The 288,358-nt window shown below is 37.3% G+C and overlaps 2 protein-coding genes, 1 long non-coding RNA gene, 1 other non-coding gene and 1 pseudogene across 11 annotated transcripts; 2 read left to right on the top strand and 3 right to left on the bottom strand.

The window, feature by feature from the left end:
* Positions 1-7,694: 7,694 nt before the first annotated feature.
* LOC121486423 lies at positions 7,695-8,189 on the top strand (annotated as a pseudogene).
* A 415-nt stretch (positions 8,190-8,604) lies between these two features.
* LOC121487897 lies at positions 8,605-23,820 on the bottom strand. The gene is made up of 4 exons (XR_005986929.1): positions 23,643-23,820; positions 22,924-22,979; positions 20,958-20,998; positions 8,605-8,741 (listed from the first exon to the last, which is right to left on the bottom strand). It is a non-coding gene; the product is annotated as an uncharacterized LOC121487897 (long non-coding RNA).
* Positions 23,821-29,359: 5,539 nt separating this feature from the next.
* LOC121488482 lies at positions 29,360-29,466 on the top strand. The gene has a single exon (XR_005987107.1). It is a non-coding gene; the product is annotated as a U6 spliceosomal RNA (small nuclear RNA).
* A 23,165-nt stretch (positions 29,467-52,631) lies between these two features.
* On the bottom strand, positions 52,632-63,847 carry GFI1 (growth factor independent 1 transcriptional repressor). 3 transcript variants are annotated; one of them, XM_041747219.1, is made up of 7 exons: positions 63,661-63,847; positions 61,215-61,403; positions 60,730-60,912; positions 58,473-58,960; positions 58,231-58,368; positions 56,841-57,006; positions 52,632-54,015 (listed from the first exon to the last, which is right to left on the bottom strand). In XM_041747219.1, exons 2-7 carry the CDS (start codon positions 61,327-61,329, stop codon positions 53,837-53,839), a joined length of 1,269 nt encoding a protein of 422 aa, XP_041603153.1. In that variant the 5' UTR covers positions 61,330-61,403; positions 63,661-63,847; the 3' UTR covers positions 52,632-53,836. The 3 variants fall into 3 exon arrangements, with proteins under 3 accessions (XP_041603153.1, XP_041603151.1, XP_041603152.1); XM_041747217.1 differs by lacking the exon at positions 63,661-63,847 and adding an exon at positions 61,555-61,611; XM_041747218.1 differs by lacking the exons at positions 58,231-58,368; positions 63,661-63,847 and having other exon boundaries at positions 61,215-61,664.
* A 22,565-nt stretch (positions 63,848-86,412) lies between these two features.
* EVI5 (ecotropic viral integration site 5) lies at positions 86,413-281,508 on the bottom strand. 6 transcript variants are annotated; one of them, XM_041747686.1, is made up of 21 exons: positions 281,264-281,508; positions 235,658-235,887; positions 219,181-219,370; positions 218,311-218,535; positions 217,473-217,547; positions 211,526-211,651; positions 209,402-209,545; positions 208,204-208,293; positions 207,998-208,095; positions 199,635-199,695; positions 190,576-190,629; positions 188,712-188,744; positions 188,008-188,154; positions 167,450-167,584; positions 165,002-165,142; positions 163,755-163,913; positions 154,474-154,620; positions 146,145-146,240; positions 116,913-117,008; positions 98,233-98,242; positions 90,449-90,636 (listed from the first exon to the last, which is right to left on the bottom strand). In XM_041747686.1, exons 2-21 carry the CDS (start codon positions 235,804-235,806, stop codon positions 90,587-90,589), a joined length of 2,226 nt encoding a protein of 741 aa, XP_041603620.1. In that variant the 5' UTR covers positions 235,807-235,887; positions 281,264-281,508; the 3' UTR covers positions 90,449-90,586. The 6 variants fall into 6 exon arrangements, with proteins under 6 accessions (XP_041603617.1, XP_041603618.1, XP_041603619.1 ...); XM_041747683.1 differs by lacking the exon at positions 98,233-98,242 and having other exon boundaries at positions 86,413-90,636; positions 281,264-281,507; XM_041747687.1 differs by lacking the exon at positions 98,233-98,242 and having other exon boundaries at positions 90,449-90,631; positions 281,264-281,507.
* Positions 281,509-288,358: the final 6,850 nt, after the last annotated feature.

Here is a 288,358-nt window from a genome sequence, read left to right as displayed (position 1 = left end):
TATGCTAAATCAACATTCTTATAGATTACTTTGTCCTAGCTCATATAGATTCATGCTGTGTTCATACTGTAACTATATTCAATATTTACATTTATAGAATTCTGTATTATGGTATTGATAATATTATCTTCATCATTAATGACACCCTTCAATTACTTTTGACTCATAAGATTTAATTTTTTTTTCATTTATTTATGATAGTCACAGAGAGAGAGAGAGAGAGAGAGGCAGAGACACAGGCAGAGGGAGAAGCAGGCTCCATGCACCGGGAGCCCGATGTGGGACTCGATCCCGGGTCTCCAGGATCGCGCCCTGGGCCAAAGGCAGGTGCCAAACCGCTGCACCACCCAGGGATCCCCCGACTCATAAGATTTAATACAAAAGTAACAAAATGCAAAATTTTACAACTAAGAATTTTAACACTATCATGATGTGAAACACAGTATACAAAATGATCTGTAATTGATCACTGAAATTACCTATGATGAACTGACCAACACAGTCCTTGCAGTAAATATCCTAAAATAATTATTAAGAATTATTAAGAATTATTAAATTTCTATAGAAAGTCTTAATTAATCTTACATGTAAAATTAGCAAAATGTATGTAAACAAAATTGTTTCATTTTTTTCCCTCTAAAATCATCAAACCACTTGCAAACTCCCTGATAAACCACCAGACTTTCATAGACCAACTCTGTGAAATCCTGTTTCAAGGATATACATTTGTATTTCTAATCAGTGGTAATAATTACTGATTTTCAATGATTCATACGTAGAAATCATTTAATACTCATCTAATAAATTATTAAGCAATGTTTTTTTGGTTTCATATATGTTAAGCACTATTCTATACTCCAAGGATATAGCAATGAAACAGATATTGTTTCTATTCTGGAGGTACTTCCTATCTAGTAGAAAGAAGAAAACAGTACAAAGAAAGCATGTAATAAGTTCAGAAAATTTTAATGATATAAAGGAAATGGTATAATGAGATAAAGTGTGACTTAAAGAATTACTTCAGATGGTGCGTTTAAGAAAGATCTCACTGAAGTTATTGTTGAACAGAATGCTGAGTGGTGAGAAGGAGGCAGGCACTGAGGAGCAGAGACCATTCTAGGCAGAAGGCCCAGCAATTGCAAAGGCCTTGAGGCAGTGGTAATGTCTTGGCCTTTTTGGGCAAGAGAAAAGGCTGAGGTGCCTGAAGCAGAATGAACAAGAGGAATATGGGATAAGAAGAGGCTTGGAAGGCACCCACGTACCAGAGTAGCAGAGCCTTGTGAGCTGTTGTGATGAATTTGGGAAACTACTGGAAGACCATAAACAGGGGAGTGACTGGAGCTAATTTACCTTTATAAAAGATCACTAAATGTTCCATGGAGTACAAAGGAACTGGAGAGACGCAGAGTGAGAGCAAGGAGACCAGTTACAAGGGTATTTAATAATCTAAGCAAGAGGTGACCAAGATGGAAACAGTACAGATGCAGAGAAATAGGTGGTTTTGGGAAACATTTTTCATATAGAACAATAAGACTAGTCAATGCATTGAATGAATTAATGCATGAAATAATTAATGAATAGTCACTAAAATGGGGAGATCTGAGAGAAAGGTAAGCATGTGCTACAGAAGTTAAGGAAAGCTTTCTGGAGGAGGCAAAATGAGAACTGGGCTTAAGAGATGAGTTACCTATGGCTAAGAAGTACAACAGTTGGGATCCAACTGCAAACAAAATCAGTGAGATGGGAATGAACCTCAGTGTGTCTGGAGACTCACAAAGAACTGCCTACTAGCTGGATGTTGAGGAACGAGCGGATAGTAGAGTGGGATGGAAAGGAGCTGCATCATGGAATATCTGGAAAGACCAAAAGGGTGAACTCTTTGTCTCTACCTATTCAATCCCCAGAACAGCTGTAGCTTGGGCTTCCTACCACAGAGACTGGCAATGAGCCCAAGCCTGAGGCTGAGGTACCCATCTTACTGCCTTCTAGGAGAGGCCTCACATGCTCACTGATCTGCCCAACATCAAGGTGACCTGTGAGGCAGTGAGCTGGGAGCTGGAACAAGTCCCTGCTACATTTACCATCCCTGGAAGATATGGGAACACCTAACACACTCTATAAATGCTTCAGATAACAAGTAAACTATCCCATAAACTCTGAACTGGAGGCATCAGTCTATCTCTGACAAAAGTGGTGAGTTTTTCTCAGCGCTAGATGGGAAGGACCCCCAGGACTGCCTTGGAAACTACCCAGAGCTCTGCCTCCCCTTTCTCTCTGACTGCCTAGCCTTTGCTGTCCCCACCAAGGAAAGAGTGTGCCTCACAAGTCCATAATAAGATACCTGTTACACTTGGAGAGGAGGCCTGGATTTTAAAATGCCAGACTAAAAGACTCATTGGGGCAGTCAAGCTTTTAGATTCATAGATGCTGCTCCTTCTGTGACTATACCAGATACTTCCTTGCCATGTGTGGTTCCAGTTCAAATATGAGCTCTACAGAGGCAAGGATGCTGCCTGTGTCACACATGCTTTGCCTCAGAAGCTGACAGAGTGTTTATTTTTTTTAAAGATTTTATTTATTTATTTATTCATGAGAAATACAGAGAGAGAGAGAGAGGCAGAGACACAGGCAGAAGGAGAAGCAGGCTCCATGCAGGAAGCCCAATGTAGGACTCAATCCCAGGACTCCGGGATCGTGCCCTGAGCCAAAGGTAGACACTCAACTGCTGAGCCACTCAGGTGTCCCTGACAAAGTGTTTAGAACACATTTTCTTAAAAAGAAAAAAAAAGAATAAATGATTGGCTATGATATGGATGTAAGGGATGGGACACAAAAACTACTCAATGCCTAAACAGCTGCCCTAGAAGTCTACCCACTTCCTCAATAGAAACAACAGCTCCCTCTTACTTGGTGATATATAATGTATGACAAAAGGGCTAGGCACATTTCCCACATTATCTCATTTAATGTTCACAACATCCTCTCTTTAAGCTGTGTATTCCTACCCACATTTTACTGATTAGGGAACTGAAAGGTAGGCAAGTTAAGGTCACAGCCTAGTAAGAGACAAAGCCAAGTCTCTCACCTGCCTACAGCTAGTAGAGGTCATCTCCTAACTACAAAATGAGGCTCTTTCCACTAGTCCTAAAGCAATTCTATGAGTGAAAGCACTGGAGTCTCCCACCTGCCACCCTGGAGGGCAGTTCAGCAGCCCTTTAGCTCACCCTCACTTCAGCAGGAAGCCGTTTATCAGATTAACAACCCACCTGGTGCCACAGCAGAGAGGAGTGCTCTGAGGAGAAAGAACTACACTTGGTTGGGCTCTCTGTGGGGGCCAAGGACCCAGGGATATCTTGGGCCTTAGAGCAGGGAAGCCACTGTGTGTTTTTTCCCTTCCAAGGAAGAAACTAGAATGTTTTCTTTGACCTCACTGTCAGTATGAAGTAATGGGAAGAACACAGGATTTGGAGCTAGATAGATATGGGTTTGAGTCCTGATAAACTTTATGATCTTGGACAAGCCACTCAGACTCTCCATGTCTGTTTTCAGCTGAAGAATGGCTTAATGCCAATTCACCTGTGGAACTGTCTTGGGCATTAAATGAGATGGTATATTTAAGGAGCCCACACCACAGCTGGCACCCAACAGCACTCTCAAGCAAGAGCACTCCTTTCTTCTTTCAACTGGATAGGGCAACCATTATTGGGCCCACTTGTCAGATAAGCAAACTGAGGTGCCAAGAGATTGAGCCTACAGCTAATAAAGTACAGCCAGGATCAGTGTCCTCACACGCCCCTGTGTTTCAAGACCATTACTCTCCTCTAGTCTAACTTTTTTGGGGCTCATGTTATCTAACTATATCAGCTTCCCTGCATTTGTCTCCCACCCTCCATAAAATGAGGAGGCTCTTTCCACTACTTTTTTTCCCCTCTTTCTTTCTGGCTTCTCAAAAGCAAAACCAGGTCATTCTCCCCCAAATTGGTTATTTTGTCTTGAATATGTAACTATCTGGGCCCTCCTCCTCTTCTCTTCCTTCCCTTCTCTAAAATTATTAATCTTACCAGTCTCTTTAACACACAAATCAGACTGATCATCATAAAGTAATACAGAGAGTCACAAGCAGAACAAGAGGTAAATATAATTTCATCCACAAGCAAGACAAGCCCTCTCTGTTGGTGCAAAATCATGACTCATTCGAAATCTTTTATGATGGCCAGATGCTGAGCACATCTAAATTGCTCCAAATTGCTTCTACAGTGTATGTTAGTGGTGGGGAGGGGAACAACCAACAGCTATCTATTTATTTATATATTTATACATTTACCAGGAAATGTGTTTATATTGTTTTCCAATCAGGATTTACCACAAGCCAGGAGTTCCACACCTAAAGAACAGGCTAAACCCAGCCCACTGTCAACAAAGTCCATCACAAACATAAAAGATTTTAAATCAAAATAGATATTAGAAGAACATGATTTCTCAGGATTGTTGGGCAGCCAGAGCTATCTCTAGCAGCTGTCTGAGTGAATGATGGTTGTTTCTGGGCTCAAACTTTATTCTGTAAGCCTAGAAGCTAGGCAAGGGAGGCTTCCAAGAAAGGAAACGATCTCTTTTTGGCCTGTAACTCCACATTTAGGTTGGAAATTCCTGGTGTGGCCTCTGACCACCCACAGCCCAACCCCCACAGCCAGCAGCCTTGTACCAATCCACCACGTCATGCTGGAGTCACAACTTGTATCTTCCCTAAGACAACCTGACCCCAGAGATCTGTGTGGACTCACCATACCTAGATGTTACATCTTGTAGACTTAAGTCACTGTTCAAAATGTAAAACTTCAGGCAGCCCAGGTGGCTCAGTGGTTTAGCGCTGCCTTCAGCCCAGGGTGTGATCCTGGAGACCTGGGATCGAGTCTCATGTCTGGCTCCCTACATGGAGCCTGTTTCTCCCTCTGCCTGTGCCTCTGTCTCTCTCATGAATACATAAATAAAATCTTTTTTAAAATTATTGGCTTATTCATTATGTAGTGATACTTTTTCTTTTCTTTTCTTTTCTTTTTTTAGAGAGGAAGGAAGAGAGAGTGTGTGAGCAGGGGCAGTGAGCAGAGGAAAAAGGAAAGAGAGAGTCTTAAGCAGGTTCCACACCCAGCACAGAGTTCAACACAAGACTCAATCTCACAACCCTGAGATCATGACCTGAACCAAAAACAAGAGTAGGATGCTTAACTGACAGAGCCACCCAGTTGCCCCACAAATAAGGCATTTTCTGACATAGCCTCCCAGCCATCTAGCCTTTCTAAGATCACTAATCCCTTGATCCCTCCTCTTTCTACCAGTCCATGTCCCCCAGACAGCCATCTTTTCTTTCCAACCAAACTTAAACTGTTCTCTTAACCACACCCTCCATGCCTATTCTTCTGCTGTCCCCCAATCCTCTGCACCATGCTCCATTCAATTTCTGCTTTCTGCAGTAGCAGCTGAGAGCTACAAATGAAAGTACATGCCCCCACGTCCCCACAAATATACCTGCATCAGAGACTGCTGGTTGCCAATCCCAATATCCCAATCCCAATACGTCTGTTATCACCATTTTAGAATCCTGATTTGGAATAAAAATCCTTATAATCTTTAGAATTTTGATCTTGAGGGATGCCTGGGTGGCTCAGCAGTTGAGCTCAGGACGTGATCCCGGGGTCTGGGATCAAGTCCCACATTGGGCTCCTTGGGGAGAGCCTGCTTCTCCCTCTGCCTGTCTCTGCCTGTCTCTGTGTGTCTCTCATGAAAAAATAAATAAAATCTTTAAAAAAATTTTTTTGATCTTGAATAAAAATATTTCCCAGCATCCCTTGGAGCTAGACACGACAGTATAATTCAGTTCTGGTTAACAAGGTGAGTAGAATTACTGTGTGGCCGCATTTGGGAAACTTCCTATGATGTATCTATGATGAGCCCTTTGTCTTTTCCTCCCTTGCTCCATCCTCCTACTGGAACTTGGATGTGATGCCTGGAGTTCATCTTAGACCATAATAATGAGAGCTACAACTAAAGGATAGCAGAATATAGCTAGTAGTCTGGGACTATGAATTGCCTACAAAAGATTTCTTTCTTTATGTAAGAGAGAAATAAACATTATTCCATGTACTCCATTATTTTTTGTTTCTGTTACTCACAGTTGCTCATAGTGGAACAGACTCCTACTGACACAATGCCCTGAACACACAATCAATTCTTCTTGTGCTTGATCTTACTTTTTTTTTTTTTAAGATTTTATTTAGTCATGAAAGACATACACAGAGGCAGACACACAGGCAGAGGAGAACCAGGCTCCCTGAGGGGAACCTGATGTGGGACTTGATCCCAGGACTCCAGGATCACACCCTGAGCCAAAGGCAGATGCTCAACTGCTGAGCCACTCAGGCGCCCCCTTACTTTCCTAATACCCTCAGGCTCCAGGCCAACCCACTCCTGTCCCCACAGACCCCAACACATTCAATTCCCACCCATTAACCAATCTCACCGTGTGACCTTACATTCTTTGGTAAGGTGGCTGACTAAAAGATAAATATCTAAAAAAAATTCTGGGTGATCCCTGGGTGGCTCCGAGGTTTAGCGCCTGCCTTCGGCCTGGGGCATGGTCCTGGAGTCCCCAGATCAAGTCCCACATCAGGCTCCAAAACATGGAGCCTGCTTCTCCCTCTGCCTGTGTCTCTGCCTCTCTTTCTCTCTGCCTTTCATGAATAAATAAATCTTAAAAAAAAAATTAATTTAAAAAATTCTAACTTTATTCTACTGACAAGCATTAGCAAAGGAAATGAGTAAAGTATTATATTTAAGCATCCAAAATCATAACACATTTAGAGATCTATTTAGTAAGAAAGACACAGGGGCATCTGGTTGACTCAGGTCATGATCGCAGGGTCCTGGGATGAAGCCCCCACATCAGGCTTCCCACGGGGAGTCTGCTTCTCCCTCTGCCTATGTCTCTGCCTCTCTGTGTGTCTCTCATAAATAATTAAAATCTTAAAAAAAAAAAAAAAGAAAGAGGCTTAAATGAAATAAATGTACTGGAATATACAAGATCTTGAGAGTGGAAAGTTATGCTATGTTCTTGGGGGAAAAGACCTACTAATTTAAAAAGTAAGCCTCCTCAAATTAGTATGCACATTGAATTAGTTCCAGTTAGAATCCAAGCAATATTTTTAATGAAATTTCATAAAATTATCTTCAAATTCATATGAAAAATAAATGGCTGAAAATAGCAAAGAAAATCACAGAACAGAGTCTTGCCTTAACATATAAGGTCAAACAGAAATGGAAAATTGGTAAAACAAAATAGAAAATCCATATTTATGGATTTTTATGACCAACAGCCATATTTATGAAAAGTTAACACATGCTATATGTGGAAGTTTAATTTGGTGGGAAGAAAATGGACTATTTAATAAATGATGTTGGTACAACTGCTTATCCAGATGGGAAAAAATAAAGTGGACTCTAATCTTATATATTACACACACACAAAAATCCAAACAGATAAAAATATGAGAGCAAAACAGTGAAAAAAAATATTGCAAGAAAACTTTAGAGACCATTCTATAAACTGATGATAGGGGAGAACTTCCTAACAAAGACTGGAAAGTGGAGGTTCTAAACAAGATGAAAGACTCTCACACCAGCATCTCATTCTGCATTTTACCATGCCTTTCACCAGAGACCCTTTCCAGGGCCCTACATTGGATAATGATTCCTACTTGGGGAAAACTCTGGGCTTCCAAGAAACTACCATATAAGAACCCAACTCACTTTTCTCAGCAAAAGGAACCCTGGAGTCAGTTCAGCTCAAATCAACTCCATGAGGTGATTTATTTTTTTGATCCTGAGATACCAAAGGATGACCTGGGTTTCTGCTTAGCAGCCTTGAACAACCACCACACAGGGACATTCAAGAACAAAGTGAGATACTGTTACACCAGTAGACTATCCAGAATGCCCATGGAATCATCAAGACCCAATTCTCTAAAGTATTTTTACCCTTTCCTCTGCTATCTTCCATCAATTCCTGAGCTAACATCAGACACTGGATGAACTCTAAGAAAAAGTCTATCCACAGCATCCAGGGATCCATCGTGCCCCCTCACACCACAGCCACCAATGGAGGCTATTCCTGAAAGAATGATGATGGCTTCTTCTAACTAGTGTTGACAGACCCCTGGACTAATCACTCATAATGGAACATCCTGCCGCCCACCTCAATTAAATAGATCTGTGCCAGATTAAAAAAAAAAAAAGATGAAAGATATAAACCTTACAACTATCTTGGGATTACTGGGTAGCTCAGTGGTTGAGCATCTGCCTTTGGCATGATCCTGGAGTCCTGGGATCGTGTCCCACATCGAGCTTCCTGCATGGAGCCTGCTTCTCCTTCTGCTTATGTCTCTGCCTCTCTCTCTCTGTGTCTCTCATGAATAAATAAATAAAATCTTAAAAAAAAAAAAAAAAACCTTTACAACTTTCCTACCACAAAGGCCCCAGAGAGAATATATGGGAAAATATTTACAATACAAATTTTAAAAGTTAATTTTTATTAAAAAGTAGGTAAACATGATCCAAAGAGTATATTAAAATGACCCTAAAGATCATGTGTGTATGTGTATGTGTGTGTGTGTCTGTGTGTGTATGCAAAGATTTTCTTGGAGCTCCAAAAGGTCCTCCATGAATAGCCTCCCTCTTTCTTGTCCAAGACCCTGAAAAAAATTGAAAGAGTAAAGAGTAAATATGGAAGCCAAAATATTCTATTTTTAATGACTGAGGCTAAGTTCCCCAGCCTGTATTCTCACCAGACTCACCCCTTTAAGCCTCTCCTCCATTATTTTTTTAATAATAAATTTATTTTTTATTGGTGTTCAATTTGCCAACATACAGAATAACACCCAGTGCTCATCCCGTCAAGTGCCCCCCTCAGTGCCCGTCACCCACTCACCCCCACCGCCCGCCCTCCTCCCCTTCCACCACCGCTAGTTCGTTTCCCAGAGTTAGGAGTCTTTATGTTCTGTCTCCCTTTCTGATATTTCCTACCCATTTCTTCTCCCTTCCCTTCTATTCCCTTTCACTATTATTTATATTGACCATATAATGTTTGTCCTTCTCCGATTGACTTATTTCACTCAGCATAATACCCTCCAGTTCCATCCACGTTGAAGCAAATGGTGGGTATTTGTCATTTCTAATGGTTGAGGAATATTCCATTGTATACATAAACCACATCTTCTTTATCCATTCATCTTTCGATTGACACCAAGACTCCTTCCACAGTTTGGCTATTGTGGACACTGCTGCTTTATACATCGGGGTGTAGGTGTCCCGGCGTTTCATTGCATCTGTATCTTTGGGGTAAATCCCCAACAGTGCAATTACTGGGTCATAGGGCAGGTCTATTTTTAACTCTTTGAGGAACCTCCACACAGTTTTCCAGAGTGGCTGCACCATTTCACATTCCCACCAACAGCATAAGAGAGTTCCCTTTTCTCCGCATCCTCTCCAACACTTGTGGTTTCCTGCCTTGTTAATTTTTCCCATTCTCACTGGTGTGAGGTGGTATCTCATTGTGGTTTTGATTTGTATTTCCCTGATGGCAAGTGATGCAGAGCATTTTCTCATGTGCGTGTTGGCCATGTCTATGTCTTCCTCTGTGAGATTTCTGTTCATGTCTTTTGCCCATTTCATGATTGGATTGTTTGTTTCTTTGCTGTTGAGTTTAATAAGTTCTTTATAGATCTTGGAAACTAGCCCTTTATCTGATACGTCATTTGCAAATATCTTCTCCCATTCCGTAGGTTGTCTTTTAGTTTTGTTGACTGTATCCTTTGCTGTGCAAAAGTTTCTTATCTTGATGAAGTCCCAATAGTTCATTTTTGCTTTTGTTTCTTTTGCCTTCGTGCATGTATCTTGCAAGAAGTTACTGTGGCTGAGTTCAAAAAGGGTGTTGCCTGTGTTCTCCTCTAGGATTTTGATGGATCTTGTCTCACATTTAGATCTTTCATCCGCCTCTCCTCTATTAAATTCTAGGTTGCTCACACCCATATCTACATCCTTCTTCATTCCATCTCTAGAAAAGAAGGTGGCTTTTCTGGTAACTCCTGAGGCCTCTAGCTTCTCCTTGGTTCACTGTTTCTGAGTATACTCCCATACCTGAACTGATCATAGTTAATAAGTAGAATGGGAAATGATGACTGACTTAAACAATCAGACCTTTGCCTGGAGCTAGAGAGAAGGGTGTCCATCATACTAACCGGGAGGCTAACTATGGGGGAAGAATGAATTTCCCAAATGGGGAGTCTAAGAACTTCCTGCAAGAGGGAAAATGGAAGTGCAGAAGCCATTTGCAAAACCAGCAAATGCTCCCTACCCAGCCTTGGAGAGTCAGACAACAGGCAAGCTGATACCTAAAGAACAAAAAGGAATTAGCAGGGCATAGGAGAGGTGGAAGGCATTCCAGGCAGAGCAAATAGCATGTATAAAGCTCTGAGGATAACAGACACAGGACACAGGTAGAAACTGCTAGTATTTCAGTGTGCCTAAAGCAGAGACTTGCATCCTCACCCTCAAAGACCAAATAATACCTATGTAGTATCAGTAAACATTTATGGACTGAAGGACCAGCATCCCCTGTTAATCAGCCTCATCCCTGGATAAGCTTCTTACTTTAACAGTCCCTTAGCCTACCACTCCTGTTCTGCAGTGCCCTCCCCAATCTCAAGGAACCCACAACTACCAAAAAGCACCCAAAGCTTAGACATAAAGGGCTGGGTCCCAGGCTTCTGGGCCTCCAGAGATGTCTCTGCCCCACTACCAGATCCCAAAATGACACAGCAACTAGAGCTGACAGAGGGCTGGAGAGAAGCTAGGAAACTAAAGGGAGTCACAGCTACCTGAGGGAAATTTGGAGAAAGCTGGCTGAGTGAGACTTCCCAAAGCCTTTGCTAGCCTTCTCCAGAAGCCTGGGAGACTAACTCCCTCCAGCATAAACCCTGGAGCCTTAACACCTCTTTCAAGGCAATTAGAGGTGAAAAGACCCACAGTGTCTGAAGATCTAAATGTTGGGTTTCTCACTCACCATCTCCCTAGAGGTTGAAGGCCTATAGGTTCCCTGTTAGAAGCTCCCAGATACAAACCTTTCCAAACTACCCACGAAGGTTCTAGGGAAATGGCCAGTGTTAACCATACCATACCCACCTGATCACCAATGTGCAGAGTGTGTAAGAGCTTGGGCTCTGAACTCACACAGAACTAGGTTTGAACCTTGGCTCTGCTACTCACTGTGTGACCTTGGGCAAGGTACTTTACTCCTGATCCTCAATTTTCTTATTTGTAAAATGGGGATGGTAGTGTTGAGAAGATTAGATATAATAACATATATTAGATGTTAAATGTGAATATTCTTCATAAGTATTAGTTCCTTTCCTTCCCTTGATGCCACCAGGCTTCTTTCCCCTATCTTGGATCCTTTCTCTTGTTCTTCAGACCCTATCTTGTCTCCTATTCTTGTTGCAAACAGACTGCCAGGAAGCTTCATAGTCCTGTCTGCTTGGAATAACTGCTTCTCAACTCAAGGAGACTCATGCAGTAATAACAGTTACAATCACTTAGTTATGTGAATTGAACACTGCCTGGTTTTATGGCAAGTTTGGGGGAATATCAAGGAGAATAAGACACAGACTGTTCCTCAAGGATCTCTACTCCAGTGGGAGAAAACAGCACAGAAGACCTTATAATAATATGGCACAATAACTTAGATGTAAAAGGGAACATGCCCACTGAGTTTGGGGGCATCAGAAGGAGATGACAGATGAGGTAAGTTTTTTAAATTATCTTTTTTATTGGAGTTCAATTTGCCAACATATAGCATATTACCCAGTGCTCATCCCGGCAAGTGCCCCCCTCAGGGCCCGTCCCCCATCACCCCAACCCCCTTCCCACCTCTCTTTCCACTACCCCTTGTTCATTTCCCAGAGTTAGGAATCTCTCACGTTCTGTCACCCAGATGAGGTAAGTCTTAAAGGATAAGTCGGTGTCAGGTGGAGGAAGGAAGATGAGGAAAAAGCAGAGGTGAAAGCATGAGCAAATTAAGGAAAGGACCTCGACCCTGGAATGTGCAAAGAAATGGGCAGTTCTGGGCTTGTGGAAAATAAAGTGGCACATAGCCTTTAGGAGATGCCCAATTATGTTTGGATAAGGATTGAAAAGAGTCTGATGGGAAATATACCAAATTGTTTTACCTACCTTGAAGCTGGAAATATGGTAGATGGGACTCTTTCAGGTTTTTTTTTTTTCTTTCAGGTTTTTATATCTCACTACATCATTTCAAACTGTGACAAGTGTGTGTCAATTTTATAATTTAAAAGTATATTTTTGAACATGTAAAAACAGTTCATTTTGGCTACAATGCATAGAACAACTTCGAGTGGGGCAAATTGGAAGCAGAAAGACCAGTTATAAGGCTACTGCAGGTGATGAAGTTCTAAACCAGAGAAGTGACCATGGGGATGGGGAGAAGTAGTCAAGGGTGTCAAGACTGTAGAATTGTGTAAGTGGTGGTACCTTTACTGAGACAGAGGCCATGAAGGAAAACAGATAGTGAGAGATCAAGGAATTGAGGACTCAAAAGTGACCCTGACATGCCCATCAAGATCTCTAGGTTGGGGATCCCTGGGTGGCGCAGGGGTTTGGCGCCTGCCTTTGGCCCAGGGCGCGATCCTGGAGACCCGGGATCAAATCCCACGTCGGGCTCCCAGTGCATGGAGCCTGCTTCTCCCTCTGCCTGTGTCTCTGCCTCTCTCTCTCTGACTATCATGAATAAAAAATTAAAAAAAAAAAAAAGATCTCTAGGTTTCCTGGGAAGTGTCACTCTGAATGACCCTAGGTGGGAGAGATAGGCAATGGAGCCTCCATCCTGCTCATGGCTGTATCTGAGCCAAGATTTACCCTTTGCTTTCTAGTTTCAGCGGTGCAGGACCCAAATCTTGTCACTATTCTCTCAGCCTGGTGGGGTACATGTTGAATTCTAAGAAGTCTCCTCAAATGGAAAGGGTTATTATACACCACCAGTATAAGCAAACACCTGGGCATCCTGGGAAAGGATGCATCCTGGTGCAGCCCTAACTCTCTCTCTGACCCTGAGCAACCCACACTTCCTCAGTGGGCCTCAGTTTTCCCATCAGTAACTTAGAGGGCCAGAGGGAATAATTTTTAACGTTCCATTCCAACTCTCACATTCCATGAGCCAATAAATTACATGAAGAGATAGATCCCTATCTAGCTTTTTCTGAGCGGGGAACATTTAAAAATCTGGTTTTCTGATGTAAAAAGCTTGCTCAAAGATCACAGGCTCTGTGTTAATTAGCCATGGGTAAAAAAAACTTAAGGCATGCCTGCATAACTCCCTCATTCTGCATCCAGGTACAGGACCTACAGATAATTAGATTTCAAACACAATGAAGAAAGGATATCACACTGAATAGATGTGTGACTTCAGAGAAAGCTCTATTCTTTTTTTTTTTTTTTTTAAAGATTTTATTTATTTATTCGTGAGAGACACAGAGAGAGAAGCAGAGACACAGGTAGAGGGAGAAGGAGCCCGATGTGAGATTCAACCCTGGGATCACACCCTGAGCCGAAGGCAGAAGCTCAACCACTGAGTCACCCAGGCATCCCAAGAGAAAGCTCTATTCTTAAGCCCTTCTTTGGTGCCACGGTACAAGACCAGCTTCAAATCGTCATTATGAGCTGGGTGACCTCGGGCAAGTTACCTAACTTTTCTGTATATTGGTTTTCTCTGACATTAAATAGGGATAATAATAGTACCTACTTCATAAAATTGATATGATTAAATGAGTTTTTATATATGAAGTACATAGAACAGCACCTGGCACATAAGAATCGTAACACACAGGGCACCTGGGTGCTCAGTCGGTTAGGTGTCTGCTCATGTCATGATCCCCAGGTCCTGGGATTGAGCCCATCTGGCTCCCTGTTCAATAGGAAGTCTACTTCTCTCTCCCTCTGCCACTCGCCCTGCTTGTGCACTGGCTCTCTTGCTCTCTCCCTCTCAAATGATTAAAAAAAAAAAAAAAAGAAATATAACACACATGAGTATTAAATAAAATAATACTAATACATACATATACACATATGCTGATTCACTCTTTGTCTCTGTCCTTCAGAATAGCAGCTTCATCTTCCGCATACAGCCCTCAGACATTTCTGGGCACCTCTTCACACTAGCAAAATGGATAAAGAATTCTACCTAAAGTCTTTACACTGTATTATGTAAAGGAAGAGAAACACGTCTCCTCTAGGAGCTGTCAGAGACTAGAAAGTTTTTCTTTAAAAAAAAAAAAAAAAAAGATTTCTTCTCCTTTGCTGTAATTGGGTAATGTGGCCAGTAAAGACCTACCCCTGCAGGTGGGATTAGGTCAGTCCCACCCAAACCCATGGCTCAAGAGGAAGGCAGTGGACAGATCCCCAAAGGAAGATCAGATTTGATTTGACAAAGGGATGAAGATATTCACTGTAAGTTTCTACTAGATGACAAGTACCAGGCTACACTCTGGGAATATAATCCTCAAAGTCACAAATCCTGTGCTCCAGGAGTTTACAGCCTAGAAAAAGGCCATTATAACACAGCACAAAAAGAGAAGCCCCAACTTGATAGCACAGAGGAGGGTCACTTTACTTGGCCAGGCCAGAGGGCAAAAAGGCATAAGACAGTGAGTGGGAATGGAGGTTGTTATGGAGATTCCCAAAAGACATGAATCTTGAAAGAGAAGTAAAGCTTTATCAGGTGAAGAAAGGGAGAAGGAATTTCCCAGCACCAAGCACCAAATGATCAAAGGCAAAAAAATGCAAGTAGTTTAGAATGACTAACGTGTAAAGTACATGTAGGGATGGGGAGAGGAGGAAGCAGTCAGGGAAGAGTGGGGAGATGTGAGATGGAAAGGCCAGGAGACCCCAACTCAGGTCAGATTTGTCTGAGATCTACATATCATTAGCATGAACTCAATAGTTGAAAACCTGAAGTAAGTTGAGAATAAGGAAAAGATCACACAGAACAAAAAGAAACAGGAGAGAGCCTGAAAATGTGTTACCAAAGAGGTAGAAGTCTTTAATAGGAAAATACAGAATGCCAGTTGTTGCAGAGATTAGGCAGGATAGGGTCTGAGAAGACAGTGATTAGTAACTGATGTTGACCTTGACCTCTGACAGAGCAGCTTCAACAATGGTGGACAAGCCAGGATTGCTTAGAAATCAGTAACCAGGAGATAAAAGTTGAAGTGATGACAGTTGCCTATTCTATCAAAGTGTTTATATTTTACAATAAAATATGTATCCAAAAACTTAAAATATACATCCAGGAACTTCCCTGCAGAAATTTGTACTAAAGAAATAATTAGGACTATGTGCAAAGATTTACAAAGGTTATATTGTTATGTTAATTATAGCAAAAACTGGAAATAATCTTTTTTTTTTTTTTCTTTTTTTAAATTTATTTATGATAGTCACAGAGAGAGAGAGAGAGGCAGAGACACAGGTGGAGGGAGAAGCAGGCTCCATGCACCGGGAGCCTGATGTGGGATTCGATCCCGGGTCTCCAGGATCGCGCCCTGAGCCAAAGGCAGGCGCCAAACCGCTGCGCCACCCAGGGATCCCTGGAAATAATCTTATGATTATGATTTAAAATAACTAAATGACAGTGCACCCATACAATGGATGTATTTATTTAAAGATGTATTTATTTTATTTTAGAGAGAAAGAGCAGGGAGTAGGGGCAGAGGGAAGGGAATCTTCAGCAGACTCTGCTCTAAGCGCAGAGCCCCACACGGGGCTCAATCTCACAACCCTGGGATCACGACCTGAGCCAAACCAAGAGTCTGACCCAGGTACTCCCATACAATGGAAATTTTAATGCAATGATTCAAAATCATGCTGGAGAAAAATACTGACACGGGAAAAGTGTCAAGTTACAGAAGAGAACATCCAGAATGCCCTTTAAATCTAAGTTAATCTCAAAGTCTTAAAATAGATTGGAAGGATATAATACAAAATGTTAACATTCGTGGTTACCTCTAGAAGCAGGATTACGGGGGTCTTGCCTAAAGTGTAATACAGTGTAAAGACCTAAAGTCTTTACACTGTATTATGTAAAGGAAGAGAAACACGTCTCTTCTAGGAGCTGTCAGAGACTAGAAAGTCTGAAACATGTTTGATTATTTGTATTTCCCAATTTTCTACTACTATATTACTTTTGGAATTTAAAAAAAAATTAGAGCTTGCCAGTAATGAAAAAAGAACACAATCAACTTCAAGACAAATATGGTTGAAGAAGACATGAGTTTGTTTATGTGTGAAGGGAAAAGAGGAGCAAAGATTGAAGTTAGGAGAGGGAATTGAAAGAGCCAGGCTCTCAGAGATAAAGGGGATCCTGGGGATGAGGTGAAGATGGCAGAGGACTGAAAAGCAGTGGGAAGGAGACCTGATCACGGATGCATGATCACCTGCCATTCAGCATGTGGAGAACAGGGAGATTAAAGGGATGGAGGAGAGTGGAAAAGGTTTACAACAGCTGCTGTGGGGAATTAGGAAGTCAATTAACAATAAGTGAAGGGATTTTAGAGAGGCTCCAAGGGACGGCCCAGCTGCCTCTGAGGAGCAGGACTTGATCCCACTGCCAGTTAATATATTAGCCGCAACCAAAAAAAAAAAAAAATGTGCAACCTGGATCCAAATAACCATTGTCCAAATAATATCCAGAACCTGTGACTCAGAATAACTGCAACACTAAAGACTTTATTAATGTATTAACTAATTTAAGCTCTGCTTTTCTAGTTTGGTCTCAGGCAATCGTACATCTTCACTGTAATCATTATTTTAAAAGATAAAAGAGGTGAGAACAGGTAGTAAAATGAAAAAGGATTTAGGGAAATGACTTTATCAGCCAAAATGATGAGTGTTAAAATGTCACTAATATATTGGAGCATAATACATAGCCAGCTGTTGCCAGGTTCTTGCTTCTTCATTCCCTAGATGAGTGTCTACGGAAGTCTTCCTAGCGTCTGATCATAAACAGTCTCTTTGCTTCAGCCTTGCAGGTAGGTAATTATAAAGTATTCCTGTCTCATAAATAAATGGTATCAGACTTTCCTATCTGATCAGTATAATCATTATAAATTACCTTAAAGTGGAAGTATCAGGAAATTCAAGATTGTTAGAACAAAGCAAAATCGTTTGTGCTTACTGAAATCACTTCCTGGACTGAGGGAAAGCAGCTACCATCTGTTAAGAATCTTCTTTGACAGGCCCTTTATTTTCACTATTCTCATTTAATCCTCCTGATAATTCTGCACGGTAGATATAATTTTCTTCATTTTACAAACAACAGAAGCAGCTCAGAGATGATAAAACAGTGAAAATGATAGCACTAACCTCCTAAGGGTAATTTGAGTATTAAATGAGATAATACATGTGAAGCATTCAAGAAAGAGCAGCACAGGGTACTCTCCTCATAAACATTAACGACAATAATGTCTATTGGCCATAATAATATTCCAGGATTTATGCTATTGTTTGGTAAAATAAGGTGGTCTTATCCACTATTTCCATTTCACAACAAATTAAACAGGTTTAGCCAAGGTTCCAGCAAGCTCTCTATAGTCAATATTTCAACTATCACTTTCACCAGGCTCTGCTGTCTACCATGCATCTGCACTAGATTCAAGTTCTTATATCTTTCCTATGTTCCCAGTCAAATAACTTTACATTCCCTTGAACACAAACCAGCAAGGGTGACGAAAACCCAGAGAAGCAGCCTAGGTTCCAACAGGAATAAGCATGGAATCTAAAAAGCACTAAAGCATAAAAACATAGACTTGTTGAAAGTCTCTTCAACAAATGGTGCTGGGAAAACTGGCTATCCACATGCAAAAGATTGAAATTGGACTTTTACCTTACACCATATACAAAAATTAACTCAAAATGGATCAAAGACCTAAATGTGAAACTTAAAACTATAAAATTCTTAGAAGAAAGTATAGGGAAAGTATTCATGACATTGGATTTGGCAATGAGTTCTTGGATATGACACCAAAAGCACAAACAACAAAAGAAAAAATAAACCAGACTTTTTCAAAATTAAAACCTTTTGCGCATTAAAGGACACTACCAATAGAAAGGCACATTGCTCTACAAAATGGAAGAAAATATCTGCAAATCAAATATATGATAAGGGATTGATACTGAGAACATATAAAACCTCTTACAACTCAACAACAAAAAAACCCAGTTGAAAAGCCAGCAAAGGATTTGATTAGCTTTTTCTCCAAAGAACACAAACAATAGCCAATAGGCTCCTGATAAGGTGCTCAATGTCACTAATCACTGGGGAAATGCAAATCAAAACCACAATGACATACCACTTCACACCCATTAGAATAAAGATTATATTTTTTAAATAATAAATAACAAGTGCTGGCAAAGATGCAGAGAAATTGGAACTTTTGTGCACTCCTAATAGGAATTTAAAATGGTGTTGCTGCTGTGGAAAACAGTACAGTAGGACTCAAGTAATTAAGCACAGAATTAGCATATGAACCAGCAATGCCACTTCTGGACATATATCCAAAAGAATTGAAATCAGGAACAGATATTTATACACCAGTATTCATAACAGCATTATTCACAATAACCAAAAGGTAGAAATTACCCAAATGTCCATCAATGAATAAATAAAATGTGGTACGAACCTACAATGGACTATTATTCTGCCCTAAAACAATGAAATTCCTATACATGCTACAACATGGCTGAACCTTAAAAATACAATACTAAGTAAAATAAGCCAAAAACAAAAGGATTAATATTGTATGATTCCACTTACATGAGGTAATAACTAGAGTAGTGAAATCCAGAGATAGCAAGTAGAATAGTGGTTACCAGGAGCTGGGGGAGAGAATATTGGGGGAATTATTGTTGACTGAACTTGAATTTGGTTTGGGATGAAAAACTTCTGGAGATGGATTAGTCATGATAAGTGCACAATAATGTGAATGTACTTAATGCCACTGAATTGTGTATCTTAAAAATGTTTAAAATAACATTTTATATTACATAAGTTTTACCACAATCTACTAAAAAAGTATTGCACATAGGAAAAAGATGGGAGGGGCATGTGGGTGGCTCAGTAAGTTAAGTATCTGCCTTCAGCTGAGGCCATGGTCCCAAAGTCCTGGGATGGACCCCCGCTTTCGGCTACCTGCTCAGTGGGGAGTCTGCTTGTCCCTCTCTCTCCCTGTACGCCTCCCCCTGCTTGTGCTCTCCCCCTCTCTCTCAAATAAATAAATTTTTTAAAATCTTAAAAACAAAAACATGGGAAAGAAATAAATTTAAATGTTCACGGTGGTTATCTTTAGGGTATAAAATTACAGGTTCTGTTTCCTTCTTTACACTTATTATTTTCCATATTTTCTTCAATAACCTTTTGAAATGAGAAAAAAGTATTTTTTTAAAGATTTTATTTATGAGAGACACACACACAGAGAGAGAGAGAGAGAGAGAAGCGCAGAGACACAGGCAGAGGGAGAAGCAGGCTCCATGCAGGGAGCCCAACATGGGACTTGATCCCGAGACTCCAGGATCAGGCCCTGGGCTGAAGGCGGCGCTAAACCACTGAGCCACCCGGGCTGCCCAGAAAAAAGTATTTCTTTAAATTGATGTACTGCCACTGGGATAATTTTTTAAATTATAACAATTTTTTCAGAGCAAATAATGGAGTTTATCTTAATACTACACAGAAAGGTATTCTATCAACCTAACAAGGAGGTAAACTGAGGCAAGGTCAAATTATCAGAAATTTGAGTTTATTTGGGCATAGCAGAGGAACTTCAATTTGAAAAACATGCAGTAAACAAGCTATAGGTGAGTCATTTGAGGGTTTGAGGCAGGCTGTATTTATGAATAAGGACTGCAAAGAGGGAGAAGGCCAATCCGGGAGATTCTTGGTGGATGTTCACTGGTCAGGAGATAAGTCTCAATCGTCTGTAAATCAGGCATTTACAAATAATCAGTCTCTCCATTAAATTCCATTCTTCTGAGGGAGCATGCATGAGCATCCATTTCATATCCTCCAGTTCAAGTTTAGATTGAAATCTTCTCAAAACTTCATTAATTTATTATTTTTTTGGCCATTTCCTTATTGATGCATATCTAAATTGCCTACAATTTTTTTTTTCAATTACAAAAATGAAATAAAATCCCTTGAATATTTATCCTGGTACATTCCTGTAACTATTTCTGAAGGAAAAAATGCCTAAAAGTGAAATTGCTGGATCGTGTCATGTACTTTTAATTTATGCTACTTAATCATACTTTCTAATTCATGTGGGCCAAACTAAATCTTTCCCAGAACAAGGTATAAACACACAGGATGGGTATTTTACTTTCAATAGATACAAAACTGAAAGAAGGAACTTTGTGTCTTTTCAGGAAGCCCACAAAACTAGAAATGAGTGGGTCAGGAATGTTCGGTGGAGGCAGGACAGACTGAGAGATTTTACCTTATGTTCTTCACTCACCTTTTTACCTCATTTAGACAATAGAAAATCATTTCGGATAACTGTCTATGGCTTGTGCCAACAAAAAGAAGGGAAGACATTCCCATAGAAGGGGTTGCCCAGCAACAGAACTAGGATCTCCTGACATAGCTTCCCACACTGGAACTGTTCAAGCTCAGGTGGAATGGTCCACAAGAGAAGCCACACAGTGTGCTAGTTACAAAAGCACAGTCCCTGGAGTCAGGATGCCTGGATTTGAATGCTGGTTCTGATTCTTAGCAGGAAGATCTTGGGCGAGTTAATTAGCCTTCTGTGCCTCAATTTCTTCATTAGTAAAATAGGAATAATAACAGTACTTACCTTACAGATCGTTATGCATCACTCTCCGTGTTTAAAAATATCTTTCAAAAGAAACACAGAGGAAGTTAGCTTTCTAAGATTATATACCTTGTAGCAGTTAAAAAAAAAAATTCCCCACAGAAGTTAAATCCAAAAATGATGCTGGGAGAGGGAAGAAGACCTAAGGATAAGACAGTGATCAAGAATTTTGGCTTTCAATCTCCAGCACTAGGAGCACCATCGTAAGAAGGAGACTAATAAAACATAGGAATCAAAGAGAATATTATGAGAGAATTCAAAGTACTTTTAGGAGAGTCTCTGGAGGGAAGTAGAAAGGCATGCATCATATCCCACCAAGGTGAAGTGAAAAGAAAACCGGATGGCAATCAGGTACTGGGGTTTTAGTCCTAAATCTGAGACTGCCACCTTGGCCAACTGACTTCATCTGTTTGAGCCTCATTTTCCTTAAAACAAAATCATCTCTGCACTTTCCTCTCATCAGCTCTCAAGATCTGTGATTCTAGCAATCAGTACTCAAGTTGAAGAGATTTGATGGTCAAAGCCCTCACACTGAGACAAATGAGTCTGTAGAATGCAAAACCCCCCCATCAAGAATGCAAATCAAGAGAACCCTAGAGAGCTGGGATGTAGAATTGGGTGCATATTGAGGACCCTCTTCTGTAGGGAACAATTTGGCTTAGTTGCCTTTTTCAAAGTCATAAAACCACAGACTGCCAGGCCTGGAAAGTACCCAGTCTCACCCTCTCATTCTACAGTTAAGAGCCTCAGAAAAGCTAAGTTACCTGGCCAAGGTCACCCAGCAAGATATAACAGACTAAACATCAACCCTCTTGATAAATCAGTTTTTCCCACTATATCTGCTGTCTGGAAATATGGGAGCTCAGGGCCTAGGACACAGCAAGTGATCACTTACATTTGGTTTTTACTTGAACGCATCCTGGACATAAGCGTGGCTGAGGGCTAGGGTAAGCAAAGGAGACACCAGTGCCAGGCGCAAAATTAAAGAAGAGGGATCAAAAAAGCTCAGTATTCAAAACAGTATTTTTTTTTCAAGATTGTATTTATTTATTCATGAGAGATACTGAGGCAGAGACACAGGCAGAGGGAGAAGCAGGCTCCCCACCAGGAGCCCCACACAGGACTTGATCCCAGGACCCCAGGATCATGCCCCAAGCCAAAGGCTGACATTTAACCACTGAGCCACCCAGGCATCCTTCAAAACAGTATTTTAATGCACTATTTAAAAATTTAAAAAATATACAAAATATAAAAACTTTAAAGACAGGGCAGCCCGGGTGGCTCAGCGGTTTAGTGCTGCCTTCAACCCAGAGCCTGATCCTGGAGACCCAGGATCAAGTCCCACATCAGGCTCCCTGCATGAAGCCTGCTTCTCCCTCTGCCTGTGTCTCCGCCCCCCTCTCTCTCTCTGTCTCTCATGAATAAATAAAATCTTAAAAAAAAAAACCAAAAAACTTTAAAGACAGAATCTGAACTTGCAATGGTACAGCCTTAACTTCTCCATCTTGTTCTAATCCTGGACCCATTTCCAATAATTTCTTTTTATAAAAAAAAGGTTGACAAGCCACAAGTTTGAAGATTTGATTGTTCAAAATATTGCATTAAAACATTATTTATCTTGATTTCTGAACTTTTTGATGTCCCCTTAAATTTTGTGCCCAAGACAAATGCCTCACTTTTTTCACCCTAGTCTTGCCTGACAAGGAATGTCAGGTGCATGCCCTGAGGGCATGCTGTAGCTAAAATTCAAGGTTTCCTAACCTTGGGTCCCTGGCTCCTCCATGGCACTCTGCAGATAGGTTCTGGAGATTCGTGAATCTCCTCAGATTATAGGCAAAATACTGTGTTCACAAATCTTTTCCTGGGAAAACAGCTTTTAATTTTTAGTCTCCAAACGACTCTTAAAAGGTTAAGAACCCTGCCACAGAACGGAGCAAAACCACCTCACCTGCCATTTTCCTGTCTTCATCCCTCTTTATTATTCTTCCTGCATAAAATGTGCATCTATAAGAAAAAATTAATATATTCATTCTCACAGGGGTGCAAAGGACATGATAAGACACAAAGCCCTGGGCACTCTTGTAGCTCAAAAACCTTGAGCCTGGCAGCCCAGGGTGGCTCAGCGGTTTAGGGTGTGATCCTGGAGACCAGGGATCAAGTCCCATATCAGGCTCCCTGCATCGAGCCTGTCTCGCCCTCTGCCTGTGTCTCTGCTGCTCTCTCTCTCTCTCTCTCTCTCTCTCTCTCTTTCTCTCGGTGAGTGTCTCTCATGAATAAATAAAATCTTAAAAAAACAAAACCCAAAACAAAAAACCTTGGGCCAACGTTGTCTCTTGGGGCACGTGGGTGGCTCAGCCGGTGGAGGGTCTGCCTTCCATTCAGGTCATGATCTTGGGTCCTGGGACTCAGCCAGGAGCCAGGCCCTCCCCATGGGGGCTACTTGCACAACCGAGGTCCGCTTCTCCCTCTCCCTGTGTGACCCCCCACCCCCATGAGCTCATGTGTGTGCTCTCTCTCTCTCTCTCTCTCTCAAATAAATAAAGTCTCTTAAAGTCTCGCAATTTAAGTAATAGGTACCGGCTTCAGGGGGACATCTCCCACTCCCCACCCCCACCCCCCCAAATCACGTTTCGGAGACCTCCTTAACCCTCCCCCGGTGTTTCTCACCCACAATAAGCACCCTTTCGACGAGTCCGAGTCCGTCGTGAAGAGTAAGGAAAGACAGCACTTACTAAAAATGCAAGGATCTCTGCAAAGGCAGCAGCTCACAAACCCCACAACCCGCCTCTACCAGGCTTCGCCCGGACGACGACCGCCTGCACAGGCCTCAGAGACGCGCGGACGCCAAGCCGAGCGCGCAAGACCGGAAGCGCGGGGGCGGGCCCCGCGCAGGGGCTCACGGGTAGGGCGGCAGGCAGTGGTCGGAGGCGGGTCCGTGGCTCCGCGGCCCACGCTACCTCGGTTCCTGCAATCAAAGTGGCAAATATTTACCTTGGAATCTGACTGACTGAAAATATTTGGTTGGAGCCAGATGCGTCGCGTGTCTGTCCCTGAAATATTAGCTAAAGGAGTGATTTAGGAAAATAAAATGGTGGGTGGGGTGCCTGCCTGCCTGCGCTGTTTACTTTGCACCGCTCCCGCGCAGCGTGTGGAGCCTGTAACAATCCCCGCAGGGAACCGGAACAGCTGGGAAGCAGGCCAGCCTGCGGGAGAGAGAAAGGGTCTGTTTTGCTTTGGGCGGATAGTTTTACATAAATCAGAGATGTGGAAATAGACGCTTTTTCTTAAAGGCTCTTGGTTATGTTCTCCAGTTTACCCAGAAGCAAACTGCGAAGTTTGGCTACGTCTTTAGTTCTAGAGCGCATCTAAAACAAGGGCACTAGGCCCTCGGGAGCCGACAATTCCTTAGAGAATTGCTGTTGCTTTCTTTTCTTTTCTTTCTTTTTTTTTTTTTTTTTTTTAGATTTTATTTATTAAAGGGGGGGGGGGAGAGGCTGCGGAGAGGCAGAGACACAGGCAGAGGGAGACGTGGGACTCGATCCTGGGTCGCCAGGGCCACGTCCCAGGCTGAAGGCGGCGCTAAACCGCGGAGCCACCCGGGCTGCCCTGCTGCTTGCTGAGCAGCTCGTCTGTCCTCAGGTGTGGGCCAGACAAGTCCTATAGCTTGAGGTTGAGCAAGATGCTTACGATGCCCCCGGCCCCGAGACCACTATTATTGGCCCGCTGTCTAGCAGTTCTCGCAATAGAGCAACCTCAAGATGAGTTATTAGCCAACTCTATTTTCCAGAAGAGAATCAGCTTCAGAAACGGTGAATGACTTACCCAGGGATTCCTGAGTGAAAGAGCTGGGATTGGAACCCAGACAGTGTGACACTCCGCTCTTTGCCTCCCCCTGAGAGTGCCAGTGATGGTGAGGGGGCATCGCTGGTCTGTAATTCTCCCGACGAGAGGGATGAGATTCACACTGCTGATTAGGGAGGTTCTCTGTGTCTGTGTCCAAGGGTGACCTCTTAGGTTGATCCCCTTTGCTATTTTACGAGGTACTGGGATATGCTGCTTCCCAGCAAAGTAGAACTAAAAATAAATGTAACGAAAATAAGCTTCTAGTAAAAAAAACTTTAGTGCGGCCCGGGTGGCTCAGCGGTTTGGCGCCTGCCGAGGCGTGATCTTGGAGGCCCGGGGTCGAGTCCCGCGTCGGTCTCCCTGCGTGGAGCCTGCTTCTCCCTCTGCCTGTGTGTGTGTGTCTCTCTCTCTCTCTCTCATTAATGAATAAATAAAATATTTTTAAAAAATTAAAAAGGAGTCAATATTTTATCTCTTTTTCAGATGTAAAGAGAATACAAAGTATATGAAGATGTGGACTCAAGTGATTGACTCTGTCATCCAAAGGCAGAAACAAAGAATCCAAGGAGGCAAATTGAGCACTTCATACCCGTTACAGACTGTGCCCACTTGCCCCAAACTTCCTTAACCTAGTTGTAAACTAGAAGATGTCTAATAACTTGAGGTTTTAAAAGAGGTTACATTAATCAAAAAGTTACTTTGAGAACAACTGCTTGTTTTTAATTGAACTAATCATGTTGTTCTAGATCTGATTCTGTGTGTTAACAGAAGCCATTTCTCAAAATATAATTTCCAGCTTCCCAGTCACTTAGCCTAGGATCCTTCAAAATATCTTAGTCCTTGCCTCACCTTTGCTAGTCACATTCTCCTTAATACTTTCAGTAGCTCCCCTCTGCATTGAGATGACCACCTACTTCTAGGCATTTTCTGATCTGTCCCAGTGTAACTGGAAGCTCAATTGTGGGAGCCAAGAGAGCTTGAGATGTAACTCTATCCCCACTACTGAATAACTGAAGAGATTTCCCTTTTCTGTAGGCCTTAGTACCTTCATCTGTAAAATGAGTGTGTTGGGATAAATGATTCACTGGTCCTTACGATGGAACATTCTTTGCATCTGCCCCTTAAGCCTTCTTTCCTTAGTCTTCCTTTCATGTACCATGTGCTTCAGCCGCACTGTACCCAGGACCTAGCACATGCCCTGCATAGTCCTATCTCTACCTTTCTGCCTTTATCTGGAATGTCCCTCCTTCTCCAGATAACCAAATCCTTTGCTTAAAGGCTCAAATATAATGCCAACTTCTTCACGAAGCTTCCTTGATTTCCTTGTTGGGAAATCACTTATTAAGCCCAAGAATTACCTAACCTGGTGTCTTGACCCTCCTTTTGAGCACAGAACCATATATGGATTATTTATATATCTTTAGGGCCAGGTTATTTTTGTATCCTCCCCAATGCCAGGCAAAAAGAAGGCATTTAATTAAAGAACTGCAGGGCAACCCAGGTGGCTCAGCAGTTTGGCGCTGTCTTCAGCCCAGGGCGAGAACCTGGAGACCCAGGATCGACATCGGGCTCCCTGCATGGACCCTGCTTCTCCCTCTGCCTGTGTCTCTGCCCCCCCCCCCCCGCTCTCTATCTCTCTGTCTCTCATTAATGAATAAATAAATAAAATCTAAAAAAAAAAATAAATGTGAGCTATTGTTTTTAATACCAATGATGATAATTATAAATGTTCATTGAATGAATGGAATAAATGAAATAAACTGCAAACCAAAAAATCCTATGAAAAGATGTCACGTTTTGTGAGGCTGGGTCTCAAGACATAAAGTAAAAGGACATACACTCCTTAGTAACATCCAGGAAACTGAGGCAATATTTGGGGTCAACTTTTCTAGTTGCATGCAAATAGACATGTTTAAAATGTAAAGAGCCACGGGAACCTTAAAGTTTTGAACAAGTAGTCAATATCAGATTTTAATCTCAGCTCTTTGAAATCCTCAGTTCTGTTGCAATAAATATCCTCACACATAAATAAATTAATTTATTTTTTATTTTTTTAAAGACTTCACTTATCTATTCGTGAGAGACACACAAAGAGAAGCAGAGATACAGGCAGAGGGAGAAGCAGGGAGCCGGATGTGGGACTTGATCCCCGACTCCAGGAACATGCCCTGAGCCGAAGGCAGAAGGCAACCGCTGAGCCATCCAGGCGTCCTACACTGAGTACTTTAAAAAACATTTAAGGGATGCCTGGGTAGCTCAGCGGTTGAGTATCTGCCTTCCGCTCAGGGCGTGATCCTACGGTCCAGGATGGAGCCCCCCATCGGCCCCCCTGCAAGGAGCCTGCTTCTCCCCTTGCCTATGTCTCTACCTCTCTCTCTCATAAATAAATAAATAAATAAATAAATAAATAAATAAATAAATAAATCTTTTTAAGGAAATTTAAACTCTAAAATAGAAAAAATAACATGACCTCTTTGCTAATTTAACCAAAAATAATATATAAATAAATTTCAAACTTGGTGGTCAAGTATTATAGTGAGCTACCTTAAGTATTTTAATATGTAAATACCTACAGGTATATGTCCTATTAAGAACAGAGCCATTAGAGGGGATCCCTGGGTGGCGCAGCGGTTTGGCGCCTGCCTTTGGCCCAGGGCGCGATCCTGGAGCCCCGGGATCGAATCCCACGTCAGGCTCCCGGTGCATGGAGCCTGCTTCTCCCTCCGCCTGTGTCTCTGCCTCTCTCTCTCTCTGACTATCATAAATAAATTAAAAAAAAAAAAAAAAAAGAACAGAGCCATTAGAAATGAATGAAAGCAATAAGCTGCTGTTGCATGTTGTGGAAGAAAATCTACAGCTAGGGCAGCCCAGGTGGCTCAGCGGTTTAGCGCCGCCTTCAGCCCAGGGCGTGATCCTGGAAACCCAGGATCGAGTCTCACGTCAGTCTCCCTGAATGGAGCCTGCTTCTGTCTCTGCCCCTCTCTCTCTCATTCTCTGTCTCTCATGAATAAATAAATAAAATCTTGAAAGAAAAAAAAAGAAAATCTACAGCTAGGCAAAAAAAAATGTCTCTGGAGGAAAAAGCAATTGACCATTAATGCAACTCAGTACCAAAAACCTCACCTTGGCTAATGAGAGCGTACAACATCAAGACCAGGGGGCCAGGGAATAGAGAAATGTTTCTCCCCAGACTCCATCCACTTCACCCCATCCCCAAATAATCATTGTTAACATTATGGCGCGTGTTCCTCCATTTTTTCCCTGCATATGGTAACATTATCGTTACTATTGATTTTCCTAGAATAGGATCATAGTTTATATGCCACCCGGGGATTTGCTTTGCAACAAGTCAGATTCCTAGCATTATGATATATGAATGTGCCTGTGACTTTGCTGATGGGTTTTTCCACAGTCTTAAACCACGCTCTGGTGAACATCCTTATACACATATCCTTTTGCTGTGACACTACTTTCTGACAGGGCATCTTTAAGAGCTTTGGAGGAGGAACTTTAGTTCAGTAGTTTTTTATTGAACATAAAACAGTCAATCAGCAGGGCAATTTCAAGGTAGATTAGATAAAACCATATTTGGGAACACAAGGACTCACACCACACCCAAATGCAAAAGGACTTCCCAGGAGGCTCTCTGCCCTCCTTCAGCAGCTCTCATGCCTACCAGGCTTGTCTTTGGAAGCTGAGCCAGTTATCTTGCATACCTGAGTTCCCTCTGCAGCAAGTAGGGCTGGAGGCCATTGTATCAGAATGCGTGTAAAATGCATAAAGTGTAGGCACTCGCATCTATGAATTAGAATGATGACAGGGAAATTTAAGAAGTTTAATATTCAAGACTTTCAGCTAAAAGGGGTGCATTTGAAAAGTCTTTGTGTAACTGGGGGAAAGAAGAGTGGGTTTGTTTGACAACTACATACTATCTAGCAGCCCAGCTCCAGTGCATTGGTGCAGAGCTGTGAGCCTGCCAACTCTTCTGAGAGCCTCTGGAATTCCTTCCACCCTGGCCGGGAAGGGTATCTTTAATAGGTCTCCTTTGAGTGGAGGCTTTGCTTTGACTCTGCTCAGTGGCCTCCAAGTTGGTCAGGCTCTAGTATGAGCAAGAAGAGCCACTGCTTCCTATCTAATGGGGACTGAACTTATTGTGAGTACTTGTGGCAAGATGGCCACTCACCCAAATAAACCATTTCTGAACCTGTTTGTGTTTTGGGCTGAGTCAGGAGATTTCCTCTTTCTTTTGGTTAAAGAGGATTTAAAAGTATAGAACCATCCAATATGAACATCTCCTCCAATCCTCTCCAACTCCCTCATTCTACAGGTGAGGAAACTAAGGCCAGAATGTCAAGTGACTGGCTTAAGGCTATACACCTTGTGGGTAACAGAATTTTTAACTCTTCCAGGTTACTGCTAGTCTTTTAATTAGCATTATCAACTTGTTAATATCAAGGAACTACCAGTATTAGTAGAACTTGCATGTTAGAGTCCTTGTCTTGAATGCTACAGAGAGATTTATCAGGACAGAAATAACAGTTGTGCTCACTTTGGCAGCACATATACTAAAATTGAAACGATACAGAGAAGATTAGCATATCCCCTATGCAAAAATAACACACAAAATAGAAATAACAGTTATACTACTAATAAATTACTATATTATATAATAAATATAAAATGATAATATGCCAAATGCTATTCTAAATCTTCTGGATGCTATTACTCTTACTTTTTTTTGGTATTTCTTGCTTTGCCTTCTCTTGAATTGATTTTTTTTTCTTTTTCTAATTCCATTTCTCTTTAATTGATCGGAAAGTATGTGTGCTTGTGTTTATTATTTCAGAAATTAAACTAGTTTAGCATGCTGATTTAACAAAAAGTCTGAAGCTCATATCTTACCTTACTCCTAAATAATCAAGGATCTTGGATGATTTTGATTCTAGTCTAAGCCCAGTATTTTAATTATATTTTCCCTTCAAAAATTAAGAGCATTTTGTTACATTATGTTGTTCCATAGTCAGTGTTTGCTGAGATATGCTCTCATATTTACCAAAATGGTTTTGTCCAATGTTTTTTTACATCTAAAGCTTTCCATTTTTCATTCTGCTAAAGTATATCCTTTATGATTTCATATAGTGATTCTCTTTGGGTGATGCATGCTCTTAAGTTATCAAAGGGGAGGAGTTGTTTTTACTAGTTGTCTCTGTTTTGTTTGCCTGGAAACAATATTCTTTGTTTCAGAAAAAAAAGATTCTACAATCTTTTTTTTTCTGAAATGTAGCTTCATTGAATGTGGAATTCTAAGTTGATGGCTATTTTCTCTCAACACATTGAAGAAATTCTTACATTGTATTCTCTTCCTTAGTTGCTCTTATAAAATGTACTGTCAGTCTAATTGCCCTTTTTTTCTTTTCTTTTTTTTCTTTATTTTTTTTTCTAATTGCCCTTTTTTATAGATGGTTTTCTTTTCTCTTTGGCTGCTTTAAGATCTCTGTTTTTCTCTCTCTGTTTCTGTCTTTCTGTACAGCTTTTCTCCAGTTCTTCTTGCCACTACCCTTTATCAAGCAACCACTGGTTCACTTTCTATCAATATAGATTAATTTGAATTTTACACATATGAAATAATATAGTTTGGCTCCTTTTTAGGGGGTCTGATTTCCTTCACTCAACAAAATTATTATGAAGTTCATCCATGAACATTATTAGATCTATATATAGTTCATTTATTTTTACTGCTGAGTAGTACTCCATTGTATGGATTTACCACAGTTTGCTTATCATGTCACTTGTCATTAGACATTTCCAGTCTTAGCTATTGCAAAGGAAGTTGCCACAAACATTCATGTACATCTTGTTATGAACATGAGCTTTCATTTTTCTCACGTAAGTATTTAGGAATGAATACCAGGATTATATGGTAGGTCTATGTTTGAATTTTTAGACACTGCCAAAGAGTTTTCCAAAGTAGTTGCACTATTTTACATTCCCATCAGCAGTGAATGAGAGTTCCAATTGTCTACACCCTTGCCTTCATATGATATTATGAGATTTTTACTTGTAGCCATTCTATTACATAGTTGTAGTTGTATCACACTGTGGTTTTAATTAGCATTTCTCTAGTGCTTAATGATGCTGAACATCTTTTCCTGTGCTTATTTGCTATCTATACATCTTCTTTAGTAAAATGTCTGTTTGGATGTTTTACCTATTTTTAAATTGGGTTGTCTCCTTATTATTGAATTATAATAATTCTCTACATATTCTAGATAAGAATTTTGTCAGATACATTTTTTGCAAATATATTTTTCCCAGTCTGTAGTTTGTCTTTTCATTTTTTAAATTGTGTTCTTTGAAGAGCCAAAGCTTTTAATTTTGATAGAATTGAATTTATTGATGTTTTCTATTATAGTCTTGATTTTTGTCATATTTTTAAAATCTTTGACAAAGCCAAGATAAATAAGATTGTCTGGTATATTTTTATGTAGGAATTTTATAGTTTTAATTCTATGTTTTAGTCAATGATAAATTATTTTTTAATTATTTTTTTTAATATGGTAGGATGCAAGCCAAAGTTGATATTTTTTCATATGGCTACTCAATTTTTCTAACACTATTTGTTGAAAAGATTGTTCTCCTCCATTCCTTCCCATTGAATTACATCGGTAGCTTTGTTGAAAATCAATTAAATTTATATGCCTGGGTCTCTTTCCTGACTCTATTATGCTATGTTCATTTGTTTGTCTAACTTTATGCCAATACCATGCTGTACTAATTGCTGTAGTTTTTAAATAAGTTTTGCCATCCAGTGGTGTAAGTACTACAAGTTTATTTTTGTTTTCTGTTTTTTTTTTTTTGTCTTATTTTCAAAGTTGTTTAGTTATTTTAGATCCTTTTCATTTTTATATAAATTTCAGAATCCATTGGTCAATTTATCCAAAAACATAGTCTATTGGGATTTTGATTGGGATTGTATTAAACCTATAAGTCAATTTGGGGAGGATTGGCATTTTAATAATCTCTAGTCTTCTCCATGAACATGATATATTTATCTCTCCATCTTTTTAGGTCTTCTTTAATTTCTTTCATCAATGTTTTACAGTCATCGTTATATAGTTACTGTTCACCTTTTATCAAATGGATTCCTTTTTTTTTTTTAATTATTTATTTTTGATAGTCATACAGAGAGAGAGAGAGAGGCAGAGACACAGGCAGAGGGAGAAGCAGGCTCCATGCACCGGGAGCCCGACGTGGGATTCAATCCCAGGTCTCCAGGATCGCGCCCTGGGCCAAAGGCAGGCGCCAAACCGCTGCACCACCCAGGGATCCCTCAAATGGATTCCTATTTCATATTTTTATTCTGTTGTAAATGGTATTGTTTTTGTAGTTTTAATTTCTAATTCTTCACTGCTTACTTAGTTGATCCTTAACACAGGTTTGAAATGTATGTCCACTTATAAATGAATGTTTTACATGTATGTAACTGTATTTTCTCTCCCTTATGATTTTCTTGATAACATTTTCCTCTGTCTAACTTACTTTATTGTAAGAATCCAGTACATAATATATATAACATACAAAATATGTGTTTATCAACTGTTTACACTATTGGTAATGCTACGGGTTAACAATAGGCTATTAGTAGTTAAGTTTTGGGGGAGTCAAAAGTTATACGCAAATTTTTTACTGTGTGAGGGGTTGATACCCCTAACCCCTGTGTTGTTCAAGAGTCAACTGTATATAGAAATAAAACTGATTTTTGCACTATGATCATGAACCCTGAAAATGTGCTCAACTCACATATTAGTTCTAGTAAGTTCTTTTTGTATAGTCCATTGGATTACCCACAAAGATAATCATGATGTCAGTAAATATAGTTTTTTCTTCCTTCTTAATCCATTTACCTTTAATTTATTTTTCTTGACTTATGCACTGGCTAGAAACTCCAATACAGTGTTGAAGAGAAGTGCTGAACCCAAACATGGTTGCTTGTTCCTACTCTCAAGGGAAAGAATTCAGTTTTTCACCACTAAGCTTGGTATTAGCTATAAATTTTTTTTTACAGATGTCCTTTATTAGGCTGAGGAAATTCTCTTTTTTTTTTTTTTTTTAAGATTTTATGTATTTATTCATGACAGAGAGAGAGAGAGAGAGAGAGAGAGGCAGAGGGAGAAGCAGGCTCCGTGCAGGGAGCCCGACGTGGGACTCTATCCCAGGTCTTCAGGATCACGACCCGGGCTGAAGGCGGCCCTAAACCGCTGGGCCACCAGGGCTGCCCAGGAAATTCTCTTCTATTACTAGTTTGCTTAAAGTTTTTATCAGGAATAGATGTTGAATTTGGTCAAATGCTTTTTCTGTACCTATTGAAATGAGCATATGGTTTTTCTATTTTTTAGCAGGGCAATATGATGAATTATATTAGTTAACCTCAATAATAATCTTTTTTCAAGATATATTTATGTATTTTAGAGAGAGAGAGAGAGAGTGCACACATGTAGGGGGAGGAGCAGAGAGAGAAGAAAATCTTAAGCAGATCCGGTGCTGAACATAGAGCTGGGTGCAAGGCTTGATCTTATGACCCTGAGATCTGACCTGAGGTAAAGCCAAGACAGATGCTTAACCAACTGCACTACCCAGGTGCCCCTATATTAGTTAACTTTAAAATGTTAAACCAAGTTTGTATTTTTGGACTAAAACTCTCCTGTTATATTATCCTTTAAAAATATTTTATTTATTTATTTGAGAAAGAGAGAGAGAGCTTGAGTGGGGAGAGGGCAGAGGGAGAGAATCAAGCAGACTTCTAGCTAACCATGGAGCCCAAGGTGGGGCTGGTCTCACAATGCTGAGATCACGACCTGAACTGAAATCAAGAGTCAGAGCTTAAGTGACTGAGCCACCTATGCGCCCCTATTATCCTTTTTATGTATTGTTGGATTTGATTGACTAAAACTTATGAATTTTTACATCTATGTTCATGAGGAATATTGGTCAGTAGTTTTCTTATAATGTCTTTCTTTGATTTGGGTATCAGGATAATGCAGGCTTCATAGAGTGTTAAGAGTATTCTCTCCTCTTCACTTGTCTGGAAGAATTTTTATAAAGTTTGTATTATTTCTTCCCTAAATTTTTGATAGAATTTACCAGTGATGCCAGTCACAAGTAGTATTTTCTTTTAGAAAGAAATTTCTTAAGAAATTTAAGAAAGAACTTTCTTAAGTAGCTATAGAGCTAATTCATCTATCTCTTGAGTGAGCTTTAGCAGTTTGTATCTTTCAAGGAATTTGTCCCCTGCTAAGTTGTTGGATTTAGTGGCACAAATTATTCATAATTTCTTGTTATCCTTTTAATATTTGTAGAATCTGTACTGATACCACCTCTCATTCTTGATGTGGTCACTTTTGTCTTCTTTTCATCCCTGATTAGTGGGGCTAGAAGTTTATTTTTCCTGTTTTCCATTTCACTGGTTTCTCTTATCTTTTTTATGGTCTTTATTCTGCTTACTTCAGGTAAAGTTTGTACCTTTTCTAGTTTCTTAAGATAGAAGCTGAAGTTATTGATGTAAAATTTTTCTTCTTTTCTAATTAGGTATTCAGTGCTATAAATTTCCTTCTAAGCTCTGCTTTGCTGAATCCCACATATTTTGATATATTGTATTTTCATTATCAGTTAAAAATACTTTTTAACTCTCCTTTTAATTTCTCTGACTTGTGTGATACTTAGAAGTGAATTAGTTTCTAAGTACTTGGATATTTCAAGATATCTTTCTGTTACTGATTTCTTAAAAAAATTTTTTTTTTATTTATGATAGTCACAGAGAGAGAGAGAGAGGCAGAGACACAGGCGGAGGGAGAAGCAGGCTCCATGCACCGGGAGCCCGATGTGGGATTCGATCCCGGGTCTCCAGGATCGCGCCCTGGGCCAAAGGCAGGCGCCAAACCGCTGCGCCACCCAGGGATCCCCTGTTACTGATTTCTAACTGAATTCCACTCTGATCAGAAATAAACTTTATATTATTTGAATCACTATAAATATATTGGTGCTTGTATGTCTCAGAATATGGTCTACTTTGACAAATTTTTTTACTTTAAAAAGAATGCATATTCTGTGTGTACTTCAAAAGCATATGTATTCTGCTGTTGTTGGATGGAATGTTCTATATATATCAATTGGATCAAGGTTTTTGTTAGTGTTGCTTATGTTTATTCTACCAATTATTGAGAGAGTAATGTTGAAATCACTGCCTATAATTGTGGATTTATCTATTTTTTCCTTGCAGTTTTGTCAGTTTTGCTTCATGTATATTGAAGTTCTATTTTTAGCTGCATAATATTTTTGATTGTGACATTTTCTTGAGAAACTGTCTCCTTTATCTCTATGAAATATCTCTTTATCTCTCATATTTTTGCTCTGAAATCTGTTTGGCATTAAAATAGGCATTCCAGCTTTCTTTTACTTAGTGTTATCATGGCATATCTCCTTCCATTCTTTTACTTTTAACCTATTTGGTTCTATATATATATAAAATAGATTTTTAAAAATTCAGCATATAATTAGAATTTGCATTTTCTATATACTCTGGTCATCTCTGACTTTTTTATTTACTTATTTGAGAGAGAGAGAGAGAGAGAGAGAAACCACAAGCAGGCAGAGGGGCAGAGGGAAAGAGAGAGGCATAAGCAGACTCCCCACTGAGCATGGGGCCCAAGGCAGGGCTCAATCCCAGGACCCTGAGATAATGACCTGAGCTGATCAGACACTTAAGTAACTGAGCCACCAGGCACCCAGATAATCTCTGATTCCTAATTGGGATCTTTGATTTTGGGGGTTTTTTTTGTTGTTGTTTTCTTTTTTTAGAAAGAGAGCACAAATAGGGGTTGGGAGGAGGGACGGGGGAGAGGGAGAGAGAGAATCTTAAGCATGCTCCACACCCAGCTAGGAGCCTGACAAAGGGCTCATCTCACAACCCTGAGATCATGACCTGAGCCAAAATCAAGAGTCAGATGCTCAACCAACTGAGCCACCTAGGCTTCCCCTAATTGGGATCTTTGGAAATGTGCTGCCCAATACAGTAGCCACCTGCTACATATGCCTATTTAAATTAACTAAAATTAATTATATAAAAATCAGTTCCAAAAAAATTAATTAAATAAATAAATAAATAAAAATCAGTTCCTCAGGCACACTGGCCAAATTTCAATAGCCACACGTGACTAGTAATTACTGTATTGGACAACACTGGTTTAAATCATTCTTGACCTTTACATATAAAAGAATTATTGATGTGGTTAGGTTTGATTCTAACATCTTGCTATTTGTTTTCAATTTATCCTATCTGTTCTTTGTTCTATTTCTGGAAATTCTATTTGCTTTAAAATCTGCTTGGTCCTTTTTTTTTTTCTTAAGATTTTATTTATTTATTCATGAGACACACAGAGAGAGGCAGAACAGAAGCAGGCTCCATGCAGGGAGCCCAATGTGGGACTCGATCCCAGGACCGTAGGATTATGCCCTGGGCCAAAGGCAGATGCTCAACTGCCAAGCCACCCAGGCATCCCTGCTTGGTCCTTCTTTATTGTCATTATTCTCTGCTCATAATTTCAAATATTCATTCAATTTCTTTAAATATATTAAGCATAGATATTTCATATTTTTGTCAATTCCAACATCTAAAATTTTTGTGGGTCCCTATTTGCTGAAATTTGTTTCTGATAGTTCTCATTCATGGTGTCTTATATCCATTATATATTTTGTGATTTTTTTTTTTTAAAGCTGTCCCCTTTCATTGGAACCAATCAATTCTTTTGAGATCTGAATTAAATTATTTTGAGGTAGGAATTCTTTTGAGATCTGAACTAAAGTTAAATGCCTCTCGAGAAATTTGCATTTGTTTCTATCAGTTTCCTGAGGTGCTACCAATGTGGGACTATAGTTAGATTAAAATTTCAACATAAATTCCCCATTTAAATTAAAGTGAATCCTGATAGAAAACACATGTGAGGACCTACTTGGTTTATGAATTCTCAAAGGGGAATTTTGTTCCTTCCACCAGCACCAAGGTGAGGATAGGCATTTCTTCATTATCTCCTGTGCAGTGTGATTTCTTAGTTAACCTTGCACTGAAGGTGTGATAAGGTGGCTTTCCTATCAGATTCTCTGCTTGCTCAGCCTACTTGTAACTCTTGGATCCATACTCTGACTCATACAGGAGGAAAGACTCTCTAGAGTTTGAAAAGAGCCTTAGGGTGACAGCTGGCTTGGCATTTGTTTCCTGACCTGATTTCATACTTTCATTACTGGTTTTGAAATCAAGAAATTATTTATTTTGAATGTACTTACGATTATTTTTGAATATTTTATTCAGAATTTTAGTTGCTTCAAACTGGAGGGATATTTAATCCACAATACTACTACCACAAGAAATGGAAATTTCCCACTCTATTATTTTTCAAATTGGGTGCTAGGTGATGAATTTCAGAGCTATTGGTTAACAATAATAGCATATAACTATTATAGAGGCCTGCTCTGGGTCAGGCATTTTGCAGATATAATCTCTGATCTTCACAATAATCCTACAAATGGATATTATTCTTTCCACTTAACAGATAAAGCAACGAGGATTAAATTACTCAAAGTCACACAACTAGTTAGCAAAGGAATTCTAACTCCTCTCTTTGCAGTCAAACCTGATCTCCTTTCCATGCTGCAGTCATTTTTCTTTTTTTTTTTTCTTTTAAAGATTTTACTTATTTATTCATGAGAGACACATAGAGAGGCAGAGACATAGGCAGAGGGAAAAGCAGGCTCCATGCAGGGAACCCGATGTGGGACTCAATCCTGGGTCTCTGGGATCACTCCCTGAATAAAGGCAGATGCTCAACCACTGAGCCACCCAGGTGTCCCCTCTTTTTATTCTTAATATTGAAAATACACTGTGGCTTTTATATTTAACTGCAGGTAGTGAAAGCAAGTTGAGCAGAGCAGAGATTTTAAAGGATAAGATTTTCCCAGTATGTAGGCTTCTATCGTTTCACCCCATATCCCTGAAACACTTCATCAGATTTAAAATGCTCTACAGGGGCAGCCCCGGTGGCTCAGCAGTTTAGCGCTGCCTTCAGTCCAGGGCGTGATCCTGGAGACTCAGGATGGAGTCCCACATTGGGCTCCCTGTGTGGAGCCTGCTTCTCCCTCTGCCTGAGTCTCTGTGTCTCTCATAAGTAAATAAAGTCTTTTAAAAAAATGCTCTACAGCAAGATGCCAGCAGAAACTCACTTTATGACATTAGAAGCCAGACCACTCAGATCTCCATATTCAATACCCTTCTATTTCCAAAGCTCCAGGTGATCTTTATTTGTGTGAGACACAAAACCAATTCTTTCCTCTGAATTTTGTGTTAGACTCTGATATACCTAATAGGACTTTCTCATAACTGCAGCCTATAGATGTCATTTTTCTTCATTTTGGGGGTTGGTGGCTTTTGTCCTTAGCAGCTGTGGCCTTCAACTTTATCTGGGTTTGCAATCAGGAAGCTGTGATACTTCCTGAGACTGTTCAGGGTACAATTTACACAATACAAATTGAGTTCACTTTCTTCACTTTGGAGTTGCTCTGGGGTCCTGAAAGGGTTGACTGTACTTTGTCCAGTTTTCTACAGGTTGCATCCAGCAGTTGGTGAGAACCAACCTCTGTGGTTTACAACTACTTTTATTTCCTGAGCAACATACATAGAGAATTTGGAAAGAAGGCAATGATTAGGATTGGAGTCAAGAAAACCGTTAAGAAGGAGGAAGTTTATCAACTCAGTGGGAGTAAATCTCCAAACCACCTTCAGAATGCTAACACGCACACACTGCTTCTCATTGCCATGACCAATCAGCAGGTTGTTGAAGAAAACCAACCCAATACCAGAGGCAGGCAGAAGTTAGAGAAGAATCATCATTTTTAAATATTCAGATTCCTTGGCCAAAGAGAGTTGTCATGGCATTGAATCATATACAAGCTTTTTCATTTGTGAAATGCTCCCAAAGCTGTGACTGTCATTCTGTATTTAAAAATTGTTTCCCTACTAGCTATGCTTTGAAACTCAGTAGTGAATCAACCTATTTTTATGTTTATTGATATATTTATACCACTTTTAAATGCTGTTAAAATTTTTTATTAATTATTCCAATGACTAAAAAGAAGGGATAATTATGTAACATGATAGAAATACTAATTATCACTACAACGGCAATCATATTACAATATATAAATGGATCAAATTAACATATTGTGCACCTTGAATTTATACAGTGTTGTATGTCAAATATGTTTAAACATCTTTGTAAGCTGATTACTGAGTTTGTGTGCCAGGAGTCTTGTTTCTGGGCTTTCCTCCTTAAGGTCCTATCTTAGTTCATTTTGGTGAGAAGACTGGGTGGGGTAGGAGAGGGGCAAAGATACAAGTCAGAGTCTGTGTGAATAGATTTGGTAAAGAGAAATGGGTGAGCACAGGTATGGCCTGAGGTTTGGGATCATGTCTAAATTAGAGGTGTTGAGCTTTGCTGGTCTCCACAAACAAGGATGGTCCAGAACTAAATGTCTACCACTCACTACCTGACCACCAGAAAATAGCATGGTGTTTTTGACAGCTACAGTGTCTGTCCTCTGAAATCCAAAATGTGCCTCACTGGGCCCCACAGAGTCCCTATAAAGTGAATGAGTAGTATTGGTATTACCATTTCTACAAGAGAAAGGGGTGAGGGCAGTTATCTAGGCAGAACACTGCTGACTCTCATTAGGCTGAACTGTCTCCTCACCCATCACATCCGCAGAAGACTAGGCTTCAAATCTTGACTCCAAAACTTAAAACCCGTGTGACCCACGGCAGCTACCTTTCTGAGTTTTAGTTTTCTCATCTATAATACAGACATAATGAAAACTACCTAATAGGAATTTTGTATTGGGAAAATACTGGCAAAAAACTTGACACATTATCAGCTCTAAAGAAATGTATCTCTTCCCTTCCCCCACCGTTCACAGAGCCTAAGTCGTCATTGCATGTTTTCTATACTTGGAATGAAACAAAAGCATCTGAGTATCCCTGAGGCTGGCATATATGCATTCAAACCACACTCTATTGAAGACATACTAAACAAGGTATTTAAGAAAGTGACCACATGGGGGAATAAAAGAGACATTTATAATGGCAACCAAAACAGAAAAAACCCACAAGGACACAATGAAAACTGAAACCACAATAATCTCTAAATAGAGAAGTAATAATTGTAGCCTATATTTAAGTGTACGGGAAGCAAGGGTTTGGGGAAGGGGGGTGCCTGCCATGGAGATAATACATATTTTTTCAAAGTCTGTGGGGAGAACTAGAGCTGATTTTTTTTGTCACAAAATGTTTCAGCTCTTTCTGGTCTTACCCCAAAAGCATACAAATGAAAGAAGAAATAAAGCATGATGCTGAAAGGAATGTGCTAGGGTAGGGACTATACAGGTAGAGTCAATGGTATTGATAAAATTCTAGTATTTTGTGTTTTTTTTTTAATTCTAGTTTTTAAGCTTGGGCTGGGATCATGGTTGCTCAATTTTATTATTATACTCACAACTTACAATTTCATTACATATATTCTTTCTGTAACAAATGTTACACAATAAAAAATTTTAAAGTGAATTGGAAATTGCTCAGTGAGTTCCACAGGAATAAAAAAGAGAATAATCAACATCTGCAAGGAGATTCTATCTGCAATCAAAATGATATGTGTAGTCCCACTTCCCAAATGCTGCCAGAGACATATTTGCTTTTCTGATTTTAGAATCATTAAGTTAGTGAACAAAGAGAGTATGTATAGCTTTACCTCTGGACATCAGTAAAGCTTTACCTCTGGATCAGGTGTCTCATTCAATTGTACTTATTCAGGTACACAGAGAAGTCTGGTCTCCATCAGATGGATGGAAATAACTCGGGTGATGGCATCAAAGGGCACCAGGCAGTGTAATAGTCTCAGGCTTGGGGAAGATATCTGTAAATTGCAGCCCTCAGCAATGAGTGGCTAATTTCTTAAATATCTTTGCGAATTGTTTGAAAGAATAATTATACTTCTGTTAGTTGAATGTTTGTGATTTAGTAAGTAAGATAATCAGGATTTCCAGAGTAAGAATTTGTCATGATCTAATTTATAAATAAAATGAATCAATCACATGAGCTGGCTGCAGAGAAGGGTACAAATCATCTGAGATCAGCCTTGAGAGCCAGATTGTCTGGTTGTGTCTCTCTAAACGGCCTTGATCAATATAATACCTCATAGGAATATTGTCAGGATTTTTAAAAAATATTTTGTTCATTTATTTGAAAGAGCACAAGCAGAGGGGAGGTGTAGAGGGAGAAGCAGACTCACCACTGCACAGGGAGCTTGATGTGGGATTCAATCCTAGGACCAACTGACATTTAACCAACTGAGTCACCCAGGTGCCTTATTGTTAGGATTAAATGAGAAAACGTATGCAGAGAATTTAGTGCAGTTCTTAGCAGAGAGTAGTTCTTTTTTTTTTTCTAGAGAGAGACTGAGCGTGTGCGCATGTGTGTGTGTGTGTGTGTGTATGGGGGGAGGGAAGAGGGAAGGGCAGAGAGAGAGAGAGAATCTTAGGCAGGCTCCACGCCCAGTATGGGGCTCAATCTCATGACCCTGAGATCATGACCTGAGATGAAACCAAGAGTCGGTTGCTTAAGTGACTGAGTCACCCAGCTGCACCTGAGATTGATTTTTAATAAGTGGCAGTTACTAATGTTAGAACATAAAATAATGATAAAAATATTAATGATAGTAAGGCTCTTCTCTGTACTAGGCTCTTGACATATAGATGATATTTTTTTTCTTTTTGCTATAGATTTACCTTATAAATGTGTTTAATTTGTAAGGTGGGTGGGTGGTGAGTAAAGGAAACCAGATTTTTCAAAGAGATAATAATCACAGTGAAACTGAAAGCATAAGCTAAGGAGAAATCAATCACACCTTTTTCTCAGGGACAAAAAGATCTTTTGGATACCTACATTGAATTTGATACACAAATTAGGAGTAAAGGTAATTCCTTTACTCCATGGGACTAAAACAAAACAAAACAAAAACAAAAACAAAAAACCACACTACACTCTCTACTTAAAAAAAGGCTGCTCATACTCTGAAATTGGCCAGCATCTCATGTAGGTACAGTTTGGCACATACTCTACTATGATAATGTGGAGAAAGTGCAGCTCAACTGAATGCTGACAGCAGATGCTCTGTGGCCTGGAGAAATGGTACTTGTGCTCTCAATGTTAACCTTTTAGGGCCCCTACACTTAGGTTAAACTACTCTATTATTTTGCCTCTTGCTCATTATTCTGAAGTTCTTAGTGTTGATGATAGACTCAGGTAAGATTAAAATGTTACTCAGGTAAATATATGAATGTATTATTAACATACTTCCCCCAAGAAATTCTATTGTCCTGAACTTAGACTAAAACTTCACCAATTTTTAAGTAATATTTATTCATTCAAAAAAACATTTACTATATGCTAGGCATTTTTATAGGTCCTGAGGTTGGAGCAGTAAATAAAGCAGACATGATCTCTGGCTTCATAGAGTGTAAAATCCAATGCGGAGTCAGGTAATAAACCAGAAAACAAATTGCAAGTCATCAGAAAATGCAGTAAAGAAGAAAACTTGTGAACATGATTACTCTGACATAGCTCAGCCTTTTGTGAAACCTCTGGGGCTGGGTATATATAGTTTGGGCCCCTCTGGTACTCTAGAATTTTAGGGAAGAAGCGCAAGTGGTCATCACTTTTTGCAGCATGAGAATTGGAAGAAGAGGAGATGAGGGGGAAGTTTCCTGGCCACATTAATATTTGCACACACACCTGGTAAAATGTGGCTGGCACCTCGACCTAAGATAAGGCTACACCCTGGGAGAGGTGGTCAACTTGATCTTTGGGAATTTCAGGAAGTGAATAAACTCCTTGGTGAATAAAATCCTTGGGGGTATCACTGTTCTTCCTTCTTGGACTGTCAGAGATCCTTTCCAAGCTGGGTGTTTTCAGGGTCCAGCCAGGGCTTTAACAGGATTACAGAACATAGATGGTCAGAGCTGGAAAGTCCCTTAGAAAGCTCTTTGTCCATCTTCCTCGGTTTACAAAGAAGGAAACAGGCTCAGAGAGGGGATAAGCCTAAGTTTAAAAGCTAGTTAGGGCTGTGGCACAGAATGGCTAGATGCTCACCAGCCCCATTTTCTCTTCCTTGGCACAAAGGAAGATTACATTTTCCAGCCTCCTTTGTAATTAGATTGGGATCATGTGTTGGCATTCTGGCCAACGGAACACAAACAAAAGTGACCTATCCCATTGTCCAGTCTGTCTTTATAAAGTCCCCATATGATCTTCTAAACATTCTCTAGCTTCATCAGCCAGCTAAATGCAGATAATCCAACAGAGGACCCCAAGAAATCCTTAGAAGAGGGCAGCAGCATTAGACAACCACAGATAGAAGTGGAGATCTCTCAATCACCTGTGAAGGCAGCAATCTGAACACACTCAAACAAATAAACTTTATTGTGTAAGCCTTTGAATTTTGGGGGGTAGTGGTAGCAACTAGTGCTCTTTACTCTGACACATACATACACTGGCAGTTTAGAGGTTGTCATGGTTAATTTCATGTGTCAACTTAACTCGGCCACATGATGCCCAGACATTTGGTCAGACAGTATTGTGGATTGCCTGTGAGTTTTCTAGATGAGATTAACATTTGAATCAACAGACTGAGTGAAGCAGATTTTCATTCTTAATGTATATAGGTTTCACTCAATCACCTGAAGACCAAACCAACTGAATAGAACTAAAAGACTCAAAGGGAACTTTGCCTGCCTGCCTGGTGAGCTAGGACATCGGTCTTCTGCCTTTGCACTAGAATATATACCATCACCTCTCCTCATTCTCAGGTCTTTGGAATCAGACTGGAGCTACAAGGGCTCTCCTTCCTGGGTCTCTACTTGCTGACTGCCAATCTTAGGATTATTCAGCCTCTGTATTCCCATGAGATGATTTCTCATAATAAATAAATCTCATAATCTGTCTCTCAAAGAGAGAGAGAAAGAGAAATAGAGATGTATCTTATTAGTTCTATTTCTCTGGAGAACTATGATTTATTCAGAGTCTGTACATCAGACCTCTTGACTCCTGATTCAATGCTGTTTTCACAACACCATATTGTTTCTCCAAGCTAATAGAAGATTTCCTAGGAAACTTCATATCCACTTCCCATACCTGGAACCTCCTCATCTTGGACCAAGAGTGACCAATGAAAAATAAATCTCCCTGTGGATGCTAGGGAATCCTTAGTGAAATACAAAGTATAAGTTCATGGGTCCACTGGGATCAGCTACATCTCTGGCATGAATGTTTGGACTGTGGTGTGTCTTCCAATCTACTGTCCACTATTTCAGGTAACTGATAAGAGCATATGTGCCTTGAAGTCTATCAGCTACTCTATTTTTTTTTTTTTTGAGAGAGAGAGAGAAAGAGAGGGAGAGACCAGGGATGAGGGGCAGAGAGAGAGAGAGAAGGAGAGAGAGAATCTTAAGCAGACTCCATGCCCAGGACAGAGCCCAATGTGGGTTTGATCTCATGAGTCTGAGCTCATGACTTGAGCTGAAATCAAGAGTCCAACGCTTAAACAACTGAGCCACCCAGGTGCCCCAAGAGAACTCTGTCTTGATCAATCTTCTACGAATCAATAATGACCCGAGGCTTGAGTTGGGAATCAAGTAAAAATTCAGTAAAGTTTAGTGTTATATGACTTTGTTATAATCTGATTTTCTTTATGTAATAACCCATATATGGTTCATAGAATCACAGTCCATTAACACAAGCTTTTAAGCATCTATTGACTAGAATTGCTTATTCCTGTCCTCTCTGAATCACAGATGAAGAAACAGATTACCAAATGGAATAGCTAGTCACAGGATTTCCATCCTTGGTCAGTTGGCAACATGGAATAATCTGGCTCTCTTTTCCATAGCTTCCCAATGTTAACACTCCAAGGAGTGAAAGGACTTAGCTGGACACTCCTGAAATATGCCTCTCTAGTTGTCAGTTTAGATAAACCCTTAGAGAAAAAGGAAGGTCTTAAAACTAGAGAAGCTTTGGATTGGAAAAGTCTTAGAATTCACTTGATTCTATCTTTATTTTTATATTTTTATATGTTCTTTTATATAGTACCTAAACCCATGATACAACCAATGACCGTGCAAAGATAAATTAGAAAGAAGGTATGCAAAAATATGATAGTGTCATGGGATTCCCTCAGCTGAGTTAAGAACTTGTTGCTCTTGCTTATTGGAGTCCCATGAACAATTTTAGTACGAGGAAAGAGGAAGTCGAGTTTGTGTGAAATCTCTGGGAATGTATGTCCAAGAGGTGAAATACGGACAAGTCTATCAAGAGATAATGAAAGATTCATTTCTGACTTCCAAAAAAATCAAAGGAGATAACTAGTCAACCTTCCTTACCCTAAAAAAATTAAGGAATTGTAATTGCAGCAAAACCTTACAGAGGCATGTCATTCGGTTCTATTTCTCAGAAAGTGCAACCTAGAAAATTGTCTAATTCATGTTAAAAGACAGAATTTAAACTACGCTTCCTATTTTACCAAAAATTTAAAAAAATTCTCAATGAAGTTCATAAAACGAACATCAAGAAGCAAATCTAACTTCCTGCTTTTGCTTCTCTTCCACAGTTACAACAAATTCAGGCTTAAATAACTTTGAAAATTAGGATTTTTTCCTTGAATGTCAGAAAATGAACAGGCAGAGTAAAGCTGTATCTTGTTCTTTTGGACAAAATAATTGAGTACTTTTCTCCTCCAAATGTGTGTGTGACCAAAAGGGGACACACACACACACACACACACACAAGTGCACATACAAGTACGCACACACAAAATCAAACAGTATCAGAAACCAAAGGTTGTTTTTTTTTAAGATTTTATTTATTTATTTGAAAGAAAGAGAGCACAACGCAAGCAGGGGGGAGGGGGAGGGGCACAGAGAGAGGTAGAAGTAGGCTCCCTGCTGAGTAGGGAGCCCGGATGTGGGACTCAATCCCAGGACTCCAGGATCATGACCTGAACCAAAGGCAGATGCTTAACCGGCTGAGCCACCCAAGCACCCTCAGAAACCAAAGATTTGATTGGAAATTATATTTTACTCATGTCTGAAAGACTTTTAAAACGTAAGCAATATTTAGTTGATGTTTTTTACAAAGATACACACCTAAAGCATAAGGACAAAAAAGCTTCAAAATAAAAGGACAAGAAAAATACTATGTAAAAAAACAACCAAAAGAAAGTTGACATAATTATATTATCATTGGTAATTAGGAAACATGCGTTCCTTTCAAGTACAGGCTATCTAGAAATATTGACCATGGATGAGGCTACAAAGTAAATCTCAACAAATATTAGAGAATTAATATCATGCAGGTCATGTTCTCTGATCAAATGTAATTAAATTGTAATTCACTGGTAAAAAAAATACTGGAAGAAATGATTAGAATTTGTAAATGCACTTTTAAGTACTCCCTCTGTCAAGTAAGAAATCTTATTAGATAAAATGTAAAAATAAATGACGGGAAAATGTGCTGTAAAAATCAATAAAATAGAGACATTTGACAAAATTGGGAAGAAAAAGATAATGGCACAAATAAACAATATTACAATGAAGTACTGAACATAATTTTAGATACAGAGAGATTTTTCTGAAATCAGAGAATACTATGATTTTTATACTATTTCATACTGTTTTCATAGATTTTTAAATATAATAGCAATTAATTTGAACACTTAAAAGAAACAGAACATTTCCTGAGATATGTAATCTATTATAGCTGGTTTAAGAAGAAAGCAAAAATCTAAATAGACATGTTTAAAGTCTAAAATATACACTCCCCTTTCTCTTTAAACACACACACACACACACACACACACACACACACACACAGGCCCAGATGAGCTTTGTCAAACATTCAAGGAACATATAATCTCAATCTTTCACAAATTGTTCCAGAAAACAGAAAAAGAGGAAATGCTGTCCTACTCATTTTGAAATGAGTTAAACCTTGATATCAAAACCACATATGGGTAATATAAGAAAGAAAGATTAAAAGCCAATTTCAGGGCAGCCCAGGTGGCTCAGGGGTTTAGCACTGCCTTCAGCCCAGGGCATGATCCTGGAGACCCAGGATCGAGTCCCACGTTGGGCTCCCTGCGTGGAGCCTGCTTTGCTTTCTGCCTCTCTCTCTCTCTCTCTCTCTCTCTGTCTCTCGTGAATAAATAAATAAAATCTTTATTAAATAAATAAAAAGAAACCAATTTCACCAATAAGCATAAATGTAAAAATCTTAAAGTTCAGCAAACCAAATCAGTAATGTAGGTTTTCAAAATAACCAAGTTGAGAGTTTTTTCCCCCAGTAATACAAGCATAATTTAACATTAGAAAGTCTATAAATGTCATTCGCTGTATTGACAAAGAATAAAAGCCATCAGATTTAGAAATTAAATAACACACTTTTCTCAACAGATGCCCAAATATTATACAATAAAGTTAAATACCCAGGCACACAAACATAAATTCTTACTAAACAGAAATAGAAATTTTTAACTTGATTTTTAAAAAGTTGTGTACCAAAACCTACCCAAAATATCACACTAAGTTATAAAAAATTAAAAGCATATTCCTGGAAGTTAGGAACAAGACAAGGATGCCTCTTATTCTGCCTTTGTTCAATATAGCCTTGTCTAGTGCAATGAGTCAAGAAGAGTATGTTAAAAAGGCCAAAGCTACAATCATTTGCATATGTTATGACTATCTTACATAGAAAATCTGAAATAATCTACAACAAACTAAAAAGAAGGTTCAGAAAAGTTACAGGATACATGATCAATATACAAAAAAATTAGAATTTTGTTCCCATATACCAGCAGCAGATTGTTAGAAAATGTAGTTTTTAAAAAGAACTACGAGAGCAGTGAACAAATAAAAAAGAAAATTATGCCAAAAATTATTAAATGTTATTAAAAGACATAAAAGAAGACCTAAATAAATGAGCAATATAGCTTATTTATGGATAGGAAGAATTAATATCAAAACAATTTCCATTTCCCCCCATTAAATAATAAATGTAGTACAAATAAAAAATCCAACAGTTTTTCACAAGCAAAAGCCAAGATATTCCTGAAAAGAACAAAACAGTTCAGGGAGAAGCCTTCCTTACTAGCTCCTAAGAGTTTGTCACAGGTTTAAGACACTGGGTAGAAAAAAGGATGCAATTGCTTTGGCATACAGATGGACAATGGCCAATGAAACAGATAAGGAAGTCCAGAGGTAGAACCATACAGAAATAGAAACTTGACATATGATAGAAATGATTTACAATTAGAGGGAAAAGGATGTAGTCTGCAATAAATAATGTTGGAGTAATTGGTTACCTATGTGGGAAACATTTTTTTAATTAGGTTCTATTTCATATCATACACATATAAGTAGATTAAACAGCTAATCCAGGCATCTGGGTGGCTCAGTTGGTTGAGCTTTCAACCCTTGTTTTTGACTCAGGTCATGGTCTCGGTTGTAGGATTGAGCCCTGCGTTTTGATACCTGCTTGCAAATCTCTTCCTCTGCCTCCTCTTCTCACCCCCCTTCATGCAAGTGCAAGCATACTTTCTCTCAAATAAATAAATAAATAAATAAATAAATAAATAAAATCTTTAAAAAAATAAGAAGCTAATGTTGTAAGCAAACATTTTAATATTTTTAGAAGAAAATAGAGGGAATGAGCTTATGACTACCTATCAGGGAAGAGAGTTTCTTAATTAGTATATAAAAAGCATAAACCATAACCTGAAGACTGATATATTTGACTACATTGACACAAAAAACAAACAAATCCTCCCTCCAACCAAAACAAAAAGGCAAGCTACAGACTGGGAGCTGTGGGCAATGCATTTAACTAACGGAACAGTGAGTACTTAGAATATATTTTAAAATATTAATTGATATAGGAGTGCCTGGGTGGCTCAGTTGGTTAAGCGTCTGACTTCGGCTCAGGTCATGATCCCAGAGTCCTGTGATGAAGACCCACGATGGGCTCCCTGCTCAGTGGGGAATCTGCTTCTCCCTCCTTCTGTCTCTGCTCTCTCCCGTTCTTATGGTCTCTCTCTCTCTCTTGAATAAATAAATATTTTGTAAAATATGAATTGATGTAAAGCAAACAATCTAACTGAAAATGGACAAAGTACATGAACTGGCATCTCACAGGAAAGGAAACTTATGAAAGAATACTCAACCTCATTAGGAATCAGGAAATGCAAATTACAAGCACATTTCACATCCATCTGATTGGCATTTTTGAAGTCTGACAATACTAAATGTTGGTAAGGTGCAGAGAAATAGGGATTTTCCTATACTGTTGGTAAGAATAAATTGGCACAACCACTTTGGAAAGCAATTTTGTAATATCCGTCATTTCCACTCCCAGAAATATATCCTAAAAAATCTTGCTCACAGGAGATCCATGTGAAAGACTGCTTGCTTCAGAATTGTCTGTAATAGGGAAAATTGGAAATAACCGAAGTCTCCCAACAGAATACAAAAATAATCACCAAGTATCCATATAACAGAATTCTTTATGCAGTGGCTAAAGAAATGAACAAAACTGCACATACTAAATGGACAAATCTCAAAAACAAAGTGTTGAGTGAAATTAAAAAAAGGTTAGGTGGTGGAAGGATATATACACTACGACACCATTTATGCTGAATAGTATATACAGTATATGGTGTGATACGTGTAAGTAAAAGTATAAAAATAGTCAAAACAACAATATATACTAATTTTGGTACAGAGGATGCCTCTGAGGACAGAAGAAAGGAAAAGAGCTTGGGAGGAACATATTCCACAAGATATTCAACTATGTCTATAATATTTTTAAAATAAAACTTGAAGTAAATACAGAATTATGTTTATAATATTATTTGTAATTTCTTATATGTTTGAAATGTTTTATTTAAGAAGTGAATGCCTCTAAAGTAAAACCAGGAAATATAATATCTTAATGACTGACAAAATCCTAATAAATACTAAAATTTCAATAAAATTTAACCATAAAGTCATCAAAATTCTCATTGTAAAATATAAATGTTTCAGTTTCAAGTATGTGTCCATATTAAAAGTAAATATGAGCTATCTAGACATAAATTGTAAATTACCCTGATAATAGGGCTTAAAAATATAGACTATAAATATACACACATGTGGGTAAAGATTGGCAAGCAGCACTAAAAATAAAATAACCTTTGAAGGTAGAAAGGTTTGGGTGAAATTTCTTTAATTTTTTTATTTTTAAAATCTGGCTTAATAATAGAAATGTTTCCAAAATAAATATATGAAGTACTTTCTGCAAAGTTTCTGCTGTAGAAATAATATAGCAGCAGAGATTTAAACAAATAGTTCTCTATTAATGCACAGCACAAAGTAGTCAAGTCCTTTCAGGCCTTCCTCTAAATTCTTTTCTTTCTGCTAAATGATCAGGTTAAACAAACAGGCACACAGCAAAATGATGTGGGTCAAATCACTATCGCCACCCAAATTTCAAGGGCAATAGCAGTCAAGAATTCACCTGGGAGTGATACTTTGCTATGCCTTTAATTAAGGCGGGGCTTTAAAACTCAATTGTTCCATTCCTGTCTCAAATCAATCAGATGAAATTCACCTTTTACGTGGCCTGAATCCTGATAGCTCGGCACACTTGATAGGTAATTTAATCATCTCTGGTGTAGATGAACGCAAACTCAAATTAGCTAGTGAAAGAGTTGGTCTTCGCTGAGATAGCTGTGCTTTTCCACTTTTATGCAAGAGCTGAGCTTCACCAACTGGCTAGCTGGAGGTGTTATTAAAAATTTAGTGAAAGAAACAAAGGTGTGCTCTGGTGTCTCTTGTTACCCTTTCTACTGTTACTCAGGCAGACAAAAGGCATAGAGCCTGCCTCATGAATAATGTGACATGGAATATTCACGATCTATTTTTAATGGAGTCAAGTAATAACATTAAGAGAGATATTTGCAATCTTCAAATTTCACACAGTAACAGGCGCAGTAATTTGTTTTGATTCTGAACTGAGGATATCCAGATGTATTTTTTTCCCTATGAAATCATACTGTTAACATCAAAATTACAACTTCTCATTTATAGCACAAACGAGAATTATGAAAATGGCCCAAAAAGTTCTAAATGTCATAACAGAAGGATAGGACAGATAACTAGATTTCAATCAGTCTACTTACCTCTTCGATGCAACTTCTTTACTTTTCAAACCAGGTTGGAAATAATCAACCAGTGTGCACAGTGAATTCTGTGGGAAGGATGTTTTGTGCTCTTTATTTATTGGGAACCTTGTTTCCCAGGACACTAAGAAGAGGTTCCTGGATGCTGTAACTGTTCACTCATCAGTTCTGGAAAATTATCTTAAACTGTATTATAAACAAATTTAAATTTTGAATGACAGTAAACTGACATGGAAAGACATGGTGTTGAAAACCAGGTGAGCACAGCCAAGGACTGAGATTTGGAGACACTGGAGAAAAATAGCATCAAAGCCCCCTCACCTACAAACTCAGGAGAGTCCTGTGTGTTCAGTTGGTTTCCTGAAGTCTTACACAATTTCTCTTTTCATTGTGCTCCAGAAAGCAGAAAGTCAGGATGAAGCAGGACTTTATTTTCTTTGCTTATTTACCTATTATCTCAGCAAATACCTATTGATCTCCTATTGTGTGCCACGCACTGTTCTGGGAGCTGAAGATTCAGCAGTGACCAAATAAAGGACAGGATACTGTGCTCACTGCTGTATCCCCACCACCTAGAACAGTGCCAGGCACATACTAGTTACTCAATCAGTATGTGTGAAGTTGATTTGAATTGAAATGTACAATCCACTGGTGGTCACCAGGGGCCACACTACCTCAGCTGGGAGATGCTAGAATGAGCACACAGGTAGTCAGGATCTAGGCCAGGACCTTATTCCGGTTTCATTCTTGTAAAGGACTGATTCATGCAAGAAACTCCCACAAGTGGGATAGAGCTAGAAATATTATTACCCAAATTCCAATTTTACTGCCCCTAATGCATCTTTAGATTTAGACTTGCCTTAGGTGAGGCACCTAACCAGTATCACATACTTTCTCTCCCTTCCAGTCTCCACAGAATCAAATAGTCAGGGTTTGATTGGGATGACAGAACCATATCCACATTTCATGGTCAAGGAAACTGGAATCAGGAAGGCCAAAGAAGTTGCCTAAGTCATACAACATATTGGTGATAGAGCTGTGACTAACACTCAATTTCCAGACCTAAGGCCTGTGATTTCTTTATTCATCTGAAATCTTCTAACCTATTAAAAAACAATAACAACAACAACAACAACAAACCAACCAACCAATCAACCAACAAAAACATCCTTGAAGTCCTCAGAAGTACCTATGTACATGTGGGACCACTAGGGACTCTATAAGGTAGGAGCTTAGTTTGGTATACCTAGTTTTTCTGTTAAGAAAGAAGGATCTTTGAAGTGTAAAAGGAAAAAGCAAATGAAAATCAGAGCAATTGGATTTTTACTTTCTTCTGAATATTGGCTTGACTGCTTAACTTTTAATATCCCACTGTAGTTTCTTTCAATGCCAACTCCCACTACACACTAAAACAAAGATCTTTCCCAAATTCCTTGCCTAAATGAGAAGCAATAGGTAAGAGTCTTAATACTTTATTAATTTAAAACATCATTCTAATAAATATGTATTAACAAACATAATGCACTCCAGATGTTCTAAAAACATTTACAAACCTCATCAAAGTAAAAATACCACTTTTTTTCTTTATAGTACACATGGAGGGTCACTCCACATGCCTGCTAGCTTAGACATCTTAAAAATATCAGCTTAACAATAAAAAACTGAATATACACACAAATCTTGGAAGTACCTGTTCAGCTATTTTTTTAATGTTTGATAAAAATCCAAACGTGTCAGAAAAGAAGGGTCAAGATTTTGTTTTGTCTTCTCTGAATTCCTTAGGAGGGGAAAAAAAAGATCTAGCTACTTGGAGGTGCAACTGTTAGCTTCTGAGGGGCAGGGGCATGGGCCATAACTTGAATCTCTGGCTCCTCAATACCTAGCATAGGCCTGAGACCTGGTGGTCAATACACATTTGCTGAGTGAATGGATGGCATCTTGTCCAGAGGTGTTGCTCTGTGCTTCCACCTCCTCTGGTGAAGTCTTCACAAGCTTCACTGCAGGGAGGATTCTCCTCTCGCTACCAGGTCCACTTTTCTTTTGCTCCTTCTTGGAGCAGTCTGGACAGTGTATTTTGTAATTTCAAGAGTATGAAACTCCATCCCCAAATCAGTTTCTGAACCAGTCTTCAAGGGGGAGAACTGATTCCTCCAAGATTTATAGGCAGCACCCAATAGAAAGAGGTTAACAGACTCCCCGGAAAGAAAAAAAAAAAAGTAACACTCATTTATCATTCTAGATAAAAACATTAGCCTGTGTCCACCTTATAAATGGTGATTCCTCCTTGTCCACACAAGTATCTGGAGTAAGTCAAGAGGAGGTAAAAAACCTGAAGGACTTTTCTGTCTGTGGAGCAGGGCTGGGAATGGGAAGAGCTGCAGGGCTCAAGATTTTATCTGATCCCCTCTTGACTTTGAGTCTTCCGGTGGCAGGGAGCCTATTCGGGATGTCCAAAGCCATGAGTCCTTTGGTTCCCACTCTGGGCTGAACTTTGCATAGGTAATTTATCCCTTCTTGGAGTTCCAGGAAGTAAGGTGAAGGAGCTCATCCTGCTGGGATCTTTGGACTGGAATGGAGGGCCTGAGAAGTCAGACGTGGATGGTGGCAAGTGGGGAGGCTGCCCTCTGTAGTGTTGTGTAACTGCCGCTCCAGCCAGGGCCCTCATTTGAGCCCATGCTGTGTCTCCCGGTGCCGCCTAAGGTCCACCTTCCTCTGGAAGCCCTTCCCACAGAGGTCACAGCCAAAGGGTTTGAAGCCTGTATGTTTGCGGCTGTGGGTGATGAGGTTGGAGCTCTGGCTGAATGCCTTCCCACACACCTGGCATTTGTGGGGCTTCTCACCTGCAAGGATGGAGGAGGGGGAGGGAAGTATGAGTCTATGACAAAGCTAGAGGCAACTCACTGTGACCCACATGCTCCTGGCAGCAGCTGGCTGCACCAGAGTCTAAGGCGTTCAAGCAACTTGGAGGGTGACGTGTTGCAACGCAAGTCCTGGGAAGTCATGGGTGCACCAGGTGAAAGGGAGACTTTCTGAGTGGGGGTTCCCAGCAAAAGGCCTCAAACCGTTTCCTGCTAAACGGAAACAGAGCAAAGGCCACGTGCCCAGACTCACAGCTGAATCCACCCTGGCAAGACAGCCCTGGCTTTAGAAGCAGAGAGCTCCCACAGCAGATGTTCAATGTGGGGGTGGGGGCCTGTCCTTCAAACCATGTGACTCTGCTCTAATTCAGAGGAAGTTTTCAAATCTGAGTTTCCAAGTGGGTGTTGGTTTGTATGGACCAGTGAATCTGTTTTCTTTCTTGCTCTTGAAGGACAATAGAATGTATCTGAAGCATAGACACATCTCAAAGTCTTATTTTTAAAAATCCACATTTGGGTCACAAAGTATTCCTTAAATAACGATCCTTTTCTGTCTTGATTTTACTTTCTTTTTATAAAGATTCTTTATATCCTAGCAAGTCTTCACCATAGATTAATAAATAACAAACAGAAAAGGTTTGGTGGTACCTGGGTGGCTTAGTTGGTTGAGCTTCAAACTCTTGGTTTCGGCTCGGGTCACGATCTCAGGGTTGTGAGATCGAGCACCCTGTTGCGCTCTGCTTGAGATTCTTTCCCTCTTCCTCCGCCCCTCCCCCTCTGCCCCTCCTGCGCTCTCTCACGTGCTTGCTCTCTCTCTCAAATAAGTAAATAAATAAATAAACATCTCACAAACAAAAGAAAAAGGTTCTGTCTTTTCCCCCAATTCAGGTGATGTTTAACATTTGGATAAATAGCATGAATTTCCAAATAGCCTTAGCATGGCATTATTGTCAGGGATTGGTCTTGGAAAACTGCACAAAATAGATGAGGTTGGTTTTTGAGGAAACTTCTTCTCTCTTGTTCATTCCTTTCTGTCTTCATGCTTCAGATTTCTTTGATAAAGAACCACCCAACAAAACTTAGCTATTCCCTTAGGGTCAAACAAATTTGAGAAACAAATTCTAACTATGATGTGAATGTGTGATAAAGACTCAATGTTTCATTCAGTCAAGGTCCTAGTTGCATTTTGGCAGGAAAACCTTTACTCAAAAGGAGTAGGTTACCCAGAAATTTCAGTTAAGGGGTCATGATTAAAGTAAGATATTTTTCTGGGTTTTCTGATGGGGCATCGACACTGTCCCAACATATTTATAAACTCAAAGGTAGGTGTTTGGAACACTAAAATCCGTTTTAAATCAGTGTTCATATTCTGGAATGAGAGAATTCTGAGTCTCTTGTACATGTCTTATTTACTATTAAAGAGACTGCTCCTGACATTAAAACTGCCACCTATATACAATCAAAATGTTAGAGAAAGAGTCCAGAATTGGAATCCAGAGCATTCTATGGCCCCAACATGCACTCTTAGTCTGATCTTTGGTAAATCACCCTGAGTTTCATCAGGCTAAGGGCTACATTATGGGGTGGCAGTAAGGATCAAAAGAAAGGATGGGGCACCTGGCTGGCTCAGTCAGTGAAGTGTCTGACTCAGGTCATGATCTCAAGATCCTGGGATCGAGCCTCATGTCCAGCTCACCAGGGAGTCTGCTTGTCCCTCTCTCTCTCTGCTCCCCTCCCCCCCCACACACTCATGCCCTCTTTGTCTCTCTCTCAAATAACTAAAATCTTAAAAAAAAGCGGGGGGAGGGAGGATAATTTTTTTAAGAAGGGATAGATTTGAAAGCAGTTTATAAATTATAAGGTATTATCACAGGTAAAGAATTACCATTATTATGGTATGAACTTGCTGATATTTTGAAAAGGGCAGTAAGTGAATAGAAGCTTTCTACATCTACCAACCCTCATGACTCTGAAAATAGAATACAGTAAATGGTGGTCAAGCTAATATACAGTTGAGGTCAGGAAGATCTGAATTTAAGTCCTGGCCCTGCCGCTTGCTATCAGAGCCTTGGACAGGTTACCCAACCCTTCTGTGCCTCACTTTCCTCATCTCTAGATGGGAATAAGGAATAGTCTCTACCTCCCAGAGTTCTTGTGAGCATAAAATGAGATAATGCATTTAAAAAGTGCTTAGCAGACACAAAAAGTCTCCAGCAGCCCTGGAGAAAGTCCTCTATCTCTGGAGCTTCGTATTTCACCCAGATCATGCAGCAGTTGGAACAGCAGCTAAACTATAAGAAAATAGTCTTTGCAAGGATAGTGTACCTGAGGTTGACCAGCTGAGTAGTTCTGCAAATGCAGCCCTACCCCAAAGCCCTTCTGAGGAGAACCTTGTATGTAAACAAATCTAAGAGAATCTGCCTCCTAATTTTTTCTTTTTTAAAAGATGTATTTATTTATTTATTCATGAGAGATATATATAGAAAGAAAGGCAGAGACATAGGGAGAGGGAGAAGCAGGCTCCATGCAGGGAGCCCCATGTGGGACTTGATCCTGGGACTTCAGGATCATGCCCTGAGCCAAAGCCAAACACTCAACCGTTAAGCCACCCAGGCTTCCCATGCCTCCTTATTTTCTTGAACACATTGCAGTGATTAACTCCATCTAGAAGGCCTCATCTACCACTCATCCTGTAGTCAGGATATCACAGCAAAGGTGAATTATATTGGCCTCAGAGGGAAGAATCATGCTCCTCCACGCCAGCCTTCACCAGGAGTTTCCCTACAAGCCAAAAGCCTTCAGCTTACCAGTGTGGATGAAGGTGTGTTTCTTCATGTCTGACTTCTGGTGGAACCTCTTGCCACAGTACTGACAAGGGTAGGGCCGGGTGTCTGAGTGGATGAGCAAGTGTGTGGACAGCGTAGATGACCTCTTGAAGCTTTTGCCACAGATCTTACAGTCAAAGCTTCGTTCCTGTAGACAGAAAGACGTGGCATTCCTATTGTAGTCACCCTAGGCTGCCATCCTCTTCACCACTAACCCGACCATAAAACCCCCAAAGCCAGGGCTCCCCCTTCCTTCAGGCTCTCCCCTTTGCCTTAGTCTGTTCCATCATCCTCTCTCCCCAGATTTATGTCCAACCTCCACCCTCCCCACCTCTTCCTCATAACAGTTTTTCTGCCCAAACAGTTCGCCCACAACCCTCCACACCCCATGGCAAAAAAGTATCCCCACCCTGCTTTTTTGACACCCATTTACAAACACTTCTCCACCCTCCTCAACAGGAGGCTTAGACCTCAGTCACTTGATGCCACTGCCCCTTCCAGCCAGTGTTGAGAGAGATGCAAGAATTGTAAGAATTGTACTCTTTTTTAGTAAATAAGTCTCTGAGTAAGCATTCACTTGTCATAGTTGTGTACTTAATTGCTTACCAACCCCTCTGTCATTCCGTTAAACTGAAAAAATCTGTGGGGGTAGAGTAGCCTGGGCGGCTCAGGGGTTGAGCATCCTTTGGCTTAGGGTGTAAGCCTGGGGTCCCAGGATCAAGTCCCACACGGGGCTCTGTGCGTGGAGCCGGCTTCTCCCTCTGCCTGTGTCTCTGCCTCTCTCTGTGTGTCTCTCATGAATAAATAAAATCTTAAAAAAATTCTGTGGGGGCATCCGGCCAGGGACCTAGTGTGTTGTTACAGGATTCTGAGCAGCCTAGCACGGGGAAGTTGCACCACAGATATGAATAAAGGAATGAATGAAAGAACAGGACAATTATGCTCTCCCATGCTCTAAATGAGGTGACATCCCTTCTTTTCAGTTGGGAGGGGTCAATACAAATGAAGTGACAGCCATTTGGTGAAAAGCGAGGCCAAAAAAACCCCAGAGCTAATACATCTGATAGATCAGCAGCAAGAGTGCACAAACCCTCCTCAAACCCAAAGCAGTGATCTGGATCATCCTCTGGAGAGGCTCACAACGAGTGACGGGGAGCTCTAGGGCTGCCTGGATGCCCCAGCCGGCCACCTTTCCCTACACACCTACATGTGGGCAAAGAAAGGGACGTGCTGGGGGAGCCTGGGGGCAGTCCGGGGAAGTCCAAGGGAAGAGCTGCCAGGCGGAGAGTGGCGGGTGCCGCACTGACAGTCGGACCTTCCCCGAACTCGGGAACCTCACAGGGCCGTGCGCGGCCATGCGCCCCGCGCTTACCTGCGAGTGCACGGCTTTATGCTGCTCCAGGCTCACCGCGTGCCCGAAAGTCTTGCCGCACATCTCGCACGCAAAGGGTCTCGTGCCGCTGTGGGACCTGCGCACGTGCACCTCGAGCCCGTGCGGCGTGGAGAACACCTGCGGCGGGTGGGGCCGGGGAGAAGGCCGCTGAGAGGGGCCCGGGGGCGCGAGCCGGGGGCGCGGGCGCGGGGCCGACAGAGCCGGGCGCGCGGGAGCCTCACCTTGCTGCACTTGATGCACTTGTAGGAGCCGCCGCCCAGCAGCAGGCGGGTGCACAGCAGCTCCGACTCCACCTTGACGCCTGCGCCCTTGTCCGCGTGCAGCCCGTGGCCGCGCTCCGAGTACAGCCCTCCCGCCGCCGCCGTGGGCCGCTCGTACAGCCCTGCCGCCGCGGGCCCGAAGTCGCCGTAGAGCCCCAGGCCCGAGCCGCCGGCAGCGCCACCTCCTGCGCTTCCTCCCCCGGGCGCCCCGGCCCCCGCGCCGCCCGCAGCCCGCTCGGGGCCGTAGAGCGCCGCGGGGTGGCCTGGCTCCGGGGCGCGCTCGCAGAAGAGGCCCAGGCCGGCGCCGCGATCCAGGGCCGCGCACGGCCGGTAGCTGTGCACCAAGTGCCGAAGGTCAGAACCCGCCAGGCCTCTCCAAGAGTACGGCTTGAAGGGCAGGGGGAAGGGCTGAGCTTCGTCCAGCGACGGGCACACCGACTTCTCCGAGGCTGTGGAGGCACAGGGGGGCGTCCAGTTAGGCTGGGCCGCCCGGCGGCGTCTGCAGGTTGCCCAGCCCCGGTGCGGGGAGCCGCGCGCCGGGAGCCGCGACGCCCCCGGGATGAGACGCGGCCCCGGTCTCTGGGGCCTCGAGGATCGCTGGAGGCGGCAGGGCAGCAAACGGATAATTAAAATGACATCGGCCGAGGAGATGGGTAAATTTGGTGCCAGGGCAGCGGAAACGTTAGGACGGCATTTTCTGGCGGGACCGGAGCACCTCGCGATCCCACAGAGAAAAGCGCGCCAAGCTGTCTGTGCTGGAGAAATGTTGAGCTGAGCTAGGCCGGGCGAGGCGGCCCCGTTAGGGCCTGGACAGCGCTCCTGCTCCGAGGTCCCAGGGCCAAGCGCTCCCGGCCCCTAGAGGTTCCCACTCCGTCCCTTTTCTTTCCGGGATCGGTAAGGAGCGAGGGAGAGGACCAATAAAATGCAGCCTGGCCTACCGAAGACATCTGTTGTTGCGGTTTTTTTTTTTTTTAAACAAACAAAAAAAAAAAAAACGGGAAGGTGTTAACATTCCTAACGATTATTAAATACCCAAAGGGGCAGCAGAAAGGAGGGTTTGGAGCTTGAACTGCCCGCCAAATACTACCACCATTCTCATTCCTGTCCTAGCTTGATGGGGAAAAAAAAACAAATTCAAATTTCTCAGAGAATAATTTACAAATAAGGTTTTAGCTGCCACCTGCCAGGGACATAGCTTTCCCATATTTGTGGCCTTGTGCGCCCCTGCCCAACGGGAATTTTGCTAAAACCAAATGCCCAAGGTATCCTTTCTCTATTTGCATACAGATTTATGAATCTGTTCCCACTGCACACTCCAGACTAGCCGTTTCTTGCGCCCCAAGATTCTGACAGAGAAATTCCCGGAGCACTCAGTCTTGCAGGACGTGTCCTGCACAGCCAAGAAAAATTCTCTGGTCTCAAGCTCCCAGACACACTCGCTGGAGTTAGGGCTTTAGCCAGGTCAACGAATTGAGAGTGGGGTGGGGTTCAGGCTATCTTTTAAAACTCGTAAATGCAATCTGGAAATAACAGGCTGTGGGAGGAATCGGGCTGGTTTGCGTTCTTCCCCTGGCCAGGACCCAAGACATGCCCCCACTCAACGTTTGTGCAAACCTCAATTACTGTCTGGAAATTAAGCCAACGGACGGGGCCCCAGGGCTAGGCCAACCTGGAAGAACGAAAACTGAAACAGGCCCCGGATCCGAGCCTGCGAAGACTCAGAGGAGGGCAGAGATTTTCGTCGGACCCGTCCCTCTGGCTTGGCGCCCAGCTCTGCCAGGCCCAATAACTGAGGGAGCCAGGGGGAGTTTTAGACTGCCCAGGTCTCCGTTTTTTTGAGACTTGGAGGTCTGGGTTTGGGGATCCCAGCTCTTTCTAAACAGTCAACTGATCAGAAAACGAAAAGTCGAGATTGCTGTTCAGACGACTCATATATTTTCTCTCACCCACTATCTACACCAAACGAATATTAGGAATGAACAACCCGAGTCCCGCTGCCTGGGATCCAAGCAGCAGACATCCCAACGGGCTGAAGCAGTCCCAGAGAAGCCAGGTCCCCCCCTCCCCCCACGGGCCCCTTACCCCTTGAACAAGCGCTAGCCTTTCGGAAAGACTCTCGGCCATCCATTTAGCAGTTCTGCACCCAAAGCCAAGTCAGTGTATTCCTCACCATGGGGTCCCTGCCGCCCCGGCCTCACAGCTCCCAACGGGCTCCTACCTGGAGACACAGAGGGCGACGGGGGCCTCCAGAAGTCCTCAAACTCTGAGCTCCGGTCGCAGACGCTGCCCTCACAGCTGCCCGGGGATGCGGAGGATCTGTCAGGGGCCTCGGTCAGCTGGGACTCCGGGGACAGACGACCCCGGGGCTCCGTCTGCGCCCCGCCTGCACTCGAGGTGCCGTCTGCGGAGAGGAGGCAGGATCGGAGCTCAGGCTGGGCCTGAGTGGACCCGCTGGTTCTGAAGCGGCGCCCTCCAGGCCGTGGCACCCAGGCATCCTCCTCTCTACCCAGACCTGGCCGGGAACCCTTCCCGGTCCGAGGGCGGGAGCAAAGAGGCTGTGGCACCCAGGCGACAGCCCCGGAAGGGACCCAGACGGTAGGAAACAGAAACGAGCAAAAGGGGCGTCAGGGTCTCCCTGCAGGGCTCCTGGGGGAGGGTGGTGTGGCGGGGCTCGCAATCTACATCCCTGGGCGCACCCCGTACCTGCTCCGCCCGGTGCCCCCACATTCTCCAGGCGGAGGGAATAGTCGGGTCCCGGGGAGCGCGGCTGGTGGTAACTGTGAGCCTTCTTACTCTTGACAAGGAACGAACGCGGCATGGTGGTCGGGCGCGCTCTCCGCTCCGCTCCCACTGTCACCCCGAGGGCGTGCTCAGCCCCAGCCAGGCGGGGACCTGCGAGAGGAGAAGAACCGGGCGCAAACGCGGGTCAGCACGCTCCAGGGCCCGGCACTGGGCAGCCGGGTGGAGAGAGCGAGAGCGCCGGCCGGGAGGAGGGAGGAAGGCCCGCGGGAGGAGGAGCTTGGCCCGGCCGCGCCGCGCTCACCAGGTGGCACTCGGACAGGTGGCGCGAGCCCGCCGCCGCCACAGCTGAGCGGTACAACCCGTCCCGGGCCCCGGCTCGAGCCTCTTCCTCCTGCCCTGCCCACACCCCTTGGCCCCTCCCCTTCCCTAAAAGGGAAAACTCGCTCTGGCGACCAAGCTCTCCGGAGAGCCGATGTCCCCCAACTGGTCAGTTGCCCCAAGTCGAGCACCCACTGCCTGCCTGGCCTGTTACCGGGCTGGGGCGGAGCGCAGGGACGCGTCCATCCGTTGGGGCCGCGGGATGGGTTGGCGGCGGGGCACCTGGAAGGGGCTGGAAGCCAAGCCCTGCAGGAGCCCGCGGGGGGCGGGAGGGGCGCACGGGGCCGGCTGAGGAGCGGGGTCGGGAGGCCGCGCCAGGGGGATGAGGGCGGCGGGGGCCGGAGAAAGAGGGCGGGAGAGAAGAGGAAGAGGAAGGTGGCGGGAGGGCGCGTGACAGGGCCCCGACCCCGGCCCCCGAGGGAGCTCGCGCGCCGGTGGTCTCCCTCGCGCCGCTCGCCAGGGAGAAGGTTGGTCTGGAGACGCGAGGGCGGCGGCAGCAGCAGGCGAAGTGCGGGCAGCACGCCCAGACTGTGGACATCTAACCTCAGAAACCAAGCCCTGGGAGAGAGCCCTTTTCGTTCTGCTCACCGAAAACCTTGTCTAGGGGAAGTGGGGCGATTCGCGCGCGCCGGCTGGAGTCCGCGAGGAACCGCGGCTTAGCGGCCGCGGAGAGCCGGGGCGGCCCGCGGGGGCCGGGGCGCAGGGGGGGGGGCGCGGCGCCGCTCTCCTGAACCCCCAATCAGTTCACCTAATCCCGGGGTCGAAACCTGAGCCCGGCGGCGAGGCGGGGCAGCGCCTCCAGCTCCGCGCGGGGCTGCTCGGGGGCGGGCCCGGACCCGGACCGCGGCTAGGTCTGGGGCAAACGAATTCGCCGTCCTCTAGCTGGCGGCCGGGTTCACGCGGGGGCCGCAGGCACAGCGGCTCTCTCCGCGGTCTGGCCTCGTTCAGAAACGAGGGTGCTAGGGGACCCGGGGCCGGGACGAGGCCCCCGGTCCTGGGCCGTCGCGAGGCTTAGGCCGGCGGCGGAGGAGTGCGCGGCTCCCGGGCAGGACGGAGGACACTGGCCCAGGCTGCCGGATGCGCTCCGAGCCCAGAACGAGCCATCGGGGTCTCGTTTGCCCTGGAGGGCTTTGCACGTCCCACTGCGGCCCCCTCCCTGGGGTGGCGCGGGCACAGGCTGGAGAGCAAGGGCGGCTGGGGACCTGAAGCAGAATCCCAGAGAGCTTTCCGGAGTCCTAGGAGCCAGGAGGCCCCTGGGAGCGGCGAGGCCACCTGCCGCCGTCGGAGTCCGCCCCTCGGGTGGGAGGCTTGGAGGCGCTCGGGCTGCCCCGGGGCGCAGCTTGGCCAGCACACCTTTCCCTGGGCCTCTCTGCCTGAGCCGCCACTTCGGCCGTATAATTAGACACAACAGACGCACAAACGAATTCCTTAGACAGCTATGAAACCCAGAGGGAAAGGGAAACGGGGTGCACCGGCCTCGAGGGCCCGGCCGAGGCCTGGGTCTGCGTCGGCGCGCGGGGGGGCGGAGGGGCCCGGGGGAGCCGAGCGCGCGGGAGCCGGCGGGCCGCGAGGGGCCCTCTCGGCTCAGGCCGGCGGCCGGTCCAGGGCGAGGGCAGCGGGCGCAGGGCGGGCGCAGGGCGGGCGCAGGGCGGGCGGGCCCAGCGCCGGGCGCGTGGGAAGGAGACCTCGCGCAGCAGCTGGCAGCGGGAGGGCGGGGCGGCCCCTGAGCGCACGCGGGCCGGGGCCTCTCTCCGCGGCCGGCGGGAGGCGGGAGCCGAGGCGCCCGGGGGCAGCCCGCTGAGCCCAGCTGCCCCCGCCTCCCCACCAGATGTTTCCTTCCCGGATGAATCCTGCTCCCCTGCGCCACAATCCCCTGCGGATGGGTCCTGGGGCTCCCTCGCAGTGGCCAGCAGCGGGTGCGGGGTCCCCGGCAGCGCCCTCTGGTCGCCCCCGCAGTGGCGGCGCCCGGTTGGTCCCCGCGGCCGCCCCCGCCAGGGGGGCAGGCGCAGAGCAGGCGGCGCGGACCTACCTGCGGGGTCAGGGCGCGGGCACTGCGCTCCGAGAGTTTTCAAACTGAGCTGCTTTCGGGAGAGGCTGCGCTTGTCTCTCTCTCTCTCTCTCTCTTTTTTTAATCTCCTTCCGAGCTCAGCCCCCAAAACCACAAGCTTCACTTCCTGAGCGTTGGGGAGTAGCTCTCCTAGCCCTCTCAGACCTGCCCCCAGCCCCCAGTCGGGCGCGCTCCCCTTGCGCAACCCCCCCGGCCTGCCCGCCGCCCTCCCGGGACGTCCTCCGCGGGCTTGCTCCGTGGGGCTGCGGGGCTTGGAGAGCCCCGGAGGGCCCGACACCAGACACTAGAAGTGACTCGAAAGAAAACGAACCCTTCTTGGCTCTGGGAGACTTCGGCAGCGGGAAGTCACGGATTCAGGACACAGATTGACTGGAGCGCCGGGGAGCCGGAGCGCCAGCTCGCAGGAGGCCTCCCTCCCCGCCCCTCGGGCTCGGGACACCCTCCCGGCACCCTCCCGGCACCCTCCCGGCACCCTCCCGGCACCCCCGGGCCCCGCCGCCTGCCGGGCTCTGCCGCCCCCGGGTCGCGGCCGTGAATCACCGCCGGCCTGGAGCCCGGCGAGCGGCCGCGGCGGCCGCGGAGCGAAACCTGCCCCGCGGCCCCGAAATAGCTTGTTGTGGAAACACTTCGGGATAAATACGCCCAACGAGGCTGAAAATACCTTGACACCCAATCCGAGAGGTTTGCTCATTTCCCTTCGGATTTAGGTAATGGTTAAATTTGGAAGAGGTGGGCGAGCGCCGAGCCCCCGGCGGAGAGGGCGCTGGCGGCGCGTCCCGCGGGCGCCGGGCTAGGCTGGCGCCCCCCGCCCCGCCCCCGCCCCCGCCCCCGCCCCCCGCTCCGCCGGGTCCCCGCCGGGTCCCCGCCGCCCGCCGCTAATTTCCGGGGGTCCGAGCTGCGACCTTGAAGGCTGCGCGGGAGGGGGAGCGCGGGGCGGGGGCGGCGGCGGCGGCGGCTCGGCTGACCCCACCCTGCGCGGCCAGCCCGGGAGAGCCGGGCACCGCGGGCACCTCGGGCACCGGGTCCTGACTCGAGCAGTCACACAGCGGCCGCAAAAGCACCTCCCCGATGGCTACTGAAGAGTAGATCTTCGCTGGGATGGTGTGTTCCTTGAGGGGAGGCGCGCATCTTCACTATTATGTCCCTGGTAGGCTCTTACGAAACGTGTGGACTGAGTCCATGAATGAATGCAGTTAATTAATTCTATTAAGAGAACTGGGGAAAAAAAAAAAAAAAGAACTGGGGGGGAAAATGTAAACCTCATCCATAAATAAATGCAGCAACCTCCAACGCTGAGTGTCTGCCAGGATCCATAGAGTGTGGCCTGTTGTGTCTGCGTAAACCTAAACCCTTTCCTGACGGGGGTGGGGGTGGGGGTGGGGGGTTGAGGGGGTGGACATCGCTGTTTTTAGGTTACTTTCCTAAGTGAATGGAGTTAGATTTTGATCACTACTTCGTGCGCAGTAAGTCTCCAGCGTCAGATACCGGGAAAAGGGAGTGTTGCTCCTCAGTTCTTGCAAAATAAAGTGCCATATTTTAGGTTAAAACAAAGTTGTCATGGAAAAACAGGGTCCTTGTAGCCGTTTCTCTAGAGAGAAATGTTTTTTTGAAATGATTTTTAATTTGCCTTGTAAGCCCGAAGATTTGCAGAAAAATATTTGGTTACCATGGCAGTAGTTCAGGCATGCTTTAATAGATCAGATATTTTATATAGCAATGGTCCTACACCTACTGTGTGCCAAGTGCTGGGCTAGACGCACATCTTAGTGGTCTGCTTAGCTATTCTTCTTTCACTACTGTCCATTTGTTCAGCACCCCAGAGGTAAACAATCTTTTTTTTTAAAGATTTTATTTATTTATTCATGGGGGGGGGGGCGGAGAGAGGCAGAGACACAGGCAGAGGGAGAAGCCGGCTCCATGCAGGGAGCCAGATACAGGACTCGATCCCCCGACTCCAGGATCACACCCTGAGCAGATGCTCAACCGCTCAACCACTGAGCCACCCAGGCGTCCCGAGGTAAATAATCTTAACCAGCATTACAAATATTGAATAAACTGAAGGGAAATCAAAGCACGTTACATATAAACTTTTAATTCTTATACGCTCTGTTCTGGCCTAAAGTATAAAAAATCTCAAAACAGTCCAAAACAAATCTTTCCCTTAGTTCTCCTATCTTATGCAACAGTAGAAAAAGACAAAATGTTAAAAGAAAATTATAAATGGAACAAAAGAAAATTTATTATCAACCAAGTTCTAGAGAAATGGTTGAACCATTTCCTTTGCACAAGAGCAAGTTCAAAGTAAAAATTTCTTGAAAAGGCACTGTGACTAGTAGTTTAGTTGAGTGTTGATGTTTGAAGTCTCAGAAAACATGAGGGAGGCTATGCAGGGGACTATACAAGTATTACTTTAGAATAAATCCCTTTCATTCAGATTAAATCTAGTCATCTTTCTTAGTTTGCCATGCACATCCTCTGAATTTGCAAAATAAAACTGAGAACTGGGACAGGGACATTCAGAGAAAAGCAGGAGGGAATGAGATGGCATAGAATTTCTCTTTATAATCTTAAAAGTTTTTAACCATATGGATGTATTACCGACTCAAATAAATACATATAAAATATTTGACTAGAGATATTAGGTCATTTCCCAGCTGTCTAATGCTGACTCCCACACTTGGGGGGAACAGAGGAGAAAAGTAAGAAGAGGGCACCGAGAGAGGTTAAGAAACTTGCCAAGGAGCAGCTAATCGCCAGCACTGGAAATGATGAACTTAACTTATAATGAACTTAATTTCCTGCTACTTCAAACTACCTCTCATTTACCACTAAACGGAAAATGAAGAGAATAAGACACCCCTGCCCCCAAAGTGCACATTTTTACAAGCTAGAAGGAATCCTCCCCCAATGTGCCCCTTTGGAACTGAAATAGATTCTAATGGTAAGCGGAATTAGGCTTGGAGCATAATTTTTTTACATACTGGTTTTCAAAAACAGGATGTAAAATTTGCTATTTTTTGTCAGTAATTTACTAATTATTATTAAATAATAATCGTGTACCTGTAGATGCCAAATAACAAATGATGCTCTTTATTATCACAAACATTTCCAAGCCCTGGCCAGTGGCCCATTTATTTCAAGTAGATCAGAATTCCTCTACAATAAAAGATTTGAGACTTTCGAAAAAAGAACATTGTAACAGGCTAATCCCAGGTTCTTGTTTATATTTTCACAAAGCTTTACAGCTACCAAATCTGTTCTATTTGGGGTAGGCATAAGAAGAGGGGGGATCTTGAAACCACAGAAACGGGCAATGCCCCCATTTCCAGCATACCTTTCTCATTTGATGAGAATGGTATGATGCCTCATTTGATGCTCATAGCAGTGCAACCAGGAGGGAAAAGAGTCCAGGCTTTTTGCAGACAGTCATTTGTAGAAATGAGTTTCTCTTCTGTCACTTACTAGCCCTGTGATAGGGCTCAACCCTCTCAGCCTGTTTCTCACCTGTGAAGTCAAAATAACTACTTACCTTGTAAGACCATGGAACAACTTTTTGATTTCCGCCCTTCACAGGTTCCTCTGGACACCAAGAATGGACAAATCTCTCAGGGAGGCTGTCCTAGACATAACCTTCTTGTTCCAAGTCCTGCTTCAATTTACTCAACTTTGCATAAGTTAACTTCATTATAGTAATGTGTAGGGACTTGTATTTTTTTTAAATTAAAGATTGGAGAAAAATGAATCAAGGAACAATTTTTTTTTCATTTCTGGATTTCTATTGATTTATTTAGGGGAAGTTAAGTGAGTAACTGTGTCAAGACTTAGTTTGCCCATCTTTAAAACAGGAGATGCCTTCCATGTGTCAGAGACCATGAGCTATTGGCTGAGAATAGCTATGGAAGACATGCTGAAAGTAAAATCAGTGTTTAATAAACACAGCAAAAAAATAATCACAGGATGGGACTGAACATGAAGCTCCTTCATAAGCCAGACAAGAGATTTTGTGTATGAGAATGTAGTGGTTTGTTTTTTTAAAATAATTTTTCATGAGGTGCCTGGATGGCTCAGTTGGTTTAGCATCTGCTTTCCGCTTTGGTTGTGATGCTGGGGTCCTGGGATTAAGCCCTGCTCTTGGAGAGCCTGTTTCTCCCTTTCCTCCCCGCTCACGCTCTTTCTCGCTATTCTCTCTGTCTCTCAAATAGGTGAATAGAATCTTTAAAAAAAAAATTAAAAACTTTTTTCACTATAAATCACTATATATTTAATTTGATAAAGAAAAAACAAAAGGGGGATCCCTGGGTGGCTCAGCAGTTTAGCACCGCCTTCAGCCCAAGGTGTGATCCTGGAGATCTGGGATCGAGTCCCACATCGGGCTCCCTGCATGGAGCCTGCTTCTCCCTCTGCCTGTGTCTGTGCCTCTCTCTCTCTCTCTCTCTCTCTCCGTGTGTGTCTCTCATGAATAAATAAAATCTTTTTTAAAAAATCCACATAATTATAACCATATCATAGCCACAAAAGTGTATCTTTTTTTAGTGAATGTTATAATCATACTTCTTTGTACTCTCTTTATTTTTCATATTTTCTTTGATAGTAAAAATAAACTCATTTAAGTAAAAATCATAACAGTCATTTTCCTTGCTTTAATATTATCTTTTGTCATTCTCAATTGCTAAAGTAGGGGTCTATCATCTAGTTTACTGTAATTCATGCAATCACTCCCATCTTGGGATTTAGCTTGTTTTCAGTTTTTACTATTTTAAATAATGCAATGGAAAGTTTTCCAGATATAGCTTTGCCCACATTTTAAATTGTTTCTTTAGGATGTATTTTTAGAGATGGAATTTCTGGATTTAACAATGAATATTTTTAAGGCCCTTGATACATAGCAGAAAATTTGTTTTGGATAACATGTTTATGTAATGCATAAGCCAAAGAATTCATATCAATTAACAAACAGTTAACGGGTTATAAAAATCAACTATGGAAGAGTCAGACTTTGGTTAAAGACTAGACATAGAACAGGTCTTTATTTTGTAAACAAGAAGCATTTGTTAGACAGTGGTTACACCCTGTCGTATTGCCATGGTTTTTTCCTCTTGGTATTATTAAAAAACTATTTAATTTTTGTCTCTGGATTAGCTATTTTGGTGAGTGTAGTCAGAAACACAAGTTTTATGTATTTTCTAAATGGTATGAGTTCAAAGAAAATAAATGCAGAGTGATAATTATGTGATACCTTATTGCAAATGTTAGATATTATAATTGTCTCCCTTCTACTCTTGCGGGTGGCAGGTTATCAAAATAAAACACAAATGACACTATAAGTCAGAATAAGATAGATGGTATCATCATTTATGGAAAGTGGGTAATGCTTTTTTACCAACATACGCAAAAATTGGGAAATGGGGTAAAGGAGAAATTAGGAGATAAACAACTGAATACAAGACTTATGCTATGAGTAAGACCCAATCTCATATTATTATTTGGAACCTTTTCTAATATAAAGAAAACACTGTTTTCTTTTAATAAACATTTTGTGATTGATATATTTAAATGTTGTCACATTATAAAAATACTCCATTACTATGAAAAATTTAAATTAAACTTTTACATTAAGGATTTCAAACAGCTGAAGACATAGAGGCTCTCAGACATAGAGGTGTTCAGAGTTCAAATAAGAACATTGTTAACCTCACCGCATATATATTTTTACATTGTTCCTAAGAACAGATTGACTGAATAAAGTGTCATCTTATGTGTGGGCTGTATGAGATGACTCTTCATAGAAACATACTCGGCGTGAACTTTTATGGAAAAAAAACAAAGGAGTAGATTTTACTTGGTGAATGGAAAATATAATGAGAGAGAAAGGTAGAATTATTTTTCTTTTGAGTTTTTCATCATTTCCTCCAGGATGTTTGGTTATCATTTTACCCTACCCCAGATGAAACACTTCACTTTAAAACAGTAAAGCCTCTATATTGTAACTTTGAAAAATCATTCACAAAACACAGCTCCCCTGGGGGAATGTTTGACCCCATACCTAAAGGTAAGGTAGGAGCTGGGGATCCTGGAAACCTTAGGCCAGCTGTGAGGCTCACATGAATACCCCAGGCTCAAGTTGAGAGGCAAATCCCTGGGCAGATGGCATGAACCCATAGTAGGCAGGTGCAGCCCACTGGGTACTCACAGCTTTGCTGTGCTGGCCTCATGGAGGAGAAGCGAAGGCTGAGAATTCTCTGAGGCAGACGTTAGAGTCACTTGTTTCCTGCATAAGGACACCAGTGTTTAAGAAGCCCAGGTTCTGATAACTATCAGCTTTTTGAAACCCAACCAAATCTGTTGATTCCAAATCTTGTCTCTTTCTACCAAACCACGTTGAATCAGTAGATTGAGTAAAGAAGATTGCCCTCACCATTGGCTGGCTCATCTGATCTCCTGAGGGAAGAGAACAGAAAGGTGGAAGGGAAGGGTGACTCCTCTCTCTCTCTCTATCTTTCTTATCTTGAGTTGGGACGTTCATCTTCTCTTGCCCTCCTGGTTCTGGGCCTCTGGGGTCCAGGTACACCAGTAGTCCTCCAGTCCTCACGTGTAACTGGAGTTACACCATCAGCTACCCTGATTTTCAGGCATTTGGACAGAGAATAAATTATACCATTAGTCCCTTGGTTCTATAGATTGCAGATGGTGGCACTTCTTGGCCTCCATTACAGTGTGAGCCAATTCCTGTAAGAAAATTCTTCTTGGGGATCCCTGGGTGGCGCAGCGGTTTGGCGCCTGCCTTTGGCCCAGGGCGCGATCCTGGAGATCCGGGATCGAATCCCACGTCAGGCTCCCGGTGCATGGAGCCTGCTTCTCCCTCTGCCTGTGTCTCTGCCTCTCTCTCTCACTGTGTTCCTATCATAAATAAAAAAAATAAATAAATAAAGCTCTGGGCTGGTCAGTAGGTAACCCTTTAAAAAAAAAAAAAAAAAAAAGAAAATTCTTCTTATATACTGATATACCCCATTTTTTCAAGTTTGCTTTATGCCACTTGCTTTTACAAAAGACCTAGTTAGTACCTGTTTTGCTAACAGAAGGGAATCTTTTTTTAAAATTTTTTTTATTTTAAAGATTTTATTTATTTATGCATGAGAGACACACACACAGAGAGAGGCAGAGACACAGGCAGAGGGAGAAGCAGGCTCCATGCAGGGAGCCCAACGTGGGACTTGATCCCTGGTCTCCAGGACCAGGCCCCGGACCAAAGGCGGCGCTAAACCGCTGAGCCACCAGGGCTGCCCCAGAATGGAATCTGAAGAGGATCTCAACTTGGGTGTATGTCTATGTAAAAATTAACCAAGCCAGAATCTTAAGATTTATGCCCTTTTACAGTAAAAGTTTATTAAGTACTTTTAATCTTTATCTACAGTAAATATTACATACAGTAGACGTTTATTAAAAAGAATAAAGCACTGAAGACTTTATTTCTAGAGCTGTTTAAGAGGATATGAAAAAAAGGCAAAAAAATGAAAATAGTATTCAGCATATGTTTTGCATCAAGCACTTACAGAGGGAGCACGTACTCTGAGCAGTGAGAGTGATCCCACTAAGTTCCTTCCTCAGAAACTACACTCGGCATCTCAGCATCAAGTTTTCATAGTTTTGTTTGTTTTTCTTTTTAAGATTTATTTATTTATTTTAGAGAGAGCGGGCATGAGTGGGAGGGGCAGAGCAAGAGGGAGAGAGAATCTTAAGCAGACTCCACCTCTTAGCCCAGAGACCAAGCTGGGGCTCCATCTGATGACCCTGAGATCAAAACCTGAGCCAAAACCTAGAGTCGGAAGCTTAACCGACTAAACCACCCAGGTGCCCCAAGTTGCCATAGCTTTGAACTGTGTCTGTGAGCATCTGTGGTTTATCTGGACTTATTTTGTTTATCAATTAGCAAAATGTGTCCTAAGGTGTTAGAAAAGCCTAAGAGGGGTTATTTTTGAGTCTGGGAACACTCAAAAAATTTTCCATATAAATGAAGAATAACTCCTTTTTCCTTTACACCAGTTCAGCTTACAAAAGGTTTCATATGAATGCTCTACCTTAGGAGAGTGGGGAAAACCTGTAAGTCTATATATATATATATTCTATTGATCCTGCTTCTCTGAAGAACCCTGACTAATATAACCGGTTGACACCTGGCAGTTTGTGCTACAAATCTGAGACTCAAGTGATATGAAGCAGGGGTTAGGACTTGGGAGCATCAAAATATTCTACTAGTTGTAGAAGAATGTGATCTATTTTATGCACAAAGACATGTTTGCTTCTGCTTTGGGAAGCATTTTGCAGTTTAGATTGTAGAAAGGAATTGATTTTGGCATATACCATGCTACTTTTCATACCAAAACTTAATGTTTTTGCTAGGATTCTTTGAAGAAGGAGCCAGAGAGAGGAGGTGGAAATTTTTCTTTCTTTTTTTTTTTTTATTTTTTTTTATTTTTAAAATTTTTTTTGAAATCTTTCTTTTTTCTTTCTTTCTTTCTTTCTTTCTTTCTTTCTTTCTTTCTTTCTTTTTCTTTCTTTCTTTCTTTCTTTCTTCTTTCTTTTCTTCTTTCTTCTTTTCTCCTTTCTTTCCTTCTTCCTTTCTTTCATTGCCAAGTTGAGGTTAAGTAATACTATTAACTATTTTTTGTGCCAAGATCAGATATGTTTTCCTCTGGGGTCCTAAAAATGATTATTGTGACAGAAATAAATAATGTTTTCAGATATCCTTAAAGTAGGTGCAACAAGGGATGCCTGGGTGGCTCAGCAGTTGAGTGGTTGCTTTTGATGCAGGGTGCAGGGCGTGATCCTGGGGTCTGGGATTGAGTCCCGCATCAGGCTCCCTGCATGGAGCCTGCTTCTCCCTCTGCCTGTGTTTCTGTCTCTCTTTCTCTCTGTCTCTCATGAATAAATAAATAAAATCTTTTAAAAAAATAGATGCGACAAAAGTTGCTGTGTCTCATAATACTTAATATACATTGTTGACATCATACAAAAGTACATTTTGGTAAAAATTATACTTTGGGAAACTATGGCACTGTCTAGCAAGGTACCAGCTGTCTATTGATCTGGTTTAATCCATGGATAAGTTTTAGCCTAGACCGTCTGAAAAAAATGCATAGGTTGATGTATACTTGAAATAATCCTCCCTGAAAATTGCTTCTCCCTATTGAGTTTTTAATAAATATTCAATGACAAAATGAGATTATACTCCCATCTAAATCCTGGAATGTAGCTGTCTGAGTTGTCAAAATTCGGACACATATACCTTAATAAACAATTCATAGTAGAGTGTGCCCTATTATGAAAGCTGAGGTACTAAGGACAGCTGGCTGTTTAAAAGGCTTTTCTCACCTGCAAGGGAAAACCAAGGCAGGTGTAAGGTTTTTCAAGGAAATTGTTTTGAGTCTGCATAGCACAAAATTGAGACCCTAAAACATTACTTCCATAGAACATGGACAAAATAATATTCTTCCAATTTTATATTTTTATATAGACAAGTTTAAATGATAGTATAATGAACATCCAAATAATTTCAGCTACACTCAGCATCAATATAACCTTAATATAAAAACATCTTTTAAAAATATTAACACTGAGATGCCTGGGTGGCTCAGCGGTTGAGCATCTGCCTTTGGCTCAGGGCTTGACCCCGGGGTCCTGGGATCGAGTCTCGCATGGGGCTCCCTGCATGAGAGACACAGAGAAAGGGGCAGAGACACAGGCAGAGGAAGATGCGGGCTCTATGTTGTCTGGTCCTTATGTGCACAATGTTAGCCTGATGAACCCAGGCTTGATATTTGTCAACCGAGCTAATAACTAATTTGTTTTGGTTCTTGACTATGAGACTGTACCTGTTCTCTCACCATATTATCTCACTGAATACAACAACCCTTAAGGTAGGCACAATTATCATTATTATTCCTATTTTATGGGTAAGGAAATTTTGCCCAAAGTCACAGTTATTTATTTATTTTTTAATTCATGAGAGACAGAAAGAGAGAGAGACAGAGACATAGGCAGAGGGAGAAGCAGGCTTCCTGAGGGGAGCCTGATGCAGGACTCCTAGGACCCTGGGATCACAACCTGAGCTGAAGGCAGACGCTTCAACCACTGAGCCACCCAGGTGCCCCCACATGATTATTTAATGGCTTTCAAACTTAAGTGATTTTGACATTAAAGCCTAGACATTTTTTTTTTTAAGATTTATTTATTCATGAGAGACACAGAGAGAGAGAGAGAGAGAGAGAGAGAGAGAGAGAAACAGGCAGAGATACAGGGCAGAGACTCAGGCAGAGGGGGAAGCAGGCTCCGTGCAGGGAGCCCAATGTGGGACTGGATCCTGGGTCTCCAGGATCACACCCTGGGCTGAAGGCAGTGCTAAACCGCTGAGCCACCCGGGCTGCCCAAAGCCCAGACTTTTAACTCTGGTTATGCTGTCCCCTATAGTAAGCAAACATTAAATTGTCTTTTATTCAGGCTGGCTTTATAAAAGATGAGATAAATGATGCTATTCTGCTGGGTATGATCATGCCTGTAGAGGCAACAAGTCAGCAATACCACTTGTTTATGAGGATCAGAGCTTATAATTCACAGCAATTCTTAAACAGCTCTAGAAATTGTGTTGGGTGCTTTATTCTCTTTTATAAACTTTTATTTTTTATTTTAAATAAAATATTTTATTTATTTATTCATGAGAGACACAGAAAGAGGCAGAGACACAGACAGAAGGATAAGCAGGCTCCATGCAGGGAGCCCGATGTGGGACTGGATCCCAGGACTTCAGGATCACGCCCTGAGCCGAAGGCAGATGCTCAACCACTGAGCCACCCAGGCGTCCCTATAAACCTTTATTGATGTATAATTTACATACAGTAAATGTGCATAAATCTTGAGTATAGCTTGGTTAATTTTTACATAGTAATACATCCAAGTCAAAGTCTAGATGATTTCCAGCACATCAGGTGTTTTATTGAATTCATATTTTTAAAAAAGATTTATTTATTTATTTGAGAGAGAAGGATAGTGTGAGCAGGAGGAGAGACAGAGTGGAGAGAATCCCCAGCAGACTCTTCACTGAGCTTATATCCCAATGTAGGGATCCAGCCTAGGCCTCTGAGATTATGACCTGAGCTGCAATAGTCAGTTGCTTAACTGAGTGAGCCACCCAGGCACTACTGAATTCATATCTTTTAATCAATTGCTTCTAGTGGAAGACCATTACTGAGTTCCAGTTAGAAACTGGCTTGTGAGCTACAAAAATCCAGGCCATTGACCATGGTTTATAGAGTTAGGTACAATGAGTTACCTCCCATGAGCCAACTCACATCTAGGATATGACTCCATCATTTTGCCTCAGAGACTGTGTTTACATTGCCAAATCTAATGGCAATTTAAATGAAATATAATGGCCTACATAATCATAGAAAAGGAGGTTTCATTGTTTTTGTATCATTTTGGTTTTTGTGGGAAATAACAAATATATACAGAGAGAGTAGTAAAATGTCCCCTGTGTACTCACCATGCAGCTTCAACAGTAAATCTATGGCCATACTTGTCTTATTTATCTCCCCATCCACTGCTTCCCTTCTTCCCCTGACTATTCTGAAGTAAATCCCAAATGTCATACCATTTCTTCTGTAAATATTTCAAGATGCCTCTATAAAGAATAAGGACATTTCTTAGAAATAGCTTTTGAGGCAAGGAAAAATTACAGTAGATATCTTTACTTTTATAACGTTAGGTGGTTATTCTATTTTTGTTTTTTTTTTTTTATCACTAAGCCTACTAAAATTTTCTTGTCTATCTTCTAGTCCTTGACAAATCACATCTAGGAAGGTGGTAACTTCATTTTTGGTGAAAACCAATTGTACGTTTTCTACATCCAAAGCAGTTTATTTAAATTCAGCTCATAATAATCAATGGAACAGAATAAAGAGCCCAGAAATAAACCCACAATTATATGGTCAGTTAATCTTCAACAAAGGAAGCAAGAATATGTAATGGTAAAAGGACAGTTTCTTCAACAAATGGTGCTGGAAAAACTGGACAGTTACATGCAAAAGAATGAAACTGGACCACTTTCTTATACTATACACTAAAATAAACTCAAAATTTAAGGACCTAAATGTGAGGCTTGAAACCATACAAATCCTAAAAGTAAGACCATAGGCAGTAATTTCTCTGATATTGGCCATAGCTGCATTTTTCTAGATGTATCTCCTGAGGCAAGAGAAACAAAAACAAAAATTAACTATTGGGGCTACATTGAGATAAAAACAAAACAAAACACTTCTGCACAACACAGTAAACAATCACTAAAAGACAACCTACTGAATAGGAAAATATATTTGCAAAGGACGTCTCTGATAAAGGGTTAGTCTTCAAAATATATAAAGAATTTACACAACTCAATACCACCAAAAACAGATAATCCAAAAAATGGACAGAAAACATAAACAGACATTGCTCCAAAGAAGACATCCAGATGGCCAACAGACACATGCAAAGATGTTCAACAGCACTCATCATCAGTGACGCACAAATCAAAACCACAATGAGAACCACCTCATATCTGTCAAAATGGCTAAAATAGGGGATCCCTGGGTGGCGCAGCGGTTTGGCGCCTGCCTTTGGCCCAGGGCGCAATCCTGGAGACCCGGGATCGGATCCCACGTCAGGCTCCCAGTGCATGGAGCCTGCTTCTCCCTCTGCCTGTGTCTCTGCCCCTCTCTCTCTCTGACTATCATAAATAAATAAAAATTTTAAAAAATGGCTAAAATAAAAAACACAAGAAACAAGAGTTGGCGAGGATGTGGAGAAAAAGAAACCTTGTGCACTCTTAGTGGGAATGCAAACTAGTGCAGCCTCTGTGGAAAACAGTATGTAGTTTCCTCAAAAAATTAAAATTAGAACTACCGTATGATCTAGTAATTTCACTACTGGGTATTTACCCAAAGAATATAAAACCACTAACTGGAAAAGATATATGCACTGCTATGTTTATTGCAGCATTATTTACAATAGCCAGATTATGTGAGCAGCCCATGTCCATCGATAGATGAATGGATAAGAATGTGGTATACATATATACAATGAAATATTTACTCAGCCATAAAAAAGAATGGAATTGGGGCACTTGGGTGGCTCAGTTGGTTAAATGTCTGACTCTGGTTCAGGTCATGATCCGGGTCCTGGGATTGAGTCCTCAGTTGGGCTCCCTGCTCAGTCGGGAGCCTGCTTCTCCTTCTACTCCTCCCCCTCTGCTTGTGATGCCTCTCTCTCTCTCTCGTGCTTATGCTCTCTCTCTCAAATAAATAAAATCCTTAAAAAATTAAATCTTACTATTTGCAACAACATGGATGAGTATAATGCTATGTGAAATAAGTCAGAAAAAGACAAATACCATATGATCTCACTGATACGTAGAATTTAAGAAATAAATAAAGGAAAAAAGAGACAAAAGAAAAAAGACTTTTTTTTTCAAAGTAGGCTCCATGCTCAACATGGGGCTTGAACTCACAACCCTGAGATCAAGAGTCACATGCTCTACATACTGAGCCAGCCAGGTGCCCCACAAAAAGCAAGCTCTTAACTTCAGAGAACAAATTGATGGTTATCAGAGGGGAGGTAGGTGGCGTGATGGGTGGAACAGATGAAAGAGATTAAGAGTATACTTATGGTAATGAGCACTGAGTAATCTGTAGAAGTGTTGAATCACTATATTGTACATCTGAAACTAATTTAACATTGTATGTTCACTATACTAGAACTAAAATTTAAAAATAAACAATAAAATTCAGCTAATGGTAAGTCACCAGGTGCTTGAAAGCTCTTGGTCACCTTACTTTTTTCAGTGCCTTTCACCTTAATCTAATGCCTTAGTATCACAGCTCTAGGACAAGAATGCTTTTAAATAAGCCAGAGGAAAGATAACTATGTGTAATCCAGAGCATTTGTTCTAAGGATGGTTAGAAGCATAATAGTGTTAATATATGTTATAACTATAGTCTATGAAGCTATTGCTCAGATTAGAGAGGAAAATTTCGGCAAAATATATTCAATCCCTACAAGTTTCCATTTATTTATTTTTTTTTAAACATGTTTTTTTTTTTTAATTGTTTAATTTTTATTTATTTATGATAGTCTCAGAGAGAGAGACAGAGACAGAGACACAGGCAGAGGGAGAAGCAGGCTCCATGCACCGGGAGCCCGATGTGGGATTCGATCCCGGGTCTCCAGGATCACGCCCTGGGCCAAAGGCAGGCGCCAAACCACTGCGCCACCCAGGGATCCCCAAGTTTCCATTTATAACGAATATATCTTCAGTTTTAAATTAGCTTATCTGTTTCCAAAAGTATGTTCTATAAGGAAAGTAAATATGCTTTTATATTGATAATGGAAACGTTAATTCGTGAAGGGTAACTGACATAATGTACACAAAAAAGTTTTTTTTTAAAGACTTTATTTATTTATTCATGAGAGACAGAGAGAGAGAGAGAGAGAGAGAGAGAGAGAGAGGCAGAGACACAGGCAGAGGGAGAAGCAGGCTCCATGCAGGGAGCCCGACGTGGGACTCCATCCCAGGACACCAGGATCATGTCCTGGACTGAAGGCGGCGCTAAACCGCTGCCCCACAAAAAAGTATTTAAAATATCTAGGAATTAAGTTTTTAATAACATAAGGAAATAAAGATGTGCATTATAACTTATTTTAAGAAGTTTCATGGCAATAATAGGGAACACATATGCAACAATAGAGCATTGGTTAAATAAATTTAAGTTTGTTTATATGATGTACCGCCATTGAAATATGTAAAAAAAAAAAAAAAAAAAGAAAGTTAAGTTAAAAAATCAATGTGAGGGATCCGTGAGTGGCTCAGCAGTTCAGCGCCTGCCTTTGGCCCAGGGTGTGATCCTGGAGTCCCGGGATCGAGTCCCATGTCCGGCTCCCTGCATGGAGCCTGCTTCTCTCTCTGACTGTGTCTCTGCCTCTCTCTCTCTCTCTCTCTCTCTCTCTCTCTCCCTCTCTCCCTCTCTCCCCCTCTCTCTCTCTACCATGAATAAAAAAATAAAATCTTAAAAAAAAAAGAAATCAATGTGATAATATTCCCAATTTTGGAAAATGACTAATTCAATAAGGAAAACAAGAGAGAAAAAGACAGAAAAATCACAGAGGATCAATCCAGGAGCTCCAACATCTCACTAATAGAATGAGAAAGGAAATTATCACAGAAATAAACACAGTGTTTCCAAATCTGAAGGACATAAGTCTCTCTATGGAAAGGATCCAGTAAGAGCCCAACGCAATGAATGAAAAAAGCCCCCATACCCAGAGACAGCATTGTGAAAGAATCCAAAGATACTGGGGGGACATGGGGCAGTCTCTGCCATACTGCCTAAACTGTCAATCACATAGAATAAAAACATTTTCAAGCTGGCAACATCACAACATTTAACTCCAGATAGCTTCCTTGGGCAGCAACTGAAGGATGTAGTATAATTTATCTACAGTTAGGGATTGATGACAAAGATGAGAACAATTCTATCACTCCTTTTTTATTTATTTTATTTTATTTATTTTATTTTCCATTCCATCACTTCTTAGCTATATAACCTTGGGCAAGTGACTTGGGCTCTTTGTGCATTAATTTCCTCATCTGCAAAATGAATTACACTATTGTGAGAATTAAGTGACTTAACATATAAAAAGTACTTAGCTAAAAAAAAAAAGTACTTAGCTAAATGCAATGTGGCATCCTGAATTAGATTCTGGAATAGAAAAAAAAAGAACATTTGTAGAAAAACTGGCAGGATCTAAAAGCCTATACTTTATTTTATTTTTTTAAGATTTTATTTAGCTTTTTTTAAAATAGAGATTTTATTTATTTATTCATGAGAGACACAGAGAAAGAGGGGCAGAGACATAGGCAGAGAGAGAAGCAGGCTCCATGCAGGGAGCCTGATGTGGGGCTCCATCCCAAGTCTCCAGGATCATGCCCTGGGCCAAAGGCAGGTGATCAACCGCTGAGCCACCCAGGGATCCCTAAGAGCCTATAGTTTAATTAGAACTATCATACCATTCAAAAATAAAATAAAATAAAATAAAGAACTATCATGCCATTAATAATTTCTTATTTTGACAGATATATAATATTTACCTTAGGCATTAGGTGAAGCTGGATAAAGGCTATAGGGGAACTCTGTACTATCTTTGCAGCTTTTGCAAATCTGAAATTATTCCAATATAAAGGTTTATATAAAGAAACTACTTCATCCCTACCTTACACCATATACAAAATGGATCATCAAACTAAATCTAAGGGCTAACCTCTCAAACTCCTAGAAGAAAATAGAGGGACCTCAAATTAGGCAACTGTTTCTTAGATATGACATCCAAAGTACAAGCAACCAAAGGAAAGATAGATAAAATGGATTTCATCAGTATTAAACACTTTTGTGCTTCAAAGGATACCATTTGGAATGTAAAAAGACAGCTTATAGTATATGGAGACAATATTTGCAAATCAAACATGATAAGGGACCTCTAGGCAGAATAAAGAATCTTACAACTCAATAACAACAACAAAAAAACCCCCAATCCAATTAAAAAATGCATAAAAGCTTTAAAAAGACATTTCCAAGAAAGATATACAAAGGGTCTTTAAACACATGAAAAGACAATATCATAAGTCATCAGGGAAATGCAAATCAAAACCACAAAGAGCTACCACTTCATACCTACTAGGATGCTTATAATAAAAAGAATAGACAATTATAAGTGTTGATAAAGGTATAGAGAAATTGGAATCCTCATACATTGTTGGTGGAATTGTAAAAATACTGCAGACACTTGAAACAATTTGGTAGTTCCTCAAAATGTTACCAAAAAACAGAGTTCCCATATGACCCAGAAATTCCACTTTAAAGTATGTACCCAAGAGAATTGAAAATATCTATGTCCAACAGAGATGTATACACAAATGTGCATAGCAGCATCATTCACAATAGGAAAGAATTAGTAACGACCCAAATGTGTATCAATGATGAATGGATAAACAAAATGTGGGGTACCCATACACAGGAATATGATGGGGGGTGGGGAATGAGATACTGATATATGCTACAACATGAATGAGTCCTAAAAACATTATGCTAAGTGAATTCCACACAAAAGGTCATCTATTATATCCTTCCATTTATGTAAAATATCTCAAATAGACAAATCTATAGAAACAAAGTAGACTAGTAATTGCCTAGTAGTAGTAGAGACTAGGGGAAGGAGAGAATAAAGAGTGATCACTGATGAGTATTCTCATTTCTTTTTTGGAGTAATGAAAATATTCCAAAATTGATGTGAATATCCTGAAACCAGTGGGAGCCATTGTCTTTAGTGATGCTGATTGAGTAATTCTGCAAGTACTAAAAATTATGTAATTGTATACTTTCAAGGGCCAAATTATTTGGTGTATGATTTATACTAAAGTTGTTTTTTTAAGAAATGTATTTAGCATAGTTAACAAAGTAGGTACCATGTTTCCAAATATTCATCACTTCTGTCTGGGGGTGTGTGAATCATGGGACTTATGTTAGCCAGTGAAATATAGCTGGAAGTGATGTATATCACTTCCTGGCAAAAGTGTTGGGGGCTAGCATGTCATCACCATATGGCTTTCCCTCTGCCATAACAATCAGCAATATTCAAAGTAGAAGTGGCTTTCCCAGCCTTGGCCCTAGGGTGAAAACAATGGAGAGCAGAGCAGTGGGCAACTTTTGATGGACATGTAGCATGAGTGAGAAAAGATGCTGTAAGCCACTGAAATTTTAGGATACGCGAACAAAAAGAACCACAAGAACAAGTGGTATTATTACCACCGCTGGCAGAAATAGGAAATAGGAAAACTGTCAGGCCAACACGTCAAACAACACATTTATGTGGAAATACCATGTAGACAGTGGTAAAACAGAACTGAAGTACAATGAGAAGTCAAGGCAGGAGGAGGTACATTCAAATCAAAACTATTTTCTGAGAGGCCCGTATTGACCAGTTCTGGGGATCCAGAGATGCAATACACAATCTCTTTTAGCTAACATTGATTGAGCACTCAGTCACTCACTATGTGCCTAGCCGTTTTGGGTTTGGCACACGTGTGGTCTCCAGTCTCACCAAAGAGCAGTTTGGTGATGAACAAGAAGCTTCTCCAATTTTGACCCACAAATAGACAATTCTATTTTAGAGAAATTAGTGAAGCAAATGAAAGGCTGTGGGATACATTTAAAATAGCTACAGATTGTTAAGGGCCATGAGCCAGAGCAAACAGCACACCTTCCCACACGCCCCACTTGGCCTGTGATTACTCAAATCCCAGCATTGGCCAGGGCTGCTGCCCGTCGGGAACATCCCTGCAAAGAGCACCACTGGAAGGTAGTTTGCCAGGAAAGGGAAGAGCTAGACTGTACCTGGGCATGACATTTTCCCTTATATTTATAAATTTGTGCTTAACATCACGACTCCCCACTGTTTGATTTTCCATCTCCTCCGCTGGCCGTTTGCTTGTGTAGCACCGGCAGGAGCTCGGCCAGGCTGAGGAAGGGCTGGGAGAGGGATGTGGCTCAGGGGCTGCTTCAGGCTGAGCAGCCCAAGAGGGACCAGGAGCTCATCTGGTAGTAAGGAGGCTGCAGGGATGAACATTTATTCATGCACCAAAGGTTTTAAACAACTTGTAAATGGAGTATGGTTGGTCCAATCCTGAGCTCTGGTGAAGGGCACAGGGGGCAGAAGCTGGATCTCGAGACGTAAAAACATAAGTGACAATGTGGGACAGTGGGGAATAGATGCCATCTCTTTTACTCATAGGAAGTGTCGGCCTGGTGGAGGTTAGGCCCCCCACAATTGTGTCTTGAAGGGAGATGTACAGCAAACAGCAAGGCACCTAGTCCTGGGGTGGGAGGGACAGAGGGGACACCAGAGACTGGAAAAGCCTCTGCCTGAAAAGGAAGAAGAGCCCTTGGCCAGGTGGGAGACATCGGGTTCGAGGCCCGGTGACTTCACTGGTTGCCCTGCTCCCGTCTGCTGTGGAGGGCTGTGTGCTGCGGCTGCCTGTCCCACCCCCTGAGGCTGAGCCAGGGAACAGTTGGGGGCTCCCAGGTGCATCTCAACTGCCACAGCATCTTTCAGCCTTGGAGTCTCTCATGTGTACAGTATGCATTTCCTTTAAAAAAAAAAATCAGAGAAAAAGCATCTTTAAAGCCAACTAGTTTTTTTCCACCTCACTCTGATCAGAGAAGATCCCTCGCAGTTCTGAAAAAGTGGCCAGGCTGGGTGACAAGGAGGTGGGGATCTTACATGGACACAGCAGCAGCTACCTTGTGAGAATCGATTCAGGAGGATTTAGAATGGTTCTCTGGGCCTGAAATCCCACATTGTGACTGGTTGAAGAGGCTTCATTTCTAGACAGGCAGGAAGGATGTGGCCATGCACTCAAATCAGGAGATATTAGCACCTCTGTATGAGCAGGCCATTAGACTAGGAGATAGTGGGGCACACCAGGCAGTTGTGACAGGGATCAATGGCCCTGCCAAAGTGCAAGATGGGGTTTCTGAATGGGCAGGGAGTTGGGGAAGGAATCAAAGAGACCATTCCTCTATTCTGGACATAACCTTTGAGTTCCCATGACATTGTGTCAGTACAATTGCATCTCATTCCACGTGTGAGGACAGGAGTTGGTCTGGTTCCCCTGTGGCCTCCTCACTGGTGCCTGCTGGATGTCTTGTGCCAAAGCAATCTTCAGTATGTAGAGATCCTGGGAGCTAGGTTGGCTGTATTGGGATTCTGGGTTTTCCACTGACATATTTCCAAAGATGTTTATCCCTATTTATTTATTTATTTATTTATTTATTTATTTATTTATTCATTCATTCATTCATTCTTTCATTCATGAGAGACACAGAGAGAGAGAGACGCAGAGACATAGGCAGAGGGAGAAGCAGGCTCCACGCAGGGAGCCCGACGTGGGACTCGATCCCGAGACCCCAGGATCATGCCCTGGGCTGAAGGCGGCACTAAACCGCTGAGCCACCCGGGCTGCCCTATCCCATTTTAATAGTAAACAAACTGAAGTATCATGATTTATTCAACCATTCATTCAACAAATATTTATTGTGAGCTAAAGCAGTATTTTGAGTAACCGGGGATAGAGATAAACATCATAAAGCTTTCGGTCTAGAGTGGGTAGATGAAAACAAATGAAGGCATAAAATGTGTAGAATGTGAGACAGTCGTCAATGCTATGGAGAAAAATAAGCCTGGAAAGAGACTTAAAAAGGAATGGTCACAAAAGGCCTCCTCTGTGGGTGACACCTGAGCAGAAACCAGGAGGAGGGGGGTAGCTAGCCTTGTGGGAATGTGGCCAAACCCATTCCAGGAAGGGCAAGGGTCTGGATGGGAGTGTGGTGTTCAAGGAGCAAGAAGGAGGCCATAGAATTCTGTGATCTGTCCCGGTTTTGTCAACACAATGCTTGAGTTCGGTCTAGTGTTAGAAATCTACATCTAAAAAATTCTTTTTAATGGGTACTGTAAATCTTATAACTACTCAGATTTTAGTTTTTTTCTCCTATAATTTTTATTTGAACATATTTAATTATAAGCTGACTTTAAGTTAACATTTTTTTTACCATTTTAACAGCTTTAAGTGTACAATTCAGCAGCATTAAATACATTTGATGCTGTGCAACCATCACTAACCATTTTCAGAACTTTTTCATCATCCCAAACATAAGCTCTGTATCCATTAAATAACTCCCCTCCCCCCCACACCTCTATTCCTTTTTAACAGCTACTCTATTTGTCTCTTTTGAATTTGCTATTCTAGTTACTTCACATCAGTGGAGCCATATTATGTGTAGAGCTTATTTTATTTAGCATGTTTTCAAGGTTTATTCACATTGTAGTATGTATTAGAATTTCATTCTTTTTTTTGGTTGAGTAATAGTCTCTTTTATGTATGCCTCATTTTATTTTCTCATCCTTTAATAATGGGCATGTTGTTTCTATCTTTTGGCTATTATGGATAATACTTTTATGAACACTGGTGTACAATTATCTGTTTGAACCTCTTTTGAGTACATATCTAGAAGTGGAAGTGCTGGATCATATGGTAATTCTATGTTTAACTTTGAGGAACTGCCAAAATTTTTCACAATGGCTGCACCATTTTACATTCCCAACAATGCAGAGGTCCAATTTTTCCATATCCCTGCCAATACCTTTTTTTTTCTTTTAAAAAAGATTTTATTTATTTATTTATTCATGAGAGACACACACACAGAGAGGCAGAGACATACGCAGAGAGAGAGAAGCAGGCTCCATGCAGGGAGCCCAACGCGGGACCGGATCCTGGGACTCCAGAATCAAGCCCTGGGCTGAAGGCAGGCACTACACTGCTGAGCCACCCAGGGATCCCCATCAATACGTTTTCTTTTTTTAAAAAGATTTTATTTATTCACGAGAACACAGAGAGAGAGAGGCAGAGACACAGGCAGAGGGAGAAGCAGGCTCCACGCAGGGAGCCCGACTTGGGACTAGATCCCAGGACTCCAGGATCACGCCCTGGGCTGAAGGCAGCGCTAAACCGCTGAGCCACCTGGGCTGCCCAATGTTTTTTTTTTTTTTAATTGCCAATCTAGTAAGTGTGAATTGGCACCTCACTGTGGTTCAGGTTTTACTTTTCTTACTACTAAAGAGTCAAATTTGCAAACTTTCTTCAATAAGTATATATGTTTTTAGTTTTGGTCCTAGTGGCTTATAGTTTTTTGACCCACTTCTAAATTATACTACAGATTCTCAACCAGGGGTGATTTCCATTCCCAATTCTCCTGACTGGGGACACTGGCAACAAGTGGAGGTCTTTTGGGTTGTAACAACTGAAGGACGGCTGGTACTGGCATCTACTGGGTAGAAGCCATGGATGTTGCTGCATATCCCTACCATGTACACGACAGCCTCCTGCCACAATTTGGCCTCAAACGTCAGTAATGCCAAGGTGCACAGACCCTGTATTACAACTATCTTGTCATATTTCGTGTACCTTTATAAATAAGTGTCTGAAATCCTTCAGGAACAAAGCAGAATATATAGTGAACTGCTTCTGAAATAAACGATGTTAACATTGTGAAAAAGATGCAGAAAGCCTAACTTTTCACAGTATATTCAAGTTATATATTTGAATATACTTATTGACTTAGTTGCTAATCAATTCAATCGCCTAAAATACAATGTGAGATGAAAATATTGCTATTAATATTTTCAAAGAGTTAGCATGTTGCTGATTATATCTTGCCTTTCATTAAATTGAAAAATGTCATGTACCCGGCTCTCTGTTTGGGACTAATTATACATGGGTGGACCACGTGGATATGGTCCTTGTACTCATGGAGCATAAACCTCACTAATGAATATGTGATGTTAGGCCAAGCATAATTTTTTAAAAAATATTTTATCTATTTTTTCATGAGAGAAACAGAGAGAGGCAGAGACACAGGAAGAGGGAGGAGAAGCAGGCTCCATGCAGGAAGCCTACTGTGGGACTCGATCCCAGGACTCAGGGATCATGCCCTGGGCAGAAGGCAGATGCTTAACTGCTGAGCCACCCAGGTGTCCTGCCTCTCCCCTTTTAAGTTGAATAGTTTAAGGAAACAGAAATTCTTATAAAATGAAAAACTTTAATAATTGTTTAAAGTAAAGGCACAAGTAAACATTTCAGGTTATCATACAATGTTACAATAAGAAACTCCAACAGTAAAATGAAAAACATTATAATTTTGCATCTCTATAGTATATCTAATGTATTATTCTATCATCTTTTCTTTGGAGTGAAAGGAAAGGATAGGTCGATCAATGGATGGGATGTAAAAAGTTGGATTATAAAGAGCATCCACTCTACTTTTAACCAGGAACTTTAATTCCAGGACAATTAATTAAATTAAAATTCATTAGTTTTAAAAACTGTTTTGTTAATGATAGAGCAGCAATAACTTTCAGGCTAAAGCACACTGTTTTAATAAAGTAAATCACTGATTTAATAAAATGTACCTTACACATGGTACTACACAATGATTAAGTTGGCTGTGAAAGGGCTTTACTGAAACACAATTCATATACTTATTTTACTTTAAATCTGAAAATGATAGTGTGTTATGTAAAAGGTAAAGCAGAAGATGGAACCAATTCATTTCTTATGATGTTAGAAATAAAATACTTAAAAAGGTCTAGACCTTGTTTTCAAAGGCACTATCTGGAAAGTAACAAGCTGTATCATGCTCAGAGCTAAGAGAAAGTTTTTTTTTTCTTCCAAACTAGTGTGCCAGGTGAGACTTGATGTCCCAATAGTCATTGAACATTGAATACTTAATATCTATCAATAGAAAGGGTAAAAATTGTGTAATGTTAGATCTTTGACCGCTTTTTACAGGAAGAAAATATTTACCACTGATTTTTAAAAGGCTGCTGAAATAATTTGCTTGATCTAAAAGTTCTGTTTCATCACCCTATGCAATTTCCATTTCATTCAGATCCTACTTTTAGTGTTTCAACCTAGATGGCAACAACACCAGGAAGGTAACTACCCTGAGAGAGTACTTTGTGTGCTATTTATTTTATTCACTTTTCCTCCCTGAATATTCTTCAGCTCTAAGTGTTTAACTGAGTAACATTTAAATGACACAGAGTACCAGGGATTAAATAAAATCTATCAAGAGAACATTTTCTGATACCTCAAAAGTCTTAATATCAAATCAGGGCATAGTATCCTGTTGCATCCTAAAAACCAGGAAGATTCTAAACGCTTCTAAGGAGTATTTGAATCAAAGCTCTTAAATGAGACGATTGTTGTTTCTAGATTTTCATTGTCCAAATTACAAGATCAATGGATTTACTTACTACGATCCTTGTTAACACCTAATTCCTAACTGGAAAACAGTACGTAGGAAATTCTCTAAGAATATCTTTCAAATTTAGAATTCAAACATGATTCTAGAAAGATGTTATTTTAAAGTCAAATTATAACACTGGCTCATTGAAGCATACACTAAAGGTCAATATGCCTGCTTGCAAGAACAGTGCTGGGATTCTGGAATTATTCCCTTTCTCCATTTCCAAAGGTACAGATGTCCTTCCAAATTTGTCTTTGGCATCAAAGACTTCATGATATAAAACAGCTGGAACATTTTCCATTTTGAATAGTTATGAGTTTAAGATCCACTAGGAAATTTTAGGCTTCCAAACCATTAGTTCTACAGCAGAAACAGGTAGTTTGAGCTTCTACTGAGATGTAAACCTACATTTTGGACTGTTTGTACCCTACAGTACCTGTTATAACTACTCAACTTTGCCATGGTAGCAGAGAAGCAGCCACAGATAAGATGTAAATGGACAAGCATGGGTAAGCTCCAATAAAATTTTATCAATACTGAATTTCGTATGATTTTCATGGGACATAAAATATTGTTCTTTTGATTTTTTTCTCCCAAGTATTTAAAAATTAAAAAGCTCTAAGCTTGTGAGTCATGTAAAAACAGGAAGCTGGTTGGAATAGCCTCATGTCCTGTATTTGCTGACCCTTGGTCTAGATCATTTAGATTTCTTATTGTGGGGGTCAAAGCAATCATGTGGCCATGACTCACCTCATTTTACCTGGGCATCAACAGCCCCTAGGCTGACAGTAATGAACTCCAAAAGAGAATCCCAATAGCACCAGTCAGGCAATTCTAGTAGATGATTCTAGTAGAGCTCTGCGGAGTTTATGAGTGTTGATAATCTATACATCTAGATCTATATATATTCAGGAAACCAATGAAATCACATTAATTGCCAGAAAAGCAGAGAATTGAGAAATTCATTAGCTGAACCTTTTCAGCTTGGTGTCAGAGAGATCTTGATGAAAATTTTGGCTCTGCTACTTACTAACTTGTAACCACAGGTAAATTACTTAACCACTAGAATTTAACCTGGTGATATGGACACAACAGGCATTATTTTCAATCTTGTTTCCCAAGCAAATAGCTACAAAGTGCTTGCTGGAAAAGCCTAATCCATAAATATACCATAAAGCTTAACTCCTGGCTTTAGACACAAAAATGATTCTTTCTCTTCTACTCCATCCTGTCATACAATTTTTTTTTTTCTGCATGCAACATACTGTGCAAAGTTGTATCTCCATATATACTGAATTCTACTTTCCTCTTATCCTTGAAGGCTATTTTTTTTTCATAGGCTGCTGATGAAAATGGAAGTGGAAAGCATCCAGTCAACATATTCTTGTTATCTTTAAGTAATCTAAGTGTAATTTGGTGTTTCCACCAATTTACCATTGACAGTCACTCAAATTTCCATGAAAAAAAGTCTAGATAAAAAGGAAGAATTGGTAGGAAAAAATTCTTATGGCTTTACCTATGGATTAGTAACTAGAGAATCTGAAGATAATGTTCATAGATTATTTGCAGATATAATTTTTGTGTATCTTGGACCTCCGTCCATTGTTTAAATTATATTAAGTAGATATTAGCACTAAGTAATATGTGCTATAACCTCTTTAATCATGAAAAATTTATTAGTTATATACACATGAAGTAAAATATGTCACCAATAGTGTTTCTGAACAAGCATTAGTTCACTTATGAATCTGCTAGTGTTGAATGCTAAGCAAAATACTAAAGCTATTAAAATATTAGTGTTTGGTTTTATTTTCAATTTTCTTTTAACCTATTATTTACAGAAGTCCTGTTGGAATGCTGAAGGCAGTCATTTTGCAACATGTACATTCTTCATATAAAATGATGTTCAATGTGGGTGATGCAGACTTATAAATATGTACAAAAACCCAATTTATTTTTAGTTAACCTACTATTCTGACCAGTAGGCAACACATGGAAGCATATGTACATAAAAATTAGAAATTAAAACAAAACTTAAAACCCTCAAGACAAATGACCATTAATTTGTGTTTGCAAAATTATATGGAAAAAAGAAAAGGCTTTGTGTTTGGGAGCTTTCAGTGGCTCATTACCAAAGCAGTAATTTTAACTGAAAACAACAAAACAACAAACAAACAAAAAAACCAACCCAAAAAACTCCCCCAACACAAAAACACAAGATTAGTTCAATGTTTATATCGGTCAAATGTTTGTAGACAGCTGCCCTGAAAACAAATTGATAAACATAAATATGTAATTTGTTGAATGACCATGAAATATTGCACTAGAGCAGTTTTATCTGAAGAAAATTCAATTTTCCATAGTTCTGAACTTCAAAATATTTCTCACATATAGATAAATTGCATTTTCTAAACAAGAAACATTAATATTCAGTAATACTGTTAGAACCTTATTTTTCCCATTAACCATATTCCAGTCTACTTTATGGCAATGGTAAGTCAGTGGTGAAGATTTGGCAAAGATAAAAAGGCAGATAAGACTGTAAAATATATATATATGTATATATATATATATATATATAGGTATATAAGTATGTACATATGAAACAGATATGTTCCCCAAACCCTTAATCATATGATAACTGATCCCTTAAAAAACCCCACAGTCTAGGTCACAGTGATGGTCAGACAGTGGTTGAGTACGATTCTCTTCTTGGGGGCTGCTCCTTTCGAGTCACTTGGTTGCTGTCTCTGGTCTCCAACACACTGTCTTCTGTTTCGCTTTCAATACCATCTGCCACAGCGGGGTCCAAAGACATTGGGCCAGATTTTCTGTGCAAAGGAAAACCAATGCCACCTTCCCGTAAGGAATTATCCATAAAATCTTCATCAGAGGAATGGAATGATTCATCATCTCCTATTAAATGGTTGACAATGTGGATTCCATCAAAAGAAGGCTGGCCTGAGAAGACCCTCTGGCCTTTTAGGCACCTGAGCTGTCAAAACAAAATCCAAGTTAATATACTCAACTGGGGGAAACACACACTAAGAAAGCAAATGTTTCATGTTTAAGAAGGAAGATACATTTTTTTCCATTTGTAGATAAAATAGTAACTACTAATTTTTGTGTGTCTCCTATGTGTTATGTAATGGGCACGCAACTTGTTATTTTAATTGAATTATCACGACAGTCCTATGTGGTAGATTCTATCATTCTCATTTTAGAGATTAGGAGACAGAAACTGAGATAGAGTAACTTGCTGAGGACACATATCTAATAGCATAATTTAGATTCAAACAGAACCTTCATTATATTATCGATAATATAATGAACTCCATGTACCCATCACCTAATTTCAATAACAAAACAACATTCTTGTTACATTTGTACCTCTCCTGTCCCTGGATTACTCTGAGGTAAATCCCAGACGTTCTATCAGTTTCCTTGTAAATATTTCAACATGCATCTCTAAAAGATGAGGATTTTAAGACCATACTCTGATCACTCACACTGTCTTAAGAGCACATCTCCCTAAGTCTGTGAATGATGAAAATCATTTACAAAAGACGAAAATTTGCTGTGAGTCCCCGTTCTATTATAATATCCCAAAGACCACCAAACCACTCAAGGCAGGGATCCATCTTGCAACCAATGAGATTTCTCTCTGCATGGGAAGAGTGTCAGTAGCATATAATTTTTTTTAAAGATTTATTTATTTATTTATGATAGACGGGGAGGGGGGTGGGGGGGTGGGCAGAGACACAGGAAGAGGGAGAAGCAGGCTCCATGCCGGGAGCCCGAAGTGGGACTCGATCCCGGGACTCCAGCGCTCTGGGCGAAAGGCAGGTGCCAAAACGCTGAGCCACCCAGGGATCCCCTGTAGCATATAATCTTATCTTCTTTCCCCTACTCCTCCCCAGGGAGAAGGAGCAACTTCTCTCATGAGGGAATAGGGGAGAGGAATGGCATACACTGCTCAGCTATTTTTCTTCTCTTTCCACCTTTCAGAACCAGGTCTGGCTATCCCAGGAGTTTCACATGGCCAGAAGTTCATGTTGACACCATATGTTACCTGTTACGGGTGGGCAAGCCTGACTAATTCTAGAGATCAGCAATGAAAAATCCATTGTTGTCACAAATCCAAACCACATTCTCCAAAACCAGCTTCTTCAGGAATAAAGGTGATTTCTTTCTATCATCTCCCACTTTTTTGCCTAAGTTATCTTAAATTCCCAAACCTACTGGCATGCATACTATGACTTCTACTAGCATATAATTGAGACATCACCCCCATCATCAAGAGCTTAGGTTTTAAATATGAAATTTAATTTGATATTGTCACTTGTTCAATTTCCCCCACACACCATGAATTTTCTCTTAAAATAGAGAAGAGCTAAAAACAAAACAACCCAAACAGTAATAGAAAAAAACTAATTACCAAAATCTACCTTGACTTGCAAGAATTTAGCTGAAACAGATCCCATGCCTCCTACCCTTATTGCTGTTAACCTTCAACTTCGTTTCTCAGGGGCAAATTCCTGGTCACTCATTATCTCTCAAATCTTAAGATAAAGCCTGTGTGAAATATTCAGGAACTATTACGTATACTTTCAAAACTAACGGTTCTGAAAGAAAAGACATTACTGCCTTGCTATCCACCTGCCAGCTTTCCTGACAGACTTCCAGGAAGAAGTGAAGAAACATCAACTCTTCCTGGCTGATGTGCGAACAACGGGAAACAAGAAGGACGCTGAGACTCAGTGCAGCCATGTCGGCCTCAGGCAAACCTTCAACCTTAAAGAAATTCTTATGCCCTGGGTCAAAAGAACAAAATTACAGTGAGGTACAATGTAATTTAAGAAACACCATCTCCCTTGGCAGAGAAGAAAGGACTTAAACTTGTAGTTGAATTTTTACCAAAAGGGCACAGAGCACCAAAAAACCTCCGCAGAGCTGTGATACCCACTGCATTACTACAACTGCCACGTTCTGATGCAACATCCTATCACCACATTGCAACACACAATTTATAGCTCCAAGTGTTAAATTAAGTCAGTTAATCTCTTTCTTTCTTTTCTTCCCAGATCCTTTTGAAGAAATAATATGGAACACATGTTTTCCTTTTCCCTGGCTGTTACCAAAGGAGAATGGCAGGGAAACCACAACTTCCCAATTGTTTGGAAAGCTGCAGCTCTAACAAATTTTATTGCAATTAAAAATCTGCAGCCTCCTATCAGATGTAATAATGACCTCAAATATTATATAAACTCACTTTAGGTTGAGGGGTCATTTCCTCACTGTCAAAGGGGATGCAACTAAAGCTTTTTTGAGAACTGCTAATAAAGAATAGCATTAGCATAAAGGAGCTCTGGAGAGAAGGACAAATTGAAGATAAAGGACTATGTGGTAAAACTGAAGCTATCCCTTAGTTAGCTCTTAGACCCAGGAGTGTGCTCATTGGTTCTGAGAGGAAGGCCTGTACAGGCCCTGAAAGGGGACATACGGGCAAGGAATTTCAGGGTACTGAGAACCCATATTGTGGTCTAGAAGGGGCTGAACTTCAGGTGAGGATATCCTGGGGGACTCCTCATTCTGTGAAGAGAGGTTTGGCTAGAGGAAGACCACAGCTGGGCCTTCTAAAGTACAAAGCTTTGGGTGACTGGATCTAAGAGCTGTACTGCTAATTCTATTACTAGACTTTTAGGAGCTAATTATATTTAAACAACAAAATCCAGACAATTTTCTCAACCCTATACCCCTCAACAAAAACTTCCACAGATATTATTGTTATTCTTGGTAGCACACTTAGATTAGTATAGCTCAAAATATGGTCCACTGCTCATCTCCATCAGGATAACCAAGGATGATTATTAAAAATGCAGAATCCATTCTCAGATCTAAGGAATCAAAATCTGGAGAGCGAAACTTTTAAAAATTTGTTTATTATTTTTTTAAAGATTTTATTTGTGTATTTGCAGGAGACACAGACAGAGAGAGAGAGGCAGAGACATGGGCAGAGGGAGAAGCAGGCTCCCCACAAGGAGCCCCATTGGAGACTCGATCTCGTACCACGGGATCTTGCCCTGAGCGAAGGCAGATACTCAACCACTGAGTCACCCAGGAGTCCCAATTTATTATTTTTTTAGATAATCTCTACACTTGCTGTGGGGCTCAAACTCACAACTCTTAGATCAAGAGTTGTAGGCTCCATTAACTGAGCCAGCCAGGTGCCCTGGGAGTGAAACATTTTTTTTTTACAAGCATCTCAGGAAATCTTGATATCTCAGTTTGAGAATCACTGTGGTAGATTGTTCAAACCAAATGAGGCTGAGTCAGAAAGCAGTTGATTTACCTGAAATGGAAGTCTTATTCACAATTTAAATGCTTCTGAACAATGAACAACTGCCTGTGTGTATCTGACATACAGAAATGGATACAACCAAGTAGTACAACCAAGCTGTTCTGAGAAAAATCCACTACCTGATGGTTGAAACAAGGACCAGTCTGTTTAAATGCCTTTTCTTGAAACTTTCTCTTGGTATAGGGTAGGATCTAGGAATGTGTATGTTCAAAAGACCAGGGTAATTTTGATGCACATCCCAGAGTAAGGGCAACTACTTTAGGCAATGTTTTGTTTGGTTTGCTTTGTTTGGTATCTCCTTTGAATCAATTCCTGTCAGGATCAGGAATTTGACAAAAGCTACTGACTGTCTTTCTTGAAAAGTACATATATATATATACTTTAATATACCTTTCTGCAGCCCCTTGTCTTTTAAATTTTTGGTTAAAGAGCATTTTTATAAAACAACAACAAAACAGCAAAACTTTGTGAAATGCCAGTAACACACTCATATCATAAAAAAGATTTAAAAAGTATTATTTTTCTAGGTGAAACCAGACATAGGCTTTAAAGTCACTGAATGTGAATGAATACAAGTACTTTTGAGACTCATCAAGGAAACAGAGGAACCAGGACTCTCTGGAATTTTAGGCAGAGGGAATCTATTCTGGTGAATCTTGGGATTTTCCCAAAGGGTCTCGGCTAGATCACAGTCAACAGAACCCTATCCAAGCATTCAGAATTTTCTCCCAGCTTTTTAAAGTTCTCTAAACCTAAAGTTTGAGCAGGGAGTCAATTATTTTTTACAAAACCACCTAAGAGACGCTAGGGGGAAAAAGGCAACTAGGAGGAAACAGACTATTGGTGAAAAAGAAAACTCTTTAAAAATCATTTATTTCCTCTGAAGAAACTGCATCTGTGTTTAAAAAAAAAAAAAAATCCAGGCTACTCTAAAAAAGAGGTTTCAGACATAAATTTCTCTAACCTGACAGACATGAGCTTTGAGATTGAAAAAGCTTATCAAGTATCCATCACAATGGATAAAAGTAGACTTACACAATGGTACCTCAATGAAATTTCAGGATACTGGGAACAAGAAAAGATAAAGCATCTAGCCAAAAAACAAAAAGATGTTTTATATAAAAGATTAAGAATCACAAAGAGAGGGGATCCCTGGGTGGCTCAGTGGTTTGGCGCCTGCCTTTGGCCCAGGGCGTGATCCTGGAGTCCCAGGATCGAGTCCCGCATCGGGCTCCCTGCATGGAGCCTGCTTCTCCCTCCTCCTGTGTCTCTGCCTCTCTCTCTCTCTCATAAATAAATAAATAAATATTAAAAAAAAAGAATCACAAAGATATTAGACTTCTCAACTGTAAAGAGAGTATAGCAAGGCCTTCAAAATTCTGAGAAAAAATTTCCAACATATATGTAAAATATTCTAATTATCTTAAAAAATGTTTTAAATACAGGGAATAATTTAGTGGGTTCCTGTGTTGTCATCACCTAGCTATTTGGAAGCAAATGAAAAAGGATTTTTATTTTCATGTTTTTTTCTCCTGATCAGTATGATCACATTTATCTTCAATAGCTTTTATTCTGCCACCAGGAGTATTTGAGCATGCCTATTATATCTGGCCCTGGCCAGCATGACCGTTACATATTTTTCTCTATTATAATTCCCACTATTATGGTCACTTTGTTTCTTTGATTACTGCTGGGATGATTGAGAAATGCCTTCTAGTTCTGTAACATTTAAAAATACTTACTTTAGGTATTAAGCAGATTTGCCATTTTTCAAACATAAGCTAAAAGAGCCACAAACTACCAGAGATGATCTCAGGGACTATTCAAATCAGTAGGTCATTCTGGAGTCCTTACTTTTGGGAGAATGTCGGTGATGTTAATAGCACCCTCTGACTTCCTAATTCTCTAGAACAATAATTAATAGTGTTATGTATAAAACCTGAAATTCTTACTTTAAAATATGTAGATTCTTGGGCCCCTTCTCTCAGACACCTGGATTCAGCAAGTGGGACTCAGGAATCTGTATTTTAAACAAGTACTCCAGGTAATTCTGAACAGGATGATCTATAGATCACATTCTGAGAGACGCTGGTCTAAATGGATCATATTTAGGGATTTACTATATTATGATTTTTATAAGATTATTTATTTATTTATGATAGACACAGAGAGAGAGAGAGAGAGACAGAGAGAGAGGCAGAGACACAGGCAGAAGGAGAAGCAGGCTCCATGCCGGGAGCCCGACGTGGCACTTGATCCCGGGACTCCAGGATCGCGCCCTGGCCAAAGGCAAGCACCAAACCGCTGAGCCACCCAGGGATCCCCTATTAGGATTATGTTAAGAAAATTTGGTAAGGATAAATAAATTTGAACTTAAGATGTTCTTTTTTTTTTTTTTAAGATTTTGTTTATTTATTCACGAGACACACACAAACACACACACACACACACACAGAGAGAGAGAGAGGCAGAGACACAGGCAGAGGGAGAAGCAGGCTCCATTCAGGAAGCCTGACGTTGGACTCGATCTCGAGTCTCCAGGATCAGGCTGAAGGCAGTGCTAAACTGCTGAGCCAACTGGGCTGTCCCTAAGATGTTCTTTTTTTTTTTTTTTTTTTAATTTTTACTTATTTATGATAGTCACAGAGATAGAGGCAGAGACATAGGCAGAGGGAGAAGCAGGCTGCATGCACCGGGAGCCCGATGTGGGATTCAATACCGGGTCTCCAGGATCGCGCCCTGGGCCAAAGGCAGGCGCCAAACCGCTGCGCCACCCAGGGATCCCTAAGATGTTCTTTTTAATTTATCACTGCCATCATAACATTGGCCACTGTCATATTTTAAAAATACAATGGCCTGATGTACACAACCAACTGGGGGGGGGGGAGCAAATAAAAATGCAAAGAGCTATGAAGCTAATAAATATTTTAATATATGATACCTTCACCATCTAGTTTCAAATCTAGTTCCCATGGGATTCATTACTGAGGAACATCATCCAGTTTTAGACATCTCAACATCTCAGTTTATATCCAAGTGAGTGAACACGTGTTCAGAGTCAGAGCCTTCTTTTCTCCTCCTATCAAATGTCTGTCAGCTTTCAAGTTCAAAGTTTATTCTAGGAATCAGCTTCATTCATATCCAGGTGACAGATTATGCCTTTTAAAGCATAACATGTCTAACGTTAGGAGTATAGTTCTAGCTTTACAGCTCTTGATTGAAAAACTATTTCTTTTCTTTTTTTTTTTTTAAGACTTATTTATTTTATGGAGGGGAAGGGCAGAGGGAGAGAGAAACTCAGACTCTGCACTGAACCCAATGTGGGGTCAATCTCAAAACCCTGAGATTAGGACCCAACCAGAACCAAGAGCCAGTTCTTTAGCCAACTGCACCACCCAGGTGCCGATAAGTAGCCTGATACTAAAAAGCATATTCTATATGGTTCCATTGCAATAGTTAAAAAAAAAAAAAGTTCAAAAACAAGCAAAAAAAAAAAAAAAAGAGAAAAAGAAAAATTTGAAGTTTAGTGACAGAAACACAAAGTTCATTAGATTTATTCTCCCTGCATTTGTAAATGTTTGAAAATTTCCATAATAAAAAACATGCACATTAAAAAATAAGGTTATCAATGAAACCTCTCAAAAATGCTTCCAAATTCATTTGTATCTGATCATTTTGATAAGCAGTTACACTCACAAAAGTCTCAATGAATCCAATACAAAACAAAACAGAAAAAACTGCTTCCTTTACATTTAAAAGTATTTTTTTGTTTTCTGGTATTATTTTGGTATTAGTTTAAAATATTAGCACTTTAATCATTTTAAAACATATTTAATACATTAACAGGCATAAATATTTTCATAAACTTTAATACTCTATTGATTGACACATATTTGAATATATTATTTACAGATAAGGTTTTTTCCAAGTTATAATGAATATTTAAAATCAGCACTGGATGGTTGCTGTACATATATTCTAGCTCCTCTGTTAGCCTCTGATGATGGAAACTGTTTCTAAATCATTTTTGTATCCTAGAAACTCAGCATTCTGACTTGACAAGAGTGGACACATAAGAAATATTGATGAACTACATTGAAAAGATAACAAGATTCTTGAGAAAACCCCCAGGTACTAATTATTCATCCTATCTTTTTTGAATGAGAATATTAAGAAGAAGACAAAGGGGAGTGCTAATATACAAGACCCCAATAATGTACTGTTTCTTACCTGATATGGACTGCTTCATCATGTTATGCATAAAGAGAGTAAAAAAATAAAAACATGTAGAATTTGTTTAAATAATACTTCAGATATTCTGACATATTCATTACAACTTTAAAGGCTAACAAAATCTTAACCTCTCACTAGCTTCAAAGAGATTGGATTTTAAGATTTCCCTGCATGCATTCAACAATACAACCCAAAGAGAGTATTTAGTAAGTAGAAAAAGAAAGTGTTAAGATATTATACCATCTTCTAAAAAATATAGCACAAGAGGCAGTATAGCTAATAAGAAAACAGGAAACTGTCATGTTCATAGTCTGATGAACGTAGGTTTTGACAGGAAACAGCAGAGTTTCTAACTGCATGATAGTAAAAATTCAAACACTTAAAAATGAATATTAAAAACTATTATATTTATTTCACATAAAGATTATCAGTAAAAATTGAAAGCAGGGACACAAACCAGCAGGAATGAATATTCTGAAGGCCCAAAGGACTCACAATCATTAAAGATACACAAGTATTTAAAAAATTTCTTATTAGTCTACTTCATTAACTAAATCTCTACATGTTAAGATAGAAGTTTCTTTTGTAAAACAGAGAAATGTCATAGCTTTAGATACTTGTAGGCTTTAAATATAACTTCCTAATAAATAATAGAGAAATCTGTGCTGAGAAATTTGATCATCTGGGCTATGCCCAGGTGAATAGAGTACACATGTTCTCTCTGTGTTTGCTCTCTTTCAGTAATTACAGAACATTGGTAACTTGAAAAGTTTTGAGCTGATTTTTAGAGTTGATTTTAAAGAGACACAACAGGTTATCCTTCCTCAATTTTAATGTGTAGGGGTAATAGAATTAATAATAAACCCTTATATTTATATGAGGTTTTACAGTTAAAAGTGCTCCCATGCATATTATTTCAAGTTAAAAAAAATTTCCCCTGTGTGTGACTGGAGGCTGAATTGTACAGAAAGCTACCACTTTCTGAGATTCAAAAGAATTAAGAAGGGCTGCACTGAATATTCTGAAAGACAATCAGTCCACAACAAAGTGGAAAAAAGTCATCCACACACCAAAAAAACCCCTAACCAAATGAACTTTGATCACTACTAGACAGGGTTTAAACCATTTAAGTGAGTCATGTGATAACCAAGTGAACTGCAAAACAGATGCAGTAAGTTTCCAAGACTGAGTCATATCAGATTATAAAAGCTCCTATTTGTACATTTGGGTTTATATAATCAATCTTTGTAAAACACCGAACTATCACTGTTAAAGCTAAATGTAACATTTCTGTATGTAGAAGTTCTAAAATTTTAAATAACTATACGTTATACTTTATATGAGAAGATGGACATAAAGTTCAACAATCACAAAGATTTGAATTTCTAAGTTCTAGAGGCTTTGTTCTTTTCCTTCAAAGAGTAATTAGTAATTTTGTTGAAATCCTTAATACTTTTAATAGTTTTTCTCAGTTTTCAAAATGTAAAAGGGAAATGGTGTGCTAAATTAATTCTCAATTATCAGCTTCTTCCAAAAATGAATTGTACGCATGACAAAGATTAAAACTAGCCATAAGCACACAAACCAAAAGATTTCCAGTGAATCAGAACAGGAAACCAATAAAAGCAATCAATTGGAGGTCATGACTTCTTGATCAGTGTATTACATAGACAAGAGTAAAAATTCAGACCTACAGTCCTTAAAAGTAGATTAACTTGAAAAATGCAAGAATTTTTTTGAAACAATACAAAACAATGTTGAAAATGGTTTTGGCTTTAAGCTAAGTAATCATTTTTAAAAACAAGATAAAACACTTAAAATTTAAAAAGCATACAGATTCTGTGTTAAATGTATAAAATGCAATAGTTAAAAGCCCATGCTTTTAGAAGCAAAGAAAAAATATGTATACACGACAATAAGTGAAAAAGGTGGAAAGGAAAGAAAGTCTGGCACTGAAGAAATTTGTTACTAGAGAAGGAGAGAGAGAGAAGAACGAAGTCATTTACAAAGAACTTAGTCTTTCTCTAGTGTATGCTTAGATTTACCCAGTATACTACGGCAAACAAAATGAAACTGCATTGTACTCTTCCTGGCAGCTGACACATCTTGATAAAATTGAAACCATTAACATTATTTAGAAGGTACTCTAATGTCAATGGTGATGAGGTTAGGAATATATGAGCTTCTATGTAAATTTATGACCAATTACAGGAAATAAATCACTTCACACTTGTTTCACTCTGAACTTTTAAAGCTACATCAAAGTACATTTCATTTGATTTAACCTTTAGCTGAAGTACTGAAAAAATTCAAATGTTTAGCAAAACATCCTCATCGAAACGAAGTACTTCTTTTCTATCTAGATTGAACAATCTCTAAAGCTAAATCATAGGTCTTATCAGTCTAATTACTTACCCCCAAAAAAATTTTTTTAAAGATTTTATTTATTTATTCATGAGAGAGAGAGAGAGAGCCAGAGACACAGGCAGAGGGAGAAGCAGGCTCCATGCAGGGAGTCCGATGTGGAACTCAATCCCAGGACTCCAGGATCATGCCCTGGGCCAAAGGCAGGTGTTAAACCGCTGAGCCACCCAGGGATCCCCATACTTACCCAAAATTTAAATCATTTATCTGATAAAGGGCTTATATCTAAAATACATAAAGAACTCTTACAACTCAATTATAAAAAGACAACCCAATTATGAAATGGGCAAAGGATCTGACTAAATAGTTCTCTAAAGAAGATATAATAAGCCTATCACAAGATGCCCAATATCATCAGCCACCAGGAAAACACAAATCAAAACCAAAATGAGATGACATTCATAGTTACTAGGATGACTATAACAAAAAAGAGAGATAATATCAAGTACTGGCAAGCATGTGGAGAAATTGGAACCCTCATACACAGCTGGTGGAAATGTGAAATGGTACAGCTGCTTTGGGAAACAACTGCAGTTCTTCAAATGGTTAAACATTGAGTGACAACATGACCCAGCAATTCCACTAGTAAGTAATATTCAACACAAATGAAAACACATGGTCACAATGAAATATGTACACTCACATCAGCATTATTTATAACAACCAAAAGGTGAAAACAACCCAAATGTTCATCAATCAATAAATGGATAAATAGGATGTGGTATATACCCTTTTGATGGAATATTATCAGGCAATAAAAAGGAATGAAGTACTGATACATGCTACAACATGAATGAACCTTGAAAACACTACGCTAATGAAAACCCAAAGATGACCACACATTGTATAATCCCATTTACATGAACCAGAATAGGGAAATCTACAAAGGCAAAAAGAAGAGTAGTAGTTCCTAGAGCTGGGGGAAGGGAGCTTGGGGGAAATGAGGAATGACTGCTGATGGAAACAGTATTAATTTTTGGAGTGATAAAAACATTCTAAAATTGTGGTAATACTACACAACTCTATGAAGATACTAAAAATGACTAAAATGTACACTTAAAATGGGTGAACTGTACTATGTGAATTATACCTCAAATAAACCTGTTTTAAATATATATGTATGTATTAAAATATATATTAAAAAATCAGATCACCATATTGTGTGTGTGTTTCCTTTTTTTAAAATTTTATTTTATTTATTTATTCATGAGAGACACAGATAGAGAGACAGGCAGAGACACAGACAGAGGAGAAGCAGGCTCCATGCAAGGAGCCTGATGTGGGACTCGATCCCAGGTCTCCAGGTCTCCAGAATCAGGCCCGGGTCAAAGGCAGGTGCCAAACCACTGAGCCACCCGGGGGATCCCCTGTGTGTATGTTTCCAATGGAGATACTGCCACACTGAAAATGAGTAATTTTCTCTTTAGGAAATATAGAAAATTTAATTGATTAAAAAATTCATCAACAGTTTTAGTCTTCAACGTCCAATTTTTTCCTCAACAGAAAGAAGTGCTGGCTATTTTCTACAGCTTTATCTTAATAGGTACAAAATATGTGCAGTAAAAAGTTTAATACTTTAGACAGAAGTATTAAGTAAAAGGAGATGAATGCATTTGTAGCTTTTGCTTTTTTCCAGAAACTAAAATTAACTCCTGATGGAAAAATTATTTTAAAAACACATAATATACACATATAGCTACAGACCTACAGTATTTTGTCACTGGACACAAAATGAATTTTCACACAGAAAAGGTTAGTAGCCCTCTCTTCCTCATTCTGAGGTGCTCATAAGCTGCTAAGTTAAGATTGGGCACTTGCAAACCACATGACCTCATGAATGCTATCTTATCATATCACAGGTTCCTCAGACTGACCACAACAACTTAAATCAGACAGGCAGCAAAATAGTGCTAAGTCTTTGACACATATTATTGGTATGACATTTTTAGCTGTCCAGTTCGTGGGGGAGTGAAAATCTGATTATCTCAAGTCCAACTGCATCTGTGAGATAGGGTCCATGGAAAGCACATGATTTACTGCACTAAAGACTTCCAACCACATTTAAATTTTTAGTTTTTCTAAATCTGAGGGAGCTAGCTCATCTTTTATCAATTCTCCTTTAGTTGACATTTAGTAAGTTTGCAGAACACCACATTTACAAATGTGCCTAGTTTGAAAAACTGTCAATACTATGTTACTGTTTCTTTTGAAAAACAGCATTTTAAAACTGAAATACTTGATGCAAAAGAAAATAAGGTTTTAAAAAAGACTGGTTATATTTCAAAATCTTGGCATAGCTAAAGAAACTAGACTTTTAGATTTAAGAATATCCAGCAATAAAAAACAAGTGTGAAGTATTGGGTAGCTTGGATAATAGGAAGAGAACATCGAAATTAAACTGAAAAGATTCAAACTGGCTCTCAAATGCACTGTGTGGACCAAGGGCTTAAAGAGAATATAATTCAAAACATAATCAAGGAAGAACATTCTAATTTATGAATTTCCCTCTTGTCTGATTAAGAAAGCTTTACTCTCAGCCCTCATATCAATCTCTCTAAATTCTATTTTCAGGACCACACACTAAAAACAAACTGATCGGGCTAAGTCTCCAGTTTCAGAAATGCTCCTCTCTACTTATTTCCCTGCTACTTTTTTTTTTTTAATTTTTTTAATTTTTATTTATTTATGATAGTCACAGAGAGATAGAGAAAGAGGCAGAGACACAGGCAGAGGGAGAAGCAGGCTCCATGCACCGGGAGCCCGACGTGGGATTCGATCCTGGGTCTCCAGGATCGCGCCCTGGGCCAAAGGCAGGCGCCAAACCGCTGCGCCACCCAGGGATCCCCCCTGCTACTTTTTTTTAAAATAAAGATTTTATTTATTCATGAAAGACAGACAGAGAGAGAGAGAGGCAGAGACACAGGCAGAGGGAGAAGCAGGTTCCATTCAGGGAGCCTGATATGGGACTTGATCCCGGAACTCCAGGATTATGCCCTGGGCTGAAGGCAGACGCTCAACTGCTGAGCCACCCAGGTGTCCCTCCTTGCTACTTTTATAGCTGTTCCTTCTGTCTCCTTTCTGAGCTCTTTATTTGCCTCCAAACCTTTGCATATGATGGCCTCTCTGCCTAAATACTCTTCTACTCTCTTTTTCTTGGCTATTTTCTCCTCCTCCTCCAACACAGTGTAGGTAGCCCCACACCCAGAGATTTTTGGATACATTTCTAGGCCATGTTGCCACATGGTTCTAGCACAGCATTGCCCATACATACTGTTCTCCCTACCAGTCCGAATTCCTTCACAATTCGGACAATGACTTTTATATACCAAGCACAGGACTGGGATGGAAAGCACTTTAGCTAATTTAGCATGACTGCTTTAGGATGCAGTAAATGAAGCAAGGCCTGAGGCATGCTTTAAATATATATGTATGTATTAAAATATATATTAAAAAATCAGATCACCATATTGTGTTTCCTTTTTTATTTTATTTATTTATTCATGAGAGACACAGATAGAGAGACTGAATACTCACTGACCGACTGAATTTATGAAGTAAATTGGCATCCTAAGGTTACACAGTTAACCAGTGGTAGAACTACGCCTACAATCCAGGTCTCCTGACTCTATGTCCACTGTTCCACAAATGATACTTTTCTCAACCACGTGTAGTAAATTCTTTTTGGAGAACAAAGACACAAAATTCAGCAACAAAACTAAACTTAATCAATTTAAAAACAAAAAATCCAGAACTGTCATTAAGAACTTGATAAATTGCACATGTACCTATAAATTTTCTCCTCTTCTCGCTTTTATGGATGTGTTTAGAAATATCGGTATGATAATGAAAGGTGAAAGTAAGAGTCAGATGAAGAGTAGGGATAATTAGTTTTGTTTTTTTAAAGTAGTCTCCCTGCCCGGTGTGGAGCCCAACAAAGGGCCTGAACTCACGAGCCGGAAATCAAGACCTAAGCTCAGATCAAGAGTCAGATGCTTAAAAGAAAAAAAAAAAGAAGAGTCAGATGCTTAACTGACAGAGCTAACCCAGAAGCCTCAGGATAATTAGCTTTTGAATAAATGAAAATTTTTATTTTTTTTCTATTTTTTTGGAGTTTGATTTGCCAACATACAGTATAACTAAAGGAAAAATTTTAAAAATGAATCTCAAGTCTTGAAACCTGAGTATATGAGTAAGTTCACTAGACTTTAAAACTGTAGCTCATTTGGTTACCCAAATCAGGCTGAATGAAATCGTTAAGCATGAGGTGCCTGGGTAGATCAGTGGTTAAGCATCTGCTTTTGGCTCTGGTTGTCATCCTGGGGTACTGAGATCGAGTCCCGCACTGGGCTCCCTGCAGGGAGCCTGCTTCTCCCTCTTCCTCTGTCTCTGCCTCTCTCTGTCTCTCTCATGAATAAATAAATCTTAAAAAAAAAATCTTCAAAGATATCCTATTAGTTTCACTTAAATGTTAACAATACATCTAATACTGTAATCACGTTAAAATCTTTATACATTAGTGAAATAGTTTAAAAGAAATTATATGGTTTATTTGTGTGTGGTGTAAGTCAACTGTTAACCATGTAATTCATTGCAGAGGAGAGAGAAAATCTTAAGTAGGATCCACACCCAATGTGGAGCCCAATGGGGCTAGATCTCATGACCCGAGCTGAAATCAAGAGCTGGAGGCTTAACTGATTGAGCCACCCAGGTGCCCTTGAAATAGTTTGGATTTATATCTTATTTTTCCCATGTCTAAGATTTAAGAATATGCTATTAGATGATGTTTTCATGGGAATGCTCCTATCCTTACTGAATGAAATCTATTTAAGAACACATATTTTCGGGGATCCCTGGGGGGCTCAGCAGTTTAGCGCCTGCCTTTGGCCCAGGGGGACCTGGATCAAGTCCCACATCGGGCTCCCTGCATGGAGCCTGCTTCTCCCTCTGCCTGTGTCTCTGCCTTTCTCTCTCTCTCTCTCTCTGTGTCTCTCATGAATAAATAAAATCTTAAAAAAAAAAAAAGAACACACATTTTCATTAGCAAATTTAAACATCTTTTTTTTTTAACCTATAGTAGGAATAGAATACATAGAGGCATATAATTGGGTTGAACACTGCCCCCTTTTATGAATATAGCATAAAACTGGAAAGTGGTTAAAAGTCTTGAATAAAAAGTCAGATTTCCTGTGTGGGATTATTATAGTTTTCCTCTGTGTTATATATTCTTTTTGGAGACAAAGAATGAATGGGAAGATATATAGCCTTGGAGATTTAAAAAAATTAATCTAGAAACAATTGTTGGAAGTTTGGTCACAAGTTAAATAACAAACTCTTGCAACAGAATGTATTGAAGAGCTGTGCTAATTTATGTCCTTGAGTAAGCTTGTATTTCTTAAATAATAGGTATATATGAAATTGGGTTAGCTATTTTTATCTAGTTCTATGTTTCTGGGAACGTCAAATTTGGCTAGAAAATCCAAGTTGCCTCTGTTTTTCAGAAAAATCATCTAACATATAAAAGTTAAGATTTTAGTAGCATCTACTGGAAACTGAAACAAAATCTGAAGGGTCAAGTCATACCAATTCCCCAGTTTCAGATGGAAGAGAAATCCAGAATCTGATACTGGAAGAATAAAGAATACTAGGTGATAGTAGAGTTCTATTAACTAGACATTAGGTTTCCATCTGAGAGAAGTAATTTATTTTAATTTAATTAAACACTTATGGGACTCCTTCTACATCTAACTAACATGTGACAATTACATGGGTCGGCAGGATTGTGGTAGGGCAGTGGGATGTAGTAGACCAGAAGTCAGAATGCCTGGGCAGTAGTTCCGTCTTTGCCACCAACTAGCTGTGTAACTTTGGGTAAGTCCCTTAACTCTTATGCCCTCAGCTTCCTCATTTATCAAGTGAAAAACTAGATAAACTTTGGGAACATGTCGGCTTAAAAAAAATATGAATCTGAAATCTCAGCTTTAAGTCTTCTACATAGTGATATTACTGCAGGCATAAAATACTGTACACTATTCAGTATTTTTTTTATCTTATGACTTCAAATAAGATAAACCAATTATCCAAGATTAAAAGTAAGATATAAGAGGAATACGAATAATAACACTAAAGGTCATTAAGAATGAATTTTTATTCTATAAATGGAGGTTGTAAGATTTAAAAACAGTGCTAAATGTTTAATTCAAAGAGCCTTAAAGCAATTTTCATAGAAGTACAAATATAATCTTTCATTATCTATATGAGACTTTTTGGCAGCAGAGAAAATTTTCCTGTAGTGAGACTTGTGTGAACTTCTGCATGATACTTTACACTGCTTTAACTAGAGAAAAAGCAAATTTAAAGGAATTTGTTCTTTTATTAAGAAGTTGCAACACTGGGAAACTGGGTACTTTTTATTGTAACAACAGGCACGAATACTTATAACTCCTTGTATTGAAATAAAAAAAAAAAAATAATTCTAGGGCAGCCTGGCTCAGCAGTTTAGTGCTGCCTTTGGCCCAGGGTGTGATCCTGGAGATCCAGGATCGAGTCCCACTTTGGGCTCCCTGCATCGAGCCTGCTTCTCCCTCTGCCTGTGTCTTTGCCTCTCTCTCTCTCTCTCTGTGTCTCTCATGAATAAACAAATAAAATCTTAAAAGTAATAATAATAATTCTAAAGTTAAGATTCAATTATCAGCAGACACCAATACAAAAGAAAACACTACTTTTGTTTTTTATTTCTGCCTCCACTCACTAATACCCTATTATGAATGCAGTTTGTAAAAGTGTCGATTCTATTTTAGGTTATCTTCTGTAAACTAGGTAATATAATACTTGGGGTTTTACAAGATTTTCAAGGAAATAAAGACTAGTACAGACAATCAATATAGAATAAGCATACAGTTAAAAAACCAAAAAATATTATTTATTGTTTGAAATAAAGAGAAAAGAATAGCTGCCAATAACTAGAGCCAAATCACTAAGCTCTTTTCTACTTTTAATATTCTAGTTTTGATGCCTAGATGAAGATCAATGTCAAATGAGTCTTTAAGCTTCTTTTAAAAAATTCAAGTTCGGACAGTCCCGGTGGCTTAGCAGTTTAGTGCCGCCTTCGGCCCAGGGCGTGATCCTGGGGACCCAGGATCAAGTCCCACATCAGGCTCCTGGGACGAAGCCCGCTTCTCCCTCTGCCTGTGTCTCTGCCCCCCCACCCCATGTCTCTAATACATAAAAAAAATCTTAAAAAAAAAATTCAAGTTCAACTGATTTTATTAACTATGTTTAAACTGGAGAATACAGAGCAAAGAAAAGATTCACAGTTTTATAAAGGGCAGTCTGTCATTTGATTCCGAAAGTTCCTCATTTCAAAAATTCTAGTTTAATAACAAATGAGTATACATATTAAACATATTAATAATGGTTAGGATATTCAAAATGACTTTTTGGTAGATATTTAACTAAATCTATAGCTCAAGCATACATAAACAGTTATCAGAATTTTAAAAAGAATACTCATGTATAAACATTTTCTAAGTCAAACTTCAAAATGGGTTTTTTTAGATTTTGTTTTATTTACTCAAAATTTTAATTTTGTACTTGGCTTGTAGAAATAACAGAAGATTCTTATAACACAGGATAACTTAAAAAACTGTCTCCTCAAGAGAGAAGACAGGATGACAGAAGACCCTTGGGTACTGGGAACCAGCACAAAGGCTCTCCTTAAAATGAAAGTTGGCTTTACCTACCTGGGTTGTATATTATTTATAGCATCCTATAATAGTGTTTTATATTGTTTTGGGTTTTGGCCAGCTTTGTCCTGAAATAGCTGACATTTCTGTTAGTTTTTCAGGAAGGGGGTCTCAGTGCTTGTTCAATGAAAGACAATTCCTCCTGTCAAGTTCTTTTATAAATTATCTATCATTCTCTGATAAATGGTAAAAAAAAAAAAAAAAAAAAGTGCTGAAGATAACTTTCTTAATACATTCTTCCTTGAAGAAGACCAGGGAGGTTTAGAATCAAATTAAAATAACTATGTTGAAATGCTCCCTTCTTGATAGTCTCCTTTCTGGGGCTCCTTATCCAGAGCTGCCAGTTTCCCTCCACGAGTAGTTTTGATCTCCTTTATCTCTTGATCTTATAGGTCGAGAGTGCCATACACTTGCTCCTAGAACCTCATCCCTTTATCTATGAATAACATTTATATGCCAATAACTACTATACCTATTTTTAGCCCCAACATCTTTTTTAGAACCTCATACACCTTATATTTTCATTTTAATGTTTAATAGGAATCTCAATCTTAATATAAACAAAACAGAGCTCTTGATATTCTACTCCTTCCCAACCTCAGTAAATGGCACCAACCAATCACTCCGATGTCAAGCCAAAAATCTCTGGAGTCACTATTTTATCTTATGTCCCTCATATAATCCATCAGCAAGTTCTCAATCTCTAAAACGTATCTTTAATATATTCGTGTGGCCAACATTTTCACTTTTCTCATCCTTCTAAGTCACCTTTGCTCTTACCTAGACTATTTTAATAGCCTTCATTTCCCCATTTCTATTCTTGCTCTCCTACAATCAATTCACCATATAGTCAAAAATTCTAGTTTAATAACAAATGAGTATACATATTAAACATATTAATAATGGTTAGGATATTCAAAATGACTTTTTGGTAGATATTTAACTAAATCTATAGCTCAAGCATACATAAACAGTTATCAGAATTTTAAAAAGAATACTCATGTATAAACATTTTCTAAGTCAAACTTCAAAATGGGTTTTTTTAGATTTTGTTTTATTTACTCAAAATTTTAATTTTGTACTTGGCTTGTAGAAATAACAGAAGATTCTTATAACACAGGATAACTTAAAAAACTGTCTCCTCAAGAGAGAAGACAGGATGACAGAAGACCCTTGGGTACTGGGAACCAGCACAAAGGCTCTCCTTAAAATGAAAGTTGGCTTTACCTACCTGGGTTGTATATTATTTATAGCATCCTATAATAGTGTTTTATATTGTTTTGGGTTTTGGCCAGCTTTGTCCTGAAATAGCTGACATTTCTGTTAGTTTTTCAGGAAGGGGGTCTCAGTGCTTGTTCAATGAAAGACAATTCCTCCTGTCAAGTTCTTTTATAAATTATCTATCATTCTCTGATAAATGGTAAAAAAAAAAAAAAAAAAAAGTGCTGAAGATAACTTTCTTAATACATTCTTCCTTGAAGAAGACCAGGGAGGTTTAGAATCAAATTAAAATAACTATGTTGAAATGCTCCCTTCTTGATAGTCTCCTTTCTGGGGCTCCTTATCCAGAGCTGCCAGTTTCCCTCCACGAGTAGTTTTGATCTCCTTTATCTCTTGATCTTATAGGTCGAGAGTGCCATACACTTGCTCCTAGAACCTCATCCCTTTATCTATGAATAACATTTATATGCCAATAACTACTATACCTATTTTTAGCCCCAACATCTTTTTTAGAACCTCATACACCTTATATTTTCATTTTAATGTTTAATAGGAATCTCAATCTTAATATAAACAAAACAGAGCTCTTGATATTCTACTCCTTCCCAACCTCAGTAAATGGCACCAACCAATCACTCCGATGTCAAGCCAAAAATCTCTGGAGTCACTATTTTATCTTATGTCCCTCATATAATCCATCAGCAAGTTCTCAATCTCTAAAACGTATCTTTAATATATTCGTGTGGCCAACATTTTCACTTTTCTCATCCTTCTAAGTCACCTTTGCTCTTACCTAGACTATTTTAATAGCCTTCATTTCCCCATTTCTATTCTTGCTCTCCTACAATCAATTCACCATATAGAAGGTAGGGCAAATCAGATCACATCACTCTTTGCTTAAAACCATCCAAAGGCTTTCCAATGAACCAAGAATAAAACACAATCTATTTATTCTGGCTTATAAAGTACTATATAGGATTTGACCTCATCTATCTCTTTAACCTTATCTCACATTATTTTTTCCCCACCCTTCTCTATACTCTAGTCACATTAGTATGATTTCTCACAAAGTCCATTATGTTTTCTCCTAACTTCTTTGTGCTAGTTGTTTCTTCTGCCTGGAATGTTCGTTCTTTTCTTTTCTTTCTTTCTTTCTTTCTTTCTTTCTTTCTTTCTTTCTTTCTTCCTTCCTTCCTTCCTTCCTTCCTTCCTTCCTTCCTTCCTTCCTTTCTTTCTCTCTCTCTCTCTCTCTCTCTCTCTCTCTCTCTCTCTTTAAGATTTTATTTATTAATTCATGAGAGAGACACACACAGAAAGAGAGGGATGGGCAGAGACATAGGCAGAGAGAGAAGCAAGCTCCATGCAGGGAGTCTGATGTGGGACTCATCCTGGACCTCCGTATCACAGCCTGAGCCAAAGGCATATGGCTCAACCACTGAGCCACCCAGGCATCCCTGGAATGTTCTTTCCACTGATTTTTGCACATTAGGAAGCTTCTTCGCATTCCTATTAAAGCTTTTATGTTACCTTGTCAGCAAAGCTTTTTGAAATCATTTATTCATTAAATTTTTTTTCATGGAATATCTACTACATGGCAACATTGTTCTAGGTGCCAGGGGAAAAAAGTTACTCAAGTACACATTAAAACCATAATGAGAAACCTCTTCAAAGCCAGAGAATGATAGAAATTAGATAAAGACAATCAATTCTACATGTTGATGAGGATGTAGAACAATAAGAACTGTCTTCATGACTCATGGAGTGTAAAACGGCATAACCATTTGCAGTAGTGTTCTTAACAGACCAAACTCGAAATAATTCAAATGTTCACCAACAAAAAGATAAATAAATTGTAGTATACTTATACAAAGGAAAATTACACAGTGATGAGAATGAATAATCTGCAGCTACATTTTAAAATAACATAGTTAAATTTCACAATTTTAAGCAAAAGAAGACACAAAAGAATATATATTATAAGCAGCCATTTATATAAAATTCAAAAACTTAAGCTATCGTATTAACATTGAGATAATGGTTATCTTTGAAGAAGAGGGTGTGAATAGTGGTTTCAAGAGTGTATGAATGGGACTTTGAGTTTATTTCTTGGACATGGGTGGTAGTTACATGGGTGTGATCACTTTGTGATAATTTATTGAGCTGTAAACCTATCACCTGGGCACTTTCCTCCATGTTATAATTCTATCAAAAATCTTTCAAGGCTTTAAACTGTTCAATTTTTATGATTGTGAACCATTTTATTATAGAATGTTAAGGGTAATAGCTGGTCTATAATAGTTGGTCATACTAGAAGGTTTTGTTCATGAATAAGCAATGAAGAAACTGCTGTTTGGATTTACCATCAGGAACAGTTGCAGCTCTCTTAACCAACTGGTCTGTTTTCATTACACATTCACTCTGAAATGTTAAAAGTGACCAGGTTTCCCCTTTTTTTGTGTTGATTGCTGGAAACCCTAGAGCCAAGTTTGAGGCCCACTTTTAAGAAATATCTAGATACTCCTGTGGTATGCATTTTTGTAAGGGTCTTATTCATGGCTCCATATTATATTCCTACAGTTTTCTTTCCTTTTGTCTCACAAAAATAGAGTTTGCTATTCTGCATCTTTTACAAACTTGCTTCATTATGTCTAGAACAAGGCAAGGTATGTATTAATGAACAAAAATGCTCTAGAGGTTTTTTCTCTTTCTTTTTAAAAATATATAGTTTGTTTTGGTTTAACTTCATTTTAAATTTAATGCATTACAGTCAACTGAAAATCCTACTTGATTTAAGTTTCTGCTACTTACTGATTATATGACTGAAGACGTGTTATTTAGCCTCTCTGGGGCTATACAATAATTTTCACAGGATAATTGTGAAAATTAAAATAATCACCCAAAATACCTACACCCAGTGTAACAACTACCACTAGAAAAAAGCTTAATGAAAAAAGGGAAAACTTGCTCCATATTGAAAACTTACTAAACAAATATAACTAGAATTACTTTTGTGAGATTTTAAGGACATAAAGCATATTAGAACTATTATGACATTATAAAAATTCAGCAAAGCTGTTTAATAAAAAATATTTAATTTTTAGCATAAATAAACTATCTTTGGACTGGAATAAATAAACGTATTCCTGCAACATCCACCAGAACATATCACCATCAAGAGCAAGTGAAAACATAATCTACATCCAAAAAACGTTTTCAAATCAGCTATGTAGTATGCATTTTCCTATAAAATAATACTGTAAATAGCAGCAAGGCTTCAAAGGACCCAGAAAAGACTAGTCAGCTGGTAATTTGGCTAAACCACAGGATTATACCTACATAAGTCCTGAGTGTATTTCTTTTGGCTTCTAAGTGGGAGTAACTTTCTACCTTCTTCTAGCTCCATTTCCTGGCATTTAGAAAATATTCTTTGTCTTCAGTGGTCAGTAGCTGTAAGTAGACAGACCTACGTTGCAAAAGTACATGGCTTATTCATTCCTAGAACTTACAATTTTGTTTTTTGTACTGACTTATATGCTTGTGATGCCCAATCTTCGTGACAATTTTTTTCTCAATTTTCAAAGCCCAACCCAAGTGCTGTTACCATTTTATTCCATATGTTTCAAAAAATGCTATAATATATGGCGTTAAGTACATGAATGGGCTTGGAGTCATATAACCTGAATTACCTCTATCACTAACTAGCATATGACCATGGGGAGTTATTTAGTACCCCAGAACCTCAGTTTTATTAAATGTAAAACATGAATAATAACGATGCTACCTACTTCATAGGAATGTCATGAAGATTAAAAGAAACAATGTAAGTATAACATTTAGGACAGTGTCTGGCACAGAGCAACTATTAAATGAATGCTAACTACTATAATGCTATATTTTTCATTATATATTACAATCTATTTGTATACCTATCTCTGTTGTTAGGCTGTGAACCCGTTGAGGGATATGAGTTATATTTCAATCTTTAACTTCAGTTCTAAACTAAAGTGCCTAGTAGGGGCTGTCATGATAGATGGACAGGAGTTGTAAGAGGTGGGGAAGATGGAATAAGAAAAGTACTTGAACTAGGATGCATGTTCTTTTTTTTTGTATGCCATGAGGATAGGATGTAAAGATAGGGGAGGATTTAACCTAGGTTCTTGTCAGATCTGGGGCAGCAAGGGTTTCCACAGTGGCTTCTATGAGGGTCCTGGCAGGGTTTAAGAGGCTCCAAATTAAAATATTTTTATGTGAAGTAGGTAAGATTGAGAGCATAATTAGTTAGGTGATGATGATAGGAACTGCTGGAGTTGGGAGTCAGAGAAGGCACTCCGAGGGATCACAGTAAACTGCAGGAAGTGAAGATAAATCTCCATATGCAATGCTAACAGGGAGAGAGAGACTCCTGTGGCTAGGTCAACTGCAGAATTCACTCACTGAATGTATACAAAGTAATGTTTCTGGGAGGAACAACACAGTTAAAATACTGTCATTAGTTTCCACTCTAGATTTTTAAATATTGATGACATGTTTTCTAATATCATGTCTGTAACAGCACAGAAAAAAATAAACCAAACTTGATTCAATCCTGGTTCAACCATTTACTACTTGTATAACCCCAGTAAGTTACTTAATTATTGTGAGTCTTTTTATTCAACTGAGAATACTGCCATCATGTGGGATTATTATGAGGGTTAGTAACAACAAATATAAAGTGTCTGATACAATACTTGACCAATAGAGGGGTACTCAATAAACAGTAACTACTACTGTTATTTTATAGATCTGCAAAGTTTCTCTGAACATTTCCTTCAACATTTTGAGAAGTATAAAAATCAGCTAACAAAGTAACTGTTAACAGTCACATGTTCAAATATAACATGAATATTTTAAAGTTAATTTTTATGTTGAAAGGTAAAGATTCCGGCAGTCTGGGTGGCTCAGCGGTTTAGCGCCGCCTTCAGCCCACGGTGTGATCCTGGAGACCCAGGATCGAGTTCTGTGTCAGGCTCCCTACATGGAGCCTGCTTCTCCCTCTGCCTGTGTCTCTGCCTCTCTCTGTGTCTCATGAATAAATAAATAAAATCTTAAAAAAAAAAAAAAAAAAAGGTAAAGATTCTGGCAAATTATAGCACACAAGGCAAAAGTTAAGTTGTAGAGATCAGACTGACTTCGGTTATGGTTTTCCCCCCATTGTGAAGTGCTGTAGCACAAGAATGAAAATCACTAGAACAAAAAAGTGATACCTTTTTAACCCTCTTAAGAAACTGGCCCAGCCAAAGGAAATGTGTATAGTAGGTGTACTTATAACCTATTACATTGGTTTGAAATTTCACTTGTTTTCATTTATCCTTTCTTTAGTTGGAAAATTTTGAAACAGGTGAATGTATTAAAATCTGTTCAGAAAACAATGAAAAGGAACCTCTAACTGAAGACCGATAATGGTTTCATCTTATTTAGCAAATTTAATCTCTCCTGGCTTTGAAGATTCACCATAAGCTGGTTCTATGCAATCTACCCTTATTTACCACAACTTAATTTCATTAATTCTTAATCGAGTCTAATCTAATCGAGTCTAATCGAGTCTAAATCCTACACCCATGCTGGCTCACTCTCACCTCTGCACTCTTGTGTGGTCCCCAGCTGCACTGTACTCACCCTCTATAGGTTTTCTTACCGGGGCCTGCTTATGCCCAGGACCTGTGCACTTTGAATAGCACAATTAGCATCTCATCACAAACTGTTCTAGTTTTTAATTTACACAATCCAGCTCTTTAACAGTAGAAAATTCTACTCTATTAATTAATTTCCTTTCCATGTATGTTCAAAACAAAAGACTACCTTGCAGGCCATACATTAAAAAAATGACATTGAAGTGAGACCTCTCATGAACCATCTTCTGCCAGTCCTGAAGAGGAGATTATAATTTTTTTTAGTGAAGTTACATGATAGGCAAAGTTAGTATTTGTTGGCTGATTTTTAGACAAATCTTGGAAATAAAGTCAATCCTGTCAATTTTCTTAATTCAGCATCGTTAAAGCTTTCTAATCACTCTAAATCAAAATTATAAAAAATTCTAAAGGGAGAGACTGCTTTAGTCAAAATTTCCTTTGAGAAAAGCTTTTGAACACAAAGAATAATTCCTAGGGTTCTCAAAACAAGAAAAATTTCTACATCTTATTTGAAACTTGTTCTTTCACACATGGCTATTAGATCAGAATAGATTATAAAAACTGCACACAAATAAGTAAAAATTAAATATAATCCTGAATTCCTTAAATGTTATTATTGGTTGAAAATCACAGGAATGACTCCCAAAATTTAGGACAAGTTAAATTAAACCACATTTAAGATTTATCATTTTTGTTACTGTTTTGTTTCTTCATTCAGAATTTACTTAGATTGACTACCTCCAGGAGTTATTACCCAAAACACTCAGACTTTAACTGAAGGGTGTAATATCAGGAAAGAGTAATGTCCAAACTTTTCCTTTGAGGTTTCAATTAATTTAGTGGTCAAAATGAGTTTCTTTCTCAACAAATGAAGTTATGTTACCTGCTCAAATCTTATCATTGTGAATAAACCTTATTGTACAAATAATTTAAGATAAGAAATATGCTTTTGTATTCATGTTTAGATAAGTACTTACCATTAAAAAATAATAAGGGATGAGGAAATTGACCTAGAGCCCCATTAACAAAAAGTATCTAATCAAAACACATGAATTTAAATTACTTAGGAGAGTACTTAATAATACTATTTGAAAATTTCATGAGTCAAATCTCATAGATTCAAGGTAGTGCCAGTTTAAAAAGTACTTAGATACTAAGAAATCTGTTAACTGATATTAGGCAAGTATCCTTTTTTGCAATCTCAGTAATACCACCATGAAGGGAATAAGAAGACAAGAGTAAAAAGACTTCCCTCTATCCACAACGGTAAATAACACAAATCTAGGTATAAAGAAAGGTATAAAGAAAACTTTAACAAAAGTAACTTATGACACCTAGACAAACTATCAAAGGTTTACAGATCACAATTTAAAAAAATTGCCATGCCAATATTAATCATTTTAGATCATGATAAAAAGGCTTAAGGAAAATTATTCTCAATATTGTAAAAGAATAATTCTTATTAAAAAGACAATTTTCTAAAATATTATTATTTAATCATAATCAAGGATTCACAGAAAATATTTATCATGAAAGAGTCAGCCACAGCCAGTAATACAGTGTTGTTACAATACAGAGGAAGGAAGAAAGAAATATGTGAAGATCAAAATTTATCACTTACCTCATGATTCAGCTCTGCTATCTGATCTTTCAGTTCCCTAATATACTGGTTAGAATCAGACTTGTTAAGCTGTCCTTGAAGCTTTCCTTCTTCTTTCTGTTTTGTGACAATAGAACAAACCAAAAACAAGAGACAGCGTTCACAACATGTACTCAAATATTTGAAGATATAGGACAGCATAAAGGCATATCCTTTACCTGCTAAATTCTGAACTAATCTGGAAGGTATTCTCAAACTATGTCTGGAAGGTAATTTATAGTAAACTATACTGAATGTTTCTAAATAATGCTTAGTGGAAGTTGTTTACAACAAATACAACTTGTAAAATGTACCTTTTGAGAGACTCTTAGAAATCAACAATTGAATGGGTCTACCAGTGAAAAAATTACCCTAGAATTTCAAAGGCATTCTCCTAGTTACATTGGGCACAAATGATTTTCTATCTCTACTATAAGAGATTCAACTCTTAGTTGATAAGGTAGTGGGCCTCCCACAGCTACCCTGGGAATTAGCTTTTGTTTGGCGAACAGAGGAAAGAAAAAAAGAAAAGGTTCTGCAACCATTCTTAAAAGGAAAAGGATAGCTCTGAATCTCTTCTGTTTAATTAATTTAGGAAAGTATGCTGGGAGTCCTAGATATAGCTGATAAAAAGGTACTCCAATAATAACAAATAGATATAGAACCATACTGTGACCATTTTCCAGGGATACAGATCGGGGAGGAGAGAAGCTGCCTTTCTTTATCATCGGAAAACAAATGTGACTTTCAAGATATAGAGCTTATGAGAGGATGAAACTGAATTGTTTATGACATCTCTTGATTATTTTAAGTTGATGCTTAAAATGTGAAGAAGCTGTGATCCAGAAACATCTACTGAAATTACTAACTCCTGATAGCAGAAAAGTACTGGTTTACTTTTAATAGTCACAACCACTCAATTTCCTTCCAATGGAGACAACCACCATTGACATTTTTTTAGTGTAATCTTTTCATGATATTTTGTACATACGTAATCAAACACAATTATATACACACACATATTTTTACCTATACTACAGACACTCTAAACACTGTTCTACACTTGCTATTATTCTTAAAAATCCAACTTGCCCCAGGTCAGGCTCCCTGCTCAGCAGGGAGTCTGTCTCCTATTCTCTCTGCCCCTCCTACTCCACACAGGGTCTCTTGATTAAAAAAAAAATCTAAAAAACCCCAAACAAACCAACCTGAAGATCATTTAATATCACTACATACATATAGGTAAAAAAGAGCTACATTTTGATTGAAAGAGTTTTTAAGTCTCTGTAAAAGTTATCTTAGTGCTATCTGAATATAAGTTTTTTAAAAGTAAATTTTAAAATGTACTGTAGGTCCATAAAATTACCTCGAAAGTAAAGGTTGTACTGCAGAGCACTTTCCAATGTGGAGATCTCTATTGCAATCTTTCCATTCACAGTAAGAAGGGACCCTAGACATCACCTGGTTTGGTCCTCTGACTGTAGCTAAGTACATGCTCTACTTTCCTTCTTACATACCTTCTTCTAATATCCTTGGTAGAAAGAAGAACTAACTAGAATTGCTCCAGTAACAGAATGGGTGACTCCCCTATAAAATCAGGGTACCATTCCAAAAGAATTGCTCTTCTTCATTAACTGCCCTTCTTACCTTGATTGCATTCTTGTGTACCCTTAGTCTACCCTTTAAATCCTATCCAATTATACTTACAGGCCAACTCCTTTTTTTTCTCCTTCTGTTTTTGGCAATCTGCCTTAAAAATCTTTCACTAGAATATGGCCTGTTGAAGCAGTTTAGCTAATATTTGTATAGATATAAAGGAAAAACTATAGTTTCTATAGGCTTTAAGAGTCTCATGCTCTACCAAATGAGCTAGCCGGTGCTTCTACAGGCTTTAAAACTTTTCTTATATATTTGAACACATGAAAATCACATATTATCATCTAAGCAAAGAACTGTCTAATTTAGGGGTACCTGGCTGGCTCAGTCACTGGAGCATGTGGCTCTTGATCTTGGGGTTATGAGTTTGAGCCACATGCTGGGTGTGGATATTTCTTTTTTTTTTTTTTTTTTTTGGGTGTGGATATTTCTTAAAAATAAAATCTTATTTACAAAAAGGAACTAATTTAACAATTATATTCCAAATGCACTAGGCTTCTTAAACATATTAAACAGACACCTTATGATTTTTAGCCATAAGCCTATATTTAAGAAAAAAAATATTTTTTGAAAATTTAGAAACATTGGTTTAAGCCAAAGCAATCCTGATAAAGAAGAACATCTTTAAAAAAAAAAAATTTATTTATTTATTTATTTATGATAGAGAGAGAGAGAGAGAGAGAGAGAGAGGCAGATACACAGGCAGAGGGAGAAGCAGGCTCCATGCAGGGAGCCCGATGTGGGACTCGATCCCGGGTCTCCAGGATCACACCCCGGGCTAAAGGCAGGGGCCAAACCGCTGAGCCACCCAGGGACCCCAAGAACAAACATCTTATAATACCAGATTTCAAAATATACTACAAAGCTGCAGTAATCAAAACAGTATGGTACTGGCAAAAAATATATATAGACACATAGATCAATGGAGCCCCAGAAATAAACCCATGATTATATAGTCAATCGATGACAAAGGAAGCAAGTATATATATAATGAGGAAAAGACAGTCTCTTCAATAAATGGTGCTGGGAAAACTATATAGGTACAAAAAAAAAAAAAAAAGAAACTGAACCATTTTTCTTACACCATACACACACACACACACAAAACCTCAAAATGAATTAAAGACCTACATGGGACACATGAAACCATAAAAATCCTACAAGAGAGTGCAGACAGTAATTTCTCTGACATTGGCTATAGCAACATTTTTTTCCTACATGTTTCCTAAGACAAGGGAAACAAAAGCAAAAATAAACTACTGGACTACACCAAAATAGAAAGCTTTCTGCACAGCAAAGGAAATCATCAAGAAAAAGGCAATAAAACAAAAAGGCAATCTACTGAATGGGAGAAGATATATGCAAATGATACATCCAATAAGGAGTTCCTATCCCCAAACCCAAACAATCCAATTTAAAATGGGGAAAGGAGGGCACCCCCCATGACCCAGCGGTTTAGCGGAAAATGTAAATCAAAACCACATGAGTTATCACCTCACACCTGTCACAACAAATGGCTAGAATTAAAAAGAGAAGAAATAGGGCCGAGCAGTTTGGCGCGGCCTTCAACCCAGGATCGAGTTCCACGTCAGGCTCCCTACATGGAGCCTGCTTCTCCCTCTGCCTGTGTCTCTGCCTCTCTCTCTCTCTCTCGCTGTGTCTGTCATGAATAAATAAATAAAATTAAAAAAAATAAAAGATGTGAGAGCCCAAAATAAACACTTATATTTTTTTTTTTTAAAAGAAGAAGAAATAACAAGTGCTGACAAGATGTGGAGTATAAGGAATCCTCATGACCTACTGACAGAAATGTAAATTGATGCAACCACTCTGGAAAACAGTATGGAAGTTCCTCAAAAAATAAAAAATAGAATAACTGGATCATAGAATATGATCCAATGTTTCCACTATTGGGTATTAACCCAGAGAAAACAAAAACACAAATTTAAAAAGATATATGCACCCTTATGTTTATTGCAGCATTATCTGCAATAGCCAGTAAGGAAGCAACCTAAGTATCCATCAATAGACAAATACATAAGGAATTTGTGGTATGCATATTCAACAGAATATTGCATATCCATAAAAAGGATAAGACCATGCCATTTGAAACAATGTGGATGGACCTAGAGGGTATAATGTTAAGTGAAATAAGTCAGATTGAGAAAGACAACTACCATATGATTTCACTTATAAGTGGAATCTTAAAAGAAAAAAATTAATAAACACATAAAAAGCAGAATCAGACCTATAAATAGAACAAAGTAATGGTTGCTAGAGGGTAAGGGGATGTGGGTTTGGGCAAAATGAGTGAAGGGGAGTGTGAGATACAGGCTTCCAGTTATGGGAATAAAGGCACAGCATAAGGAATACAGTTGATGAAACTATAATAGCAACGTAATGGGACAGATGGTAGCTATATTGGTGGTGAACATAATGTATAAACTTGTCAAATCACTAAACTGTACACCTGAGACTAATATAACATTGTATGTCAATTATACTCAATTAAAAAAACCAAAACCAAAACAGCAGAGATACGACTCAGAGCCCCAATCAAATCATATATGAAGCTGTGTTTTTCTTTTATTCATATGTTCCACAATTTCCCTTGGTTCTAGACTTATTCCATCTCAGTTCTGTATATCCTCAAAGTAGGAGAAGATTATGTCAAGTAGAAGGGAAAAGTAGTGAGTGAATCAAGAGGGGAGAAAAGGAAGAATGTGGAAAAAAGAAAAAAATATATGGAGAAAGAATATTCACTGAAAATTAAATTAATTTTATAGAATGTATTTTCCAAATTCTATATATGGCATGAGAAATGGCAACTTCCAAAGGGGACTAATTTGATAAGAATCACTCCTTTGGTTATTATGCTGTCCTCTTTGATGGCTTTTAATTTTAGCCTAATTTTAGCATTGTGCCATATTAACTGTCTTGAAATAGTTGATCAAATGGAAAGTATAATTGCCTACTAGGAAGAAATCCTCATGGAAGAGATGGAAAGGCTAGATATCTGTGGTTTGGGATTAGATTTAGAAAAGTTTTCTTTAAATCTGGTCTCCAGTGAAAGCAAAGGTCTTGACAATTTTGAATATCCCAAAGTAAGAGTATCATGCAGGACAAAATAAAATTCTCAGGATGAATAAAATGACAATGTCCAAAGTAAGTACTAATGTTGTAAGAGAGAAGTTCAAGAATGCAAAATACTTTAGGTCTGAAAAGCTGTCAAATGACCAATAATCATAATTAATACCAATTCTTTCCTATAGGGAAACCTGCATGAAAGAAAAGTCTGGCATGTAAGATTAAATTTGGGATGCCTGGGTGGCTCAGTGGTTGAGCAGCTGCCGTTGGCTCAGGGTGTGATCCTAGAGTCCTGGGATCTAGTCTCAGGATGGAGTCCCACATCGGGCTTCCTGCATGGAGCCTGCTTCTCCCTCTGCCTCTGTCTCTGCCTCTCTCTCTCACATTCTGTGTGTCTCTCATGAATAAATAAAATCTTAAAAAAAAAAAAAAGAATGATTGAATTTGTTTTACAGAAAGTGACTGACTCCAAAGATATGTTTCTCCCAAAGGTAGGTCTTAGTAAGGTTCAGCCAAAAATTTTGCACCTTGATTTCTTTAGAGGAAAGGCAGTATTTAATAAAAAGCAGGGCAACTGGACATGCACATTCATAACAGAAGGAAACCATCCCAAATGTTGGGAAATATCAGGAAGGGAGACAGAACATAAAGACTCCTAACTCGGGGAAACGAACTAGGGGTGGTGGAAGGGGAGGAGGGCGGGTGTTGGAGGGGAATGGATGACGGGCACTGAGGTGGACACTTGACGGGATGAGCACTGGGTGTTTTTCTGTATGTTGGTAAATTGAACACCAATAAAAGTTAACTAAAAAAAAATAAAAATAAAAAAATAAAAAATAAAAAGCAGGGCAATTAAGAAATTTTACAATAAAGAAATTGAATGTTTTTTACTTAAGAAAAAAAAAAAAAGACTCCTGAATGATATTTGTGAAAAGTCAAAGAAGCCCTCTTATGGACTTTATGACTAAAAAAATCAAGTGTTCCTTGAATTTCAATTCAATGTAGAAAAAAGGCAGAATTTCAAAGAGAAAAATTTTATATATTTGATTAAATATAATTGTATATAATTGTTCTTTTAGATTTAAACATAACTATTTAAGCTTAATATTAGGTTTCTCTGGAAAGCTTTTAACATACATTCAAAAGTTTAGCAAAAAAATCTGATGCCGGGCAGCCCAGGTGGCTCAGTGGTTTAGTGCCGCCTTCGGCCCAGGGCGTGATCCTGGAGGCCTGGGATTTAGTCCCATGTCGGGCTCCCTGCATGGAGCCTGCTTCTCCCTCTGCCTGTGTCTCTGATGAACAAATAAATAAAATCTTAAAAAAAAAAAAAATCTGATACCCATCAAACCATTATTTCTGTAGGTACACACAAATACACACACACCCAAATAATAACTTGTAAGGCACACTGACTAAACTGAGGGCAAAGGAAGGGTAATTAAGCAGCTCTACACTCTAGCACTGACCCCATCCCTGCAGTTACCACATTTTAATAGCAAGCATGCCAGTATGAGAAGCACACTGGTTGAAAAGCTCTGCATAAGGTTCTGATTTAACAGTCTGCTGCAAGGGAATATGGCTGGTACTTCAAGAAGTGGAGTAAAGTGAGAGATGTCCTACATGCTAATTAATAAATTTAAAAATATAAGTAACATTTTCTCTAAAAGTCTGATTTTTATGCTCTGCAAATGGGCTCTCATTTAAATATGTTAATCGAAGCTCTTTAGGGTCTTCCTTAAAGGTAACTAAATACACATTTGCAATGCCAAAAAAAAAAAAAATCCAGTTAACTATTATAAAAAGTGGGTAACAATTTAATTTCACCTCTGAGTTTATTCAATTATCTAACGTTTAAGGGTTTTTTGCAAAAATTTTTAGTTTTCTATTTTCAATCATGTCCACATGGTTCTTTTCTGATAAGCAGGTGGGAAAATGTCAGCTATACTAATAAATTTACCACTAACCTGGATTTTCTTGACATTTTCTTTTGGCTCAGCTGATAGTAACAACAGATTGCCAGTTAAGTGGTTTCCTAAGCAAAACTAATTAGGCAAGTAACACACTTAAAGTAAGAGCTCCAATACATCAACAAGTTTGGTAATTCTATAATTTCACTGAACTGACCTTAAGTATATTAGCTTTGTCATGCAATAAAAGAGACTTTAGATTAAGAGAACATAAAGTGATATTTATAAAAGGCTTCAATTCACTTTCACTCTTGGATCTTTCAATAATTATTTTAGCAATTATCATCATGATGTCCATAATAATCTAATTCATATTAAAGCCTTAAGCTATAGTTCCATGTAGAAGTTTCTTAGTCAAAAGTTCATTAAAAATCTAAAGATAGGCATGTTTAAATGATTAGGGAGAGAGTATAACAACTTTAACTTACTCTGAAATGCATAAAAAAAATAAAAGATAGCTTGAATGGTGGATAGGTAAGTATCTAATAAAGCAACAGATAAAACAAATATATAAAAATATTAATTCCATATGGAGGTGGTGAATATTCCCTGTCCAACTCTTTCAACTTTTGTATGTTTGAAAATCTTCATAATAAAATACTGGAAGAAATCATCAATACAAAAAGAATACATGCCTCCCATCCCTCTAGAAAACAAGCACTTAGGCCATACTGTAGTTCATTTCCATATGTGGGAGGTATTTATCTCCCAAAGGTTATTTACTGGTTCTTCATTTATAATCTACCTGTTGCTCTAAAATTAGAACTTTCTCCATATTTTACTAGAAACTTAAGAAACTGAAAATATTAAATCATAAATTAGTACTTCATTAAAACAATGTAATTTTAGAGACCAAGCTGAGTTACAGTTTATCTCTATAGTATTTTAGAGTAGATTTTACAGTTGTTATATCAGGATCTATTTTCTCTCCTTCATTATGTAGTGGTCATAGGATAGGAATTATCCCCATCCTTAACCTCATAGGTAGGCCCTGATTGGTAGGGTTTAAACCAAACAGGATAGTCACATCTGTTTGTACTGTGTGTCTGGTTCAGGTCTTACTCAAATAGTGACTCTCAAAACTTTTACTGGAAATTATGGGTTATAGCTTCTTATTCTGGATATTATGATAAGTACGTATAAGGCTTATTTGTTAGCCATTTTAACACAATGAGAAAAGCCTTCTAAGGATAAAAAATGACAAGCAGAAGGGGGCTTGGCTAGCTCAGTCCAATAAGTGACTGACTCTTGATTCTGACTCAGGTCATGATCTTGGGGTCCTGAGACTGAGCCCTGCATCCAGCTCTGTGCTCAGCAGGGCATCTGGTTGAGGATTCTCTCTCCCTTCTCTGCCCCTCCTCCCACTCACACAATCTCTCCTAAAATGAATTAAAAAAAAAAAAAAGATAAGCAGAGCAAAGCCTTTAGAATCACGTCTAATGAAACATGTTGGAACCCAAATCAAACTTTTCCTGAAATATATCCTATTTCTGGACTTTTCAAATACATAAGCCAATAAATCTCCTTCATTATTTAAGCCATAAATACATCCAGAATAGAGTCTCCTATTATCTGCAATAAAAACATCCTAAGAGATATATTTTTTAAAGATTTTATTTATTCATGAGAAACACACAGAGAGAGGCAGAAACACAGGTAGGGGGAGAAGCAGGCTCCATGCAGGGAACCTGACATGGGACTCGATGCCGGGTCTCCAGATTCACACCCTGGGCTGAAGGCAGCGCTAAACCGCTGAGCCACCCGGGCTGCCCTAAGATAGTTTTTAAAATGTGACTAACTAAATGAATACAAATAAAATTTATAACATAAACAACAAGGTATACAAATATACTACAAACAACATAACCTAGGAAATGCTTAAAACAGTGATTCCCAAAGATGATAATGGTTAGGCGTTTTGTAAACACACAGATTAAGAGAATCTATTTCTGACCTAATGAATTCTAAACATCTGTGAATGGGGTTTGAAATTCTGTACACTTTGATAGTTATATAAGTGGTAGTTCTGATATAGCTATTGTGTAGATCTATACTTCAAACACACTGGCTGGGCAGCCCTGGTGGCTCAGTGGTTTGGCGCCGCCTTCAGCCCAGGGTATGATCCTGGAGACCCAGGATTGAGTCCCACATTGGGCTCCCTGCATGGAGCCTGCTTCTCCCTCTGCCTGTGTCCCTGTGTCTCTGTCTCTCTCTCTCATGAATAAATAAGTAAAATCTTAAAAAAAAAAAAAAAGATTATTAAAAAAGAAAAGAAAGAAACACACTGGCTTGTACCATCTTTGAAAATTTTGAATACAAATTCAAAATTTTATTTATATGCCAGTTTTGAAACATTTTCACCTTTTAAGATTCTCAAATATTTTACAAGTGTATGCTTATTATAGAATTTACTTACTCTACCTTTGTATATAAAAAAGAGGTAACTTGACTGGATGAGCACTGGGTGTTATTCTGTATGTTGGCAAATTGAACACCAATAAAAAATAAATTTATTATTTAAAAAAATTTTTAAAAAAGCACACAAAACAATCCCCCCATATAAATAGATAAATACATAAATACATAAATAAATACATAAATAAAAAGAGGTAAATATTTCTTTTAACTACCAGCACAAAGTTTGGTAAATGACCAAGACTAATAAACTTATTTACAAATAATCTCTACATTCCAAGAGTGAATGTATTTTAAAACAAAGGAAAACTGGTAAGGTTTCTTAAATTAATTTCTTTTAATTCTGCTATCAGTTTCACTTCATATTATTTCTATATTAGTTTCAGCTGGTCAGTTCCCTGTCTATAGAGGTTGGTTCAATTTTGAACTCAAATCCCTTTCTTGGTTAACTTAGCTCTCAAAGAGAAAATATTATTATTTTAAAGTTTAGTAATGTATGATGAGGAACTAAATAATGTTTAAGATCAGAAAAACAAACAAACAAAACAAAAAGATCAGAAAAACAGGGATCCCTGGGTGGCTCAACAGTTTGGCGCCTGCTTTTGGCCCAGGGTGCGGTCCTGGAGTTTCCGGGATCGAGTCCCATGTTGGGCTCCCTGCATGGAGCCTGCTTCTCCCTCTGCCTGTGTCTCTGCCTCTCTCTTTCTCTCTCTGTCTCTCATGAATAAATATTTTTTTAAAAAGATCAGAAAAACAACCCACATATATGTACACTATGACTGAACACTAAAATACTTGTTCATAAGAATGAAGGAAAACCAAAGATCTGAGGACTAGCAGAATAATTCTTTAAAAGCTTAAAAGTATTGGGGCACCTGGGTGGCTCAGTGGTTGAGCATCTGCCTTTGGCTCAGGTCGTGATCCTGGGGTCCCAGTGATGGAGTCCCATATTGGACTCCCTGTGGGGAGCCTGTTTTTCCCTCTGCCTATCTCTGTGTGTCTCTTGTGAATAAATAAAATCAAGAAAAAAAACTTAAAAATATCAATATCTGTGAGGGGATATGCCAATAAATAAGGGATCCAATCAGTTAAACTTTTTATCAGGTAACAGGTTGATACAGTCGAAAACTATGTTAATATAACCATAAATGTGTGTAAAGGAGCATTTTCCTAAGAGCATTGATTCTGGTGTTTCACTACTTGGACTGTTTTAATGACTTTAGGTATATACATTCATCTGTTTTATCCCTACAACCACTGGGAGCTGCAATCCAGGAAAAGATGAGGTAGAGATGGAATGTGCCCAAGATGTGTCACATATTCATTACGATTGATTGGAAAATCAGTAAATGCAATAGTCTACAGGAAAAAAATGATTATGTATTTGTGCAATGTGTATACAGTTACAGTAGAAAGTGGACTTTTTAAAAAAAGATTTTTATTTATTCATGAGAGACAGAGAGAGAGAAAGGCTGAGACAGAGGCAGAGGCAGAGGGAGAAGCAGGCTCCCCATAGGGAGCCCTATGTGGGGCTGGATCCCCAGACTCGGGATCACGCCCTAAGTCAAAGGAAGACGCTTAACTGCTGTGCCACCCAGGTGTCCCAGAAACTGTACATCCTAATCAGAGATTTCGTCACCTACATCTACTGTATTCCAACATGCTCTTTAAAAAGTTGAACAATTAAAACATGCTAGGGCACTGAGCTAGAAATGTGAAACGTTTTCTCTATAGATCTAATAAGCAGTATATTTTTTGTGTGTTACACTGTAGCAAAACTGAGGTGAATACAATGTTAACTTGCTTTGATTAAGTGTTTGGAAGAAAAAATGGGGTTTTAATAATATTAAAAAATATTGTGGAGGTGAGAGAAGAGGAGGCAGGGTCTCAGGTTTGTATAAACTCACAAAGCCTCAATTTTTAAGCGAAATTGTAATAGGCATGTCTAAGAGTCCATTCGTGCTTGTTTCTTTATCTATGTTTTTAATGCTGGTTATAACTTACCCTATCTTGCCACAGGAAGGACACTTCCTTAGAGACAGGAAGATAGCAGATTTTAAAAGCTGTGTTTCAAGCCATAGGCTTTTTAATACTCTGTGCAACCAGATAGTTTGCTTAGAAGTTTTTGGGTTTTCTTAGAGAATTTAACCAGTTAATACCCAGTTAATGTACTAGATGCATAGATGAGGTAGTAGAAAACAACACGTAAAAGCACCTAGTCTATTATTTATATCCTGTGAATTTTTCTTTTAGCTGTTCAGTTTTCAAAATTTTCTAAACTACAAGAGGAGCTGAAATAGTACAATACCCATATACTCTTTAGCTATATTTACCAATTACTATTTTGCCACATTGGCTTTCATTCTTTCTTTCTAAATGTAGAGATATCTTCTGAACCATTTGAATATAAATTGGAGATACGACATCTCACTACTATATATTTTAGCATGCATTTTCTAAGAATAAGGAACTGTCCCACATAACTAAATGCCATTATCACAGTTAAAGTAACAGTTTAATTCCACAGTATCACTGAATATGTAGCTCCTATTCAAATTCCCTTAAAAGGGCCCCAAATGGATTATTACTGTCCAGAATTAAACCAAGGTTTATGGTTAAATTTGGTTATTATATCTCTTTACCCTCTTTAAATCTATAATAGTTCCTCTGCTTTGTCATGACTTTGTCAATATTTTAAGAGTCCAAGTCTAGAGACTATATTATGCAAGCTGAAAGTTTCCCATTCCAACAAAACTCCAAGTATAGTACTGTTTTTAATCCTTTTTTCAACCAAATAGGCAGCAGGATAAAACTAATATAGTGTATATTTAATTGTTGGTTAAGGGAGGAAGCATAGAAGACAGGAGCACAAAAACTTAAATATGTGAAGCCAAAGACTAAGAAAATATATAGAAACAGCATAAGAAGACAGCATTTTATATATTATAGTGGTAAATATTTACTTATTTATATATATTTGATAAAAATGAGAAACATAATAAATATCGGTTATTTATTTATTTATTTATTTATTTCCTTAAGAGACTAACCTACATGTTTAACTCTTCAATCCCTTAGGAGATCCAAAGAACTCTCTCCATATGTCACATCACTTTAAACCCACACAAAAGCCTTTAGCCTTTCTGTCTCTGCAAAATTATTCTGTCATCAGTAGATGACTTTAAATTCTGGGAAAAGCACAGGGCTAGTCACAAAGAAATCACTAAAGAAGAAAGGATTTGTCATAAAAGGAAAGCATCAAACAGCCACTTATTAAGCTTCACTTTATTCAGTGTAACAGTGCTCACAGCTGGAAAACTCTGTAGCTGAAAAAAATGTGATTTATCTTCTGGATGGCTGGAACTGTCATACTTTAATATCCTCATATTCCATTCACAAAGGTTTATCACTCAGTGAAAGATTCATCTCTGCTTTTGTTTCTTGGCTTTGTATTTTGTTTTTGCTTTTAATACTACAAAGTTAAACACCAAATAGGTGCTCTTGTGAAGTATAAAGCAGCTTTTGTCTTGCTCTTTCACCTATGAGGAAAGGATATATGATATCTTGTTTACTAATGATAAACACTGTCATGCTAGGCTGAGTGAAGACCTGACAAGTCCTTTGGGAGTGCTGTCTTGGGATACTGAGACTTTTGAAGAATTAGTTTCCAAAAGCCTTTCCAAAACTAAGCAAGCATCACTTCATCTTGTCATTCTACTACTCAGCACTGTTATTTCTTGAGATCCTCTTCTGTCAGCTTGAAGACTATTATACTCTAGACCTATTATTTTAGACTACACTCATATTACCACGTTTTTCTCTTAGCAGGATTTTTCCAGACTGATAAATTAATAAGCCACCCTCTCTTTTGGCATGGCCCCCATACCTGTGCATATCTTCATAGGTGGCTTGACCTAAGCATGGCCTAGATCCAACAGCACTAGAGGACTAAAGAGACTCGGTGGCTAACTGATTTACCAAGGATCACATGGCTAGTTAGGAAAAAGCCAGGGGCAGAAATCAGGTTTCACTCCTTCCATGTTTGTGAGATAAACCACAGCAGGATATGTGTTAGAATTGTTTCTAAAAATGGTATCGATAATTTTCTGTTTGATTCATTTATCTTTTCCTGGACATCCCATAAAGAGTGATAGTAAGCCAAAGCTGGGGAGTACAATCCTTAGCTGTCAAAGTCTGTCATATGTCTTCCTTAGCATCACATTATCAGACAGCTTCCTATATATTCATTGATAAAACATGCTCTTCTCTCATTTTCTCCCCAAATTTTTATTTAAATTTCAGTTAATTAACATATAGTGCAATATTGGCTTCAGGAGTAGAATTTAGTGCTTTATCACTTACATATAATAACCTGTGCTCATCATAACAAGTGCTCTCCCTAATACCCAACACTCATTTAGCCCATCCCCCATCCACCTCCTTCCATCAACCCTGTTTGTTCTCTATCATTAAGAGTCTCGGGGTTTGCTTCCCCCTTTTTTCCTTCTCATATGTTCATTTATTTTCTCAAATTATACAGTTGAGTGAAATCATATGGTATTATATCTTTTTCTGACTTATTTCACTTAGCATAATACACTTTAGCTTCATTCATGTTGTTGCAAATGGCAAGATTTCATTATTCTTGATGGCTGAGTAATATTTCCTTGTATTCAGAATAATTATTAATAGATACAAATTTAGTGCCGCTATAAAGCTGGTGTTTCTGGTGATGTTCTCTGTTCCTTTCTAGTCTTTATTGCTTTTGGTCTCCCTCACCCTCCTCAAAAGTCCTTTTTAATATTTCTTGCAGGGCTAGTTTAGTGGTCATGAACTCCTTTAGTTTTTGTCGGGGAAACTCTCTTTCTCTGAATGACAGTCTTGTTGGATAAAGTATTCTTGGCTGCATATTTCTTTTCTCATTTGTTTGAAGGATACATAAAGAACCGATTTTGCCAACAAGAAGTATTATCAACTTATTAGATTATTAAGGTATTGGAATTTGATAGGGACCCAGCCATTTTTATCAAGTAGAGGAGAAGGCCAGTATGAAAAACCAAATTAGAATTACTTATCAATTCAGTAATTCCTTCTCATATGAAGTCAAGGGAGAACAAGGTATAAAATTAAAGATAGCCTACATAAAGATATTACCAATAATATTTTATACATTTGAGATTAATAACTCATACTATAAATTGTTCCCTCTCAACAATTTCAACGAGATGGTTTGGCTTGGCTGTGAATAATACAGTTATTGAGCCATTTTTTTCTCCCTGCATATGTTCCTCCATCAAACATTCATCACCTTTAGCTTATGATTTGGAGTTCATGTGTTATATAGAGGAATTTAAAGGCCTGAGGGAAAAAAATAGTAGAAAAAAACAATTTTATGATCAATGTTACCATCCTGGAAAATGTACAGCCAGGTTTTTTAAAAAAGAGAAATAATTGTTTCTGTAAAATTATACACAGTTATCTTAAATAATTCAAAGGAAAAAATATGAAGATGAAATTGACAGAAACACATTTATGTGGGGCTTGAATCTACAGCCCCAAGAACAAGAGTTGCACACTCTTCTGACTGAGCCAGCCAGGTGTCCCTGCTTCTGAAATTCTACAAGAGAGAAATCATATGGTATTTATACCCAATAGAATATTAGTCATAAAAAACAATGATATCTTGCCGTTTACAATGACACAATGGATCTAAAGAATGTAATGCTAAGTGAAATAAGTCAGTCAGGCAAAGACAAGTACCACAATTTTACTCACATGTGGAATTCTTCATATTTTTGAATATATCTTCTTTCCATTTGTTGTGGGACACCAGTTATCCTTAGTGTTAGATAATCTACCTTTCACCATACTTGCTAATACTTGTTTTACATTCTTAATCTCTGCATTCACTATGATTACCTTAAGCTTTTCTTCTATGCCAATATTCTACTTTTCAGCATTGCTTATGGAATAGACTATTCTTTTGTTGTTTCTGCAACGATGTATTTATTGGGTTTTGTTTCCTTAGCAGTACAATCTCACTTCTTATCTCAGTTTTATTTTTTTTAAACATTTTATTTATTATTCCTGAGAGACACACAGAGAGAGGTAGAGACACAGGCACAGAGAGAAGCAGGCTCCCTGCAGGGAGCCCGATGTGGGGTTCGATCCCAGGACTCTAGGATCATGGCCTGGGCCAAAGGCAGGCACTCAACTGCTGAGCCACCGAGGTGTTCCCCTTATCTCAGTTTTAAAAAGTCATTTCATATTTTGATTTATGTTATTGAATTCGGTTTTCTTTTTAAAGATTTTATTTATTTATTTATTCACAAGAGACACACAGAGAGAGGCAGAGACATAGGCAGAGGGAGGAGAAGCAGGCTCCATGCAGAGGCCGATGTGGGACTTGATCCTGGGACTCCAGGATCATGCCCTGAGCTGAAGGCAGATGCTTAACTGCTGAGCCACCCAGGTATCCCTATATTCATGTTTATTTTATAGTGGGAAGCAACTGTAATTCCTCTCTTATCCTTGAATTACCTTTCTTCTTCGTTGGGATCCTTTTGAATGGTATTTGTTTCTCTTTCTCCACTATAACAATATAAACCAAGCTGTCATGTCATTTCTTTGCATCATGGCTAGGTGACTGTCCAGATATTCCTAATGCTTTAAGAATACGTGTTACTTATTAACTCTTTCACCATATATAAAATCTATTTTCTTTGCTCTCCAAGCTCAAGTTTGACTTTTCTATAGCCTGAGGGGATAGCATAGGGAAGGAAAGAACCTGGCTAAACAAGGGCTCTGCTTATTCTTCTGAGATTTTGCTAAATATCTGTATTCCCTAACTGGAGGGATATAAGTCAAAACCTGGGTTTAGGGTTCAAATAGTTCTCCAAGGGATGCCTGGGTGGCTCAGCAATTGAGCATCTGCTTTTGGCTCAGAGTATGACCCCAGAGTCCTGGGATCGAGTCTCACATCGGGCTCCCTACATGGAACCTGCTTCTCCCTCTACTTGTGTCTCTGCCTCTCTCTCCCTCTGTGTTTCTCATGAATAAATAAATATTTAAAAAAACAAAACAAAAAACCCAAGTAGTTTTCCAAATTCAGTGTGTTGTCCCTAAGATCTTCACTTCAGTTAAAATTCATATGTTTACTTTTTACTCTTTGACTGGGTTGTCCCTTCTAGAAATTTTTGTAATTCCTCAGTCAGAAAATTATATATTCATTTTCTTTCTCTCCACATTTGGCATATGAATGAATGCTCTGGGGACTTGCTGACTTACCTATATAGCTCAGTGAGTAGAATAGGAGAGGGAGACAGTTGAGGTTAGAAGCCAAGCCCTGGTAGACCTCTTTGCTCTAGACTAGTCTATTTCTTTCTTAGCTGTCATGTTTAAAGTTTATTATACTATCCTATGCTCCTTTCCCTCTCAGGCTGCTTTTAGTAGAAAAGTATTTGCCTTAAAAAAAACAAAAACAAAAACAAAACAAAATGAAAAAAACAACAACCCTATTATTTACTGTTTTGTTAGATAACATGGCTGGATAGGAAAATATAGGATCAATTTCAATCTATTTCTGAGGCACCATTTTAAGTAAACAAATCTTTACATATACAGTCCTTAGAACATGCTACTACCTCTTATGGCATAGAATATCAAACTCCTTTAAACATGGCTGTTTTCTACCCCTTAAAATTCATCCTGCAATTATTTTTGAGTACCTGTTATATGCTGGCCATATGTTTATCTTATTCAAACAAGGTTCTAATATATTATATGTTGGAATAAATTAATTCTTAAGGTGAAGATAATTAAAGACTCTGATAGTAGTCATAAATAACATAAAAAATGATGATGAAATAGAGAGTAACAGTGTGAGGGGCCAATTTTACAAAAGTGGTCAGGGAAAATCTCTATGAATGGGTGGCTTCTAAGTTGAGATAAAAATGATGCAAAGGAACTACCAGGGGAAGCTCAGGTGTTCCAAATGTAGGGTAGAGCAAGAGCAAAAGCCTTTTAGGAATGAATAACCTTGGTCCAAGAAAGGAAAAGAAGGATGGTGTTGCTAGAGCATAACATGTGAAGGGAGTGTAATTTATGATGTAGTCAGAGAAATAGGCAAGAACCAGAAAACTCAGGGACCTCAAAGCCACAGAATGAGTGTGGCACTTTTGTCAGGTGGACCAAATTTTCTTTGTTGCTATTTTCCTTTGATTATTTAGAAGTTCTAATTCTTATTTCCATTCTAGCAATGATTACCTTAGAAGTTATTTAAATGTATATTCATTTAAAAATTACAATATAATAATATAAGTTCATAAAGTCTAAAAAGTGAATTCCTGCCCCTTACTCCTTGCACCAAGCCCTCTACTCTCCCCAGAGGGAACACTGTCAACAGTTTTGATAAATCTCACAGGAGACACTCTAACGCATTTAAATATGTGTAAAACAAGTAATACACACACATACACTTGTAAAAACACACACATGGAATGATCTACATTCTGTCTATAATTTGTTTTTCTTATTTAATATGTCTTGCAAATCTTTCTTCTTAAAGACAGAGACTATTCCAACTATGGATTTACTGCAGTTTAATAATTCTATTGATGAGTAGTTACCAGTGTTTTTAAATAATAAAAATGATGTTGGATTTAGGCATCCATCTTAAGAAGTTACATAAAGAACACAAAATAAGCCTATAATGGAAGGAAATAATACAAACAAGAACAATAAAACAAAAACAGAGGCTTATCATTAAATTTGCATTTGCTTACTAGTATTCTCCTGGCCAGTGGTATCAGAAGTATTGGCTACTGGAAGTACTATTGCTTTCTCCTTTCTTGAATGTTCTACATATGTCTAATATACCACCCAATTCTCAACTTAAACTTATAATTAGTTATTACATTTTTATAACTTTAGAATAGGAAATCAGTACTTAAATATACTTCAACATTTTAAGCCTCACATATTAAAACATGGTTTACAAATAGACATCACACCCTTAAAGGAAATAACAGAAACAATTAGTAATCTCTCTATGCTCTCTTCATAGAGATTTCAAAATAAATCTAAGGTTATACATAGGATGTGGGTTTTTCACTGGGAGTAGTATTACAGAAAGTTTGTGGTATTAGAAGGGTCATGACACAATGCAGGTTGCTTAGTCTCAAATGCAAGTGTAAAGCTTACATTTTAAAAATATTTTAAATTACACTCACATATGAAAAATGTAACACAAATGGAGGCTATGCTAAAGATATATCCAAGTTCTCTCTCTCCTTTGTAAAAGTTAAACTATTTCAGACTCCATTAAGAAGGCAGTATCTTGACTGTTTTTAAGGTTAAATAATACTTTTTTTTAAGGCTATATTATGAAACTATGCTCAACGGTCACAGAGGCAACCATATTAACTTGCAGCAGGGGGACAATTTTTAAGTCCTAATTTGATATTTTCAATGCATATATTAAAGCAAAATGTATTAAGCAAATTATAACTGCATATGAAGTTACCATAGTAGAAGAAAACCCAATGATTTGAGTAAATCCCTGACAGTTGATAAGTAATCACTGTGATTAATCAATATAACCTTACTGAAACATCAATAGCAACCACTAAGCTTTAGTAAGTTATTACTGATTTGTACTTTGCCTCAAGAAAATTAATCATAATAGTAAATGTGGTAAATGGTAGCCTTTCTGTGACTTCAAGGTGACTCATTTGAAACATCTAAAAACAAATCATACTCATATCATGTACCATCCTAAGTTTCTGAAACAGTTTCCTGTAATCTAAAGTCACAGACAAAAAGGTTTGAATATTTTTTATGGTTTAGTAACTAGAAAAAAAAGTACATATAAATATTTAAAGAAAATAATACGGTAATTTGAAAAGTATGGAAGGGAGAAAATAAATCTAAAAATGTTTTAATGCTAAACTGATTTAATTCCATTTGAGAAAAGAAACATGTACACTAATAAACATTTTAGAGTAATCTTTCTTATAGGACCAACCACATGCCCACACGAATAATCAGGATTTGCACAAAGTCCAAAAATATTTTTATATTTCTTAAAAATAGTAGTTTAATTAGAAACAAATCAATTTTGTGACAAAAACTTAAAATTTGTATGATTCTTAGGTTCCTAAAAATCATGAAATTATATAAACTAATTTTATAATAGACTTCTTAAAGAACAGTTTTGGATTTACAGAAAAAAATGAGAAGACAGAGAGTTCCCATATACCTCCTGCACTTAATTTCCCCTATTATTAACATCTTCTATTAGTATGGTAAATTTGTTACAATTAATAAACCAATATTGATACCTTATTACTAACCAAAACCTATAGTTTATTCAAATTTTCTTAGTTTTTTGTTTGTTTTTAAGCTAATGTCTTTTTTCTGTCCTAGGATTCTATGCAGGATACCATATTACATTACATTTTGCTATCATGTCTCCTTAGGCTCCTCTTGGCTGTGATAGTTTCTTGGACTTGTTTTTTATGAACTCTGAGGAGAGCTGGTCAAGTATTTTGTAGGATGCCCCACTATCAAAATTTGTCAGATATTTCTTCTCGTGTTAAGATTGGGGTTTAAGGGCTACTGGAAGACTATAAAAGTACCATTTTTATCACACTATATCAAGGGTACATACTATCAATATGATTAATCACTACTGACGTTGACCTTGATTATCTGTTTGAGGTGGGATTTTTCAAGTTTCTCCACGATAGGGGATCCCTGGGTGGCTCAGTGGTTTGGTGCCTGCCTTCGGCCCAGGGCGTGATCCTGGAGTCCCGGGATCAAGTCCCACATTGGGCTCCCTCCACGAAGCCAGCCTCTCCCTCTGCCTGTGTCTCTGCCTCTCTCTCTCCCTCTCTGTTTCTCATAAGTAAATAAAATCTTAACAACAAAAAATTTCTCCACTATAAGGTTATTCACTTTCTCCTGTTCTTTCCATACTGTCCCCTTTGGAGAGAAGTCATTGTGCACAGTCTACACTTAAGGAAAAGGACTTCTTCCTCTCCTTAAGAACAGAATATCTACAACAGTTATTTGGAATTGTTCTGCATAGAGATTTATCTTGTCTTTCCCATTTGTTAATTTATTTAATCATTATTTATATCAGTATGGACTCATGGGTATTTTATACTGTTAGTTAAAATCTACTACTACTTTTAAATATTTTTTCCTACTTTTGCCATTAGGAGCACTTTCTGTTGGCTCTTCTGTCCTTTTAAGACACTCCTATTAATGTAGTGATTTGCTTTGTTTTGTTTGAAGCCCTTCCTTTCACTAGTATCACAAAGTGTCTAGGCTCATCTTTGTCCTTGCTATGTTTCCTGCCCCAGTCCTGGAATCAGCTATTTGTCTGAGGAGCCTTGGTTTCTTTCATTAGAATACAGTATGAGAAATCAAGATGTGTTTGCTAGGCATACATAAACTAACTTTTAATAAGACCAAGATGATCGCTGATATTATGGTACTTAAGAGTCTAATTCTCCTTCACTAATTTTTCAAATGCTACTATGAGCTCGTTTTGGGTACTTGAATGATATTTTTCATTTCTAGATACAACAATACCTTAAAAACCTCTAGGTACTTAATTTCTTTATATTTAACTGCATACTAAAGTTGCATACCAAAGAATCTAAGCACAAAATTTTGAGAAAATCATTTAATAAAAATACCTTAATATTTAAGTAAGTTGCTCAAAACGGAAATCATTTTTTTTTTATTTTTTTTTATTTTTTTTTTTTTTTTGGAAATCATTATACTTTAAGGGGAAAAAAACAATCTTCCAAAAAGAAGTTAGCCAAGAGCTGGCATATAAACTACCACTTGTGAAATTACTAACAAATTAGCTCAGGAAATATTGAAAAGCACAAACTGATCACAAAGTTTTATGATAAACTCCATCATTTAGTAATGCCACTGTAATTTAACATTATTAAAACACGTATTTTAAAGTTCAGCGATAAAGATTTTATCACTTCCTCTCCATCTCTGCCAAGACTACATACTGATCTGGGCACACTGATTTAAACCTAACTCACTCATTTTATGTCAGAACAGAATTTTGAGTGGGTGTTTCTTAAGTCAAGAGTGGCTGGGGTATTGCCCATCTGAGGCATCCCTAGAGGTTATCTGCTGGGCAAAGTAACGAAAGTGGGTAAATGTTACTGGGTACCAGGAAAGAACAAAAAGTTGGATTTGAGTAGAACTACACTGTTTTAAATTTAAAATTTTCCATTACTTATAACAAAGCAGCATTCATTTTACAGTTATGCTTGATCCACAGAAGCTTTTAATATGGCTATGACAATTAATATGCTTATCTTTATAATAACCAAAATACAAACTCAATTCTGAGTTAAATACCAGAAAGCTTTTAATTCCCACCTATTTTCTTCAACTACCTGAGCAAAAATCAACTTTTCAGTGTTTTGTTCTACCATCTGCAAAGTAGAGTGAGTTTTATTTAGTGTGAATATAAAGTCCTGGACAAATAAATAACACTTGGATCAATAAAGGTGGAAAATTCCACTATAAGAGGAGGAAACACTTATTAACCACTATTTCCTCCCTCCTAAGTACTATGAATTACTCTTACAAGCATTTTTTTCTCTGAATCAAGTTCAATTAAAATTTTTTAATAGGTTAAATGTCTTCTAGTTGATCATTCCTATGCTCAAATGACTTTCCAACTTACTCACAGAAAGCCAGAGTTCTTAGGCCTACATAATCTGCCCTATTTACCTTACTTTTCTACTTCCCCTCTTACTTCACCCAGGGATTTTTCTCAGACATGCTACTGGCCTTAGGCTCTTTGGGCTTACTAGCACCTTAGCAGGGAATTCTTTCCCCAAATCTGCATGACCTACAAATGTTTTCTCATTTAATACCAACAACTGTAAAGCAGATAACTTTCAGATACTCAGTTCTGAATCAGTAAATTAAAAAATAGGTTAAACAACTTGTCAAACATAAGATACTTATTAATTTGACTTCAAAATCTACTTTTTTTTTCAAAATCTATTCTTAACAAATAAAATGTCTCTAGCATTAATAAGAAAACAGAAAGACAAAAAGTTGTGACCACAGAATCACGTAGGATTTAAAATCCTCTTGCTCTTAATAATAATTAAATTTCTTAAAGTTTTTTATTCTGGTAAGGTTCTATCATATTTATTTTTGCAGGCTGCTTAAAGAAACAAAGATACATTCAACCAGAAAATCAGTTTGTAAAGTATATGTGCAGATAGGAAGAAAAAAACAAATTTCTTCCTTAAAAGGTAACAACTCGCATCACCTCAGATGTAACTGAAGCCATTGACACCAACAATAAATGTACACGAATTTTCAGAGGTTTAAATTCTATTCAACAACCTTTCAAAGAAGGGACCCATGCTCAGTGACTCATTTATCATCCTACTAAGTATCATATGTTGTTCTTGGGAGTGTAAGATGATAAATGTATTTATAAATGAATTCATTTTTTCATCCTCATCAGTGACCTAATGCTAAAAAATGTATGCAAAATGATGCAAGTGTGAATACGGTAATGATCTCTGAATTTTAAAAATTTGAATACTCTACATACAGTAAAAATCACTTGTAGAAACAGCAGATGAGTTAATTATTGTATTAATTTAACATCGAATACAAGTAGTTTAGATCACTTAACTACTTAAGGTTATGCACCAGCCATTATATACCAAGCCACTGAGGAATATACAGCAACTGAGTAAGACAGGCCAAAAATTCCTCTCACTGCACTTCCACTCTGGTGGGAATGTGAACAACAACAATAACAAGAAATGTATATTTTTATGGAAAGAAATAATTGTTTTTGAAGAAACATGAAATGACAGACGAGCACAGTGATTAGAATAGTAGTATTATTTTGGATGAAAATTTGGCCAAAGGAACTTATCTAGTAAAATCATAGAGATCTGAATGAAATGAAAGGATTAAATAGTATTAAAATTTCAAAATGGTAACTTTGAATGATCAAAAGATTAAAATGATATACATGGCATAATTTTTATATTTAATGAAAACTTAGAGTTTAACCTCTTAATTTCGTAGGTGTATATCTGCTCCAAACAAGCATTATAATAGAATGATGACTAAAATCCATCTGTAAAGTGGCATTCTGCTTGAGAAGGAGGAAACCTAGCTAACAACTTTCTCAAACAGGTCTAAGAAAACAGCTAAAATCTGCAAACTGCTACACTTAAAAAAAAAGATTAACTTCACTGTAAGACACTAATATAAAACAGCTCCTCCAAAGACAGGGGGGAAAGATTATAAAAATCTTAAGTACATTACAGATGTAGATATCTCAATCACATAGGGAAGGATTATAAACTTTAAATCAGATCTAACATTTCACGATGGCTGAAGAATCTTTGAAATCAAACTTAAAACTTCAGCCTCATAAGTGTATCTACCACTGAAAGCTGGTGTTTATAAAAATGACTATTTGTTCATCTAATGTACTTCCTCATCTAAATACGACACTTATAAAAGTATAATTTTCATAAATACTTTAAGCAGGTCTACTTATATTAATAACAGATTATATAATACGATAATTTATTAAATGAAGAGTTTGAGAGAATTTGGTTTATGGAAAAAATTTTTATTCATGAGAGTCACATTAATTGGAAGAGTTGATCCGAAGAGATATGAAGTACATAATATTTGACAGAGTTCTCCCCCTAGTGGAACTTCAAAATGATCTAAAACATTTCCATGACGAAGAATAGCCTAAAATGTATTATTCTTATAATTGAAAAAGGAGTTTCAGATTTTAGCAAGAAATCTATTATGGATCTGCCTGTAATAAGCAAATAAATGAATGATAGTTGGATCATCAAGAGGTTTACTGAAAACACATTTACTAAACGTATTAATAGCAAAAGAACTCAGAAGAAACACCTTAAAAGCAGAAGAATGAGGGTATAGAGAAACAGCAATTTAGGAAGACATAGTAGCTCACAGAATGATACAGAATTATGAAAGAATGTAAAAATTTTGTGTGCGCGCGTGTGTGTGCATGTGTGTGTGTAAGGGGTAGGGAGTGAGGATGGGGAGATAATGCTGAGAGATGAGACAGGACATGCAGGTCTGGGCAACAATGAAAAGGTAAGCATTTTATGCTCAGGAATTTTGATATCATTTGCTAGGTAAAAGGCAGTCAATAAAAGTTTTTATTTTTCAGAAATAAATTCTGATAGCTCTGTGGAATTGCTGAGGCTAAAGAAGAGAGAACTGACTAGGAAGTTACTATAATAGTTTAGGTAAGGCTGAAGAATTCAGGGAATGGCTAGGGGAATAGAAAGGCTAAGAGAGATTAACAGAAAAGTTTATGAAATTAAAATTATCTTTGGTTTAGTTTTAGATTTACTCAGGACTTTTCTCTTTTGGAGGAAATGAAGAGTGGGCAAGTCTGTATGAATTATTAACAATTATCTGAAAGCAAAACTACAAAAATAGGTGAGCAGGTAAAATGTTGGTAATGTTCACTAACACAAACACTTTGTAAAATAATTTGATATTATCCACTAAAGTTAAAAGTTTACATATTCTCTCTATATAGCTTTGATACACAGCGTTAAGAAAGGCATAAGTGAAGCTCCTACTAGGCTGAACAATTCGGTAAGAGATGCCATCACTAATCAAGACTAAAGATAAAAAAAGAAAAAAATTTTGGATAAAATAGGAACATATATAATTTTAAAGTCTGTTTCTTTTTTTGACAGACAGAGAGAGAAGAGTGCACGCACACACACAAGCAGGAGGAGAAGCACACAGAGATAGAGAAGCAGACTCCCTGCTAAGCAGAGAGCCTGACATGGGGTTCGATCCCAGAATCCTGACATTATGACCTGAGCTGAAGACAGATGTTTAACCAACTGAGCCATCCTGGCACCCTGGAACACATATAATTTTAGACATGTTGAATTTGACATGCCTGTGCAACTTCTAGGTGGAGTGGTCTATTGTCCATTAAAACTACTGGTTTACTCATCAAAAGACACAATATGTTAAAAACACAACAAAAGACAAGAGTAGAAATAGATATTTGCAAAACATAACATCAATAAATAAAGAACTATATATCCAAAGATAAAGACAGAAACTTAATAGAAAATATATATACAAAAAGACTTCAGCAGGCCTTTACAAAAGAAGAAATCAAAATGGCCAGCCTCATTAGTAATCAGGTAAATGGAAATTAAAACCACAATGAAATATCACTGCATACCCACCAGAAAGGCACAAGTTAAAACATCTGACACCACCAAGTGTTGAGGAGAATATGGAACAAGCAAGAACTTTCATATTCTGTTCCTGGGACTTTAAACTGGTACAAGCACTTTAGAAAATAAAGTTGAAGATTTGCATGCTCTGTGATACAACCATTCCATACTAGAGAAATATATACATGTGGTCAGTATAGTGCATAAGATTGCTCATAAATACAGCACTGTTCAAAATAGTCCTAAACTGGAAAATCCCAAATGATTGATAATATTAGAGTGGATAGATACATTGTGATGTATTCATAAAATGGACCATATACAATAAAAATGCTTACTCTTACTAAAGTAATGTTGAATAAAGGAGAGCCAAAAAATATTTAAGAATACTCCATTCAAGATCAGAAACAGGGGACACCTGGGTGGCTCAGCGGTTGAGCGCCTACCTTCAGCTCAGGGTGTGATCCTGAAGTCCCGGGATCAAGTCCCACATTGGGCTCCCTGCATGGAGCCTGCTTCTCCCTCTGCCTGTGTCTCTGCTCCTCTCTCCCTCTCTCTCTCTCTCTGTGTCTCTCATGAATAAATAAATAAAATCTTTAAATAAACTATCAGAAACAGGGAAAACTAAACTGTACAGATCAGAGAGGCATACAAAGATAACACAATTCTAAGGAAAAGTAAAGGAATGATTATCACAAAACTTAGGATAAAGGAGTGAGGTGTGATTGGGTAGACTTCTGGGGCACAGGAAATATTCTGTATCTTGACCTGAGCAGTGATTATATGGGTAATATGTTTACCCATATTATAATGTAGCCTTTTATTATGAACTTCTTGGTATATTGTGCTAATAATTTTTAAAATAATTTAAAAAGATTTTAAAACTATTGTTTGGGGGAAACATGCTAGGGGTTGGAGTTACATAAGGATTTGTTGTTGTACAGATGGCTCCTAAGCCATGTAACTGAGACCCTTCATTTAAATTCAGCTTTTAAAAAGCCAAGAACTTGGATTCTCAGGGGAATACAATCAGAAATGATAAGACTGAAAACAATAAGGAAGAAGAGAGGCAAAAGTGAGTGGTGAACGGAAAGCCATGGGAGGAGAGAACATAAAGAGCATGACTACTCAGCAATGACAAATGAGATAAACTCAAGCAGGATAAATACCCAAAAAACTCCAATGAATAGCAATAAGGATTCCAGTGATTATTTAATCAAGAGCCATTTTATGCCAATATATTCCTGACAGTAAAAATTCCATGCATTTTCTATTTTCAGAAATGATGGAACATGTTATATTTCGTTTTAAACAAAACATGCAGCGTATCAGGCTCTTCTCTTTAATAACTATTTCAGAATAAATAAAACAGTGATATAAATCTTACTGTTTGTGACTAAGATGTACAGAATTTTAAGAATATCTTATAATTTTTTAAAAGATTTATTTATTTGAGAGAGAGCACGCGCACAGAGGGAGAGGGACAAACAGACTTCTCGTTGAGCAAGGAGCCCGATGGGGGACTCAATCTCAGTACCCTGGGATCATGACCTGAGCAGAAGGCAGATGCTTAAGAGACTGAGCCACCCAGGCACCCCTATAGTTTTCTTGATATCAGAAAACTACAGGCTTAAACTAGAATTGCATATGATAGCATGATATAATTGCTGATTACAAGTATATCATGTAGCAATACCTACCTATCTGAAGTTTTTCTGAATATGTGCTACTTTACAGGAAATATTACAAAAAGAACATAAAGGCTATATTTTTTATAAACTTACACAAATCACAGTATGTTATGATTACTTTTGACCCAGATCAAAAGATGAGGCTATAATATATATCAGTCTTAGAAATGAACCAAATTTTAAATTGAAACTTAATTCAAAGGATATTTCAAGTGGGAAGAAAATTCTAGATGTTGCAACAAAAACTGTATTATGGCTTGGAATAGAATATGAGACATTTTGAAAGAAATAAGATTTCAAACATAATGTTTTTCCTATATTAGAAATTTACTACTTTATTAAAGATTTTACTTATTTATTTATTCATAAGAGAGAGAGGGAGAGAGGGGCAGAGACACAGGCAGAGGGAAAAGCAGGCTCTATGCAGGGAGCCCGACATTGGACTCAATCGTGGGTCTCCAGGATCACACCCTGGGCTGAAGGCGGTGCTAAACTGCTGAGCCACTCGGGCTGCCCCCAAATTTACTACTTTATGTTGTACAATAAGAAATAGGATATATAACAACAAAATGGTTAATTTTGAATTTTTTGAAAATTGCTTTGGCAATGTACAAATATGGTAAACTATCACTCAAAAATGGACTTAGAGTAGAGGCAACAAAAGGAAAAGAGTTGGACTTCAACAAAAATAAAAACTTTCATGCATCAATGAGAGCACTTGATGGGATGAGCACTGGGTGTTTTACTATATGCTAACAAATTGAATTTAAATAATACAAACAAAATAAACCTTTCATGCATCAAAAAACAAAACAAAAACAAAAAGGCAACCCGCCAAAAGGAAAAAAACTATTTGCCAACTATCTATCTGATAAGGGACTGACACCAAGAATATATAAGGAGCTTCTACAACTCAACAACAACCTGATTAAAAACTAAGCAAAGAAGTCACATAGACATTTCTTTAAAGAAGACATACAAACAGCAAGTAAGCAAATGAAAAGATGGTCAACATCACTAACCATTAGTGAAATGCTAATCAAAACCCAAATGAGCTACCACTTCACACTGATTAGGATGACTACTATAGAAAAACAATCAACAATCAAAAAACCCCAGGAAATTAACAATTGTTGGTGAGGATGTGGAGAAATAAAAGCTCTGTGTATTGGCTAGCAAGAATGTAAAATGGTGCAGCTGCTGTGAAAAATAGTACAGCAACTCCTCAAATAATTAAACACAGAATTACCACATGATCTATCAATCCCACTTCTGGGTAAATCCCAAAGAAATGAAAGCAGGGATTCAAAGAGATTTGCATAACTATGTTCAGAGCAGCATTATTCACAATAGCCAAAATGCGGAAGCAGCCGAAGTATTTACCTATGGATAAATTAACCAAAAGTGGTGTATATATATATAATATGGAATATTAGTCAAAAAGGAAGGAAATTTTTTCACATATTACAACATGGGTAAACCTTGATGACATTACGCTAAGTGAAAAGAGCCAGTCGTAAAAAGACAAATACTAGGGCACCTGGGTGGCTCAATCAGGGGGCCAACTCTTGATCCTGGCTCAGGTCATGATCTCAGGGTCCTGGGACTGAGCCCCGTGGTTGGTTGGTGGGTCAGGGGAGTCAGCTTCCCCTCTCTCTCTCTCCCTCTGCCCCTCCCCACTCCTTGTGCACTCTCTTTCTTTAAAATGAATAAATAAATCTTTAAAAAAAAGACAAATACCATATCATTTTACTTATATGAGGTAACTAGAAGTAGTCTAATTCAGAGATAAAAAGTGGAATGGTGGTTTCCAGTGGTTCGGGAAGATGGGCATGAGGTGATACTCAAGAAGCAGACTTTCATTTTTGCAAGATGAAAGGAGTTGTGAAGACTTTTACATCAATTTGAATGTCACAGAACTGTAAACTTTAAAATGGTCAATTTTATGCTGTATGTATTTTACCACAATAAAAAAAAGGACTTGGAAATGAGTATGTGTTGAAAATAGAATCACATTCATTAGGAGGAAGATATAAATCACTCTTCAGGTGCAGAAGGAAAGAGAAACTACTGCATTATTTTTATGTGTACTTTATTATTTTCATATGGTACCTGGATTTCCAGCTCAGCAATGTGCTGCTGTAATTCAGCCACAGCAGCAATGCTATCTGCTTCCCGGAGTCTCACAGCCATCACTTCTTCTTTGTTCTAGGGCAGCAAACAAAATAAACCAAAAATAAACCATGCAATAAGTCAAAATAAAACCTGCTTCAAATTTAAAAAATAACATATAGATCTATGATTAAATGAGAGGAAAAAGTGCCATTATTTCCTGAACTTGATATAATATGAAGACCAAATATATAGGATTCCATCTTTAAGCATTAATAAACAGCATTCATATAAATAAATATTGCATAAAAAGCTAAAATTAAAAATGAACTTATTTAAAACAATTCAAATCACTGGTGACAATGAAAGCTGCTCACTTTTTATGCAAGAACAAATATCGAGACCTTTCAAACACTAAAATAGCTAGAACAACAGATTAACAGAGACTATGGATACTGAGAGAGTATATTAGCTAGATAATATTTTAAAATTATATTCTTTCTGAAGCAATGTTAATGAGTATTTACAATATACAAAAGAAAATAAAAATTATATTATAATTCTAAACTTCCTAGGAAAAGCATAGCACTTAACTCTACCACCTCAAAATTTCACTAAGAAAAACCCTCAAACTATTCAACAATATTTATGACAAATAATACTGATCCAGAAATAACAAAATATGAAGAAGATATGTCAGTAGGTATGCAAAAATATTTTTCTCCTCCATTAACTTCAGTTGAAAGTTAGCAATTATTCATATAAAATTGTATAGCATGGTGATCTTAGGAGAAATTTAGCACCTGACAGTACTATAATACCAAAATTTCTAAGAATACCAAATTTAGAAGTGTAATAAACTTTAAAATAAAAATTCATATTTATTTTTATATCTCAGATATGATATTGCTGCTTGACGTTAAGCAAACACTGCTTTAAATATTTTGCCAATTTGCATATGATCACATGTATACCCACTGCTGTGCTAGTAAATGTCTAACAATCAGCTTTCTCCTGGAGGGGGTGTGTGTGTGTGTATACACATACGTGTTCAAGCATAAGCTTATTATATTTTTTAATATAAACTGATACGTAGGATATACAGAACATTTAGATAATAAGATAAAAAATACTCATTGCCAATTCTGTGTAGTCACAATATTCTCACAGAATGCTTTCACTGATTTTTTTCTAAACTACTGTATCCATAAGCCATCAATGGTTGAAAAAGTAGTAAGTGAAGTTTTGATATAAATGTTAAGTATTTTTGTTAGAAGATGAAAAGTGAAACAAAGAAGACTTATGTTAGAATTTCACACATTTGTTAATGTGAGAGAGAGTTTTTTTGTTGATTCTGGCAATACTAATCAAACACTGAAAGAAAATTTCCTTAAAAATTCTGTGTTATTCATAATGTGTAGGTCGAAGAAACAACCCTTTTTAAACTTTAACCTGCATTTAAAAATCTAGCACAGGAGTCAAAAGCTTTTCCTTAAAGAGCCAGGTAGTAAATATGTTAGATTTGTGGACCATACCATGTATCACAACTATTCTACCTAGCATCAATGCAGTGTGAAGGTGGACAATATATAAGTAAATAGGCAAGGCTGTATTCCAATAAAACTTCATTTCCAAAAACATGCAACCAAACAGATTTGGGCTATGAGCTACAGTCTCCCAACATTTGGTCTAGATAATTTACAAAATAATAAATCCAGCCCTGATTTATAGTTTGACAACTAATATGATGTAAATCCTCCTTTACGATGTAAATGGCTCCTTTCAAGGTACCAACATACATTACTGAACACTGAGTTGGGAAAAAATGTGCAGTAGAAAACTATTATATGGTTATTTCCACCATACAAGAGATATAAATAACTTCAAAAGCACAGATAGTGGTAAAATATAAAAACTAAGTAGGAAATGATGAAATTTGAGTATTTATTATTTTTGTTCTACCATAATTTAATTATGCTATATAACTTAATTGTTAATATGGCTGTTTTAATAAGTGAGTCACAGAATTCCTGAAAATTTAACAAGTGGTTCTTATAAGCCTTTCCTGGCTGGCACCAGCACACCACTGTGTCTATATTTCATAAAATTCAAATCTCATTTTGTCACTCCCTTATTTTAAACACTTTATGGCACTCCACAGATCTTGAGATAATGACTCAGGTCCTTATATACTGATAAACTAGATTCTATATGATTTTACTCCTTATTCACTTCTCTAGCCTTGTATCTTACCAATATTCCTCATGACACTTACCTCTAGCTACAATGAACTTTTTAGTTCAAGCAACCTCTTGTTCCTTCTCATTTTACTCTTCACACATGCTATTCCCTTTCTTCAGTGAGCTCTATTGTCATTCCTTAACTCCTACATAGTCTTAATGCTTTAATCACTCCTCAGTTAGCCGTTCTTGAACCATTACCCTAACACTAAACTCCCATTATAATGCCCTGTATACCTCCTCAATCATAGCACTACTCATATTGCATTGTGCTTGTGTGTGTACTTGTCTAAATCTTTTACTAAGAGAAATCCCCTTGAGGGCAGTAATGTCTCCAACAGCCCCAGCACCAACTTTCAGCCTGTGAGCCACCAAAAACACCTTATCCTTTAGCTCCAGTTAAGCCACTGGAAGACTGCAGCCTCCTTAGAGATTCTAAGTCAGAACCATTTGGATAAGCTGCTCCTCAATTTCTGACCCATGGAAACTCTAGAATATTGGTGCTTATTGTTATTTTAAGCCACTAAGTTTTAGAGGTAATTTTAAAAATAGTAATAGATAACTAATACATTTATACTCTACTAATTTTATACAATTATAAAAAATTATATCAAGTAAAACTATTATTTATATAAATATATATAAACTGAATTATACAAATTCATAATACTTACAAATGTATATATTATAAATCATACAAAATTATGTTAATCAAGTTAAAAAAAACAAAACTTCCCCTAATCTTCTCCTTCTCCAATCTAATCACCAAGTCTTGTTGGTTCTCTACAAAAACAGACTGTGCATTTATCTACTTCTCTTTATTTAAATGCTAATATCTAAGCCCAAGCTAGCACCTCTGTCTTGTACTATTTCCTGATGATCTCATATCAAATCTCTCTCCAACCCCACCTAAAACCTATCTCCAGTGGTATATGTGTTCTTTTAAAAAATAATTACATTAATTGCTATAAGCAATATCCCTTAATAAAGGCTAAAAGTAATTGCTGAAACTTTACAAATATTTGCACGGCCTCAAAATAGTTCCCCCCAAATATTTATTAATTACTGTGGTGGTTTTAATATACATCCATAAATTCTTTGATATTCTTTCCTTGAGGAGGTATAACTTAACAGCCCTGCCTGCTGTTGGACTATGGGCTGGACTTAATAACTTGCTTGTAAAGAAGAGTAGCAGAGGAAAAAAGCTCTGTAGTGTTTGAGAAAGCTGGCAGACATCAACTTAAATGATGAAGGTTAACAGCACTAACCATACGATATATTAATATATGTCTTCTAACATGATATGTCGTGAAGGACACTTCAACTCTGTACTCTTTCATAAGATACATTATCTCAGTCTAGTCATGAGAAAACAGACAATCCTAAACTGAAGGATATTCTACAAAATACCTGACCAGTATTTTTTAATAATCAAGGTAAGGAAAGATAAGAAAACATTAAGAAACTGTCACAGATTAGAGGAGACAGAGACATAATGGGGAAATCTAAATAAAGTCTATAGTTTAGTAATAATATTGTATCATTATTCATTTCTTAGTACTGAAAAATATATCGCGGTTATGTAAGATGTTAACTTTAGGGGAAGCTGATTAAAAGGTATATGGTAACTCTCTGTTTTTGGTACTTTTCTGTAAACATAAAAAATAAAAATATTTCAAAAGTAAAAAAAAAAAAACTGAAGCAAATACAACAAAACAGAAAAAAAAATCATACTTTTCCTGCCTAAAACCTTTCAGTGGCCTCTCAAATTGAGTAAACCCAAAATCATTAGTATGGACTCTAAAATTTTACATGGCAAGAAATGGAGTTCCAACCTACTTCCTTGGTTTTATTTTATTAGCTTTTCTTTATTTTTTAAAAGATTGTTTGTTTGTTTGTTTGTTTGTTTATTTATTTATTTATCTATTTATTTATTTATTTATTTATGGGAGACAGTGAGCAATAGAGAGCATGAGCAGGGGAGAGAGGCAGAGGGAGAGGGAGAAGCAAGCTCCCTGCTGAACAGGGAGCCTGACATGGGGCTTTATCCCAGGACTCGGGGATCATGACTTGAGCCAAAGGCAGACGTTTAACCCACTGAGCCACTCAGGTGCCCCTAGCTTCTCACCTTATAGAAGACTCAACAACCAACTTCTTTCCTGCTTTTGGATCTTAAATTCTGTGACCCTTTTCTTGCAAGGATCTTCCCCTGGCTCTTCATATGTCTGCTTCTTTCCTATTCTTCATGTCTCTAAGCTTTCACAATCACCACCTGGCATTCCATCTTAACCACCACTTCCCCTTACCTCCCACTTTATAGTACATCATCTTGTGCTCATCTTCTTCACTACTGAATCCCTAGAACCTCTAAGACTGAAAAATAAGGGCTGCCTAAGTATTTGACGAATATGTAAATAGATGCCATTATTCTTTGAAGTCTCATAAACTCATCTCCTACCATCCCTACTTGAGAATCACTGTCCTAAAATATGCAAGTTATATCTATTTTTTTTAATTTTTTTTAAATTTTTTATTTATTTATGATAGTCACACAGATGGAGAGAGAGAGATAGGCAGAGACATAGGCAGAGGGAGAAGCAGGCTCCATGCACCAGGAGCCCGACGTGGGATTCGATCCCGGGTCTCCAGGATCGCGCCCTGGGCCAAAGGCAGGCGCCAAACCACTGCGCCACCCAGGGATCCCACAAGTTATATCTATTTAAAATGAAAAGGTTTGGCTCTATGCTTTGTAAGTAACATAATGGAGAAACAGGTACTATCATGTCCGCTTGGTAAGAGTACAAAACGGTACAATCCTAAGGAGTGTAATCTAACAAAATTTCATGAAAGTACAAATGTATTTACCCACTAACCAAAAAATCTACAGGAATGTGTAGATATACCTCCATAGGAATGTGGATATAACTCAATGTGTCTGAAATTATACATGTACAAGGTCAGTCACTACACTCCTTATGGCAGCAAAACACTGGGAAAATCTATATTCCCATCAACAACGACCCAGTTACTAAGTATATTAAAGCACATCCATGCAATGGAAAACAATGTACCTTAGAAACTAATGAGAAGACTCTTGAAACAATATTGAAAGTTCTACGAAACATGGTGACATAAAAACATAGTGACAAAAAAAGCAAAGAGAAGAACATACAGTATGTTAACTTTCATGTAAGAAAATGAAAAGAAAAAATATGTACTTTTACTCTATAGTATTTGCCTAAAAGAAACTCTGAAAAGATGTATCAGAAAATAATAAAAGCAGTTACCTAGCAAAAAATAAAAGAAGGGGTATGTGGTAGAGTCAGGAAGAGAATGAGATAAAAGGGGAAAGAGCGTGAGCAATGCTTTCATTTATACTCAAATTAAAAAATCAAAGCATTATGAAAAAATGTGTATGTATTAAGGTATTTAAGTTTATATTACATATAAGCACCAGATTTCTTTTCTTCCAGCTCCCTTCCTGTCATTATTCCATATATGCACAATATTATAATCAAAGTAAAATATTTTGATTTTCTTCACTTAAAATCACTTATCATACAATTTTACAAATTTATATATGAATTAATATATCTTTTCTCATGGATATATACAGATCTATGTTGGTATATCTATACATATATAGAACCAGAGAATATAAAATCTTTCTATAATCTTCAAACTTAGATTTATATAGAAAATTCCACAATCTCATTACTAAAATCTTGGGGGCTAGGTATGTCATGGAATTTCAGAATTTTTAGATTTTAGAAAAATAATAAGGTACATAAACCATACATTAATATGATCCAGTGGCAGCATCCATAATGAAATACTATGTTCAATGCTAAACACAAAGAAACCATAAAGTATAAATATCTATACAAAGTGGGATAAAATAAAAACTATAAATGGCCACTCAAATGAATTTGTTTGAAATTTATGAGAAACGCTTGGGTTTCAGTGTTTTGAATTTTCATATTGGAGATGACAGACTTACACTATTTTCATCTTTAAGTGGAAACATTCAAATTCAGTAATAGCGGGGGAAATAACACTAATATTAAAAACAATATCCTGATAATGAAAAATAAATGAAATAAAAAAATAAAATGAAATTTAATAATTATTTATCAACAAATTATACTATAATCATATAAAACTAAATGAGGGGCTCTTGGTGGCTCAGTTAAATACCTGCCTTTGGCTCAGGTCATGATCCCAGGGTCCTGGGATAAAGCCCTGAGTTGGCCTCTCTGCTTAGTAGAGTCTGCTTCTCCCTCTCCCTCTGCCCCTTCTCCCAACTTCCCAACTCGTGCTCTCTCAAATAAATAAAATCTATAAAAAAAATCTGAATGAAAACGAATCAGAGTTTCTATAATTGAAGGACTTACTTCCTTGAAAAAGTTAGGGTTTGTTCCTGAACTGTTCAAGTGTAACAAGGTAAAATACTTAATTACAATGTACTAGGTGCTACGGTAACAATGAACACACTGGTCATTCTCAAAATCTGCAAATGGTATTATAAAATATTGAATAAATCAATACACAGGGTAAATACGGGGAGATATCAAAGTCAGGATCTGTGGGATCCCTGGGTGGCGCAGCGGTTTGGCGCCTGCCTTTGGCCCAGGGCGCGATCCTGGAGACCCGGGATCGAATCCCACATCAGGCTCCCGGTGCATGGAGCCTGCTTCTCCCTCCGCCTGTGTCTCTGCCTCTCTCTCTCTCTCTGTGACTATCATAAATAAATAAAAAATTAAAAAAAAAAAAAAAGTCAGGATCTGTAACATATTTCACAGAATTATTAATGAACTGCTAAAAATTAAATAAAAGTTCATAATGGTTCTTAAAATTTTCTAAAATTCGGAATCTGAGTCCATTAGTTAAATTTAAAAGAATATATATTTTTTATCAGCAAATCCCATAGATTATTTCCAAAGAACACTTTGCTTAAAAGGTGCTAAATCATTTGAGAAGGAATATTAAATCCAGTAACAGTGTGAACAACCTATGTTTAAGGAAAACTTACACCAATAATGAAAAAAGAGTTTAGCTTTTTTTAGTTTAAGTTTAGCTCTTTATTAAAAATAAATCAGCACAGACAATATGGCATCATGAAAATTCAGTCACATATTAGAAGGGCAAATCAAACTGATATAATCTCATGTCACATAATTTTATTTTTAAATTAGTCATATCATTCTAAAGGAACTAATTTTAAGTTAGTACAAATTTCAGTACTGCCTACAGATTTCTGTCAGTGTAAATTGCAACAGCCATGCATATTTATTAGGATGTAATTTCATCTCTGGATTTCAGTGACACTGATAAACCACTCAAGCTTCATTCTTGGTTTTTAATGACACCAGAACAAGTTGATGGAATTACAGCTTCATATGTACCATTGAAAGTCTTATTTCTTATCATAGAATAATAAGGCTGGAATCCTTAAAGAGCATCATTCCTGCTGTCCTATCATGAAAAGATGGATATCTAGTTTATTTTTAAAGTCCCATAACTAGTCCTCAGTAATCTACTCTAATGCTCAGACCATAGTCATCTCTTCAGTTATTTCTTTCTCTAACACTCACTCTCTCTCCTTCCACCTCCCTCCTCATCCCACCCCACTCCTTATCCCCCTTACTTTCTCACCACTGTTGTACTGTAAATTGATTTAAAAAAAAATTTACTTGCATTCAAATACTTTTCGATGCTTTATAAATCCAAACACTTCACACACCTCTCTAAATCACCTATATTTTTGGTTGCAATTTTAAAAGCTTTTCTTTTAAAGGGTTACAAGTTAAAAGAAAAATTGCAGAAAGATAGCAATTTTCAACTACTTGTTTAACTTAATTTCCTACACTGGCATTTAACCAAGTGGGTGAAAATGAGGTTTCCTGCCTGAAATCCACCTCACAGCAAGATGAACTAACCCTGTCTGAAAGCAACCACTAAACCCAGTTCAGGAAAAGTGGGGGGAAAAAAATTAGCTCTTTTTGGTTTTATCTGGTTTTAAATAACGAAGAGACAAAACAAAAAGGCATTATTACATTGACAAAAAAATAGGTAGCTGATATATTTACCTTGCATTCAATCTCTGCTTGTTTGCGTTTTGCTTCACTTAATTGAGTAAGCAGTCCTTTGTTCTGTGCTGAAAGATATTGCACCTTCTCGTGTAGACTGATCACTTCTTGTTCTGCTCTTCGAAGATGGTTACTATTGATCTGATTCTAATAATTAAAAATGTAAATACTCAGACATTAAAGACTCCAAAAAACCTACAAATTTCTATCTCCCTATTTTATAAAATGATATTATTAGTTACAGTTGAATTTTATTTAATAGTTCAATACTAAAAAAACAAGTTATAAAACATGCTTAAAAATCAAGTCATCCAAAAGAATACTTAAGGTCCATATTACAAACTCTTCCTAATTTTCTGTTTATACAATACATATCTACAAACTTTAAGAATGTTTACACAGAATGTTTCCAGTTTCCAAAAGAAAGCACAGACGGATTGAAAAGTACCATCACCATATACTGAACTGTAAAATCCTTGGTGTCATGAAATTTGTCATAGGCAGTTCTATATTCCTCTAACATACAGAACAGTCTTTTTATGGAGCATGAATTGGTTTTGAATTCTGACTTTTTATCTGATGATTAGGCAAACCAGTTATAATATTTGAGTCTATTTCCTCATTTGAAAAATGTATATAAAAATACTTCCTATTTCTCATTTGATTGTCTTCAGTATTAAATGAGAGATTACATGGAACAGAGCTTAATATATAGAAAGAACTCAATCAATGCTAGCTACTTAATGTGTTACAATTATAGAACATGCTAAAAATATATATATAGGCCTTAAATTGGCTGACATGAGGTAGTTTCCCCATGTAGGTTTCACGTAGCCTGTTTCTCTTAACCCCAAAATATTCTATTAGGGATCTGAAAGAAACAGTAGGGATTTTATAACCAAAGATAAAAATCTGGCTCCTCATTTTAGTTTTTCAACCTTGCTAAACTTATCTAATCCCAACAAATTTCAGTACACTGGTATAAGCACAGAAACTACTACTTGACTTTAAAGGCTGTGTTTTAAGAATCATATGAGAAAAGTTTCTGAAAGGAGTCTCATATAATGTCTGAAATTAAACAGATACTTAATAAATTCTTGGTTGTTACCTTTATTATAACTATTCTACCTCATTCAATAAAAACAACCCTGCCTTGATTTTTAAAAATCTGCATCATAGAATAGATTTAAGGTCCAAAACTTTCTACCACTTCTCAGTTTCTTCATCTTTAGTTTTATTCATCTTCCTGTCTACAAAATAATGAACTTCTTAGTACTCAAGTACTTAGTGCTTAGATTCAAAATGTTCCACAACTTCTTTTTACTGTCTTCTTTCCTACCACTAAATACTTCAGAAGGACATACCTTCAACATAAGCTTCAAAGAATTCTCACAGAGAGAACTCTTCCTTCCACCCCTCAATACAAGTCTATGACCCAAAATTATAAAACTCCACACATAAGCAAAACTGAAAATTGACAATGAGTGAGAAATTGTAGACAACAGGACAAAAGAATAGATTTTTTAAAAACTCTAGTTGGAAAATAATCATGTAAGGACTTACATGAAATAGTATATTTAAAATTATTAGGCATAAAAAGAGAGAGCAAAAACCTAAGCAAAGAACAACTAATTATCAAAAAACATTTAGAAAATTTGGGGGCGCCTGGGTAGCTCATTGGTTAAGCTTCCAATTCTTGATTTCGTTTCACTTCATAAACTCAGAGAGTTGTGGGATGGAGCCCTGCACCAGGGGCCTCAGTCAGTTGTCCCTCTCCTTCTGCTCCTTCCCAACTCATGCATGCATGCTCTCCCTCCCTCTCTCTCTGTCTCTCTCTCTCAAATGAATAAATATCTTTTAAAAACCCCACATTTAGAAAATCTGAAAAATAATCAAATACAATCTCTAGAAGTTAATGTGGCCAATAATGTTTAAAAATTAAAGGGTTAAGTAGGTGATTAGCTACACTGAAAAAATCGTGTTCCAGAAGTGGTCAGAAGACACAGAAGAGAGTAAGGAGGTACAAAATACACCCAATGGGGGGTTTCACGATAAAACAGAAAACAAAGAAAAAGGTAAGATATGATCGTCTAAGAGTTGACTATAGTTGACAATTTTTACAACTGATAAAGATATATATATGAATCTACATTTTGGGAAGCACTACTAGTCGCAAACAGGATAAATACAAATAAACCCTCACTAAGACACACTTTAACAAAACAATGCTAACGAAGATGCAAATCAAGGGCAAAACTGAGTATCTGTGAAAAGGGAAGGTGAAATATGCAATAGACATTGCAACAGGAAAACTCTGTAGTGCTTTAAAAACTAAATTTCATCCTACTTTAGTGTATTCAAATAAACTATCATATAAAAGTGAGAAAAAAGTATATTTACTGTTAAGAAAGTGAGACTTTACAACTCATGATTGAAATCGGAAAGAAAACTGTTAAATAAAAGAGCAAAAACTCAGCAAACAGGCAGACAAATCCAAATAAGCACTGACTCCACAAAGCAATAATGTCTCGTAATTTGGAGATATAAAAAAGATGTACAATAATAGTAAGATATAGGATTGGAAAATGAAAGAAGAGCACATGAAGATCTTCCAAGGCCCTTACATAACTTAGAAGGAAGATGGGGATAATTATCAACATCAAACTTTGTTCAGTCAGGTGAGCATTTTTTATTTTTTATTACGTAGGTAACAAACGCTAACAGAAAAGGAATTATAAAAGTCAAACCAGTAGCAGAAAAAGAAACATCATCTAAATTAATCCAATAAAAAAGGAGGGAAAAAACAGAAAAAAGGGAATAAAAAAAGAAAACAATTTAAAATACATCATAATAAAGAGTTTGGATTCCTGATGTGGTTGTAGAATAGAAAGAGCATTATTCTCACTCTTTCAATAAAAAAAAAAAAAAAAAAGCAAGCCAAAATCTAAATTCATGACTTCTCTTAAAATCAGAGAGGTGAGGTCACAAGGCAATTAACTATCCCTAAAATATAAGGACAGACAAGACAGATGAAGCCAAAAGCTGTTAAGAATAATTCAGCCAGAATATAATCAAATTGGTAGAGACCAAGTGTTGACTGGCTAGAGAGTGTGGAGCCTAAGGGAGCAGGAGAATTCACAAGCTCTTACACACTTTTTCTTCATGGACCACACAAAAAAGACAGATGAGAGTCTTGAAAAAGAGATCTCCACTGCGCAGGCTTGAGGGAGGAGAATAACAGCCAATGCGAAAGGAGCATTAAACCTTGCTTGTCTCCTCTAGGGAACATAAGCTTGAAATGGGGCAAAAAACACTATTGCCCTTAGAGCACTGGAGAAACCACTACATGTGAGGAAGGAACAGGACGATATTGTGGACCTAGGACTATAGCTGGTGGTAGGGCAGGAGCACCAAGAAAGTCAAACACTCTAGATCCAGGGACGCTATGCAGCCTAAGACTGAGGCTTTATTAGAAAAATGGGCAACACTTCTGCCCCTCCAACTTCCTGTAAAAAGTAATAGTGGAACACTTCTGAATACTGAATCTCTCTGAAGTGCTATGCAAATGGAAGACCTAAAGACACTAAGAAAACCCTCTGGCAAACCAGCCCCCATTCTAAAAATAAGATCATGCTAGAGGAATTTGAAGCCTGTGGTGCAATGAGGGTAACCACAGAAACAACAAACCTCAAACCCAGCCCAACTCCTGACTGTATTAACTCAAATCCCCCACATTAAAGGCCTAGCAGAGGAAAAGGTATGCCCATTTCCAGGCATAAAAACTACTTACCTAAGTCTATTGTCCTACACAAGATATTCAGTTTTCAACAAAAAATTACAAAGAATAGGAAAAGATAAGAAAAAACAAAACACTACCAAGAGACAAAGTAATCAACAGAATTAGCCTCACATATGACACAGATATTAAAATTACCTGACAGGGAACTTATAATAACTGGGATTCTATGCTAAAGGCTCTAAGAAAAAAGTGAAAAGCATGCAAGATCCCATAGTTACTATCAGCAGAGAAATAAAAACTAAAAGAATCAAATGGAAATGCTAGAAATGAAAAAACACAGTAGTAGATGTGAAGAATGCCTTCAATGGCTCATTAGACAACTCACAGAGTGGAAGAATCAGTGAACTTAATGATAAGTCAATATAAATATTTAAGTCAATAGAAACTGAAATGCAAAAAGAACAAATAATGAGGGGGAAAAAAAGAACAGATCATCCAAGAGTTACCATTAATATCAAATAATCTAACATATGTGTAATGGGAATCCCAGAAGGAGAAAAGAGTATGGATAGGACAGAAGAAATATTTGAAGAAAGAATAACCAAGAATTTTTCAAGTTTCATGACAGGCACAAATACACAGGGCCAAGAAACTCAGGATAAAAACAAAGCAAAAAAAAAAAAAAAAAAAAAGTCATTTCATCTTTAAGCTCCTAAAAACAAGAGATAACCTTAAGGGTAACCAGAGGGTCAAACACATTACATGCAGATGAAGAAAACCAGAATTCTGGCTTGCATGGTTTCTGACAAGAAGAATAACTTACACCGTTGAAGAAAAACAACAAGAAACAACTCCAAATACAATATCCAGCAAATATGCATTTTAAAATTGAAGAAATACTTTCCCAAAGAAATAAAAGTACTGCCAGCTAACCAGCAGTACAAAAATGTTAAAGGAAGTTCTTTAAGCAATAGGAATATGCCACCAGACAGAAACGCAAATCTATACAAAAAAATAAAATGCCAAAATGCAATAATTGAAGGGAAAATGTTAAAATTTTTAAAAATTTCTCTGAAAGGTAATGATTAAAGCAAAATTAGTAGCACATGACATGGCTGACTATATGTGAAATATATGAGAACTATAGCACAAAGAAAGGGGGAAGAACTGGGAATATACTGTTGAAAGGTCCTTATTACGTGTGAAAGGTACAATATTATTTGAAGACAAGCTCTGATTAGATGTATATTGAAAAACCTAGAGAAACTAGTAAAAAAGAAAAAAAATGAATGGAGTATAAATAAAGACAATTGTGGAGATAAAACGTAATTATAATAAATGCCCAAAATCCAAGAGAAAGTAGAAAAAAGAAGAAAAAAAATACAGATAATGGAACAAAGAGAGGATAGGCAGCAAGCTGACAGATATTAATCCAAACTGAACCATCAAACATGTACTACACATGACAGCTAAAAGAGACCGAGACTGCATTTTTATAGCTTTATTGGGGTGTCCACATCATAAAATTCACCTAAAGTGTACCTATACTTCAGTGGTTTTAATATATTCACAGAGTTGTATGATCATTTGTCAGACTGGATTTTTAAAAATACATACCTATATGAAGTTCATCAGAATGTAATAAACAGGTTGGAATTTAAAGGATGGAAAAGATATATTAAGGCAAATGCTAAACAACAAACAGCTTAAATAACTATGTTAAGATGAACAGACTAAATCAAAATGCATCATGAAGGATAAAAAGGATCAGTATATAGTAAGATTCATTTTACCACAAAAGAAATAACAAATACAAATTATACATTTGTATGTCCCTCTAAAAGAGGCTCAGAATATTTTAAGCCAAAAAAATTATTATTCTGAGGAGAAATAAACAAATTCATAATCACAACAGAAAATATCTACTAGTTAGTATTTCAAAGATAAGGTGACACACACAAAAACTAGGAAGGATATAGAAAATACAAAAAATACATTAAATATATTTAAGATACATTAAATAATTAAGAAGTTTGATCTAATATAAGACTCTACAGACCACATTCTGTGACCACAAAGCAAGTTAGTTAACATAATGACATAAACTACTAATGAAGTGAACCAGAAATCTATACTTCTGGAAATAAAAGAAAACATAATAGGAGTACAAAGAAAGGGGAAAAAGATGAAACCCAAGCAACATATAATAAAAGAATATAAGGAATAGAACTAAATTATACAGAAAACAATGGTATTAACGTGGAGGACCAACAAAAACTAAAAACCCAGTCTTTAGAAATATATATTTTTTTAAGATTTTATTTATTTATTCAAGAGAGACACAGAGAGAGGCAGAGACACAGGCAGAGGGAGAAGCAGGCTTCATGCAGGGAGCCAGATGTGGGACTCGATCCTGGGACTCCAGGATCATGCCCTGGGCCGAAGGCAGGCTCTAAATAGCTGAGCCACCCGGGGTGCCCCCAGTCTTTAGAAATATTAATAAAAATGGCAAGTTTCTAAAAAAAATATGGTCAACTTCTGTGCCTTTCCAAGAAAATACACAGGCACAAATAAACACTATTAGAAATGAAAAAAGAGACAAATATTGATCAGTAGAAAGAAAGGATATTTCTTTAAAAACTACTCTGAACAACTCTAAGTGATAAATTTGAAAATTTAGATGAAATAGAAGGGAAACATTAACTTACCAAACCAGACTCAAGAAAAAAAAAACAGAAAACCTGAAAAGACTTGTAACTTTTCAGTAAGTAGGATTGATAGTTACTATTCACACAAAACAAAACAAAAAGAATGGATTCCAGTAAATACTGAAGTGACAAGTAATTCAAATCTTAGATAGTATTTTACAAACTATAACAAAAAAAGATAAAATACAATCCAATTAATTCCATGAGCTTTTTATAACCTTTCTATTGAAACTAGTAAAAGCCCCCCCAAAAGAAAAATTGTACATTTTAACTTAGGTACAAAAAAATCCAAAATATTAAAAACCTGAATCCAGCCATGTGAATGCGTTGTGTACATCTCTGTACCTGTATACTGACAACTGTACCTCAATATAACTAGTTTGCTTTGCAGTCCTGTGTATTTTACTTTACGCATTAAAAACCATTATTTTTGAGAAAGAGTCCAGAGGCTCCAGACTGCCAAAGGGGTTTATGGTATTAAAAAAAAAAAAAAAAAAATCTCTGTCCTGAAGAAACTCTTAGAGCTATCCACTAGGAAATATGTGCAAGAATGTTCAGAACAGCACTATCTGTAATAGCAAAAACTGGCACACAGAAAGAAGAGTGTGTGGTTCAATAAACTAAGATGTACTTCCTCGGCATTTTCTAAAAGGCACTAAAATTAAGGAACTGAAACTACATGTATCAACAAGGACAAATCTCTTAATCTGGATGCTCTGTATGGACCATCACTAGTTCGAGCACTGGCATTTAGGAAAAAGTGCCATATGCCATTCCTCTTCCAGCAAAATCCATTCAAAATCACACTTAGGTACAATTCAAAGTACAAATTCTTCAAGCTTTTCCCTAAACTATCTAGTTGGAATTTATTTTCCCCTCCTATTTTCCATAGCAATTTCTATTGAACTCTTTAATTACCAAATTTCTAAATTATACATTGTCCAATTTTATTGAGATATAATTGATATATATAGTGCTGTGTAAGTCTAAGGTATACAGAATAATGACTTGATTTACATATAGTGTGAAATGATTATTTAACAACCATCATGTAATATAGTGAATTATAATAAATGTATTTTGTGCATGCCTGATTTCCCATGTGCTAAGTTTTCTAATGGCTGGACGGTGCTTTGTATTCAAAAGTTCTCAAAACGATGTTTGTGAATTTGATTCGTTCACCACTTTGAAATAAAACCTAGGGGTGCCTGGGTGGCTCCGTCATTTAAGCATTTGCCTTCTGCTCAGGTCATGACCCCCGGGTCCTGGGATTGAGCCTGCCTTGGGCTCCCTGCTTGGAGGGAGGCCTGCTTCTCCCCTTTCCCTCTCCCCCTGCTTGTGTGCTCTCATGATCTCTCTCTCTCAAATTAGATAAAGTCTTTAAAAAAAAAAAGAACGATAAAAACCCTGAATATAGGCTTAAAGGCTGTATTGCATCTTTAATGTGTGTACAAGGAGATAAAAATCTTTTATGAAATAAAACTTCCCAATACAAAAGCTAGATTTCTTTTTTTTTTTTTTTTCAGATTTTATTCATTTATTCATGAGAGACACAGAGAGGCAGAGACCCAGGCAGAGGGAGAAGCAGGCGCCATGCAGGAAGCCCAATGTGGGAATCGACCCCAGGACCCCGGGATCATGCCATAAGCCAAAGGCAGACAGATGCTCAACCACTGAGCCATCCAGGCGTCCCAGAAGCTAGATTTCTACTTTTCAAAATTTTACTGTTATTTTTAATTATAATGAAAAATACAAGAAAATAACTTTGAACAGTGTAAAACAAGGTATATTGTTTAACCTAAAGGATTTACAGATTCATGTGACCATATTCAAGTTCAGACAATTTTACCTACAGGTATACAGAATGATACGTGAGTTAACTATGCCCCCTACTGACTAAGTACTTAGAAAACCAACTAACATTACAGAGAATACAGAAAGAATATGGTCCACACAAATGTACCACATAAAAATTAAATGTACTTTATAATGCAAGTGAGTTCCATTAAAAGAATTTTGTAGATCTTAAATCAAGTATATTTAAGATAGAATTTATTACAGAAAGGGGAGACTTGAGAAAAAGAAGTATAATTTTGGAATTAACTGCTCAGAATCACCATATTACACATACGGAAGCATCATTCACATTATATTCTACGCCAATTATTCTCAACCAGGGGCAATTATGTCCCCTAAGGACATTTGGCAATGTGTGGAGATGCTTTTGGTCATCACAACCTGGGGTGGGGAGTACAGTGAAATTGGATCTAGTGGGTAGAGGACAGCAATACTGGTAAACATCCTACAATGCATAGGCCAGTCCCCCAAATAAAGAATTACCTGGTTCAAAATCTTAAGAATCAAGGTTGAGAAATTTTGCTCTACATGAATATTTCCTCTCAACTTGTGCAATAAGGCAACAAGTTAAATACAGTTTTATGACTTGCTTAAACTTTGCCGATTGGGTCAAAGAAAACATTAAAATCTCTGATATCAAAGACTACAATTTTTAGCCCTTTTCATTTGGGCTAGGAAATTATAGTCTAGACAGTTTCATATATCCATCTTTTATATCTATTCTACATCTATTCTAGAGATGATATAACCTGTGCATAAATTTTGACCTGTTCATGACTTTTTTTTTTTAAGAGGGGGGGGAGGAGAGAGAGAGAGAGAGAGAGAGAGAGAGAGAGAATCTTAAGGCAGCTCCACACCTGTACTCCTAAGGTCATGACCTGAGCCAAAATCAAGAGTCCAAAGTTTAACCAATGGAGCTACTCAGGTGCCCCACGCTAATGGCCATTTTTTAAAGGTACTCGGCTTTCCCATCATACCTGTGTTTCCATTTCCATCATCCTTTGTTTAATTTCTCTTATTTCTGCCTGAGTTTCAGCTTCTCTAAGTCGAATGGTCATCAGTTCATCCTGTAACTCATTTACAGCATTTTTCTTAGGTGGGTCTTTCCACCTCCCAGTAGTACGAGCTAAGTGGCGCTAAAAGACAGAAAAAATTATATTGCAACAAATATTCCCAGTATCAAAATAAGAGCTAACTTTCCTGGAACTTATTTCATGTCCAGTACTATATTGAGCACTATATATACATTATTTTATTTAATCCCCAGCAAATTTTAATAGTTATGTACTATTATCTTCATTATACAGGTCAGAAAATGGAAATGGTGATTAAGTAACTTCAGAAAGGTCAATATAGCCAGTAAATGGCAGACCTGAAATACAAGCTCAGATATAGTTCAAATCTGTTTATACTGTGGATCATTGTATAGAACACAATTTTCACCCTAAATTTATTATGACAGATTTCCAAATTTTTAATGAAATCCCAAGAAAAGAAAAAACGGGGCCATTCATCAATTAAGGAATATTAGAAATGTTCTCAAAGTATCTATGGTGAAGCATCGGTTTTGTTTTTAATTTACAGTTTATTGCTGCCTGATACTTCTGGAAAAAAAAGAAAAATGTTGTGGCAATATCAAGGACTAATTTCAATCTTTGCTAGAGGTAACCCTACCCCAAATTCAAACCAAAGTCACTAATCTGAAATGATATGTAGTGTTTTTTATTTTCCTCTCCTGCTTCTAGATTCTGTTTTTTGGTTCCTTATCAGCACTTTTCCTCATATGTGAAAAAAATCTGGGCATATAAATGCCTGATTTTGTGAAACAACCAATTTTCAAAACAGTTTACAAATGTATAGACAAATTTATATTGGTGTCATCCTGCTGTTTCATACTGACCAATGGATTTAATATCAACAGAAAAATGTCCTAGATAAAGGAAAATTTTCTTTTCTCTTCATTAGAAGAAGTTACATAAATCACAATGGTACAATAACAACAACTTGACTTGATCTCTATTTTATCTTTTTAATTATATGAATTAAAAAGGAAGAAACAGCTTAAAGGTTCTTTCAATTTATAAATGCCTTCATATTTTTGCATTTAAAGAGTCTCACTTCAAACTCAAATCCTAATGATGATCATCAGCACTTCAAACTCATACAAATTAAACATTTAGGCTTCACCTGCTTTTTAAAAAGCATGCAAAGTATACTGATATACCTGCCAGTGTTCCTCTAAATCCTTGACCTGTTGTCTCAGTTCTTTCAATCCCATAATAGCTTCTGCTTCTCTCAGTTTCACAGCAATGAGCTCCTCCTGAAGCCTTGCAATGTTATTCTCATCAGGAAAAGAGTTGTTTCTCTAAAGCAAGAGAAAATTTGGGATTTTTAAATTTAAAGAATGAAATAAAACATATGCTGTAAGAACTATTTTGTCCCATACATAATTATATTTAATTTTATACAGTTTTACTAAAATATAAATCACAAACAATAAAACTTACCCTTTTAACGTACACTAGTCAGTGGATTTAAGAGTATTCACAGAATTGTACAACCATCATCATGATCTAATTTCAGGACATTTTAATCACCCCACAATGAAACCCTATACCCATTAGCAGTCCCTCCACATTTCCCCTCCCTCAGCCCCTGACATCCACTAGACTACTTTCTGTCTCTGTGGATTTGTCTATTCTGAACATTTCATAACAATGGAATCACATGATATCTGACCTTTTATGATTAGCTTCTTTCACTTATCATGTTTCAAGGTTCATCCCTTTCTTTGACAAATAATATTCCATTGTGTGTGTATGCTACATTAAAATGTTTTTAACATGGCAATAAGCTTACTAACATCCGATTAGGACTCCAAACAAAGCATGAACATCACTTATATTTTAAAGACTTATAGAAAAGAATAGTCCAAAATCTATTTGTAAAATAGATTGTGTACAATATAAAATACAAAACGTATTTTCTCAGCATGTCACTTTGGAAAGGAGTATAAAATCGTTGAACATTAGTTATTATTTATATCAAGATTAAGAAATTAATACTAATGTGATCTACATATTTGCTTAAAGAGTACAAGATCTAGACTAATCTCTTACTCCACTGAAAGACCCAGCCTAGATACAGGGTAGCCCCTATTACACTGCTCTGGGCTATGACCAACAGATCCTAAATTAGGCCACAGTAAAAGCTCCTTGGGTAAAGTGGGGTACTACTGAGATTTCAAGCACTGAGTCTATAAAATTTTATAACTTTAAAATATTTCACAGTAGGACATGAAGATTTTAGCTCCTAGAGATAATGAATAAAGTTATTCTTGCCAATTACACATTTTTACGGTGGACTATAAATACTTTCTTGATTGAATACCAGAAATTTACTGTATATGCATAAAAAGAATCCTGCAAGAAGAAATTAACCATAGGAAGCACTAAGACTTCTAATTTCCTCTCTATAATATGAATACCAACAGACCTATTTAAGAACTCCATTTCTAAGTTGGATCCAACGACATTTCTTTCTGCCACATATTCAAAACTAACAAATTGAGATTCTTATCTACATTATGGTACGCAGAGTACTCCTAACTTAGAAACCAAATATTCTCTTATGCATTTTTTATAACTCCCTTGCTGCCTTTTTCTCAATAGGAAAATAAATTCTCTAAAAATAATATAAAAATAGCAAGCAGATCTCTAGCAAAATTATTCCACTACTTTTTTTTTTTTAAGATTTTATTTATGAGAGACACAGAGAGAGAGAGGCAGAGACACAGGCAGAGGGAGAAGCAGGCTCCTTGTGGGGAACCTGATGTGGGACTCGACCCCAGGATCCAGGATCACAACCTGAGCCGATGGTTCAACCATTGAACCATCCAGGCGCCCCAATTATTCCACTACTGATGGTTGTTACACCTTGCTTTATTTCATTAAGAAACAGGAACAACTTGAGGCTGTCATGTTCATTATTTATAAGTCTTTGATTTGATAGCTAGATACTACCTGGTAAAAAGAACAAAGAGCCTAAGCCACCAATGATTTTATAGAGGACAAAAAGAGATTCAGGGTTTGTGATCTAGAACACAGACTCTCAAGTCTGAAAACTATGAGAAACCTAAAAACATTTCTATTTCTATTACTTATCTAATCCTTAAAGTTCTTTAGTAACCTTGAAAAGAAGTAAATTAGCTTCTGTAAGTACACTTTAGGCTAAGATCTTCCCATATGTCCTGAGGTGGCTTATAGTAGCTTGGAAATTTTTAACAGTAACACTCGGATGAAATTTTTTTGAAATGTTTATGTATTACTCATATCCTATCTCTTACAGATAAAGATATACTATTTGAAGACAACCATTAATATGTATCCCCTAAGTTTCATTTAAATGTTAAATCATCTCAAAATTACCGTGGTTGCTTTCCTCTAAAAGTGTTCCAATTTTTTTTTTAAACCCTTAAAAAAGGGGCTTTGAGTAGTATGGCAACAACAAAGAGTAAGTGAGAAGCTTATTTTCTTTCTCCTTTTCTCTTATGGTAACTAATGTGTAAGGTTTCCAATGTAGAAAAACACCAAGTCCAATTTAACTGTTCAATAAGTACATCTATCACATGTCTCCTCTAATTTGGGAATGACAGTATTTATATTGTTCTCACCTTCTCTATATCCAGGACTTTATCCTGCATCTCCTTTAGTGCACACTGAGACTCAGCTTCACTCAGACGGGCTTGGACCAATTCCTTCTCTAGTTGCAGCACAAAATCTTCATTGTAGTTGGAATTGCATTTATGCTACAAATTATAGGCATATAATGAAATTCCGTAAAGTATGAACATGTACATACAATAAAAATAAATGCAATTACACAATACAGTTACTAAGAGCAATCAAATGTAAAAGTCTGATCTCCCCATTACTTCTGGTTTATCTACTCCAAATAACTTTCCAATGAATAAAAAAGTCCAGTCATGGTATCTATGGATAAAACACATTACTCTTTACTGGTAAACAGTTATTGTACTAATCAAATCCAATTCATGAAAGATAAATATCTCCTTTTATCTGTCCATCCATCCAGATACTAAGAACTTGTTCTGACTCTACAGACATGCCCTGTATGAGAGTGTAGCCATTAGCCATATATGGCTACCCAGCACTTGAAATGTTGCTAGTCCAAATAAGAAAGGATGTAAGTGTAAATACAAACTGAATTTTGAAGACTTATTATGAAATAAAAGCACAAAATATCTCATTAATAATTTTTATATTGATGACAGGATGAAATAATATTTTACACACATTGAGTTTAAGAATATTAATTTCATCTATAATTATGACTCCTTTTAATAAGGCACTTTAAAATGCATATGTGGCTCACATTCTATTGCTACAGGACAATACTCTTATACACTACACAGGTACACATTTACTGAAAATTCTATTTTAAAGTAATTCTTTTTTTAAATAAAAATAAGGCATTCATAAATGACATGAACCATCCTAAATCCCAACAGAATAAAAATGTATTTGCTCTTAGAAATGTAGAGCTCTTTAAGGATATGCATGAAAATCACTGCTGGAAACTGAGAAAAAGAAGATGCTGAACAAAGAAATTAACCACAGAAGCACAAAACCTTTCCATCTCCTTTCCTGCTCTTTAATGTGAATGCAGCCACTTAAGAAATCCCTTTTTAAGCCAGTTTCTATAAAAAGCTGTTCTAAGAAAGCAAAAAGATATCTAATTCACCATTATATAAGACTTCTTAAAAGAAACTATCATTTCACATTTAAATCACATAGTAAAGAAACAACTCAAAATTCCAAAATAGTCACAGAGAATCATCTCCTGATAAATTAGCTTGAATAAAGAATAGTTCCTTCTTCAATTAATAGTTTACTCTTTAATACATTAGGAATAAGACCGATGTCAAATTAAAACTTTATTTAAAAACTATTAAATGTTTAATTAAGACATAATACTCCCTTACCCCAGTTACTCAAAAAGATGGTTTTTTAAATGAATAGTTGACTTATTAAACAAAGGAGGGCTTTTTAATTCAATGTATTACACATTATTTTTCCTAGTAATTTTCTGGTACGATTAAAACAGTATTCTATTTTTTTTTAAACAGTATTTCTATACAAGGAGTATATGTGCAACAAGTATATCTCTTTAGTAAATACTTACCTTACTAAATAGGGAAAAGGGACTCTTTTGGAATAACCACATCCAAAATGCAGGTGCCACAAATTTTGTTTAATGGGACTGTGGTTATTCCATGAGTAATACTAGAATTTCTTGCCCTAATCTAAAGCCCTGACAACTGTAGTTCAGGTGTGTTTGCCAAGATTCTATATTAGGAGATCCCCAGGAAAACATCAAGCCCTGATGGCCCAAAAGAGAATGGAGTCACTGATCTGGTGTAAACCAACTGATATACCCAAGCACAAAAAGACCCTTGTACTAAATTGGGAACACGTTTTTATCAATAAAATTTTAAAAACTTCTAATTGACTTCTATTGTTCAAGGTACAAATTATAAATTCCACAGTTTATATGTTACTTCTTCCTTCATACTTCGCATTGAGTTGAGGGTTGTTCCTCAATCCACTGTAAACTAGCTTTAGTTCTTATCCCGTATTGAAACTGATCTCATCACCAACAACATCAATATACAGTAACGATATAAAAAGTCAATGGTAAGCCCTTTTATTCAGCTTTTACTTTCACTAGACAGTATATGGAATTTAATACAACTGATCACTCTTAAAACTTTTTACTTAGATTTTGAGGTGCTACTCCTCCATAGTTCTACTATCCTATCTTCTCTGCTGCCTCTGCCAACTCTATTACTTCATATAGGTATATATGACTATATGTACATGTATATGTGTCTATCAGTCCCCAAGAGTTCAATATTGTTTTCTGTCAATCTGTTTTTTTTTTTAATTTTGTAGATTCACATAGTGGATGAACTCACCAAGGAAAATTCTGTATAACAGTTAAAAAGGGAAGGTAGAGGGAAAGAGGGACAGTAAGAGGGAGAACATACAATGATGAAATTCCAGGGACAGTATACACATAAGTACATAGAGTGCATAACACTCAAATCTGTATTATCAGCCCAGATCTTTCTACAAAGCTACAGATCCATATTCATAAGTTGTTACTAGTCTCTGCTATCTGGCTCAAAGCATCTCAAATTCACCTCACATTCAACATGTCAAAACTGAACTCCCCATCTTTTCGTCCTCAAGTATTTACTCTTCTGCTAGGGATCCAACCATGTAACAACTGACCAAGTCAAAACTTTCCCTCTTCTATTTAACCCATACTAATCACAAAACCTTAATTTTTCTTCCAGGTATCTTTTGAATTCGTCTGCTCCTCTAATCTCTACTATCCTTGTTTTTATTCATGCCCTCACCTCTTTCTCTGAACTGCTGCTATAGTCTTTTTTTTTTTTTTAATTTTTTATTTATTTATGATAGTCACAGAGAGAGAGAGAGAGGCAGAGACACAGGCGGAGGGAGAAGCAGGCTCCATGCACCGGGAGCCTGATGTGGGATTCGATCCCGGGTCTCCAGGATCGCGCCCTGGGCCAAAGGCAGGCGCCAAACCGCTGCGCCACCCAGGGATCCCTGCTGCTATAGTCTTACACAAATCCCCTCCTATTATAGCACTTACAGTGGGTATTAATATTCTGTTACATCTCATTGTAAATTATAATAAAAACAAGGCATTCTTACAATTCTACCACCTGGACTAGGTATGTGTTTTGTGATCCTACTGTTTTGAGTCTGAGGAAGTTTTGATTCTGTTTATTAATATGTTGCTGAAAATTATATAAACATTAACACACTTTAATAAAGTATTCAGAATGAGTCTAACTCTACTAAGTCAGTTTCACCCAATTATCAGTTTTCTAAATGGCAATTAGCCTTGTCCAATTATATTCATATGCATTTTTACTGAACAAAAAGTACTTCCATTGGAATCAGTTAATATTCATATAGGTTCAATAAACAGAGATTCTACATTTAGACTTAGGGAGTTAGAAAAGGTTCTAGCGGGCAGCCCGGTGGCTCAGCGGTTTAGCACTGCCTTCGGCCCAGGGCATGATCCTGGGGATCCGGGATCGAGTCCCACGTTGGGCTCCCTGCACGGAGCCTGCTTCTCCCTCTGCCTGTGTCTCTGCCTCTCTCTTTCTCTCTCTCTGTGTGTCTCTCATTAATAAATAAATTTTAAAAAAATAAGAAAAAAGAAAAGGTTCTAGCATTTGTTTGGTTGTCTGAAACATGGAACAAAATGTGGCCCACAGTGAGTGTACTGGAAATGCCAGATATGCCTTGGTTTAATGTAGAACGGAAAAGTGATGACAAAGAAATTCAGGGAAGATGTAGACAGATCTCTTTGAATGGGCTAAAAAACATGAAGACATTTCTTTGTACCCCATGGAAATGCTCACCAAAGGGTGACCTCAGCAAAGGATTTTAAAAATCAACTGGATAGGATGACCCACTTTGTGGATATCAGTCAGCTTTTTTCCTCAGTCACTGATCACTGTCCAATAGACTCATGAATGAAGCAGCCATGGTGGGAGGGATGGAGGTTATGCATGGACTCAGCAACCTAGACTTCCATTCACCAAAGTTTTGGCCACTGCTGAGAGCCCAATGTGCCAGCAGCAAAGGCATCTTCAACCCTGAGCCCCTGATATGACACCATTCCCTGGGATGACTAGTCAGCTATTTGGTGGCAGGTTGCTTACACTGGACTGCTTTTATCATGGAAGGGCAGCACTTTGTTCTTACTGGAACAGATATTTAGTCTAGATACAGATTTGTCCTCCCTGCACATAAATGGTTTTGTCAAAACTACTATCTATGGACTTACAGAATGCCTTATCCATTATCATGGTATTCCACAAAGCATTGCTTCTGATCAAGAAGTTCACCTAATATCAAAGAAGTGCATCAGTGGGCCCATGCTCATGGAATTCACTAGTTTTGCCATGTTTCCTAACATTCTGAAGCAGCTAGCTTGATACAATGGTGGAATGACCTTTTGAAGACCAAATTACAGTGCTAGCAAAATGGCAGTATCTTGGGCTGGGGCAAGATTCTCCAGAATGATGAATGTGCTCTGAATCAGTGTCCAATATATGGTGCCTTTTCTCCCACAATCAGAATTCACAAACTCAGGAATTAAGAGGTGGAAATGAAGAATATGTGTGGAACACAGAAGATCCTTTAGTGTCTCTTAGCATTATCATGCTCTGTGATTAAGGTCAATGAAACATTAGGAAGGATTAATAATGGCCCAGACCCTTCAGGAATGAAGGTCTGGATTACCTCCCCAAAGAATCATGATCAGCTGATGTGCTTGTTGAAAGCAAAAGGAATAGAGTGGATAGTGGAAGATGGTAGTTATAGAAGCTATGAGTGTATGACAGAAACGAGGACTGTAATTGTCATGAGTATTTCCTTCTAATTTTGCTATGAATATGTGTTTTCTTTCATTTCCTTATATAAAATGTCTTGACTTTATATCCAAGTATTTATTGTTAGTTTTACATCATAGTATTTAAGTTATAGGATATCAAGAAAACATCACTGAAAGACTAACTTCTCTTCTGGGGAAGGCATTAGTGCATTTTCAGTTGTGCACAGGCTAATCATATCATGCTAGTCCAAATTATGACTTTGTTGTTGTCTTTATGTGGAGACTAAGTAGGTTTATATGGAGATGCACATGGTTGCCAAGTTGACAAGAGTTGGACTTAATGATGGTTAATTTTGTGTGTCAACTTAAATTTGGGCCCCCAGTGGGCCCAGACTAAACATTATTTCTGGGTGTGTCTAGGGTGTTTCCAGATGATTCAATAGATTGCCCTCTCAATGTGGGTGGGCATCATCCAATCTATAGAAGGTCTGAATAGAACAATAAGTGGAGGAAGGGAGGATTCATGCCCTGCCTGCTTGCCAGCTTGATCTGGCATATGGGTCTTCCCCTACCCTTGGACTGGAATTTATACTATCAGCTTCCCTGGTTCTTCGGCCTTTGAACTTTTACTCTCAAAACTGTGTATGTGTGTGTGTGTGTGTGTGTGTGTGTGTGTCTACCCTACTGACTCTGTGTCTCTGAAGAACTCTGACTAATGTATGATAAATTTTACAAATAAGAATTAAACTCACTGATTGGAATTTGATCCATTTCAAATTTGACCCATTAGAGCTTCTGCAATTGAATACTTTTTTGGTCATAATTTCCACCATTTCCAATTTCTTTCATTCAAATTATTTTTTCTTGGTTCAAATTTTTGCTGCTCTACATGCAGTCAGGAAAGTGATACTTCTGTCAATATTCAGCCTATTAAAAATTCTGCCTTGTCAATTTTAGCCCTAAGTTTTGGTTTTTATTACTAGCAGCCTATGACATTCACCAAGCAAGTTGGTAAATAATGGAATAATGTTGTTTTTTTTTAACTAATTATCTGGAAAAATGTTAATACTAATCCTAATAATAAGTACACCATTTATTTAACACTCACTATGCGCCAGGCATTACCCAAGAGAACCAACTCCCTTAAGTCTCAACAACCTTCAACTATACACAGGACAAACTATACCACAAAGAATTTAAGTAACTTGTCTTAAGTACACACAACCAGCGAGTGGAAGAATTGGCACCAATGTGGCAATGTTAAAATACGCTGCTGTGGAATGTAAACTACCTGTTTCAAGGGGTTTGTTTTGTTTTTAATTTTACACAGGAAAAAAGAAAGTGTTATTTACAAAACGGTGGTTTTTTTTGTTTGTTTTTGTGAAGCCTTTTAACTCACTCACAGTAGAAATAGAGATGTCAGGAAAGGTGACTGGTACCACAAAGCCTGAAAAAAAAAATGCAGCACATGTGGACAACTGCTGGTTCCTTACCAGGAGGAAGTGCCATAAGGGGCAGAGGCTGTGAAACAGGTGAACACTGAGGAACAAAAAATCCCTAGTTCCATGTCTATTTAGGAGAACTTAACATGGCTCATCTACCTCTTTTTATAGTTTTTCCAGACCAAACAGACAAAAAACCAAAATCCTGAAACCAACAACATTACAGCAAAACCTTAAATACAAACCAAAACAAAAACTAGGCTTCTATGAGGTCGACTGGAGTTCAGAATGATAAACTTTTGAGAGGAAGAAAGAAAACCATCAAAGCCAAGAAAAGCTCAGAGATTTAAAAGCAGCTATCTAGCCATGTCCAAACCTTGACCATTCCTGATGTGCTGTTTCATTTTAAGATGTTCTGTTCCACTTACTATAAAACAAGGTTTTTTTTTTAATATGAAAAATGTACTTCATATTCACATGAGTAACCTGGACAAATATATGATTTATCAAATGAAAACTGCTACAATTACAATGGCTAAGTCAGCAAGGGACAATTTATTCAAAAGTCTATAAATAATGAATGACTTCTTTACACTTAACATCAAATTCACTTTTGTCAGTGAGTCTCTTAATGCTTCTGTGATACCAGCAATCCCACTCTAAAGAAACAAATTGTCTTTAGTAGGTGAAGTCTCTGCTTTTCAATTCCATATGCTTTTTTGGTGTTACAAAAGTTACAAAGGTAGGATGAGTTACAGTAAAACCCTTAGTAACCTTTTTCTCTTGTGTCTTGGTAAAACAAAAAAAAAAAAAATAGATTTTCACATTTAATGTCTGAAGGATACATGAGTGATATAACGAAAAGCAAAAATTTGTATTTGGAGAGGTTCTTGTATTATGAAGTAAAAAAAATTCCAACTGGAAAAATGTTTGTCTACACAAATGTATCAAATATTCCCTGAATTTAATTATGTATCAAGCAACTAAGTTCAAAACCTGATAATTATGTGTCCTATTCAGGAACCCACATTTCATGGAACTCTATATTCTTTTTTATAGTATTTATCACAACTCTAACTAAATAATTAAGTGTACAATTAATTTTTAAAATATCTACCTCTATATATACAAGCAGTGCCAGGAAGTTTGGCTGATTTGCTACTGTACTGTCAGAACTAAACTGTGCTTTTCATAGTGAGCAAACAATATTTAGTGAATAAATTAGCGACTCAACTCTTGGTTCAAAAAACAATATGGGGGCCTGGGTGGCTCAGTCAGTTAAGCATTTGACTCTTGATTTTGACTCGGGTCATGATCTCAGCATCATGAGACTGAGCCCCATGCTGGGCATGCACCCTGCTTAAGATCCTCTCTCTCTTTCCCTGTCTCTCCCCCAACCCAAAAAAGAAAAGAAAAAACCAACAATATGAAAAGTACAGTACAGGGAATACAGTCAATAATAACTTTGGTGACAGTGAGCATTTCATAATGCATAGAATTTTTGAATCATTATATTGTATACCTGAAACTAATATGTCAACTATACTTTGATTAAATAACATCAATATTCCCTCTATTATATATTGTATGTTAAACATAGGTAGTGGTAACTGAATGTTGCAAAAATAACTTATAAAATCTATTTGTTTCAAAAATAAAATTTATAATAATATGGAAATATGGTACATTTCTACTGTCACATCTAAAGCACTTGAAAAATTATTACACAAGGCTAGTAGTCCAGACTAGGATTTTTTTTATCACAAAACAAAATCATAACAAAAAAATTAAGTAAAAAATTTTATCTTACAACAATAAAGAGAGAAAGAGACTCATAAATGTGAGTGGTTGCCAAAGGGGGAGGAAGAAGAGGGATGGGTGAAATAGGTAAAGGGAATTAAGCTCCCAGTTTTAAAATAAACAAGTCATGGGATGAAAAGCACAGCATAAGGAATATAGTCAATAATACTGTGATATACTTTTATTGTGATGAGCATTTTGTAATGTATAGAATTACTGAATCACTATGTTGCACACCTGAAGCTAACTTCATATATCAACTGTACTTCAATTTTTAAAAAATGTTATATGGGGCAGCCCGGGTGGCTCAGTGGTTTAGCACCACCTTCAGCCCTGGGCCTGATCCTGGAGACCCGGGATCAAGTCCCACGTCAGGCTCCCTGCATGGAGTCTGCTTCTCCCTCTGCCTGTGTCTCTGCCTCTCTCTCTGTCATGAATAAATAATTTAAAAAAAAAAAAAATGTTATGTCTTGCTCTCAGCCTCCGCATATGACCCCAAGAAGATTTCTATAATCCTCCCAATAAGCTCCAAATAGCTATTAAAAAAAAAAAATCCAAAGCATGTGGGTGGCTCAGTCAGTTAAGCATCTGCCTTCAGCATTGGTCATGATCCCAGGGTCCTGGGCTGGAGCCCCACTCTGGCTCCCTGCTCAGTGGGGAACCTGCTTCTCCCTCTCCCCCTGTGCTTGTGCTCTCTCGCTTTCTCTCAAATAAATAAAATCTTTAAAAATTATAAAAATTCAAGCAATATGGATGTACTAAAGATCTACTACACTGAATTTTTTTTGAAACTCAAATAAAATCTTTAAAAATTATAAAAATTCAAGCAATATGGATGTACTATTTAAAGATCTAATACACTGAATTTTTTTTGAAAAATTGGTATATCCTTTTAAAATGATTTGTTCCCAATATCTGAAAAATTATATACATCCTTTAAGGTCGAAGTTTGTCTCTGCATATATATATATATATATATATATATATATATATATATATATACTCAAACTGCAAGGATTTTTTTTTTTAATGCTGAAGAAAATGTTAAAAAAAAACAATTACTTCCATTAAAGTGAATGCTCATTTATCATTTAAGCTGATAAAAAAAGATGACCACATATGAATGTAAAACATTTAATTTTAGACTAATGTCAAAATTAGTTTTGGAAGAAAACTTCTTAAAAAAAGGGGGGGGGGGACTCCTGTCCACATGTATAGGCATACTGATGAGCAGTGTTAAGAGTCTGCTAAATTTGTAAAATCATTACTCTATTTGAAAAAAAGACTTATGTAAACTTACTAATAATTACAAATTAAATGCCTTTTTCTTGAAATGTCCCTGAAGTAGAGCTAGAGTGTTTAGAATGCAGGAAGAGACGTTAAACGTTAACTTCCATATTCTTAAAGTAATCCACTACGTAAGTCAGGTGTGAGGCAATTCCTAAAGCTGCTAAACACTTTTTCTAAAATAAATCATCTAGAAGATTTCATAACTTCTACTGAAAAACCGGTTGGTTTTAGTTTATTAACCTTTGTGTGTTCATTTTAGGTAAGATGAGTTTTTATTCCTCATATCAAATCCTTGGTTCTTTTTTTTTCTTTTTAGGTTTTATTTATTTATTTGAAAGAGAGAGTATAAGAGCACAAGCAGGGGGTAGGGGCAGAGAGGCGGAGAATCCTGCTGAGTAGGGTAGGTAGCTCAAGAGAGGCTCCATCCCAGACCCCGAGATCAGACCTGAGCCAAAGGCAGACGTTTAACTGACTGAGCCACCCAGGTGCCCCAAATCCTTGGTTCTTAAAAGTATTACATAATTCTTTCATGTTTTATTCTGGAATTCTAGGAAAAGGAAGGACTGTCTGAAGAAATCTTTTCTAGCCTCCCCTTAAGTACTCCCAAGTACAAAGGTCCTGAGAACTTCAAAAGGCAGTCATTTCAGCACTCAGCAGTTTTAACTGTTACAATTCTTGTTGATGCTTGATCCTAGTCAACAAACTGCTGGACAAAACTGCTTCTTCAGAATAACCTGTATGATAAGCTCTCAGGTATAGGTTAAAAAACTTAAATAGTTCAAGCAAGACTCAAAGACCATTGGTTACCAGGAAATATTGTCTAAAAATACATTTATGCCCCACCACACTCAAAAGGGTCAGAGTCAAACATGCAACTATATGAAATACCACTGGATCGGGCAGCCCCAGTGGCTCAGCGGTTTAGCGCCGCCTTCAGCCCAGGGCCTGATCCTGGAGACCCGGGACTGAGTCCCACGTCAGGCTTCCTGCATGGAGCCTGCTTCTCCTTCTGCCTGTGTCTCTGCCTCTCTCTCTTTGTGTCTCTCGTGAATAAATAAATTAATAATCTAAAAAAAAAATACCACTGGATCATTTCTATTTCTAGGGGGTTCATGGAACATGTAAAACAAATACTTAAAGGAACAGTTTAATCTTAATGTTTGGTTTTATCTTATGGCTCGTTTAATATTTCATGTAATACTACTAAATACTAAGTATTAAATTTTATTTAATGTCCTAACTAGTAAATTTGCTAATAAATTCACTTGATCATTTTTGAAAACAACAATACCAGGTTTAAGCTACTAAAAGCCAGCACAAAATGAAATCAATGATTTGTCAAAGGCAATCATTCAGTATTTGTGACTGCAGAAATGCTTAACAGGGGCACCTGGGTGGCTCAGTCGGTTGAGCATCCAACTCTTGGTTTTGGTTCAGGTCATGATCTTGGGGGGGTGATATCAAGCCCCACACTGACTTTTACCTCAATGCAGAGTCTGCTTGAGATTCTCTTCCCTTCTTCTCCCTGCCCCTCTGTTCCTTGCCCAACTTGGGCACATGTGCTCTCTCTAAAACAAATAATCTTTAAAGAAAATAAAGAAATGCTTTTCAAAGAACATCAAGGATCAAAACTAAGTAAAAATAAAATTTACCTTTTAAAAACTGCTGCTCAAAAGTTAAATTTATTACTGTGAAATAAGTATGGCATATCATTATAACAACAATATTAAAAATCATTAAAAAGTACATAAAACATTAAACAAACTAAAGTCCATGAATCTGGAGTGATATGAGTACATAATAAGTGAGTATAAAAGATTAAGGAGGAGGGTAGCCCCGGTGGTGCAGTGGTTTGGTGCCACTTGCAGCCCAGGGTGTGATCCTGGGGACCCAGGATCGAGTCCCACATCTGGCTCCCTGCATGGAGCCTGCTTCTCCCTCTGCCTGTGTCTCTGCTTCTCTCTCTGTGTGTGTGTGTGTGTGTGTGTGTGTCTATGAATAAATAAATAAAATCTTTTAAAAAAAGAAAGATTAAGGAGAAAAAAAAAGAAAGACTTTATAAAGGAACATTAGCTAATATGTGTAGAAAAAAATGAGAAAAATACGAAAATCACCATTTTGGTAACCTAGTTAGTGGATACTAAAACCATCAGGTAAAAGGTGAATAGAGGACAAGATATTTATGTGGCACAAAAGTATTTCCCAATAGATTACTTAATAGTCGCAAAGAAGAAATCTTATTTTTACAAGGCAGAGAGTCTGTGGTAAACTCAACACGATACTCAAACTCAGTATCATTACAGTGAGAACAACTTATGTTATGTGCTTCCTGATTTAAAGCAAAATGAAATTCACAACATTATTGATCATTTAGGTGTTAATAGTTTTTAACTGACTCTAATTTACAGTAAATATAATACCATGAAGAACAACTCCAGAATATGAAACTTGACTCCATCTATCAGAAGTCAAAGTCATCTCTGACATTGGTTACTGTTTCTTCTTAATTAGTCAGTCTAGACAGAAGTTTATCAACTTTATTAATGATTTCCAAGAATCAGTACTTGGTTTCATGGATATTCTCCATTTTTGTTTTGTATTGTTTTCAGTATCACTGATTTCTACTTTTTTTTTTTTTTAAGATTTTATTTATTTATTCATGAGAGACACAGAGACACAGGCAGAGGGAGAAGCAGGCTCCATGCAGAAAGCCCGATCCGGACTCTGGGATCACACTCTGAGCTGAAGGCAGACACCCAACCACTGAGCCACCCAGGCATCCCTACTCTTTTTATTTCTTATTCCTTTTACCTGCTTTCGTTTGAATTTCCTCTCGTACATCTAGTTTCTTAACCTTAGAATATTAGTTTGAGACTTATTTCCTTTCCTAATAGAAGCATTTAATGCTATAAATTTTCCACTACATACTGCTTTAGGTGAATCCTACAAATTTTGATAATGCTGTGTCTTCAATTAATTCAATACATTCTAATTTCCTTTGAGAAATGTGTCTTTGACACATGGATAAAAATGCATCAATTTCTAAATATTTGGGGGATTTTCCAGATATCTATTATTAATTTCTAACTGAATGCTGTTAAAGACAATACTTTTTATGATTTCAATTATTTTAAATTTGTTAACATTTATTTTATAGCCCAGAATATGATCTATCTTTGTAAATGTTCTATGTGCACTTGAAAACAGTATGTATTCTGCTGTTATGTTATGCCAAACAGGTCAAGTTGGCATAGTTGCAAGTTGTTGCACAGGTCTTCTGCATCCATACTGATTTTCCAACCACTTGTTTCATCCATTACTGAGACAGGGATATACTGAAGATGATAACCATAACCGTAACTGTGGATTTGTCCATTTCACCTTCCAGATCTACCAGTTCAGCTTCACATGCCTCTATTGCTAGGAGCACACATTAGGATACATATATTCCTAAATACATACAATCCTAAATAAGATTATGTCTTCTTTGTGAATTGACTCTTGAAATGTCTCTCTTTATCAAGGAACTATTCCTTGTTCTGAAGTCTACGAGGGCACCTGGGTGGCTCAGTAGTTGAATATCTGCCTTTGGTTCAGGTCGTGATCCTGGGGTCCTGGGATCAAGTCCTACATCAGGCTCCCTGCAGGGAGCCTGCTTCTCCCTCTGCTTGTGTCTCTGCCTCTCGAAAGAAAGAAAAGAAAAAAAAAGAGAAAAAGGAAAAGAAAGAAATCAGTCTACTTTATGTGATATTAATACAGACACTCCAGCCTTCTGCTGTTTGCATAGTATATCTTTTTTCATCTTTTTACATTTTTTCCTAATCATAACTAGTAGTTGTAGCCAACAGTTATAGGTAGACCTCCTTGATCCTTCACTCCTGTAAATTCACTGTGAGGGAGTCACCCGCATTAGCTACTATGCTATCTAAATTTCCAATATTCATCTCAATGTGACCATAACTCTTGATTGACACATGCCCAACCCCAGCCCTGAGGAAGCTCCCGTTCTTCTCAGGCTCCCCATACAAGCAAGCTAGCTCACTTGCTTCTGGCCCTACTCTGACCTTAACCAATGGGTTCCAGCACTTCAATTTAATATATTTTCCCTTATTCCCACCTTCTACTGCAATCACAAACTAAATGTGTCATTTTCTTGAGACACATTTCTTGACTTCTGCAGACTCTTTTTCTTTAAACATTTAGGTAAAATTCAAATAACCATTTTCAAGTGAACAGTTAGGTGGCATTTAGGCCATTCAAAATGTTGTGCAACTACCAATTCTACCTAGTTCTAAGAACATTTCCATCACTTCAAGTAAAACCTCTTACAGATAAAGCAGCTTCTCATTCCTTTCCCACCCTAACCTTTTGGCAAACACAAAACTGCTGTCTCCATGGATTTATCTATTTTGGATGTTTCATATAATAGAGTCATGCAATATGTGATCTTTGTGTCTGGCTTCTTTCACTTAAGATTTTGGAAGTTCATCCATAGTAAAGTACTTTAATCCTTTTTGTGGCTGAAAAGTATTTCACTGAATGCATATACCACAATTTGTTTATCCATTCTTCCACTGATAGACTTTTGGGCTATGTCTACTTTTTTTGTAGATAATGTTGCTACAAATGTGTGTACACATACTTGAGTATCAGTTTTCCATTATTTTGGGTATATACACAGAAGTTGAATTTTAAGTCATATGGTAAGTCTGTTTAACTTTTTGAGGAACCGCTAATTTCCACCAGCAGTGTACAAGGATTCCAAGTTCTCTATCTCCTCGCCAACAATTGATTTTTTAAAATTATTATTATAGCTGTCGTAGTGTGAATTGGTACCTCGTTGCAATCTGCATTTCCCTAATGACTAATGATGTTGAGTTCTTTTCACATTCTTGTTTTCCACTTGTATATTCTCTTTGGAGAAAGGTGTAGTCAAGTCCTTTCTTCATTTAAAAATTTTTTTGAGGCACAACTGACATATATTAGTTTTGGTGTAAAATGTAAAGATTCAGTATTTGTATATATTGTGAAATGATCACCACATCAAGTGGTGGATGCTGTTAACATTTGTCACCATAAGGTCACAAATTTTTTGTAATGAGAACTTTTAAGATCTATTATCTTTTAAACATGCAACACAGGAACTATAGTCACCATGCTGTACATTAAATCCTCATGACTTATTTGTAACTAGGAATTTGTAACTTTTGACCCCTCTTCATCTGATTTCACCTCCCCCTCCCCATCTCTGGCAACCACCAAACTGTTCTCTATGAGTTTTTTTTTTTTTTTTAAGATTTCACATATAAATGAGATCACATGTTGTTTCTTTCTCTGACTTATTTCACTTAACACCCTCAAGGTCCATCCAAGGTTGTTGCAAATGGCATGATTTCATTCTTTTGTGGCTGAGTAGTATTTCTGTGTGTGTGTGTGTGTGTGTGTGGCATGCACACACATGTGCATATGTACATGTGTGTACACAATCTTTATCCATTCATAAGACGCTTAGGTTGTTTCCATGTCTTGATTACCATAAATAATGCAGCAATCTTTTGCTCATTTTAAAATTGTGTTGTCTTTTTTTTAGTTTTAAAAGTTCTTTATATATTCTGGATGCTAAATTTCTATCAAATAGGTGATACAAGTATTTGCTACCACTCTGTAAGATGCCTTTTCATCTTCTGGATAATGTCCTTTGATGCCCAAAAGGTTTTAATTTTAATGAAGTCCAATTTACCTGTTTTCCTTTGTTGTTTATACTTTTGGTATGAAAAAACTCATAGTCAAGAATCCATTGCCAAATTCAAGGTTATGATGATTTATTCATATGCATTCTAAGAATATTATATGGCTTTAAAACCATAAAAGTTATTTTAAAATGATAAAATCTCTTTTTAAATCCATTTTAAATTAAATTTTTATATGTTCTGTGGTAGGGGTCCCAGTTCATTCTTTTTCATGAAGATATACAGTTTTCCCAGCACCATTTATCAAAGAGATTATTCTTTCCTCATCAAATGGTCTTGGCACCCATGTTAAAAAATCAACTGGCCACAGATAACATGGGTTTATTTCTGGACTCTCAAAATTCCTAACCCATTGATCTATATGTCTATAATCATGACAGTATCATATTGTTTTGAATACTCTAGCATTGTAGTAAGTTTTCAAATTGGGACATGTGAACCCTTCATATCTGTTCTTCTAAGATTGTTTTTAATATTTAGGGCTCCTTGCAATTCCATGTGAATTTCAGGATCAGCTTTCCCATTTTTGCAAAAGACAATTAGAGTTTTGTGGATAATACTGGATAGTGTTGATATCTTAACAATATTAAGTCTTCCAATTCTTAAACATCAGACATCCTTCCATTTATTTATGTCTTCTTTAATTTCTTTCATCAACAGATGAATAAACAATGATTCACAGTTTTCAGTACAAGTCTTTCATCTTCTTGGTTAGATTCATTTCTAGGTACCACAATGAAATATCACCGCCAATTAAGGGATGGCTATACTATAAAACAAAAAAACAAAACCCAAAAACACAGAAAATAACAAGAATTGATGAGGAAGTAAAAAAAATTTATTAGAACTCCTGTACATTGCTAGTGAGAATTAAAATGGTACAACCATTGTGGAAAACAGTTTAGTGGTTCCTCAAAAAGTTAAACAGAATTACCATATGATCCAGTAACTCCACTTCTAGGTATATATGCCAAAGAATTAAAACAGGGATTCAAACAGATACTTGCATGTTAATGACCACAGTGGCATTATTCATAATAGCCAAAAGGCAAAAAACCAAAATGACCAAAGATGAACAAATGGATAATCAAAATATGGTATAACCATAAAGTATTATTCAACCACCATAAAAACTAATTAAATTTTTTTTAATTTTTTTTCTAATTAAATTATTATACCCTGAAGATACCATGCTAAGTGAAATAAGCAAGACACAAAAGGACAAATATTCTAAGATTCCACTTATATGACTTACCTACAAGAGGCAAATTCATACAAGACAGAAAGCAGAGCAGAGATTATCAGGGGAAGGAGAAAGGGGAGACTATTTTTTAATAGATACAAAGCTTCTCTTTGGGATCATGAGAAAGTTCAAGAAATAAATGGTGGTTATTATTCACAGCACTGTAAAATATATTTAGTGCCACTGAACTGTGCACCTAAAAGGTAAATTTTATGTTTTATCTATTTTATCACAATAAAGAAAAAATTGCCAAAAAAGAAAAAAGTGAGTGTATATGCTAACTGAAAGAAGTCAGACACAAAATCCTCATACCTTATGATTCCATTTATATGAAATCCTAAAACAAGGGAAACTACAATGACAGAAAGCAGAACGGCTGCTAGAAGTGGAGAAATGAACTGTGAAGGGACAAGACAGAAATTTGGGGGGTGAGAGACATACTCTATTTTGGTTGAGGTGATGTTATACAACTAGACATATTTGTTAAAACACATTAAACTATACACTTAAATTGGATGAATTTTATTGCATGTGAATGTACTCAATTAAGTTCATTTAAATAGTCAAAGAGACTTCAGATGGTCTAACCCTATGCAATCATTTATTTTTTTAAAAGATTTTATTTATTTATTAATGAGAGATGCACACAGAGAGAGAGAGAGGACAGACATAGGCAGAGGGAGAAGCAGGCTCCATGCAGGGAGCCTGACGTGGGACTCAATCCCGGGTCCCCAGGATCAGGCCCTGGGCTGAAGGCAGCGCTAAACCGCTGAGCCACCTGGGCTCCCCTATGTAATCATTTTAGAGGAAAAAGAAAACCTAAGTCCTTGAATATCAAAATCACACAATTTAGCAAAAACAATCTGACTAGAAGTCAGTCCCATAAATGAAATCCAAAGCTCTTTATATCATATAAAATAATACTATTAGCAATAGAGGGTGATGGTGGTGGAAGAGTTACATTGGTAATTCAATACCTCCTCCTGGAATAGAGATTTGAAACCTTTTATTCTGAGTTCTGAAGAATTCATGAAGTTATACTGGAAGGCTGTAATCAAAACATGTAGCAACTGATGTTCACTACTTTCAAGCAACTACTCCATTTGTCAAAATCCCAATGCATAAGATTTTGTATCCGTCGACCTTAAATACATTCTGGCCTCTGAAGCAATATCAAAAAAAGCTAATCATTCTTCTATAAGATCACCTCTCAAATACTTTTAAATGACTATATCTATGATGTTCTCATAAAGTCTTCTTTAGTGTAGTCTAAAAACATCCAGAGCTGCCACAGTCTTTCCTACATCTGGCCATAATACAGCATGAAAAAAGTTCACATGAGTTTTGGTATTCAAACTAGAAACAACACTACAAATTTTCTGCAAGCTACTTAAAATTAAATTGGATCACTGTACTTCTAGAAAGACTACTTCGGATTGGTGGGAGGAGAGGGTAAACCCATATTATGTTATTGGCTAATTCCTGATTTCTTGTTAATTAAAAATATTTCTAGGTCTTTGTTACATAAAGTATCACTAAGACATCTCTCTGAATATGAATCTTAAGGGCAAGGCTGAAGATTTATTTTGGTAAAATAACCTTTTATTTTAGTTTCTCATTTTAAATATACTTTAAATATATTTTGGAATCTTGATTCATTGTGCAACATATTAACTAAATTTCTGAAGTATTTTTTTTTAAGATTTTATTTATTTATTCATGAGAAACACAGGGAGAGAAAGAGGCAGAGACACAGCAGAGGGAGAAGCAGGCTCCATGCAGTCCCACGTCCCCTTGACGTGGGACTTGATCCTGGGTCTCCAGGATCACACCCTGGGCTGCAGGCGGTGCTAAACCACTGCACCATCAGGGCTGCCCTGAAGTATTTCATATATAACATTCTTTTTTTAAAAAAAGATTTTATTTATGTGAGACACACACACACACACACACACAGAGAGAGAGAGAGAGAGAGAGAGAGAGAGAGAGAGAGAGGGGCAGAGACACAGGCAGAGGGAGAAGCAGGCTCCCTGCAGGGAGCCCGACGTGGGACTCGATCCCCCGTCTTCAGGATCAGGCCCTGGGATGCAGGTGGCACTAAACCACTGAGCCACCCAGGCTGCCCCTCATATATAAAATTCTTAAACATACCTTGCACATAAGGGTTTAATAACATTAAAATACTTGGAAGCATAGGTTTAGGAGACAAAACATATCTGACATCTCTTTGCTTCAAAATAGACAACCTCCTGATATGGTTAATTACCTATAAAACCACTTAAGTTTACTACTTTCATCTATATTTCTCTACCTTGACTAGAAAGATACCATGAGAGTACCTAACAACTTTTAAAGCTGCAATTATGGCACAGTTTTTGTTTATTGCAGAAACAAAGTCAGTTTGTTCTGACTTATACATAGTAAATTCCTTTTTAATGCGTAAAAGTTATTTTTCTAACTGTTCACAAACCAGATGTTCTAGGAATTTTTAATGAAGCATCATCAAAGTCACTGATTCTCTTTTTAGATATCTAACTATTATTACTTAAAGAGCTATGTTTGACTCACCTCAAAGCCTTTAGTATCTCTTATTTTCTAAAATCCTTTAAAAATAATATTCCTGTATTCTGCAAATTAGTTTATTATCTAGAGATATGCACTTTGCTTTGAAGTTGGAAATTTAACCAAGGCTCTGTTACTTTCACCTGTTTTGTACATCTCTGCTTTCTATGTTTGTTTTACATTTTATTCCAGTTTAGAAGAAAGTCTGCCAAGTGAGAAAAAAAATATAAACAAAATCAAAGTAGAGATCTGCATTCTACTGGTTACTTTTTAGACCCATAATGTGAGACTATCTTGTCCTGGAAACAGCACAAAGATTCTTTTGTTATATTTTACTTTCAAAAGCTTCAGTTCATTCTGGCCAATTTTGCTTGCCCATTTTACTTTTTTCATTATAAACCAACATTTTTATTTTTATGTCCAAAGGTCTCAATACTTGAAAAACTATGCAAAAAAAACAGTAATTGATAATTCTAATGTATTAGCACTGTAGCTTATACTAAATGCAAAAATAATACTATCTTTCCCTATAACAAAATCACATTACACTGATAACTCAGCTCAACTTAATCCCCAATAGGATGTCCCCAATTCTTTTTTTCTATTTTTTATGCTCTGATATTGACATTTCATACAAAGGCAGAACAAAATATTAGAGTTCCCAATGTTTTAGTATTCTTTTACTCCTTTGTATTAATTTTTCTTAATACCTTCATTAAATAGAAAAAAATTGCTTGTCAATTTCTTCTTTTTGCTTTCAATTTTCTGATATTCATAGCCAACTTATGATAGTTTCTTAATTTTACTGAATAAAAGTTTAAGTCCAACTTTGAAGTCATTCTATTTGCCTTCCAGACTTGTGCAGAATTCTACATTTAGCATAACTTTTTCTGCCTATTCCTGTTACAATCCAACTCTTACCTGAGAGCAGAAAATGGAAACAAGAAGTAATATCTTTTTAGAAATACATAGTTGGCCTTTTTAGCCCTCATATCCTTGCTCAAGATCACACTAGTCTCAACTTGCCAATGGAAAGTGATGTCTCAGTTGCAAAAGATAAAATCAGTAGCTATCAGTAACCTAAATTACTTAACATAATTTTTTAAAAGTTCATTTTTTTCATTTTGAGACTTCTCTCTTCTTGAAAAAATGTAAGCATATATCTTAATCCATTATTTGATGTCTTGATGTAGGAAGTTAAGGCTGTAGTTTTTTACAAGACATAAATCCCCAAATTATCAAAACTTTGATGAGGTAATTACATATATTCTCCATGTTGGATAATATTTCATCTGCACAATTAACAAGAATTAGCTGGAGTTAAGACTCAAAAATTACCCATAGCAAAATACCAACATGAAACAGATTTCTAAAACAAAAAAACCGGTCTGACAAACATCATTTATTTTCTGTGACTTAAAATATAATGTAAGAAAAGATTACCTATTTCTAACAAAACTGTGTGGACAGAGAAAGAATGTTAGAATGAAGAGTCTTTAGACCACAGTAAGATCCCTCAGTATTATAGAACATAAAATTAAGAATTCAATTAAAGTAGAAAACAAAATTACTTAGAACAAGAGCACAGAAGCTGTGCTTTCCAAAAAAAAAAAAAAAAAAAAAAAAAGTTTAAAGGAAAAGGGATGAGAAAGGTGAGAAAAAGCACTACCAGACTCCTTACCCATTGTTGTTGGTGCTGGAGCTTCCTGATGGTATTTTCAGCTTGCTCCAGTTTAGCACTGGCCTCATCACTCTGCTGTTTGATGGTGGCCAACTCCCGTTTTATGAGGTAGTTTTCCTCAGCCTCCTGGGCTCTTGTCACTTGTCCCTTAGGACATAATTTGTGTGTGTGTAAAGCAATTTAGGATAGATTCAAGAAAGACTACCTTTGTGAGGTTTAGTTATTTACTGTGACATGTTAAAAAAAAAAATCACCTCAGAGAACAGAACAGCCTGAGTAATTATTAACCAGCAGCTCATTATTGCTCCAGCAAATTTGGGGAAACTAAATTTAAAAATTCATCTGATAATCTTAAGAACAATTCTCTCAGTCAATAAAAATTCAATTCATGCAATATTACTGAGTACATGCAGGACTAAAATTTTCAACGAATAGTAGTTAATTTTGCAGAATCCACTGATTGATATTTTGGAATAAGTATTTTTAAATAAAGTTAGCTTTAAAACGTGCATAAGGTGTTTAATAAACCAGGATAACACTGTTATCAAAAATTAAGTTTACACGCATATATACCAGCCCAAAAAATTATTTCTAGGAAAATGCATGTAAAATTGCATGCGTTAAATGTGAATCTCTAGGTTTAGGACTTTCCTTAGAAGTAAAGTTAGAGAAAATGCTAAAAAACAAAAACAAAAAAACTATACCTGTATCAATCTATCTGCCAAGGAAGCACTTTCCTACAAAAGGAAAAATTCAGATAGAAATTTAAGAGAAAGAAATAAAATAAAGGTGCATAAAATTAGGAATAAGAAGAAACAAAGCATACCCAAATTCCATCTACTTTTCATTGTAATTAAATCAATGTTTAGGTTTGATTTTTAAAGCTTTTTTTTTTTAATTTTAATTTTTTACTTTTTACTGTGTCTGTTATTCTTAACCCTTAAGAAAAATATATCAAAATAAGCATAGACTACCAAAAATCATATGCTTCTAGAAGACCAAACACAAGAGGTTTTTTCATCGTTTGGGACAAGCAAATAGCTTCTTTTTAAAGCATACTTTTAACTCTTCATGTTTGGGAGTCAGCCATATTGTCAAACCACTTATAGGAAAAGGAGAAGGAATTTGAGTAAGCAATTCCACTTATAAAGTGTGACAGCAATTTGTATAACAGCAACTTCCAAAGAAGCAAAGCGAGGAAAATACGACAAATGAAATTAATGAGCTCACTGTAATAAACTAGCAATAACTCAGTAAGTAAACATTTTAGTTACAGAATTTAATGGATACCTAAGCATTTGTAGAATTCTAAGTGCTAAAGGACAGACCTAGGCCATGTAAGCCAGCAGAAAGGTACTTAATTTTCTAGAAGTAAAATCAAACTTAACACTTTCCTACAGCTTTATCTTTCTGACAGTTCAATGAAATGAAAACACTTTCTCTGTGAAAATATCTCATTCCAAAGATAAAAGACCACCTAAGAAGACAGATATTTATAAACTGAGTATTTAATGGAAAAAACAGTATGCAATTAGAACTTAAAAACTAAATTAAGCTCATCCTTTTTTGCAGAGTCACCAGAAAAGTAGAATTATCCTCAAAGCAACTCTAACAAGATGAAGGAAATACAGGCAAACTATTTTTTATCTAATATAATGTACCTGAAATGTCTATACAACAAAAAGACATGTAATAAACATCCTATCCTTGTGTGTAGTGCAACATTTTCAAACAAAACACAAATATCCAAACTATCCATTTCTTCATGTCTTCTTTCTTACCAATCTGTAGATTTTCAGGGAAGATTTTAAGATACTTGGCAATATCATTTATAAACCTACTTACTCTCATCTTTGGTTTAAAAAAAAAGCCCCTCCAACACCAAAAGACTTTGTGAATTCAGGTTTTTCTTTTAATAAACCAAAACTCTTAGACTATACTTTTATTACTCAATATATTCTTAAAGCATCAGAGCAAGACTACAAAAATAATGCAAAACTTTCCACATCTGCCCAGTTATTTTATATGATACAAAGAGGAAGAAAGAGGTAATAAGTAGTATCAAAATAAGTCTGAGAATCAAATGTTTAAGCAAATTCCCCTGTGTTGAAAACCAACAACATGGTGAATTTTTATGAGAAATCAGTCATTCTGACTTAACTCAAAGGAATCCTAGGCTTTAAAGGAATCACTGGCACATTTAATATGTGGCTAGAAAGTCAGGGCAACATTTTAAAGTCATTTTCAAAATACTATACAGAATGAATTCTTAATTAGGTTACCTCTAAAGAGCATACTTTTTAAGAGATTATACATAAGGAAAGCAAATGATATCAATATGTTACTCTAATAATAACCTTAATTAAAACTTTAACCTTAAAGTTCAAGGACTCATAGTGATCAATTTTTATTAATGACAAGTTATTTAGTTAAGTAGTAAGTTAGGCAAGCTAAGCAGTTAATGCCACAACTTTTGGAGATTTGTGATAGAGTTCTTGAGCCTTTATTAAAAATAGAAAATAATGCTGTGCATTCAACAGAAACTTGCATAAGTAGTTATTTACTTACTTTTTCTAATGTTTCAATGCGCTGTTTTAAAAGTCTATTTTCTGTGCGTAACCTCTGCAAAAAAAAAAAAAAAAAGAAAAGAAAAGAAAAAGAAAAAAAAGAAACAAACAAAACAAGAGGTTTGTTTGCAAGCATTCCTGAGAGGAAAAGATTCCTAAATCATAGCCCTTAAAATGTACCACCTTTAATAAATAGCAACGGTCTAAGGAATGATTACATTATTATCTGTCAAACTCTTACAGGTTCAGAGTAGGAAATACATAGTAAAGAAAATGACATTTAATCAATCCAGCTGTGACTGCATTTTAAATATAAGCTACATTACATACAGAAATAATCCCTTTCTTTTAAAGTACCTACCATGACTCATAATCAGTATTTTCTCATCTACCTTAACATCCCCATCATATAGAAAAGATTCCAATTCATTTACCTCTTACAAAGACTATCTATACAAATAGAATTCAAATGTTTATCAAATAAATAAGAAATCTGAAAAATGCAGCTCATAGAAAAAATACCAAATAGTCAGTTCAGAACTAGACCAGCCTTCATTTATGCCTTGTATATGAAATCTGCAAAATTCCTCACATTCTGAAAATATAAAGATTGAGTTACTGTCATCAAATTAATTACGAGTTGTTCTGAACATAAAAAAATGGCTCAGTCAGCAGAGAGTATGTGACTCTTGATCTCAGGGTCATGAGTTCGAGCTCCATGTTGGGCATGGAGCCTACTAAAAAAAAAAAAAAAGATTAAAAAACAACACACCACCAAACTTAAACACACACACACACACACACACACACACACACACACACACACTTCTGATTACTAGCATTTTAAAATAGTTCCAAAAAGCAAAACCAGATTTGGAACACCTGGGTAGCACAGCTGGTTAAGAGCCTGACTCTTGATTTCAGCTCAGAGACTGATCTCAGGGTCAAGTCCCAAGTTGGGCTCTGCGCTCAGCAGAGTCTGCTTAAGACTCTCTTTGCCCCTCCGCCCTCTTGTGCTCTCTTTCTCTCTCAAATAAATAATCTTTAAAAAAAAAAAGTAAAACCAGATTTTAAAAAATCTTCACCTAATGGCTCAATACTCAACTCCCTAAACTATCAAATTACTGCTATTAAGTATCAAAACTAAAACACTCTACATAAAAAAACTGCCTTTTTGCATATTCCATCAACATATTTTTGTATGAATCCTGATGTTATTCTTTCATTTTAGAATCTTTTAAGTTACCCCTTCATTTTGCCATCATTATAATTTCAAATTCCCCTTACCTTTTGTACAAATTTACTCCAGAACTCAACCCAGCCTTCTTCCAACCCTATCATCCTCTATATTTCTGCTTTTAAAAATGTCTTCCTCAGAAATTTCTATTAATTCAATCTACCATTTTAACAGTAAAGACTAAAATATAGTTAATATAACATATAAAGTCTCAGACCAAGGAAATAGAGATTCTATGAATTACTGTATCTTGTTAAGTGAACCACAAATTGGAAGAAATAAATCTTAAGAGTTATTATAAAGATCTGCAAATTAGATTTTATTCTTGGAAGACACATATTTACAACATATTTAGGTGGTCTGAAATCATTATTATTTTATGTGTGATTTCAGACTACAAAATAGCTTAAGAAGAAAAGGTTTCTCATTTCTTGGCTATACATATTATGTGTAGCACAATGGTCTAGGTAAATAAGCAATTATTAAATGCCTTTAAAAATCTGCAAGTCCAAAGAAACAAATGTGATTCTCAAAATGTTCTCAACATACTTAATCAGAAAAAAAATTTTTTTTGTTTATCCCAAAATACTTAGAAAGCTAAGTTCAACCAGACAATTGAGTGAATAAAGTTAATGTTACAACAGAAATAATGCTAAAATATAAAATTTAGAACTAAAAACATTCATCTGGGTTTCCCTCTCCATCTCCTTTAAATCTTCTGAATGTTTGCTACAGATTAAAGTCTAAATTGATTTCTCCCACACACATACACTCAAATGTCTGAACACCACTTTTTAAATAAACCAATTCCCCATTTATGTGACATCTACTTCATCACAAATTGATAAACTTTATCAGTTATTAAAGACTATTTCAGGATTACCTATTAAATTACAAGTTTTCTTTTTCTGGACTAGTACCACAGTATTCTGGTAATTATAGCTTTGCGATCTCCTTTTAGTCTGGTGGAGCTAATTTCTCCCATTCTTATATTATTTTGTTTATCCTTCCCAAATCCTAAGTGCTAATATACTAAATTAGTTGAGAGAATGGGTTTTGAAGTTAGATGGTTGTAGGTTCAAATCCTCACTCTAAAATTAACACCTGTGCTCCTTACTCAATATTGTAGACTCTCCATTTTCTCATCTAGAAAATTAGAGTAACGCCTGCAATGATATGGGAAGAATTACTGCACATAATACCAAGAGCTTGATTAATGATAAACAATGCTCATAACATTCTTTAAGTCAGGCACGAGTAGTATTTTATCATTTTTCTCTATTTTTTACAACTATCTTTAGATTTTTTTAATGTTCTACAAAATCATGGGGAATTAAATGACTGGATGTGTTAATATGTATTTGATGGAGAAATAACTTTATTTAACGCAGACTTCTTTTTGTTTTTTCCCTTTAGTCATCCTTTTTAAATGCCTTTATGCAAAGTTTTTCAGTGATAATTTGTTAGGCTCTATCCTATTTTTCATTTAGGTGATCCCTAAATATGCTTTTATTCTTATTTTAAGTGGAATTTCTTTTTCTAAGATATTCTGGAAATGTTTATTGCTGAAATATAGGAAAGTGAGTATCTAATATCTATCACTTGACTGAATTCTAATTTTTAAGTATTTGTCTTTTTTTTTTTTAATTTTTTTTTTTTTTATTTATTTATGATAGTCACAGAAAGAGAGAGAGAGAGAGAGAGAGAGAGAGAGAGAGGCAGAGACACAGGCGGAGGGAGAAGCAGGCTCCATGCACCGGGAGCCTGATGTGGGATTCGATCCCGGGTCTCCAGGATCGCGCCCTGGGCCAAAGGCAGGCGCCAAACCACTGCGCCACCCAGGGATCCCTAAGTGTTTGTCTTTTTAATCACATTTGCCAGAGTGAATTAAGAATGTTTTCTAAACTTTAAAGTGAAAACTATAAAGAGAAAGACTAACAGATGCATATACTTAAAAGAAAGCGAGAGGGAGAGACTTTTTTGACCTACCAAATTAGAAAAGAAAAAATGAGATGAAATGTGACAGCAAAAATGAAATAACCAATGTAGGCAAGATGTTAGTGGAATGGAAAATTGCTGCCCAAAAAAACATACCCTGGAAATACTCTTTAGGAAATTTACTTAGTACATATCAAAAGTCTGACAAATACTAATATCCTATAATACAATTATTCTACTCTTTACAGCTGGCTAAAAAAATATAAGGTGCCAGAAAACTTTATACATAAACATGCTAACTATAGGTGCTATTTTTAATAATGAAAAATGATTAAAAAAAAAAACTAAATATCTCCAAATGGGGAAATTTCAGTTTCTAACAACTCACTTTATTCTTGCCATTTTATTCTTACTCATTTTATGAAATAACTCAAACACAATAATCTTCCTTATGGGGACAATCCATTGATCCTATCAACTTTTCATTGTCCCACATCTGATGTGCTCCCTTCCTTCTTTACAAAGTTTAATTTCCAATCGTTATAGATAGATATTTCCTTGCTTTTATCCTCCCCTCTGCACTCTCTCCCTTAGGAGTTAGCATACTTGCCTGGTAAAACCACTACTCTGGGTCAGCGTACTGATAACTCTGTGTTGCACCTATGCTGGTACATATAACTGAAGAAAAATAAAACACTGAAGTTTGTTTAAATTAACAATCACTAAATTCAGTTGGACTACTAATGCACTGTAGCAGTAATAATGTATTTCCATAGGCCATTCCTTCTCTCACCCTCTCAGGTCGTATTTCGTACTTACTCTTCTTTCTTTAACCCAGGAACCCTTCATCTCACTATCACTCCTAAATGATAATCCTATTTCAAATTTCACTGAAAGAACTAAAACAATAAGAACAGAACTTAGCAAACTCCCACAACAACATCCTACATCTTACCTACATTTCCCCCCATATATTTTAGATTCTTTCTTGTTCTTGTGTATTAACTATCCATGATAATAGACCAATGCTCCTACCACGGTCTAAATCCTAAACCATGCTGACCCTAGTAATTACTCCCTGCCATTCACACATCATCAACTTTTCCTACTTGGTTATCACCATAAAAACATGGTTATTTCTCCCGTCTTAACAAAAAAGTAAAGAATAACCAAAATCCCCTCAACATCATTACCCTCTCTCTAAGCTACTGCCTGTCCTATTTCTCTTTATAACCTATATCCAATTTTTTCCAGTTTTTAAAATTTTTTTCCAGTTTCATTCAAGTTTTAGTTCCCACCTCTTCTCTTTTTTCTAGCTTATCTCCATGCTGACAAATTCAATTACTATTTCTCCATCCTCCTCTCACAGCAACACTCTTTAGCACTGACATAGTAAAATAAAATCCTTCTCTTACTGAAACTCTCTCTTCTCTTGGCTTCTAGGACACTATACTTCCCTAGTGTTCTGCTTTGCTCTCATCTTTCTAACTTAAATGTTGGCTTACGATCAGACTCAATTCTTGAACTCTCTTCTCTATTTCATCTATACTCAATCCCCAGATAATCTCAACCACTCTAAAGGTTTTTACTATCCTCATTCTGGCAGTAACTGCAAAATTTATATTTTGAGCCTGTCCTCTCTTACACTCAACACTGAATATTCAAGGGGCTCCTTGAACATCTCCTAGGCATCTGATACTGAAAATACTTCAGACTGGGCTCCTGATATTCCTCCCAAAACCAGATCCTCCCATAAACTTCCCATCTCAGGCACTGGGAACTCTATTTTTCTACACACTAAAGCCAAAATGCTGAATTCCTACCCTCACACCGCCACAATCAACTTGCCAGCTTTATCTTTAAAATCTATTCAGAATCCAATCACTTCTTACCACCTCAATCCAAGCCACCATCATCTCTGGCCTGTAGTACTTCATCAGCCTCTACTTAGTCTTCCTGTCCCCTGTAATCTACCTTCAACCTACCTTCTCCTCCTTCACTGAAAACCCAAATGGCTTTCCGGATTCAAAGTTATTGACTTCACATGTTCAATGACACCCTACTCCTCTCACTTTCCTCATCATGTATGCTGTCCCATCCACAATGGTTTCCTTACTGGGCACACTCCTGACTGGATTCTGCTCTCCTTCCAGATATTTATATACCTAGGTCTTAAACTTCCTTCAAGTACTTATTCAAAAGTAATCTAGTCAACTTCTCTAAATTTTTAATCCAAACACTAACATTTTACCCTCTCTTCCCAGACATATTCTTTTCTCTGTTTAACACTTATCCTCAACAAAGTATTATATATTTTACTTGTTTATTGTCTGACTCCTATACTAAAATGTAAGTTCCATGAGGGCAGAAATTGGTCTATTTCATCAATACATTTCAAGGGCCTAGAACAGTGCTTGGACATGTAGTAGGCTCTACAAATATCTGTTAAACCGATGACTTCTTGAATAAATTATGCTATTGTACCCCCCATGGATATTATTATATAGCCATCAGATATTTAATGAAAGTTTGTGATGCTGAAACTGAAAAACGGGCATCCAAAAACCTTACATCACAATGCATTAAGTCTTTTTTGGAAAGTAGCACAGTGTATACACTGAAGAATATATGGTCTTAGAAAAACATAAATCAGATTTCAAATGCTTGACTTTCACCATTTTCTAGCAATATGACAACTAGCATATTTTTTGAGCTTCCTGAAGCTCAAGAAGATGAGGATAAGAACCCTCTCATAAGGTTATTAGAAGAATAAAAGTAGATGATGCATGTAAATGACCCTTCACATATTAAGTGTTAAATAAATGTGTCAATATAACACTTCACACTGTTAAATATAACTCCTGGATGACTCAGATAACATTAGTCATATTTTCCTTTTTTATGCCAGGCAGTGAATACACAAGTGTTTTTATATTATTCTGTTTGTCAACATATCCAGAATACTTCATAATTTTTAAATTAAAAAAAAAATCCACCTTCTGGCTAAAAATCCGTCAGAATCTCTAATTCCTCCCATTTGCAGGACTTATATGTCCCACAGCACAAAATTTAAATATGAATATTAGATTATCAGTTCATGTCAGTCTTAAATAGAGTGGGGGAATAAAAGTTTTTCGTTTTTAAAGATTTGTGAGGTACCCTAATATAAGCTAGAATTTTAATATTTCTTACCTCCTCCCCCTCAGGTGGAACATCAATAGATTGGAAGATACTGAGAAAGCTGTTTCTATTAACAAAAAATTTCACACAATAAAATGTAAGATTCTCCATGTGAAACCATTATTATCAAAATCTTTCTTTTACACTTTCAGAAAAGGGTTGGAAAATAATTAAAAGTTATTATCTTCATCAGGGAGCCTCCAGATATAACTGTTAGACTAAAAGGTCCACAACCCAAAGGTCTTAGAATTTTAAGTTAAAAAAAGGGAAATGTTAACAAATCAATGGCTGATTTTTTTACTTCCATATTAAAACATCAAATAATTTGATGATCATACCATTTACTTGTGTAAAAAACAGCATAAGATTATCTCGCTGAAAGCTTCTGAGGAGGACCAAGACAAGAAAGTATGAATTTAAGAGAACTCACTTCCTTGTAAAAGGGACCTCGGGGAGAAGGGAAGAGTGTGTGACTAAGGAAGTGGCGTGTCCTATTATAGAGAAAGGCTCCAATAATACATGGCTCACTATCTGTAAATGCAGTGGTCATCTGATTGTGACTGAGATGAGCTGCCAAGTCAAATATCAGACATACCCAAGCTTATATAAAGGAAAAAAAGAGGGGGGACAGTCCTACAAAAATTATCATGGCTTTGTCCCTTTTGGTGACCAGAGGAGTGAAGAGAGAGAGATGCAAATGGTATGAGCGTAATAAAACACTATGTGGAAACAAAATTTTATGAAAGGAACAAACTGGGATCCCTGGGTGGCGCAGCGGTTTAGCGCCTGCCTTTGGCCCAGGTCACGGTCCTGGATACCCGGGATCGAATCCCACGTCGGGCTCCCTGCATGGAGCCTGCTTCTCCCTCTGCCTATGTGTCTCTGCCTCTCTCTCTCTCTCTCTGTGACTATCATAAATTAAAAAAAAAAAAAAAAAAAAAAAAACACACAAAATATAAAAGGAACAAACTATCTTTGAGATCAGCAGATTTTATTTACCCAATGTGTTTCTAACTTTTTGAACTTTCTTTTCTCCCCTCCCCCCACCATTTCTTCTCTATAAACACTTGTGCCATCTGTTTTTCCTTAAGACACATGGAGCTGGCATTCAAAAGTACTCTGTGAGGTATATGAACTATAACTTTCCCCCAAAACTGAAGTTTGAAGAAAAACTGCAAATACAAGCTAAATTTTGCTAAAGATCTTTCTGAAAAGGCCTCTTGGTATTCCTACTATTCATGTGATTTAATTTTAGAAGAAACTTCTTTAAGAGCAAAAATTGTTCATAGAACTGTGTTTTGTTTTGCAATAACATAGCATGGTGAAATGAACAGGATGGCTTCCCATCCTCAGATTCTTGATTTGCAGTTCCGAATATTCGTGGTATGCGATAACCCATACTCTTTCCCCACTCATCAGGATGACGTACTTTTCCACTTTTAGTAGGTTGAAGTGGAGGGTATGATTTAATGTTACTCTTACTCATGGTACCTAAAAGAAAAGCAAATGGTAGAGCAGCAGTTGGGTGACAGAATTTTTAAAAAGGAGGGAAAAACATCCACAAAGGTCTTTTCTTTCTCTCTCTGAAAAATGTAGAAGTATCTATTTCCTATTGATAGGGAATACGGATAGAAATGAAAATAAAACATCTAGAAAAGGGAGACAGATGAGAGAGAGGTCACACATAAAAAAGGGAGAGGTTGTCTCCAAGAAGGCTTTTGAGAAGGACCATGGCAAGAAAGTATATCAATTTCATAAAACCTATTCCCTTCATGTAAAAAGGGCCTGTAGAGTGAGTAATGAAGAGGTACTTTATAGCAATGGTGAATTAAGACATGGCTAAAGAATCATAAATAAGGTGATCATCTAACGTCTTGCCAGGTTCAAGTCAAAACTCTCAGACACATCCAAATGTAGAGTTTTAAAAAAAAAAAGTGTAGTCACTCAAAACTTGCTTTATTTTTGTTTCTTTGTGGGTTTTTCTTTTTGGAAGGGGGAGAATATAAGACAGATAAGACCCAATGATCAGCAAGTCAGAGTTTCTTCACTAACTCCTGCTTTTACTCATTATCCTCATCCTGAAATATCAGCATAAAGCCTATAGAACTTTCCTTAACTCTCAGCTCAAACAATGCCAAAGATCCTCATCTTAAGAATTTCTAGCCTACAGGGGGCACATATAAGAATTTTGAGATATACATAGGAATTTACATATCCCTTAAAACTGGCAATCTACCTGTTTCCATAAACAGTTTCAAAAGTATAACCTTTGCTTAGAGATGAGAAAATTGGCTAAGAGAACTAGCCAAAATTTCCTTCAGCTTTAAGGCATCCGTAATTGGTTTTGGTGCAAATATTTGTTCTATTAATCTACGCATGTTATAGATGAACTTCTCTGCATTTTTAAAAATATGCTTAAATTAAGTGGTAATTATCTTCCCCATAGAAGTATTTTCTCTTCATGACCCAACAACAAATCCAGAAATACTGCTGCTCTCACGCTACAATAAGAATCACTTGTTATATTATTCTGGTTTTTGAAAGGTCTATTTTAAACTATAACCTAGTGAGATGTAAATAATATCAGTAAGTAGTAATAAACATCACTGCTAAATTTGCTACAGGAAATAAATATATCAACATAAACAAACAACTGACTTTAATAAGTTTATGTTTGGCACTTTTAAAAGTCCTGAGATGCTTACTTTAATTTCAACTTGTTCTTCCATTTCTTTAGTTTTTATTGTAGTGTATTCCTTTTCAAGCCTAAGAGGAGGAAGAAAAAAAAAATCAAAGATATGTTTTTACTCCAAAGTAGTTACTAAATTATAAAATTTTAAACTACATATTAACACAAAATATAATTTCAGCAGATTCCAACTTTTAACTTGAGATACTTGATATTAGAAAAATCATCTGAATAGTTACATGGAATTTTATCAAAAAATTACTTCACAAGTAAAAATGAGAACCACACAAAAAACTTTCGAAAGTGAAATATACAAGGCACCAGAGAAGTGAGTTTACAGATTCTATTCAGTCCTAAACTTATGAAAAGAACCATCTTTCTTCCTCAAATTAAAATACATTGATATAGTTCAACTGGATTTTAACCAAAAAAAAAAAAAAAAAAAAAACAAGTACTAAAAACTGAGTGTAAAATTTATAATGGGGGAAACAGAATGAGTCTTCCCAACAAAAGGATTCCTAAACATAGAAAGAATGAGGCAAATATTAAAATCACCATTAAAAATAATGATAATAAAACATTAAAAACACCATTAAAATTCCACAATAATCCCCACAGGCAAGAAAAACCAAAGGATGTTAAAATTAATGGGTAAAAACTTAAGCACAGTCTCAAAATATTTCTCTCAAAATAGTAAATTTGTAGTATATTGGTATCCTGATAGCACCTGAGCCAACTGATCAAGATTAACACCATCAATAATACATACGGACATCATGCATCCCCTGTTTAGATGTACTGAGAAGGGTACTTCGCTTCCATGATATGCACACCCTCAATTTAATCAAGAGAAGTCATCAAACTCAAACTAGCAAATCCATTGACCAGCTCACTTCAGAAGTATCAAGGTCAAAAGGTAAAGACTGAAAAACCGTCACTAATTGTAGGAGAGTAAGAAATGACAAACAAATGCAATGTACTATTTTTGCGACTCTAAGTGTAAAATCATCTTTACAAAAATTTATAGGCCATACAAAAATTACGCCCACCAAGTTACTTTTAGATCTTACTCTGGACCAAAAATGTTAGTAACTTTAACTTCTCCTAATACTAACAAGCCAAGGCCCCCAAAAAACTTACACCTGCCATCAAAAATCAAATTCTCCCTTAAAGGAGAAAAACCCATTATTTACTATTTATATATAAAATTTCATTTAACACACAATAACTTTTTTTTATTGTGATAAAATACACCTAGCAAAATTTACCATCTTAACCATTTTTAGGTATACTGTTATTAAGTATATTTATAATGTGCAGCCATCACCACCAGCATGTCCACTGTTCTGTTCATCTTATGAAACTGAAACTTTTTGTTTCTCAAATTCAGCAATTTCTAATACTCTGCCTTCAGGTTCACTTATTTTTCTGCCTGCTCAAATCTACTTTTTTTTTTTTTAAGATTTTATTTATTTAGTCATAGACACAAAGAGAGAGAGGCAGAGACACAGGCAGAGGGAGAAGCAAGCTCCACACAGGGAGCCTGATATGGGACTCGATCCCAGGTCTCCAGGATCACACCCCAGGCTGCAGGCGGTGCCAAATCGCTGCGCCACCGGAGCTGCCCTCAAATCTACTTTTTAATCATTCTAGTGAATCATTCATTTCAGTTACCAGACTTTTCAGATCCAGAATATTTTTTTTGTTCGCTTTTACGTATTCTGTCTCTTTACAGATATTTCCATTTTGTTCATCTATCTTTTTCTCGATTTTCCCCACATCTTCCTTTAGTTCTTTGAGCTTCTTTTAAAGTCTCTACTTGTCTACTTTATCTGCCATCGAGTCGCTTTCAGATATAGTTTCTATTTACACCTGACCGTTGAACAACATGAGAATCAGAAGTGCTGACATCCCTGTGCAGTTGAAAGTCTGTGTGTAACTTTTGATTCTCCAAACACGTCACCACTGTTGACTGGAACTCTTACAAATAGCGTAGTCAACATATTTTGTAAGTATCATATTTTGTAATCTTAAGATGAAGGAAGCTACAGAAAAGAAAGAGTTATAGGGAAAATTATAAGAGAAAATACATTTGCAGTCCTGTGCTGCATTTCTCAAAAACAATCTGCAAATAAGTGGATGAGCACAGTTCAAATCCATGTTGTTGAAGAGTCAACTATATTCTTTTCCTTTGGGCCATACTTTCCTTTTTTTAAAATATGCCTTGTGATTTTTGTTATAAGCTAGATATTTGCTTTTGTTTTAAAATATTTTATTTATTTATTCATGAAAGACACACAGAGAGAGGCAGAGACATAAGCAGAGGGAGAAGCAGGGTCCCTGCGGGGAGCCTGATGCGGGACTCGATCCCAGGACCCCAGGATCATGACCTGAGCTGAAGGCAAACCCTCAACCATAGAGCCACCCAGGTGCCTGTTACAAACTAAACAAAGGGGGAAAGGGAAAAATAAAGGGAAGAGAAGAATGATGGCCCTTCAAATCTCTTGGCAATTATTTCAGCTGGAGGATAAGGGGACTTGTAACAATGGAAAGTGGTGCAACACTAATGGCACCTTCCTTGCACCTGTGATCAGAAATGGCACAGCAATCAGATCAGAGCACACAGATTCCAGGTACCTGGAAGACAAGGTCACTTGTGCCCACCCTGGTTCCAAGTTGCATGAAAGTTCCTCCAGAAATACAAGCACAGCTGCATACCATGGGCTGAAGGGTGAAGAAGGATGGTGCTAAGGGGTACTAATGTGCTAAGAACTGAAATTGACTAAATTAGTCACAATTCAGTTCAAGCCTTCCCTTAGAAGTTACTCTTCAGTAAGCCCCAGAGTTCCAAAACAATTACATCAGATTCTGCCACCGCAATTGTTTTCTAGGTGGGAGACCGATCACTGGCGATTTCTACTCCATTTTCTTACAATCCTCTGTCCACAATGACTTTTTAATGCTGGTTGTTATGCCCATTTGGAGGCTTAGAAAGACTGAGAAATTTGCCTAAGGTCACACCTTTGACTGTTATACTACCATGTCTATTACTTTGGTGTATCTAAAAGAGTAATATATTCAAAAGAATTTACAAGACTCTCAAGAGGTGCAGAATGTTTGAACAATGGCTGCACTGCTGAAGTAAGTTTATAGTCCTCACAAGTGCCTGCTTTGTTATGTATTAGGTGATAAATGTTATCATTACTCACTCATGTACCTAAAACACTTGAAATCATCATTTAATCTTAGCTTCCCAATTCAGTCACCAAACACGTTCAATTCAACCTTCTTAACAATGCTCTCAAATACATTATTTCTTCTTCAACTGCACTGATGGCTTTTAAATAAACTTTATTTTTGAGAAGTGATTTTGATTACAAAATAATTGAGAAGAGTGCAGAGTTTGCATACCCCCGTCCCCAGTTCTATGTTTAACACTTACATTAATATACTACCTTTGTAACAATTAATGAACTAATATTAATACACTGTTAACCAGAGTCCATACTAAATTCAGATGTCTTAATTTTTGTCTCATGTCCATTTCCTATTCTAGGATACCATCCAGGGAATCATATTACATTAAGTTGCCATGTCTTTTTAGGCTCCTCTTGTCTATGACAATTTGTCAGATTTTCCGTATGTTTGATGACCCTGATAGTTTGAGGAGTACTGGTGAGGCATTTTGAAGAATATTCCTCAATTGAGATTTATCTTATTTTTGCTAATGATTGTACTGGGGTTATGGGTTTGGAGGAAGAAGACTACAGAAATCAGTCCCATTTTTATCACATCATATCAAGGGTACAAATTCTCACCAGATATCACTGTTGATGTTGACCCTGATCATCAGTTGGCCTAGGTATGCTTATAAGGTTTCTACAAAGCAACTTCAAAGTAACTACAGAGCTATATCATTCTTGTATTGGCAACATTTTTAGGCCTTCATTATAGCTTGACTAAATTACTAGAGGAATCTGACAACTGTCCTCTCTACTGCCAGTTTCATAATTCAATCTTTTCTGCACACTATTACCAGGATAATGTTTTTATAAATGTCGATTTGGATCATGCCACTCCTGGAGTTCAACTGCTTCAGTGTTTATCCATTACCTTCAGGCTACATTTAAAAGGCTTATTACTAAAAATAATCAAGGCCCTTTGGAGAAATGATTTGCTCCTGTGCAAGAACAGGAAAGGCACAAGATGAGTCTGGAGCTTTCTGTTGCCTTACAATAAGGCAATTCTCAAAGAGCCATGGGGACATGTCAAAAGGACACCACAGCCAGCTTGAAAGGGCTCCTACTAGACAAAGCAGGGTAACTGGAGAGTAATGAATTATAATTCACCAAATAAAAAAAAGAGCCCACAAGTTCACACTTATATAAATAAATGAGTAAATATATCAAAAGGAAAAGCTCTTCCTTACAGTAGAATGTCAATTAATAAAGAAGGAATGAGGGAGTGAGAAAATCATAAATGGATATAAATCTGGTGAGGGAAGGCATGTAAAGAACAGGATATTATATTATCTCAAAGCATCTGGATATAAACACTTAATAATAAAATACAAAATAATAACTTTGTAGTAAACTTGGCAGACATCACCTTAACCCAGTAATTAGAAATACCATCATCAATTCTGAGCAAACCAGTATCATATACCCACTGCATGGTTAACTGAGAAGACCCATCATTGGTATGCCTACCAAAAATGCACAATCTGAATCTATTCAAGAGGAAATGTCAGAAAAACCCAAACTGTGGGATTTTCCACAAAGTAACTAGCTTGTACTCTTCAAATCTATCAAGGTCAAGAACACAAGAAGAATAGAGGGAGTGTTTCAGATTAAAGGAGATTGATCTGACACAATTAACGCAATACATGATCCTGGAGTACTTAAAGTGGATCCAAAATCTAGGAGATGAAAGGTAGGGACTGGATAGGAGAGAGAATTAGGTGGGGATTTGAAAGGGGAGATAGTTACGAAGAGTATTATTGAGACAAGTGATAAAACTTGAACATGCTTTGGGAATTAGGTAATAGTACTGTATCTATATAATTCTCTGATTTCAATTAACTATTAGATTCTGCTAAAAAAAATAAAAGTCCTTGTTCTTCGGAAGTACACATTCATTCAAGTATTTAAGAAAAAAGGGCACAGCATCTTAACTTACTCTCAAATGGATCCCCTAAAAATGAATATGGATTTTACTTACATGCACACATATTATTTATAACTCTTAAAAGGTTTAAAAATATACCAAAATGGAAAAAAAAATATACCAAAATGAAATTACAACAAAAAAACAAAGCCTAAGAATGATTGCTTGCAAATTTCTTGTCTTAAAGGAACCTCGGAGCCTTTGTACATATTACTTTTCTGCCTAAAATGCCCTCCTTCTCTTCACCTTGTCAACCTCTACCTACTCTTCTAGACAACAAAAAGAGTGAAATTTTAAAATAAGGTGATGTCACTTTTGTCAAAATTCTCTAATGCCTTCCCTCAGACTTAAAATATAAGTCTGGTCCCTGAGGAGATCAGTATGTCCAACAAAACTTTACAATAGTGAAAATGTTCTAGATCTGTGAGTCTAATATGGTAGCCACTAGCCAAATGTAAGTGACAATGGGCACTTGAAAAGTGGCTAATATAACAGATGAATTAAATCCTCAGTTTTAAAAATTTTAGTAGATACATGTAGGTAGTAACTACCTTATAAAAAAAGCCCAGCTTTAAATATCCTTTGCTCTCTACTAGGTTTTAGATTTCATTAGCCAACACACTCCTATTTGCCTACACTACAGTCATGTTGGCTTTTTGCTGTCCTTTAAACATATCGATCACATTCTGGCCTCAGTCATCATTACATTTACTCTTCTATCAACATGGAATACAATCACATGGTTCACTCTCAATTTTCTCAAGTATCTGCTCGAATGGAACCTTATCAATTTATGTGTTCTATCCTTGAGTGCTATACCTAAAATAGCACTCCATCACTCTATGTCCTTCATCCCGCTTTTCTCTACTGAATATTGGGGTGAAATGTCATAATATCCGTAATTTACTTTCAAATAAAATAGAATTTTATCTAATAATGTAGATGAAGTAAGTAAATGACAAAGCATTAATGTTGCACTATATTGTATGCCTGAAACTAATATAACACTGTGTTAATTACACTAGAATTAAGTTTTTAAAAGATTTTATTTATTTATTCATGAGAGACACACAGAGAGAGAGAAAGAGAGAGAGGCAGAGACACAGGCAGAGGGAGAAGCAGGCTCCATGCAGGGAGCCCGACATGGGACTCGATCCCGGATCTCCAGGATCAGGCTCTGGGCTGAAGGCGGCGCTAAACCGCTGAGCCACCTGAGCTGCCCTAGAATTAAAATTTTTAAGAAGATAAATATTAACTGTTTAATCTAGATGATAAGCATATGGATATTTACTATTCCATTATGTCTCTGTATATTTGAAAAATGTCCCAAATGGAAAAAAATAGCAGATGAAATATGATCTGAAGCTAATAAATAAATTATTCTTTCCTTCACAATTAAATTTCATAAAAAGAGAATGAATTACTATGTTGAGGTCAGTTTTGTTTTGACGCTTTTAAGTCAGAAATCAAAAATACCTTTGTACATTGAAGAAAATGAAACAGAAAGAAGGGATGAAGATAAAAGTAGAAACAACTAGTTCAGCAAAGACCTGGAAGAGATGGAAATAACATACTGAATTAGCATTGTAAAGGAATAGAAATACTATATTCTGAAAAGGGAAGAAAAGAAATATGGCTAATTCTGCAAGCTGCAAATTATAGGAGAAAAGGTTCAGAGAGCTTGAAAAATGATGGCTGACGAATTAATTAACAAGCAAAATAACCTGCCAAAGAGTTAGGGCAAAAATGGGGACACAATCTAGGGAAATGGCAAAGTTTGAAATAATCACCATGGGGAATGGGAGAATTAATCAAGGTCAATAAAAATACACATGAAATGGCAAAGAGATACAATTTACTGCCAGCAATCTGTTTATGAAATTTTCTCCAGCACTTGACTACATGAATACAGGGTACAAAACATAGAGGTATACTTATTTGGATCAGAAGAAGGCTATCTAACATCAGAGTAGAGATCTTAAAGTTGAACAGAGACATCATATGAGTACGAATGAAAGAACTAGGGTGTCAGAAGTTTGATAAGTATAGAGAATAAAATTTCAGAAATGGGATTATACTGGTGATAAAATCTAAAAGGAAAATCAATTATGTTGTTCTCTGTAATTAAAATACAATAAATTCTATTCTTGGCTAGTGTGATTTAAATGTGGTTTTACCAAGAGCTGAAAGTTGATATGGCTCCTAAAGGTTTTATCAATTATAGAAGGGAATAGCTTTTTGGTCAATAATGTCTCAACATTATGGTGCAATGTGATTTAGAAATTTCACAAGTTAAATAAATAAGTTAAATATTAGTGAAAGCTCATAAATTTGCTTGTTTTTGCAAATTAGAGCTAATTTTAATAACTTCACAAGTTATTTATTAATACTAGTGAAAGCTCATAAATTTGCTTGTTTTTGCAAATTAGAGCTAATTTTAATAACATAATTCTCACTTATATACTTTCTGGGGTAGGAACATCCATGGGCGTATGTAAGAGATATGAATGTAATTTTGTTACAACAGTGAAGATACTGAGAACTGTTAGCATATAGTATTGCTATCATTTTAAAGTATCTTGTGCCATAGAAACTAGTATCAGGAGTGGTAACTATGACCTCTGGCTAAGATTTATCTAAATATCGGAGGCTGGAGGACCAACAGCTATCATTCTGAATTATCTTTATCACATTTCAAAAAATTAATCCTTGGGATTTCCTTGAACTTCCATTAAAAACATATCAAGAAAAGCCTTATTCAAAAATAATTCACAATAAACAAAAACTTAAATTCTCAATCTATACCTCATGCCTATCCCGTTGGTTAGACTAATCCTGAACTTAAGTGACACTCTGGAGTTGAGCATAAAAGAATGTCAGTGAAGTGGATCACACCACAGAAGTAGTTTTCAAAGTAAGAGCACACTCACGTATATACATTTACCAGGTTCCTAATTCCAGACAATGTGGAATGGGAAAGGGCAGTTTTATAGGTAATACATAATGATCCCAAGCACCAATACTAAGAGAAGTATGAAATTCCAACATTAAATTTATGTTACCACAAACCAACACAATGAACTAAAATGCTACAGTTCTATGAACTGAGGAAGAAAACTGCACTTATCACTGGACTGTTTTGACACTTCTAGTTAATCTCCTATATGCTTCAACAAACACTCATGACTAAAAATCAAAATATAAAATACTTACTTTTTCATTTTTTTTGAGTTATATTTGACTTGGTAAGCTGCCTGGATTAATTTGTCTGGCCCACCATCAAACTGATGTGGAATGACCTTCTGAAAGTGCTAATAAAACACAATAAAAGAAAAGCATAAGAACTACTTAGTGTTGCTTATTATTAACTAATTGGCAGTAATATCTAAACACACTCAAGAAATCATGAACTGACCTACCTGTAACATCCCTTCCATGTCAAGCTGCATCAGTTCTGCCTGATTCATTTGAAGAAGTGCTAATCCTACTCGAAACACTATTTCTAAACCCTGTGGAAACACATTTTAAAGCCAAATTTGTCTTACTCTGCCATTGACAAAAAATAATCATTCAAAAGAACAGCACGGTAAACATTTAGTGATCTTACTAGAAATTGGCAAATTTTGTATAAAAGTCAGATAGCAAATATTTTGGGCTTTGTGGGCTATTTGGTTACTATCACAAATACTCAACTCTACCACTAAGCCCAAAAGCAGACAGAGATAACACAACAAATGGGCATGGCTATGTTCCAAGAAAACTTTATGTACAAAAATAAGTGGTAGGACAGATTTGGTACCTGAAAACAGGGTGGTCAGTGCATGAATCACAGTTTGCTGGCTCCAAACTAAACTAATTTAACTAGGTAATATAATAAACTAATCTTCCCCAGATCTAATTAATAACAATGAACACTGGGTTTGATTAAGATGTTGTTTGTGTGTTTTTTTGTTTATTCATTTATAAGTTCTACACCCAACATGGCTTGAACTCACGACCCTGAGATCAAGAGTCACATGCTCTCCCAAGCTGAGCCAGGCAGCCACCCCCTGATTAAGATGTTATTAACAATAATAATACTTCCAGGTGCTACCATTCATTGCCTAACCTTGCCTTCCTACCTTATCATCCAAAATACAGAATAAAAGACAAAGGATGACTACAACATGACAATGACAATTAAAAGGACTACCTGCAATATATTCATGGAATAGAAGAAAATTATACATTCATTACTTCTTGCTCTTTGGGTAACAGATGCAGTGCAATAATATTAACTATAAGGCAAATTTCATTTCTCACGAATTCTCACTGAATCATTCAGGAAGTGATACAGAGGTTTGCTTGAGTGTGAGCTCCAGATTTTGACAGCCTGTATTTGAACAACAGTTACTACACTACTACTACATGCTATGTGTCCACAGACAAGCTATTTAACATTCCTTGAAGTCTCAGCTTCCTTATCTAACATCCATTAAACGTACTGACAGGTTTAAAGGAGAATATCCGTATGAGCAGTTTAGTATGGAACACATGGATCTCCTTTATTTTCTCCTCAATGTCCTGCTCTAACGATTAACCCAAGGATTACTCTGCTCAGCTTGCCCATTAGCTTACCTCAGACATAAAGATATCAAATATTCTTGTTGCAATTGGTAATGGAAAAGTCGTAAGAAAGATAGTCAGAAACCAAGATGATGCATACATTGAGGTATGAAAACTCTGAGACTGAAAATGTACAAAGAGCTCTGGAAGATGCTCCTAAAGAGAAGAAAAGAATTAATTAAAACATAATAAAATTGAGCATTTTAAACCAGATTACTGTGTATATACTAGAAAAGACTTTATCAAAAACAAAGATCAGGCATCAATTATGATGTTGAAATTGATATTCAGGATGATGGTTACTATTAGGGAAGGGAAGAAGGGGAAAAGGATGTAGAGTTGGAACTTAGGCTGTATCTGTAATATTTATTAATAAAAATAATTAAAACAAGTAAATAAACTTTAATATTTGCTTAATCATGTTGGTGGAAACACCAGTGTCTAGTATTTTTAATACTTTTCTATAAACTATAATAATTCCAAAATTTTTTTTATTTTATTTTTTTTAAGATCTTATTTATTTATTAGAGACACACACAGAGAGAGAGACAGAGAGATACACAGAGAGAGAAAGAGAGAGAGAGGACAGGCAAAAGGAGAAGCAGGGAGAGAGAGAGAGAGGACAGGCAAAAGGAGAAGCAGGCTCCATGCAGGGAGCCCGACACAGGACTCAATCCCAGGTCTCCAGGATCATGCCCTGGGCTGAAGGTGGCGCTAAGCTGCCGAACCACCCCGGCTGCCCTCCAAAAAAAAATTGTAAAGGAAAGAAATGCTATGCTGAAACACTTTCAGGTGCTATCTATCCTTACCTTCCTACCTTTTCATCCAAAACACACATGCTCCCTCAATTCTAGTAATTCAAAACATAAATGACACATTGAACTGAAAATAAACCAAGAAAGATTAAGGTTGGTTAAAACAAGCCTACATGGGTGCCTGGGTGACAAGTCTCAGTCAGTTAAGCGTCTGCCTTTAGCTCAGGTTATGATCTCGGGGTCCTGGGATTGAGCCCCACATAGGGCTCCCTCTCTACTTGGCAGGAAGTCTACTTCTCTCTCTTTACCTCTGCTCCTCCCCTCCTCATGTCCTCTTTCTCTCTCTCAAATAAAATCTTAAAAAAAAAAAAAAGCCTACTATTTCAGAAAGAAAAATTTAAGAATCATCTCAAGACTTTATCTTCTCTTTTTCTTTAAAAATATGTGCAAACACACACAAAAAAAATGTGCAAACACTTTGCATATCCCTTTTTTCCCACTACACATACAAAAGATAAAGGATTTTAAAATTCTTGCAGGTAAGGCCGCCAGGAAAAGGAGACTTGTAAAAGTGGCTCTCATGTCAGCTGAATCATTAACCTATATTCTTAAGTTCTGCTTATCTAATTGAAATTTAAGTAAATGAAAATACACTATTATATTAAAGGACAATATAGTAAACTATATATATATATACACGTGTGTGTGTATACTATATATATACTATGTATATGTATTATTATATATATGTATTAGTTAATACAATATATATATTAGTTTACTACATATAAATATATAAATTAACTCCAGAAAGGAAAAATATTACAAAGAATATTTTTCATTTGATTTTGATTCCTCTGCTCTTCTCTACACCCTCACACTAGACTCTCAGTCTTAAACTAGGAACATAAAAGCCTTATTTTAAGAACAGATTACAGGCTAGCAAAAAAGTAAGATAAAAAAAGAAAGGCAGGAGAGAGGACTGAAAGAACCAGAACAGACAGGTCTCAAAGGAAATGAACTGATGTCAGTGTCATAATGTCAGGAGCTCCTATGAGAGCACAGTCTATATAACAATAGAATACAATAGGGTATAAAGGGGAAACTCATGCATTCAGGCAATGTGGTTGTGACAGATTAGGCACAAATGCGTAAAGTTTGAATATGAGAACGGCAGTCGAGTTCCAGACTGTGATCTACTTGTAAACAGTATCTAACTGGGAAGTAGGTCTAAATTGTGTTAACCAATGAATGATCATGTGATTAAAACACTGATTTTTCAATTGCTGTAACACTTTAAACATTAAGTTTACTTAGTCATCACTCAAACCAAGATGACAAAAATATAAAGGCAATATGCCTGTGAATACTACAATTTTACCTGTATCATGCATTCAAACTGGTACATACAAAGGCCCAATTCTGCCATACTTGGTTTAAAAAGTTCACGAAGTCTATAATCTTGCATTAATTTAACAAATACACAGAAAGCTTCTTCTTCTGGCATCTACATTAGAAAGGGGGGGGGGAAGCAATATAGGTTAACGTTCTGTGATATACAAATAAGCTAAATTCTATTTAAACTAAGTACCCTTTTAACGAGAAATACAGTTTTGAGAGGCCATGTGATACAACGTTAAGCACACTGAACCTGGAATCAAAAGGTTCTGATCTCCCATTCTCAGAATGAAAAGTTAAACAAATCTTATAACCTCTGAGACTAACTGCCTCACTTGCCTGATTCATGAATTCAATAAATCAATATTCAGTTAGAGCCAGATACTTCTGTTTTTCTGGGTATATACCACTGAACAAAATAAACACTCTACTCTCATGAAACCTGAACATCCTACTGAGGGGAGAGAGACAATACATGTAATAAACCAATTCATATGTATGCCTAATGGTTTTGAGTACTATGGAAATAAAATAGAGTAGGGTAACAGGAAATGCTGGGGAGATACATTATTTATGTAGGTAGGTTAGGGCAAGTCCCTTGATAAGGGAGCATTTCAACAGAGTACTGAAGAAAATAAGGGAGCAATTGAGGAAAGAGTAGTCCTGGGAGAAGGAATAATATAAGGCCTTTAAGTAGAATCACAATTGGCATGCTCAAGCAACAGCAAACAAGAGACTACTAATTAGGAGGAATTCTACAAGGGGTGGTTAGGTTATGAAGGAGAAATACAGGGAACCAGAATACATAGGGTTTTAGAAGTCACTGTAAGGATTTGGGCTTTTACCTTACATGAAATGGGAAAACTTTCAACATTCCTGAGCAAAAATGATATGATACAGCATAAGTATTTTTAAACACACACACACACATAAAATAAATTTTCAAAGAATCCGTAAGCAAGGTTTAAAAGTACCAATCTCAAATTTTATGTATAACTCACAAAAAAAAAAAAACTATATCAAATAAGATAATGAATGTAAGAGCTCTTAAAAGAGCTCACAGATATTCAGAACATTTGCTAATTTTCCAATGCTCATTTAGTCACATTATATCAAGGTGTTTTAAAAGAGGAACCTAAGTCTCTCTAGGTAGTCTTCTTACTAAAGACTGCTTCTAATTACATTTCTCCTGGTCTTGCCACAGCCATGGATAGAAGTGTTACTGTTGGTAAAACCTGTACTTCCTTCCTCCTTCCCAAAACATATAGCCACAGTTCTGCCTTGGAGACCATTCTTATCAATCCCATCATTCCCATTAATTTACTTCACTGCAAGAAGCCCAAGAACCCAGAACTCTCATTCATGTGGTTCTACTGCTCTTTAATCTAACCCCATATCCAGCCTTCCCTATACCTTTTCCATAGCACTTTCTGGAACTCATAACCTGCCATCAACAAAATATCCTAACTAGATCCTCAATCTCTTTACCAAATCTTCTTTCATCTTTTTCCTCTAACTGAATCTTGTCTCCCCTAAGATGGCTGTTTCCTTTCCCATCTCACTGGAAGACACCAGGAAATAGGTATATGCCCTTCCTTGGACCTTGCTGACTCATGGTCATTGCAATGACTCCCTCTCCTCTCTGAAACAGATACTTGTGGGTATTACTACTTCTCTTTTTTGTAGTAACTTCTAGGTGACGTACCCAAACCCCACTCATTTTCATGAGGACTAATGCCCTGGCCTAGCAGATCTTTGCCTTCCTTTCTTCCAGTGATCCCTGCTCAGGCTCTAGAGCCACACCACTTAAGATTCAAAGTCCACTTAATAGCTATGTGACCTTCAGCAAATTAACCTATTGCTCAGTTTCAACATACATCAAATGGGTAGAATAACAGCACTTAATTTCACAGCGTTGTGATGAAGATTAATACACATGGAGTATATATGACTTGCAAGTCTATCACTCATTTATACCACATTACCTTTTTTCTATTCCCAGCTCTTTTGTGTGGTCTTTGCTATATTTATTCACTCATTTAAATCCACAATTGCACGTCTTTATCTCTCAGTAATAATTCCAACTGAAAAACCCCACCTTTGAATAAATCCAACTCTACAACTACATTTAGGCAGGAGAAAGTGGCTGGATAAAAACAAAACATTTAACCATGCTGGCTGGTCTCACTTTGAATTCTGTGGACTTTTAATGCTTCTGGTATATTTTATTTCCCTACTTCAATCACTCTCATTCTCCTAGGCCACCATTTCAAACTTTCATCTCTGTCCTCAAGCTTCCATTACCTCCTTCCCACCAACTCTAAGTTAATGATCTTATTGGTATTTCAGTTTTTTTAAAAATTAGAAGCAATTACAACAGAATTTTCCCATTCTCACCTCACCACAATACCATTCTACCTGCATCTGCAACCATTTTATAGCCCCCAGTCTCTCTCTTCTATTGGCCTGAACTTTTAGTTCTGGTCTCATATTTCCAACTACCCTACTTATACTTCCACTGGGATGTCCAAAAGACATCTCAAACCACTCCTAGTTTCCTACCTGCCATTCTTTGCCCAAACTTCCACTCAAAACCTTTATGCACCATCACTGTCTCCTTTCTCTTTTACTACACATCCAATCTATCAGTAACTCCTGTTGGCTCTAAATTCAAATTATTTCAAGAATCAACCACTTCTGACCAGAGATACCTAGTCCAAACCACCATCAAAAGAGCAGTCCATTGTCTGGACAATTCCAAGAACCTCTTCACGGATGTGGGAAGCAAAAGTGGAAGAAAAGTCTTTCCATTCCATCCCACTGACAAGTCCTTGAAACAGGCAAAGTGACATTCCTCCAGGAACTCAGCTGTCTCAATGTTAATAATTCGCTAAGGGCAAAGGCAATCTTAGCCTGACCCCAGAATTCTGTAAGTCTACTTTGACAAATAAAAAGTCCTTTGGAAACTTCCTTCATCTCTGCCTTCCCAGATACATGTTGGCAATCATCCCCCAAGCATATGACTGACCGACCCACCAATACATATCTAAAGGGTCTCATGACTAAGGTTTCATTAGGCAGTAATAAATGACCTTTTCCCAACTATAACTAGCTCCATCAAAGTCCTGGAAACCCTGTTTTCAAAATTCCTTAGAGACCTACACTAACCCTAACCCCCTCCCAACTTGAAAGTACATAATAGGCCACTCCTCATGAACCCAGTACAGCTCTTTCTGCACATGGTCCTGTCCCCATGCTTTAATAAAACCAGCTTTTTGCCCCAGACATCTCAAGAATTCTTTCTTGGTCATCAGCTTTGAATCCAGTATCTTTCCTACATAATTTATGGGTCTCTCTGCCACCTTCCTATGTTTCCTTCCCAACTGTCTGTTCCCCATCAGCATGGAGCTGCAAAGTGATCCTTTCAAAGTATGAATTAGACAATTTCACTCTACTGCTCAAAACACTCTAGTAGCCTGTCATATCCTCAGTAAAAGCCAAAATCCTTACAAGGCCCTACATTATATGACACCTTACTATTTCTCTAACCTCTTCTTCTACCACTACCTTTCCCTTTCCATTCCACCCCTACCACCCCTCATTCTAGTCACAGTGAGGATGAATAAATTTTTTGTCTTATAAGAATTTCTTCTCTTCTGAACATTATCAGAAAAGTTTCATTCCCTCCCTCCTCTGCAATAGCACTGATATGGGAACTGACAATATTTTTTAAAAAGTTGAAGTAATTAAAAAAAAAAAAAAAGTTGAAGTAATTGAATAAAAGAAAAAAAATCATTGGGTCCTTCTCAAGAAGACTGAAACAATGGTCACAAAACAAAAAGTGTGATACCAAGGAAAATATAAATATGAAGAACAATCACCCACTTGTTTTATAGCCACTCCTTTCTATTAAAAATCTGGGCACCAAATCTTAAAGCTGCTACGTATTTTCTCTATGACACTGACTTAATGAGAATCCATGCCTTTTGCAAAGGTCTAAAGGAGACAAAATCTACCTAATTTTATAGGAGTATTAAGATATACACCAAACATATATCCAGCACTTGTAGCTATTTTTAAAAACATGTATTAATTAAGCTAACTTTGCAAAATTTTTTCTCAGACTCTGAGTTATTTTGCCAAGCTAACATGTGGGAGGCAATATAGCACAAAGTATTAAAGAATATACTTTAAAAACCAAAGAGAGGGAGCTTTTGAATCTGGCTGCACCAAATTTTCTAGTTTATGGCCCTGGGCTAGAAAATTATCATATGGTAATATATTAGCTGCCATTGATAATCCTAGCTAAGGAAATTAATCATTAAATAAAAATACTGCTACCAGCATTGCCTACACTATCCTGAAGAAAAATGTAATGGCCCCTTAGGATTCAAACAGGCCTAGCTCTGCAGTTATGAGATTCCTAACTCAAGTAAGGAAAATCTGTTCTTTAAAAAATGCTTAACAGAAATAAATACTGAAAGGTTATTTTGAAGCTAATTTAGAAAGTAAAAAGAATAGAATTATGAAAAAAAAATCACTGGATTGATAATAGGAATGCTTGAGAGTTCAGTAGTAAAAACCCTACCAAATACAGATTAGGAAAAATCACAACTGTGCAAAGCTGTTATACCTCAACAAATCTAGTTTTGTTTTTATTATTTACAATCCAATGTCACCTAGAAATGGACAGTTATCTTACAACAATAACAATCAGTTATTATGTTATAAAACAAAATAAAAATCTGTCACTCTTATTAATCTGTCACCAGTGTCTCTGACATCAGGTTTTTGCTACTCAGAAAAGTAGTTTGATAGTAACAGAGGTTTAAAACTCAGGCAGAACTGCTGGGAAATTAAAGCAAAGCAAGGGGAAACAGTTTCAGGTTCCTACTCTGCTTTTATCTACCAAGAAGAGTGATCTTGGGCAAGTCACTGAACTTTGACTACATGTCTACTATGTGGCAAACACCATGCTAGATTTTTACATTTATTATTTCATATGACCTCACAATGCATCGGAAAGTAGACAGTATTATCTAATTAAGGCTCAAAGAGAGATTAAATAATCTACCCCACATTCACAAAACTCAGTGTAGTACTGAGGTACTGAGATACAAAAACCAACATACATACATACATATATATATATGATACTCATATCACATATATATATGATACTGGGTTCAAAGCTGATGACTGTGTGTGTGTGTGTGTGTGTGTGTATGAATGACTCAAATCAAGCTATCTCCAAGGTTTCTCTTCAGACTATATTTTAGTCTAAGAATCATATAGAGTACGATAGACTTTAAAAAAAAAAAATTTCAACAAAGGTGAAGAGAACACTATTAGTCAATTCCCTTAATTCAATTTATAAACTGAGGATCTGTTCCTGACTTCTAAAAACATCCCTCCCAAACCCACTCCAAAATTAGTTGCTAATAGAAATATAGGTTATTATCTTCAGGACAATAAAAATAATTGAGTACCTATATTTTAGAGCCTATATAACAAGATATGCGTAACAAGCCCTCAAATCTATGACAACCAAAATTTCTGTGTAAATTTCAAAGATGGATGCTATAAACAAGATTTTCATACCAACACTTCAATCATGTCCTCCTTGGATGAGAAAAGATTAGTCTTTATTAAATATTAACATATAATTTAAGATTTAAAAGTAGATACAGGCTTTAGTGGGATATTATGGCCACAATGAAACGGACATTTCATTTAGTGGCAGGATATTATTGCATATGTTATTTTCAACACTTTTAATATTTTCAAGTGCAAACTAAATATCCCTATTTAAATTATGCCTAGGGAAAAATTCCTAGTATCAAACAATAAAAACAAGTTTGATTTTTAAATTCACCAACCCAACTTCAATAAAGAACTTAATCAGACACTTAAGATTTATACTAACTTACCTGCATAAGCAACAATCCAACTATAAAAGCACTTCCTTGACAGTAACCAACCTCACGATCCACTAAAGAATATGCCTAAAAAGTAAAAAATGTTCAGAAGACTTTAACATGCTATATTATATCTTCCTTCTCTAAACACCTAAAAATATAGTGGAGTAAAGACTATTTATTTTTTAGAAAAGCTTTTGCTTGCTGGTTGTAGAGGTTATCCTATAAGTGTTTAAAAAGTAGGTGATTTATTACATAAAAATTTTTTTTTACAATTTCCCAATTAGAAACTGAGAGCTCCTAAGGACAAGAAAATAAATCAGTGAAGTAACAAATCTTATAAAATGTTTACCTGAGGTAAAACCAGAGTAAGGTTAAGGTAAAGCATTGGAAAAACTGAAATGGTTTAAGAAGAAATTAATATTTCACAGAGGTAGTTGAAAGGGAAAGGAATTATGAGAAGAAAAAAGGCAATATTGAAAGAAAAAATGACAATGGCACACACTTTTAAGAGCTAAGAGCCTTTAGCAGTATTGGCCACAGTAAGCAGAAAACTTTGTTCTTAGATTATGGAACTCACGTAAGATAAATGATCCATTTTCATAAAGGATCTTTCTATGGTGTATATTGATTTATAGGCTATTTGATTTTAACCAACTAATACCAAGCAAAGGGATGAATTTTGTAAGTTCTCCAAAATGAACAGTAACGTAGCATTAAAATTAAAGCAGAAATTATTCTAATGACAAATTTCTGAAAAAGAAACTTGTGGTGAAGGTTCATGCTTCACTATATGTATGATTTCAGCCTTCTGAGAATTCACTTCAAAAAATGAATAAATAAAACTTACCTTCATTACATTAAATAAAACCTCCTGTCCAAGGCTATCTTTTTCCTTAAAAAAATTGTGTTCAGGATAAGTTCTAGCAATGTCCCTTCGGATCAATTTTTCACACGGTGAGGTCATTTTCAGGAGTTCTGAATACTGATCCTTAATTGGCATACTTTGTGCGCTACATAAAAGTTGCCAAACTATTGCTCTAAAGTGGTGGGGTATCCCTTTACGAACAAGCTCCTAAAAATAAAAAGATAAAATTTTAAAAGTCAACCATTTAAGTCTCCTACCTTAAAAGCCATCGAAGACATATTGGGGGTTGGAATGGAACACTTTATCAAATTTATAATTTACAAAGCTACCCTTAATACTAGGGAACCTTTTAATCAAGGCTAATAAGACTTGGCCCTTGAGTGTGTCCTATTCTGGTCAGGGGGCTACAATACCATGGATAAATTCTTGGCATTTCTCCCAAAGTATGGCCTCCAAAGCTATTAAGGAAGGAATTGATAATCTGCAGAGCTGTGAATGAAAGCACAGTAACCATTAACTATCAAAGAGGTGTTTCAGGCCAAAAAAAAAAAAAAAGTAAAATACTAATAATTCAAAGATGCTGGGTGTTATAACTTCATTCCTGAATATAAAAAAATGCAAAAATTTAATTTCTAAAATAATTTTCAGCTATATATTTCTGCCATTAGGAGACACTTATAAAAACTGGTATCTACAAATCAAAACTTTTATAGGCACAAATAAATGAAAACATATAAAGCAGAGCTCTTTATTATAGCACTTGGAAAGTATTAGAATCTGATTTTTAAAAATCTATTAACTCATGCCTTGATGCCCCTTTGGGATAAGAGGAAGAACTTCAAGAAAGAATACCTTAACTTGCTTTTCCTTTTTTTTGCGTACATCTTCCCATTCATTTACAATTCTTCCCCAAAGAATCCAAGAATCTTCTTCAAGGTGGCTGAGGTTGCTAGAGGCTGATGAACTTGATACAAGGGAGGAGCCACTGTTTCTTCTTGACCCATTTACAGATCTTAAAGACTTACTATCCGTCTCTAACAATCTAAAACATAATTAAAAATTGCTCAAGATCTAATTTCACAGTGATACCAGATGAAGTAATGATGATACTTAGAGCTGCACTATAGCCATGGTTTTAGAATATACATAATTTCAATAATCTTCTTGGCATCTATAAAATTACTGCTATATTTTTTCATCTAAGCATGGCAATTTCAAAAACTTTTTAAAGACTTTGAGAGATAGGGAGAGGGGCAAAGAGAGAGGGAAGGAAAAAGAATCTCAAACAGACTTCTGCACTGAGGGCAGACTCTGTCTGACACAAGTCTCAATCTCACATCCCTGAGGTCATGACCTGACCCAAAACCAAGAGTTAGATGCCTGACTGAGCCATCAGGTGCCCCAAATTTCAAAACTTGATAGTAAATTATGTGAAATATTTTAGTGCTATTAGTCCCAACATAATTTCCCTTCATCTCACTAAAAAATACAAATTAGAAGAAATTCGGTGAGAAAAGTAGTTGGGAGGGCTTCAGAAATAAAGAAACTACAGTTGGAACAGGTATAACAAATTTTACAAAAGAACTAATCCTAACATGTTTAGAATGTGTCGTAGGCTAAAAAAACAGCAAGGCAGGGCCATACAAATCACCCAAAAAGACCACTTCTTTTTTCACTTTCCTCTACCCATGTATAAATCTGCCCCCCAAAGTGTTTTGTTTGGCCATACAGTGTTTGTATAAACTGAACAATTATTAATATTAAATTGGAATAGGCCATACAGTGTTTGTATAAACTGAACAATTATTAATATTAAATTGGAATATTTTACTTGTTTATATACACATATATTCATATTTATTCACAACTCTGGGGATTCTGTTGAAAAATAAAAAGATAGGACAAAACCAGGCCCATATTCCTGCACAGGAACAATAAGGTATAGCAGAGTAGGTGCTTCACTCTTTAGATGGAGTATTTTAACCCACTCAGTCTCCATAGTCCCTACTATTTATTTTTAAGATTTTATTTTATTTATTCATGAGAGACAGAGAGAGAGAGAGTGAGAGGCAGAGACATAAGCAGGCTTTAAGGAGCCTGATGTAGGACTCAATCCTGGGAGTCTGGGATCATGCTCTGAGTCAAAGGCAGACACGCTCAACTACTGAGCCACCCAGGGATCACGATAATCCCTACTATCTCCCAAAAACTCAGGCAACTAACAGCTGTTATTTATCATTGGGTTTGCACTCTCAAAGTGAGACCTCTTCACTCTTAAGGCTCTATCACCTTTATGTTTCCTTATCTGTTGAAAGATGAATTAAGATAATTTCAGAGATCAAGTCCATGACTCATCACATCAAATCCATTATTTCTTTCATAAAGAAACAGACTATCAAGAAAGGTTGGAAAATGTGGCTTCATCACTATAAAGATGTAAATTACATATCATTCAAATAAGAACCCTAAAAGATCTATTTGTGTTTTTAACATGGCTATATATACTTCCAGTAATTTCTTGAGAAAGTCATCTGCTTAGGATACAAGAAATGCTCCCAATAGTAATTTAAGATAAATAAAAACTAATAAAGAAACATATGTGTCAAATCCTACTGAATAGACTATAGAAATACCCTTTGTGTGGGAGATTTATAACTTAATCACCCTTTTGTTCCTGACAGGATTTAGCTCAGTTCAAAGTACATTAAATACTGAGTTAAAATAAAATCAAAATCTCCATATTAAAAAAAACTTCAAATCCCAAATATGTCATATTCAATAATAAAACACAATAACATAAACTGAACAAATTCTATTCTTATTTATGGGATACTTTATTTCCACTGCAACAATAATTTATATAAAATATCTCAAATGTTGCTAGAAACAGAAAAATTAAGGGTCAAACTATTTGCTATAAATATTCTTTATTAGAAAAAATAATTAATGATGGTGTTTACTTAACTACTGTTTTTTCCACAGATATTATTTCAGTAAGTCCACAATATATCTTATGGAAAAAATTAGTGTACCTATGTAAGTACTTTTATGTATGAGTCTAATCCCTCTGAATTCCAAATAGTATAGAAAAACAAACTTTACTGAAATAACTTGAGCCGAAGTTATTTATTTCAGTTAATTATTCATTAAGTGCTTGTTATATGCCAAGTAATTTAACTACTGCACTACCATCAATAGAGACATGTAGTTAAAAAGGAAATACTGGTATTTCCTAAGCTAAACATAAGTTTGAGATACAAAGGAAGTATAGATGAAAAAGTCCCTAAACAGAAGGCTTTTAGAGAGTTAGAAAGGTCTCAGAGATTGCCAAGTTATAACTTTTGGTGTAAGCAGGAATGCCAGGTGCAATCATGGGTGTGAGTTAGAAAAGAGGGTAAAATAGTTTATCTTCAGAGGACACTGAAATAGGTCCTAAATGAGAAGAAGAACATGCAGCCAAGAATACTTTATCCAGCAAGGCTCTCATTCAGAATAGAAGGAAAGATAAAGAACTTCCAAGATAGGCAGAAACTGAAAGAATATGTGACCACCAAGCCAGCTCTGCAAGAAATACTAAGGGGGATTCTGTAATAGAAAGAGGAAGTGCAAGGGAACAATCCACTAAAACAGGGACTGAATAGGTATCATGATGACACTAAATTCATCTTTCAGTAGTAACTCTGAACGTGAATGGGCTTAATGACCCCATCAAAAGGCACAGGGTTTCAGTCTGGATAAAAAAGCAAGACCCATTTATTTGCTGTCTACAAGAGACTCATTTTAGACATAAGGACACCTACAGTCTGAAAATAAAAAGTTGGAGAACCATTTACCATTCAAATGGCCCTCAAAAGAAAGCAGGAGTATCCATCCTTATATCAGATAAACTAAAATTTATCCCAAGGACTGTAGCAAGAGACGAAGAGGGGACACTATATCATACTTAAAGGATCTATCTAACAAGAGGACCTAACAATCATCAATATTTATGCCCTGAATGTGGGAGCTGCCAAGTATATCAATCAATTAATAACCAAAGTTAAGACATACTTAGATAATAATAATACACTTATACTTGGTGGCTTGAATGTAGCGCTTTCTATAATCGACAGATCTTCTAAGCACAACATCTGGAAAGAAACAAGAGCTTTAAATGATACACTGGACCAGATGGATTTCACAGATATTTACAGAACTTTACATCCAAACACAACTGAATACACATTCTTCTCAAGTGCACATGGAACTTTCTCCAGAATAGACCATGTAATGGGTCACAAATCAGGTCTTAACTGATACCAAAAGATTGGGATCATCCCCTGCGTATTTTCAGACCATAATCTTTGAAATTAGAACCAAATCACAAGAAGAAGTTTGGAAGGATTTCAAACACGTGGAGGTTAAGGACCATCCTGCTAAAAGATGAAAGGGTAAACCAGGAAATTAGATAAGAATTAAAAAGATTCATGGAAACTAATGAGAATGAAGATATAACCTTTCAAAATCTTTGGGATACAGCAAAAGCAGTCTTGAGAGGGAAATATATCACAATACAAGCATCCATCCAAAAACTGGAAAGAACTCAAATACAAAAGCTAACCTTGCACCTAAAGGAGCTGGAGGAAAAACAGCAAATAGATCCTACACCCAGCAGAAGAAGAGAGTTAATAAAGATTCGAGCAGAACCCAATGAAATAGAGACCTGAAGAACTGTGGAACAGATTAACAAAACCAGGAGTTGGTTCTTTGAAAGAATTAATAAAATAGACAAACCATTAGCCAGCCTTATTTAAAAGAACAGAGAAAAGACTCAAATTAATAAAATCATGAATGAGAAAGGAGAGATCACCACCAATACCAAGGAAATACAAATGATCTTAAAAACTTATTATGAGCAGCTTTACGCCAATAAATTAGGCAATCTAGAAGAAATGGGCACATTTCTGGAAAACCACAAACTACTAAAACTGGAACAGGAAGAAACAGAAAACCTGAACAGAGGACAGTGAAATAATATACACAAATATACAGAAGTATAAGAAAAAACGTATAAATGAAGTATTCCAAATAAAGATACTACATTATTTAAAATATTGTCCCTGACATACAGAAATGACTCAAATGGGCAACAGCTATGAATATAAAAGTTAAAATTATTAAAACTCCTTGAAGAAAACAGGAAAAATCCTTTACAACCTTGGAGGAAACAAATGTGTTCATGGGACACAAGGAAACACTAACCATAAAAAAAAAATTGATGAAAAAATAGACTTAATCAAACTTAAAAACTTTGCTCTTCAAAATATACCCTTAAGAAAATGAAAAGGTGATAGATTAAGAAAAAAGTGTTCTCAACATATGTATCTAACAAAAGATCAGTATCCAGAATATACAAAAAATCTTAAAATCAAAAGTTAATACAGTTTTTTAATGAGTAAGACCTAAAATTGACATTTTACAAAAGAAGATCAAGTGGCCAATAAGAAATAAAAAAAACATTGAACAACTTTAGTCATCAGAGAAATGTAAGCTAAAATCACACTATGTATGTATTAGAATGGCTAAATTTTAAAGATTGACCATAACAAGTGTTGCCCAGGATGGCAGCAATTTTAACTGTCATATATTGATGGTCATACTTCAACCACTTTGAAGGACTAAATACATTTTCATATGACCCAGCAAGAGAAACGAATACCTATGTCCTCAGAAAGACTTGAAGAAAGTTCAGAGAAGCTTTATTCATAATAGCTAAAACCCAAAACAACCCAAATATCCAGAAAAAATAAATGATCAAATTGTGATAGATTTCATTCACTGCAATACTACTCAGCAATAAAAAGAAAAAAAAACTAAAAAAATGAAGAAAAAAGAAAGTAACAAACTGCTGATACACATAATAACATAGATGAATCTTACAAATGTTAGGTTGAGTGAAAGAAGCCAGATGCAAAAAAGCATATACTACATGATTCCACTTATATGAAGTTCAAGAACAAGATACTATAGAAGAAAATATAAGAGTAAATCCTCATGACTCTAGGTTAGGTAAAGCCTTCTTAATATGACACCAAAAGTATTGAATAAATAATACACAAACACACACTAATTGAACTCATCAAAATTAAAAATGTTTCATACCTTACTAGATCCATCAAGAAAGTGAAAAGAAAACCCACAGAATAGGGAAAAAAAATTGCAACTCAGAAGACTTTTATCTAGAATATATAAGAAATTCTTATGACTCACTGAAAAGACAAACAACCCAACTAAAAAAATGGTGAAATAATCAGAATAAACATTTTTCAAAAAAATTACAAATGGCCAATAACTATATGAAAAGTTGTTCAACATCACTAATCATTTGGGAAATGCAAACCAAAACCTTAATAGGCACCACTTCACAACCACTAGGATGGCTATAATCAAAAAGACCTAATAACAAGTGTTGGTGAAGAAATGTAGACATAGGAACTCTTAGGCACCAGTTTTAGGAATGTAAAATGGTAAAAACCATTTTGGAAAACAGTATGGTAATTCTTCAAATAATTAAACAAAGAATTATCATGTGAACACCAATTCTACTCCTAAGTATACAATCAAGAGAAATGAAAATCTATGCCCAAGAAGGGAGGGGAAGTGACTGCTAATGGACACGCAATTTCCTGTGGTGACAGTGCACAAAAGTTACATAACACATGTTAGCGGCAGTATTATTCACATTAGCCAAAAAGTGGAAACAAAGCAAATGTCCATTAATTGTTAAATGGATTTAAAAAAAAAAACCACACTGGTATAGCCATACAATGAAGTATTACTCAGTCATGAAAAGGGATGGAAGTATTGGTACATGCTACAACAAGGACAAACCCTGAGAACATTATGTAAAGTGAAAGAAGTCACAAAAGGAAACATTGTATGACTCTACAGATATAAAATATCTAGAACTCAGAAAGTAGATTAGTTTTTGCTGAGAAATGGAGTAGAAGTGAGAGAAGCAAGAAGGAATGGAATAGTAACTGCTTATGGACATGTGCTTTCTTGTGGTGATGGTTATACAACTCTGGATATGTGAAAAAAACAGAGTTGTATGTATACTTTAGATTGGTGAATTGCATGTATGTGAATAATATCTCAAAAAGTGTTATATAAAAAAAGAACAGGTAAAATATATCAGTGGCAATAAAAATCAAAATAAGTTTCAGAGGGGTGAGGATGCTAGAAAGGGAATGAGGGAATTTTCTGGGATGACAGAAATTTTCTAACATGATAGAAATCATCTATGTGTTAATGGACGGTTTACACACAAATGTGTCAAAACTCAAACTAAAGAACTGAGCATTTCTCTGATTGCAAATTATACACCAACTTTATAAAAATTTATAGAAAATACTATCTATAGGGGCAGCCCAGTGGCTCAGTGGTTTAGCGCTGTCTTCAGCCCAGGTGTGATCCTGGAGATCTGGGATCGAGTCCCACATCAGGTTCCCTGCCTGGAGACTGCTTCTCCCTCTGCCTGTGTCTCTGCCTCTCTCTCTCCTCTCTGTGTTTCTCATGAATAATAAAATCTTTAAAAAAAAAAAAAAAAAAGAAAGAAAGAAAATACTATCTATGGTTAATGACTCTAGGAGTAGTGACAATTAGGTGAGAATCTACTGCTTTTCTATTCCTGAAAGCCCTTTCAGGAAGGCTAGTTTGTTTCTTTTTATTGCTGAGTAGTTTAAGCCCTTTAAAACTTTTTTTTAAATGACTATTACTTTGTAAAAGACTGTTTTTTATATATTAAATATATGTGTTTTGTTTTGCTGTTGTTGTTTTTTAAAGATTATATTTATTTTAGAGACAGAGAGAGAGATAGCACAAATAGGAGTGGCATAAGGGTAGGAAGAGAGAAAATCCCAAGACTCCATGCTTACCATAGAGCCCAATGCAGGGTTCAATCCCAGGACCCCGAGTTTAGGACCTGGGCTGAAACTAAGAACCGGACTCTTAACCAAATGCACCACCCAAGTGCCCTTAAATGTATCTATTTTGTAAAGAAAGGAAAATATGAACATTATTCCATTTTTTCCTTTTCAAATTCATTGGTCACGCTAGCAAATTTCAGACTTTTCTAAAGATGACCTTCAGAATTTTTTTTCAATGCTATAGGTACAATGAAGAAGTCTTTTGTTAGAGAGTTGGAACATTTTCCAGAAAGTAGTACTTGAACTGATACTGTCAAGACTCTCCCCATTGAGCTACTAAATCATGGTACACAGAAAAAGAATTTACACATTCATAAAGAAAATGTAGACTTGGGGAGCCTGGGTGGCTCAGTTGGTTAGGTGTCTGCCTTTGGCTCAGGTCATGATCTTAGGGTCCTGGGATCAAGCCCAGTATCCAGCTCCCTGCTGAGCAGGGAGTCTACTTCTCCCCCTCTCTCTGCCTCCTCCCTCCTGCTCATTCTCTCTCTCTCTCTCTCTCTCTCTCAAATAAACACATACAATCCTTGGGAAAAAAGGAAAAAAGAAAGAAAAGAAAAGAAAAGAAAAGAAAAGAAAAGAAAAGAAAAGAAAAGAAAAGAAAAGAAAAGAAAAGAAAAGAAAAGAAAAGGAAAGGAAAGGAAAGGAAAGGAAAGGAAAGGAAAGGAAAGGAAAGGAAAGGAAAGGAAAGGAAAGGAAAGGAAAGGAAGAAAATGTACTTTACAGAATAGGTAGTTAGAATCATGTATTCTTATTCCTCTTTGCTAAATACAGTAATGAAACAACTCAGGAAGACTCCTAAAAGGTTGCCACCTAGTTGTAATATAATTAAAATATTCTGACAAGATAGTAGAAAGTACATACTATCTGAAAATGTCAACAATTTCCAAAGACTTGAGGCTAGTTGGGATGCCAGAAAGGCTCAGTAGTTGAGCTTTAGCCCAAGTTGTGATCCCGGGTCCAGGGATCAAGTCCCACATCAGGCTCCCTGTGAGGAGCCTGCTTCTCCCTCTGCCTGTGTCTCTGCCTCTCTCTGTGTGTCTCTCATGAATAAATAAATAAAATCTTAAAAAAAAAAAAAAAAAAGACTTGAGACTAGCAACTGGGAAAATGGTAATACAGCATTACTCACAGGTCTGTGTACTGCTGAGAAGTATATTCAAAACGTACTTATTTCCCTTTTTGCAGTGCATGTGGGTTCACTGCCTTGTACAGATTTATTGCAGAAAAAGAAAGTACCTTTCTATCCCATCATAATTTCCTTATGACTAATATAAGAAGAAATTTAACAGATTCAAGGAAAAGAATACTGACCCAGCAGGAATATTGTATATGCTACAATCAAAGGCATTCTCCACAGGTTTGTGTGGCCTCTTGGCCATTTTTTATCTTCCACTATTATACAGTAATTCATAAGCCCAAATTTATTCATCCTCCCAGAATGCTGCCAGACTAAAACATCAAAGGTTGGATGTTTATTTATTGGAGTATACATAATCCTCAGCCTAAGTAAGCAACTCCAAGTTTTTGCTCTAAGGGCAGCATTTACAATGGCTATAACCCCACATTAACTGAGATGGGAGTGCGAGAAAGCTAATTTTCAGTTGGACTACACTTTAAGTGAATCTATATTTGGCTGCTCCAGAAGCTTAGAAGACTCAGGAGAGAAAAATAACTTCCATTTCCCTGATGGACAGAACTAGTGACTAAACTGAGAACAAGCGAATACGCCAACAGAAAGTAGTTTCAATTTTATATTAGGCAGATTACCTTCACCATAATTTTGCTCCTGAGGAACTGAAACTTATTCTCACCAAAGGGTCACCTATTTAAGGAAAACAGCAGAGGGTGTACTTCATGATGGGCATATGAGAAAAAAAGAGTAGCTTGATAAACATCAAAGAAAAAGCCTCTCACAATAATACCATGATTGAAAAATATAATGGAGGAGAAGGAAAACAATGGGTTCTCTTTTGGGTATCTGGCGTATGAAGTACTTGGGGGACATCAATGTAGGTAAGACGCATGGCAATGTAAAAGAACCTTAGAAAAGAAGTGAAGCCTACAAATAGAAATCTGGCAATTATCATAGTCCCCCCACCCCCTTATCCACAGCTTCACTTTCTGCAGTTTCAGTCACCCACAATCAAATGCGGTCCATTAACAGGTGATTCTCCTTCTGACTTATAAACAGAAGATCAAGCGTGGCCTAATGCTATGTCACAATGCCTACGTCACTTACCTTACTTCATCTCATCAAGGTAGACATCTTATCTCACATCACCACAAGAGAAGAGTACGTTAAGATATTTTGAAAGAAACCTCATTCACACAACTTTTATTACACTGTATTGTTGTAATTGTTCTATTATAGTATTAGTTGTTGTTACTAATCTCTTACTGTGCCCAATTTATAAATTAAACTTTATCATAGCTATGTATGTATAGAAAAAACAGTACATATACAGAGTTTGGTACTATCCACAATTTCAACCAAGCACTGGCATTCTTGGAATGTATCCTCCACAGAAAATGGGGAACTACTCTATTTATGATATCCTATTTTACTCAGCATAATGCGTTCCTATGGATATCAGAACTAAAAGATCAGGATACACAGCAACAGGTCATCATGCCATTTAGAAATGTGTAAACTGTTAAGATAATTTACAAAGAGATAAGGAAAGATCCAAGAAAAGCTAATGTAAAAAATTACTACATAAACTAAATTCACTGGCACTTGGTTCAGGGGGATCAACTTTCCAAACACTGTTTAAGTATCTCTCGTAATGTTACATCAAAGAAACAGGATATGAATGTACTAGGAGAAAGAATAGCAAGTAGCAAGTTAAAAGAAAGGCAAATCAGTAGCAACAAAATATCTGGCTGATTCACAGAGGAGGCACACCTTTTCTCATCAACACCATCAAGCACAAATTCAAGTCTCAAAGCAACAGAAACAAAAAGGGGAGAATTAAGAGAAAACCCAACAAATTAGCACAGGAAACAATTCAGAGACAACTTACAGTGAGATACCTACACATGACAGGGATGGCTCCAGTTCTGAAAGCACGAGAGGGTTTTCTTTTGCTTCTGTTTAAGATGGGGTCTCAAAGAAGGCAAACACAGGAGACTCGCACCTCCCTCTCAAATATCCTGATCATAAACTGATGGTTTGGGGATTACTTTTATTTTTTTGGGGGGGGGGGGGATTACTTTTATATAGACATTCCAGACAGACAAGCAAAGCAGACTTCTTACATTTCTTAATTTTAAAACAATAGGAACATAAGTTTAATAAATTCTTTAAATTATATTATCAAAATCCTTAGAAATCAGTTGATAAAATTCAACACAATCCTCAATAAAAAGAAAAGGATAAAGAGTTTATGTGAAGATCTTAAAGGCCTCTCATACAATTGAAATTACATGAATTTTTAACAGAGAAATTTGAAAAGATCTGTTTTTACTTCCTTCATAGTCATGGTTGTGTTATAGAGAGTACCCTCAGGAAAACAAGGTAATGCTTTAGTAGTAAAATTATAAAGATAAGATGAAAGTTAGATCATCTAGATTAGCACTGTACAACAGAAATATACTGCAAGCCCTTTATATCAGTTTAAGTGTTCTTAGAAGCCACATATAAAGTAAAAAAAAATTTAATGTGATTAATTTTAATAATTTTTACCAAATATAGTCAAAATATCATTTTACCATGTAATAAAAAATTTAATTGAGATATTCTTTTTTTCAAATCAACTCTTCAAAAATCTGGTATACATTTTAGTCTTACAGCATATAACAATTCAGACCAGCCACATTTTAGGTGTTCAATTTGCCACATCTGGCTTGTGGCTAACATACTGGACAGGGTGAATTCAGATGTTGGTAAGATAAAGATATGTAAATTAAGGTTTCAAGGATTCTTGCTTATTACATTTAAAAATACATAAAATACATTTACTTTAGTTTAAAAGAACCCTTATTCATTTCCTTATTCTCATATCTCATCTCCAAAAATCTGTTAAAAAGTAAATGTTTATTCCAAATAGTCGAATATAAAAGGAAACAAACATGGTTGCATTGCCGAACTTTTGAACCACACAAATAATGGCTGACCCATTAAAAATTTAAATCAGCAACATTCCCTCCTTAATTAAAATGCACTGCTATCACACTTGAACCTTACCTTCCTAAATTCATCTCTGCCAAAGCCTTTGTATTTTTAAAATGAAAAACACATTTAACACATTAGAAAAAAATAGCTGTCCCATTTCAACTTTAAGGCTATCAATCATTAACTTTCATCAAACAGATCTTTGATATTTCTTCACATTTCTTCACATCTTTCTGGGATTGCCACATGCACTGATTTTTTTAAAAGTCATAATTGCAGTAAAACTATAAGTAGGAAAAACTATATAAAAATTTGGTACTTTCGGATGCCTGGGTGGCTCAGCGGTTGAGCGTCTGCTTTCAGCTCAGGGCATTTCCGGGATTAAGACCCACATGGGGCTTTCTGCATGGAGCCTGCTTCTCCCTCTGCCTATGTGCCTGCTTCTTCCTCTGCCTATGTCTCTGCTTCTCTCTCTCTCCCTCTCTCTCATGAATTAAAAAAAAAAGTTGGTATTTTCATGTTTCTTAAATCATTTTCTAATATATTGCCATTTTTATACTTTCTGAATTAAAGAGAGTTAAGTAAGATAACCAGAGACTCATCTATATTTGGAGAAGAGAACAAAAAATCCTAAATAAAAGCATATCCATATATCCCTTATTTTAAGTAGTAGTTACATCTCATAATTTTTACTTTAGTTATATAACTTGCATATCTACATTATATACCCCAGAAGTGGTCAAAGAAAATTTAAGTTATTATTCTTATAATTTTTCCATGGGTTTAATAGGTTAGCAGGATAGTAGGGCAGAACAGGGAAAGGAGAACTAGACCTCGTGTTTGCCACTTTACTTTTTGTTAGAGTCAGAGATGTGTTTTTCCAGCAAGACTATTATGTAGATCACTCCCTAATAGACATTTTAAGGTATTCCCACTCTATTTCTTTTCCATTTGCTGCAAGTCTGATTTATCCTGAATAGGGGCTGATTACTGGTCCTAAAATGAAGAAGTGTGGAACAAAGATGTACTTAACCTGCAGCATGAGATGAAAATGAAATGAGAAACAAATAAAACTTTGTTGTTACAATTTTTTAAAAAGTAAATGGTGGAAATATTCCAATTAAAAGGCAAAGATCATTAGTCTGTATTTTAAAAAGCAAGACCCAACTATATGCTGCCTGGCTGACAAAGATTCAAAAGAAAAAAAAAAAAAAGGATGGAAAAATATATAAAATTTTAACACTATTCAAAAGAAAGCTACAATAACTATACGAGATAAAGTAGATTTCTTTTTTAAGATTTATTTTAATTTTTAGAGAGAGACTGTGTGTACACATGAGTGTAGGTGGGGAGAGACAGAGAGAGAGAGACAGACTTAAGCAGACTTCCTGCTGAGCCAGGGCAGGGCTCAATCTCACTACTCCAAGATCACAACCTGAGCCAAAACCAAGACTCAGATGCTCAACTAACTGCAACACCCAGGTGCCCCGGGATAAAGTCGATTTCTAAGCAAACAATATTACCAGGACTAGAGAAGATATTTCACAAGAGGGCATAACAAACTCAAATGCTTATATACTCAAAAACACAACTTTAAACTACATGAAACAAAGACTACAAAGAATTTAAACAGAAATAGTCAAATCCACAATTATGGTTGGAGGTTTCAATAGTCTTCTGTCAATATCCAATATCACAAGTAAACAGGAAACCAGCAAAGATACAGTAGACTTAATATTATCAAATAAATTTAATTGATTAATGTTTACAGAATACTCAAAACAACAGCTGAATATACCTTCTTCTCAAATTCACATAAAATGTTTACCAAAATAAGATCACATTCAGGATCATAAAACAAGTCTCAACGAGTTTAAATGGCTATTGCTAAAGGAGGGCTTAAAAAGAAATATACAGCACCAAACATTTATATTAGAAAAGACAATAAAAGGACACAAACATTACATACAAATGTCAAAAAAAAAAAAAATCACAAGACAACTACAGATCAATATTCACTCTGAACATAAATGCAAAAATCCCAAATACAATTTTAGCAGATCTAATCCAACAATATTTTATAAAGACAATATATCATGACCAAGTGAGTTTATCCCAGAATGCAGAGTTGATTTAACATTCAGAAATCAATGTAATTCACCATATTAAACAATAAGAGGAACACCACATGATCATCTCAATAAATGCAGAAAAAGCATTTGACAAAATCCAAAATCTATTTCTTTTAAACTCTAAGCAAACAAGGAAGAGAAAGGAACTTCCTCAATCTGATAAAAGCCATCTACAAAAACCTAGTTAACATATTTGATGCTTTATCCCAAGATGAGGAAAACAAGAATGTACGTCCACCACTTAATATTCAAATTTGCTAGAGGTGCTGGCCAGTTGTGATAGGCAAGAAAAAAAATAAATAAATAAAGGCACCCAGATTGAAAAGAAAGAAGTTCAAAGTGCTTTATTCAAGATGACATGCTCATCTACATAAAAAATCTCATGGAATCTAAAAACAATAAAAATATAAACCTACCAGAACAAGTTTAGCAAGGCTAAAGGATACATAAGGCAATACAATTCCAATCAAAATCTCAGCAAGTATTTTTGTGGAAATTAACAACTTGAGGTAAAATTCATATGGTAATGCTAAGTTCCAAAAACAGTCAAAATGGGTGAACTAAGTTGGAGGATTAACATGATCTGATTTCAAGACATAGTATAAAGTCACAGTAATCAAGATAGAACTGTACTGGCATTAAGATAGAAAACAGATCAATAGAACAGAGTTAAGTCTAGAAATAAGCCTATACATACAATAACAACTAATTTTTTACCAAAGTGCAAAAGTACTTAAGTGAAGAAAGAATAGCCTTTTCAACAAATGGTACAGGAACTATTAAATATGCATATTCAAAGTATAGATACTTTGAATCCATATACTTTGCTCCATAAACAAAACTAACTCAAAATAGATCAGATCTAAACATAAAGCTATTAGAACTTCTGTAAGAAAATACAGGAGTCAAGCCGGGTGACCTTGAGTCATCAAAAGCACAATGTGGGGGCAGCCCCAGTGGCGCAGCGGTTTGGTACCGCCTGCAGCCTGGGGTGTGATCCTGGATACCCAGGATCAAGTCCCACATCGAGCTCCCTGCATGGAGCCTGCTTCTCCCACTCCCTGTGTCTCTGCCTCTGTGTGTGTGTGTCTATGAATAAATAAATAAAATCTAAAAAAAAAAAAAAAAAACACAATCTATAAAAGAACCATTTCAAAATGGACTTCATCAAAATTTAAAACATATGTTCTTCAAAAGATACTATTAAGAGAATGATAAGCCACAGACTGGTAAAAAATATTTTAAAACCATATAGCTGATAAAGAACTCATATTCCAAATATACAAAGAACTCCTAAAATACAATGATAGGAAAGCAAATAACCTAATTTTTAAGGGGCAAAAGATTTCAAATTTCTTTTATCAAAGAAGATACTTCAATGGCAAATCAGCACATAAAAAGATTCTCAACACCATTAGGAAATGCAAAGTAAAACAATACTGTTAGAATGGCTAAAACTAAAGACTAACCAAGTATTAGCAAGGATGTAGATGAACTGAAAATTTCATAGTGATGGTGGGAATGTGAAAAAGTATAGGCCCTTTTGAAACAGTCTGACAGTTAAATATGCATTTATCATATAAACCAGCCATTCCAATCCTTGGTATCCACCTAGGAGAAATGTAGCATACATCTATGTATACTAAGGCTTGTACACACAAATAAATAATATTCACAGCACTTCATAACAAAAAGTGAATAAATTATGATATATCCATAATAGAATACTACTAAGCAATTAAAAATGAACTATTCATACACACTACAACATGGATGAATCTCAAAATAATTATGCTGAGTAAAATACTCCATGTAAAGTACTTATTATATTATTCCATATTTCTATAAAATTCTAGAAAATGCAAACTAATCTACAGTAACTGAAAGCAGATCAATAGCTGCCTAGGGATGGGAAGGGGGATAATAGATATGTTCATTTTCTGGACTTTCGTGATTATTTCACAAATATATATACATATGTCAAAACCTATCAAACTGCACACCTTAATTATATGTACTCTATTATGTCAATTATATACAAAAAAAGTTACTAAAAGTTATCTCTCTTGTTACCCTTAAAGCCAGTGGTAGTATATATCTTGACTGAACATAAAAAGGAAGTCTTCCAATAATTCTTTTGTAGCTAATGCCCAAAAAGAGCTTCTGATAATAATAATGTGAAAGGGTTTATAGGGTCCAGAGTATACATTCCTAACAACTATTCTATTTCATTCCCATTAAGAGAAAAGGGCATTTTGCCTTCCATGAATAAATTGAATGAAGAGATTTCCCACTCTAAACCATAAATCAGATATCTAAATTAAATTACTTTATAAATTAACCAAAGGGGACTAGTTAGAGTTTAAATTAAAAATGGCAGTTTTAGGGGCACCTGGGTGGCTCAATTGGTTAAGCATCTACCTTCAGCTCAGATCATGATCCCAGAGACCTAGGATTGAGCCCTGCTTTCACATCAGGCTCCCTGCTCAGTGAGGGGTCTGCTTCTTCCTCTCTGTCCTTCCCCACCCTCCCACTGCTCATGCTCACTCTCTTTCTCTCTCTCTCAAATAAATAAAATCTAAAAAAAAGAAAAGAAAAAATGGTAGTTTCTTTGCCTTAAAAAAAAAAAAATCCTAAAATTCAGGAACTTAGGGAATTTGCTATATTAAGAAACAAATCTCTAAAGCAGGGATTCCTGGGTGGCACAGCGGTTTGGCGCCTGCCTTTGGCCCAGGGCGCGATCCTGGAGACCCGGGATCGAATCCCACATCAGTCCCGGTGCATGGAGCCTGCTTCTCCCTCTGCCTGTGTCTCTGCCTCTCTCTCTCTGTGTGTGTGACTATCATAAATAAATAAAAATAAAAAAAAAAATTAAAAAAAAAGTCTCTAAAGCAATCTGAGCCAGGAGAAAATTTTAGTACAACTTTAGTTTTAAGACCAACTCTTCCAAAAAAGACTTGAATACTCTTGTTAAAAAATAATTCTGATAAACAAGGAGCCAAACACTAGAAAATAAACATTCATAGTATGGGTAAACTTATATATACATATATACATAAATGAATGATTGAGCTCGTATAACTGCAAAGAAAGAAAAGCCAAGCAACCTCACTCACCTGTTTTGTTCCTCCAGTTTAGCCAGGAGTTCTAAGTCGTCTGGACTCAACTGTGAAGGGGAAGATGGAGAAAGGGCTGGCGTGGATAGTGTGGTAGATGAGGATGTAGTGTGTAATGAAGCAGATGGACTTGCCACCTGACTGGCCATCTGACTGACTGTATGTGATACTGTGTTCTTCACCCATGAGAGAGTAGAACTCAGCTTTTCTGCAACCTTGTCTGTCGCCACCTACAAATAAAAATGAAAGTTGAATATATTTTAGTTTTATTGCATTTATTACCAAGAAGGTAAGAAGTTTTACCTAATAAGTTAAGTTATACCTAATAACCACCATCACAATATTTTCTTTGAGGTTATAAAGGTAAAACCTACTTTAGCAACAATTGTCCTAACATCCAGCTTTTGGAAAATATTTCAGTTCTGCAACATGAACAAACTAGAACAGTGTTTTCCAAACTACATGCTAAAGTTCTTCAGAGAGTAATAAAATCAATATGACAGGTAATGCCAGCACCTTTTAAAAATGAAAAAGAAAATATCAATGTAAACGTATACTGTTATTCTTATGAAATTGTCTATATGAACATATATTCTTATGAAATTGTTGGTTTAGTTACATATATGTATTACAACTACGTACTACACGCACATACATTTTTTAGTATACTGAGTTGGAATATAAAATGTATTCTGTAATGAAAAACATTTGAAAGCCAAGTAATTAAAACATGTCCAATGGGTGATGAGGACCCAGAAATGCTGTAACATAACTAATAATTCAACAAAAACTAGGGTTGCTTAGCATAAATTAAAATGTAATAAGACCCATGATACCTGTCTTCAAATGGCTAAAGAGTATTTTTATAGAAGAGGGACTTTTTCTAGAAGAACAAAATTATGATAAATGATTAAGTGAGTGGGAGAGATGCAAGGCACAATTTTCACATAGAACAATTCAGAAATAAAATGGGATGCTTAGAAAGAATAGACATCCCCATCAATGGCTATAACAAAGCAGTTATTATAACAGCCAAATGTCAGAAGCTGAAGATAACTTTCTGTTTGACGTAGGTAACCAAAATTTAAAAAGCCCTTAAGATCTCTCCAGTTGCTAAGATTCTGATATCCATATATTCAGTATAAATCATGCCCATCTCCTAAGCAGATATGTATACAAATTCAGCTGAAAAACAAAATATATATAAATAATATTCAAACATAGCATTATCACTTCACTAATGAAAAACAATATACATAATAGCCATATTTGAATATCTATATAAAACTAAACATTCTTAATGATATGTTTATAAAATAAGGTATTAATAGGCTTTTTAAAGGCCTACATTTTCTAAAAACTATCATAAAAAGAGCTTCTTTTTTTTTTTTTTAAGATTTTTATTTATTCACGAGAGACAGGGAGAGGCAGAGACACAGTCAGAGGGAGAAGCAGGCTCCATGCAGGGAGCCCGACATGGGACTCGACGTGGGACTCGATGATCCCGAGACCCCAGCATCACACCCTGGGTGTGAAGGCAGGCATTAAAACCGCTGAGCCACACAGGAATCCCCATAAAAAGAGCTTCTTGATTGTGAAGTACTTATATAAAAGCTAGTAACTATGAAGCACTTTTATGTGCTTTGAGAAGATCTTAAATTCTATATCATAGGTAAATGGCTAAAACACTGTGAATTATTTTCAGAATCAGCATAGTCTCAGCTAATCTTAGTTATATATAGCAATTCATGCACACAGAAATTACAACACCAAGACATACAATTCCAGTGAAACTATTTTAGCAAACACTATTCTCATGGTTTGCCCAAAGCCTTTTTTGTCACCTCAAAACATAGATGACTCTCTCTCTATCCCCCTGCCCTATTTCTTCCATCTCAACCCAGCAGAATATTTTGATGTAAGGAAAGGATAAAATGGAAAAGGGATTCTAAGATCATATTTGAGCAACTCAATATGAGACTGGAACTTCTAAGACAAAAATGTGATTACAAGTGTTGAAAGGGACAGAAGTTTTTTTTAACCTTAGAACACCTCTTATCTTTAGTAACTCATTTTAGAACTTACTTCTCTTAGAAACAGTATAATAGGTGGTATAAGGGAACCCACACTGTTGAGGGAAGAATCTCCAAGAAGGACAAATAGGATACAGTGTGGAACCCAAGGAAAAGAAGTATGGGGCAGATCACTTAGGCTTCCGGGCAAAAGAAGCCCTGCCAAAGCAGAGCAGCAGCATACCTCCTCAGGGCAAAGCCTGACAGGAACCAAAGGATAATTTAGCCAGAACTTCCTTTAAATAGTAGGAGTCATGGTAGACCACAAAATAGCCCATTGTGATTTGTTATCCTACTGATCTTCTCTACATAATTACAACTACAAATTCATTTGTGAAGATGGCACTAATTTGCATCACAGTAAACAGAAAACCTAATGTAAATCACAGTAAACACAATCACAGTAAACAGAAAACCTAATGTAAAATTTACAGAAAACTGTTACCGTTATTAATACTAACCATTAATTTCAAATATACTTACAAACTTTCAAAAATTAAGACTTCACATTTCCATTACATAAAAGTTCTCTACTAGAGTTAACTGTAGAAAAAGCAAAAGATTCCTATTTGCTTATTTTTCATTTATTAAAACAAATAAATTTTTCATACCCCTTCTGCACACTGTAGCAACAGGCTTCCATTTAAAGAGTTTGAAATAACCAAGAGCACAATCCTGACATCCTTCCAACTTTGCTGAAATTCAACTGATACGAGATTCAATCTAAATCTAATGAAGGCTCATTATCTCATCTTTAAATGTTAAATACTTAAATATAACTGGAGTATTTAATTGCAGTTGCATTTTAATAAAGTTTAATACTCTTGGTTCTAAAAATCCCATAGGACTGATTCATTTTTCAATATCATCATGTTCTATTTTTCCTTTAACTCTACAGTACTTTTCCAAATCTCCACCCTGTCACCTCTAAATCTCCTTCCCTCATCCTATGGTAAACTGAGGTCATGAAGACATAGTAAATCTGACAATGCCATTACATCACAAAGTTCCTGTCTACCTCATAGAGAGGTTATGCATTTATTTTTAAATATTGAACATACTTTGAAAAGGTAAAACCATCATTAAAAATGCTTAGTAATCAGGCACAAATGACACATATTGTAGGACTTCATTTTTATAAAATGACCATAACAGGCAAATCTAGAGATTGAAAGTAGATCAGTGACTTCAAGGGGATAAGGGATGACTGCTAATGTGCATGGGATTTCTTTCTGGAGTGACAAAAATGTTCTGGGATTGGATTGTGCTGATGGCTACACAACCTTGTGAATGTACTAAATGCCACTGAACTTTAAGTGAGTGGATTTATGGTATGTGAATCATTATCTCAATTTTAAAAGGGCTTAGTTAATCTCAGAAAACTACATAATCTATGATTACGAAATCGATGATTCCAACCATACAAAAAAGGCAAAACAATGGAAACAGTAAAAAGATCCATAGTTGCTAGGGGCTGGAGTAAGGGAGAGATGGACAGGCAGAGCATAGAGATTCTTAGGGCAGTAAAAACACTCTGTACGATACCACCTGATGGACACGGATCCTTACACATTTGACCAAATCCATCCAAAACACAACACTAAGAGCGAACTCTAATGTAAACTAGTGGATTTGGAGTGATTATGATGTGTCAATGTAGGTACGTCAATTGTAACACATGTACCATGCAGATGGGGAATACTGAAAAGGGGGGAAGCGAAGTATGTTGGAGGACAAGGGAGTATATGGGAAATCTCTGTACTCTCCACTCAATCTTGCTGTGAGTCTAAAACTGTTCTAAAAAAGTAAAATCTTAATAATAGAGTTTAGTAGGATTCTCAGATATTACTACAAGATTTTAATAGGATCTCCCATGAAAAACAATCATGGTTCTTCTATTGTTCTGTATTTTACTATAAGGATGCTCTTCACTCCCAAAAATGACTATTTTATTCTTTTAAAATTTATTTTTATTTTAATTCCAGTGTAACTAACATAGTGTTATACTAGTTTCAGGTGCACAATATAGAGATTTAGTAATTGGGCATATTAGTGCTTATCAAAATAATTGTACTTTTAATCCCCTTTATCTATTTCACCCACCCTCCAGCCACTTCCCCTCTGGTAACCATCAGTTCTCTATAGTTAAGAGTCTGTTTTTGGGGGTGCCTGGCTGGTTCATTTGGTACAACACACAATGCTCAATCTCAGGGTCATAATTTCAAGCCCCACATTGGGCATGGAGCACTATTTAAAAAACAAACAAACAAACAAGGTCTGTTTTTTGGTTTTTCTCTACTTTATCCATTCATTTATGAATAGACACTTGGGCTGTTTCCATAATTTGGCTATTGTAAATAATGCTGCAATCAACATAAGAGTGCAAATATCCTTTTCAGTTAGTTTTTCATATTGAGTAATATGCACTAATACCCATTATGATATGGGAATTCAATTTTTAATTTTTTTAGGAACCTTCATGCTGCTTCCATAGTGGCTTGCATTCCCATCCATGCTGCAAGAGGGTTCCTTTTTCTCTACATCCTTGCCAACACTTGTTTCTTGTGTTCTTGATGTTAGTCATTCTCATAGGTATGGAGTGAAATCTCATTGTGGTTTTTGATTTGCATTTCCCTGATGAGGGGTGATATTGAGCATCTTTCACTTTGTTGGCCATCTGTATGTCTTCCTTGGAGAAATGTTATTCATGTCTTCTGCTCATTTTTAATTGTATTGTTATTTAGGTGCTAAGTTGTGTAAGTTCTTTATACATTTTAGATACTAACCCTTTATTGGATGTCATTTGCAAATATCTTCTCCCAGTCAGTTGTCTTTTAGTTTCATTGACTGGTTCCTTTGCAGTATACAAGTTTATGCTTTTAAATAGTCCCAATAGTTTATTTTTGCCTTTGGGAGGGCTTTATATTTTGCTTTAGTTTCTCTTGCCTCAGGAGACATATCTAAAAAAATACTGCTATGGCCAATGTCAGAGAAATTACTGCCTGGGCTCTCTTCTAGGATTTTTATGGTTTCAGGTCTCACATTTAGATCCTTAATTCTATTTTTGTCTACAGTATAAGAAAGTGGTCCAGTTTGATTCTTTTGCATATAGCTGTCCAGTTTTCCCAACACTATGTGCTAAAGAGATGTCTTTTTCTCATAGCATATTCTTGTCTCCTTTGTCAAGAACTGATTGACCACAAAATCATAGGTTTATTTCTGGGCTCTCTATTTTGTTCTAATGATCCATGTGTCTCAAACTTTGTGCCAATACCAAACTGTTTTGATTACTGTAACTATGTAGTATATCTGGAAATCTAGGGCTGTGACACCTCCAGCTTTTTCTTTTCCAAGACTGTTGTGGCTATTTGGGGTCTTCTGTGGTTCCAAATTTTAAGATTATTTATTCTAGTTCTGTGAAAAGTGCTATTGGTATCTTGATAGAAATTGCACTGTATCTGTAGATTCTTTGGGTAACACGGGCACGTATCAGTATCTTCCAATTCATGACTATGGAATGTCTTTCCATTTGTTTATGTCATCTTCAGTTTTTTTCACTGACGTTTTATAGTTCTCAAAATATAGATCTTTCATCTCCTTGGTTAAATTTATTCCTAATATTTACTATTATTGGTACAATTGTAAATGGGATTGTTTTCTTAATTTCTCTTTCAAGCTTTGCTATTCATGTATAGTAATGCAAAGGATTTCTGAATATTGATCGTGTATCCTGCAACCTTACTGAATTCATTTAATAGTTCTAGTAGCTTTTTTTGGTGGAGTCTTTAGGGTTTTATATATATAGTATCATGTCATTTGCAAAGAGTGACAGTTTGACTTCTTCCTTACAGATTTGAATGACTTGTCTGATGCTGTAGCTAGGATTTCCAGTACTATGCTGACTAAAAGTGATGAGAGTGGGGGTGCCTGACTGCCTCAGTTGGGAAAGCAGGCAACTCTGTCTCAGGGTTGTGAGTTCCAGCCCCACATTGGGTCTGTTCACTTTCTATTTCTTCCTGATTCAGTTTTGGGAGGTTGTATGTTTCTAGAAATGTATCCATTTTTTCTAGGTTGTCCAATATGTTGGCATATAATTTTTCATAATATTCTGTTATAATTCTTTCTGTTTCTGTGGTATTAGTTATTTCTCCTCTTTCATTTCTGATGCCTTTTTTTCTTTTTTGATGAGTCTACCTAAAGGTTTATTAATTTTGTTGATCTTTGCAAAGAACCAGCTCCTGGTTTCACTGATCTGTTCTACTAGTCCTGGTTGGTTTTTGTTTTGTTTTGTTTTTTGTTTTATGCATTCCATTATCCTGTGTCTTTTGACATTAAGTCCATTTACATTCAGAGTACTTACTGATAGGTATGTACTTATTGCCATTTTGTTACTTGCTTTTCATGTTTTTAGTAGTTCTTTGTTCCTTTCTTCCTTTGCTCTATACTCTCATAATTTGTTGGCTTTCTTTAGTGATATACTTGAGTTCCTTTCTTTTCTTTTTTTATACCTCTTACTGGTTTTTAATTTGTGGTTACCATTCAGTTTGTATATAAGGACTTCTGCATATAGCAGTCTATATCTTCTCTCCATCCCTGAATCCCCATCCATGTTTTAGATACATGGTGTCATACTTTACATCCTTTTGTGAATCCCTTGATTGATTTTTACAGATATACTTATTTTTACAGCTTTTGTGCTTCCTACTTTTCTACTCTTATTTATGGTCTTTCCTTTCCACTCAAAGAATGTTCCCCTTTAACATTTTTTGTAGAGCTACGTTGGTGGTCAGGAACTCCCTTAGCTCTTGTTCCTATCTGACTAGGAACTCTTGATCTCTCCTATTCTGAATGATAGCTTTGCTGGATAGAGTATATTCTTGGCAGCAGATTTTCTCCTTTCAGCACTTCGAATACATCATGCCACTTCCATCTGGGCTGCAAAGTTTTTCCTGAAAACTCTGCGGATAGTATTATGGCCTTTCCCTTGTATGTAAATGTTTTATTTCTTTTTGCTACTTTTAAAACTCTCTTTATCACTATTTTTTGCCATTTTAATTACTATGTATCTTGGTATGACCTCCCTGGGTTAACTTTTGACTGCCTCAACCAATAATATATATCAAAAATGGCTACTGAGACTCACTTTTGGAACCCAGCCACCATGTTGTTGAAAAACCTAAACTAGCCCACACAAGGACCACACAGAAAGGCCAAGTACAGACATTCTGGCTAACAGCCCAGCTGAGGTCCCAGCATCAACCACTGGACAGGAATGAAGAATCAACTCCAGCCTCTAAGTCTTCCCAGCTTCTCTGCTGCACAGGCATTTTGAAGGAGAGACAAGCCTTTCTCCTAATGCTCTGTCCAAATTCCTGACCCAGAGAATCCACGGACACAGTGAAGCAATTATCTTAAGCCACAAAGTTTTATGGTGGTTTGTTATACAGCTATCGTAACTGGAATAGTATCATATTATCTCACATAATTATTTATTTATTTATTTATTTATTTATAATTTTTTTTATTTATGATAGTCACAGAGAGAGAGAGGGGGGCAGAGACACAGGCAGAGGGAGAAGCAGGCTCCATGCACCGGGAACCCGACGTGGGATTCGATCCCGGGTCTCCAGGATCGCGCCCTGGGCCAAGGGCAGGCGCCAAACCGCTGCGCCACCCAGGGATCCCTCACATAATTATTTAACAATATTTAAAATTAACTGAAACCAGGAAACTAAAGTATAAATTATTAGTAAAGACATCATTCTGAAATTGTTTTCGAGGGGATCGAGGGCTCACATAGTGGAGAAAGACCATCTTTTTATATACTTGTAGTGTGATATAAGTAGATACAAGGACAGTACACTAAAATAAAATCAGTAGACATTAGAACCAAAAAATTACATTAATGCTTTGGAGGCCTGAGAGAATAGAACTTAATTCAGTTAGGAAAATTTATCCTTGATTTGTGGCTCAGAGTCAAATGCATTTAAACCACATCATTACTTTTCCACTGCTATTAAAATGGCATTTTGATTAGCATGCTAAAGCAATGCCAAGAAATAAGAATTTCAAGGAAGCCTTTTATTTAACAAGTAGGCTATTTTCTTAAAGTTAAGAATTTGGGGTTTATTTTTTAAAGATTTTATTTATTTATACATAAGAGACCGAGAGAGACAGACAGACAGGCAGGCAGAGGGAGAGGCAGACTCTTTGCAGGGAGCCCAATGTGGACTTGATCCCCCGACCCATGATCTGGAATCACTCCCTGAGCTGAAGGCAGACACTCAGCCACTGAGCCCCCCAGGTGCCCCAAGAATCTTGTTTTTTTTGAGTGATACAGGATATAAGTAATTTGAAGACTTTATTATAAATATATTTTCATTGAGACTAAATTAGAAACATTTCAGTAAAGATATACAAGAGCTTAGTTCAATGGCAAAGCAGTTTGTAATTAAATTTACACTTTACAAACTTATGTCACAACTATAAAAAGAAATGAAGCACGGACATATTCCATAACATGGATAATATTGAAAACATTATGCTAAGTCAAAGAGTCACGAAATACTACATATGATTCCATTTGTAAGAAATGTCCAGAATAGGCATTATCTATAGACAGAAAACTGATTAGTGATTGCTTAGGACTTCAGGGAGAGGAGGGTCAGGGAGCTAAAGGGTTCAAGGTTTCTTTTTAAGGTAATGAAAATGTTCTAAGATTGACTCTGATGATGGTTGCACATATCTGGACAAATTAAAAACCACTGATTTGTACACTTTAGATGGGTAAATTGTATAGTACATGAATTATATATGTAGGAAGCTGTTTTTAAAATTTTAGGTTTGGGGCAGCCCGGGTGGCTCAGCGGTTTAGCACTGCCTTCAGCCCAGGATAAGATCCTAGAGACCCGGGATTGAGTCCCACTTCAGGCTCCCTGCATGGAGCCTACTTCTCCCTCTGCCTGTGTCTCTGCCTCTCTCTTTCTCTCTGTGTCTCTCATGAATAAACACATAAAATCTTTTAAAAAAAATAGGTATGAATGAATTTCTTCGTAAAATAACAGAGGATATTATGATGCAGGGAATGCTTGACAACCCTCCTCATCTCTAATCAAGTTTTTATTTTTGAACATTCCCACTTTAAAACACTCTGACCTGCTCCATTCTGAACTGGCTGCTATTTATACCTGGTGCTCAACTACCACCTGGGGATCTCCCTTCACTAGGATCCAGGTTTTTCCTTCACCTCTCTTTGGGTTGGATAATGTTTCCTAAATCCCATGTCTATCTTCCTTTTTCTTGATACATTCTCTCATTTTGGCGGGTTACCTCTTTTCATAGCTACCTAAAAGGTAAATATAAGACACTGCCTATGTGAAAATATCTTTATTCCACTGTAACACTTGAAAGTTCAGCTGCATTATAAACCACATTAGAAATAATTTGGCCTCAGATTTTTGAAGACCATTGCCCTCAGTTGTCTTTTATCTTCCGTTACTTTTCTTGAAAAGTCTGAAGCCACTCTAATTATGTTAATTATCCTATTTCCCTTCACCTCTGGGAACTTCATGTTCTCTTTCATCCTTAATTGCTAAAATTTGCGATGAAATGCCTTGATGCCAGTATTTATTTATTTTATTTAGCACTTTGATGGGCTCTTTTAACTTAGAAAACTCATGTCCTTCAGTTCTGGGAAGTTTTCCTGATTTATTTCTTTGATGATATACTCCCTAAATTTCCTCTTACTTAAATTCTTATTATTCAATTATTGTATGTCTTGAACTGGCTTTCTGATTTTACCTTTCTTCCCAATTTAACTGCTACTTTCCACAAGTTCTCATCTCACACAGCCTCACTTGATATTGTTACAAAGCATGACTCAGTGGTTGAACACTGGGCTATGACATTAGAGACCTGGGTTCAACCCCAGGTCCTCTGCTTGCTGCTGATATTAAGCTTCAGCTTCTTATTTGTAAAACAGATAATAAAATGTACACAAAATACTTGGCATATACTTAGCACTCAATAAATGCAGCTATTTTCCTACTATCATTTTTTTCTTCTCTCTCTTCCCAAGGCTTTTATGACAACCTGTTTTTAGGGCTTTCCTTCTACTTCTCAGGAATTTTCTTTGTTGGATCCTTTCTATGCTTTATCAAATGTTGTCCCCCATAAATCTATCTTTGGTCACTTATTTTTACTCTAGGCTGGATCAAATACAAACTCCATACCCAGGTTCTAATAATCTTTACCACTTAACTAGCTGTGTGACTTTAAGCAATTTACTTAACCAATTGACACCTCAATTCCTCATCTGAAAAGAAGTGGATTAATAAGTATATCAATGCCTGGGTGGCTCAGTTAACCGTCTGCCTTCTGCTCAGGTCATGATCCCAGGGTCCTGGAATCAAGCACGGGATCTGGCTCCCCGCTCCGCTCAGAGGAGAGTGGGCTTCTCCCTCTCTCTCTGCTCCTCTCCCTGACTTGTGCTCTCTCATGCTCCTGCACTCATTCACTCGCTTTCTTTTTCATGAACAAATAAAATATTTGTTTAAATAAATAAGCATATCAATCCCCTATGCTTTGCATGAAAATTAAATGTTTTGTGACACTCAGAAAACTTCTTGGCATAGTAAGCACTCAAATGTTTGTCATTATTACTACATTACTATCTCTACTGCTTCTACTACTACTATTACTACTACTATGATTACTATTAAAAAGGCCCACCCAGGTGCTCCCAACAGATCTCCTAAGCTTTTTCAGAGATGTAAACTAATCACACATTTCAAAACTATATTTGGAATCTTGCTTGTTTTTTGTCCTCATCTTTAACAGTTTACAAAGAATTATCTTCCTCCACCTCCTCCAGACTTCTGCTGTTATTGATGGTCTCATAATCAGTAAAGTTACAAACTGTGTTAGTCACCCTTTGTTTTCTTTTGGGGGGACAGGGGAGGGCAGCAAAGCAAGGTTTTTTGAAAGATAGTAAAGTGATAATACAAAACTCCTGAAGAGGAAAGGGACTCAAGAGGGTTGCTCTCACCCTTTGTTTTCTTATATACAAATACAGCTGTATAACTACCAAAGGAAAAAAAAAATCAAATTAAACTAAACTTTGTGACAAGTATCCTTCCTACAGAGGTAATTTCTTAAAGACTTTCACTCATAACTTAAGCATGAAAGATGCCTGAATACTTCCTAGCATAATGAGCTGTATTCTGGAATTGCCAAGAAAAATATACTGCCAAAACTGAAAGGAACAGGCGTTCATTTACAAGTATTTTAGCACCTGCTATTTCTGAGGTCTGATACTATTTAAAACACCTAACTATCCCTACAAAGAAAATTAAAGGTATAGAAAAAAAAAAAAAAACTTCTAAAGGAAAGGAATAGAAGTAATGGTTTTTAATTTTTTTTTTTTTAATTTTTTATTTATTTATGATAGTCACAGAGAGAGAGAGAGAGGCAGAGACACAGGCGGAGGGAGAAGCAGGCTCCATGCACCGGAAGCCCGATGTGGGATTTGATCCCGGGTCTCCAGGATTGCGCCCTGGGCCAAAGGCAGGCGCCAAACGGCTGCGCCACCCAGGGATCCCCGAAGTAATGGTTTTTAAAGAATATTTACAAAACATAACTCTCAAAAGCTCTAGGTGATATAATACATGAATAATGTGTCAAATTATTAGATGAAAAATTTGAAGAACACACTGAAATGCAAGCTAAAGTCACAGATTTTGCTTCATCCAATTAAATCTTAATTTCCAGAGGTATACAACCAATTTACTCAGCTTTTCTACATATAAATTAGTACAGCCCTTTATAGTTTATAAAATAGTTCCACACAGTTGATCCTTAAAGCAGATTTGAGAAGATAGTCCTGTGTTACTCATTTGACACGTATTTATTAAGAACCTACTCTAAAAGAGTACTTCATTAGGTATTGAATGCGTATGAATATATAGTCATAAAATAGACATGTTCTTTCCCCTCATGGAGCTAGTTAAGAAGTAAAAGACTGAACAAATGTGGAGAAAGATATATGACTTAAAGGCAACAAACAGTAACTTAATTTGATAGACTGGTTAAAGACTGTCTTTCCCAAGAAGCAATGTTCAACTTAAGATCTAGAAGATGGGCAAGAAGCAGCCAGCGGCGCAAAGATCTAGGCAAAAAAACAGAGTTAGGGAGACGACATGTATAAAGGCCCTGAGGAATTTAAAAGCTTAGTGGGTTAGAGAAGGGCTATCCCATACAAATATGAGGTAGACCACAAATGCAAATATTAGTTATTTTAAATTTTCCAGGAGCTATACTTTAAGAACAAAAGAAAGTGAAATTGTATCTTTTATTTAACCCAAATATATCCAAAACATTATTTTGACAGATTTTAATGAAATATTTTACATTCTTTATTTAATACTAAGGGTGAAATTCAGTGTATATTTTACACTTATAGCACATCTCAATTCAGACTAGCCACAGTTCAAGTGCTCAATACGTGGTTAGTGGCCTCCATATCGAACGCACAGGTTAGAAGAACTAAGATAAGAGGAGACCATTAGGGGGGATCCCTGGGTGGCTCAGCGGTTTGGCGCCTGCCTTTGGCCCTGGGCGCGATCCTGGAGTCCCGGGATCGAGTCCCACGTCGGGCTCCCTGCATGGGGCCTGCTTCTCCCTCCTCCTGTGTCTCTGCCTCTTTCTCTCTTTGTGTCTATCATAAATAAAAATAAATAAATAAATCTCTAAAAAAAAAAAAAAAAAAGAGGAGACCATTATAGCTAATACATAGTAATTTAAAGGGAAGTGTAGAGGGACATCTGGGTGGCTCAGCGGTTGAGCATCTGCCTTCACTCAGGGTGTGATCTGGGGGTCCAGGGATTGAGTCCCACATCAGGCTCCCTGTGGGAAGCCTACTTCTCCCTCTATGTCTCTGCCTCTCTGTATCTCGAATGAATGAATGAATAAATGTGCAGAAAGATGAGAAGTCAATGGGTGCCCAATCATTAATAGTCTTACAGGAAAGGAATTTGGAATCTATTTGGAGTACAACTGGAAATCACATGAGTTTAAATATGCAAAGTAAAATCTGATATTTTCTGTTTTATAAAAAGAGTACTCTCCTTTTAAACTACAAATTACACAGAATAAAAGCTGAAGTAGGGAGACTAGGAAGAAAGAGAATTCTAGGTGAGAAATCATTAAGGTTTAGGCTATTATGGGGGCAGCAGAGATAAAGGAAAAGATGCATGCAAGATATTGTAGAAAATGAAACAAAGTAACTTTATGATTAAATGAAAGTGAAAAAGAATGAAGGAGAAAGAAAAAACATGAGTGTAATCTACTCTGACTTGAGCAATCAGTGGTGCCATTTACTGTGACAGGAGAAACTAGCATTCTGTGGTTATTTGGCAAGGGGTGCTGAAATTGGTGGAACTGAATCAAGAATTTTTCCAAATACAAAACAAGCTTGGAGAGGCTTAGACTTACTAATAAAAACTAAAAGACTCAAACCCAGATATTCTAAAATTGGATATAATACCCTCTTGCTGGTAATATATTATCTTTCCATAATTCAAAAACAAAAAAAAAAAATCTATTAGGATGTAAGTAGTAATGCCTCCTGTACATACACCAGCGAAGTCCTCAATTAAAAGGGCTATAGGTCTTTATAATTCTTTCATATTTTGAAAAAAAGAAAGGAAATATTTAGCTTCAGTTAATATGCCTAGGAGTCTGAAATTAAATCTACAGAAAACATTCTCTAATCCAAGCTCCAGAGAACAATAGCAAAGAAGTCAAATATCAGAGCACCTGGGTAGCTCAGTCAGTTAAATGACAGACTCTTGATTTCAGCTCAAGTTATCATCTTAGGATTGTGATATTGAGCCCTGCGTGAAGCCTGGTTAAAATTCTCTCTCCTCCTCCTTCTGCCCGTCCTCCACCCTCTCTCTCCTCCTCTTAAAAAAACAAAAACAAAAACAAAAACAAAAAAAAACCCAGCCAAATAGCCAAATATCATGACTTCAAAATCAGTGCCAAACGCCTACAGCCAAATCAGCAGTAGTTCAGAAGTTGACCAATGACTACTTTTTAGAAGAAATAGGGCGGTCTTAACATGCTATCTGACAATGACTCAAAAATCTGGCTATCTAAGCTTCAGGGATTTAATATTCCTTCTAAGGTCTTTACCTCCACTACAAAAATACTTAGGGTAAGTACAGGGCCAGGCACTGAGTGGGATGATGAGTAAGACACATAGTTCTTGTCTTGTCCTATCCTCAAGTAGCTCACCCTAATAGAGTGTGAGGAGACAACATGGGAACAATTACAATATGGCAAACGCCACAGAAAAGTATATACAGTTCACCCTTGCGCAACACAGCAGTTAGGGTGCCAACCCTCCCACTACTTGTGCAGTCAAAAACCCATTTACAGTTGACCCTTGAACAACACAGGTTTAAACTGTGTGACTACACTTATACAGACCTTTTACAATACAGTACTATAAATGTATTTTCTCTTCTTATGACTTTCTTAATAACATCTTTTCTCCAGCTTACTTTATATAGCATATAATACATATAACATACAAAATATGTTAATCAACTGTTTATGTTATCAGTAAGGCTTCCAGTCAACAGTAGGCTATCAGTAGTTAAGTTTTCAGGGAGTCAAAAGTAATACATGGATTTAACAGTGCAGGGGTTCTGCATCCCCTAAGCCCCATGTTCTTCAAAGGTCAACTGTGCTGTCATTCTTTCTGACCACCCAACATCTGCATCCCCATTAGTATTCTGGAATTTCCCCCATCTAATTCTAAAAAGTACCAGATAATCATTCTCCTGGTCTCTCTTGAAAATAATTCAAAGCATGGACCAAGGTTCCCATATCTACCTATTTATCTCTCTTTCCTTCTTCCATTACCCCCAAATCTAGAAGCTTAATATACCAAATATTAGTTACCTCACAGTTTCTGTGTGGCAGGATTTAAGTCATAGTTTAACTGGGTGATTCTGGCTCAGGACCTATCATAAAATAGCAGGCAAGCTCTTGGCCAGTACTATCATCTTTGAAGGTTTGACTGGGCCTAGAAAATCTGCTTCAAGATGTCTCCTGCACATGGTTATTAGCAGAGGGTTGCAGCTCCTCACATGAGAACCTTTCTAGAAAACTGGTGAGTATCCTCACAGTGTGGCAGCTGACTTCCCCCAGAATAAATAAGTAAAACAGAAGATGTAATACCTTATATGACCTTGCATCTTAAGTCACATTCTTTCATTTCTGCAATAACCTATTTATTCCACAAGCCATTTTTAGTGTAGAAGGAAACTATACAGAATGTAAATATCAGGAAGCAGGGTTATCAAGAACCATGCTAACTACCCTATGAAATATATTATGGCTATATGTTGTATTGTTTATAAATATATACATATTCATGAGCATAAAAATATTATGTTTGGAAGGAGGGGGCACAATGGTTAGAAGTGCTTTGTAATGCTTTATTTGTTAAGGTTGGTGATGGGAATATAGGCATTTATTATACTTTTTTTAATACCTCCTGAGTTTGAAATATTTCATTATAAAAAAAAATCCAATGCTTTGAATAAAGTAAATGAATATTTTCAAACACATTACTGTCAGCACATACATTAGAAGTTGTTTTGAAAGACTATATGGAAGTATATATAACAAAATTTACATGTGCATAAGCTGACTCAGGAACGTGTCTAAGGATGTATGTACTAAAATTAATCACAGAACTATTTCTTTTTTTTAAGATTATTATTTATTTATTTATTCAAAGGGGGGGGGCGGGGCAGAGACACAGGCAGAGGGAGAAGCAGGCTCCGCAGGGAGCGTGACGTGGGACTCGATCCCGGGTCTCCAGGATCCCACCCCAGGCTGCAGGCAGTGCTAAACCGCTGCACCACAGGGGTTGCCCTCACAGAACTATTTCTAATATGAAACCATTGGTGATAATCTCAATGCCCATTAAAGAATGAGCAAATAAATGACAACAGTATACAACAGAATGGAGCCATTAAAAAAAAATGAAATTCCCAATATGATGGAACCAATCAGTTATTGGTGAAGAATAGGATGTGCAGTATAATTCCATTTTTTGATAGGTTATTTTTCAAGCTATTAACAGCTACCTCAAGAGAGTGAAAATTTAGCAAGAGAAATAAAAGCAGACAGAGAAAACTTTCCTTTTGTACTTTAAAGACTTCCATTCTCAAAAATTTTTACTCTGTCCTCTATAGGCATACCTCAGAGATATTGTGGGTTCAGTTCCAGACCACTGCAATAAAGAGAGTTAAATGAATTTTTTGGTGTCCCAGTATATATAAAAGTTGTTTACACTATATTGTACTCTATCAAGTGTGTAAAAGCATGTCTAAGAAAACAATGCATATACCTAATTAAGAACTATTTTAATGCTAAAAAATGCTATCATCTGAGCTTTTAGCAAGTTGTAATCACTGATCACAGATCACTATGACAGATAATGAAAAGGTTTGAAATATTGTGACAATCACCAAAATGTGACAGAAAAATGAAGTAATAAGGAAATGCTGTTGGAAACATGGTGCCAATAGACTTGCTTAGCCAGTTACCACAAACCTTCAATTTGTAAAAAATAGTATCTGCAAGCACAATAAAGCAAAGCACAATACAACGAGGTATTTTGTAATTTCTGTGGTTGTTTTGGTTTTGTGTTAGGTAGACTTTATTCTTTAGAACAGTTTTAGGTTCACAGCAAAACTGAGCAGAAGGTACAGATTTCCCAAATATCCCTTGCCCTCATGCATACATAGCCTCCCAACACCAACATGCCCCACCAGATAGAATATCTGCTACAACTGATAAAAGTAATGGGACACCATTATCATTCAAAGCCCATCGTTTACATTAGGGTACACTCTTGGTGTCGTACATTCTATAGTTTTGGACAAATGTATAATGACAAGTATTCATCATCATAGTACCATACAGAGTAGCTATACTGCCCTAAAAATTCTCCTATGCTCTCCTTCCAATCCCCTCAACTCTTGGCAACCACTGAGCGTTATATTATCTCTATAGTTTTGCCTTCTACAGAATGTCATGTTAATGGAATCACATTGTGTATAGCCTTTTCAGACTGGCTTCCTTCACTTATAAATAGGCATTTAAGGGGTGCCTGAGTGGCTCAGTCAGTTAAACATCTGACTCCTGACCTCAGGGTCATGAACTCAAGCCCTGCACTGGGCTCCACCCTGGGTATAGAGGGCAGGAGGGAGAAAGAACATTCTCCATGTATGTCATGGCCTGATGGCTCCTTCTTTCTTAGCACTGAATATGATTCCATTGTCTTGATGTACCAGTTTATTTATCTATTCAACTATTGAAAGATAATTTGGTTGAGTTCAAGTTTTATCAACTAGAAATAAAGCAGGTTTTTCTGTGGGCATAGTTTTTCAAATCCTTTAGGTAAATACCCAGAAGCATGACTTCTGAATTGCATTCATATAAACTTCTGAATTTAGTTTTATAAGAAACTGCCAAACTGTATTTCGAATTGAGTGTACCATTTTGCATTCCCACTAATAATGAATGAGAGTTCCTGTGGCTCTACATTCTTACTAGCATTTGGTGTTTTCAGTGTTCTAGATTTTGGCCATTCCACTAGGAGTATAGTGGTATCTCATCATTGTTTTAATCTGCATTTTCCTGATGACACATTATGTGGAGCATCTTTTCATATGCTTATTTGCCATCTGTAGATTTTCTCTGGTGAAGTATGTTAAGATCATTGGTCTATTTTTAAATTTTTTTTTTTTTTTAAATTATATCGTGTTCTCAATGTTGAGTTTTAAAAGTTCTCTATATTTTGGGTAACAGTACATTATCAGATATGTCTTCTGAAAATATTTTCTCCCAGTCTGTGGCTTGGGAGAAATTTTTAATTTTAATGAAGTCCAGGGATCAAGCCTTTGATGTTGCATCTAATGAATCATTACCAATCTAAGGCCACCTAAAATTTCTACTGTTATCTCCTAAGAGTTTTTATAGCTTTGCATTTTACATTTTCGTGTTGGATATGTTTTGAATCAATTTTTGTGAAGGATGTAAAATCTATACTTAAATTCATTTTTGTGCATGTGGAAGCCTAATTGCTCCAGCACTATTTATTGAAAAAATAATCTTTTATCCATTTTATTGCCTCTGCTCCTTTGTTAAAAATTAATTGACTATATTTTATGGGTCTATTTCTGGGCTTTCTACTCTGTTCCATTGATCCATTTGTCTATTCTTTCACCAATATCTTATTGCCTTGATTACTGTAGCTTAAGAATGTATCTTGAAGTCAAGTAGCAGCAGTCTTCCACCTTTCTTCTCCTCCTTCAAAACTGTGCTATTCTGAGTCTTTGGCTTCTCCATATAAACTTTACAATCAGTTTGTCAATATCCACAAAATAATTTTCTGGGATTTTGATTTGGATTGCATTGTATCTACATAGTTGGGAAGAACTGACTTTTTTTTACAATATTGAGTAGTCCTATCTATAAACATGGACTATTTCTCCATTTATTCAGTAGTTCTTTGATTTCATTCACCAGAGTTTTAGTTTTCCTCACATACACTTTGTACATATTTCATTAGTTATGTCAGACCTTGAACATATTTCATTAGATTTAAATATGCTTCATTTTTGAGATAGTAAATAGTATTGTTTTCAATTTCAAATTCCACTTGTTCATTCCTATATACATAGAAAAATCAACTGATTTTGTGTACTAACATTTTTTCCTGTTACTCTACTATAAAAACAGTCCATGATTTAACTTACAATTTTTCAACTTTATGATGGCGTGAAAGCGCTACACACTCAGTAGAAACTGTATTTTGAATTTTAAATCTTGATCTTTTCTCCCAGGCTAGCAACATGTGGTACAAATGCTCTTGGTGAAGCTGGGCAATGGCAGTGGAGCCACAGCTGCCCATCAGCTGCACAGTCATGACAGTAAGTTATGACAACTGATAAAACCATTCGGTATCCATACAACTATCCTGTTTTTCACTTTCACTGCAGTATTCAATAAATTACATGAAATATTCCACACTTTATTATAAAATAGGCTTGTGTCATGATTTTGCCCAATTGTAGGCCACTCTAAGTGTTCTGAGCATGTTTAAGGTCCACTAGCCGAAGCTATGATGTTAAATTAGGTTAGGGGTGTTAAGTGCACTTTTGACTTAGATATTTTCTACTTACAATGGATTTGTTGGTTACCCCATCAAACACAGAGGAAGACTGTGTTTATTAGTCTCAGAGGAGGTTTTCCTTCTACGTATCTCAGATTTTCTACATAGACAATTACAGCATATGTGAACAAAGAGAGGTTTTTTTAGTTGTTTCCCAAACCCTGTACACCTTTTCTTTTCCTACCTTATTGCATTAACTAGGACTTTTAGTATGATGTTGAAAAGCAGTGGTAATAGGGAATATCCTTGTCTTGTTCCTGATCTTGGTAGGAAAACTTCAAATTTCTCATTGGTAATTAAGTATGATGTTGTACTTAATGTTGTAAAATACTGTACACATTTCTATATGTATCTTTATCAAGTTTTTTAATATATCTTTATCAAGATATATCCTTATCAAGTTCCCCTCTAGTTTATTAAGAGTTTTTATCATGACTGGGGATTAGATTTTGTCAAATGCTTTTCTACATCTATTGATATGCTCATGTGATTTTTCTTCTTTAGTCTGTTGAAGTGATGTATTATATTAATTGATTTTCAAAAGTTAGATCAGCCTTTCATATTTTAGATAAATCCCACCTGGCCATGATATGTGATTCTTTTTACATATTATTGGATTCCATTTGCTAATATTTGAGAATTTTTGTACTAAAAAAATATATAAAAACTATATTCATGAGATATGAGTCTGTTTCTTTTCTTATAGTATCTTCATCCAATTATGGTATTAGGGTAATGCTGGCCTCATAGAATGAGTTATTAAGCATTCTCTCTGCTTCTATCTTCTGAAAAAGATTGTAGAGAACTGGTACTTCTTCCTTACATATTTGGTAGAATTCAGCAGTGACCCTATCTGGCCCTGGTATTATCTGTTCCGGAAGGTTATTAATTATTGATTCAATTTCTTTAACACATATGACCTATTCAGATTGTTTATTTCTTCTTACATGAGTTTTGGCAGATTGTGTCCTTCAAGGAATTGGTTTTACGTTCCAAGATGCAGTCATCTTGATGAGTGTTCATGTGAGCTTGACAAGAATGTGCATTCTGCAGATGTTGGATGAAGTAGTCTATAGACATCCATTATAATCAATTGATTACTAATGTCGTTTAGCTCATTTATGTCCCTACTGTCTGCTAGATCTGTCCATTTCTGATAGAAGGGTAATCAAATCTCCAATTTTGATAGTAGATTCATCTACTTCTTGGAATTCTATCAGTTTTTGCCTCACTTAGTTTGATATTCTGTTTTTAGGTGCATATTAAGGATTCCACCTATTAAGGATATTAAGGATTGTTACGCCTTCTTGGAGAAGTGACTCCTTTATCATCATGTAATTCCCCTCTATCTCTGAAAGCTTTCCTTCATCTGAACTCTCCTCTATCTGAAATTAATATAGTTACTCCTGCAAGGTGCCTGAATGGCTCAATTGGTTAAGCCTCGGATTCTTGATTTCAGCTCAGGTTATGATTTCTGGATCTCGAGATTAATCCATGCATCTGGCTCCACACTGGGCATGGAATCTGCTCGAGATTCTCTCTCCCTCTCCTTTTCCCTCTGCCCCGCTTCCACTCATGCATGCTGTCTCTTAAATAAATAAATAAATAATTTAAAAATATATACATATAGTTACTCCTTTAATTAGTGTTAGCCTGGTTTATCTTTTATATCTTTTTCCAACCACTTTTTAATCTATATGCATCTTTACATTTAAAGTGGATATCTGGGCAGCCCAGGTGGCTCAGCAGTTTAGCGCCGCCTTCAGCCCGGGGTGTGATCCTGGAGACCCGGGTTCGAGTCCCATGTCAGGCTCCCTGCATGGAGCCTGCTTCTCCCTCTGCCCGTGTCTCTGTCTCTCTCTCTCTCTCTCTCCCTCCCCATGTCTCTCATGAATAAATAAGATAGATGATAGATAGATAGATAGATAGATAGATAGATAGAGAAAGAAAGAAAGAAAGAAAGAAAGAAAGAAAGAAAGAAAGAATGAAAGAAAGGGGATTTCTGAGGCACCTGGGTGGTTCAGTTGAGCATGACTTGATTTCAGCTGAAGTCATGATCTCAGGGTTGTGAAAGTGAGGCCCTCATGGGCTTGAGTCTGCTTGAGATTCTCTCTCCCTCCCCCTTTACTCCTTCCCCTGCTCACACTTGCTGTCTCTAAAATAAAATAAACATCTTTTAAAAAATAAATAAAGTGGATTTCTAGTAGACAACAGAATTGGATTTTGTTTTTTGATCCACACTAATAACCACTATCTTTTCATTTGTGTCTTTAGACCACGGTTATTCAAAGTGAATACCCATATAACTGAATTAACATCTACCATATCCATTACTGTTTTCTATTTGTTTCCCTTGTTCTTTGTTTCTATTTTTGTCTTTTACTGTTTTTCTGCCCTTTGTATTTTTTTTTTTAACTGATTCATTTATTTGGGAGAGAGTGAGTGTGCACAAGAGGAAAGCACAGAGGGAGAGTCTTAAGCCAACTCCATGCTGAGCAGGGAACTCAGGTCAGGGCTCGATCCCATGATGCCAAAATCACAACTTGAGCCAAACCAAGGGTCCAAGGCCCAACCAACTGCACCACATAGGCACTCCTGCCCTTTGTGATTCTGAGAGAGCATTTTATACAATTGCATTTTCTGTCCTTTTTTGGTATATCCCTTATACATCTTCTTTTCCTTTTCCTTTTTTTTTTTTAAGATTTTATTTATTTATTCATGAGAGACACACAGAGAGGCAGAGACACACACACAGAGAGAGAGAGGCATAGGCAGAGGGAGAAGCAGGCCCCATGCAGGGAGCCTGATGTGAGACTCGATCCTGGGACTCCAGGATCACACCCTGAGGTGGAAGGCAGACGCTTAACCCCTGAGCCACCCAAGCGTCCCCTCTTTTACTTTTCCTCATGGTTGGCCTAGGGTTTGCAATATACATGTATAGCTAATCAAATTCCACTTTTAAATAACACTATACCATTTCCGGGGTAGTGTAAGCACCCTATAATAATAAAATAATTGTAACTGACCCCATCCCTTGTATCGTTGCTGTCATTCATTTCACTTATGTCATTCATTTCACTTATTATTTTCACTTATATATATAAACATAAGCATTTATAATCATATACACAGTTCCTATTATTTTGAAGAAACATCTGTTAGATCAATTAAGAATAAAAATAAAAGGTATTTTGCCTTCACCTATACCTTTTCCCATGCTCTTCCTTACATTACGTAGATTCCAGTTTCTTTTTTTTTTTTTTTTTAAGATTTTATTTATTTATTCACAAGAGACACAGAGAGGAAGAGACATAAGCAGAAGAAGCAGGCTCCATGCAGGGAGCCCATGTGGGATTCGATCCTGGATCCCAGAATCACGCCCTGAGCGAAAGGCAGACGCTCAACCTCTGAGCCACTCAGGCATCCCTAGATTCCAGTTTCTGATATGCATTATTTTTCTTCTCTCTAAAAAAGTTAACATTTCTTGCAAGGCAGGTCTACTAACAATAAATACTCTTAATTTTTGTTTGAGAAAGTATTTCTCCTTCACTTCTGAAGGATAGTTTTGCAAGATACAAAATTGTAGGTTGAGTTTGTTTTGTTTTTTTCTCTAAGCACTTTAAATGCTTTACTCCATTTTCTTCTTGCTTACATGGTTGCTGAGAAATTGGCTGTAATTCTCATCATTGCTTCTCCATTGATAAGGTGTGTTTTTCCTCTGGCTTCTTTCAGAATTTTTTCTTTATCTTTGATCTTCTGTAGTTTGAAACTGATATGCCTGAGTGTAGTTTTTCACAGTTATACTGCTTGGTATTCTTTGAACTTCCCAGATCTGTGATTCACTAACTGATGTTATTTTGGGGCAATTCTCAGTCATTACTGTTTCTAATATTTCTTCTGTTCCTTTCCTTTTCTCATTATGGAATTCCCATTACGCATATGTTAAACCTTTTGTAGCTGTTCCACAGTTCCTGAGTATTTTGTTCTGTTTTTTTTTTTTCATCTTTTTTCTCTTTCCTTTCTAGTTTTAGCAGGTTCTATTCAACATCTTCACACTCAGAGATTCTTTCCTCAGCCAGTAGTAGTCCAATCTTCTAAGCCCATCAAATGGTTACAGTGTTTCTCTGTTACACTGCTACAATGTCTTTGATCTCTAGCATTTCTTTTTGGTTCTTTCTTAGAATTTCTCTCTCTCATCTAACATTGTCCATCTATTCTTACATGCTGTCTACCTTATCCATTACAGTCCTTAGCATTTTCATCAGTTATTTTAAATTCTTTCTTGTTCTGATAATTTCAATACCCCTACCATACCTAAGGCTAGATCTGATGCTTGTTCTAGCACTTCAAACTGGTTTTTTTTTTTTTTGTCTTTTAGTATAGCTTGTAATTTTTCTTGATAGTTGGATATGATGTACTAGGTAAAAAGAGCTGTTGTAAATACGTTTTCATTACTGTGGTGTTAAGATGGGAAGGGGGGAAATACACAAGATTAAAACCAAGGTTATGTTAGAATTTGAATGTTAGAATTTCATTCTTTTCCCAATTATCTCCAATTTGGTTATATAAAACTTGTATAATTAAAGAATATATATATCAAAAATAGTGAGAGATGATCAGGAAGAGATAAAGGATAAGAGAAAGAAAAGCATACTATTTATAAGGCATACTAAAGATAAAAAAAGGGATCCCTGGGTGGCGCAGCGGTTTGGTGCCTGCCTTTGGCCCAGGGCACGATCCGGGAGGCCCTGGATCGAATCCCACATCGGGCTCCCGGTGCATGGAGCCTACTTCTTCCTCTGCCTGTGTCTCTGCCTCTCTCTCTCTCTGTGACTATCATAAATAAAAAAAATAAATAAATAAAATTTTAAAAAAATTTAAAAAAATAATAAAAAAATAAAGATAAAAAAAGAATTTTTCTGATTTTATTTTGTTTTCAAAATGTTTCTTATAGATTTTTTCACTGAGTGATGTACATTTATAGCAAAAAAAAAAATTCTTAAATCAAGAAGAAAAATTAATTATCCATAAAATACCACTCAAATAATCAGTGCCAGCCTGTTTTTAAAAAAATTATGGAGCAGAAACTAGGGGAGCATGATGGAACATGAATGAGAGAGATCACCTCACACAGAAGTAAAACTGTGAACTAGCCACATGCCCTTAAGAGTTCTAAATAGATTTTTTTTCCTAATTATGGTAAACAATATTTAACATAAAATTTACCACTGTAACCATTTTTAGGTATACAATTCACTGGAATTAATTGTTTTCACAATGTCGTACAACCATTACCACTATTTCCAAAACTTTTTCATCACCCCAAAGAGGAACTCTGTATCCATTCTTCCTTCCCCCCAGCCTCAGGTAATCTCTCATCTACTTTCTGACTGTATAAATTTATCTATTCTAGATTCATAGGTAGAATCATATTTGTCCTTTTGCATCTGGCTTATGTCATTCAACAATGTTTTCAAGATTTATCCACACCACAGGATGTATCAGAGTTTCATTCCATTTTGTGACTGAATAATATTTCATTATATATATGCTTCTCTCATTCTACAAGGTGTTGGAAACTCTGGACTATAAAAAACTTGATATATTTAAGGTTGAAAGATAGGTATAGATAAGTAGGTAGATAGATAAATAGATCTCCACTCATCTGTTGTTTATCCATTCATCTGTTGATGGACATTTGGCTTGTTTCCTCCTTTAGCTATTGTGAATAATGCTGCTATAAACATTGGCATACAAGTGCCAAACATACTTTTAATAGTCTGCTCTGGCTGGAACACCAACAGAGGGACTATAAAGGCAAATAGCAACAGAAACTGCCAACAGGAATTACCACAACAAAATTAAATAGACTATCAGGCTATATTCTATTAGATATAAAATATATATATACATATATAGAATATACAGAGTATAATATATATAAAATTATATATTCTATAATATATAAATGTTAACTTTATGGTTTCACACTAAAACCCATATTCATATTTATTTTTTACAAATTTTCTTGAAAATATGTATTATTTGCATAAATGAAGGAAAATCCTTTTCGTAAAGTCCTTTGTCATGACAGGATATATATGTTCTAACCTGAAAAATAATATATAATAAGGAAATAAATGGGAGAAAGCAACCAAATGCTGAAGTAAGATATTAAGAGATCAATACTGAAATCAGGATTGCAGATTAGGTATACTACTGAGAAGGGAGAAGAGTTGGAACCTGACAGCATCTTTTTTTTCGTTCTGACCAAAAAGAAGGTACTACTTTGCCCTTCAGCATGCCTAACACATACCTGCTATACACTAGACACTCAACAACAAAAGCTGGCCTTAAGAATAAATAGATGGACAAATCTATAGATATTCAAGGTCTTCCACCTACATCTTACTTTTTAAATGATTTATACAGTTAGTCTGAAATTTATTATTACAAGCATATCAAGTTTTACCATAAGCTTCATAGGAATCCATAAATTCACAGGGAATCTGGGAGGTAGGTGAATGACAGGATGTTGTATTTCTGGGATTATTACTTAAGCTACAACTCTGCTTATACAGGATTACAAGTCCAGAGCTCACCAACTTCTAGCAACATGCTTTTTTAGTAGGTTTCTGTAGAAGTGTTTTTAATGGCAAATGGATGCAGAAAGGTCTTTTATGCTTCCAAAATAAACAACAATGTACCAAACTTAGAAGTATATTCTAAAACGTTTGCTCAAATTTCAAAATGGTCTATATCAATGTAAACATAATAAATTAACTTATACCTGTATACATTGTTATTTCTCTTCATTCTTCAAAGTTCTGGAAATTCTGAGCCCATGAAAAACTTGATATTCAACAATAAATGTGTGAAAAGAAAAAAAATTATTTATACTTAACCTTGTTTCGGTAGGACTTAAGGCTGGTACAAATGTAATATACATCTTCAATCTTTTAAGCAGGATATAAGAAAGTACTGTTCCAGAAGCACCAGGATGGCTTAGTCGGTTAAGTGTCTGGCTCTTGATTTCAACTCAGGTCATGATCTCAGGGTCCTGGGAGATCAATGGGCTCAATGCTCAGTGCAGAGTTTGCTTGGGATTCCCTCTCCCCATCCCTCTACCCTTTCCCCTGCTTGCTCGCTTGCTCTTTCTCTCTCTCTCCAAAATAAATAAATAAAATCTTTTAAAAAAATAAACAATAAAAATCATATCATGTCATTTAAAAAAAAAGTACTGTTCCAATTCTGTAAACATGGGCATAAATATTATAAATAGCAATGCCTTGCATGTTTTGAGTTATTATCAATAAATATAGGATACAGATTTATTTTTTTAATTTTTTTTGTTTGTTTAAAGATTTTTTATTTATTTATTCATAGAGACACAGAGAGAGAGAGAGGCAGAGACACAGGCAGAGGGAGAAGCAGGCACCATGCAGAGAGCCTGACGTGGGACTCGATCCAGGGTCTCCAGGATCACGCCCTAGACTGCAGGCGGTGCTAAACCGCTGCGCCACCTGGGCTGCCCAGATTTATTTTTTTTTTAAGATTTTATTTATTTATTCATGAGAGACACACAGAGAGAGAATGAGAGGCAGAGAGACATAGGCAGTGAGAGAAGCAGGCTCCATGCAGGGAGCCTGATGTGGGACTCGATCCCAGGTCTCCAGGATCACACCCTGGGCTGAAGGCAGGCGCTAAACCGCTGAGCCACCCAGGGATCCCAGGATACAGATTTAAAAACATAGCCTGTAAATATCCACGAAGAATTTCAAACTATGTCTTTCATTTATGTAAGTTAACAGCTGTTAAACAGAGATGGAGGAAGGGAAGATACAGAGCACTGCCTTCAACAGGAATCAAAAAACAGAACAGATATTACAGTGAAAGGGAAAAAAACAGGAAATAAGAGCAACACTGCTGACTAGTTTCCTTTAAGTGTCTACATGACAAATTTCTAAGTTAATTTATTTTCTGTAGGCATACAGTGCATTTCCATCTCTATGATCCCTCCTAAGTCTAGAACTGAATTTCAAAAAAGTGAAATTTGTATACAAATTTGTACTAACTACTGCAACCACCACCATCATCTACAATATACTTTATTATGTACCAGACACTGTGACATGATTTACATCCACTATCTTTTTTTTTTTTTAATATTTTATTTATTTATTCATGAGAGACAGAGAGAGAGGCAGAGACACAGGCAGAGGGAGAAGCAGGCTCCATGCAGGGAACCTGACGTGGGACTTGATCTCTGGTCTCCAGGATCACATCCTGGGCCAAAGGCCGCGCTAAACCGCTGAGCCACCCAGGCTGCCCAACATCCACTATCTTATTCAATCCTCACCATAACCCTAATATAGGTTTTACTGATGTTTGTGTAGATTAAACAACTTGTCTAAGATCCATTAGCTAATAAATGATGAAGCCAGAATACTGACCATTTGGCCCCACCCAAAACAAAAATATCCTGACAAGTATAAATCACTGATAGGAAGGTGAGCTAAAACTAACTGTAGAACATCAAAGTAAAAAAATAGCACTTTTGAACATGTCATAACCCTGGGGATTTTGATAGAACAGGGCCTGCCCAAAACCAATCTGATTACCAACTTAAGAAGTTAACTAAAATATTGAGATGGAAATTCTATTTAAAAATGAAATTGTCAACGTATCACATGAAGATCTGTATGTCCTTTGTAAATGGTCTATTATAGACTGCAATAGTTTTTAAGCCATGTAATAATACTAATACAAAAAGTCTTAAGAATATCAACAAAAACCTCTTATAATTTTTTATATTAACAGAGCAGATCTGTACAACATATCTAGAGAAACATTGGTCATTTTCCTGACTTTAACATTATGCACAAAAGGAAACCTTCCCACTTTACAAACTACAACAATAGTTTCTAAAGAAAAAGGAAGAAAAGAAAATGAACAGAGAATAGAAACCAACGGCCACCACAATTCCATGCCTATGTTGGAGGAAAACAGAATTTTACCATGGCTACCAACTCCAACTAACCTGTTTATGGGACTTGAGTTTTTTTCAAAAGATCTTCTAAATATAAAATATCAGTTTGTTGCTAATATTTTATATTTAATGCTCCAATAAGTTTACGGTTTAATAGTTGCAAATCTGTATTTATAGTTAAAGAACTTTTCTAAAGGGTGCCATGTGCAATGCTCTCCAGCTAACTAAATTCCCTTAATTCTTTTTTTTTTAAGATTTTATTTATTTATTCATGAAAGACACACACAGAGAGAGAAGCAGAGATACAGAGAGAGAAGCAGGCTCCACGCAGGGAGCCCGATGTGGGACTCGATCCCAGGTCTCCAGGATCACGCCCTGGGCCAAAGGCAAGGCACTCAACCACTGAGCCACCCAGGCTTCCCTAAATTCCCTTAATTCTACTGGACTTTGCTCAGAAATACTGTAAGCTACATATAAAGTTACCCCCACACACACACACACACACACTCTTCCAACCCATTCAAAACATCTGAGTATTGCTGATATTTATAGGCTACATGATTGAAATATTTCAAGTGAATGAAGTACTACTCAGTTTTAATATTTTAAATGTTTAAAGTATCTGAAACTGTACTAGAAATAGCATGCAATTATCCTGAAGAATTAGCATTCACTTAGCATTTAAAACCTAAGAGTTAGGGCAGCCCAGGTGGCTCAGCGGTTTAGCGCCGCCTTCAGCCCAGGGACTGATCCTGGAGACCCAGGATCCAGTCCCACCTCAGGCTCCCTGCATGGGGCCTGCTTCTCCCTCTGCCTGTGTCTCTGCCTCTCTCTCTCTCTCTCTGTCTCTCATGAATAAATAGATAAATAAAATATCTTAAAAAAAAGAAACAAAAAAACAAAAAACCTAAGAGTTAAAAAAATAAAAATAAATAAAAATAAAAAACCTAAGAGTCATACAAGTTCAATCATATTCAAAAATTTAATGAAATATTTTAACTGGCCATTTCAACTACTACCCAGTATTAAAATATTTTTCATGTTTATGAATTCATATATTAATTACTAGGTAACACGTATTTCTTAAGAAATAGTGCTCTTTTAAGCCATCTTCATTGAATGACCAAAATTACAATGAGCTATGGATCTGAATTAAGTTTTGTTCATGCTAAAAAAAATAAAGTCTTACTTAATGCTATACATTTCAGTAAAGAATCCATAAAAGGTATTACACAAACCTAGAATCTCTCCTGCTACTATGCCAACTAAAACCATCCAAAGAATAAGATATTTTTAAGCACACACAATAATCAAACAATAATTAGGTATATTATTATTATATTAGGTATATTATATACCTAATATTACATATTAGGTATATTATTATTATTATCACCTTAACATATGAGAAAATGATCTTACAGTTAGTTTTGGTAAAGCTATTTTGGTAATTCAAAACTTAATATAAACTTGAAACCAATCTTGCTGTCAGACTGATCTTCCTTATATACTACCTTCCATATAAATTTCATTTGTCCTTTCTGCATTTTTTAGTCTTCCTTTAATAACATCATAATCATAAAATAACAGCTGCTATTTATATTGGACATCAAAACACATAACAGCTACTACTCCAGGAACGTTACATCTATTACTTGCACTCCTCATGTCCATCTTTGCACAGTAAACATGAAAACATACTTTCTGGTTACAAAAAAAAAAAAAAAAAAAACAGACCCAGAGGGATGCCTGGGTGGCTCAGCAGTTGAGCATCTGTCTTCAGCTCAGGGCGTGATCCTTGAGTCTGGGATCGAGTCCCACATCCTGCTCCCTGTGAGGAGCCTGCTTCTCCTTCTGCCTGTGTCTCTGCCTCTGTCTCTCTCTCTCTCTCTCTGTGTCTCTCTTGAATAGATGAATCTTAAAAAAAAAAAAAAAACCCAGACCCAGAGAGGTTAAACAATGAAAATGACAAAGCAAAATGCTTGTTCCACTACATCATGCCACATTTTTTTCCAGCCATCAATTCTTATAATGAAATTATTTATAATACAGAATTTTACTAGATTTAACAAAAAGATTGTTTTTCCTTTACAGAACGGGAAATTATTATTCTGTAAAATATTTTATTGTATTACCATATTACTGATGTAATTTCCCCCAAAATATTTTTGTATTATAACTGAGAGGAGAGAATGCTATCTAAAGAACACTGAATAAGAGTGCTATCTAACTAAAATTTGATCCTTTGAGCTGCACCTAAAATTGCTATAGCTGAGGTGCTGAAGTTCATGGGTAAGGAACTAAGTCTGTTCCCTGACCTCAACCTTCCACTGTTACAAACACAAAACTCTTTATTAAAATTAAAAAAAAAAAAAAGGACATATCCGCATACACAGTTTTTTCCTGGCAGCAATAAGCGTATGTACTAAAATACTGGTTTACCTATGTCTCAATCTTGTCTGAAAAAAAAAGCACAAAATCAGAACAAGTATCTCCTAAAATCTATCATATATTACACAAATTTTTTATTCAGTATACACACTATATCAAGCATTGTGTCAAAAAGTATGTTAAGGGGTGCCTGGGTTGCTCAGTTGGCAAGTACCCTTGATTTCAGCTCAGGTCATTGTCTCACAGTTTTGAGGTTGAGCTCAGTGTGGGCTCTGAGCTAGGTGCCACGCCTGCTTAAGTTTCTGTCTCTCGGGATCCCTGGGTGGTGCAGCGGTTTGGCGCCTGCCTTTGGCCCAGGGCAGGATCCTGGGGACCCGGGATCGAGTCCCACATCGGGCTCCTGGTGCATGGAGCCTGCTTCTCCCTCTGCCTATGTCTCCGCCTCTCTCTCTCTCTATGTGACTATCATAAATAAATAAAAAATTAAAAAAAAAAAAAGTTTCTGTCTCTCCCTCTGCCCTTCCCCCCACTTGCTCATGTGCTCTTTAAAAAAAATAAATGTGTTAAGCACTGTCACTTATTTCACTCAATGTGAAATAAGAAGGAATTACCACTGTTTGTAAAATCTTACCACTGTTTGTAAAATCTTACCACTGTTTGTAAAATCAATGTGAAATAAGAAGGAATTACCACTGTTTGTAAAAATCTTAAAATGGCAATAATAATCTTCAACATAGGGACGCCTGGGTGGCTCGGCACTTGAGCATCTGCCTTCAGCTCAGGGCGTGATCCCGGCATCGAGTCCCACTTTGGGCTCCTTTTGAGGGGCCTGCTTCTCCTTCTGCCTATGTCTCTGCCTCTCTGTCTCTCAAATAAGTAAAACCTTAAAAAAAAAAAATCTTCAACGTAATTCTCCAAATGGGTAAATAGTGCACAGATCATAGCAAAGTCCTAAAAATTCTACCTTAATGCTAGTCATGTTAATTAATTACACGGATACTAAAAAAGGAAGAGTGATCAAATCATGAGGGGGAAATATATGTTAATCAAAACTAGATAGAAAAATACATATGAAAAATCAGGAAATCCTAGCACAAATTAAAATTATCAATGAAACAATAATTTTTAAAAAGGTCCTCAGCAGGGGGATCCCTGGGTGGCTCAGTGGTTTAGCGTCTGCCTTTGGCCTAGGGCGTGATCCTGGAGTCCCGGGATCGAGTCCTGTGTCGGGCTCCCAGCATGGAGCCTGCTTCTCCCTCTGCCTGTGTCTCTTCCTCTCTCTATATATCTATCATGAATAAATAAATAAATCTTTAAAAAAACAAAAAAAAAAGGTCCTCAGCATCTCAACAAGGTAAAAGTACCAGGGTGGCTCAGCGGTTTAGTGCCGCCTTCAGCCAGGGCGTGATCCTGGAGACCTGGGATTGAGTCCCAGGTGGGGCTCCCTGCATGGAGCCTGCTTCTCCCTCTGCCGGTGTCTCTGCCTCTCTCATGAATAAATAAATAAAATCTTTAAAAAAAAAAAAGTACCAGGTTCTATTTACAAGACACATGTGGCCTCCTCAAGTCACTTAAGCTACTCAAAAGTTATTTAAGCTCTTTTTCCTTGTTAGGAACTTGAAAATAGTTGGAAGTGAATGTTATTTCCCATGCTTTCCTCTTGTAACATTCTAGAATCAAGAGAAAACTGATACAAACTTATATAAGCAGATCTTTATTTTTAAGATATTATTTATTCACGAGAGACACACAGAGAGAGGCAGAGACACAGGCAGAGAGAGAAGCCAGCTCCCAATGGGGAGCCCGAGGCAGGACTCCATCCCCAGACTCCAGGATCACACCCTGAGCCAAAGGCAGCCGCTCAATGGCTAAGCCACCTGGGCGTCCCTAAGTAGATCTTTTATTTTATTTTTTTAAGATTTTATTTATTTATTCATGAGAGAGAGAGAGAGAGAGGCAGAGACACAGGCAGAGGGAGAAGCAGGCTCCATGCAGGGAGCCCGACGTGGAACTCGATCCCGGGTCTCCAGGATTGCGCCCTGGGCCGAAGGCAGGCGTTATACGGCTGAGCCACCCAGGGATCCCTAAGCAGATCTTTTAATGCAAAAATTAGTTTGAATAACAGTAAAAAAAAAAATCCCAAAATGTTGCACCTAGAAAACTATGGTCTTATCTCTGAAACTCATATGCTAGACTACTGAAACAATCAGAAGTTTTGAGGACAGACCAAAACAGTGAGAGTGCATTAAAAAGACTAAATTTACATAAACAATAACCTCAGACTTTCAGAAGATGCCAAAGCAGCAAGCAGGATTGCAAGAGATTTTTTTTTTTAATCTGATAATACTGAATAAAACTAAAACATAAATTTAACTACTATGCATAGCCACACTCCTCTAGGTCTTAGCTGCTACAAGCAAGAGCTACAAGCTCTGCTTAACCAAGTCAGAAGACCTCAGGCCTCATGCTCTTTGAATTATCCTGGAACTCAACTTCTCTCTCTTCCTCCCAGTTTCTGCCTCAACTTTCAAACCTGCTGCTCTGCCATATTGAAAAATCTCACTGGATCTTATTTATCCCTCTAAGTATCCCAGTCTCACAGCATCCTGCCACTCCTCATAGCTAAGCAACTGGAACGATATTTAGCTATTCATTCTTCCCTTCGTCACCTCCCACTTTTTCACTGCAATCTGGCTTCTATGCTACCCTTTTACTGAAACCACTTGCTAAGGTCACTCACCAAGAGCCTCTATCTCTCTACAATATGTGACCCAGTATAATACTCTATCCTTTATTTTGGAAAATTAACAACGCAGGAAACAACCAATGTTGGAGAGAATGTGGAGAAAGGGGAACCCTCCTGGCACTGTTGGTAGAAATGTGAACTGGTGCAGCCACTCTGGAAAACTGTGTGGAGGTTCCTCAAAGAGTTAAAAATAGATCTGCCCTATGACCCAGCAATTGCACTGCTGGGGATTTACCCCAAAGATACAGATGCAGTGAAACGCCAGACACCTGCACCCCGATGTTTATAGCAGCAATGTCCACAATAGCCAAACTGTGGAAGGAGCCTCGGTGTCCATCGAAAGATAAATGGATAAAGAAGATGTAGTTTATGTATACAATGGAATATTACTCAGCCATTAGAAATGACAAATACCCACCATTTGCTTTGACATGGATGGAACTGGAGGGTATTATGCTGAGTGAAATAAGTCAATCGAAGAAGGACAAACATTATAGGTCTCATTCATTTGGGGAATATAAAAATTAGTGAAAGGGAATAAAGGGGAAAGGAGAAAAAATGAGTGGGAAATTTCAGAAAGGGAGACAGAACATGAGAGACTCCTAACTCTGGGAAACGAACTAGGGGTGGTAGAAAGGGAGGTGGGCGGGGGGTGGGGGTGACTGGGTGACAGGCACTGAGGGGGACACCTGATGGGATGAGCACTGGGTGTTATTCTATATGTTAGCAAATTGAACACTAATAAAAAATAAACTTATAAAAAAGAGAATTGAAATATCACAGAAAAAAATTATTTTTTAAAGATTTTATTTATTTATTCATGAGAGACAGAGAGAGAGAGAGAGAGAGAGAGAGAGAGAGAGGCAGAGACATAGGCAGAGGGAGAAGCAGGCTCCATGCAGGGAGCCTGATGTGGGAATCGATCCCAGGTCTCCAGAATCACACCCTAGGCCCAAGGCAGCGCTAAACCGCTGAGCCACCGGGGCTGCCCAATCACAGAAAAAAATTAAAAGTTTAAATACTCTGTAATCCTACTCTCAAAGATCACCCATTAGCAGCATAGTCTATCTCCATCAAGATTTATTCTTTAAAAAAATTATTTTCTATACATATACTGAGTATATATGTATTTTTAACTTAAAAATTAGATCATACTATACATATATTTGAGAATTTTTAAAATGCATCTCAATCTTCTGTCCTTGTTAGTATTATGTAGTAGCCTAATTAATAGTCTCCTAGAGAGCTCCTCATCATAATACCCAGAACATATGAATGCTATCTTAAATGGCAAAAGAGGCTTGGTGGATTAAGTCAAGGATTTTGTGATGAGTAGGTTATCCAGATTATCTGGATTGGGCCCATCTGAAGATACTAAAATCTTGGCTTAGAAGAGAGGAAGAGGCCACAGAAGACAACGCAAGTAATACCAAGAATGCAATTCAAACAGCTGGAAAAGGCAAAAGAACAGATTCTGCCCTTGAAAACAGCCCTGCCAATATCCTGACTTTAGCCTAGTGAAACATTTCAGACTTCTGGCCTCCATAACTATAAGAGACTAAGTCTTTGTTTTAACCTAAGTCTGCTAATTTATTACAGCAGCAATAGGAAATGTAGCAATAAATATACAGCATATTACATTAGCTGTATAACATTCTATCATAAGAATGTACATTTTATTTAGCAACCCTTTTTTTTTAAGATTTTATTTATTTGACACAGAGAGAGTGAGTGCACAAGTAGGGGGAGCAAAAGAGGCAGAAGCAGGCTCCCCACTGAGCAAAGAGCCTGATGTGGGGTTCGATCCCAGGACCCTAGGATCATGACCTGAGCTGAAGGCAAATGCTTAATCGACTGAATCACTCAGATGCCAAATTCAGCAATCCTTTATTGACAGCTACTTGAGTTGTTTTCAATTTTTTATTATTATATACTAGGTGCCATGAATACCTCTAAACACACCTTTCCATATTCCTGTGGTTCTCTAGGAGTTATTCCATAAAATAAGAGATCAAGAAATGTGAAATTTCAGTGTGCCTGCCTGGCTCATTTGGTAGAATGTGCAGCTCTTGATCTCGAGGTTGTGAGTTCAAGCCCCACGCTGGGTATAAAGGTTACTTTAAAAATAAAAAGAAGAAAAAAAAAAAAAGAAAGAAAGAAATGTGGTGCACCTGGGTGGCTCAGTCGGTTGAGCATCTGACTCCTGATTTCAGCTCAGGCCATGATCTCAGGATCATGAGAACAAGCCATTTATTGGACTCATGCTGGGTGTGGAGCCTGCTTAGGATTCCTTCTCTCCCTCCCTCCCCCTCTGCCCTTCACCACCCACCTTGCCCTCCCTGCCCACATGCATTCACATGCACTTACTCTCTCAAAAAAAAAAAAAAAAAAAAGTGACATTTAAACTTTTTGCAGATATACATAGAAAAAACCTCCAAAATGGCTGTACTTATTTTTTACTCACAGGCACTACATTCAAGCCCTTCTCTCCTTCTTCAAAGTTCTCAACTTCTGTTAAATCAGTTTCCTGGTTTTCCTTCTTTAGTGGCTACTCTTTCTGTTCTTTAGCAGACTAGACTCCTTTTCATCAGGTCATTTCTGAAACGTCAATGGCCCCCAAAGATCCCATTCTAACCTGGGCTTTTTCCTCACTACATGCACTTCCAGAGCTATCTCATCTACTTCCTTTTACCCCCAATTACTACTTATAAACAAAACAGAATTATTACCCTCTTTTCCCTCCAAAATCTACTCTTCAACGGTTCCATTAATGACTGCCACACCAATATTTACCAGCCTAATACAGATACATGGAGGTCATTCTGACTCCTCCCTTATCCTCACTCCACATACCATAACTCTAGAATCCCCTAAGATTCCCTCTCCCTATCAATTACTTGAAACAGGAATACATCAATTTTCAACTATATTACTTTACTGTGTGTTTTCCCTATCTTAAGTCCTGTGCCCCACTGTACCAGAACAATCTTTCGGAAACTCACTTCCGATTTGTCACTTAACTAGACCTTTCACAGACTTTCACAGTCGTTAGACTGTAGAATGGTAGAACCACTCAGGAAAAATATATGGCAACGTCTTCTAAAGTTAAACACATATCTGCCCCATGACTCAGTAATTTCACTCCTAGTTATTTATCCAAGAGAAATAAGAAAAAGTATGTCTATAAAGAGACCAATAATCAAGTGTTCATGACAGCTTTATTCACAAAAGCGAAATGGCAGAATGGATAAACTATATCATAGTTATACAATGGATAACACACCAACTAAAACGAACTATTGATATGTGCAAAAACAGTTAAATCGGTTAAATCAAAACAAAACATGGTTGAATTTCAGAAACATGTTGAACAAAAGAAGCCAGACAGAAAAGAATACACACTTATTCTATTTTTATGTAAAGTTCAAGAACAAGAAAAACTACTCTGTGGTAAAAAAAAAAAAAAAAAAACAGAGCAGGAACTGACTAAAAGAACCATGAAGGATTATTGCGGGGAGAGGGTGAGAGATTCACAAAGGCATATGCATTTATCAAAACTCACTCCATTGTATAGTTAAGTTCTATGCTATATATAAATTTACTCCAAAAAACTTTTATTTATTTTTTTTACAGTGTTTCTTTTTTTTTTTTTTTTTTTTTTTTTTTTTTTTTTTTTTTATGATAGTCATACAGAGAGAGAGAGAGAGGCAGAGACACAGGCAGAGGGAGAAGCCGGCTCCATGCACCAGGAGCCTGACATGGGATTCGATCCCAGGTCTCCAGGATCGCGCCCTGGGCCAAAGGCAGGCGCCAAACCGCTGCGCCACCCAGGGATCCCTCAAAAAACTTTTAAAGCAAATATTAAGATTTAAAATTTATTTCACTCAGTATTTTCCCTTACTAGTTATAAAAAGCCTCAAGATTGAGGGGCACCTGAGTGGCTCAGTGGTTAGGTGTCTGTCTTTGGCTCAGGTCATGATCCTGGGGTCCTGCAATTGAGTGTCACATCAGGCTCCTCACAGGGAGCCTGCTTCTCCCTCTGCCTCTCATGAATAAATAAAATATCAAAAAAAAAAAAAAAGCCTCAAGATTTAAGAAAACTATTCACTTACTTTTCTTTTTTACAAAACTATCATCTCACTTAGAAACAATGTATCAACTGTGCCTAGTTTGTAAATTTTGTGAAAGGATTTTATCTAGGGATCCCTGGGTGGCGCAGCGGTTTGGTGCCTGCTTTTGGCCCAGGGCACGATCCTGGAGACCCGGGATCGAATCCCACGTCAGACTCCTGGTACATGGAGCCTGCTTCTCCCTCTGCCTATGTCTCTGCCTCTCTCTCTCTCTCTCTCTCTGTGACTATCGTAAATAAATAAAAATAAAAAAAAAAAGAAAGGATTTTATCTATGTAGAATAGATCATCATTATCTTCTCAATACCTATCATTATGTTAGACATTGGAGATGCTCAACGTGTGTTATCTTGGTGGTTCTTAATGACTTATTGACAATTTTATAGCTTCTTTGTATTTCTAGATCACTTACTGATTCATTTTTCTGATCCTGTATGTTAACACGTAAATGTACCATCATATTTGACAACCTTTATAAACTTTGCTCATTGACGGTAGAAAAGAAGCTTCTCCACATTTTCAAAAAGGCAGTCAAGTCTTTAACTTTGTGCTCATCCCTTACATGTATTTCAGATAAATATTCAAAGGCATTAGACTTTTCATGGGCTTATTCCCTAAAACTCATTTTCAATTTACTTTAAGGGGAATTTCTGGGTGGCTTAGCGGTTTGGCACTTGCCTTTGGCCCAGGGCACGATCCTGGAGTCCCGGGATTGAGTCCCACATCGGGCTCCCGGCATGGAGCCTGCTTCTCCCTCTGTCTGTGTCTCTGCCTCTCTCTCTCTCTCTCTAGGTCTATTATGAATAAATAAATAAATCTTAAAATATATATATATATATATTCAATTTACTTTAAGCTCCATCTTCTCACCATCGTGTCTTCTAAACTATCTTGATTTCTAGTATACCTGGTAGTATTAAACTTTTCTCTCATGCAGCTCATTTAAACATATTATATAATTGTTCATTAAAACTACACTTTTATCCAGTATCTATTAACATTGATCTAACAAACTTACTAAGCATAATTCATGAGAATGTTGGATTCATTTTTAACATAGCAAAAGATCTGTACTAGGCCAAAAAAGAAGACAGCTATTAATCTTTTGAAAACCAACTGAAAGTAAGACAAAATTCCCATCTTCACTTCTGTATCAATGCTTGCACTTTGCTATGAAAAACAAAAAAGAGGAATGATCAATAATAAAACCAGTTCTGTTCCTATCTCTCATCAAGGTCTCTTCCAAGAACACAGGAATTAGCAGGTCCTCAAGGAGAGAGCCTTAATCATGAACCCACCAGACGATGAATAGCGAAACCAACAATGAAGACCAGATAATGGCCAGTTTGACCAGCTTTGGGGAACACGTTTCAGAGTACAACTGTCAGGGCTGGATTAGTACAAAGAACAATTAACAAGCACTAAATCCACATTATCTTTGGCCACTTAAAGGATAAACTGCAAATAGCACAGGCAGGGGAAAGCTCTCTTGAACTACAGATACAATTTTAAAAAGACCTGGAAATGGCAACAAATAAACACACCAGGCAATTTGAAATAATGAGAATGGGATGATCCTTTCTGAGCAAACATATGGGACCACAGCGAACAAATTCTATCTACAAAACACTAATTAACCTACATGCTTCCAAGAAAGAATTAGCATATGACCAAGATAGACAGTGATAACTGCCAGTGTTATCTTTTATTTATATTTGAATTTTATATGCAAACAGAAGGAAAATAATTGGTGGAGGAGCAAAAAAGGCATTGAGAATTGTGGGCAGTTATAAGCAAACTTTTACATTTTACAAAACTTGTCAGAAATTAATTTGAAGAGCAAAATGGGGCTGGCAGCTTTTGGTGTCAAATAAGGACATTAAGTAATAAAAGACAGTAAGAAATCAATAAAATACCACCACAAATTTCTTATGAAAAAAGACATTTTGGCACAGAAAAGGGCAGACACAATTTAAAGGTAAATACTTTAATTTGTATAAATTTAGCCTAAGAGAAAACAAATTATATTGAGAATAGTATTTTCATTTCATTGTAAACTTTATGGTAAAAACTGTCTCAAAGACCTTTTGGAAACCTAGAGACTTAATAAGTATTTTAAAGAAAATAAAGCGTATAAAGAACAGCAAAGCTATTAGCGAAACTTAACATAAAGCTTTTAACGGGTGGTTTTAATTTATCAGTTTATGTTAACTACAAACTAAAATCGCTACAACTTTATCTTTAGCAATAGTTTCCAATATTTTCTAGTATATAATCTTTCTTCAAAATATTCTTCCTTCATGACCATAGTTGAAGTATTATTGACTGAAAAGACAAAACCACCATTATTTTTAGTAACTTTTATATGTTACAAATATGCAAGATTATTTATTCTTTCAATATTAAATGTCTGGATTTTTCACACCCCTTGCAGAGATCCACTATCCTCTTTCTCCGATCATGAATCCCCTCTTCACCAGGAGATTCCCACTTTATACAAAGTATCAGTTCACTAGACTGGCTTACCTTTGAAACCATTTCCAATCCTAAGAATGTACAATTCTGGGACAAGAACTTCTTGAAAGAATTTGGGGACTTCTAGAAAAATGACAGTTTGGTCCAATATTTAGGTACTCTCCCTCCTGACACTCTTAGATAACAGTAAAGAGATTTAAAAGATATAGCCCTACAAGTAGAAGACAAGAGTGAACAGCAGATGGCAACACATTTTTGTATAAAGGAAAGCAGATGATGGACTTCCAGGTTAAGTTTGCAGATTGAACACACACATCTAATTTTCCTCCCTCCCCAAAACTCTACTAAAGCAAGGATAAAGAAAATGATGTTGTTGTGTTCTGTTTTTAGCTCATAAACCATAAGGATAGAAGAACAGAAGAGATGACAGCAATAAAATTTTGGAAGCTGGAAAAAAGATGGAGGAGTGGTAACCGACTCTGTTAAAGACAGCCAAATTACAAACTAGCAGTGCTGGCAACTCAGAGCAAACCTAATTTATACTATGCACTCCTCAAAAGGCTCCAGGACTGCCAAAACAAAGAGGGTATGGGAGACTAAAGAAAGGATCAGGTGAAAGCTATGAACATTTAGAAACCTAGACCCCATTCCTCCTCAAGCTGCTGAGTGGCCCATCCTCAGTGCAGCAGCTGATTGGAGATTTATTCTCTCAAGAGGGTAAACCACACATGGTGGAAGACACAGGTATCCCAACAAAAAAAAAAGCAAATTATGTGATCTTATATACTAAATGTTCTTTTTTTAAAAAAAAGGTTTTATTTATTTATTTATGAGAGAGAGAGAGAGAAAGAGAGAGAGAGGCAGAGAGAGAAGCAGGCTCCATGCAGGGAGCCCGACATGGGACTCAATCCCAGGTCTCTAGGATCACGCCCTGGGCTGAAGGCGGCGCTAAACCTCTGAGCCACCCAGGCCGCCCCTATACTAAATGTTCTATGGCTCATTACCTAGTCCCTTTTCTAGAGTTCTCAGATCACTGGCAACCAAACTGCTACCCTCCAAGAACAAAACTGAAAAATACTCTCTGGGAAATCTGGCCTGACCAAAAGGAAAGACGCTAGAGTAACTCCAACAGCCCACTGAACCAATGGTTTCAATCTTGGCCACAAAGGGGAATCACCTGGACAACTTTAAAAAATACTGATGTTAATCTATGGGGATAGAAATCAGAATATCGGCTGCCTCTGCGCAGGGAGTAAGGAAGACAAAGAGATATAAAGGAATTCTTTCTAAGGTTCTCTGTATCCTCTGTTGATGACATGGGTGTATACATGACAAAATCAAACTATACTTAAAATTTGTGTATCTTTCTGTATGCAATCATACCTAAATGTTTAAAAAATATTGCTACTTGGGTCCTAATCCGAGTGATTCGGCTGTATTTAGTTTAGCTGTGTATTTGTGTATTTTTAAAGTTCCCCATATGATCCCTGGGTGGCTCAGAGGTTTGGCGCCTGCCTTTGGTCCAGGGCGCCATCCTGGAGTCCCGGGATCGAGTCCCGCGTCAGGCTCCTGGTGTAGAGCCTGCTTCTCCATCCTCCTGTGTCTCTGCCTCTCTCTCTCTGTGTGTGTCTATCATAAATTAATTAATTAATTAATTAATTAATTAATTAATTAAATGTTTAAAAAAATAAAGTTCCCCATATGATTCTAATGTGCAACCAAAACTGAGAACCACTGTTCTATGGAGTTCATAGAATAAAACTGGAAGTAAGCCCCACCTACAAGCTCAGGGCTTCCAATCGGCTTTTAGTTGTCCACTCTCACTCATGAACAAAAACCAAGGATTATCAAAACTCTAAGGAGGATCTCTAGTGCTGAGGCTAATGCCAAACAGAAAAAAAGTAACTTGGAGGAAACAAACTGCAAGGAAAAAGAAAGCTTAAAAAAACTATCTTTAACATTCTCAGATAATAAGGCATTCGTGAAACAAGACATAGAAAAATACACAACTGAGTAGAAAAGAAGCCAAACCTACAGGCCTGCATAAGGGAATATGGTCAAAAGCTGATAAGCTTCACTCATAGAACCCCAGGCAGGGTCAGGACTTGGGAGTTTCCAGACAGTATGTGGTCAGTCAGTGGGGAAGAGGTATGGGGCTGAAGAGCAGGTTAGCAATTTAAAGTCTACATCAAGGGCAGCCCCGGTGGCTCGGCGGTTTAGCGCCACCTTCAGTCCTCGGCGTGACCCCGGAGACCCGAGTTCGAGTCCCATGTCAGGCTCCCTGCATTGAGCCTGCTTCTCCTTCTGCCTGTGTCCCTGCCTCTCTTTCTCTCTGTGTCTCTCATAAATAAATAAATAAATTTTTTTAAAAATTTAGTCTGCATCAAATTTATAAAATATAGACCCTCTAGTTCCCTTCACTTATGTCAACTCATAAATTTATTCTCTAGAAACAGTGACTTAGAGAGACTCCAGACTCCCAAAGACTGGAGTGAGGCTAAGGTTGAAAGCCAAAGGACTAAGCAGAAGCTTGTATAGTGAATAGCAGCCTCTACCCACCCACAGCCCACTTCCTTTGCTCAGCTCTCAGAACAGTGCGAGCCAGTCATATTACCTCCCCCACTTTCTCCCCTGTCCAGTTTGATTTAAATGTCTTTTTTGCATGCTGCCAAACCAATTTTGATAATAGCATTTTTAGTGGAGGATAAAGGTCTCTTCTTGAATTTCTACTTACCCCTCCTAGACTCTAAACCCCTTAAGGGCAGGGGCAGCATCTTAATCAGCTTTGTATCTACAAAGGCCTAACACAGTGATTTTCAATATACTCAATACTATATACTCCTTAATTGGTACTAGACTAGACACCACACACACACACACACAAAAAAAGAACTTGGAAAACTAGAACATACAAAGTATAATTTGGATTCGGTCCTGAGTGAAGATTAAAGTCTTAAATCAGCTGTACTTCTATATAGTAGCCACAAATGACATTTTAAAATATCATTTAAAGGGGATCCCTGGGTGGCTCAGTGGGTTTGGCGCCTGCCTTTGGCCCAGGGCGCAATCCTGGAGTCCCAGGATCGAGTCCCAGGATCGAGTCCCACGTCGGGCTCCTGGTGTGGAGGCTGCTTCTCTGTCCTCCTGTGTCTCTGCCTCTCTCTTTCTCTCTCTACATCTATCATGAATAAATAAATAAATCTTTAAAAATATATATATATCATTTAAAGTAACATCAAAAATTTCAAATAGCTAAGAATAAAAGATATGCAAGACTTTTATACAGAAAACTACAAAACATTACTGAAATTTTAAAAAGACTTAAATAAATACAAGTATATGCCATGCTCATAAACTAGAAAACTCAATGTTAAGATACTCTCCAAATTGATATATATAGATTCAATTCCAATTTCCAAAATCTGTTGAAATTGACAAGCAGAATCTGAAATTTATACGGAAATGCTAAGAGGCAAGAACTGACCAATATTTAAAAAAAAACAAAGTTAGACGCCTTATACTATCACATATCAAGGCTTACATTAATTAATAGTGATACTGGTGCAAGGAAAACAAATAGACCAGTAAAACAAAATACAGTATCCACAAACAGATCCACAATCACCTGATTTATGAGAAAGTGCCACACAGTGCAGAGGGACAAGTATGGTACTTTATTTTCAAAAATGGTGCTAGGTCAAAAAGATATTCACCTGGCTAAAAGTGAATCTTGATTCCCCTACAATCCACCTGAAATTTACTCGAAATTGCACAAATTAAATGTGAAAAGTAAAACAAAATAAAACTTCTGTAAGGGAAAAAACTTCTGTAAGGTAACATAGGAAAATATCTTCATATTCTTAGGCTAGGCATGATTTCTTAAATAGGGCACAGAAAGCAGTACTCAAAGAAAAACAGTAAATACATTTCATTAAAATTAACAATGTCCATCAAAAAAAAGAAAAAACACTATCAAAAGATGGAAAGACAAAATGGAATAAGATAAACTATGTATAGGTTACAGATATGGATATGTGTGTGTGTGTGTGTGTACCTCCCAGAAAGGGCTCTTCACGAAAAAATCCTAAAAAATAAGACTCAGGCATCTCACAAAAGAAGACATACAAATGACCAATAAAAGATAAAACCACAACCATTAGGAAAACACAAAATAAAACCACACTAATATATTATTGCACCTCTACCAGAATAGCAAAAATGTTTTGAACTGACAAGCATCAGCAAGAATGTGGGGTAATTGGATTACCATTCCCTGCTAATTAGCACAACCACTTTGGGGAAATGTTCAACAGTACCTAATGCTAGAGTTTTATCATTCACATACCTCACAAACCAACAATTCCACTCTCAGGTCTAAACCCCAACCAAGAAATATTGTTTCCTGAACTGCGATGGCACACTTGGAAAAAAAAAAAAAAAATCCTTTACCTGCACTCCGGATTGTGCACTTTTTCTGTTTATTATTCTTCAATAAGTTTTCTAAGTTTTCTTGACACAAAGTTCTCAGAGACCGTAAGGCTAGCGTTTTAGAACAGAAAAGGAGCTTCAGGTGAACTCAACAAAGTTTACGAATGAAATTAAAAACCAAAAAAAAAAAAAAACTACTAACACACTAACACATATCAGTCCAGAACAAAAGTAAAAACCACCAACAGATAGCTTTTCTTGATTTTCAAGGAGCACTGGGTTTCTCTCATTTCAGCGAAGAAAGGAGTTTATTATTCTACAGTGTAACCCAAAGAAAAGATATCTTTGCAAGAAAATGCTGCTTTTTCAAAGTCACCTCTAACGGCAAAGGATACAGGGAAAAGCAAAGGAACCACTCCAAAAGTTTTTGTTAACTCTTCGTTGAAAGGATGACAACTGACTTGATTAAGACGCCCACCCCCCTTAAAAAAAAAAAAAAAGGCACAAAGAAATCACGGCAATTCTAAAGCAAACACCAACACCACAATCCAATGCAGCGGAAATTCTGCGGTCAATCTGAGGCTTGCCCCGCTAGTCATGAGGTGATCCGGGCACGGGTGCGATCGCTGCCCGAGCGCATCCCTGGGGCTCACGCAGCACACCTGGCGAGCCCGTCACCCACCCGCCTGGAGAAACGCCTTGCGCAGAATCCCGGGGCCCACGTAAAGACGCCAACTTTGCAAGTCAGGGGCGCCGGCGGTCTCAGTCCGCGAAGACGCCCGGCGAGCACGGACTCCTGGCCTCGAGGGCGGGGCCGAAAGGTCAGCGTCCCCCGGGAGCCGCGGGCGAGCGCCCCCGAAGCCGCCCGGTCCCTCCGCCTCGCGGCGAGTCCAGTGCAGGCGCCGCCGGCGAGCTTCCTAGCCGGCGCCCACGGGGGGAGGGTCCCGGGCCGCCGCGGCCTCAGCGAACTTAGGCCCCGGCGGCGCCGAGCGCGCCCGCCCCGCTCGTGCGGCAAGTTCGGCGGCGGCCCCCGCTCGCCGCGCCGCGGCCCCGCCGTCCGCCGCGCGCCCAGCGGAACCCGGGCTCGCGGCCCGCCCGGCCTGGCGCGGCGCCCCTCACCTTGGAAACGTTGGGTGGACTCCGCCGTAAACATTAACTTCCCATCCAGCCGGCAGCCTCGCCGCCGCGTCTCAGCGCCTCGGCCCCGCTCCGGCTCCCCGGGCCGCCTTCCTCGCCCCCCGGAGCGCCGCGCCCGCCCGGCAGCTCAGGGCGGCCTCCGAGCCTCGCGCAGCCTGCGGGCGCCGCCGCGGCGCTGCTCCCCGACCCCCGGCCCCCTGCCCTGCCCGCCCGCAGGCTCCTCCGGGGTCCGGCCCGCCGCGTCAGGAAAGCCCAGGGCGCAGGCGCGGCGGGGCCTTAAAGAGACCGGCCGCCTCTACCGCATAATGGGTTCGAGCAGGTTAGGGGCCGGGCGGCCGGAGGAGAAAAGAAGAAGCCGAAGGGATTGGGCCGTGGGGGAACGGGGGCGGGGAAATCCCGCTCCCTCCTCCGCCTCTCTTTGAAAGCGCTCAGCCCTCGGCCTTACCAGCTGCAGACTTCCCGGTCTCTTGAACCGCCCCCTTGCGCGAACGAGCTGCCCCGGACACACACACACCCCCCCAGCGGGCCCTGCACGACCCCGAGCTCGCAGCTGCGGGCCTCCCGCTACCGCCTCGCCCACGCGCCTCCCAGGCCGCCGGCCCGCGGCGCCTAGCGCAGGCTTCCGAAAGGCCCCCCGAGCTCCCCGAGAGTGACCTCGGTCACTCTCCAGAACAATGATCACTGTGCAAATACCATTTGTGATGGCAAATGCTTCTACCTTCAGTCGTCTGGACACGCTGGGTTTATGCAGAGTCCGACAGGGGGCGGAACATGGGCACAAACACGTGAAGTCCAGCCCGGCAACCATCCAGTATCAACGAAGAAATAAGTTCTTAGAAGTAGTTAGTTTGGGACCGAAACTATCTACCAATTCCAGTCCAACTCCAAGAAAGGCGGACAAGAAAAAATGATAAGAGCAATATAAATTACTTTCATTACACATGTGTAAGTTACAAAATGACAACTGCCAGCACAAAAGGACTCCAAAATTGTTTGCCTAAATATTAGATAGCCCCTGGTTATTTTCTGATATAAATTTACAATCTCCAGAAGGGATTCCACTGTGGTAAGCATTTTAGAGAAAAGAACTCTCCTTTAAAAAAAAAAAAAAAAAAAACAGGCTTAGGAAATACTAAAATATAGGAAGTAGAAACATGCCCTCCGCCCAGCTAGCAACTTTGAAACCTTGAAATTTTAAGGGACAAACTTTTTCATGACTTTCAGGTCATGCCATTATTTAAAGTCAATTTTGGTCAACAATTTTATTGAAACTGAATCCATTTTGTATAAGAAAGTTAAGAGATAGGGCAGGCCGGGTGGCTCAGCGGTTTAGCGTCTGCTTTCAGCCCAGGGCGTGATCCTGAAGACCTGGAATCAGGTCCCACGTAGGGCTCCTTGCATGGAGCCTGCTTCTCCCTCTGCCTGTGTCTCTGCTCTCTCTCTCTCTCTCTCTCTCTCGAATAAATAAATAAAATCTTAAAAAAAAAGAAAGTTAAGAGATATTTTGAAAATCTACTCCTTCATTATATCTATCAGCAAATCCTCTGAAATTTTCCTTGAAAATGTTCTCTTATATCTCCTTCATCACCACCCTAGTCTAAGCCACCTGGGTGAAGGGGGAGTGCCTAACCTACTCTTCTAAATGGCTTACCCACATTCGCCCTAGTTCCTCTCTCATCTCTTCTCCACACAAAAGACTACATGTGACCCTGTCATTTCCCAGGTAAACCACTTACATAGCTTCCCATTCTCTTAGACAAAATCCCTTACTAACCAAGCCCTGCATATTCAGGTGCCTTATCAATCAATCTCTTCTCTCCACCTTATCTTACTGTTCAAACTACTTCTGTCTCTTCCAACCTGCTCTCTGTTCCATCCACACTGGCCTCCTCCAATCCCTCAAATCTTCCTCTATCCACAGAGCTTGTGCATATGCTTTGTTCAGTGCAAGTAGCATTTCCAACCTTCATCCTTCTGACTTCAGTCAGCTCTTGTCTCTACCTCTGAGAAGCACCTTCAGACCTCACCTTGGTCTCTTCTTATCACAGTGTGCTAAAATGGTAGTTGTATAATTTTGTTGAATTCTTATTCCCCACCACTGGACTATTACATTCATAAGTCCAGGAGCTTGGTTTTCTTTGGATCATGTTTATATTTCCATATTTGTTCAATATGTTTTTGTTTAATTGATGAATGAAAATCATAGAATGTTAGAATTTAAACAAGATGTGGCTTAAAGATTACCTAAGTCATAGAGAGGTAAAATGTCACAGTTTGACATTTGGAATCAGAAACTAAAAAAAACTCGTTATTTTTAAAACCGATTTTATATTGTTTTAGCTGAACTATCACAATATTCTTTGGGTAACCTATAAAATGGAGTTCTCAAAGCTCCTGGTATAAACCCCTATATATTTTTTTTAATTTTTATTTATTTATGATAGGAACACAGTGAGAGAGAGAGGCAGAGACACAGGCAGAGGGAGAAGCAGGCTCCATGCACCGGGAGCCCGACGTGGGATTCAATCCCGGATCTCCAGGATCGCGCCCTGGGCCAAAGGCAGGCGCCAAACCGCTGCGCCACCCAGGGATCCCATAAACCCCTATATTAATGGTAGCTACAGGACAGGCCCACATGGAACTAATAACATTGGTTGCTTCAAGAGAGGAAAACTGGGTGCCTGGGAGACAGGACTGCCCTTTTGTACCTTTTCAGTTTCCACCCATGTGAATATATTACCTTTTAAAAAATAAATAAATGACACAATAGAGTGCTTACTGTATGGTTTTATTTATTTGAAGTTCCAGAAAAGGCAAAACCAAATCAGTGGTGAAGAAAGTATAACTGGTTGCCTCTGGTAGGGAATTTACTTTGAAGGTACATGAGAGAAATTTCTGGGTAATAAAAATGGTTTAAATCTTGATAGGGGTATGAGTTACAAAAGTGTGTTCATTATGTCAAAAACTGTACAGTTAACATTTCAATTAATGTGAATTTTACCTTGAAGAACTATATAAAAATAAACAAGACTTACTATTTTAAAAATAAACTAACACACGGTTGAGTACTTTCTGTGTATGAGTATTGGCAAGGGCTGTACAAATGTTATTTTAATCTTTGTAGTATGGTCATGAAGCAGATATTATTATAACTACCTTGCATATGAGAAAAATGAGAGTAAATACCAAGTAACTTGCCCCTATATAGACTGGAAAATGGTGAGGCAAGGCTTTGAACCCAGTCAGTCTAATGCCAAAAGTAGTTTATATATATTGTCCACTGGATCAAGAGCTTTTAATGATTGAAATCATACTGTCAAAAAAAAAAAAAAGAAATCATACTGTCTTACTTCTCAGTAGCCCCAGTACTTGCACAGTAGCTGTTCAATGTTTTTTGAATGAATGAAAAAGAACACGCTTAGTGTGATTTTATTGATACAAATTATATATTTTTTAAGATTTTATTTTATTTACTTGAAAGAGAGGGAGGGAGAACACGAGTGGTGGGGGGCAAGGGGAGAAGTAGGTTCCCCTCTGAGCAAAGAGGCCCGTGCAGGGCTCCATCCTAGGACCCTGAGATGGTGACCCAAGCTGAAGGCAGACACTTAACTGACTGAGGCTTCCAGGTGTCCCCAAATTATATTTTTTTAATTGGCACTATATAAATATTAATATATATGAATATAAAATACATATACGTATTCCAAATAATCTAAATAATCAGCATCGCTGTGTTAAATGCCTGAGATATTTTATCTTAAATGGCTGGAGGAGAGAAGCTCCATTAGCTCTGACGCTCTAGCAATCTCCCTGCTTTACCCCTTTCCTGCATTCACTCAATTTATTTGATGAAAGAGTTTACACTTTAACTTTTCACTGAAATAGCTCAATCCAACCAGAGAAATAGCTAATTCTGATTTCTCACGAGTGCTTGAGCACTTGCGTAAGTGAAATTCTACCCTGTGAATTCCACACCAACACCACCTCTGCTCCAGCTCGCAACCTCTCTGCTGTTCGCACTCTGGGACTTCAAAATAGAGGAAGCATGGGTGCAGTGGGCAGTGGCACCCTCCTTGAAGACTGTTAAATTTGAGGTAAATTAAGTTAGCAATTCAAAAGTTTTCTATGTTCTAATGTCATATACCTTGGCATTGATTTGTGTCACCACACAGGAGAGGGTCTGAGCTCTATTCCCTCTAAACCTGGCAAGGGTTAAATCTCAAAACACCAAGCATTCAACTGCCAAAGGTGTTTTATAAGTCAGCCTCGTGAGTCATTGCTCACAGAAAGGAAAAGCAAAGGAGGCATTCCCCTGAGAGGCAAAAAACTACCCAGTATACGGAAGAGGAACTCACCAGTGGAGTGGAACCACACCCCACCCTCACCCTGGGCATCTGGCATTTGGGGCTTCCTTAGAGAACCAGGGCATCTCAGTTACATTCTAGGATTGCACTGTCCCATACAGCAGCCACTAGCCACATGTGCTTGTTTACATTGAAACTTAAATTAAAATTTGTTTCCCACTCACACTCACACATTTCAAGTGTTCAGTAATAGCTGTATGTGGCTATTGGCTACTATCTTGAACAGCACAGATATAGAACATTTCCATCTATCAGAAAGTTCTCCTGGCAGCACTCTTCTAGAAAAAGAAAAAAAAAAAAAACACTCCATTGAGATTTCAGCTAATGTTCAAAATATCTTGCTTTGAAAAATGAAAGCTCATGATGAAATAGGGAAAGCCTATTTCACTTGGCTCATTGATTTCCACAACTTGAATCCAAATTCACTTGAGCACCAAAGTTGTGGCCTCTCAATGTATCAAAGTTTTAAGAATGGCTTTAACCTCACTTATTTCTACCACAGTCCATTGTTTGCAAGATACATTATCTTAGAAAAGAACATTGTTAAGAGGCACACAGTTCTATTGTCATCTCTTGGCACTTTGTGCACAGGTAGAGACTAGATCTGCCACAACTGTGGTAAAGAACTATCTCTCTGGCTCGAGAATTGGGACATTTGTATATGTGATATTAGACATTCACACTATCAATCCAACAACTTTTAAAATTGAGCCACCAAAATGGGACATCAATAGAGGGCCGGTTTCCATCCCAGCAAATCTGTTATTTTTTTTACTTTCTGAGGTAACTGTTTTAAAGCAAGATAAAATTTGATGCAACTAAAATAGTAATTTCACTTAAACTATCCAATTATCTGAGAATTAGTAACCTCTACTAGACTGTGACCTAAAATTTCAAATGTAAAAAAATAAAAAAATAAAAAATAAATAAAATAAAATAAAATTTCAAGTGCTTGCCAAAAGTGTGCTTTAACCTCTTTGAGATCCAATCTTCTCATCCATAAACTATGAAATAATAATCATATGGACATAAGCACTGAAGTGACAATTAAATGAAATAATATATGCAAGGCACACAAGCAATTCAACAAATGGTAGCAATTGTAATTGCTATTAAACAAAGCAATAAAGCACCAAGGTGCGAAAATAGAAAGATTAAAGATTTTTTAAGACTCTGAACTAGAAAAATCCTGACTCTACCCCCTGCTAATTGGCCTTTAACTCCTCTAGCCTTCAGTTACTTCGTCAAGCAAATAAGTATAATAGTTGCCAAAGATTGAGATACTGAGATGTGTTATTTCATGTGAAAATGGTCTAACAGTAAAGTACAAACTTTAGCCAATGTTAATTAACACTCTGCCCTCACCTCCACAAAAAAGGATGAGGAAACTACATTAGGAAGGTATTGCTTTATGATAAAATTAATTTAGCTTTTATTATAAACTGCACTCCCAAACAACAGGGCCACCACTGCTGAAGTCATCACTGAAAGACCACACAACCTTCAACACTGCCACCAAATGGAATTTGTGAATGAATACTATGGTAACCCAGGCATTTTTCTAGCTATTCTTTCTCCGCACATGAAAAATTTGAAGCCCTTATGTACTCATCAGTTCTACTCTGAGAATGCACATTCAAGAAAGATAATCAGTAGCCTCTTACAGCAAGGAAAAGAAACAGTATTGAATTACAAAAAGTCAGTTGCTAAAATACCTCTCCTACGGGTATGAAATTAAACCTAATGCTCATAAATTCTTATTAATCCCTTGAATGGTTATAATACAATAATATCCTTAAAACTGAAGAAGTGGTAACAAGCTGTTCCTGTGTTTTGAAGACTAAGTTCAGTATATAAACCCCAACTCAGTAATAAAATATGTTGCAGTGCTTACATTTTTAGAAGTTTTGATAAAATCAAACATTGTAGACATTTAACTGTTTCCCACTAGCATTTCGAAAGGCAGCATTTTGGTGGTAACCATGATAAGCAAAGACAGGGAGACTGGGGATTTGAATTGAATTTATAGCTGACTCACAGGGAGTGTTTACAGTGACTGCCACTGGGATCCACCCATTTAACACCCTTTCAGTTCCACCTTATACATTTGTTTAGTAGAACCTTTAGAGGAAGTTGGGAATGTGGAGGACTAGAAATGCAGTAATCAATGCTTTTTTGGTCTTTTGAGAAATTAATTGATTTTGTTTTTCTTCCACCTTTCCTTCCTTTCTCCTTCCCTCCCTTCCTCGCCTCCTTTCTTTCTTTCTTTCTCTTTCCTTCCTTAAATGGCTTGACTCGTCTCAGGATGACAACTTCTATGAACTGCTGTATTCTGAAGCATGGGCTAGAAACTGATGCTGATGCTGATACTGAGGCATGGGCTAGAAACTTCTAAATATTAGGTGGTCTTAGATACTAGACAAAATTATTAATCTGGTAGGACTTACATTTTGGGTTTTTTTTTTTTTAATTCCTCAACTCTTAGAACACTGTAGGCTACTGTGTTCTATTAATGGATATAGCATTTGTACGACTCAGGGCTAGTAGTTGAGAGTTTACTGTGAAATACAGAAGCAAGTGATATGCTTTTTGAGAGATATCTAAAGAGACATATTCTCTTCTCCATTATTCTCCCATTGTCTCGGAAGAGACCCAAAATGTTAGTTTCAGAAAACCACTTCTCTAATAATGATAGCTTTTTTTTTTTTTTTTT

The sequence above is a fragment of the Vulpes lagopus genome, chromosome 3 (assembly GCF_018345385.1).
Source record: "Vulpes lagopus strain Blue_001 chromosome 3, ASM1834538v1, whole genome shotgun sequence".
In the NCBI taxonomy this organism is placed as follows: Eukaryota; Metazoa; Chordata; class Mammalia; order Carnivora; family Canidae; genus Vulpes; species Vulpes lagopus.
The sequence above is the reverse complement of the archived record's forward strand: the minus strand, read 5'-3'. Positions and strand labels throughout refer to the sequence as shown.

Coding starts and splice junctions, on each gene's coding strand:
- GFI1 (XM_041747219.1), bottom strand. CDS start 61,329: ATGCCGCGTTCGTTCCTTGTCAAGAGTAAGAAGGCTCACAGTTACCAC. Junction 58,961..60,729: donor GTCGCCCTCTGTGTCTCCAG/GTAGGAGCCCGT, acceptor GTGCCTCCACAG/CCTCGGAGAAGTCGGTGTGC. Junction 57,007..58,230: donor ATAAAGCCGTGCACTCGCAG/GTAAGCGCGGGG, acceptor TTCTGTCTACAG/GAACGAAGCTTTGACTGTAA.
- EVI5 (XM_041747683.1), bottom strand. CDS start 235,806: ATGGCCAGTCAGGTGGCAAGTCCATCTGCTTCATTACACACTACATCC. Junction 146,241..154,473: donor AAGCAGAGATTGAATGCAAG/GTAAATATATCA, acceptor TTGCTGCCCTAG/AACAAAGAAGAAGTGATGGC. Junction 117,009..146,144: donor TTGCTGAGCTGGAAATCCAG/GTACCATATGAA, acceptor GTCACAAAACAG/AAAGAAGAAGGAAAGCTTCA.